General features: G+C 50.5%; 2 protein-coding genes across 3 annotated transcripts; one reads left to right on the top strand and one right to left on the bottom strand.

Moving 5' to 3' along the window:
* Nucleotides 1-55,799: 55,799 nt before the first annotated feature.
* On the bottom strand, nucleotides 55,800-57,819 carry HES1 (hes family bHLH transcription factor 1). Of its 2 annotated transcripts, XM_050963951.1 has the most exons (4): nucleotides 57,521-57,809; nucleotides 57,326-57,421; nucleotides 57,139-57,226; nucleotides 55,800-56,629 (listed from the first exon to the last, which is right to left on the bottom strand). In XM_050963951.1, the coding sequence occupies exons 1-4, from the start codon at nucleotides 57,623-57,625 to the stop codon at nucleotides 56,091-56,093; spliced, it is 828 nt and encodes a 275-aa protein (XP_050819908.1). In that variant the 5' UTR covers nucleotides 57,626-57,809; the 3' UTR covers nucleotides 55,800-56,090. The 2 variants fall into 2 exon arrangements, with proteins under 2 accessions (XP_050819908.1, XP_050819907.1); XM_050963950.1 differs by having other exon boundaries at nucleotides 57,326-57,819.
* Nucleotides 57,820-105,736: 47,917 nt separating this feature from the next.
* LOC127056303 (troponin T, cardiac muscle-like) lies at nucleotides 105,737-107,379 on the top strand. Its single transcript, XM_050963960.1, has 2 exons — nucleotides 105,737-105,926; nucleotides 106,858-107,379. Exons 1-2 carry the CDS (start codon nucleotides 105,746-105,748, stop codon nucleotides 107,157-107,159), a joined length of 483 nt encoding a protein of 160 aa, XP_050819917.1. The 5' UTR covers nucleotides 105,737-105,745; the 3' UTR covers nucleotides 107,160-107,379.
* The last annotated feature ends 179,889 nt before the right edge of the window (nucleotides 107,380-287,268 follow it).

Raw genomic sequence — 287,268 nt, 5'->3', positions numbered from 1 at the left:
AGAGCTGAGGAAGCATTGTTCCAGGTTGGCCATAAAAATATTGGCATATTGTGGGGCCATGCAGGTGCCCATAGCGGTGCCACTGATCTGGAGATATATATTGTCATCAAATTTGAAATAGTTGTGTGTGAGGATAAAGGCACAGAGCTCAGCAGCCAGTTGTGCTGTGGCATCATCAGGGATAGTGTTCCTGACAGCTTGTATTCCATCTGTGTGTTAGATGTTGGCATAGAAAGTACGCTTATTAAGTTTGTTGACGATACCAAACTGGGAGGGATTGCAACTGCTTTGGAGGACAGGGTCAAAATTCAAAATGATCTGGACAAATTGGAGAAATGGTCTGAGGTAAACAGGATGAAGTTCAATAAAGATAAATGCAAAGTGCTCCACTTAGGAAGGAAAAATCAGTTTCACACATACAGAATGGGAGGAGACTGTCTAGGAAGGAGTATGGCAGAAAGAGATCTAGGGGTCATAGTAGACCACAAGCTTAATATGAGTCAACAGTGTGATACTGTTGCAAAAAAAGCAAACGTGATTCTGGGATGCATTAACAGGTGTGTTGTAAACAAGACACGAGAAGTCATTCTTCCGCTTTACTCTGCGCTGGTCAGGCCTCAGCTGGAGTATTGTGTCCAGTTCTGGGCACCGCATTTCAAGAAAGATGTGGAGAAATTGGAGAGGGTCCAGAGAAGAGCAACAAGAATGATTAAAGGTCTTGAGAACATGACCTATGAAGGAAGGCTAAAGGAATTGGGTTTGTTTAGTTTGGAAAAGAGAAGACTGAGAGGGGACATGATAGCAGTTTTCAGGTATCTAAAAGGGTGTCATCGGGAGGAGGGAGAAAACTTGTTCACCTTAGCCTCCAATGATAGAACAAGAAGCAATGGGCTTAAACTGCAGCAAGGGAGATTTAGGTTGGACATTAGGAAAAAGTTTCTAACTGTCAGGGTAGTTAAACACTGGAATAGATTGCCTAGGGAAGTTGTGGAATCTCCATCTCTGGAGATATTTAAGAGTAGGTTAGATAAATGTCTATTAGGGATTGTCTAGACAATATTTGGTCCTGCCATGAGGGCAGGGGACTGGACTCGATGACCTCTCGAGGTCCCTTCCAGTCCTAGAGTCTATGAATCTATGAATCTATGAATGTTTGTGTAGAGAGCCTCTACATCCCTGGTGGCTAGGATGGTGTTTTCTGGAAGGTCACCAATGAATTGTAGTTTCCTCAGGATGTGGAATGTGAATGGCTTGCCAGCTACAAAACCAGTTTCTCCTCCCTTGGTTTTCACACCTCAATTTCTAGAACAGGGCCTCATCTTCCCTGATTGAACTAACCTCATTATCTCTGGCTTGCTTGCATATATATACACCTGCCCCTGGAAATTTCCACTACATGCATCTGACGAAGGGGGTATTCACCTACGAAAGCTCATGCTCCAAAACATCTGTTAGTCTATAAGGTGCCACAGGATTCTTTGCTGCTTTTACAGATCCAGACTAACATGGCTACCCCTCTGATACTTGACAGTTGTGCTAAAGTATTTCCCCAGGGTCCCGGGGCACAGTGAGGTTTCTCTGATCCAGGCTGTGTGTTCAGTTAAATAGGGACATTAATATTTTATATTCACATAAGATCTTCCCTCCGAGGATCTCTCTGTGCTTTATGCCCATTCATTAACCCCCCTTATAACACAGGCAAGCACCATTATGCCTGTTTTAAACATGAGTGAGGTACGGAGCATTTCCATGACTTGTCAGGTCACTCAGTGGATGTGGTGCAAAGCTGAGGTGGGGAACACTGGGGTCCTGGGTCTCATCACCCATCCCCCCCCATGAGGCACCACTCCTTCATACTAAGCTGTTGACATTGCTAATACTTTACCCCTCCGTGTTCATGCCACTTGAACGTACTCGTGCCTCTCGTTCGTTTTTAATCTTGAAAAAATAAAATACTTGACCCATAGTGCCAAGTTTCTGCAGCTCTCGCATTTTTTTATGGCTGGGTTAGAAATGCCTGAATATCTGAGTTCTGAATGGAAACCCTGACACAAAGTTAACTCTCATGGTATTGAAATAAAATTGCCTCAGACGAATACAATTCTTCTCCGGTTTCAGGAGGGTCAGGCTCAATTGGCCAGGAGTCTTCAAGAGCGAGTGCAGCTTGGGTGAGCCAGCACCTGCAATAACATCTTTCATGTCATTGTGCTGATGGCAGATACTGCAGGAACGGAAAAGGAAATGAGTAAGAAAGGAGCTGGGAGCAACAAAGTGGAAGGAAAAACTCAGCAAGAGAACTGTGAATTCCCTCCCCATTGAGCTGGCTAGAAAAGGATTTGTTAATGATTATTTTGCCAAGTAATTTTAGAGAAGAACTCCCCCGCAATATATCCTGTGTATGTGATTAACTCTTGGAGGCTCACTGCTGTCTGTGGGGTGAGGGTGCTGAGCATTATGGCATTAAAGATCCCTTCATCCCTGGCAAATCCAGAACCTGGTGATTACATTCTACCTGCCTAAAATTCCCCATGCAGTCTCTACTTGACTTCCCTGCCCTAAATTATTGCATATTTTTGTTGTGTGCTGTTAGCAGACATCCCATTCCACTCTCTAGGTGGCTGCATTTCAACAGTGGGCCATGTAATCCTTCTTTCAGAATACTGTGTTTAGAAATAGTTGGTCCAAAACTGCAATCTTGCTACCAAAGCCTATGTAATTTCAGGGAGTTTGTATCCCTTCTTGTCCCTCCAATTTGGCCTCTGACAGATTGCTTGGATCCCGAGTCTAAAGAGAAGGATCCATTTTCCATTTTTGATTGAGATGCTGCCATAATCTCTCAAGAACAGCTGACTGATCCATTAAAATGTCTCCCATTTGGGGATGAGATCTCCAGACAGCTTGTGACATTTCAGTATCAGTGGTTTGAACATTGGCCTGCTAAATCCAGGGTTGTGAGTTTAATCCTTGAGGGGGCCATTTAGGGATTTGGGGATTTAGTTGGGGATTGGTCCTGCTTTGAGCAGAGGTTGCACTAGATGACCTCCTGAGGTCCCTTCCAACTCATGTTCTATGATTCTATGAAGCTACAGGCACGATCTGCTCTGGGGCCTGCAGCTTAGCCTGAATCTGAACCATCTGCAGACTTCAACAACTTGGCCCATTTCACCATCAGAGTGCATTGAGATGCAAACGGCGGCACTGAGAGGCAGAATGTTAACTGTGTCTGTAGCTGCAGCAAAGAGTCCTGTGGCCCCTTATAGATTAACAAACTACTGGAGCATGAGCTTTCGTGGGTGAATACCCACTTCGTCGGATGTGTCTGTAGCTGTACTTAGTGAAAACTGTAGAAGGAGGTAAACCCTATGGCCATAGACAGAGAGAGAGGTAATTGGTTCATCTGTCCATTTTTGGAGGGCAAATTGATGGGTTTGGATTGGACCCTACAGAGAACTTACCCTATTCGAGGAGTCCTCCTCCAGTGATGAGGTTGCTGTGTGTTCATCTCATGTGTGTTCATGTAACCAAAACTCACAATGGGACCCTCACAGTCTTATAGGCTAAGCAAGATCTCCAGCAGGTGACACACAATCAGGTAAGTGGGAGAGGGACAGTTCAGTGGTTTGAGCACTGGCCTGCTAAACCCAGTTTTGAGACCAGTCCTTGAGGGGGCCATTTAGGGACTGGGGCAAAATCAGTACTTGGTCCTGCTAGGGAAGGCAGGAGGCTGGACTCAATGACATTTCAGGGTCCCTTCCAGCTCTATGAGCTAGGTATATCTCCATATAAAAAAAAGTGCCTGTCAAGATGCCTCTCTCACTGTATTAAGCCAATCCAAGCACCCAGAGATGAAGGCCAGCAATGGGACAGTTTGGAGCTTGATGAAAACACAGCATGTGGTACCTGCCTTTCATTTACATATGCTAATTGTATGTTAATGTCACTTTGGTTGGGAGAGCAGGAAAAGGAGAAATACAGTTACAACCATCCTTTCTTTAAATAAACTGCTGATCTGGTGCAGCTCTGCTAGGATTGTCCTAGTGGGGGAACAAGACCCCGGGTACAAGGAAACACAGGGCTTGTCCTTTTAAGATCACAAGGGTTTTTAAATTGACTTTAGCTCTGGTACACTAAGGAAAACAGAGAAAAGGGTAATTAAAGTATAAGAGCAATGCTGGGTTTGCCTTTAATGGCTCACAGCTGCAAATATTTTTCTGTCTTTTCTGGCCCACTTGTAAGACGTCTGGCTGTATTTCTCATCCTGACCAATTAGACTCCCATGTGTGCTGCCGGAGTGAAAATATAGAAAGTGAATAATCCTTCAGTTCTGCTCCTCATCTCAAAAGTCTTTGAACTTCTCAATATGATGGCTCTGTTCCATTAGAAGACATGTTGTTTCTTCATTCTGCCCCCCTCCCATCACTCCCCTACCCCTTCCCTTGTTTAAAAATGATCTTAACCTTTAGCAAAGGTATCTGGGCACCACCATTCATCTTCAAACCTTTCCAATCAAAGCTGAGGGCTTCTCTTTTCTTTCTTTTTTTGTTCCTGCTTAGTTTCACAACAGTTTTCCCTTTTTGATGCTGGTTTTCTGCCAAAATTTCCATGTTGAAATCAAAAGGAACCATCCATTAATAGACAGCATCTGTAACAAGTACACTAGTGTTTTGTCTCTTTCAAGGTACCCTGTTTTTTTAGTAAACTGGTAGTGACCTGTAACCTCCAAAATGGGGAAAGGGGGAAATCAGTGGCTAAAATCCTAGCAGAGTAGAATTTACAGTAGCATAGAGGAGTGTGTGTGATCAGGATGATTTTGGTGCCAGGGTGGCTCAGGGGGTAACCAGTAGCCTACGGTTCCTAGGATAGGGTACCGGGGGTCTGCTGTGACATGAGGGTCTGGTCACCTTTGAGTTCCTCTCTTTTGGGCAGCTGCCCCCTTGTTTGCTCCACCCGACACAGACACAAGTAGCCACCCCCCCACCACAAAAGGGGAGAGGGCTACGGAACACCAATGACCAGCTCATTCTGGGGAACCAAGGATGCAAACGTGTGTGTGTGTGGAGGGTGCAGATCATGTGATCCAAAGCCAGGATCTAGAGCCATGGGCAAGGCCGGGGCAGGGACTGACAGCCCCACTGAATCTCAGGGCAATCCCAGCACAGGCAGCTGCTGCAGCCTCTTCACCATGCAGCCCACAATCGTGCGTCTGTCCTGAGCCACAGAGCCCACCCCTAAGGCGCGGAGGCATGTGGCAGTCTGAGAGCTCCCTTCCAGTCCTGACCCCTCCCCTTCCCCTTGTGTGCGTAGGTCAGGACTGTGTCTGGCTTGGCTGGGGAGGGAGAAAACAAGACACATCCCCCTTGGGAAAGGGGTGGGGCATAGCACCCTCCTGTGCTTAGCAGCATCTCCCAGAGGAGCTCCAGCCTGGGAGTGCAGCACTGCCCATCCCAACACTGGGTTCTGCCATCAGCCCTTGCCCTGCCAGCCCCCAGGAACCTGCCAGCGTTGTTCATCTCTGCAGTCAGCGAGGCCTGGGCATGTGGCCAGCCCAGAGCAATGGGCTCCAGCTTCAGCAGCTGGGGAATTCCCATTCCCGTTCCCATTTGCTGCCACCTCCATATTAAGTTCCCCTGGGAAATATATTTCCAGCCACATGCTCCCCTGCCCACCTGCTGCAGGTTTGGGTCGTGCCACCTGCTAAAGTAGCTGGGCTCCAGTGCAGGGCACAAAAGGAAGCAGACACCAGAGAGAAGAGCCGATAGGGCCTTCCTGTGTTTGGAGGGGGTCCAGGCGGCCTCTCTGCCTAGGGCCTCTCTGAGCCACAAGTCAAGGGCTAGAGGGCAGTGTCTGGCCTATGTCAGGAGAATGATGGGGAGGGAGCAGTAGCAGGCAGCTCTCCAACCAGTGGGGAGAGCGTGGATAGTTCTCCAGGAGACAGGCCATGACAGGGGAAGGTGGGAGGCATGCGCTGAGCTAAGCTCAATGCTGGGCCATTAATTGAAACATTCCTGACGTATTTGTGTGTGTAAATGGGCCAGATCCCACCCTGAGACTAGGAGACTGCACAGAGGTCACGGGGTGGAATTTGGCACAAACAGTGGGTCTGATCCTGTTCTTATTTACCCCTGGCGTGAAGCAGGAGCAGCTCCGCTGAAGTTAGCAAAGTTTCACTGGTGTAAAATCTTCAGGCGTGAGAATTGGGCCCACAGGTTAATTTCTGCTGGTGGGGTTAAGCAGCAGGCGGCAGCGATGGGTCCAGACTGTACCACTGGCTCTGAGATCTGAGTCCAAATGGGACGACGTGAGTTTCAGTTGATAGCAGGCTGGAGAATGCCTTGAGTTTGGAGAGAGTCCAGATTCACATTCGGCTCTGAACGCTGCGGCTTGAGTCCATCTCTGTAGAAACCAGCAAATGTCTGACGTACTCCTGGTTAGGCTCAGCACAGCTCAAAGGGGCTGTCTCAGCCTTGAGAATCGCCTGCAAAGCAGAATGGCCAGTGTCTAATAAATGCCAAGTAAAAGCAGCATTGAGTGTGCGAGTGCCTCGTCAGTGTCAGGAGCCGGTGATTAATGACCCTGCTCGGAATACCTGACCAAACACGCTGGAGCCATGCAGCAGAACAAACCTCATTAGTCCCATCGGCCCCCTTGCAAAGGTGTGGGCTGCGGCTGCTCCGACCGGTGCTATGGGCCACTCAGCCCTCTTCCCTCGGGTTTTTAAGCTTGTAGAAGAATGAAGTGCGTACAATGGAAAAGGAACTTGGTCTAAAGGAATAGGCTGTGCCATGAATAAACATGCAGGTTCCTGTGTTGGTATTTGGGTGAATGCCTTGCTGAGGGGGTTGAGATGCCCCAGTTACCCCCATTGTGTGAGGGGAGTGACTCTCCGTTTGAAGTCAAGGTGAGGACACGCTGAGGGCAGATGGAACCTGCTCTGTTTGTGAAAGAGTTTTTCTGCTATTTATGCTAAGCAGTGGGAACGCTTCTCAAGCATCGCAGATGATTCTGTAATGAGGCTGGCCTAAACATGCCCGTATTGTTTGTCCAGGACAATTAAAAACTCCCCCTTGCCACATTAGCAGGCTCTTTCTTTCCAGGAAGGCACTTGGAGGCTGAAAGAGGGGAGAGTGAAAACACCACAAAGACCGACTTTTGTTTTGTGTTCCTTTGAATCTTCTCAAAGAGCCTATTGCAAGGGGTGTCCTTTGTGGGCTTTTCAGTGGTACTGAACCCAGAATCGCCTGTTGTTTAGCCACACAGAAATGTGACCTTAATTGACTCTACTCCTGTGTGAACTTTGTAAATCATTCCTGGCCCAGAGTGGAATTTGGTGAAATAAAACTTGGCTTTGGTAAATCTAGGTAGAGTCATTTCTTTACAGTTCTCTGGCAGGTCCATCCAAGCAGCTGAGAAATACAGTAGGATGCTATAGGACTTTTATTAAACCCAGGGTGTGTCATACAGAGCGTATCTCAGAAAGGCTCCACAGAGGTAGACAATACTCTGCACCTCCATAGCGCCCACTTTCCTGGGCTCTCAATGCCTTTACAAACACTGAAGAATTAAATCCCTGTGAGACATTTTCAGAATATTACTCCCAGTTTACAGCAGGGGAAACTGAGGCACAGAGCAGTTGGGTGTGTTGCCTGCGGTCACATGATAAGAGTGTTGCAGAGCTGGGAATAGGGCCCATGTCTCCTAGATCCTGTCCTGTGGTGGAGGCAGCGTGACCAGGCAGCAAATGTGAAAGATCGGGACGGTGTGGAGAATAATAGGAGTCTCTATAAGAAAAAGACCCAAAAATCAGGGCTGTCCCTATAAAATCAGGACATCTGATCACCCTAGGTGGAGGGAGAGAGAAATTGGAAAGCCCGGGGGCAGGAGGGGGATGTGTTTCTTGCTTTGATTTGAGGTGAAGCAAAGAGATACCTGGAGGATGTTTCAGGTGGCAGGAAGGGCTGAAGAAGGTAAGTTGATAGCATCAATAGTGACCAGATTGTGAGCAGAAAAAGACAGGAGCCTGGTGCTACAGCAGATGTGTGTGCGTGCGTGCATGGGGAACTATGTTAGCTCACATGCTAGCTCGCCTGCAGGAAGCTATCCTCTGTCACAGCAACACTACTTGCTGCTGCAGGCAGGGCCGGCTCTAGCCATTTCGCTGCCCCAAGCACGGCGGCACGCTGCGAGGGGCACTCTGCCGCTCGCTGGTCCCGCGGCTCCAGTGGACCTCCCGCAGGTGTGCCTGCGGATGCTCCACCGAAGCCGCGGGAGCAGTGGGCAGGCGTGGAGATGCACTGGAGCTGCCTGCCGCCCTCCCGGCGACCGGCACAGCGCCCCCCGCGGCATGCCGTCCCAAGCACGCACTTGGCGTGCTGGGGCCTGGAGCCGGCCCTGGCTGCAGGGCTTCATTGCGCTGTATGGTACTTGCAGGCATCTAGATGCAAAAATTCCTGTTTGCTGCCCGTGGAGAGAGAGGAAACATCACACCCGCCCCGCCTCTGCTGCCATGTTCCCAGAGGTCCAGACTCAGTTCCACTGACTTTCATGGGAATCCTGAGGCTCCAAGGAGGATCAGACTGCAGATGTGTGGGCCAGGACTCCAACTCCTGATCCAAACACTCCTGGACGCTGAGAAAGCTCAGCTCTGGTTGGGACTCTGCTGCTCCAGCCCTAGCTGTCGTTTGGGGATTTCTCCAGGGAGCTGGATACCTCTTGGCGTAACCAACGTGGGTGTTTTTCAGCCTCCCTCCCTCAGGCACTGTATTTTCCATGGGTTGGGTTATGAGTGATGGCTGCTTGTCACGGGGGGGGCTGGCCCTTTAAGGGGAGATGGGGCTCAGCCCCACCCCAGGGGAGAAATGGGTCCTGGGACTCGTCAGGCCTGTGGGACGGAGAAGGAGCAGCCTAGGGGGAGAGAGCGAGAGATGTGTCAGCTGGGGAGAGCAGGGCGGTTCTCTGAGGCACCAGGGGAGCACCGTGCCAGCCAGATAGGGCTGGGAGCCGCCTGCCACAGCCAGGCTTGTGGCCGGACAGTGTGGGAGGGGCATACGGGGGCTGTGAGAATCTACTGGGGGGGGTCTGTGATCCTCAGACAGGGACAAGCCTGTGGGGGGTTTACTGAAGGGCCCTGAGGAGAGGGATTGAGGGCAGGTGCCTGCAGGGTGACCCCAGGCCATGCGGGCTGCTTGGGGGCTGTGACCTGTTATGCTGTCCCTAACAGAAAAAGGGGGGATGTTAAGCAGTTTGAGAGCTCCCTCCCCTCCGTTCCTGCCCCAGTCCCTTCCCTGCGCTGTGTCCCCATGAGCGATGGCAGCCAGCCAGGAAGAGAGAGTCACCTTCTCTCCGGTCAGCGTAAGCTGGCGTGGGGGTGGGGAGGTGAGCGCCTGGTCTCCAAATGGCAGTGTAATGCCCAGGAGCTGAGTCGGGGGCTGGCAGCCGGAGGACATGGGCAAGAAATGAGCCAGACCACATGGCATGAGGATTTCTTTCACCTGCGACGCTCAAACACTTGCTCCTTTAACATAGAAAGTGGTGTTCTGAGTGAGAGCTGCCTCTCTTTCTGTTTGAGATTTGAGCAGGTTGTTACATCTCATTCAAGTTGAGGTGGGTCAAAACTGGAACCAGTTTTCCATAAGCTCCAACTTCTGAGGGTGAAGATCTGGGCCCATCCCTGCTTTTGGTTGGTACCACAAAACCTAAGCAAACCAGGCTTTTTCAAATCGCCCCTTCTTGGGGTCATCTCTCTCGGGGGATGTTGGTAGCTCTCTAGTGTGGTGTGGTGTGCATTATGGCATCAGGTCTTTCCATTCCTGATCTGCAAAAGCCCTTTGCGGGCGTGTTTCTATGCTGTCCCCGTTCAGACAGATCCGAGTGCTAGACCAGAGGAAAATACGGTTCTTTATTTTCATTCCCCAGGATTCACTGGGTTAAAGTTTTATTGCAAGGAGGAATTAAATGTGGCAAGAATGTAACAAAGGCCCTCTGTGAATGACTGACAGTCACTTAACCAGACAACTTGTTTGTATGATACTAGGGGCCATACATTAGCAGATATAATTTGTAGGCTCCTGAGGAGAGGTTAAGGGCTGGGAGCACAGCTTCCTTTGAGCTGGCTCTGCGACTCCATGTCATCTGTCCCTGTCCTTAATCAAGTTATCATATCAACCAATGTCTGTGCCAACAGGCCCCGTCACTCTTTTCAATGAGAAAAATTTGCAGACAAATTTCTAGCAGCAGGAAGTTGGAGCTCTCCTGCCTGGCTGGATGAAAAGTACCTGTAACCTCTGCACGGCCTCCCCGCTCTCTCACGCTGAGAGATCGCTTCACGTTAGCACCACGCTGCTTCCCTTATTTGATTACGCCTCTCATGCCTTCAGCCGTGTAGGCATGTCCATTCACTAACACAACCAGCGCTTCCTGCGAAGCGCTAGCCTCAGAGCTAGCCTTTTGTCAGACCCTGCTGATGGCAAGTGGGACATTGCAGATACAGGATACGCACTTAGATTAGGGCGGGAGCTTGGTAACTGAATTGCTCACATTGCTTTAGAGTCTCTTCCTTCTCTTTTGTAAAGAGGGCAGCTCATGATACTGAGTTTTCACCAGGACTCCCTAACAGTCAATGGCAAAGGGGGACTGGCAGAGAAAAAAAGACTCGGCTATATCCCTTCTTTTATTATACTCGATGATGCCATTACAGTGTTATGCTATTTGGATGTTTTAGTAATTAAGAAATCGCAGCAGTAACTGATTACTATAACCTAGTCCTTTCTGGCCAGCAGACATATGCACACACATCCCCCCTCCCCAGCTTACAAGTGCTGGTACCAACAGTTCCCCAGTCATATGTCCACATTTTGGCTCTTTTCTTCCATAGTTTTTCTTACATTATCATTTGCTTTAAAAGAAGTGACCGAGTACTAACCCCAAAGCCTTTACTCCCGGAGGGCCCTGTCAGGCACTTGCAAATGCCACAAAGATCTTGGGGACCTGACTCAGGGCCACAAAAGTCAACAGAGTCTTTCCATTGTTCTGCAAAGGGCTTTGGGCCAGGCCTTTAGTCTTTCAGTCAGGAGGGACATTCTGAAACTCCAACCTAATTTCACGCAAACTCCCCTGGGATTCATCACTGAGTCAAATCTTCAGGATTCGCCTGTCATTTATAATTCACCTTTCAGAATTTCACATATTTAGTAATTCATAAAAAGACGTTCAGGTAAGAAGTGGTTTGGCTGGAACCCTCGTATCGTATCTGGGCTTTGAAATGGCTTGTACTGGGCTCAGCTTCATAAATTAATGAATAATCATCGGGGCTTGTTAGAAGTGAGTTTGAAGTGAAAAAAATATCCCAAGTGCTGGTTACTCCTGTGCCTCAGGAAGTGGGATCTGAAACTGATATTGATCTGTGAGCTTCCCAAGAGGGGGAACAAATTGTCTCCCTACTTGTTAGCTTTTGATTGAGAGAGGGGCTCTCAGCGCAAGTTCCCACAAAGCCTTTAAAGGCTGAGAGGAGGGGCTGGAGGGAGAGACTGCAGCTTTTCGTTTGTGCAAAAAAGGCATCCCGCCGCATTGTGTGCTGGACTCTCAACAGTTAAAGATCCCTCGGCACAAAGAGCTTCCAGCTGTAATCTGAAAATAAATTTAATTTTGCGGATTCCTTGGCACCGGGCGACAAAAGCTCAGGTATGGCGCCTCGGCAGGGGATGACCTTTCCGAGCTGCAAGCAAACCCGCAGCGAGCTGTCAGCACAAAGGGGCCCTGGAGCCGGCTGGACCAATGATTTTGCCTGCCACAGCTACCTGCTGCTCCACTACAATGGAGCCTGAGTCCCCAGGCCTGCCTTCTCCGCGGATGAAAAAGGGCCTCAGAGAATAACAAGGCAGGCCTTGTTCCAGGGGACTTGGGGTGGCCATTTCATTTGCCAGGAATAAGAGATGTGCCCCCTAAAAGCCTAAACATTTTGGAACTGCTTTTTACTGATTGCCTCCCCATTGAGGGTGAGTAACACCCCCCAAGCAGAACTAAGTGATTGGAGCCACTCAGAAGGGAACACAGCTAATAACCAGCCCTGGAAATGGAATGAGAGAAACGGAGATGCCAGAGCTGGGGGCTCATTAACAGGGACCCTGAAAAGGGAGAGAGGGACAAGCTGCTCCACCCCGCGGGATACTGCTGGGCTTGACAGATCCCTTACCCTGATGGGGAGGGGGGTAACAGGCATCTGGAAGAAACAGCTGGGGTCACTCCAATCAAACGGCTTGCTGCTGGGAGGAGCCCATTCCTGCTTCACCTGGTGCAGGAATGGTGTCTAAGAGTTAGAGCAGGGCCCTGGGTGTCAAGACTCCCAGCTCTGCCATTGACTGGGCAGAACCACTTTGCCTGGCTTGTGCCACAGCTGCTCCACCTGTAAAATGGGCATAGCAATCCTTCGCTCAGCAGGGTGCTGTGAGGGGGAGCTGTAGCAACACACTCCGAGATCCTCCAGTAAAAGGTGTTCTCTGTGGGGCCAAGAGTGGAGTCGTGGTTGAGGTTAAAAGAGGTTGAGATGTGTAAAGATAATTCAGAACAGTACAGCCAGCCCCAAGCACTAAAAATCACAAGTCAGGCCTGTGACATCATGAGACTGCCTCAAAAATAATCCATGTGGATCCCTTCTGGGGGTCACTTACCAGCTTTTCTTCACCACCATGAGGGCTGGAAACTTACTTTTTCTTCTTCAGGTAGATGCAGCTGTGTATTCCATGTGGGGTTGCGTGCCCTGTGCACCGGAGCTGGAGAACTTCGCCTAGCGGTCCCCATAGGGGTGGCGCTCACAGCCTGTGGCCACTGCTCCTCTTCTGGCTGTCTAATGGTGGCACTGCCCTGATCCCCTCTGTTCCTTCTCACTGCCTGTGGCCTGGTGTGGGAGGCTGGAGCTCTGTGTGGTGTCTTCGCCTCACACGCTTGTCTCGGTTTCTGAGAACCCTTTCCCATTCATAGTAGCAGTAGTAGCAGGACCTTAGGTGTAGTTAAGTGCTAGGTTAGTGTTAGCGTTGTTGGCTGCCCGTGTGATGCCCTCACCAGGGTCCAAGCATTGTCGTACAGGGGGCCATCAGCAACAGCGACCCCCACATGAGGTGTTTGTTGTGTCTTGGCAAAGGATATGGTCAAGAGCAGTGCTGCATCTGCCAGTCGCTCCCTAAGGGAACCCAGGGGTGAGAGACATGTGGTTGAAGCAGCACCTTCCGGAGCAGGCCAGGAGGCCCACGTTGGCACCGAGGCCCTGGTCTGATCAGCCGTCACCTCCAGACCTGCTCTGTGTTCAGGATCTGGCGTTTCATCATCCTCTGGCATGGCCAGGACAGGATCCCATAAAACGAACCGGATCCGTTCCAGGGCTTGGGGAGACTCCTCCCCCACTTCTAAGAGGAGGGCTGACCAGTACCATGCTCCTTCTGGCACACGGGATGGAGCAGGTCCGTCCAACCCCTCCCTAGCGTCGTGCCGAGAACACCCAGGGCCCATACCATTGGCTCTGGCTCCAGCCATGGGGACTCCATTGAGGCTGGTACCAATGACATTCGCACCAGCGCCAACGGTCTCCATGCCAGTGGCATGCCAGGCAGCATCAGGCCTGTTTTGCCTCTCAATCCTGGACTCTCCACACGTGGGTCTTTACCAAAAGCATGGTCGTGATGACAGCTTGCCTCAGGAAGAGGGGAATTAATATCTTCCCATATCTGGACAACTGGTTACTGAGGGGCAAGTCCAGAGAGGACATTCTCTATCATGTCTAGTTCACACTACATCTACTCGATCATCCGAGTCCCATCCTGAAAGGTTGGACGTCGACACTGTTTCCAACTCAAATAATCGAGTTCACTGGGGCCCTGATAGACCCTACGAGGTTGAGAGCATTTCTGCCTACCGACTGATTCCAGGAGATTCGCTGCATATGTCTGAAGCTGCAGTCCCAGCCCGAGTATGGCTGAGGTTGCTAGGCCATATGGCTGTGTGTGAACATGTAGTCCAGTGTGCCAGGCAGTGCCTTCGTCCTCTTCAATCCCTTGGACAAACTGGCCCATCTTCCTCTGCCAATCCTGGCAGAAGGTTCCTGGTGGAAGGACAAGGTGGGAAAGGGTGTTCCCTTTGCTCGATCTCCACTGACCAGAACCGTTGTCACTGGTGCCTCCTAATAGGTTGGGGAGCATATCTGGAGTCACTGACGGTTCACGACCTGTGGTTGGAATTTTCTCCAGCCCTCAAATCTTTTTTGGGCATCATCTGTTCTGCATCCATTCTAATATTTCAACGTCCTTTTTAAAATGGGGAGCCCAGCACTGGCTGCAGGAGTGCAGTATTGGTCTCACCAATGCCGTACGCAGAGGTGTGATCTCCTCTCTGCTCCTTTGTTTTTACACAGCCAGGGGATGGGGAGTGATGCCCTTCAAGGCTAGCATTGGGAGACTCAGGTCCCCCATGACCAGTATCAATGGGCAAATGTGACTTTCCTGCACTAGGCGGCCAGTGTCTCCATTAGAGCTGTGCAAACCTCCCCACTCCGTCCTTCCTGGGGACCCGCAAACACTTCCTGCACTCTCTGTCAGCTTGGCTCATGCTCCCCATCTTGACTATTGTTTGAGCTTCAAGCACAGACAATACCCAGACCCCAAGTGAGACTCAGGGCAGACTGGCAGCATGGGGTGGGTAGCATCAAAACACCAGGCCGCTCTGGGCTTTGAGTGGGCTGATGAAGGGTGTCTGGGATCCTGAAAGAATTCTGGTTGGTCTGTGGCTTTTTCTGAAATGCTGCCGAAGACCCGGAGTGACTGAACGCCCCCCCCCCCCCACTGTCGAAATGCCATCGAAGACCCGGGGCCTGCGGCAAATTGCCCCACTTGCCCCTCCCCTCCAGGCGGCCCTGCCGCTCACAAGCAAATGTTGGACCTGGGCCCTACCTCTGTGATAGTCTGAACAAAAATCCCAAGCAGCCCAAAATCCTGAGGGGCTTTGGCTCCAGGTCTGCCCACTTTGGCTCCATTCCTGTGAAAAGGCAGTTTTTGCTGTGCAGTAGAATTCCCTCTGGCTCCCTGTACTCGACTTCTGTCCAGGAGGGAATTCTAATTTTGTTCTCTGATCTTCCTGTTCTCGTTGGAGATTTTTGCTGCCTGCTGCCCTGCTGATCCCTTTGCATTCTTCTCGCACGGGTGGAAAAGTGGCTTTTTCTGGGCTCAGGTCACTGCACTTTAGCAAACAGGCTCACTGAAGTTATGAACAGAATTTCCTCCTCCGCTTGTGCTGTTATGAATGGGACCTTCAGCTGCACTCCCTGCCTATTGTCCCAAGCAGATAATTGGAGGCACAAATGAACCAAGGGTGTAATGAATTCTTCAGCTATTCAGCTGGAGCTCAGAAGCAGAAAGTTATCTCTGTGCTAGCACTGAAGTGCTGAGGTTGCTACATTCATTCTGGGGAAGCTCAGGAAGGACGACCCTCTTTTGTAGGAGTTCTGGGGGTGAGATTGCAAGCAGCATCTGCAGCTTTATCCTGTGTGTGCAAATACAATTTTAAGTGCTGTCAGTCACAGCTGTGAAACGGATTCCATTGGAATCTTCCCCTCAAGAGCCTCTCAGAGACCGAGTCTGAAATGAGGGCAGGAGGCCAGCTAGCATCTTGGAGTTTTCCTGAATAAACCAGATGAGGAAGTGAGACCCTCACACCCAGCATGAGTGCAGGAAACTCAGCATCAGACCATAAGAACGGCCCTACTGAGTCAGACCAAAGGTCCATCTAGCCCATTGTCCTGTTTTCCAGCAGTGGCCAATGCCAGGTGCCCCAGAGGGAATGAACAGAACAGGGAATCATCAAGTGATCCATCCCCTGTCGCCCATTTCCAGCCTCTGGCAAACAGAGACTAGGGACACCATCCCTACCCATCCTGGCTAATAGCCATTGATGGATCTATCCTCCGTGAACTTATCTAGTTCTTTTTTGAACCCTGTTATAGTCTTGACCTTCACAACATCCTCTGGCAAGGAGTTCCACGGGTTGACTGTGCGTTGTGTGAAGAAATACTTCCTTTTGTTTGTTTTAAACCTGCTGCCTATTAATTTCATTTGGTGACCCCTAGTTCTTGTGTTATGAGCAGGGGCGGCTCTAGGTATTTTGCCACTCCAAGCACGGCAGGCAGGCTGCCTTCGGCGGCTTGCGTGCGGGAGGTCCCCGGTCCTACGGATTCAGCGGCAGCCTGAGGGAGGTCCGCCGAAGACGTGGGACTCGCGGTGACTGGCAGAGCGCCCCCTGTGGCTTGCAGCTCTAGGCACGTGCTTGGCGTGCTGGTGCCCAGAGCCACCCCTGGTTATGAGAAGGAGTAAATAACTTATTTACTTTCTCCACACCGAAAGTGATTTTATAGACCAGAGGCCTGGGGGTGCAGCCCACCTCCATGAGGCAGCGTCATAAACAGATAGTTAAGGGTTAATGTCTCTTTTACCTGTAAAGGGTTAACAAGTTCAGTGAACCTGGCTGGCACCTGACCAAAGGACCAATCAGGGGACAAGATACTTTCAAATCTTGGTGGAGGGAAGTCTTTGTTTGCGCTGTTTGTGTTATTCTTTGTTCGCTCTTGGGGCTAAGAGGGACCAGACGTGCAACCAGATCTTTCTCCAATCTTTCTGAAACAGTCTCTCATGTTCAAAATAGTAAGTACTAGCTAGAAAAGGCGGATTAGGCTTATGTTTGTTTCCATAACTTGCAAGTGTGTATTTTGCTGGAAGGATATTTTACCTCTGTTAGCTGTAACTTGTATCTTAGGCTAGGGGGAAGGGAATCCCTCTAGTCTATATAAGCTGAATACCCTGTAACATCTTCCATCTTGATTTTACAGAGATAATTTTTACTTTTTTTCTTTCTTTAATTAAAAGCTTTCTTTTTTAAGAACCTGATTGATTTTTTCCCCTTATTTAAGACCCAAGGGGACTGGGTCTGAACTCACCAGGGGATTGGTGGAGGGAAGGTTAATTCCTCTCTGTTTTAGGATCCAAGGAGTTTGGATCAGTGTATCTCTCAGGGTAACCCAGGGAGGGGAAGTCTGGGAGGGGGAAAGGAGGGGGGAATGGTTTATTTCCCTTTGTTTTAAGACCCAAGGGGTTTGGGTCTTGGGTCCCCCAGGGAAGATTTTGGGAGGACAGGGAGTGTACCAGACACTGGAATTTCTGGTTGGTGGCAGCGCTATCAGATCTAAGCTAGGAACTAAGCTTAGAAGGGTACATGCAGGTCCCCACTTTTTGGACGCTAAAGTTCAAAGTGGGAATAATACCGTAACAGGCAGACTGGGGGGTTCAGTCCCCCTGGGGCTGCTCTCCTAGATTGTAACCTTCTCCCATGCAGGTGGTCCTGGCCATTGGGTCCCTAGACCTGGAACAGAATAGCACCCAATCTCCATGCTAGTGTCCCTGAAGGGTGAGTCGTAAAATGGCCTATTCTCATACAGCTGGGTGCTGGAATTAATATGGCAGCTTTCTGTGTCCTGGAGTCCACAGGACTGACATATACATATCATGATGTCCCATCTCCTACAGGGCTCTCCATCGATGGCATGCCCTCCTTCCACCCTGCTCCGGCACTGTGAACCCCTGCCAGGCCTGGTCAGCCCCCACTCTCACCTCCTCCAAGGTTTGTTCAAAGCTCCCTTTTCTGAGAGGGCCTTGAACGGGAATCCTGACCCTAATGAGATACTCTCTCCACTGCCCTGCTCAGACCACATGGCCTTCCACAGCATCCCACCCACTGGGTCAGGGCAGGGCCAGCTATGGGCCACTTTGTGCCAGGCAGGGGAGAACTTTTCTACTCTTGCGAGCCTCCGCAGGGGTGTGGCCCAGCGCGGGCCGTGCACTTGTCTGCAAAGCAGAGTTGGCTGGTTTGTCCCTAGCTGGCCGGCACAGAGACTCTTGGCATGTGGCCCATGGAGGAGCGAAGGGAGGACATGGGGCGAGAGAGAACGCTGAGGCTGACTACTAGGGAACACCTGGTGGGGGGTGGAGCAGCCTCCCAAGAGAAGGGGTGGGAGCCCCACTGCTTGGAACGTTTAAAACTGGGCTGGACAAAGCACTAGAGAATGTGGCACAGGGCACAATCCTGCTCTGGATCCAGGCAGTGGGCTGGAGGGCTCAGCACCTCCTCTCGATTCTCTGGGTAAGATACAAACCAGACTCCTGGTTGGACACTTCACGGCTGCCAAGCAGGAATCATGAGGTCCAGCCCCTATCTGCTCTGTGCTAGCTGGAGCCCAGGCTCTGCAGATCCTCTGTTACGCGGCTGCAGGTGGCCTGCAATCCTGAGACATCTTGTATAGCTTGGCTCAAGCTTTCCGCAGCAGCTGCCAAACTCTCTGTGGGATGCTGCAGCCTTGTGCGATTTTTCCTGTTAGGTGCCTGTGCAGCACCAGGCCTCTTTATTTCTGTAAAACAGCTTCCAGCGGGCTCCAGCTAGAGCCAAGGGGGCAGGTGCAAACCTGAGTCCCCAGATTTAATGGACACTCTGGAGAACTTGGCCTAAGTGGCTTTCCCAGAATTGCACAGCGAGTCAGTGTCAGGAAGAGAAACTGAGTCTTCTGGCTCTCAGTCCTGTGCTCAGTCCACTAGCTGCCCGTGTGAGCCACGTCCCATCTCAGGGAATGCCAGCCGAGTGCTGAGATTCGAGCCGGCTCTCAGGCTTGGAAGAGCAGAGACCTTCCCCATCACAGGCCAGGCCAGCCCCAGAATCTCTCCTAAAGCCCAGGTGGCCATTGGTGACTCCGGTGCAGCACACACTGTACTGTGGTGAAACACCCGCAGACATATGCCAGTTTTATTCTGGGTGTGACGTTATTGATATAATCTGGGACCATATAGAACATGGTTGCAACCAAGGTCCTATAGTGGCACCAAATCTTATGTAAAGGGGGTCATATAAGATGTCTAAGACCAGGTTATAGGTTGCTGATTATGATTATGGTGTCTATATGTGTGTATCATTTTGTAGTTGAAGTTATGAGTATTAGCTCTATACTGTCTTATTTCAACTTTGTGCTGTGATTCTGAGAGACATCCCAGACAAGTTGGTGTTAGCACTGCCTAAACTGCTTGATGGCCCATTAAGGACCATCAGCTACACAACTGACCCATTGAGAGGAGGCAGATACGCCTCGTAACTCAGCAGGGTGTGCAGGAACTTGCCCATGTGACTGCAGACTCCATGTTGCTGTAATTTTCCACAGTAAGAACAAAGAAGTGTTCTTACACCTGGAAGAGCCTATATAAGGCTGATGCCTCATCTCCATCTTGTCTTCAGTCCTGCTTCCTACCTCTGGAGGGACTTTGCTACAAACTGAAGCTCTGAACAAAGGACTGAATGACCCATCCCAGCGGGGGATGTACTCTAGAGACTTGATTTGAACCTGCAGTTTACTCCATCACTGCTACAGGCCTGAACTAAGAACTTTGCCATTACTGTATGTTATTGATTCCATTTAACCAATCCTAGCTCTCATCTCTACCTTTTTCCTTTTATGAATAAGCCTTTAGATTTTAGATTCAAAAGGATTGGCAACAGCGTGATTTGTGGGTAAGATCTGATGTGTATATTGACCTGGGTCTGGGGCTTGGTCCTTTGGGATCAAGAGAACCGTTTTCTTTTATTGGGGTGTTGGTTTTCATAACCGTTCATCCCCAGGACGAGTGGCATTGGTGGTGATACTGGGAGACTGGAGCATCTAAGGAAATTGCTTGTGTGACTTGTGGTTGGCCAGTGGGGTGAAACTGAAGTCCTTTTTGTCTGGCTGGTTTGGTTTGCCTTAGAGGTGGAAAAAACCCAGCCTAGGGCTGTAACTGCCCTGTTTAAGCAATTGGTCCTGAATTGGCACTCTCAGTTGGGTCCCGCCAGAACTGCATCGTCACACTGGGTGAAAAATGACCCGAAGTCAAAATGCAGAAAACAATCAGCGTGAGGTCTGGCAGCACACGGAGACACCCCGGGAAGTGAGGAGAAATGGCACAACAGAGCCCTGGAGCTGTCAGAGCATCCCCCCGCAAGCAGCCCCTTCTGCAAACGGGCTCAGAAAACAAAGCAGCTGAGTGCTGACTGGTAGGCACATGCTGGAGGCCAGGCCAGTGCACACAGCAGCAACCAACTAGTCAAACATTCCTGCCGCCTGATTGGACAGCTAGAATGACCTGGGCCAGCAGCATGGGGAGATGGGCCCCAAGATGTTTGCACCAGGACGTGGAGGGTGACAGAGCTGGGGGGAGGGGGAGGATGCACAGCGCCCTGCCAGCTCCAGGGATCCAGAATCACGCACTGAAGAAACAACCCCACTCCGTGATAATGTAGAAAAGGAGAGAGAGATGGGCAGTGTGACAGGGCAGGTCTCACAAGCAAGCGGGCCCTGCAGTGACTCCCATGCTGAGACCACTGACTTCATAAGAACATAAGAGCTGCCAGACTGGGTCAGACCAAAGCTCCATCCAGCCCAGTATCCTGTCTTCTGACAGTGGCCAATGCCAGGTGCCCCAGAGGGAATGGAACAGAACAGGTAATCCTCAAGTGATCCATCCCCTGTCACCCATTCCCAGCCTCTGGCAAACAGAGGCTAGAGACACCACCCCTGCCCATCCTGGCTAACAGCCATTGATGGCCCGTCCCCCATGAATCTGTCTAGCTCCCTTTTGACCCGTTATAGTCTTGGCCTTTGGCAGGACTTGGCAGGGAGCGGCTCACCCTGTGGGTGTGACCGTTTGCAGGTCAGGGCCAGAATTGGCGGCTCTGGCTGCAACCGGCTGGGGGTTGGACCGAGGCAGGTTTAGAGCCTGTGTGCCTGACTTGCCTTCCTCTTACCCCGTGTAGCTGAAGGGCCGCTTCAGTGGGGTTAGACTGGGGAAAAGCTGGTGTCAGGGAAGTGTCAGCTCCCTCTCTCCCTTGCTGAGGTCAGTTCACTCGCCTTTAAATCCTCTTCTCTCTCTGCAGATTGGTGGGGGACCTGGAGCAGCTCCCCTCCCTGACCTGGCAGGATGGGGGCAGAAGAACGCAGCTGGAGTACTGCTGTGAGGGGAACTCTGCTTCCTTCCAGGGCGTATCGGAGAGCAATGCTGCCAGAGCTGAGGGTCAGTGCAGCAATGGTACCAGCAGGTTCATTCTAATTAATCCTGACCGAAAAGTCCAATAATATTTAATGGGGGTGAAACTCCTAGCGGGCTCGAGAAGTTACTCGAAAAGGCTATAGAGTGTAATCGAGGGTGATATTCTTAACACAGGACTTTTAACCACCCTGTAGAACTCTGTAGCAGGGACAGTCCCTGAACAAGCAGTTTGTTACATTCATCAGCTAGGTGGTTAATGGTTAATTACTCACTGAGGCATATGGGCCATGATACTGACAAGTCCTTCTGCTTGGATTGCATCCCTGGCTCTTTGCCTTGGTCCCAGTGTTCATTGGGATGGAGAAGGCGGCTGGCCAGAAGATTCAATTTCATCAGAGTAACACACTTCCCAGTCCTTGCCAGCCAGGAATGGGTCCGATGGACTATCCATAATGACTAGAAATAACATTAGAATTGTCTTCTCAGTCCATATGCAACATGGTCCAGGTAAAGCATGATCCAGCGATCTGCCTCCCTTCCATTGGCACCGCACGGCCAGTTAAGGGCATATTGCATTGACCAAATTCACGAAGGCACAAGTACAAACCATGGCTGCAAAGGCACATGCGTTAGCCCCATTCCCACGCAGAGTGCTCTGGCAGCTCATGGCGCTCCAGCCAAGTGCAAGGCTCAAGGCATGAGGGTTTGTCTCCCTTTCCATGCCAAGAGAGTTCTAATACCCCTGGGCTAAAACCATGCAAACCGGTCCATGTATTTTAAATCACCCTGGTGACTCCCATCACACTTTTATGCCAAAGCTGCTATGATGAGTGATTCGTGCGGGGTCAGCAGCATGCTGGAATCCCCAGCCCCTTGCCTAAGAAGCAGCATCCAATCTCCATGGGACATAAGAACGGCCATACTGGGTTAGACCAAAGGTCCATCCAGCCCAGTATCCTGTCTTCTGACAGTGGCCAGTGCCAGTTGCCCCAGAGGGAATGAACAGAACAGGGAATCATCAAGTGATCCATCCCCTGTCTCCCATTCCCAGCTTCTGGCAAGCAGAGGCTAGGGACACCATCCCTGCCCATCCTGGCTAACAACCATTGATGGACCTGTCCTCCATGAATTTATCTAGTTCTTTTTTTAATCTTGTTATAGTCTTGGCCTTCACAACATCCTCTGGCAAGGAGTTCCACAGGTTGACTGTGCATTGTGTGAAGAAATACCTCCTTTTGTTTGTTTTAAACCTGTTGCCTATTAATTTCATTGGGTGACCCCTAGTTCGTGTTATGAGAAGGAGTAAATAACACTTCCTGATTTACTTTTTCCACACCACTCATGATTTTATAGACCTCTATCATATCCCCCCTTAGTTGTCTCTTTTCCAAGCTGAAATGTCCCAGTCTTATTAATCTCTCCTCATATGGAAGCCGTTCCATATGACTGTAGGAGGGGCTTCGGGGAGAATGGGAGATGATGGATTCCCTTCCGAGCTACCTCTAACTAAATTTGATTCCTCTCTGCTCAGGGGAATGGGGGTGGGGGTGATCTGACTCTTGGGTTTCAGCTTTATAATGCTGGGCTATTAGTAGGGTAACAATCGTAGTATAGAATAGGGCAGTATCCTTTTAAATAATCTGTGAGCCCTCCAGTGGCACTCACTGTGTTTTTGATGGCACCAGCCAGAGCAGCACTGCGGATGTAGCTGCCTGTTTTATATAGTCAGTAAACATGGTTCTCTGGGACCCTGCTGTGCCCGGGTGGTTTTCTTGGATTATTTTGTTGTGTTAAGAGAAAAAGACATATCACGACCATAACTTTTTTAAAAGTTAAGAAAGGACAAGAAATGGGGGCCCTGTGAAACGAAGACTTGCCTATTGAGTTCACAGCACAGAGGGGTCCAGCTTTGTAACCACACATGTGCTGTTGGACACAGCTTCTTTAGAAGAGATCTGGGAAGTGATGAGCATGGATCACCCTCAAGGCAGGTGCCGTGACAGAGCAGGGTCACCTGGAGCAAATGCCCTCATGGGAGGGAGAGCCAGGTTGGTTGTTTTAAATTCAAATAATATCACTCACACACACACACACACACACACACACACCCCTCTCCAGAATGAGATGAGTTCAAACCTTGAAGGAGGATTTAGGGCTTTTGTCTCTGGCCAGCAAACCAGGTGGTCACACAATCAGCAAACCAGGAACAATTGCAGACATTACAATTTCCTGCGTCAGTGCCATGAACAAACAGTGAGCAGTGGGGCAGGGAAAGCCAAGAGCATGGGCAACCTGAATAGAAAGGGAAGACAAACAAGACTTTGTCCCAAGATTTACACTAGGCCTCAGGCCGTCACCAGGGCTACATCTGCTGCCTCTTCGCTGGTGCTCAGTGTTGAAATGGAGGATCTCATAATACCTTGGCTTAGCAGAGCTTAGCGGGCTGTAACAGGCCCCAACAAGGGCCTTCCTGACCTCCTCTGTAAATGACATTAGCTAGCAAGCCATAGAATGTCTGCCACTTCCTTTGCGAGGGGGGTTTCCCTACAGGCTTTAATAGTGGCAGTAACGTTTAGACTTCATCAAGAAAACACAGGGAGCTGTAAAACTGAACCTGAAAACCACGTCATGGTCTACATTCCAGAGGGTGCTTTTCATCTTTGCAAACCTTTTATTTATCAATTTCCAGTATTACATACCAGCCATGCAGAGCCACAGAGATAAGATCCTTTTGACAGCAGGAAAGGAAGGACAGCACCCCCCTGATACGGTGACCTTTGTAGCAGACCACAGTTTATGAGAAAAGGGGAAACAAGGAAAAACTGTTAGCTACTCAAAGTAAGTCCCACTTTGTGGCCATCTGCAACTACAGACCCAGTCGCTGTAACACAGTGCCCGTAGCATGGAGCACAGAAATCCGCGAGTCCCCCAGCAACCACAAGTCCTGCAGGAGGGGAAAAAGCCACCACAACAAACTGACAGCCAAAGCTGGAGGGATTTGTAAATAGTTTACCAATGATGTAATCCTATAAAGCGAATTAAAGAAACGAAGTGCCGAATTAATTCCCAGAGAGAAGAAATACATTTGTGATCTGTGCAAATGACCTAGTTTAATTACACTTTTTGGGTGGGGTGGAAAGGCAAAAAAGGCTGTTCTGTGCTAAGCATCTGACTGCTGCGACAACTACCAGCAGGACCTGGAGAGCAACTAGATTTTGAAATGATACATAGCATTTGTAAAGTACTTCTGTTGCCTCCTTGCGATATCAGACTGCATCCTTGGGAGGGGAGGGGAGAGGAGATCCCATTGACCACCACAACCCTTGGAGCCATCCTCTGCCCTGGGGTGTGTCTTGGTGCTGGGTTGGCTGGTTGTTTATTTGTGTGTCTTGCCTTTTCCTCACCTGCAAACAAATTGGGTTGCCAACTTTCTACTTGCACAAAACCGAAGACCCTTGCCCCACCCCTGCCCTGGCAAAGAGATCTGAGACAGAATCCATTCCAGCGCAGCTGAAATGCAGTTGTGCTGTGAGCATGGTTATCCAGCAGGGCCAGCACAGCCGAAGGCTCTCACCATGCGAGTTTGGAGTGCAGGCGGCTTGTGGGATTGGGTTCAGTGCTCCCAGCCTTCCAAAGCAGGTGTGTTTAATCTTCTGTAAGTGGAGCAAGGCAAAGATGTCAGTGTCGCTCGCAAAGTGCGAAAGCATCATCACTGATTCAGATGCCTGACTTTCTAAGACCCAACAGCTCTGCAGGAGAAATTGCCTTTGAACTCACTGCTCACTAGATTCCTCGGAAACTTCACAGAGTTTTGTTTATGATTCATGCAGCCTTACTATGACTTTGAAGCTGGCTGAACAAACACAATGGAGTTCAGTGTGCCCAGGGTGCTGGGGAGCAGACCCAGCAGCCGAGTATAAATTCTTGTGCTACCAAAAACACAGGCAATAATATATTGCTGAAGCAATACTCAGCTGCCTATTGGGACTTAACATCAAAATAGCTCATCTACCTCTCCTAGTGCACACTAACAGTGTCACTAGTTGAGTGGCCCAGTGAAATAACAGGGATGGCCCACAATGAAACAGCACTTGCTGTTAGATGCCCCCTTGTGTCTGTCCATGTCTTTCTGATAACATGATGCCCCAGGTGCTGCCCCAGGCTTGATGACACCCAAAGCCCTAGAAAGGTGGGGGTCTGTCTCTTCCCTGCCCCTGCATGCAGCCCAGTGTTTCACCTGGCTTGTCAAACTGTTACCTGTACACCTTGGGGCACCCTTCTTTACCCTGTTCCTACCTCAGGGTGTAACCTTCTGTGGGTTTGCAGGACCTTTTACTAGTGAAAGAGCCTTACCCAGTAATATCCTTAACCTCTGTTTATTAACAATCACCAAGCAGAAACACATGCTAAGCATACAGTGCTCTGCTCACCAACCCTGCTCAGGCAGGCGGACTTTCCCTGTTGGCCAAACAAGGTAGGTCTCGTCTGGGTTCTGGTTGCTGCATGACACAGTTGTGCATAGGAGTCTAGCAGCTCTGATCTCAGGCTGTGTCTTGGAGGTGAGGGGTTCTTCCTTCCCCTTTCCTTCCTCCTTCCCAGCTGGGCTCCTTCTTGGACCCCAGTTTATATAGTGAAACTTGAGTCCTGCCTAGCTATACTTTAACCAATTATTTTACTAAAATATTACAGAATGATTCTTGACCGATCCTAATGTATTGTGATTCTTTACCCAATCATACCCCGCCACCTCAGTTGATTTAAATCTTGTAGAATTAATTATGCAACAGACAGAATCAATCCAAGAACCAGACAGATAAACCATAGAGAAGCGGGAACCATAAAAGCAAAACAACAAAGAAGTAGAAGTAGATTTCACACCCACAGCTGCTGGTAAGTGATTCTTTGCCCAACAGATGCCGTCAAACAATATTTTCATTAAACATCTTAAGATCTGTTTCTTTATCTGGTGATGGTGGGTACCATTAGGACAAGAGTCTTCTTAACAGCCTGCTATGACATTATCTTAATGTAATTTAGATGGAATGAGAGGTTGTGACTTCCTGCTTCTTGGTTCATGGCTGCTGCTCTCCTAATACACCTGTAGAAAAAAGGCTTAGACCTTACTAAACCTTCTCGGAAATAAAACACTTAGCCGGAAAACTCTTAGGAGTTAAAGGCCAAAGTCCTATTCTGGTTTGAGTGGGTATGGGGGATACAGGGGAGGCATGTGGCTATGGACTTTGGGCTGGAAGGGGGTGCCAGGCCCCCAGCTAGCTGGCATGCTGTGGTAGACAGAATGCACGGGCCAGGGTGTGGGCTGCTCCTGCTGGGATCAGCTCTAACCTACTCCCAGTGAATTAAGTAGCAAATCTCCCACTGGCTCACTGGGGGCAGGAGCAAGCAGCGTCTCCTCTCCTAGCACATCCTGAGCTGCTGTGACCTGTGCTGGCAGGATGGCTTCAGGGCTGGGCACAGGGCTACCAGTGCTCCCCTTGTGGCCATCTCTGTTGAGGGGTTCTCTAGAGTAGAGGGTTACAGTTGTGAGAGTCATCAATGGGATGTCCTGGGGGTACAAAGCTCCTGGTTGATTTGGGGATGCAGAAAGGCAGAGAGACTGTGATCAGTGAAGTTTGCTCTGCAGCTCCTGAGCACGGCATCAACTCAGAGAGCTGCCGGGCTGCCCACAGGCAGCGGGCACTTCATAACCAGCAACACAACAGGAAGTGCCCGCACCAGGCTGCCCAGAGTCCTGCTCCTTTCAGACCTTCCAGGCTGCAAGGAGTCAAGCTCCCTGCAGCCCCTGGCTTCAGCCTGGCCCTGCTAGCAGCTGAGCGCAGGGAAAAGAAGACAAACTCCAGTGCTGTCCACAAGCACCAACAGCTACTTGGAGCCTGATCAAAACCATCAGCCTGGGCTGCGTAACCGCCAGCCCCCATATTTTCAAACCCAAGAAATTCTGGAAGGATGAGAGTTGTCTCCAGGGAATGGGGTCTGAATTGCGCCTCTCAGGGATGTAAATCAGCAGTAGCTCCACAGACAAACATGGGGTTGCGCTGCGGTACATGAGAATGAATGGCCACATCCTTGAGACCCTGCGAACGGGAGCAGTGGGCCCCTTTTCCTGAGACCTGTGGTGCCAAAGGGCAGAGCTGAAACGCAGTTATCAGCTGGGACGCAGTGCAGAGGCACAGCCCAGCGTTCGCGATGGGGCAGATGGAGCAGTTGCCATGGCCCTGAACAAGTTGCTCTCTGCACACACACTGCCACTCTATCCTCGTGGGTCGGCGCCGGCTGTCGGTAAGGGGGATCCACAGCCTGGCTTAGCCAGAGAGAGCCGCAGAAATGTCTAGGGCCAAATGTGGCAAATGGTTTCAGCTCCATTCACTTCAACAGAGTCTTTCCTGCTTACACTAGCAGATCATTTGGCTCCCTATCCTCCTGTCACCAGGATCCAATCCTGGACGTTTCATCCTTCTTAAAGACATGGGGGGTGGCCCTACATGGGGTGGAGCAGGATTCACAGCCTAGAAGGCTGCCAGGGACAGCCTCACCACGCTGCTGCTGTGGTGTTAACACTGCCTGCCACTATATTACAGGTCTACCCACGTCAACAGCAGGTGCTGTGCCTCCTGATACACCCCGGGCAGCTGCTAGCAGAGTTGAGTGCACAAGGCACTGCACAGAGCCGAGACGTCTGCTATGATAGAACATTGACGCTGAGTCGACTGACGTCACGACGACATTTTCCTGCCACCATTAGATCCCTCCCTTTGTCATCCCAGTAGACAAGGGTTCCGTTGTGCCAAACGAGCAGAGAATGACCTTGTGGCCTGTGTACTCCAGCTCCCCCAGTGGAGCCCCTGCCATCCGGTGCAGGCATAGGCCTGATGGCATTGCCTGAATCGACACCGCGCGGAAATCGGCTGGTCCAGAGGGGCCGTGATCACTGGCCCTAACCCCTGTGACTGCGGCAGAGCGCCTCAAAATATGGAGTATCTCCTGTGATGGCAGCTGCTTGAATGCGAATGCTCTTCCAGTGCCCTGGCAGCGTGCAGCCACTGGGCAATCACATGTGCACAGATGGGGGGGGTAGAGTGTGGACACAACAAGAAGAACCCTTCTTAAAGCTACGCTACTCCCTCTGATCTAGCCTGGGCCAGACGCTCCTGGCAGGGGCACCGCAGGAAATCTGAAGTTGCTCCTGACTGACACGGTTGTAACTGAGGCCAGGGCTATGCTGTCACTTACTGTGGTATAACTTACATCGCTCAAGGGGTGAATAAGCCACGGCCTGAGCGACATAAGTTACACCGACATTGGTGTTAGTATAGACAGCGCTATGTCAGTGGGAGAAGCTCTCCTGCCACCCTCACTACCGCTGCTTGCAGAGGTGGGGTTGTTATGCTGATGGAAGAGCTCTCTCCCGTTGGTATAGAGCATCTTGACCAGACGCTCTGCATCGGCGCAGCTCCACCGTGAGAGCGCTTCTGGTGTAGACGAGCCTGGAGGTTGCTGAAAGTGAGCACGATGGCCCTGTCATAAACAGATAGCTAAGGGTTAACGTCTCTTACACCTGGAAAAGAGTAACCTGAAACACCTGACCAGAGGACCAATCAGGAAACAAGACTTTTTCAAATCTGGGTGGAGGGAAGTTTGTGTCTAAGTTCTTTGTTCTAGGGTTCTGCCTGTCTCTCTCTCGGCTATGAGAGGATTTCTGTCTCTTGCTTTCTAATCTTCTGTTTCCCAGTTGTAAGTACAAAAGATCAGATAGTGATTTATATGTTTTTTTTTGTATTTACATGTGTGTAGTTGCTGGAGTGCTTTGAATTGTATTCTTTTTGAATAAGGCTGTTTATTCATACTTCTTTTAAGCAATTGACCCTGTATTTGTCACCTTAATACAGAGAGACCATTTTTATGTATTTTTTCTTTCTTTTTACATAAAGCTTTCTTTTAAGACCTGTTGGAGTTTTTCTTTAGTGGGGAACTCCAGGGAATTGAGTCTGTACTCACCAGGGAATTGGTGGGAGGAAGAAGTCAGGGGGAAATCTGTGTGTGTTAGATTTACTAGCCTGACTTTGCATACCCTCTGGGTGAAGAGGGAAGTACTTCTGTTTCCAGGACTGGAAACAGAGAGGGTGGAATCCCTCTGTTTAGATTCACGGAGCTTGCTTCTGTGTATCTCTCCAGGAACCCAGGGAGGAAACACCTGGAAGGGGGAAGGGAAATGGTTTATTTCCCTTTGTTGTGAGACTCAAGGGATTTGGGTCTTGGGGTCCCCAGGGAAGGTTTTTGGGGGGACCAGAGTGCCCCAAATCACTCTAATTTTTTGGGTGGTGGCAGCTTTACCAAGTCCAAGCTGGTAACTAAGCTTGGAGGTTTTCATGCTAACCTCCATATTTTGGACACTAACGTCCAAATCTGGGAACAGGTTATGACAGGCCCACTCCCCCTGCCCAGTTGGACGCTTTTTAATGACACTGGGATGAATAATGACAGGCTGATTTTGCAGCATTCAGCCAGCCCTACAGAAGACTGGTCTTAACAGAGGTGAGGATGAGTGTCAAAATTTGGTCCTGGGATTCCATCCGAATCCAAATGTTCCCAAAGTCTGGGGAGATCTCATGGGTTCTGGGTCAGGCTCATTGTTTATTAGCTCATGTCACGGAGTCCCCGGGCGATGCTCTGGAACTGCTCCCCACCAAGCCAGTCAGGACTTTGGGGAGCCTCCTCTCCCTTGGAGCAGACTTGTTCAGGGCAAGAAGCTCCCACGGCTTCACCTCCTGGGTCTCTCCTTGGAGCATTCAGCATCCTCTGCCCCTCCGTGCGCTTCCCACAGCGAGCCCGCCCCAGCGGGGTCCTGGGGAAGCCACCGGGTTCTGCACCCCCACTTTGCAGTCAGACGTGACTCTCAGCCAGCCAGCCAGTAACACAGAGGTTTATTCGATGACAGGAACAGGGTCTAAAACAGAGCTTGTAGGTACAGAGAACTGGACCCCTCGGCTGGGTCCATTCTGGGGGGCAGTGAGCCAGACCCCCAGGTCTGCCCTCCACCCTTGACCCCAGCCAGCTCCAGACTAACAACCCCCCCCCTTCTTTCTGCTCAGCCCCTTTCCCAGGCCAGGAGGTCACCTGATCCTTTTGTTTTCAACACCTTCGGCTGGCACCTTTGCAGAGGAGGGGCCCAGGCCATCAGTTGCTAGGAGACAGAGTGTCAGGCATTTAGGTGCACTGGCCCTTTGCTCTGCCAGATACTTCAGAACTGCCATGGGGACACTGAGGCACCAACACCGTATTCAGAGAAAACATTAAGAACATTCCCAGTTCGTCACATCTCTCCCCCCTTCGAGACCGAACTGAGCGAGGTCACTCCAGCCAGTGACCTGGGGAAGTTCGAACCCACCAACGTTCCCATGGATGCCCCAGCATCTCTCCCATTCCTTGGTGTGAGTTACACCAGGACAGTCCAGTCTCACGCCCTCCCTGAGGTCGGGTGTGCTTGATGGCACTTGCAGGCCGCATGTGGGAAGGTTTATGCGGCTTGAACCCTTTTGCTACCCCAATATCCCTGGGGTTCAAACTGGGCCGGGGTCTTCTTCCAGCTCTGGGCTGCAATTCAGGCTCTTTTGGTTAAGAGCCCCCATCTTGGCCTTGGCCAGCTCTGGGCTTGGGCAGCCGCTTCCCACTTTGTGGCCCAGATACAACACCTCTACCATCCCCAACTTACACTTTCCAGCTTTTACCGTCAGTCCCACCTCCTTGAGGCAGCCCAGCCCCCTCTTCACCTGGGACACCTGTTCCTCCCAGGTCTGGCTAAAGATGCACATGTTATCAGTGTCTGCCCGGGCCAAGTTCTCCATCCCCCTCTGCTTGTCTAGAATCTCCCCAGGCCTAGGCATGGGGTTGGCATCAGACACTGTGATGGCTTTAAGCTTTTGATAGCCCCCATAAAACCAGATCATCCTGTCTCCCTTGGGGATCAGCCCCACGGGTGAGGCCCATGGGCTGTAAAACGGCTGGATCCCATCTAAAGCCAGCATGTTCCTGACCTCTCTCTCCAGGTTCTGTGCTGCTTTCCCAGTGACTCTGAATGGGGAACACCTGATGGGGAGATTTCCCTGAGGTGGGAGACAGAGATCCCCCCGGGGGTCTTCCCCCTTCTTCATCCAATCCTCCCTCTTCAGGTCCAGGGGTCCCCTCACTCTCCTCCCATCCAGCAGCTCGAACAGGAAGAACCCTGTGGATTCCTGGGGCACCACCAGCTGCCTCCCGATTCCCCCCAGTTCTACTTCCCCTTGGGGAGCCCATTCCCGGTACAGGAATCCCTTCTCCTGCAGGACTCTGTCCCTGCAGCCTTCCCCAAGGGGGTTTGCAGCGCTGTGGCCAGCAAGTTCCCTCAGCTTCTCCAAGGAGGGATCCCTCTGCAGCTCGGTCTGGGATTCAGCGGCTGGGGCAGGGAGTGGGACCTGCTCCCTCCCGCTGGCTGGGCCTGGGGTCACAGCCCCCCTGAGCCCTGTCCCTGGTAGCTCCCTCCCTGCTGTGTAATCACTTCCCAGCAGCACGTCTGGACCAGGCAAACCTGTTTGGCAGCCGACCTGCCCTGCCCGGGTGTCCCCCCACTCAGCTGGGGTCTCAGCTCCCCCCGTGCTCAGCGCTGCCCTTGCAGTCCCAGTGGGGCCAGGCAGCGAGCTTTTTGCTCTGGTTACAGCATCAGAGCCAGCGTGAGCCCCCTCTCCGGTGTGCAGGGGGGCGGGGAGCATCTCTCCCTCCCTCTCAGCCCCAGGGGGCTGGTTACAGGTAGGTAGGTATCCTGAGCCCAGCAGCCCCTCCTCCCTGCCAGCCAGGTTATTTGCATTTTCACTGATCATTTCAATCCTAGCCAATTGGTTCCCTGGATTTGAATTCAAACCCTCGGCCATTACAGGAGCGGGGCCTGGATCCTGTCCCATGGGGAGACAGTCACCCCCCAACAGGGCCTCCCAGCCGATATCCTGGAGAACCCCAACTACCAGGCAGCCCGACCCCTCCTGGGTCTGCACAGGGATCTGGGCCATAGGCAGGGCGAGGGGCTTCACCCCAGGCACCTTCACCCAGGTCCTACAGTCCCTCAGCATCTGGGGCTGCACCACCACAGTTCTCTCTGTCCCAGGGTCTCGCCCCCGCAGGCGTGTTTCCCCACTGACCCCTGGGCAGCCCCCTATGTCTCTCTGCTCCACCATCACCAGTCCACGCTGCTGCTGCTTCTCCTGCAGCTTTTCCTCGGGCTCTTGCTCTCTCTCATGGTCCTCTCGCTCTCTCGGGCTCTGCTCCCATCCCATCCGTCTCCAATCTCCTGATGGGGAACCCAAGCGTGAAGACCCTCGTCTGATTGGGGACCAGATTCTCGGGAATGCCTGGCTGATGCTCCAGCTGCTCTCAGATCCTCTTGTAGCCCCATCTGGGCCAGGAATCTGCTCCTCAGAGCGGTTCTTCTCCTCCAACTGCATGATTAACTGTGCCTTGGTGAATGTCCCCATGCGTAACCCTCTCTTTGTGCACAGGATCACAATGTCCTTCTCAAGGAGATGGTGATAGGCCATCACTTCACCGTTCCCAAGTGGCTCTGGACTCACAGGCCTGTGTGCTCTTGGCTCCCCCACGGTTTCCAGGAAGAACCCCTGGTGTGCCAGCCCTTCTCGTGATCACCACCTCTTTGCCAGGGTCGAGCTGCAGACTCCTCCACCCCTGGGACTGCTCCTGCAATCCCCAGGGGAACCCTGCTACTGCAAAAATCCTTCTCTCTCCCAGGGTCGAGCTGCAGACTCCTCTGCCCCTGAGACTGCTCGCTGCAGTCCTCAGGGGGACCCTGTTACTCTAACAGTCCTTCTCGCTGGTCACACACCCCAAGAGGTTAACCGCCCCCTGAAACCGTCCCTCTCTGAGCCTTCAGCACGCCTGGTCCTCATTATCCCTCCTTTGTTTTACTGCTCCCCAGTCACTTACTGCAAGCAGCGCCATTCACGGGGTGCAGTACGTCCCACCGCTGCCACCAGTTGTCACGGAGTCCCCGGGCGATGCTCTGGAACTGCTCCCCACCAAGCCAGTCAGGACTTTGGGGAGCCTCCTCTCCCTTGGAGCAGACTTGTTCAGGGCAAGAAGCTCCCACGGCTTCACCTCCTGGGTCTCTCCTTGGAGCATTCAGCATCCTCTGCCCCTCCGTGCGCTTCCCACAGCGAGCCCGCCCCAGCGGGGTCCTGGGGAAGCCACCGGGTTCTGCACCCCCACTTTGCAGTCAGACGTGACTCTCAGCCAGCCAGCCAGTAACACAGAGGTTTATTCGATGACAGGAACAGGGTCTAAAACAGAGCTTGTAGGTACAGAGAACTGGACCCCTCGGCTGGGTCCATTCTGGGGGGCAGTGAGCCAGACCCCCAGGTCTGCCCTCCACCCTTGACCCCAGCCAGCTCCAGACTAACAACCCCCCCCCCCTTCTTTCTGCTCAGCCCCTTTCCCAGGCCAGGAGGTCACCTGATCCTTTTGTTTTCAACACCTTCGGCTGGCACCTTTGCAGAGGAGGGGCCCAGGCCATCAGTTGCTAGGAGACAGAGTGTCAGGCATTTAGGTGCACTGGCCCTTTGCTCTGCCAGATACTTCAGAACTGCCATGGGGACACTGAGGCACCAACACCGTATTCAGAGAAAACATTAAGAACATTCCCAGTTCGTCACAGCTCATTGAACATGTCGCTGGGCTCTCCCAGAACCAACGCTGACTCTGTGTTCAGCATCACCCGTCGCTGCCCCATGCCGCTGTCCACGTTTGGTCCAAGTTGGCTTCCTGGAGCCTGACATGCGAGCCAGGTGAGGGAACAGGGCCTGGCAGGTGTGCCTGGAAGAACGGAGGCTATTTAAAGCAGGAGTTTCTGCTAGCCAGTGTCAGAGAGAAATACTCGGTGCGGGGGCAACGTGCCCAATTTTGGAGGCAGAAGAAATGCCAAGGAATGACCTGAGCTGCTCCCTACACACCAGGGTGCCAGTAGGACAGACATTACACAGGGCTCTGTGCTGGTGTTCACTTTTCTCCTGAAAGCCCTAAATGCTCATGGTCCCGGAGGCTGCCTCTTCCTGCATCCTCTGCAGGCAGGTCCCCCCGGGGAAGGATTTTGGAGCTGTCAGTTTCCAGGCTGGAACTTCTGGGGCTCTCAGGGGCCAGTTCTGCCCCCGCCCCTGGACCAGGCAGCTGCAGCGCCTGAATCTCATCCCTTAGAGGGCACAAAATGCACCTCTTCTGCCTGGCTTTTGGACACTGGGGCACTGGCAGCACTGGGTATTTACCCCTTTGGCTAACCCCCCTGCCAGCAACAGTGGGGGCTGGAGTGAGCACGCTCCCTCTTTGGGGTGACTCTGGTCTCTGAGGCTCCTGCGATGGGTGCTCGTGAGCAGGGCCGGCTCTGGCTTTTTTGCTGCCCCAAGCAAAAAAAAAAAGAGGGAGAGAGAAAGACAGAAGGGGGATGGCCAGCGTTTCAGCGGGGCGCTCACCCCGCTGCCCCAACCACCGCGCCGCCTGCCGGGAGGGCTCCGCTCTGCTCTGGTCGGTGGGGAGCACCGCCCCCTACAGGGTCGCCAGAGCAGTGAACAACAAAAAAAAAAAGCGTCCGTGCCGCCCTATGATTGGGCCGAAGCTACCCCATAGAATCTGCTGCCCCGAGCTTGCTCGGCTGGTCCCGGGAGCCAGCCCTGCCTGTGAGTGCAGCAAGTGGCTGAGCATGGCACTCTAGCGGGGGCAGAGGAAGGGGGATTGCACTGCCATGGGCTCGCCATAAGTGCAGAGTGCAAGGCCCGGCCGGAGAAAGCTGTCACTTCTTCCTTGTCGGTAGTGCCAGTTTAATTCCTGGTATGCCCTGTCTGAGGGAGCAGTCTCTGCCCTACACTGCGGGGCCAGGACTCAGCTCTCACAGGCCGTATCCATCGCTCACTGCTGGGATCTTGTGATCTGAGCCCGCAGGGTTGCCGTCTGGGCCCGGGGGAAGATGGCTTAGGAGATCCCAGGCAGCCCCAGCCCTGCAGCAGGGTGCGGTGCCAGCAGACAGCTGTGAGCTCCGCAAGATGCTCCCACAGGCTAGGGATGGAAACCTCAGCCTGAGCCAGCCTCGCTGGTGTGCGCGGGGCCAGGAGCTCTGTGCCAGGGCCTGATGAACGCTGCTCCCTGCTGCCATCAGCTGGGTCTTTAGCCAGTGGATCAGTGCAGTGGATGGGCCATTGGGTCTGCCCCAGTGCACCCATCTCCCATCCTCAGCTTGGCCTCCAGTCAGAGACATGCCAAGGAACCTTTTCCAGTCTGTCCAGGGCAGCCACAGTGGGTCTGGGGTCACTGTGGGGTGGGGCCTTGGAGCATAAATTGATTCACTGACTCCCCTGACTCCACTTACTCCAGATTTAGAGCAGAAGTCGCAATGGCCCCGAGTGCCGCCATTTCCTGGGGACCCCACAGGGCGGGGTGATCACTGGTGGGGAGGTGCATGCGAAGGAACGGCACGGGGGGAGGCGGGAAAGGCTCCTTTGTGCTGCACATCGCTCCATGCTGACCAGGTGGCATGCACACAGTTCCGCTGGGGTTTGCGGGGAGATGCGCTCCGACACGGTGGCACGGGGATGCCATGTGCAAATTCCCACCAGTCAGAGTCCCAGTGTTACCCAGGACACACTCCTTTGTGTTGCCTCCTCCCCAACCCACTGCCGGGGTCCCACAGCATGCAGAGTCGAGGGAGCAGCCAGGCGGCCCCCCACCCCAGGGGCCCTGACACCCCAGGGCCTGCCAGGGTGCCAGTCTCAGCAATGGGAAACGGTTCGAGGATACTGCCACCCAGCGGCAGAGGGCAGGAACTGCACTGTCAGGGATGCCCTCTCCAGCCCCAGGTGTGCCCTGGCAACATGTCTTGGGGCCCAGCCACGCAGTCCAGCCCTCAGCCAAAACACAGTGTTTGCCTGGCCTTTTATGTTTCACTCCGGTTTTGCCTGAGTGAGCGAAGACAGCAGGGTTAGGCCTGTTGTATATTTTCACTTAAGGGGGGCATTGCTTTTTAGAGCAAAAATGATCCCAAGTTTGGGTAAGGATCAGAAAGCCTGTCTGCGCATTGCTTTCCCCTTTGCTCCCCGGTGCCAGTGCCCAGTGGGGCAGGGCCGGGAGCCAGCCCAGTTTACAGCTCGCTGCTGTTTGCTCAGCTGTTATTTTACTGTAATTGTCATGTGACTGCAGCTTGAGAAACAATGGGAATTGTCTCATTGTCTCTTTTTCCAGGCTGTGACCAATGTTGATTTGGTTAATAAAATGGCCCCTTGCCTTATCGTTCACCATTCTGCTGGGTCCCCTCCAGCACACGCACTTTGGCTTCCTAGAGGAGAAGCTACCCTTCAACTCCTGTTAGCCACTGGGTCCCCCGTCCTTACTTGGCATCAGCGCGGAAAGTGACAAAGAAGATGATTAGTGAACAATATTAATGGGTGGGGTGGAAGACGGTCCTTGTTCATTCAGATTCATTACAGTGACAGCACTTGTCTTGAAGGGCAATAAAGATGGAGATGGGATGACAGATTCTTTACTTCTCTCCATTATGAAGTCAGTTTGGGAATATAATAAAAAATCATGTGACTCTTAATGGAGAGAACAGCTCTTCCCTTTAAAAATGGTGACACCTTTCTGTCTGTCTGTCTGTCTAGAGAGCTGTTGTAATACATGTTTTACTCCTGAACCATCAGCCTGGCTGCCCCCCGGGAGCTGGTGTGACCCTGATCTCTCCTCTTGAGCAGAGAATTCAAACAGGGGATGCTGTTGAGGATGGAGGGTGAGAGGTGGGTGGAGAGCAAAGCAGCTCTGGGGTGGCTTTTAAAATGTGCTGGCCCAGATCCTCAGCCTTTGTGCTGCTATGGAGGTGCAGAGCCCCCTTAAACTGGCAGTCAACTGGGGAGTCTCCTGGCACAGCAAACCCTGGGGTGACAGTGCTGGCATCTAGGCCACCCCCTCACAGTCCCTGGCTTTAGGGGCCTCGTTGGAACGTGGGGGCAGGGCATGGCTCAGGCATGAACTGCACACTAGTGAGCCTTGCTTGCCACAACTGCATCACAGGCTGCCCTGAGGCAGACTAGGCCTGAGGCTGCTCTACATTGTGCCAGGGTTGAACCCGCACCCCCGGCAGCCCCGGGATCAGGGAGGTGCAAGGGGGGCGTAAAGCCGACTTTGTCCTGGCCCCTGTGCAAAGCACGGCTCAGCCAGACCTGAGAAATGTGTTGGGGCAAAACCTCAGGTTCAGACACCCGTAGGGCTGACGTGGGCGCGCCTCTCTCTGAGGCAGACAGAAGGAGCACAGTGGGGCCTGCTGTTTGGCAGGGGAGTAGCTAACCTGGCTTCCCTCTGCTCCCCACTCTGGCTGCTACCCCGCCAGGGATGGCTGCGTATCAAACTCTGTGCAACAGGCCCCTGGGCCTGGTGATCAGCACTAGCTGCGAAGTGTTACTGGTGCCGTGTTCTCTTACTGCCCAAGCACACGACTCATCCAACATGCCACCCACCCCTGCGGGGAAGGCGCATGCTCCCCACCACAGCATGGCAGAGCAGTGTTAATGGCCCCACAGCTCTGCTGAGCTGGCTTTACTGACAGTAAACCCTGGCTGGAGCCCTGCCTGCACGGCTGCCCTTCAGAAAGAGTATCTGCTGCTCCATGCTTTCCCTCCTCTCTCCAACTCTGCAACCCCTTGGGAAACATCCTAGGGATACTCTCTGCCGCAGCCTGACAGATCGCCTGATAAACTTTAACGGGGAGAGTCAGGGAGTGTGGGGAGGGATTTTTAGTCACCCGCTGGAATATCTCCTGGCTGAGGGGCTGAGGGTCGGGGATCCCAAAGTTGCAAACGAATCCAAGCGGGAGTCTTGAGGGCTCAGCACGTGGGCTAGGGCTCTCCCTGCCCACTGCCAGTGTTCGGTAGAGCTGCCTGCTGCAGTATTTTACCAGGCTGGCACCCCCACACAGCTCCTGCCCTGTGATCTTTCTCCCTTTGCATGCAGAGCGAGTGACTTCTCTCTGTGTGTCTGCAGGAGCTGTGGGCTTCCCCAGGTTCCGCGGGCTTCAGGGCCAGGATTTAGAGCTGGCTCTTCACAGAGAACACTGCAGCCGGGTCTGACTCTTCCCAGCATTTGCAGGGTTCAGAGCCAGGTTCTGACATGGGTCAGCTGATCCCCTCTGCCCTTCCCAGTGGGGGCTGAGCTCAGCCCTGTCTCCAGCTGGCCTGCGAGCTGCTGACAAGTGCTGCAGCACGAGCGCGGAGGCGTGAACATGGGAACGAGGGCAGTGCCCACCTCCACTGGAGCAGGGAGAGGCTTCCCAGGGGCCAGAAACTGCCCAGGGGGCAACAGGCCTGGTAGCTCCGCACGGCACTTGGTGGCCTTGGTCTCTCCAGTGCAATGTTCCCTCCAGACTTTGTTACCTGCGGATCAGACTGCGGCCAGGGCAGGAACCTGAGAGTTTGAGAGATTTCTGCTTTTCTCCCCAAAGGCCAGGGTGGGCTATTTACAGACCCGTGTGTGTGCACTGAATTCCCTCCCCTCCCCTCCCCCATCACACTCACTCCCTGGATTGCAAGCAGAGGGCCAAGTCCTGCAGCCCTAACAGAACAAAGCTCCCTTTGCTTCAGCTCTGGCTCCGGCTCAGAGATGTAGTGAAGAGCAGAAGTGATGGCAGGATGCCCGGAGACATTCAGCAGGACCAGCTCCTGCAAGGTGGTGAGTGACCTCTCTGCAGGACGGGGCCCTCATTCCTTCTCGCATCTCATGGGTGACAAATGCAGGCACGTGGACCTAGCAGGTGGCCAGGCTGCTCGGATTCACCTGCAGATTAGGGAGATGGCAGCTGCACTCTGCTCCTCACCATCAGACCTTCCTACTCCTTGGGTTCTGGAGAGGCCGCGCTGGCTCTGGTCCCCCCTGCTGGTGTGCTATAGCTGAGGTTGGTCAGAACTAGGCGGAGAGTAGGTGTCTATGTGGAAGAGGCTCATTACCCAGTCCCTATGTGTTTGCTGAGGTCCCTGCAATGTTTGCTGCTTTTAGCCCAGCCAAAGCCCCTCAAAGCCCCAGAATTACAGAGGAATCAGGGGTCTGTCTCCTCCCACTTCCTGAGGGGGGGGCACCCCATGATCTGGAAGCTGCAGACTGAAGTCACTGTCTGTGATGAACCAGTTGGTAGGGATGTGACCACTGTCTCCTGCTGAACAGAGTCAGAACCGCTCCCATGGGTGAGCCTGGTGGGCTGGACCCAGCCTTCGTGGTGTCCGACTACACCAGGGTTTCTCAAACGGCGGTCGCCGCTTGTTCAGGGAAAGCCCCTGGAGGGCCGGGCTGGTGTATTTACCTGCCCTGTCCACAGGTCCGGCCGATCGCGGCTCCCACTGTCCGCAGTTCGCTGTCCCAGGCCAATGGAGGATGCTGGAAGCGGTGCAGGCTGAGGGACTTACTGGTTGCTGCTTCCAGCAGCCCCCATTGGCCCGGAGCAGCGATCCGCAGCCAGTGGGAGCCGCGATCGGCCGGACTTGCGGACAGGGCAGGTAAACACACCGGCCCGACCCACCAGGGGCTTTCCCTGAAAAAGCGGCAACCCCAGTTTGAGAAACACTGTACTACACCTGTCACGGAGTGTGGGGGAGTCCGGCTCTGCACCCCTCTTCCTGGGACTCTCAGTGACTCTCAGCCAGCCAGTAAAACAGAAGGTTTATTGGACAACAGGAACGCAGGCTACAGCAGAACTTGTAGGCACGAGCAGGACCCCTCAATCAAGTCCTTCTGGGGGTTCAGGAAGCTTAGTTCCCAGCTTGGGATTCCCTGAATTCCAACCACCCAGCCCAAAACCGAAAACTGAACTAACTCCCTCCAGCCGGCCCCTTCCTTTGTCCAGCTTCCCGGGCAAAGGTGCTGACACCCTCCCCCCTACCTGGCTCAGGTTACAGGCTTAGGTCCTGTCCTTCACCTAAAGTCATCCCCGGCTCTCCCGTCCCCCACACAGACAGCCCCTACTCCATCACATCTCTCCCCCCTTCGAGACTGAACTGAGCGGGGTCACTCTGCCCAGTGACCTGGGGAAGTTCAGGGCTCCCTCTCCGGGACAACACATCCGCTATCAGATTGGCACGTCCCTTCACATGGACCACGTCCATGTCATAGTCCTGCAGGAGCAGGCTCCACCTCAGGAGCTTGGCGTTGGCTCCTTTCATCTGGTGCAGCCAGGTCAGGGGAGAGTGGTCGGTGTACACGGTGAAGTGTTGCCCAAAGAGATATGGCTCTAGCTTCTTAAGGGCCCACACCATGGCCAGGCATTCCTTCTCGATGATCGCGTAGCTTTGTTCCCAGGGTAGCAGCTTCTTACTCAGGTACACGATGGGGTGTCTCTCCCCCTTTTCATCCTCCTGCATTAACACCACCCCCAGTCCCGTGTCTGAGGCGTCGGTGAACACCATAAAGGGTTTGTCAAAATCTGGGTTTGCCAGAACTGGGCCACTAACCAGAGCCTCCTTCAGCGCCCGGAGAGCCTGCTGGCACTGCTCGGTCCAGACCACCTTCTCTGGCTTCCCCTTCTTGCACAGCTCAGTGATGGGGCCGGCTATGGCGCTAAAGTGGGGCACGAACCTTCGATAGTACCCCGCCATCCCAATAAAGGCCTCGACCTGCTAACTGGTCTGGGGAGTGGGCCAGTCTCTGATCACTTCCAACTTGGCTGGTTCCGGCTTTAGGCAGCCGCTCCCCACCCGATGGCCCAGGTAAGATACTTCAGCCATCCCCACCTTGCACTTCTCAGCCTTTATGGTTAACCCAGCCTCCCAGAGTCAGTCCAGCACTTGTTTAACCTGGGACATGTGGTCCTCCCAGGTCCGGCTAAAGACGCAGATGTCGTCAATATACGCCATGACAAAACTCTCCATCCCCCTCAGTAGCTGATCCACCAGGCGCTGGAAGGTGGCCGGCGCTCCCTTGAGGCCGAAGGGCAGGGTCAGAAACTCGTAGAGCCCCAGAGGGGTGATAAAGGCCGATTTCAGCCTGGCATCTGCATCCAGCGGCACTTGCCAGTAGCCTTTTGTAAGATCCATGGTGGTGAGGTACCGAGCGGCTCCCAGCTTGTCTAGGAGCTCATCAGGCCTGGGCATGGGGTAGGCATCAGATACGGTGATGTCATTAAGCTTTCAATAGTCCACACAGATCCAAATCGACCCATCCCTTTTGGGGACCAGCACCACTGACGAGGCCTAAGGGCTGGAAGATGGCTGGATCACCCCCAAAGCCAGCATGTCCCTGACCTCTTTTTCTAGGTCCTGGGCAGTTTTCCCGGTGACCCGAAAAGGGGAGCGTCTTATAGGGGGATGTGACCCGGTCTCCACCCTGTGGACAGTCAAAATTAGTGCGTCCAAGCTGGTTGGAAAACAGCTGTCCGTACAGATGCAGCACCCCTCTGATCTCAGCATGTTGGGCTAGGGTCAGCTGATCAGAGAGGGGAATTGCCTCCAGGGGGGAACCAGCTTTTGTCCCAGGGAATAGATCCACTAAAGGGTCATCTCCCTGCTCCTCCCAATGTCCATACACGGCCAACACCGCATTCCCCCTGTCATAGTATGGGTTTATCATATTCACATGGTGCACCCGACGGTGATGTGCCCAGTTAGACAGCTCCACCACATAGTTTACCTCATTTAGTTGCTTGACAATCTTGAAAGGCCCTTCCCAGACAGCCTGGAGTTTGTTTTTCCTCACGGGGATGAGAACCATCACCTGATCCCCGGTGGCGAAGGCGCGGGCCCACGCCGTGCGGTCATACCAGACCTTCTGCTTCCTCTGGGCTCGGGCCAGATTCTCCCTGGCCAGGCCCATGAGCTCGGCAAGTCTTTCCCGGAAGGTCAGGGCATACTCCACCACTGACTTTCCCTCGGGAGGGGCCTTCCCCTCCCATTTGTCTCTCATCAGGTCCAGGGGCCCCCTTACCTGCCTTCCATATAACAGTTCGAAAGGCGAAAACCCAGTAGACTCCTGGGGTACCTCCCTGTACGTGAACAGCAGGTGAGGTAATTACTTGTCCCAGTCCTGTGGGTGCTGATTCATAAATGTTTTTAGCATCATCTTCAGCATCCCGATGAACCTTTCTACCAGCCCGTTGGACTGGGGGTGATACGCTGAGGCCCAGTTATGCCAGACTCCACATTTCTCCCACAAGCACCGGAGCAGGGCCGACATGAAGTTGGACCCCTGGTCCGTTAAGACTTCCTTGGGGAACCCCACCTGGCTGAAAATGGTCAGCAGCACATCTGTCACGGTGTCTGCTTCAATAGAGGACAAGGCCACCGCCTCAGGGTAGCGAGTGGCGAAATCCACCACCACCAGAATGTTTTTCTTCCCCGACCGGGTCGCCTTGCTGAGAGGTCCTACTATGTCCATGGCCACCTTCTATGATGGGTAAAGGCCTCAAAGCCGCTTTCCCCTTGTCCTGAGCCTTCCCCACCCTCTGGCAGGGGTCACAGGATTGGCAGTACTGTCGGACATGGGTAAAGACCCCAGGCCAGTAAAAGTTCTGTAGCAGCCTCTGCCTGGTGCGCCGGATTCCCTGGTGCCCTGCGAGAGGAATGTCATGGGCCAGGTACAGTAGCTTGTGGCGAAACTTCTGGGGAACCACCAGCTGCCTCCTGATCCCCCATGACTCTACTTCCCCGGGGGGAGCCCATTCTCAGTACAGGAACCCCTTCTCCCACAGGAACCTCTCCTTGCAACCTCTCCTCATGGTCTGTACTGCACTGAGGTCAGCCCGGTCCCTGTGCTTCCGCAAGGAGGGATCTTTCTGCAGCTCGGCCTGGAACTCAGCAGCTGGGACAGGGATGGGGACCTGCTCTCTCTCATTGGCTGGGTCTGAGGCCGCAGCCTCTCTGAGCCATGTCCCTGGGCGTTCCCTCCCCACCAGGTTAGGGTCCTGTGCCTCGGGCAGAGTCCCTTCCCCGTTGTTGGGGCACAGTGCCCCTCACTGACTCTGACTACGGGTCACGACCAGGGCACCCCAGGCGTTGCTTGGCCAGACCTCCAGGTCCCCCCCATTAACACCTCCGTGGGCAAATATGAGTGTACCCCCACATCCTTGGGGCCCTCCTTGGCCCCCCACTTCAGGTGTACCCTCGCCACGGGCACCTTGAATGGGGTCCCGCCCACACCCATCAGGGTCAGGTAGTGTTGGGCACCATCCGATGTGAGGCCACCACCTCGGGCCGGGCCAGCGTCATCTCTGTGCCTTTGTCCCAGTACACAGTGACCTTCCTCCCATCTACCTCCAGGGGAACAAGGCACTCTGTCCGGAGGGGCAACCCTGCACCCACCCTGTAAACCAAAAACCCAGAGCCTGGAGCATCCAGGCCCCCCAGAGGAGCTGACCTGGGGCCCTCCTCCCTCCTTCACAGGTGGTATGCGGCCAGCCCTCCTTTCCTGCGAACGCTTCCCCTCGTCCAGCTGGGCCTCTACCAAGTTAACCCAGTGTGGGATTGGTCTGCTCAGTCTGTCCTTGAGCCTGGGGCACTGGGACCATATGTGGCCCCTCTGGCCACATTGATAGCAGCTCATGTCCCGTTGGTCCCCTCGAATCGGTCGGTTGTCCCTGACGCTGGGCGTTCCCCTTGGGAAGGGGTTCTCCCTATTCCCCCTTTGGGATGTCCCAGGATGACTCTCTCTCTGCATTGTGGCGGGCCTGTTCCTTTGGGACTCCTCCCTGCCACCCCCCAACCGGCACTTCACAAACTCATCAGCCAGCCGCCCTGCGTGTTGCGGGTTCTCTGGCTTTTGGTCCCTCAACCACAGCCTCAGGTCGGATGGGCACCGCTCATACAGTTGCTCCAGTACCAGCAGTTTAACAAGGTCCCTCTTCGTCTGGGCCCCATCTGCCCACTTGCTGGCATATCCCTCCATGCGGATGGCTAGTTGCAGATATGAGACCTCAGGGGTTTTATCCTGACTCCGGAACCTCTCCCGGTACATCTCAGGAGTCAGCCCAAACTTGCGCAGCAGGGCCTGCTTGAATAGTTCGTAGTTCCCTTTCTCCTCCTCTCCCAGGTGGTGGTACAATGCCACGGCCTTGGGGTTACCAGTAAGGGGGTGAGAACCTGGAGCCTGTCCGCAGGATCTACCTGGTGCAGCTCGCAGGCCGTCTCAAAGGCGTCCAGCAAGTCATCCATGTCCTCCCCCTCCTTACGCTGGGCCAGGATGCACTTATCAAAGCTCCACGCAGTCCTGGGCCCCCCCTCACTCTCCACAGCCGGGGGCCCGTTGCCCCTCAGCCTCGCCAGTTCCAGCTCATGATGACGCTGTCGCTCTTTCTCCTCCCAGTCATGTTCCCTCTGTCGCTCATGATCCTTGAGCTCTCTCAGTTTTAGTTCTCTCTCCCATTCCAGTCGCTTCCGCTCCATGGATGCCGAGCATCGCTGAGAGGATCCTCTGCTGAAAAGGGGGGTCACGGTGCCCTTGGTAGCCGCTGGGCTCCTCCCCGCCCTTCCCCTTGGCATAGGAAGGGGGGGGTCTCGGGAAACCCTTGTCGGCCGGCTGACCACTCCCAGCTGGGACAGACACTGGTGCCTGCGCTGCATCTGCCAGGCTCTCTCCCTCAGAGACAGGGATTGGTTCATTCAAGCGATCTCCCTCCTCCAGCCAGGCAATCAGCTGGTCTTTGGTGAGCCTCCCCGGGCGCAGCCCCCTCTGCTTGCACAGCTCCACCAGATCACACCTAAGGCGCTTGGCATACATCTTCCTGCTGGCCACTCACAGGCCGGGGTGCTCGCCGCTCCCCACGGTTTCCAGGGGGACCCCTAGTGCACCAGCCCTTCTTGAGGTCACCGCCTCTCTGCCAGGGTCGAGCTGCAGACTCCTCCGCCCCTGGGACTGCTCGCTGCAATCCCCCGGGGGACCCTGTTACTGCAAAGTCCTTCTCACTGGGCACACACTCCCAGGGGCTAATCACCCCTTCGTTTTACTGCTCCTCAGTCACTTACTGCAGGAAGCGCCGTCCACGGGGTGCAGTTTCTCCAGCCGCTGCCACCAGTTGTCACAGAGTGTGGGGGAGTCCGGCCCTGCACCCCTCTTCCTGGGACCCACAGTGACTCTCAGCCAGCCAGTAAAACAGAAGGTTTATTGGACAACAGGAACACAGGTTACAGCAGAGCTTGTAGGCACGAGCAGGACCCCTCAATCAAGTCCTTCTGGGGGTTCAGGAAGCTTAGTTCCCAGCTTGGGATTCCCTGAATTCCAACCACCCAGCCCAAAACTGAAACTGAACTGACTCCCTCCAGCCGGCCCCTTCCTTTGTCCAGCTTCCCGGGCAAAGGTGCTGACCCCCTCCCCCCTACCTGGCTCGGGTTACAGGCTTAGGTCCTGTCCCGCAGCTAAAGACACCCCCGGCTCTCCCGTCCCCCCCACACAGACAGCCCCTACTGCATCACATCACCCTATCCCAGGAATCAGTCCTGTGGGAGCAATGGAGCAGCGAAGGTGGGTCCTCCAGGGCTGTCTAGAGAGGCCTCTGCAGAGCAGCCACTTGGAAACTACAGAGGCCTGGTCCTCCAAGGGCCAGAAGGGCTAGTGACAGCCAATCACGGCCCGGCAGGCTCAGATAAAAGGCCCTGCAGAGCCTGGGCAGGGCAGTCCCCGGGTGGGACCAGTGGAGTGCTGGTGTAGGTGTGCCAAGGTGCAGCGCTGGCCACAGGCACCTGAGATTAGCTGGGGTTTGCAGGGCTCTGGCTGAATGGGCACAGTGGGGTTTGCTGGGAGTGAGGGGCTGAGAGCTCTGGCCCTGAGCTGTGGGTGAAGATATGGGGCCAGGCAGGAAGAGCTCCAGGGAATGCAGTGCAGGGCTGCTGTTCAAAGGGTCCATGGGTTGGAACCCCCAGTAGTGGATGGGCCCAGGTTCCCCTGGCAGCAACAAAGTGGCACAAACCCCAGAAAGGGGGGTTGAGCCTAACCTAAGCTCCAAGTAGGGGACAGGGCTTGTCTGGCAGCCAGAGCGAAGGGCTGTATTTACATGACCTCGAGCCAGCTGTGAACACCCTGTTGAGGGCAGATCAACAGACTCTTTGCTACCCTGGAAGGGGTTCGCTTTGGCCCTGCAATCTGGCTGGAGGGCTGAGCCACAGAAGACCAGCAGAGGCAGGCAGATGGCCTGCAGCAGCCTCAGGAGCGGAATGAGGAGTGCAATATCCCCCCAAACTGCAAGGAGGAGCTCGAGAGGTGAGTGCCCCCCCACCACAGTGGGACATAGCTCCAGCTCTGCTGCCCGCTGATGGGGATTCTCCCTGAAGGTTCTGAGATCTGTCCTGAGCAACTGCAGGGTGGGGTGAGGTGGGGTGGGAGTGGGGAGGATCTGGGAGAACAGGGTGAGTGGGGGCCTAGCGAGACCGCGGCAGGCAGGGGCGGCTCTAGACATTTTGCCACCCAAAGCATGGGGGCATGCCGCGGGGGGCGCTTTGCCAGTTGCCAGTCCATGGCTTCGGTGGACTTCCCGCAGGCATGCCTGCGGAGGATCTGCTGGTCCCACGGCTCCACCGAAGCTGCGGGACCAGTGGACCCTCCGCAGGCACGCCGCCGAAGGCTGCCTGCCTGCTGCCCTCCCAGCGACTGGCAGAGTGCCCCCGACGGCATGCCGCCCCAAGCACACACTTGGCGTGCTGGGGCCTGGAGCCGCCCCTGGCGGCAGGGCACGGGGACAGACAAGGAACCTAGGGAGCCTCCGGCAGGGAAATGAGAGAGTGCACTACCTGGCCCAGTGCCAGGTGCTGCTAAGACAGCCTCTCCTGCAGAGATCCTGCTGGGCGGACTGGGCTGGCCTTTACCCCCGCTCCACCTGGCTGGGATCACAGAGGGATGCTGGACAGACACCCAGGAGCCCCAGGTGCCCTCTTCACACTAAAGCAAACAGATGCAAAGGTGAAGCTGAGAGCGCCCCAAGCCATGACACGTCTCTCTGCCCTGAGTGACTCGTATGTATCTCCATTAAATGTGACCTCTGGTCACCCGGCAGACTGTGGGCAGGGACCTTGTCTCTCTCCCTCGCCAGCTCCAGCCAGCAGCTGTGGGGGGAGTCCGAAGATACCACATGGAACCAGTGAGAGTTTGGACCCTCTCCTCCATCTCTGGGGTTACTCATTCAGTGCCCTGCCCTGAGGCTGCTCCCTTCTCTGCATGGGTCCTGCCCTGTGTGTGCTCAGAACCTGACTGCAGTGGGAGCTGAGCACTGCCTTCCAGGCCTGAGCCAAGGCCCACAGTGCTTGGAGTGGGGAGCTGTGGTCGTCCTGGAGCTGAGCCAGGACTTATCTCCAGGTGAAAGATAACAACAGTGAATGAAAGCAGTGTCTGTCCAACACGCCAGACAGCAAGTTGCTCTATCTAAAAGAGACATTAATACAGGGGAAGTCCTGCTCTCCTGTATCTCGATGGCTGAAGGAGATGGCATCTGGATTAGGTGTAGGTTTGGGGTTTGGCTCCAAAGGCTAGGCTGTGTGTTTGGGTTAGAAGCAGAAATCTTGTGAATTGCTCTGGTTATATTTCTGCCTTAGTTCATTGTTAGAAGATTTCGGATATATCCAGACCAGGGCCAGAAAACGGGCTCCTCCTGGTTTTGGATCTGACCTGGAGTCAAAGCTGTGGGTTTGGGCATGAGGATTGGAATCAGTGGACTCTGCTGCTCTGTCACTGTTCTGTGCCTGTTTCTCCACACTGCACCTTTATGGTCTGATGCAGTTTCCGCCTCTGGGAAGTGCTGCCGTTTTCGGAGGCAGCGGATTACAGGGGAGATGTGCACACGTTGTTTTCTTTTGCTGGAGGGTTTACTTTTGTTCTTTCTTGATGTGTTGCTTTCTTTGACCTAAAGTGAAAGTCGTCCAGCTGCAAGTGTATGGAAAAGCCCAGTAAAGAGTTCCTCAGAGTTGCCTGGCTACAGGTGCGGAGCTGAGGTTCCAGTTTGGGCCCATCTCTGGGTTTGACCCTTGTCACATGAACGGACTTTATATGTAATATGCTGGCTTAGTGCCTGTGGGGATCAGGTGTCCTTCCAGTGGCTGAGATAAGAACCTGCTGTTGAGGTCAGAGTTCATTCAGGCTCCTGCTAGCGAAGGTCTCTGAGTTCCATCCTTCCTACTGCCTCCTGGCCCGTCTGGACTCTCAGACACTCCAGCCCTGTCGTCTGATGGAAGAGTAGTTGGCACATGGACTTCATGTATTTGATCACATTTCTCTTGAATGGCTGGTCCTTGCTGGTGGGTCTGACCCTCGTGTGTGTGTGTGTGTGTGTGTGTGTGTGTGTGTGTGTGTGATTGCCATTTGTAACACACAGATCTGGATATTCCGCCTCAAGAGAGGGTGTTTCTTTTTCCTAGAAGGACAATCCCTGACAAGTGGAGACGATACACTAGAAAGGCTGTTGGAGATGAATGCTTGAGACAAGCTTTGACTGCATGATTCATTCGCCAGCCAATCCATCCTGTCTGAACTACTTCAATTATATTAACTTCCTATGAAGGCTCAGGTGTGGAATCATTTTCTTACATAAACTCTGTTAATACTTAACGTGTCTACTTATCACATGAACAATGTAGTTACAGGAATTTAGGAAGCGAGCCCAGTTCTGCACAGAAGAGCTAATGACAAACCATGATCAATGGTTACAAGATGTGCTGTGGAGGTTCTGCCTTCCTGCTAATCCCAGAACATGCACTTGGTCATTTGAATTGGAGCCAGGCCTGGCAAACCTCTGAGCATGGGGGTGGGCTTGCTTACAGGACTGGCATTGGGGGGCAGGGGGAGGGGGGAGAGAATAGACTTTTTTAACCCTTAGATCAATGGCTTGAATTATGAAGGGTCCTGAACTGGATCACCAGGCCCAGCCTCCCCTCTCCTGCTCTCTGAGGGAAGTTCCAGCCTATGTCCCAGTGTGGCTCCGAACTGAGAGCTGGGCCTGCCAGCTGGTGGTTGTTCACTGACATATGTGATGCAATTGGCAGTCTTTCCTCCAGCCCCCAGCACTGCAGGAGACAGGGAATGAGAATTGCTGGAGCCCAATTTCCCCATTGCCTTGCACCATGTGGAGTCATTTACACCAGTGTGCAGTGGGTGCAGAGCATTGCTGTCCCGACTAGGCAGCGTTTTACCCCTGCTCTGGGTTCCTGTTCCCTGGTGATACTGATGACACAAGGTGCAGGGCAGTGGACGCTGGATTCTAGTCGTGGAGCTGGGTAATCATGGGCATGTCACTTACAGGGGCACTGTCAAGTCAGATTTCACACCTGTGCAGCCCTCCCTAAGGGGCTGCAGGTGCAGAAAATCTGTCCATGTAAGAGCAGCATTAGCATAAGTACGGCTGTTGGGGTAGCAGTGGAGTGTGCTGTTTCACGGACCCTCCCCCCAGACCCTCACCTCCCTGAACCCCCGGGGGACCCACAGAGAGACTTCCACTGGGCTCCGGGCGGTGGAGGAGACGAGTCAGTGGTTGCACCCCGCTGTGCTCTCTGAGGGGAAAGAGACGCTCAGGGTCCTTATGCCTCACTCTGTTTAAGCCCAAAGCTGCTTTACTGATGCATACAAAACTCCCACTCCTAGGCCAGTGGGAAGGAAGCCCCCAGCCGCAGGGGCCATGAGCCAGCTGGGGCAGACAAGAGACGGTGCAGGGGAGGTAGTCCTGCCCTGGATCTCAGGCTTAGGGCTCAAGCCCTCCCTGCCCTTGCTGGGGACAACACCCTGCTGCTCTCTGCGAGGCTCTGGAGCGTCCTGTTCCTGGTGTGGGAATATCCCACCTGGCCAAGTGGTGCCCTTTCAGCTGAGATCGTGCTGCTCCACATGGGCTGATCCCACTGAGCAGGGTCCGGAAACGCGCTCTTCCTGCTTTGCCGTGCAGCTGGCAGCCAGGGCAGCCAGCTTTACTGCTGCTCTCCCTTCTGGTGCAGTGGAAGCAAAGGGACAAATGCTGTTTGTTTGCCTGCAGGCAGGAGGGATCTCGCTCGGATTCAGCTTTGTGCTCCCTGCCCTCCCAGCGCGGTGACCGGTGCTCTGAGAAAGGGGGTGGGGTGGGTCAGCTCTTGGCGAGGCTCAGGCTCCCGTGTGGCATCTCCAGGTGCAAAGGCACACCAGGCATGTGTCGAGGCCAGGATCTCTGCAAGGCTGGGCGTTTCCTTCTGATCTTCCTCTGGAGGGGCAGGGGGTGGGAATGCAGTGCGCAACATGTGCACCTCTGCCAGGTCAGCCTCTTGCTGCAGGTCCCAGGTGGATCCATAGGAAATGAAGCTCTAGTTCTGGGGAGGATAGGCCCCCCTGCATGGCTGCTCTGGCCTCCCTCCCTGCTGGCTTGTGCTACCATTCCTCAGTGCCCTGTGAAGGCTGGGACTATAACAATGTTTAAAAGGAAACTGGATAAATTCATGGTGGCTAAGTCCATAAATGGCTATTAGCCAGGAAGGGTAAAGAATGGTGTCCCGAGCCTCTGTTCATCAGAGGATGGAGATGGATGGCAGGAGAGAGATCACTTGATCATTGCCTGTTAGGTTCACTCCCTCTGGGGCACCTGGCATTGGCCACTGTCGGTAGACAGATACTGGGCTAGATGGACCTTTGGTCTGACCCTTTACGGCCGTTCTTATGAGCTGCACCCACCCCCTTTCCCAGGGGTGTAGCCATGCCAGAGGGCATCGCCCTTGTCCCTGGAGAGAGGGTGCCATAGAGAGCCGCCCATCCACAGGGCTGCAACCCAGCCTCAACCCCAAGGAGCACTAGAAGGGAGTTGCTCTGAGGAACGACGTCCCCAGTGGGAGATCAGCCCTGGGCTGGTCTCCGCTCGCAGAAGCACAGGGTTTCCCCACACATGTGCACCTCCGCTGTACGCTTTGGCTCAGTCAAGAGAACTGTCTGAAACACCAGTTTATGGTGCAACCAGCAAGGAATGGAGCAGAGCCCTCTGCCAGGCTGGTCCTGCCAGGCCTGGGAAGTCTGCTTTGGTTGGATTTTTCACTCAAACACACGTCACCCCTGCAAATCATAAGCCCCTTTCCCCAGCCCCCAAGGCATCAGCAGCCGGCGTGGGCTGTAGCTGGGCTGGGAGTTGGGGCCCAGCCTGCTCTCACCCACTGGGGTTACGCCCCTGGCAGCAGTGGAAGCCCCCTCTGCCCTGGGCTGGTGCGAGCAGAGCCAGGTTGGTACCTTTCACCAGCCCCACTCTCCCTTCAGCCCTTAAACCAGGGCCTGGGCTGCAGGGCCAGCAGGGCTGCATGAGCTGCACAGACACCAGAAGCTCTGCAAACACCGCGCAAAGATCAGCTCTTTGGGGACTCAATTCTGAGCAGGATCCAGCATCCAGTGTGTTCAGAGGGTGCTCAGCCCCCTGCAGAATCGGGCCCAGTGGCATCAGCCAGAGCCCAGGTCACTCACCCCCCCCCTCCCCACAGGATTGGACCCAGTGACTCAGCTGGAGCAGGCTCTCCCTTCAGAGGCTGCCAGGAGCTAGGACCGGGAGCAGTGGCGGATGGGCAGGGCGCTGGGTGCTGCCTGCTCACAGGCCCTGGTGAAGGTGTGTGCCAGACATGCCCCTGAACTCCCCCACACTCCTGGATCCTTGCCCCTCCACAGCATCAGGGAGTTGCTCTGTTGTCATGGCCTCAGGTTCCGGAGCTAGCAGGAGCGAGTCCACCCTGCCAGCAGCAGCTCCTGCTCCCAGCTGGCACTGGGCTCGGGGCTCTCAGAGCTTGGGCTGTGAGCCCGGCAGCCACGGGGAGCAGGGAGCGGTTCCGCTCTGCGCAGGGAGCGTGCGGAGAGTGAGCTGGCTGCAGGAGCAGGTCCCTGGGCGGGGCGGCGAGCGTGCATGGTGTGACCAGGCTGCTGAGAGGCAGGGGCCCTGGGGAGATGAGTCTTGCAGGGAGAGCCCTGTGCATTGGGCACCCTTCCCTCACGGTGCTGCTACAGGCAAAGGCCCACCCCCTGAGGGGCAGTACGGGTGCATGGGAGAGCAGCACCCTTCGGACCCCTGCGCACTGTGCTCTCTCCTCAGCATACCAGCCAGGGGGCGGCCCGGGACTCCTACATGTGCAGCTGAGAAGCAAGCTTTGGTTCCAGTTTGCAGCTGCTGCCTACAAACATCATAATTCTAATCACCAGCTCAGCGGGGAAGGGCCCCTCTCCAGCCTCCGCCCAGGGCTTATCCTAACACCACGTGCCCTTTCGGCTGCTGGCTGGACTGAGGCCTGTCCTACGAGCTGGCTGAGTTTACTGCAAGAGCTGGCTCTGGCTGCCCGATGCCCTGGAGTGTCCGTGACACCTGTGGAAATCCCAGCTGGGTCTGGCTCCTGCTGTGACACCCTGGCTAGGATCACCTCTCGTCGAAGCACTAATGGGGACCCTTGCCTGGGTTTCTGTGGCCCATGGGGAGTCACAGACCAGGGAAGTGAAATCCAGGTGAGTGATTAGCACAGGGGGACTCCAGCTGCCTGGGGCAGGTGAGTGTTATCACAGGGGGCCTTGTTTCCTCTCCTGGCCATTCAGCTCAACATCTTCAAAACAGAGTGTGATTCTGGGTGCCCACCTTGAGCCCTGATTTTCCTGGTCACTCCATGTCTCAGATGGTGGTGCGGGTGCTCAGCACCTGTGGAAATCATATCAAGGTGCGTAATAAGTCGCCCCGAATGACCTGTCACTCTTCAAACTTTGAGCTTTAATCCATAACTGGTCAGGATGAATTTAGGGGCAGCAGGCAGAAATAGACTGACCCCTTGCCTGCAAACTAAAGGTGCTTCTGTGTGGGATTAGGGCTGTCCGGTGCAGCGGTCCTGGCATGTTACTCACTAGAGTAACAGTTTGTGGGACCAGAGCCTCAGTTTGCTGGGACAACTTCAATCCTAGTGTAACTCAGCTGACATCAGTAGAGTTTGCTGGCCATGAATTTGGCCCATCAGATACGTTTTAGGGGCCTGATCTTGCAAACCCAAAATAACCTTGCTCAGGTCACCAGTCCCAGGGACAGCTCTGGCAAGGGAAGGTTCCAAGATCTGGCCCAAATTCTCTTTATGTTTGAATATTTAAACACCGTCCTGGTTGACTTTTGCCTGGTCTTTAACTTCAGGACTAGGTGCACTACATGATCTCCCATAGCCCATCAGTCTTTTTAAAAACCCTTTTTCAAATAGCTCTCGTCATTTAACCAAATAGTTCCACAGAGGAGAAGGGAACTGCTCAGTTGAAGAGGACAGAACTGTTAATGACAATCTGTCAGTAGATCTGCATAAATTCAATTCCAGTCCAGCTGGAGCAACGTGGTTCCCAAATAAGGGACAGGGTGAGGAATGTGTGTATCTCTGAACAGTTTATAAGAGTTAAAATGGGCTGGATTCCTTTCTCGTTTACATCAGCGTAAATCAGGCAGCATCCCACTGAAGTCAGTGGAATTACACCACTGTTAGTGAGAACAGAATTAATCCAATGTGTTTAAACATCTGTTTTTGGAAACCAAATACTGGTGTCTCAAGAGCCAGACACAGAAGTGTTTGTAGCCTTGTCAGTGAAACAAACAAGCTGTTTCTTTCTGGTGCTCTTTGTTACTAAATACCTGTGATTCCAACACCGTTGTTAAGTGATTTTTTTTTTCTCGTGGTTTAAACAAGAAGGTAGAGCCAGCTAAAACTGAGCAAGGCAGCAGCTAACATGCCTTCACTATACACGCTACAATAATTGCTAACAAGGATAAATAGGAAATGTGCATTAAAAAGAGCCTACTATCTATTTTCACTCTTTCCTATAAAGTATTTTTTAAACTAAACTTAAGGGCTGAATTCTGTCCCAGTTTTCTCCCAATGAAACCCCATTTGCTGTCCGTGAAGTGGCAAAGGATGTAAATAGGGGTAGAATTTCTATTTGAAAATGTTAACTCATCCAGGACCGAAGCCTACAACAGGGGCCTGCATGTCCCCTCGGTGCTGCACATTGACAGAACTACCCTGGACGTCAGGGAGCCCTGTGGTATAGAACTGGGGTATGTGAAGGCCTGGACTTGTGCCTGATGGGGAATGCAGAACTGACCCTCCCTCTAGGACCCCACCATCACTTTCCACGGGGCACTTGAGGAAGTGACGAGCAGCCAGATGAGGAAATGGGGCAAGAGCCCAGATCCCAGAGGAGAGGAGCGTTGTGTTGGTATTGTACAAATTTGGCACTTAACTACTTCAGTGAAGTGTGCACAGGAAAAACGTGTAGACAGCCAGACAGGTTATTAGTATTGCAGAGAGACAAGGTGGGGGAGGGAATATCTTTTATTGGACCAACTTCTGTTGGTGGAAGGGAGAAGCTTTCCAGCTCCACGGAGCTCTTCCTGAGGCTTTCTTGGAGCACCCCTCCCTACTAGACAGAAGGGAAAACGACTGCACTTAGATCTTGCGTTCGTGGGGATGTTGAGTTGCGGTGACTGAGAACAGCTCAAGGAGTCTAAGGGCTTTGTCTGCATAGTCCTTGGAAAGGAGACAGAAAAGCAGAGCCTGCATCTTTGTTAGGAAGCCTGCAGAGATTGACCCTGTGCACCGGTCCTCCCCGCTTCCCTGGCAGCAGCTCCAAGCTCACTCTGAGGAGGAAGCAGAGGCTGATGAGGGCATGGGTATGGAAAGGGGGGCTACAGGTATGATCTGTCTGGTCTCGCAGTCCTTCTGGCTTTCATTTCCCCAACACCTGGATGCAGTCAAGCACCTGGCCAATCCAGACAAAATCCGACGTGTCTTTGTGGTGGGATTTGGAAGGAATTCCCTACAGATCCTGGCACGGTTTAAAGCTGTCCGCTTTGAGTTAGGACTTGTTAAGGAGGGTTATGTGAGCTGAAATCGGAGACTGCCATTTGCCTCTATCTGGGACTCACATCTTGCCGGGAAATGGGGCATGACCAAGTCAAAGGGGTCGGTTGCTGCTGGTATTTATAAGGGAAGATCATCTGCCCCGGACCAGCGCTACTCCCTACCCACATGTTTTCCGTATTAGGGCTCAGGCAAAGCACAGCCTTATCAAAAACATGTGCACTGTGGTAATCAGGGAGCTCAGAAGGACTTGGCTCTAACTAGTTAGCCATGGGGAAAGGACTGCACCTTTACGCTCTCCCCAAAGGAAAGCAGGGATCTTGTTTGATTTAATAGGTGCAGCTATGGCTTTCCAAGCGCCTGCTGAGTAATGTCAGCAAACAGAACCCCTCCGCCAGCTTTTGGGGTGGTGGAAGAGAGCGGGTGGTTTTGTGAACTTTTCCTTAATGTTATGGATCTGATTCTGTAGCTTGATTTATTTCAGTGGAGAGCTACATCTGACTTACACCAGGTGAAGACCCCAAAGAAGCAGCCCTAACCCACTCCTGGCATCTGTGCTTTAAATTCCAAGTTGAAATTGCGACTTCCTTGGCAGGATCAATCCATCTCCCCTCATTCTCCACTTGGCTCTGTAAGTTTGTAACAGAACACCACAGCGCTTCCCAGGGGCACTGCAAGGGGCATCGGATCAGATTCATTAAAAGAAACTAAACTGCTGCTAATGAAGTGAGATCTTTGTGCACAGGCTGCATCCTCCGTCTGTCTGAGCGAGCGGAGATAACAGCTAGGGGCAGCTCAAGCTAGACAGCGCCTGCCTCAGCATTGTCTGCGGGGAAACCCCTAGGCTCACACAGCAGGCAGGGGCTCCCAGACACGAGTCAGACTGTTTATTATTGTCAAATAACTTCCCCAAGGAAGCGAGGCATTTATTGTATTGTAAGAGCATTCAGACAGGATCTTTGGTGTCACATTGAAAAAGGGGGATGCACGCAAGGGAGCTCTCATGGAAAACACGAGTGGTCCACCCAGCAGAGGGGCTATAGTACAGAGGCACAATCCAATATGAACAGGTAATGATACAGCCAGGGCATGGGGCCCCGCGCACAGCCCGCCGCACGTGGGCCCGTCAGCCTGTCCTCTGGCTGGGACAGTCCAGAGTCCTGCTACTGGTGCTTGCTCACCAAGGCCGCCACACAGAGTCCGCTGTGAGCGAAGGCCCGCCAGCAGGGCCCCCAGAGCCCGGCCCGCCGGCGGGGCCCCCAGAGCCTGGGCCGCTGCTGGGATACAATGGCACCACAGCCCCGCCAGGTGCGAAGGTGTTGGGGATGAGAAAGGCGAACTGGCCATCCGAGGCAGGCACCAGCTGGAAGCCACCGTACACCTTGGTGGCCTCCCCTGCCGGGCTCCCCAACTTGCAAGGCATCCCGCTGAGCGGCACCGCACTGCCACCTGGGGGTGCTGCCCCCGCGGGGATCTGCGCCAGCGGCTGCCCGAAGGAGGCGTGTGGAGCCCCGGGTGGGGGCAGTGGCGGTGGCTGCGCTGGGTAGTTCATGGCGTTGATCTGGGTCATGCAGCTGGCCAGGTGCCCGAGGAGCCGGGTGCGCACCTCGCTGTTCACACCCTCGCAGGTGGAGAGGAAGCGGGTCACCTCGTTCATGCACTCGCTGAAGCCGGCCCGGTACTTGCCCAGCACCGTGGGGTCCGTGCTGAGGGCAGCTGTGGGGCAGGAGGGAGAGATGGAGGTCAGTGCCTGTGGGGCAAGAGGAGCAAGGCGTGCCCTCTCCTCGGGCACATGTGGGCCCCCCCCTGCTGCCCTCCTCCAACTGCAGCCCGGCTCCTTCCCCTCCCCGTGGCTACGACCTGCCCCCCGCCCGGTGCACACACGGGGTCCTAGATCCCACCGCTGCCTACTGTCTCGCAGGTCTCCCTCCCTGCCCAAGCCCTGCCGCCCGCCGCCCGATCTTACACCTGCAGCGGCCTTCAGCACCGGGGTTTCCTCTTCAGCGCTTTCCTTGAACGTTGGCTGGCTCAGCCCCCCACCCCCGGGCGAGCCGCTGCCGCGCCGATAAACGCCCCCCCGTCCCCCTGCAGCCCCCGGTCCCTCTCCAGCCTTGCCGGGCCGGTGCGATGCACAAGGCGCGGAGCGTGGGAACGGCCGCCGCCAGGGCAGGGGGAGGCTGGAGGCCGTTCAGCGGGGCCAGGGGCAGCGGGCAGCGGCCACTCACCCGTCATCTGGGCGCGCTGCAGGTTCCGGAGATGCTTCACGGTCATCTCCAGGATATCGGCCTTCTCCAGCTTGGAGTGCCGCGAGCTCTGCGGGGAGAGGAGACATGAGAGCGCCTGGCGGGGGGGCTCGCGAGCGGGGCCCCCGCCCCCGCGTGCCCCCGCCCCGCGCCGCACAGACCCACTCACGTCTTTCTTCAGCGCGTCCAGGATGAGCGTTTTCAGCTGGCTCAGGCTCTCGTTGATCCGCGCCCGCCGCCTCTTCTCCATGATGGGCTTGGAGGACTGCAAGGGAAGGGAGCAGTGAGCGCCACGGCTGGACCCCCCCCCCCAGTCCCGCAGCGACCCCCGGCCCAGCCCGCAGCGCGGCGCGGCCGCCTTTACCTTGCGGTGCTCGGCCGCGGTCTTCGGTTTGTCCGGCGTCGCGCTGACGCTGGCCGGGGTCGCCGCGACCGGGGAGGAGTTTTTCTCCATCATGTCAGCGGGCATCTTCCCGGAGCACCCCGCCCCGCAGCGCCGAGCACCCCGCAGCGCCCCGCTCGCCCTGCCGGGGGCACCGGGCTGGACGCGACCCTGCCGCGGCGCACGGGCTGCAGCCCCGGGGTCAGGCGAGGCGGCTGCCGGCGGAGCGAGTCCTGCGGTGTCCCTGGCCGCCGCTATTTATAGCCCGCGCTGCACGCGAACGGCTCGTGTGAAACTTCCCAAACTTTCTTTCCCACAGTAACTTTCAGCCAATGGGAGCCGGGGACACGCGGCCCCGCTCGTGGACTGCGCCCACCCATTGGTTGCCGGGCGCAGCGACCGGCGGCCAATGGCGCACGCCTGGGCCTGGGGCACCGGAGGCTACAGTGTCAATCAAAGGCATTTAACCCTTTCTGAGCCCTGCTTCTGCTATTTTATGTCCTTGGGGGTCTGTGTCCCTTCTGCCGGGGCGGCGGAGAGTTTGGGGGCCCTCCCTGGCCTGTGTCCGAGAAGGAGTTGCACGAATGCCAGTTAATAAGCAAGTTAATTAGCAACCTGCAAAATGACCCTTTCCGGCAAGCCATGCTTTCTCTTTGCTGAGCCGGTTGCAGCATTAGGGTTTGTTCGCTGTAGCGGGAAAAGGGTGCGTGGCTGTTGTGTTTGTGCGGCTCAGGACTCAGAGCTGTCAGCGGAGCTACCCATGGGCCTTTCCGCCCAGCACTGCAGGGGCCTTTTCCGAAGAGAAGCAAAGAGCCCTCATTTAGTGCCATTAAAAGATACCAGACTTGAGACCCCCTTCTTTCCTGGAGAGAGGGAGAGGAAAACAGCAAATTCTTTATTTTAAAAAATGTCCCTTTGAATTGGCCCGTATGGCTCGCTGGGAAGCGAAGTGCTCAGTATTTCGATTGCCCTTGTTTGTTTATTTACACGTTAAAAGCTGGAAACAAGAAAACACAGAAGGTAAATTTAACAGCTGGGCACCACCCTGATTTCTTTGGGAACTTGTGAGAAAAGTTCTAGACAGTGAAGGGGATCCCCACTGTTTCCAAGGCCAGAAGGAACTGCTGTGCTGCTAGTCTGACCTCCTGGACAGCCAGAGAACTGCCCCAAATCGTTCCCAGAGCAGATCTGTTCGAAAAACCTCCAACTTTAATTTCAAAGTGTCTGTGATGGAGACTCCACCTCAGGCCTTGGTAAGTTGTTCCAATGGTTAATTACTCTCACCATAGGCCTTATAGTCAGTCTTATTGTCTAGCTTCAGTTTCGGCCATTGGATTGTGTTAGATTTAGCTGACCTAGGTTGAAAATCCCATCGTTAAATATTTGTTCCCCCACTTAGGCTCTTAATGACTGTAACCAAGTCCCCCCTGTGTTCTCTTTAAGATTGGGCTCCCTGAGTCTGTTACTGGAAGGCAGGTTTCCTAATCTTTTCATCAGTCTTGCAGCTCGTTTTTGAACTCGCTCCAATTTTTCAACATCCTTCTTGAATTGTGGACACCAGATCTGGACACAGTTTTCCAGTAGTGGTCACACCAGTGCCCAACAGAGAGGCAAATAGCCTCCCTTCTGCTACCCGAGATTCCCCTTGGTACACCCAACCCCCGGATCACATTTGCTGTTTTGGCCACAGTGGGAGCTCAGGTTCAGCTGGTTCTCCACCCCCCCCCCCCCCAAAGCTTTCTCAGATTCCCTGCTTCCCAGGGTGGAGTCCCCCATCCTGTGAGTGTGGCCTGCAGTCTTTGTTCCCAGATGGATACATTTACATTTAGTCACACTAATTCATATTGTTTGTTTGCATCCAGTTCTGTGACCCATCCTCCTCCTCATTTACTTCTCCTTCCATTTGTGTGTAACCTGAAAACTGTTATCAGTTACAGTATCATCACGTGTTCGTGTTCACACACCGGGACCCTGCACAGTGTATTGGGAAGGTACAAGTATGATAAAAGCACTGGGGGGATGTTGCTGATGCACAAAGGGTCTCTGCTTTGACACTGACCAGGCATATTTAGCATCAGGTTTGAGCAAAGCTGAAATAACTGTCTAGTGGGAAAGCAGAGGCATCCTGTTCCACTTTAAATGACTTTTTAGGGTGTGAGGGACTTTTTTGCCTAATTGAAAGAGAAAAGCACCATCACAACTACATCCCTTGCAATCCTCTTTCTTCTTTTGAGTTTCATGAGGCTAAGAGAGGGGAAATCGCTAGGAGGGTCCTCTGAATCTGGGCCTCCATTCTAGCTTTCCCATGCCCTGGCCACACAGCCGAGCCACCAAGACCATTTGTGCCAGAGGTTTGCAGTAAAGCGACTACAGCCTCAGTAATGTATCTAATACCTGCAGCTGTAACTTTCACTCCATGCAGCTGGAGAAGTGGGGTTTTTACCCACCAAAGCCTATGCCCAAATTAATCTGTTAGTCTTTAGGGTGCCACCAGACTCCTTGTTTTCACAGCCCCAAGCTGTTCGAGCTTCCCTGAGAAACCTCCCGGCGTCTCGCGGGGGAGCGATGTGTCTTTCACCCCAGGCCTGCCCATGCTCCAGCCCTTGCTAGTCTAAGCCCTGCGGGGACCGTGCCGGAGCTGGCTGCGGTGAGAATTGACTGAAGACGGGCCGGGTGGTACCCAAGGAGCGCGCCCGGAGCTGGGCGGAGAGAGACTGAGACAGGCCGCAGGGCAGCGGGCAGGTCCGACCTGGGCCCGGCCCGGCGGGTGAAGGGGCTCTTGGGGCCGGGCGGGGGCTGGCAGGAGCCGGCCGGCGGGGGCTGGAGCACGTGCCGGGGTGGCTAATTGCCGCAGCGGCTGAGGTCGGGCCGGGCGGCGGGGCCAGGAAGGTAAGTAGCAGCTGCTGGAGGCGAGCCTGGGAATCCCGCTCCCCCTGCGCGCCGGGCCGCTCGGCAGGAATGCGGGGGCCGGGGCCTGGCTGGGTCGGTTCGGGCCGGCGGGGGAGCAGCGGGGCGGCCCCTGCACAGGCTGCGGGGGGCGCACAGTGGAGCCCGGGGGAACCCCGGCGGGAGGCCGGCTCCTGCGAGCGCCCCGCCCCGCCCCACGCCCGCGGGCCGCTCCTTGCCGGCCGCCTGCCCGCCCGCCCTGCCTGCCGCCGCCGCGGGTCGGGAACTGCGGGGCGGTGCCGGCCCAGCTGCTGCCGCGGGGCGGACACGTGGCGAGCGGCCGGTCTGCTCCCGGGGGCCCCGGGCTGTCTCCCGCGCCGCGGCGGGGCCAGACTGGCCGTGGGGAAGCTGCCCCTGGGCCGGCCGCGCCCCGTGAGCTCGGCTCCCTGTGCAGCCAGGCAGGGGCGCCTGGATGCTTTGGATGCTTCCTTCTGGGGGCTCCCGCCAGTCCCGGCTTCCAGCCTAGTGTTAGAGATTGAAATGAGCGTTAAAAACGTATCAAACGGTCCCTGAACGTGTCTCTCAGCCACCAGCGCGTTTGCGGAACGTTCGGTCCAGCCGAGGGGTCTTACTGACTTGTTAAAAGTGTTGTGCATTTTGGCCCTTGGAGTTGCCAAGTGTTGGGCCCTGGCAGCCACTGCAGAGGCCAGTGCTGAGCACCTTACAGCATCAGCCTTGGGGAGGGTAACTGCTGTCTGTAACCCACAGGCCTTTCCCCCAACAGACACAGCACTGTTCCTTGCATGCGAGCAGCGCTGTAATACCATAGCAATGACATTAAAACAGCTTCTGTACGGGCAAGAAACTGGGATAGCAAAAAGTAAATGCTGTTTGCCTTCAGAGGCAGCCTAGGTACTGTAGACAAATTCTTACATTTCAGGTGCTTCGCTTACTCAAACGGCATGCAATAACAAGAGAACGATGCCAATATTTACCCGTTCAAGGCTCATCTGCCCTGAAGAAGTGTGTGCATTGGGTGGGTAGCCAAAGCTTTCTGAGGGTTGCGTTTACTAATGTCTGCCCTCAGGCTAGTCTGTGGGAAACATCTTCACACACTGCAGGCAGGCTGGGCCCTATCGGGTTTTCAGCAATAGTGAACAGTGCATCTTTTGTTGATGTGGAGTGACAGGCTCACATGCGCGCACACAAATTGTGAACGGCAGAGGATTTGGATACTGGTGGCAAAAAAGGTCACCTAAATGCTGGCCTTTGGGGGTAAGGATTTATGGGCAGCTGAATCCGGGAGGGCTCCACTCATCTTATGTTACTTGTGCTTCTCATTGCTCATATATTTGGGGATGGGGGGATTAAGTGATCTCAGACCAGGCAATAAATGCCACACAGACACTGGCATTACGCTAATGACTTCAAGCTTTACACAGGTGTAACTCAGAGGAGAATCAGGCCTTGAGTGTTCAGAGCTATATGAGCTAGTTAATGTCAAGAGGGAGAAGTGGATCGTTTTGTAGTGATCTGGTGTGGTCCTTTTTTTGGCGCTGGGAAGACTCAGAGGACTGGCTTTCCTGACAGGCAGTGATGAGAAAGGCCAGTCGCTATCCTACATTTTCTCTCACAACTAATGCTCGTTTTGGCAGCTTTGCTACTTCAAATGCTTTAATGTTTCCTTTCAAATCATAACACAAGCAAATGCGGAGGCACTCTGGGAGACGTCTGTCCCTCCGTTTTGATTGGGCTGTTGTGCCTTTGCAGTACCTAAATCTGGCTGGGATATTTTGTGGGGTTAGTTTTAAAAAAATTGCTGAAAGACTTGCTTTTACCGCCCCCGCCCCCTGCTTGACTGACTTTCTCACACTCTGATTCCCATAGTCTGCCAGCTAAGCTTGAGTCACCCTGCCAAGAGCTAGACTTGGCCTATTCAAAGGCTTTTTTTAAAAAAAAAAAAGTACACACAGCAATGTTTTTCCTACTACTCCAGTACCTGATCCGCACCTGTACAGAGCTGATCCCACACGTATCACCTGATCTTGTCTTTTCAGAGAGCGTGAGAAAAATAAAGTTCAGGAAAGAAGAGACATGTTTGCAGATCTCACCAGTGCAAAAGCTCTGATCCCTGCAGAGACTTGTGTACACAGCCATCACAGCTTAAAAAAAGTGTCATGTTTTAAACTACAGAAAAGTACAAATCTAGATTTTCTTTTTGATCCTTGCTTCAGTGAGAAGTCTTCTGATTTAAAAACAAATGAATCCTTCAGGGTATTAAATTTAATTCCAGATGAGAAATATTTGATATAAGCTTCAATTTGTTAGAGACTTTGACAAATTAATAAAGAAAAGATCAAGAGAGTGAACCAGAGGTGTAACTGCTAATGATTCTTTTCTTACTACTCCTTATGGAGATGTCCCATATGACAGAATAGTGAGTGATAACCTCAATGTGGGTTTTTTTTAACTAGCCTATAGAATTCTATAGTGGGGACAAAATTCTCTATTCTATTTATAAGATTATTTGAAAATTCTGTAGAAAAGATATCACTCTTCAATTCTATGTATTCAGAGTGCAGTTTCTGTATAACTCAGTTGGTTTCATTATTTTTATGGGATTATTATATAGGATTTTTTCATAGAGATGAAAAGTAACTTGTTCCATTGGGTTTTAAACAGTGTCTGAGGAGGGGGCATGCACTGGTATAAATGACTTGGTTCAAGACCTTGACCCATCTTGCACTGTCAAATGCCTTATGTGTAATAATCACAGATAAGGGGGAGATGAATACGACTTCCCTAGGTAAATGCTCTTCATTTTAGTTAGCATATGGGCTGAATGTTTCAATACAAGCTGATCTGTTGAAGGAATGAATTGAGAGAGTCTGAAGCAGGGATTTTAATGACACTTGAGAAGTGGTTGAACGCAGTGCCTCAGTACAGCCCTGAACCACATGAGATCTTAACATCGAGTGTGTCTGCAGGACTGTTTGCAGCGCTGCTGGGCGCTGACCCTAATGATGAAAGGTGAGCTAAAACAGGATGCCACCTGCTGGAAGTGTGGGAGGAAAACGGGAAGTTACTGTGTCTGCTGCAGACCTTTGAGCGAGAAGCTGGGGACCAAATAAATTTCATTCTGGGCAATCTCATTTCTAGAGACCCAAACATGTTCAGGGACTTTGGGACCTAGGGAATCTAAACAGAATGTGGAAAACAAATTGCATTTCAGAGCTAGGCTAATTACTAAACAAGATTATGCAGGTTGGGAATGAGCCTTTCACCTCTCGGTCACTGAGTGAAACCCTACCCAGGTCATGACTGGAAGCTGTTACCCTTCTGCTGGCTGGTATGAGGCCAAGGTGACTGCACTTCTGTTTTAGTGGACAAGTGTCCACATCACAGCTGTCTCTGGCAATCTGCCCAGATGGCAAGAGTAGGCCCAATAGCAGTCACTCAGCCTAAATTGGGGGGTGTCCTCATTTGCAAATTATTCACAAAGTGCTTTGATAACTGTGAGTGGATTTGATCTCCATTGCTGTGCACCAAAGAGCAGCAACTGTCAGAGCGTGGCTCTCATCCCCCTGGTGGTTTGCTGTCCCTCATACATCGAGGGGTTCCCTTAGAAATCACCAGTGAGGCCCTGTGGTGAGACTTAGGGGTAGAGAGATTTTTAAGGCCAACAAGGATGATTGTGATTATCTAGTGTGACGTGCTGCATAACACGGGCCAGAGACCCGCACCCAGTAATTCCTGCAGCGAGCCCATAACGTCTGTTGAGCCAGCGCACAGGGCATTGCTAGAGCCAAGCTCTCCTCATGCTGTTAGTGGTCGGGGTGTGGTCACCATGACAACCCTTGGGGGGTGTTCTGCAGGAAGGTGCCCAAGGTCTGGATTTGTTGCCTTTTTATTTTCTCTCTCTGATTTATGATGGTTCCCGGGAGGACTCCACTCTTCCGGGGCTGCCGAAATCACCCCGCCCGAAGGGAGAAGGATGGGCTGGAGGGGAAAAGATGGTGGAGGAGAGAGGATGGGGAAGGAAAAAGGCCAAGGACGAGAGCAGGGTGGGGATGAGAGGGGGCAGTGAGGGAGAAAGGGGGTGTGGGAGGTTTGTGAGGTGGATGGGGATGCAGGGGGAGGCAGAGGGCTACAGGTGTATGAGAATGTGGGGGGCACAGCGGTGTATAGGGATGTAATGGAAGTGCAGCAGTGTATGGAGGTGAATGGCGTGCAGGGCTGTGGGGGTGAGGGACAGGGATGAGATGGGGGAGGGATGCAGTCAGGGGGATGGAGATGTGGGGGTTGGGATGAGGAGAGATGCAGTCAGGGGGATGGAGATGTGGGGGTTGGGATGAGGAGGGATGCAGTCAGGGGGATGCATGGCTGGGGGAGGGAGGAGTTGCCCAGCATCCGGGGCTGCTGGGGCCAGTGGCGGACTCAGGAGGACTATCCCAGGCTGGGGGTGGGGGCGATGCTGCTGGGCCCAGCCTGCCTCCGACTCCCCAGGGTGGCTGGGTGCTGGGTTTGTCTCATTTTCCTCTCCACCAGTAGCCCGATTCCCAGCATTCTGAGACGGGGATATGTGCCTCGAACTCCTGGGTGCTGGCCAGGGCCGGCGCTTCCATTTAGGCGGCCTAGGCAATCGCCTATGGCGCCAGGATTATTGGGGGGCGGCATTTTGCTGGTGGGGGGCAGCAGGCAACTCTGGTGGAGCTGCCGCAGTCGTGCCTGCAGAGAGTCCCCTGGTCCACTGCTCCGGTGGAGCTGCCGCAGGCATTCCTGCGGACGGTCCGCTGCTCCCGCGGCTCCAGTGGACTTCCCACAGGCACGGCTGCGGCAGCTCCACCGGAGCCGCGGGACCAGCGCGCGGGGCGGCGAAATGGCGGTGCACCTAGGGCACTAAAAACACTGGCGCTGGTCCTGGTGCTGGCCATGGGGTGAGAGATGCTGCTCACCATTGGGCACGTGCCACAGCTCAAGCCGAGCCGTGTGAGAAGGCCAGGCAGCAGTGGGAGAGGCGCACGCCACGACCCCTCAAGAGCCACCTGCAAAGCGCTCGCGAGTCGCACTAATTCACCTCCTGCCCTGCCCTGGCCACTGGGAGCTGCGCCTGTGGGCAGGGGGTGGGGCAGCACCGGACCCCCCGGCTGCCCCTAAACCTAGGAGCTGGACGTGCCAGCGGCTTCCTGGGAGCCACATGGCACAGAGGCTAGCAGGGAGCCTGCCAGCCCTGCTGTGAACTGCCGCCAACCTGACAGTCAACGGCCCGGTCAGTGGTGCTCGTGTTTCCCCTGCAAACCATGATCTTATGGAAGCTGTGGCAGACATGAAGTGGTCAGCAGAGAACCCTGCCACCTGTGAGGGCATGGAGTGGTCCTTACATGTATATTTGTGCCTAGTCTGGTAGATAGGGAAGAGACTTCAGAGCCGGAGCCGAGTAGCACCACAGACGTGACCAAGGGCAGGAGCTTAAAAAGCACTCTGCTGAACCAGCCGTTGTTATCTAATACAGAGGATCGCTGCCTCTCAGCCCCACAGACTGCTCGGTCTTGTGTCTCTGAAGAGTTTGGTAGCCAGGAACAGAAAACCTGGATGTGAGGGAAAGAAAGATCTCTGTTAAGCTGCTTGATTCAATTCCCATGGGCTGTCTGCAAGCTTCTGGCCTGCTGAAAGCAGGAAATACTGAATGAGAACATACAGTTGACGTTTACATGGCAAGCGCTAAACGAATCCATCTCTTCAGTAGTGAGCACTACCTGGGGTGCAGAGAAGGGATGTGCCCAGACGTCTGTGAAATGCTGTACATGTAGGAGGGACTGGAAACTACTTCCTGACTATCTCACAGAGGTCAGTTTATACCCTGAATTACACCCCTTCACAAGAACCAGGGGTCACCCAAGGAAATTAGGAGACAGCAGGTTTAAAACAAACAAAAGGAGGTATTTCTTCACACAACGCACAGTCAATCTGTGGAACTCTTTGCCAGAGGATGTTGTGAAGGCCAAAAGTATAACTGGGTTCAAAAAACAACTAGGTAAGTTAATGGAGGATAGGTCCATCAATGGCTGTTAGCCAGGATGAGCAGGGCCATAACCTAAGTTCCCTCTAAGCTGCACAGCTATGCAGTAGGCTGTAAAGAGCCACGCAGGCGCACAGCTACTGGGGCACAGTGGGGAGGGGAGCAAGTTGGGGTGTGCAGTGCTGCTGCAGGCCTCTCCCACAGCCCTGGAGCTCCTGTTGCTGGGGAGAGGCTCCTCCTCTCCAGCCCTGGAGCTCCTAATGGTGGGAAGAAGCCTGGGGGGAGTCCTCTGGCCCCAGCCCTGGGGCAGCCTGCACCCCAAACTTCTCATCCCTGGCCCCACCGCAGAGCCTGCCCCACTAGCTGGAGCCCTCACCCCTCCCCACATCTCAATGCTCTGTCCCAGCCCTGAGCCCCCTCCCTCATCCTGAAGCCTTCATCCGCAGCCCCACCGCAGAGGTCTCACCTTCACGCTGCAGCCCTGAACCCTCTCTCATACCCCAAACCCCTCATCCCTGGCCCCACCCCAGACCCTGCATCCCCAGCCAGAATCCTCACCCCCCTGCACACTAAGCCTGACCCTCTGTCCTAGTCCTGGACCCCTGTCCCGCATCTCAAACCCCTTATCCTGGCCCACTCCAGAGCCCACATCCCCAGCCAGAGTCCTCACCCCACCACACCCCAATTCTATGCTCCAGTCATGAGCCCCCTCCCACACTCTGAACCCCTCAGGCCCACCCCCACCACACATCACCTCAATATTGGTGCACATAACAAAGTTCATTCTGCACATGGATATAAAAAATTAGAGGGAACATTGGCTACAACCCAGTGTTCTGGGGGTACCTAAACCTCTGACTGCCAGAAGCTGGGACTGGATGACAGATGATGCATCACTCAATACTTGCCCTGTTCTGTTCATTCCCTCTGACGCATTTGGCACTGGCCACTGTTCAAAGACAGGATACTGGGCTACATGGACAGTTGGTCTGACTCGGTCTGGCTGTTCTTAGATCATAGCTTTTGCTTGAATAGCTACGACTATTATTAATAGCCATAAAATTATACAATCTTTTCTGTAACACAGTCCTCTTGCCTAGTGAGTGCTCCAGTCTAGTCTTCTGCTGATATAGCTGGTTGCAGCTGGCTTGAGGGTGAAGCCTGGTCTGGAAATGCATTAGGAGAGGGCTACTGGCTATTGAACTCAGGTGTTTAGCTAAAATATTTCCCTTTCTGAAAGGAAACAAGGCCTGGGAGCTGGGACTAAGGGTAGAACCAAGGGCCTACTGATTTTTGGGTGCTAAGTATGAAACAGCTTGCAAGTGCCAGGTTTCCAGAACACGCTGAGCACCTGAAACTGGTTTTCAGTTTTGAAGATTTTGGGGCCCTGATCTTTAGATTTAGTTCTTTCAAATGTGCCTGTAATTGATTTTCAAAACTAGGATTTAAACAATTCAGACACAGCAGACCACTTCGGAGCTGCTCTCACTAATCCTCCCAAACGTGTGTGTGAATGTCAGTTCCTCCACTGTAAAAAAGTCTCTCTTCTGTGCTCTACGCAGGAGAAAAAGGAAATTCAGTCATTTTCCTTCCTTCCCGACGTGGGTGGGACGGTGTCCGTCAGGGAAAGCTGATTTTACTTATTAAAAGCAAAGAAAGCCTTGCGCCACCTGGAGCGTCTGGTCCGTGATGACCTCTAGTCCCTGTGCGCAATTCCAGGCGCTTACCATTGCTGTCCTAGTCCGCTCTCCCTTCTTTGGTTTTTCTCACTCGTTTGTTGCAGCTTGTCTAACACTGGGGCCCCAGCCCTGGAGCACGTTTCACATGGGTGGATGCATATGCTGGCACACGTTTCATAGACTTGAAAGCCAGAGGAGACCATTAGATCATCTACTCTGACCTCCGGTATAACACGGGCCATTACATTTCATCCCATTACCCCTAGATTGAGCCCAATGACTAGGGTTAGACTAAAGCATTTCAGCACTCAGGAGACTAAGCTGTGTGTGCCACAGGCAGAGAACAGGAGAGACCAAGGTGCCACCAATGGCTGAGGCCCCTGCAATGGGAGGGAATTGATTAGGTGAGATATGCCCAGATGATGCCAGCAGGTGACCCACGCCCCTGCACTGCAGAGGAAAGCAAGAAACCTTCAAGGGCCCTGTCAATCTGAGCAAGGGGTGGGAGGTGGGCAGGGCCAGCTCCAGGCCCCAGCGCGCCAAGTGCGTGCTTGGGGCAGCATGCCGCGGGGGGCGCTCTGCCAGTTGCCTGGAGGGTGGCAGGCTGCTCTGGTGGACCTCCCGCAGGTGTCCCTGCGGAGGGTCCACTGGTCCCGTGGCTCTGTTGGAGCATCCGCAGGCACGCCTGCGGGAGGTCCACCGGAGCCGCGGGACCGGCGAGCGGCAGGGCGCCCCCTGCGGTGTGCCGCCGTGCTTGGGGCGGCGAAATGGCTAGAGCCGGCCCTGGAGGTGGGTGGGATTTCTTCCCAGCTCGAGATCTGGAGTTTGCATCTGACCCTGAGCATGTGAGCAAGATACACCACCCAGGTAGGTAAAAACTCCAACTGGAGAATCTCTGTGTTGGCTCTTTGGGGAAAGGCCCTTCACTTAGTGTGTGCTAGTGCAGTACCAGCAGCGTGAGGTCCCAATCCTGGGTGTGCCACCTGGGACCTACCCCCCCAGTCCAAATAACAACTCAGATTTGCTGTCACGTTTACATTTCCAGGCCATTCATAAAGAGAGGAGAGGGGATTGGTTTTGCTAGTGCATTTTGGCTTTCTATAAAATGTGCCAACTGATCAGAGTCATCAAATATTATTTCTGAAATGGTGTCACCAAGGGTAGAGAAATGTGTAAATTGGATCGTGTCATCTCTGTCCTGGGAATAACAAGCTAAAGGTGACACCTCTGAGTAAATGCAGACAGAGGCATCTGGAAAAATCTTGTGATTCTTAAAGCAGATCTCCCCATTACAATAAAGTACTCCTGAGGGCATTCTGCGCCAGAACATTACACATTTTGTACACAGTATTTTAAAATCCTTCAAGTTTTATTTGTCAATAAATAAATGCAGAGGCTCCAGCATGGCAGTGGGGAGCACAGGCCACTGGCTGCATGAAGGTGAGAGATCACCCTGCAGACCCCCCACCTCCGGCAGACGGACTCAGTGGTGAGGCTGCACCCAACCCTGATACAGCACAAGGCCTGGGCCTGCCCCAGAAACACCCTGGGGCCCTGTCTCTCTGCTCCAGGTGCACCAGGTGTGGAGCAGGCAGGCTCAACCAGGCAGGAGCCACGTGTGGAGGGGCTCAGTGTGGGGGGGATCCAGGTGTGGGTGAAAGGGTTATGTATGGGACAATCTGGGTACAGGCAGCTGAGTGTGGGATCTAGGTGAAGGGGGATCTGGATGCACAGAGGCTTTGGGGGGTTCCAGGTGCAGGGGCAATGGGACTCTGTGATGAGTGTGAGGGTCTCAGCGGCAGGGTCTGGGTGCTGGGGGAGTGGGGCTTGGTGGGGGTCTGGGTGCAGCTAATAGGGAGTCAGTGGCATAGGGGTCTGGATGTGGGGGCTCAGGGTGGTGCAGGAGGATGGGGCTTATCAGCATGGGGGTTTGAGTGCAGGGAGCTCAGTGGGGGGTGGTGTGGCTTCAGGGGAGGAGGACCAGCAGCGGGTGGCTCCAGATGCAGGAGTTGAGGTTCAGTGGGGTGGGGTTGGGGTATGAAGGGCTAGGGGGGTTCTGGATGTACCTGGTGAGGCTTGGCAAGCGTGTCTGGGTATGAGAGGTCCAGATGCATGGGGTGAATGGGGGAGCAGCTCCCTGTACAGTGACCTCTCCCCACACAGCTGAGAAGCGATGGGGGCAGGAAGCAGGGGAGGATGCTGAAGGTGGGAGGTTTCTGGTGGTGGGTGTGACACAGTCCCAGACACTCCTTGCATGGGAAGAGAAAGTTCTGAGCTCTCCTGCCTCCAGCCCAGCCAGGACTAATAGATGATCCCGGCTCAGGGTAGGAGCCACTGGATGGGGTGTCCTCAACCCCACAGTGATTTACCTCACCACCAGCTGCTCCAGGTGCACGAAATGATGTACCTGCTCTGCTAGGGAGTGGTACGTGACTGCTCTTGCAGCTTCCATTTGCGTCCCTGTCAGAAATTCATTTTTCTGTGGGAAAGCCAAGAAACCTGCGGGGGACACGAATTTTGTGCACGCGCAGTGATGCAGAATCCCCCCAGGAGTAAATAAAGATAATTCATGCTCAATGGCTGGAATTCATGTGGGTGTAGAGGGGCCAGCACAAAGAGCCACTAAAAACTCCTCATGCACCACGTAAGTTCTGCTGTGTTCAGCCTGGGCATTGGACCAGGATTCTCTTGGTTATGTAAGAGAGAGGGAGCTGACAGGGCATTCTCTGTGAGGACTCTGGGGCTCTGGAAATTGTGCCCTCGGGTATCTAAAATAGTCCAAAGTTGATAACCTCCCCGTCAGGCTGCAAAGGACATCTGTGTGCGAGGGTGTGGGGAGGAAGCGGAGCAGGTATTTCGTAGATGATGAAGGGGAGCAATAGAAAGGAGTGTCTGCGGAGTCTGTCTGACTGAGTTCCTATTGACATGACTGTGTCTAAGCTGCTGGAACTGACCTGTATTATTAATAATGTCTGGGGGGCTAGAGCCTTTATTGTTTTAAATTGAACTAATGGGAGTGCTGCCTTAGCCATGTCAGCCCCCGGATATTAGAGTGACAGGGTGGGTGAGGTCGCATCTTTTATCAGATCAGCTTCTTTTGGTGAAAGAGACACGATTTTGAGCATACGTAAGGCTCCCCAGACCTAAGGAGGAGCTCTGTATAAGCTGAAAGCATCTCTCTCTCACCAGAAGAAGTTGGTCCAATAAAAGATATTACCCCCCACCCCCGTACCGTGTCTGTCTAACTAAATAGAAATAAACTCACAACACAGAGGCTACTAACAGCCACTGCTGCTGCCTACCAGGGCTAGAAGCAAGTCAGGGATCTCAGTGGGAAAAGGCCCTTAACTTATTCCCTGTCCGTTGGTTTCTAGGCCAAGTGCATAAGGTGTCGAGCAGGGTTCCAGTTGTGGAGGTGGTTTTGAGATATGGCAGGAGACACTGGGCGCAGGTCACTGGCTCGTTGCTGTCCACACAGGCTACTGTGCCGCCGCTGGAGGATAGAGTGTAGTCAGGACCAAATGGGCCTGCGTTAGAACTCAAGGGATCCAACAAGGGTATGAATTCTCCAAGACTTATTTCCAATACTCCCCACGGGCCTATTTTAAAGGAACAGTAAATCATTTCCATCTCTCTCTTCCTAGGCTGATCAGATTTATTTTAGTAAAATATATAGACTTTTCAAACCTTTCACCAGCCTCGTCACCACCCTGTTTTGGCCTAGAGCTGGACTGCAGCTGCTTCGGTTGTTCACAGCTCAGAGACACCCTCTTTACAAAACATGCATCTGCCTGCTTTGTGATGTAAAGGGTGCCGTGACCAGTAACTTCACACTCAGATTCCTAAAGTGAAGTGCTACCTTTAGCCACATTTCGGCATGTGGATAAGAGGTCTGAGTCGCAAAGATGCTGAGGCCCTGCCGCTTGCACTGATGTCGCTGGGCACTGTGCGGGCCTAGAGGCCACTTTATTAAGGTGCCTAGGTTTAGGGTAATAAGTTTGAAACTTTTGGCTGGTGGTTTCTGGCACGTTCTTCTCTTTTAATCATCTGTGGGGCTACGTGCTCTCTGAGCTCGTAGGAGATCAACAAGGGAGCAGCCATTGAGTGAAAGTGTTCATAGAAAAGTGCATTTTCATGCTTTGCCTGTATAAAAACATGACAGGCCATCTCAGATATTATGCACTGCACTTCTGGGCGCCTGCCTACATTTCTGTCTGATGATCGTCCCAGGGTCTGCTGATAGGGCCAATACACAGGAATTACACCTTGGCAATGTAAGAAACTTGCAAAGGTTTGTAAATCATGACTGTGATGGAACACACCCCTGCATTCACACCCTGAACACTATTGTAATAATCTTTGTACAAAGAATGCCTTGTCAGGTATCATCCTGATCAAATATGTGTGGCAACACTGCATGTGACGTTACAAGTTCCCCTCTATGGTGGTGTTAGCACATGTTCCAACCCCACAGCCCTGCCCAAATGCAAGTTGGCAAATATGGCTGTCCTAAACAAAGGAATGTGTGCTCTGCTTAATTTGCATGTAAGCAGTAAACAGAGTCATCAAGCAGGACGGGAAGACAAAGGACATTCTAACAGGTGAAAAAAACAGCAGCGTTTTCCTTCTGCATAGACTCTCTGGCTCCTGGTTCTCAGCTGGAAATGTTTTCCAAGAGAGGGACTGCAACTGTAAAAAGGAGGGACAAAGACCCCAGGCCACTGCTCTCTCCCTGCCCATTGCAGTCACTGCACCTAAAGTGACAAAGGAAGCACTCGCTGGACTCTGGCAGAGGGGTGCTGACCCAAATAGTCTGGTCAGTACGGCTGCTAATAGCATGTGGTGAGAAAGCTGTGCTTTCAGTCTAACTTAGTTTGGTAAGGTAGGTACTGGTTGTGTTTTATCTTTATTTTTCTTGTAACCATTTCTGACTTTTATGCCTCACAACTTGTACCCTCTAAAAATCTCTCTTTGTAATTAATAAACTTGTTTAACTTTTATCTAATGTGGTGTGTTCCAGTTGAAGTGTCTCGGTAACTCCATTTGGTGTAACAAGTTGTTTGCATATTGTTCCCTTAAAGGAACATTTGTACTGTCCAGGAGAGGGCTGGGCAGTACAGGACATTGTTTCTGGGGGAAACTGGGACTGGGCGTGTGTTGGGGTGAGCCTATGGCAATCTTTAAGGCTGGTAAGAGCCAAGGGCTGGCTGGCTGGCTGCAGCACACACACACATAGCTGGGAGTGACTCCCACGCTGGAGGCTGTTTGTGAGCAGCAAGGCATGGTAAAGGGCACCCCAGGGCACAAGACAGGGGTAGCACAGCTGCCCTAGTGTGTCCTGATGACTGAGGAGGAAGGGAGTATAAAAGGTGGGCTTATGGCATCTCTCAGAGAACAGTGCAACAAGAATTCACTGCTGTGACTGGCAAATACTTTATAGGAAAACAAATTGTCACTGTCTGTGCAAGGGAACTCTATTTTCCCTTAAAGATTATTTCTACCAATGGAAGAGCTTGGGGAAGCTGTTATCATGGTTATTAACATCCTCCTCATTTATTATGCTTCATGTTGTTTTATGTTAATTAGTTTAGCTTCTCGGCCTCGTGGCTGAGGGGTGAAAACATTATCTAAGTTGTATCTGTACTTGAGAAAAGAAGACTTCTGTACCATCTACACTACGGTAAGTAAGGGATGCATGGTGCAGCGTGAGATTGCTATAGAAAATAACCTTCCAACACCCAGATGTTGACCTTATTTTCTTGAAGTGGTAAGTAGAAGTACAGTGTTTTGATAAATATACAGTGAATTTATACTTGCCATTTTACCCTGAGAGCATCTTCAGCTTTCTGGGTGAGTTAGTGGTACAGTTAGTTTAACTCATTAATGTTTACGTTTAGATCTTACCCTAATCCGAGGTTTCCCAGAATCAGACATTTAGCATCCCAAGACAGCAATATAATGAGAACCCTGCCCGCTAAAACCATAGTTAGTTTATAAAGAATACATAGGTCTAGAGATTGTAAATTCCTTGGGGTAGGGACCTTGTCTTCATACATGCTTGTAGGACACCTCTGCATACTGTTGGTGCAACACAGATAACTATTAATAATGCACCAGATATTAGAGATATTATTTTTATTTAACATACAGGCCAAATTCTGCACTGCTTTTATAATTCCCAGTCCCTTTTGAGTCAATCCAGTTGCACCAGATTTAAGTCACTAAAGCATGTGAATTATATCTGTCAATAATGTAAATGTGCACACACACGCATGCAGGGAGAACTTTGCTGTTTGTTCATTTGCTTAGTCGAATATTTCTCACAACAATGCTGACTGTCTCCTCTCGCTTCACTACAAAGATATAAATATTAGAGTTAAGTGGTATCAGATTACATATGAGAGCTTATTTAATGCTGCAACATATATGGGTGTACACAGAGCACACTACGAAGTATCATAAATCATTAAATTTAAACTACGCTTGACATACAAACTCAGTGAGCAATGTACATTTTATGATGCAGTCCCCTTGAATTGTTTTTCCCTTTTTTTTTAGTTCGCTCACTTGCTAATCCCCAGTATCTGACCATCAGAAAGAGACCTCCCAATCATTCGTGTCGCTTAGCAAAGTGCTGCTCCATACCCTTTTGTATTTGCTTGATGTGTGTATGTGCAAGTCCAGAGTTGTGTGTGCACATTGATATTTGTGCTCACACTTGAAAACAGGGTCAGTTTTTCCATAGTCCTCAGTAAAGCAAAAAAGGTGCAACTGTTTTGCAATTCAGTGTCAGGAACCAGTGTGTAACAGATTCCAGCAATTCAGAATATGATTCCCTCCCCTTATAGGAAGACGCTATATTATAAATAATTTTTTAAAAAAATCTGTAATTCTTTGACTCAGGTTTTAATTATTCACTGTAATGATTCAATACATGCAACATTTAATTGTTATACATTCCAATAGGCTGGGAGTTTTCAGACAGTAGATTTTTATTTGGTAAGAAAGCTGAGAAAGTGTATAAAAAATTGCACTTATTACTGTATTTATCCAAAACAATTAAAAACAGCCTATAACTGAAATAAGATTTTAAGGACCCAGTCCAGCTGCCTTTGAAATCAGTCAGTGGCAAAACTCTCACTGATTTCTTTGGGTGCAGGATTGGGCCCAAACATTTGTCAGCTACAGAACCGAGAACGTAAAGGTAAAAATTCCCCAAGGCCTAAATAAGCCAATCAGTAGATCAGCAACGACTTTAGCGCCAATAAGACATCGTAACTGATTCCTTCCCCATGATCAGGTGCCTAATGCACAACAGGTAAATAACATAGACTATTGTACACCCTTTTGAAGAGGGGAAGCCAAATTTAAACTCTTGTAGTGAAATCCTGGCCCCACCAAAGTTAACGACAAAACTCTTATTAACTTTAGTGGGGCTAAGACTTCTCCCTTTGCGCTCGCACTCCCTCTAGCTAAGGCTGAAATGCACCGTATTCTGGCAGGAGTACAGAGCAGTACAGGAAGTGAAATTCACGTCTCCTCCTGGGGCTGGCAGCTCTCATGCTGTTTCTGTTCCAGCCTGCAGACTGAAATAGCTCCCACAGCCCCTTGGCATCAGTTGTGTGGGGAGCTGGGGGCCACATGACCTCCGTAAATGTCATCGTTCAGCACGCAGGTCTTCCTGCTCTGTGGTCTACTGGCATTCCTCCTGCACAACCTCCATGCAGGGCTGAGGGTGTGGAGACCCTTGCATTGGCCTTCCACATTGCAGGGGACTTTCACCCTGTCTAAATCAATTCAGGCCACTGTTGTCTATCAACTGTGCCACTGCCCAGTGCCAGTATAGCAGGCACCTGCTCTTCGGTTGTTACTGCAGGAGTAATCATGGGCTGCTCCTGTCCTTTCATAGGCTCATATCTTTATTGGAGGCTGTTAAAGCCAAACCTCCAAACAGCAATAATGTGACTACAAAGCATTTATAGGGGAAAGTACGTGGGAATAAGGGAGATACTGAGATCCCAACCAATTCTAGTGCAATCAAAGTCTGATGTGTCTTTAAAGTGCACAAGTCAGATTTAAATGTACACATGGGACGTGAGCCAGCATATAGAAACGGTACAGAGCAAACTCTGCCGTGCCATGCCATTGCCTTTTGAAATCTCCATTGAAAGCATCCTGCAGGAAAAAGCTTTATTCAAGTAGCTGATAAAGAGGAGAGAATAAATCCAGCGGAGTTACACCAGTAGAGAATTTGGCCCATCACACATCTTACAGTAATGTTCCTGCTGCATTTTGGTCCGTTGTTGTAAAATACTATAGTATTATTTTCAATGGTGGGGAAGAGTTTTCTTTCACTTATTGCAACAACCCCTGAGTGTAACGGGATTGCACTGGTGTAAACAAGAGGAGAGTTTGGTAAATGCTTTCCACAAAGGTTTGCTGTGACCTTAGCCACTGGAGTCACTGGATACTGACTCCTGCCATGTGATAGGTGCAACATCACCCTCCACAGCTCTCCTGTGTGTCAGACCTCACTGCATGCACCAAAGCAGAATAAAACAGAAAATATCAGACGTGCTTATTTTCCAACCTCTGGTAAAACGGTCTTTTCACATGACAGAGAATTGCTGCCAGTACCCTGCTTGTCACGCCCCAGAAGAGGATTAGCAATGGTAAAAAAGCCCACCCTGTTTGCATTAAATACATATGGAGTTTGTAAACACCTTTTCAGTAAAGTTTATGACACCTGTGACTTTTACAGTGCAAGAATTGGCAGTAAATAGATCATATATGATGCTATCCACACCCACAGCACATGGTTGGTTTTAAAAATGAGCTAGAGAGGGACCTGTGGAAACTATGCAGAACAACATGGGCAGAACCCTGTGTGGATCCAAAATTTGTATCTGTATCCGATCTTTGATCCGCAAACATGGTCCACGGATATCCACAGATTTTCAGGGCTCTAGACATAGGGAATCCTGCCAAAATATATCCCCAAGCATTCGCTTCTATAAAGATGCCAGTTCATTCTGACAGCATTCCCCCCCCCCCGCCCATTTTATACAACTTCCATGAACATCTGCAAGAATATTCATGAGGAGCAAAAGGCTCACTGCTTAGCTAGGCTCAGGCCAGCTTGCAATCCTTCAGATGGCTCCTCCCCCTGTACGTCATTTGTGAACGGCTGACAACGTGTTGCATTTATCATAGACCAGGGTACGGTTTTTAAGTTTCACCCATCCAATCAGGGAGAAGAGGCAATACCATGTGATAGAGGTGACCTATCACACCCTCCAAAGAATAGAGTCAAGGTAAAATAGTGTGTAAACAACTCCGAGGCTGAAAAACACTGACATAAAATGTTCAAACCACTTAGAACAACGAAGCCATTGTAAAAATGTGAGTTCGTTGGTGCCTAATTTATGAATGGGAAACAAAAATACTGACATTTATGAAATTACTGGCTATGAATAACCCAGCAGATCTGAAGTGCGTGATTTAGGGCTTGGTTGCAGAACTTTGAAATGAAATGAAATGTTCATCACCAAAGCACATGCCTGAGACATGAAAGGTACAAAATGTGGCACTGAAAGGCTGAGTGCTGCTGGGATGCCCAGGAGCCACCTGCATGCGTCCGAGCTCAGTGTTTGACTTGGTTTTACAATTTGTTCCCAAAGGATTCAGCAAGAACATGCACCTGGAGCCCGTCTCCCCATCTGTGATTTCCTAGGCCCGGCTCTAGCGTTTCTGAACTTCCCTGGGAGCAGGAGGAAACTGCTTGTCACCGTCCATGTTGCAGTCACTGCAGGAGCATCAAGGCTCTGCATCCACTGCTTGGTGCGCGCCGGCGGGGTGTAGGACACAAGGCACAAATAGCTCGATAGGTTTCCTAGTCAATGCCACAGCGGCTTTGCAGCTTGCCGCCAGCAGGGTTCCCAGAGAAGAGTTAGTGGAGATGAGCCTGAGCTGCGTGGGGCACGATCGCGCACTTAGAGATAGAGGCTGCTATATAGTTCAGATCCGGATCTGGATCTGGGCCTTGCCTAAGTCTGGGAGCATGGATCCAGCATGCTGCTTTGACCCCATCTCTAGACATTTGTAATAACAGGTGTGGGGAGGGGAGCGAAAGGAAAGCAGTGCCCTCCTTGGAATATTCCCTACAATCCCCCCGACAAACAGGCTTTAAGGACAAAAAGATGTGTTGGATTTTCCACATAGGTTATGATTTAAGGTTTACCCTTTATTAATTCAGAGGGGGAAATAATGCTGGCAAAATATTATCAAATACTTTAAATTAATGATTAATTCTCAATGGAGTGATAGTGTTTGATGTGGTCTGTGTTGGTTTAAGCAGGAGAAGGGTGAGTCACTCTGGAGGAATTTATGAAACACAAGTATTTGCTTATGGACAATAAATGTGGGGGTAGATACAGGGGGGTGGAGTGCTCAACTTCTTGATAGCGACTTGAGAAAACTTTTGACCTTCTCACATCTTAAATCACAGGGGGCCTCCTGCCCCAGGCAGAGCTCTCATTGACATCAAGAGGTGCAGCGTGTAAGTGTTACGTCCAAAGCTCCTGGCAGGACCAGGTGGCTCAGGTACTGGGGTTGGGTGTACTGTGCAGCCTCTCACCCGTAGGTCACCATCCCAAGTCCAGCCCAGATTGGAGGCTTTACCATCTGCTGTCTCTCTGTGTGAACTCCATTTGTTGGTCTCAGTTCAGTTCCTGGTGCACAAAGATCCACATCACAGAAACCAGAGTGTTTGTATGTCGCCCTTGGTTTGGAGGTCTCAGCACAGCGACCAGAGAGCAAACGGCTTGTGGGGACCCAACAACACACCCAGCTCTTTAGGTGAACGGTGAAGTGCATCTCAGGGACTGTGTGGGGAAACTGACACTGCTACCGTACTGCCACTTTCCTGTGGGCACAGAGCCGGGATCAGATTCTGCCCTACGTTAGGGTTAGTTTGTGTCCTTCTGATGGAACTGGTGGGGCTGCATCCCTCGGCTCTGTGCTGATTGCATCATTGGATGGTTATCCGACAGGCAACAGTCCTTTTTAACTGGCAAAGGATTATCACTTGCATCCATTTTACAGATGGAAAGGATGAGGTCCCGGAAGGGACTTGCCTGAACTCAAAGTGAGTCATCAGCAGAGCCAGGAATAGAACCCAGGAGTCCTGATGCTTAGTCCTATGGCCTAACTAAGAAATCACAGTCCTTCAACAAGCACTATGTAAATCAAGCTTTTGAATCAGTTTACATAATCTGTGTACACAATGTAATCTGTCGGTTTACTTATTGTAAATGTAATCATATAAACTTAACATGGAAACGTTGGGATTTACACAGCTTCTCTGGCTGGGGAAGCAGAGATTTACACTGTGTTGTAGGGATATGCCCTTACTCTGTGGCTTGGAAAACACAGTCCCACACCAGGGCTGTGTATAAATTAGCAGCGAGTGCTGATAATAGAATCATCTATGTATGGTTGGTCTGAACCCATTACGCTTTTGTTTTCCCAGCATAAACCTGGTGTGGCTGAGAGGGGAGTCAGCTCACTGCAGTCTTTGCCTGGCTCCCACATTTGACTCCATCTCATCTTGAGTCTCTTGGGCACAGATTAACAAGAGCATTTAAGAGAGAGTACCCACTGTTCCCATTGACTTCAGTAGGGGCCAGAGCTGCCTGGCATCTCTTCAAAGTGGGTCATTTACTGAGGGCCTCAATATGGATAGAGGTGCCCGATGTCATTTGTCCAGGTTTGAAAATGTTGGCCTTAATCTCTGCACCTCAGTTCCTCAAGCTATGAAATGGGAAAATAATGTTTATTCTCTCGTGTTGCAGGGATGTGTGAGTGGTAACAATGGCATCAGTTAAATGACACTGTGACAACTCCAGGTGAGCAGGGTGGTCACGTGATAGCACTTTTTAGCTATTATCAGCCCAAGCTGCCTTCATTCCAGCAACCTAGAGCTGAAGGGCTTCATTTCCAGCCTCCATGAGCACCTACTCCTCCAAGACAGCTGTTTTCATTGTACTGGGCAAGGAAGGAAGCTGTGGCTTTACATAGCCTCTTGCTTGGGTCACTTGTGGGATAGGTCTGTTTTTGTGCGTTTACAGAGCTGGAGGCGGGTGACAGACCAAACCACACATGGACAACTCTGCAATTTCTAGATCAACTCCAGGAGCGGAGCTGGGTAAAAAATAGGAGGGTTTTTTAAAAGAAAGAGTTTTTCTTGTTTTCCTTTTTGGGTGAAAATCAAAACTCTGTTAAAATTGAAAGAAAATTTAAACCAGCTTTGTAATTAGTCAAAAGAATAGGGGGAACATTTATGGAATTTCCCCAATTATTTTTCTCTGAAATTTGGAAATGCAAAAAAAAATTTCAACCGTCTCCATCCTGGCAGAGTGATCCTGGTCCAGCCAAGCTGTTGGGGTCAGCTGAGCACCCAGCAGGAAACCTCAAAGATTCCCCAGCAGCCTGAGCGAGTGCTCTCTGCAGCCAGTCAGCTCTCACATCCTGCCTGGAGCAAAGCACTCAGCAGATGGGAGGAGCGAGGCAGAGCTGCAGAGGGACTGGGAGGAAGGGGTAGCAATGAATTAACATGGCAGTGATGTGCAGGATTAAAGCTAACCCACAACGGAAGGCAGCTTTATCAGTCCTGTGTGCTCCTTGTTACACCTGACAGACATCAGGTGCACACCTGAGAGAGATCTTGCTATTTACCTTCCCATGGGAATTTCATTCAGCGAGGGTGACCCCTGAACTTTGCTGGGCTACTGCCAGCAACATGAACACTTTTTTCCTCGCACACGACACTGGCATGATGTCGCTTTTATTGAGACAAGATTAGACCTTTTTTTTTTTTTTTAGGGAAAAGCCTGGCTCAATGGTCACCTGCTCTTTTTGTGTTGCTTATAGGTTGCAGAGCTGCCAATTTCAGTTTACTCTGGGATTTAATCACTATGAAAAGAGTTTGGGGTTGTTTTTTTTTAAGATGAACAAAAATCAAATTCTTCTGCTGGCAGTGGCTGCTGATCTAGTCTCAAAGCGAGTGTAGCCAGGAGCCAGGGGTGAGAGTGAGCAGGGGAAATTCCTTAACTGTGTGGTTTGATCCTGCTACAAGAGCCATGACGGCAGGCCTGTCCCTTCACAGGGGCTCACTGTGGGTGCAGAAACCTCCCCAGGTAATTGTCGTTGTGAGATTGTTTCCCAAAGTGTATGGCAGAAGGAAGCCCCATTGCTCAAACAGCTCAAAACTGGACTAGGCCAGACCCCTGGACTGCAGTGCAGGGAACAATCCTTTGGAGGCCATATCTGGCCCTCCCTGGGCTGGCTCAGCAGCAGGATCTTCGTGGGACACAGGCGTCACAGATTTCAGGTAGGCATGTTACAGGTGCACATGGGTGGTTGTAGCTTCAGTGGGGGATGGTTTCTCTTCTGGAGAGCCAAGTACTTATGCAGCCTCATTACCGGCCTTTATTCTTGGGGCAGGAACTCTCCTTGTGTATCTCCCGTAGCACTGAGCCTACGGGCACCATGTAATACTGGTCCTGCTCCTTTCGTGCCATCGGCTACAGCCCCTTTCTCCAGTCGCAGATGGGATTCTTTCTTTACTCTCATCAGATGTCTACATTTTAGCAAGGCCTCCCTCTCAGCAATCACCCTCGCAGTGCCGTAGCAGGAACATGCAGGTTCGCCCACGTCTGGCTATTAAATAACAAACCGCCTATCAAATGGGCAGGCTAACCTAAGCAAAGAAGCTGGTGGTATCTGCTAAAGGGAATGACCTCATACCTGTGGCCGTTCTCATGGTATCGGCTTGCACCTCCTGTCAGCGAGGCTTTCATCACAAAACTGACTGACATCATCCTTTTCCAAACACCTAAACTGTTCATTGTCCTGGTGCTTCTAACACTTGTCAGTGACAGCAGCTTATGGTTTCAATTAACCTCCAGGCAGTTTGGGGACTATCTAATTGCACAAGAGAGAGAAAGGGAGAGGGGCAAAATTCCTTTCTCAGCAACAAGAATGGAGTATGGGGATGAAGAACTCTTTAAAAGGGGGACAGATTCTTTTCTTTTCTTTTTCTTTTTTCTTTCACTGTGGTGCAGGCATTGACCAGCTGATTTTTCACCACCAAAGCTTTGCTGAAAGGGATTCTGTGCTGCTGGTTCGTTTTTTCCTAATGTTGGTAGATTGTAAAGTGACCAGCCTCTGAGGAAAGGGGAAAATCAACTCTGTCTTAGGCCCTCATGCTGGAATAAATTTCAGCGTCTCTGGGAGAGAACAGCTTTGCTTTATAGTTTGTTTTTTAGTGGAAATGTCAGAGGATTCTCTTTACAAATGTTTTTGTTTTGATACTCTATGGAAAACATGTCGCTGTGACTGGCAGCACTGGGCACCTGGGGTCTGGAGCCCGCAATCGTTTGCAGAACTTACCGAAGTGCAAAAAGGGTCAGATTCACGTAGCAGTATTGTACCTGTGCTGCTGCCTTACATGTAGCACTACCGTATCCCCTTGATTACCCACCATTGGAGTCGGTAGGGTTACTTGTAGAGTAAGGGACTCCCCGAGGTGACTGATCTGCCTAGCCCCACACTGAGGTAAGATATGTGCTTCCCTCCACGTGCCTACTGCTGTAGGTGGCCCTTGATGCCAGCCCGAGGCTGGGAAGCAGAGAGCGGGTCACGTCGGCTTGAGATTGCTGGACCGGAAAATCCAAGGCCCTGCCAACTCGACTTCATGGGACTGCCCTGTGAGGAAACACACTCTCAGGTTTACAGCAGGGCAATCCCCTGGAAAGCTTCCCCGCAACACAGTGCCCTGAAAGCAGGAGGGCAAGGCCTGGTACATTTCCTGATCATCAGCCAGGGGTCCAAGGACTCCTGTCCCTGTGCCGTTCACTGCTGAGTAACTTGGTATCACGTGCTCAGGGGTAAGGCTACGCTTTAGTCACAGGTGTGTTTAGTAAAAGTCATGGACAGGTCACGGGCAATCAACAAAAATTCACGGCCTGTGACCTCTCCATGACTTGTACTTTATACCATTCTGGGGGGTGCCGCGTGCACAGCTGCCGCTCTGGAGGGGAGGCTCTGGGGCACCTGCTGGTACTGGGAGGGGGCACTCCAGCGTGCCTACTGCTGCTGGCGGGGGGCGGCCTGGGACTGCAGCCCCTGCTGGGGGTGGGGGCGGTGCAGCTGGCTGCTTGTGCGGCCCTAGGGTCCATCGCACCTGCCGGCTGTAGAAGTCATGGAGGTCCTGGCAACTCACAGAATCCATGACCTCTGTGACAGACTCGCAATCTTAATGACTCATGAATGAACGTCAGAATCCACAAACAGAGCCAGTTACAAACTGCATGTTTATAACTAGGAATTCATCACACTGGCCTCTTTCTACATGAAGTCTGAATCTTGTGACTGTAAGAAGTTAACTCTGGTAACTTGTCCCAATTGAGAATCAGCTATAAACATCATGTTGTGCCCGTGAAACAGCTGTCATGTTTCACCCCAGAAATGGCCCCTGTTCACCTGTGGAGTGAACCCTACAGTCTGTCAAGCCCCATGGGTTCCTCCGGCATGAAAGCAGCTAATTCAGCTCATAATTATTCAGCTGCCTACAGCTCCTGGGCTCCGTGCTCGGGGCCCTATGCAATGACTGCTATTGCGCTGGAGAATCTACAAGGTGCATGGACCAAGAGTCACTCCCCCTCCTTTCCCCTCCCCTGCCAGCCTCCTCTGAGACACTTGGCAGCAGTCGGGCCGTTGCTGATACTGGTTTAATATTTGACGTTACACGAGCAATGTGCAGGAGAATTGGCAGCGATGGGCAGTGCCGGCGTTAGGAAGTTCGGGGCCCAATTTGAACACTTTTGATGGGTCCCCAGCAGGGAAGACTTAATAAAAGAAAACACATGTAAAAAAACACATGGGGCTTGTACTCACCGGGTGGCGCTCCGAGTCTTTGGTGGCACTTTGGCAGTGGGTCCTTCACTCGCTCCAGGTCTTCAGCGGCACTGAAGGACCCGCCGCCGAAGTGCCGCCCAAGACCCGGAGCGCCACCAGGTGAGTAAAAATTAAAAACTCGGAGCCTCAAGCCAGGGAAGGGATTCTCACTGGGCGCAGGGCCCTCTTAGGTGTGGGGCCCAATTCAGAAGAATTGGTGGAATAGGCCTGAAGCTGGCCCTGGCGGTGGGGCACCCAGTAGCCTCACACTGGGGACACACCTCTCCATGTAGCACCACTGGCCTATCCTCCCGGGGTCGCACTGCTACCGTTGTTAGACGTCAGCCTCACTGCAACTCCCCTGCTCACCCTGGCTATGGCACAAAAATCTTTCTGGGGGCAGTGGGGAGAAGAACGGCGGCTTATTGGTTTGCAGAAGTCGAATGTGGGGTCTGGATGAGCCATTTGGAGGGGGTGGGGAGCTGGCTGAGGTGTCTGGGGGGGCTTGGATGAGCCATTTGCAGGCACTGCAGAGGTGGCTGAGCCATTTGCAGACGGGGTTGGTTGATTCATTTATTTGATTTCCTGCTAGATTCTACCTGCTCTTGCTGGTGAAAGGCGTCAATTAGCCAAGTCCTCTATGCACGTGACAGGCAGAGAGCACAGACAGCACCAGGGCAAGCCCCCTCTCCCAGACCCTGCATTGCCCCGCCTCTGGGCAGTGTCACATCTCTGTGCCCACTCCAGCCTGAGCCCCTCTGCTGAAACTGCCCCTAAAGGGGCCAGCTAGCGCTGCCCAGGATGCAGGGGCAGCTCTGGGCACCAGCAAAGCAAGCACCTGCTTGGGGCAGCAGGGATCCAGCATGGGAGCTGAGAGCCAACAGGGGGCTCTGGGAGCTGTAGTTCCTTGGTTAGTTCCCTGCCTATAGAGCCAGCCCTGGAGCAGGGAAAGAACTACATTTCCCAGCATTCCCTTGGCCACTACCAACTGGAAAGGAAGGAGGGGGACCTCATGGGGCAGCATGTGCTGTGAGTGCTGTGAATGGCAGGGAGACCATATTGTAACATTCAAAAACCAGGACACTCCAGGGGGAGGGAAGTCTCACCCTGCCATCATCCACGCCCTCCGACTGCCCCCCACAGAAACCTCAACCCATCCACCCCGCCCTCCTTGTCCTCTGATTTTCCCCCTCCCGGGACTCCTGCCCCTAACTGCCCCCCAGGACCCCAACCCCTATCTAAGCCTCCCTTCTCCTTGTCCCCAACTGCGCCCTCCTGAGACCCCCCCAACTTCCCCTCAGGACCCCACCCCCTGCCTGTCCCTTGACAAGCCCCTGGGACTCCCATGCCTATCCAACCGCTGCCTGTCCCCTGACTGCCCCCCTGAACCTCTGACCCCTCTAACCCCCCTTCTCCCTGCCCCTGACTGCCCCCCAAACCTCCTCCCCATCCAACCCCCCCTTCTCCCTGCCCCTGACTGCCCCCCAAACCTCTTTCCCATCTAACCCCCCCTTCTCCCTGCCCCTGACTGCCCCCTTGAAACTCTGACCCATCTAACCCCCCCTTCTGCCTGCCCCTGACTGCCCCCCAAACCTCTTTCCCATCTAACCCCCCCTTCTGACTGCCCCTGACTGCCCCCCTGAACCTCTGACCCCTCTAACCCCCCCTTCTCCCTGCCCCTGACTGCCCCCAAACCTCTTTCCCATCTAACCCCCCCTTCTGACTGCCCCTGACTGCCCCCCCGAACCGCCTCCCCATCCAACCCCCCCGCTTCCTGTCCCTTGACTGCCCCCCCCAAACCCCTACCCCTTCTCCAACCCTCCGAGCCCCCTTAGCGTGCCACTCAGACCCGCATGTCTGGCTCCGCACAGCTCCAGACACGCTGCTGCATACATGCTGCTGTACTCCCCCGTGGAGCCCACGGCCCCCCCGCCCCCCCCACACACCCAGCACCTGCCTTCCAGATTTGAACACCTCAAAATTCAGGAGTGCTCAAGCTCAGTTTGGGCAGCTGGTACTTCATTTCTCCCAAATCAAATGTACTGATCCACTGTAACCTGCTGTAGAAAAAGTAGGATAAAATTGAGCAAGAAATGCTTCCCAGTGGTTATTAGGACTGGAATTGCTATTTTCAACAGCCATTGCCTTTTTGTTTGTATGTTTTATTTGTTTAAAAGGAAGACAGAGATACTGCATTGGCAAATTCCCCATAGAAACAAAGAGTGGAGCAAAAGAATAATAGAGGCACCTCAACTTTCCCTCATTTCTGGAGGACAGTCTTATAATATGTATCCAGATCTCCTCCAATCACACAAGCTGAAAATTGTTCCACTTTACTGCAGCTCTGTAACCATATGGGAACCAATCCTGTCTGTATTTTCTGCACATCCAAAATTCCTGCTGAATGTCCTGCCCTGGGAGCTAGTTACCAGTGACCCAGGGCTGGGGCGGAAGGAGGGTGCAGGTGAGGGGGAAGAGCCCAGGGCTGGGCGGCAGGAGCTGTGTGTAGGGAGCACTGGTGGGGGGAAAGGGGAGAGCCCAGGGCTGGGCCAGCATGGGGGTGCGGGGGGGAGCCCAGGGCTGGGACGAGGGGCAGCCAAAATGTTTTTTGCTTAGGGCGGCAAAAAACCTAGAGCCGGCCCTGCCAGGATTCATAGATTCATAGACTCTAGGACTGGAAGGGACCTTGAGAGGTCATTGAGTCCAGTCCCCTGCCCTCATGGCAGGACCAAATACTGTCTAGACCATCCCTAAGAGACATTTATCTAACCTACTCTTAAATATCTCCAGAGATGGAGATTCCACAACTTCCCTAGGCAATCTATTCCAGTGTTTAACCAACCTGACAGTTAGGAACTTTTTCCTAATGTCCAACCTAAATCTCCCTTGCTGCAGTTTAAGCCCATTGCTTCTTGTTCTATCATTGGAGGCTAAGGTGAACAAGTTTTCTCTCTCCTCCTGATGACACCCTTTTAGATACCTGAAAACTGCTATCATGTCCCCTCTCAGTCTTCTCTTTTCCAAACTAAACAAACCCAATTGTTTCAGCCTTCCTTCATAGGTCATGTTCTCAAGACCTTTAATCATTCTTGTTGCTCTTCTCTGGACCCTCTCCAATTTCTCCACATCTTTCTTGAAATGCGGTGCCCAGAACTGGACACAATACTCCAGTTGAGGCCTAACCAGCGCAGAGTAAAGCGGAAGAATGACTTCTCGTGTCTTGTTTACAACACACCTGTTAATGCATCCCAGAATCACGTTTGCTTTTTTTGCAACAGTATCACACTGTTGACTCCTATTAAGCTTGTGGTCCCTATGACCCCTAGATCTCTTTCTGCCATATTCCTTCCTAGACTGTCTCTTCCCATTCTGTATGTATGAAACTGATTGTTCCTTCCTAAGTGGAGCACTTTGCATTTATCTTTATTGAACTTCATCCTGTTTACCTCAGACCATTTCTCCAATTTGTTCAGATCATTTTGAATTTTGACCCTGTCCTCCAAAGCAGTTGCAATCCCTCCCAGTTTGGTATCGTCTGCAAACTCAATAAGCGTACTTTATATGCCAATATCTAAATCGTTGATGAAGATATTGAACAGAACCCGTCCCAAAACAGACCCCTGTGGAACCCCACTTGTTATACCTTTCCAGCAGGATTGGGAGCCATTAATAATTACTCTCTGAGTACGGTTATCCAGCCAGTTATGCACCCACCTAATAGTAGCCCCATCTAAATTGTACTTTCCTAGTTTATCTATAAGAATATCATGCGAGACCGTATCAAATGCCTTACTAAAGTTAGGTATATCACATCCACCGCTTCTCCCTTATCCACAAGGCTCGTTATCCTATCAAAGAATGCTATCAGATTAGTTTGACACGATTTGTTCTTTACAAATCCATGCTGGCTATTCCCTATCACCTTACCACCTTCCAAGTGTTTGCAGATGATTTCTTTAATTACTTGCTCCATTATCTTCCCTGGCACAGAAGTTAAACTAACTGGTCTGTAGTTTCCTGGGTTGTTTTTATTTCCCTTTTTATAGATGGGCACTATATTTGCCCTTTTCCAGTCTTCTGGAATCTCCCCCGTCTCCCATGATTTCCCAAAGATAATAGCTAGAGGCTCAGATACCTCCTCTATTAACTCCTTGAGTATTCTAGGATGCATTTCATCAGGCCCTGGTGACTTGCAGGCATCTAACTTTTCTAAGTGATTTTTTACTTGCTCTTTTTTATTTTATCTTCTAAACCTACCCTCTTCCCGTAAGCATTCACTATATTGGACATTCCTTCAGACTTCTCAGTGAAGACCGAAACAAAGAAGTCATTAAGCATCTCTGCCATTTCCAAGTCTCCCGTTACTGTTTCCCCCTCCTCACTGAGCAGTGGGCCTACCCTGTCCTTCGTCTTCCCTTTGCTTCTAATGTATTGATAAAAAGTCTTCTTGTTTCCCTTTATTCCCATAGCTAGTTTGAGCTCATTTTGTGCCTTTGCCTTTCTAATCTTGCCTCTGCATTCCTGTGTTATTTGCCTATATTCATCCTTTGTAATCTGACCTAGTTTCCATTTTTTATATGACGCCTTTTTATTTTGTAGGTCACTCAAGATCTCGTGGTTAAGCCAAGGTGGTCTTTTGCCACATTTTCTATCTTTCCTAACCATTGGAATAGCTTGCTTTTGGGCCCTTAATAGCGTCCCTTTGAAAAACTGCCAACTCTCCTCAGTTGTTTTTCCCCTCAGTCTTGATTCCCATGGGACCTTACCTATCAGCTCTCTGAGCTTACCAAAATCCGCCTTCCTGAAATCCATTGTCTCTATTCTGCTGTACTCCCTTCTACCCTTCCTTAGAATTGCAAATTCTATGATTTCATGATCGCTTTCACCCAGGCTTCCTTCTGCTTTCAAATTCTCAGCAAGTTCCTCCCTATTTGTTAAAATCAGGTCTAGAACAGCTTCCCCCCTAGTAGCTTTTTCAACTTTCTGAAATAAAAAGTTGTCTGCAATGCAGTCCAGGAACTTATTGGATAGTCTGTGCCCCGCGGTGTTATTTTCCCAACATATATCTGGATAGTTGAAGTCCCCCATCACCACCAAATCTTAGGCTTTAGATGATTTTGTTAGTTGTTTGAAAAAAGCCTCATCCACCTCTTCCACCTGATTAGGTGGCCTGTAGTAGACTCCCAGCATGACGTCACCCATGTTTTTTACCCCTTTTAGCCTAACCCAGAGACTCTCAACACTTCCATCTCCTATGTCCATCTCCACCTCAGTCCAAGTGTGTACATTTTTAATATATAAGGCAACACCTCCTCCCTTTTTCCCCTGTCTATCCTTCCTGAGCAAACTATACCCATCTACACCAACATTCCAGTCGTGTGTATTATCCCACCAAGTTTCAGTAATGCCAACAATGTCATAGTTGCATTTATTTATTAGCACTTCCAGTTCTTCTTGCTTATTACCCATACTTCTTGCATGGTGCTCACAAGCTGGCCTGAAAGGGCACCAAAGGGAGCTGGATGTATGAGCATGTGTGCACGTGTAATCATCTGTCTCCCAGATGCAAAGTATGGACTGGGTCACCCACGCAGCTGGGCCACGGCCACCCACGCATGGATCAGGGGGCGGAGCAGGATGGATGCATTGTGCTCCCCTGTGCTCTGTGCCTGTGTGCTGGGTGTGTGCCCAATAGCCATGCCCCGGGCACCTGCCTCTCCTGTACCCATGGCGAGCTCCTGTCCCCAGCACCTCACGGTCAGGGCAGATCCTTTTCCTTTGGTGGGCAAACTGGACTGTGTGGGGAAACAACCCCACCAGAGCCGTGCTGAATGATCCGCTCATAAGGAAGTGTGTGAAGGCACGGGGGCACATTGGGCTCAGCCCTGGTATGTGTTACTGGAGACCAGTGGGCACAGGGAAGGTTTCCTTTGCTCAGCAGAGGTGGGAGTTTTGAAAATGCTCAGGACTGGCCTAAATTCTGATGCTAGTGGAGCCAGTGGGCGTTTCACCACTGACTCCCATAGGAGCCAAGCTCGGTTGCTGAGAGCACCCCCAGCATGGTTAGCGTTGCATTGCATGGGGGCACCAGAGAGGAACCAGCACCCCCTGCCCCCCCAGATCGGCAAGTCCTTCAGGACTGGGTTTTGGAGGCACTTTTGTGGTGGGTGGGACGGATGGGGCGGAAAACCCTTTCAAAATGTCCTTTGAGCAGTGCCCAAGGGGACGTGGGCCAGGTAGAAGCAGGCCTTGGAGCAAGTGTGAGCCGGCAGCATTGGTGAGGCCCCAGCACCTGGAGAACTTCATGTCTGAACAGAGCTCATGTGCTTGTTACACAAGTGCTAAGAGCTGTGAGCTGGCTGTACACGGGGAATTGGTAGGCCTTGTAATGGGGGGAGAAGTGGGATGGGAGGAAGGCTAACTGGAGGAAAAGACAATAGACAAAATCAAATGGGGCCCATGTCTTTCTGAGGCTCCTCAGGACAAAGAATTCAATGGGGAAATAGTCCCAATATGTCCTCAAGAACAACGGACCAATGAGCAGAAACCCAGAGGCCTGCTGTGCTCGTTGAACGTGTGACGGGCTGACTCTGCCTAGCCATGCCAATGCTCCAGACCCCGGTTTGCCAGCAGCTCTGGAACAGGGCTCAGCAGGGACCTCAGCCTCACAGGAAGGGCTTGGGGTCAGTGACGCTTGCAGGGTTCAATGGCTGGATGGGAATCCTCTCTTTGCGGCCGCTCCCATTTCTGGTCTGTGTGTAATGTACTCCGTGCAGTGTGCCACAGCCCACGGGCCTGCTCAGCCCAGCGCATCACCCGGATTACGGCTCATTTATTCAGTTCATGCTTGTGCTGTTTTCTCCAACACCAACCCACGCTCTGGGCCAGCTTTCTAGGCAGAGAGGCTGGAACATGATGGGAAAACATGTAACCCACAACCTCACCATCTGGCTCGCCTTCCTCACTGGACCCTAGTGTGGAGGTTAGCGTGCCCTCTCGGAGCTGGCTGGCACTAGCTGAAAGCAGGGTGGCAGAACCCCTAGGCAAGCAGAACTGTGTGCTCAAGGCCTGACACCCAGCACTGGGGCATTAGAGCAGCAGGTAAGGACGTACTGAGCCGGGGGCAGAAGAGAGTAGGCAGAGCTTATAGAGCCAGCTAGGAGGTGCCTTCTCTGCAAAACACATTGCCCAGAATTACGAGAACCTGCTAGAGAAGAATTTTCCTGCGAGAGACACTGTGATCTCCCAGCTCCTTTAGCCCCGCAGTATTGCTACATAGAGACGCGTGCGAAAGCCCAGGGCAGAATCCTGGCCTGGCTGGAACGGCTGCCCCAGCTGAGACAGAATGTAGCAAGTCCTCAGCCCATGGACTCATTCATCCTTCCGGTGCTGGTGGGTGGGGGTGGGGATTTTTGGAGACTGTCCTGAAGGATTTACAAAGGCACACACTTTCCCACAGAATGTTCAATTGCTGCGCTGAGGAAGCATGTGAGCCACGCTGGCCAGCCTGCCTTGGGAATGCCACAGACCCAGCTCACGCGGTGCGTAAGAATTAAGTAACTTTAATTGTCCTGGGAAAGTAGCACTTGCCTTGAGGCAGTCTGTGCAAACTCATAATTAATGTTACCAAGAGAGATTATGGGCTGGAGAACTAAGAAACGATTCACTTTTTCTTTTTAAGCCTCTCCCCGTTAAAGTCACATTAGCCCCTAGATTAGCGCCTCATTTGACTGTGAAGAAAACCTGTGGCAGGGAGGGGCTGGGTGGGAGGGAAAGGAAAAAGTACCCCAGCAAATTGCACACACCCTCTGGCTCGGCTCAGCCACCAGCTCCCCGAGGCCCTGTAAGAACAGCACAGCATAGCTGGATTCCTAGCAGAGCCTGGTGGATCCCCTTCTTGTGACTCCATAAGAGAGCATGTGGCTAGTAATGTCGCAGCACATCACAAAGGAACAGAGCTGTATGGTGTCTCTACAGGCACTTGTTTCAGCTCGTGCACTGGGGAGAGCGGGTTTTCTGGGCAAGGATGATAATATCGTGTACTCGTGGTATCGCCCCTGTCAGCTGAAGGGCTCCAAGCTCATGTGCTAAAAGCCACTCTGCCAGAATGAGTCAGACCAGCCCTATATCCTGTCTCCGACACAGGCCAGTGCCAGCTGCTTTAGAGGAAGGTGCAGGGAATTCTGCTGGGCTATTCCTAGGGCAGTTCCTGCCTGCCTCCCAGCCGTTAATGGAGGTTTATAGCCCTGGCCAAATTTGGCTGTTTCGAAATGTTTTCTATTACAACACAAGATGCTCTTATTCTCCAGAGAAATGTTCAGCCCTTTCTTGAATTCTGCTACGCTTGTGGCCACAATGGTACTTTGTGGCAGTGAGTTCCACAGGCTAATTGTGCAGGGCAAGAAGGAGCCTTTCCTTTTATTAGTAGACTGACGCCTTCTAACCTGAGACAGGCAGTGCCGCCTTTTCACTGATGGGCACTCTGAGGCACAAAGGGGCACCCAATTTGCTGAGTCACAAGGTGGTTAAGTGCCAGTTGCCCTTTCTCCCCAGCACTCAGCACCACCTCATAGTTAATGGGAAAAAAGCAACCAACCGCCCATATTGATGCCTGCCCCCAAAGCTCTGAGAAGGGAAGTTCAGGTGGCCGGCACAGCACTGTGGTATGAGTGCAGCATTCAGGATGCACTGCTCCACCCAGACACCCAACCTACCGTTGCTCGGCCCCAGGATGGTGCCAGCCAAGCAGTTCCCTTTCTTTGCACATAGCAGCTCAAAACCAAGCCCCGCCGAGCACTGGTTTGATAACTGCTCTTCTATACATGTGCTCTTGAAGCTTGATCTGGACACCTGAGGATTGCAGCTGGCGAAGTGCTCGTGCTGTATCTACTAACCTACACAATTGGGAAATCAGTTAAACCAATGGGCATCAGGTGCCTAAATACCTTTATGAAGCCCACTCTTAGTGGCCAGGCCTGTGAAGAAGAAAAGCCTAAATCTAATAAAGGAAAAGTTTAGGGTGAAGCGTAGGGCCAGTGATCTCGGCACGAGTCCTTGGGCTGAGGACTGCCAAGAGAGAGTGGTGAAAGTGCCCACACATCAGGCAGTTAAGTGGAGGAGGAACAATTCTGCACTGGGCAGGCTGGAGTGGGCGGCAGGGGCACAATGACCCATAGCTCTGTTCCAGCTGGTATCTCTGATGCACACAGCTGGCTCTGCCTCATCCAGGAACCCAAACCCGTGTGAGACCTGGCTCCCAGACTCTTTCACTGATAGTTAACAAGCAGAAATGTATTTGTTTAGCCCATTAAAAGGAGGCTCTGGGGAGGCTGGTTACGCCCCAGGGTGGGGGCAGGGTGGACCGTCACCACAAGCCTACACTTGTGGCATCAGACAAGGCCAGGTGGTCAAAATGCAGGGGTTCCCAAGTGTTCGCTCTTTCCCCAACTACAGCTCTTCTCTTGCCCCCATGCCCTGCCGTGCCCAGGTGGACCCCCTCCCACCTGCACCTCGCTAGGTATTTATACCGCGCGCCTCACCAGGGATCATAAAATCGAGGCAAGAGCTGGGTCAGACACAGCTCAGGACACCAGCAAGCTTGGGGCAGATGGTTTGATGAGAAAACAAGAGGGGAAAGCTTGTTGAGAGGAGACCTGGGGATCAAGCATGCAGGCCGGGCAAGTGTTAAGAAGGAAGAGAACTGAGGGGAGTAGACAGCAATCCCATGGCTGAGACCACTGTTTCAGCAGCACCTGCCACTCTTTAATGTAGTTCTCTTCACGCTGCTCCTGTGCGGCAGGGCAGTGATGATCCTCATTGTCGGGATGGGGAGCCTGCATGCCTAGATTAAGGCCTTGAAGTGAGGTCCCCCACATCCATGGGCATCCTATCAGCCTTCTTGCCTAGGCGGGCTGGGCTTAGCTGGAAATCCAGCACACAAGGATGGTATGTGGGTGGGTTGGGACTAGGGCTGGCCAGAACGTGGCACTCCTCTTCCGTGCCAATTCCCCCCGGCCCCAAACCGTTTAGTGCCCCATCCGACTGGAAACTGACCATTTTGAAATGCCCTGTGGACTGGGGGGAAGGGTTGGTTCCAAAATTATCATTTTGAAAAATCAGAGCAATGTTCTGGTTTGACTTTTTCAAACCAAACCTGACGAGGCTCCTGGAGCTCAGGCTGCCCACGGGGTGGGCGACCGAGGAGCTGGGAGCCTGGCTGTCGTGAGGCCTGGCTCGAGCCAGAGCTTCCCAGGAACCAGCCCTGCAGTCGCCCACAGGGCAGGGGAACAGGCAGGTTTCCATCAGCAGAAATGACATGTTCCTGAGAAACATGCAGTGGCATTTTCTGGTGGAAAACTTGAACCAGTGCCAGAGGAAAGTTCTTCCCCACAGCAACATGATGAGGCACCGTGAGCTGCTACAGGGCACTATGGTCCCTGCTAGCAAGTCCAGGCATGGCCCAGGGCTTCTGAGCGATTTGCTGAGGCTCACAGACCTTTGGCATGAGCTGGGCTATGGAGCCGATTTGCAGCTTTGCCTCCCGCGCCTGCATGGTTTTGTTCCAGGCCGGCCATTTGGAACCAAGTCCCAAACTTCCCCAGCATGTCAGGATGTTCCCAGCCAGCCCATTACCCAGAAAGGCCTGAGTCACAGCAGCCTAATCAGAGTTTTGGTGGGGTTGGAGGGCACCCGCCACTCCCATCCTGCACTATCATGAGCTGGGTGTCCATTGAAAACACCACACCCAACCAGGCAAAGCTCACAGTCTGGCCGCAAAATCAAAGGAGTCCAGGTGGGTTTGAGTGAGCTTCCCTTTGAGATTTTGGATTTGTTCCCCGGCTCAAAGCGACGTTCCAGGAGCACAAATCCAGCATGGCCCAAGCCCCACGGGGAGCGAAACTGATGAGCTTTGCGCAGCGCTAGCCCCAGGACAATGAGGTGCACAGTAACGGATCTGGTGCCGGGAGGAATGTAACGCTCTCCCAATGTGTGTATTCCCTGGGCTCAGAGGGGCCGGCTAATGCGTTATCCACTTTAAAACTAACAACCTATTTGACTGGAGCGACACTTTTCTTTCTTTCTTTCTTTTCAAAGCAAATCACTGGACTCACACGGGACGTGAGGTATTTTACTCCATAGAAATCCTTTTTCAGGCAACTATGTCAAGAATGTTTTCATACTTTGGACTGGATGGGGGAAAAAAGGGCTTAATCTGCTGAGATGGTTATTTCTCTGAAAACAGACATGCAAATGCTGGACTTGTCAAACCTTAAAATGTTTTCTTTATTCGGGGAATTCCTGCCTGCCTGCTGAGCCGGGTAATGCTGACAGGCGAAGCCCCAGGCCTTGGCAGTGGAGCATGCCGAGTGTGGGAACAGGCCGCTGAGGCACGTGCCAGATAAGATCATACAAGAAATGAGCCGGCCCTCTGGAGCGCACGGCCACTTTCATATGCAAACAGGCCTCCCCGGCACTTACGTGCGCACATGCGCACACTCACATGCACACTTCCCAGCTAGTGCAGGGCTCAGCTTTCAGGGAACTGTGTGTACAAGTGGACTCAACGCCAGACACACACATCCTACAGCTTAGGCTGCGCCCTGGCTCCCTTCTGCATGCTGCAGAGATGTGGTGTCAGGGCTTGGGCAGTGGGAGGCATCTGGGCAAGCTAATTAATAGGCGACGTTCCGGAGAGGCTGCAGGCCTGTGAAGCACAGCGAGGGGAGAGGAGGGTTGTGGTTTCCTCAGCAGACGGAATTCAGCCCAGTGACTGAGTCTGGTGTCTTGTTCCAGCAGCAATCCAACAGCCCAGTTCCAAACACCACGTGGAAAACCCATTGGTCTGAGTCTCCTTTCGTTCACACGGGTTTTACCTGTGTTACCCCATTGACGACTCACTCGTGTCAATGAAAGAGCAGGAGCTGGCCCCGTAACCCCCAACAGGCTGGCTCAGCAGCCCACCACCAATGCAGCAGCCCTATAACTGAAGTGTTTGCTGTGAGCAGTGAGCTCAGACCCTGTGGTGTGAAGGCAGGGCCTGTGCAACCATTTAGCCGGACTACGCGGTTGCCTAGGGCGCCAAGATTTGGGGGCGCCAAAAAGCACCCCCCCAATTTTTTTTAAATGGTTGAGCAGCCGCTGCTGCTGGGACAGAGAGGGAGTCTGAGCAGCCGGCGGCAGCCGGCAGCCCAGGGTGTCCCTTGGGTCAGGGAGCCTCCGCGGCAGCCAGCAGTCCAGGGTGTCCCCTGGGTCAGGGTGCCGCTGGAGGAGGTGGCAGGCAGCTCCCGTGGAGCTGCCGCCGTGGTGCCTGCGGGCGGTCTGGTGGTCCGCTGCTCGGGTGGAGCTGCCGCAGTGGTGCCTGCGGACGGTCGGCTGCTCGCGCGGCTCCGGTGGACCTCCCGCAGACACCACTGCGGCAGCTCTACCGGAGCCGTGGGACCAGCGCGTGGGGCGGCGAAATTGCCGTGCGCCTAGGGCGCTCAAAACCCTAGCGCCGGTCCTGAGTGAAGGTAGAACTCACCAGCATTATTTCTGGTTATTTTTTATCCCTACTCATGTGAATCTGGGTAGTTTTGTTCCTGAATCCTGCCAAGCTCTTTGTCTCAGTGCTATCCAGGGGAAAGGAGTTCCACAGGCTAACTGTGTACTATGTGAACAGGTATTTACCTTCATCGGTTTTAGTTGACGCCTGGCCCATATTCTCTATTGAAATCCAAGGCCCCAGATTTGTTGCATAATATAGACTAGTTGTTTTTGCTATTTGTTTTTATTTTTTAACAACAGTTATTTGCATTTTTTTCAAAATAGGCTAATAGACATGCTCAGTCTGGCTATTCGAAGTCCTAGATTCCAAGGCCAGCAGGGACCATTGTGATCATCTGGTCTGACCTCCTACAGAGCACAGGCCAGAGACCTGCCCCATGTAATTCCTAGAGCAGAGTTTGCCGAAAAAGAGCCACTTCTTGTGATAGAAACATTGCTGGATGTTCCTAACAGCTCCGGTCTCCGCAGCTAGCAGGTGTGGCACCTGCACTTACCATCCTCTAACCCAGCTGGTTAATGGTCCATGAACAGCACTTCAATGCAGCTGACCTGGCTGGGAGTTACTGACTAAACATCACCTGGGTTACACACTTGGCCGTAGCAAATGAGCTGCATTTTTAAAGGACACGCTACAAAAAAAGCCACCAACCCCACCAAAGCCTCTGTGCAAATGCCAGTGAGGGGCAGTGTAAAGAACCATAAAAGCTAGGAAGCTCTCGGGTGCAGTTAAAGCAGTGATGCGTGGCTCAGGATATTGGTCGTTAGCTCCGAAGCCTTTGGGCACTGAATGTGTTAGCTCAAGTCCGGCTTGTGCTGCTGGTCACTGAAAGCTGAGATCACCCCATGGAGGCTTAGTGGCCTTTGCGAACTCAATCGGTGTCTCAGAGCAGTTATTAGTGGGTGGGTGGCCATGCCATAGAAACCATGGTCACCATCAGCCTCTCCCCAGGAAGGGAAGCCAGGAAAGGCACAGGCCCTGGCAACTGGCTCACTCACTGGATCTAAGGCCGGGCTGAGACAGGCTGGCAGGAGATGCTGCTGTGGAGGAAGCTTGAGCCAATGCTGTCTGGGCTGCAGCAGTCTGTGGGGAAAGAGAGGAGGCTGCAGTTCTCAGTGCTGGCCGGCCGGACAGTAGATCTCACGGCTGGGAGATGGAGTACCGAGTAGCTCACTAAGCTATTGCCTTGACCTGGTAGGATTGCTGCCTTCTGCAGATCCATCCCCTAGCTGGGTCCCTGGCCTGAGCTGCTCGCTGTGTAGTGTTGCTTTTTAACAGCTGCCTCATTCCCCCCCAGAGGTGGCTGCATGCCAGTGGCAGGCCCTACATGTAATCTGCAAGGCACTGTTGCATGAACACCTGTTGAGAGGTTTGTTGTTACATCAGGCCCAGCTCTGAGTGGATTTTTATTTTTACCCCTCTGAATTCAGTGCGTGTCAGCCCCTCACATCTCTCATGTTAATCACATTCGGCTCCCAGCTGTGCTGTGCTGTGCCCTGGTGGTACGGGAGGAGGGCCTGGGGCGCCAGGGGCTGCATATGCTAAGGACAACTGGAGGCAGGGCCTCTTGTTGCCATGGGCAACCCACTCTGAAGGGCACTGCTGATGGCATCTCGGGGCTTGACCCCATGAGGCCTAACAAAGGGAGCACTTCCTCCAGGCCCATCCAGAACCTTCCTCTTGCTGCTGCTACCGACAGATAGATCCTCCCTGTCCCCCTCCTCCTTCAGGAATTGGGGCTGGGGCTAGGCACAGGGTGCCCACTGGAGAGGCGGCCTTATCCTGGTGCCATCTCCCTGCAGCCAACAGAGTGGGCCCCACAATCTTCCTTCTCCAGCTCTGCTCTGCCCCGGCCTCCCCATCTTCCTCCCCCTCGCTGAGGTACGGAGGGGCCTTGTCTGCTGTCTGGAACCCCACTGACTCTGGCCACAGGGTTAGCGAGGAGAGCTAATCCTGCCAAGGGACAGACAAGGCGACTGGCTGAGGCTTCTCTCTAGTGCCCGCTATTGCCACCCTGCTGGGCTAATAAATAGCCACCGTCACGAATGCTTAGCGCTTACATCGCACTGTGTCACTTCCCCGTTACTGACAAACAGTGACTAGTGCAAGACGGGGCTGAGCTGGTTCCAGCCACATCCCCTGAACTCTGTGGTGTGGACCCATTGCTAGGAGGGTGTTACCGCCAGGCCCTTCACAAGAGCACATCGGAAACTTTTAATCAGAACACACCCTTAGAAAATGCTGTTTTCACCACAGCCAACACTCAGACAAACATGTTGCTTTGGATGAAATTTCATCTGAGACTGAAGGCTCTGGCAGCATTTCAGTAATGGCAGCTGTATTGAACTGAAACATTCGGCTCGTCCCAAAACTGTGTTGATTGCTTCAGACCGGCTATTCCAGAGAAGACTCTGGCCCTAGATTGCAAATCAGCAGCTATTACTGAGGCAGCTTTGGTTGCTGCGGTACAGTCCATTACAATCTACTGGCTCTGCTCGGGCCATGGCAAAGGCAGCATCATTGCAGCAGCCTTGGTATCCTGGAAGGTTTAGCAGAGAGACCAGCCGCACATTTAGATTACACAGTGGCCACAAATAGGTGCAATTAGAAAAGTGGTTCCTTCCGCTGGCCACCTGCCACGAACCAGATCAGAGTTCACATAATAAATCCCCACTGCCAAGGCCCCGGGCACTGCTACCTGGTGTCTCACCTGGAATACCGAGGAGCAGAGGATTCAGTTGGTGGAGTGGGCCACTGATTGACTTTCCAAGATTTAGCTGCAGGACTGTATGCCATGAGCCTTACCCTCCCTCACCCACCCTATTCTCTGTGCCACCGGCTCCTCCCACCCACCGCACGCTGTTCCCAGAAGTACCCGAATGGCCGGTATTCTGGGAACACGTGAGTGGCCACCACAACACTGTGGTCAAGGCTTTCATACCGGACTAGTGATTTGGGTACCTAGGCTTTAACTGCCCACATGGAGGCATCATGCAAAGGCAGGCAGGTGCTCAGTGCCCTGTTTGGTGTTACAAACTGAGCACCTAGAGGAACACACCAGCATGAGGGGAGTGCATTACCTACTGGGTGTGTGCAGGTCTTACAGGATAGGGATGCTGTGTTTGCGGGACCCGCTTTATCTTAGCATCTGCTCAAACACATGCTGGCTGAGTCCAGAAGATTAATTAGCACAAGGTAGGAATAGCCTGTAGTCCCCTACAGATTTTTATATCCCCCCCATCCCCCAGGTCCAGTTAGACGATGCTGCCATGCTAGCACCCAGAGGGGGACCCCAAGACACGGAGGCAGGTGAAAATGCTGCTCCAGTCCCACATGAACTGGAGTATGAGTTGCTTTATGCTGACCCGAGCTCTACAAGGAGTAACTTGAATGCTGTGGGAAATCAGGACACCTTCTCCTTGTGCGCAGCCCTGGCTGGCATCTCACAGCTAGCTGCCCAGGTTGTGTTCCACAGGAAGAGAACAGCCACTGGTTCCTGAGCTTCCAGTCTAGCCAGACATGTCAGCTCTGGGCTCGTGGCTGATTTCTCCACCCTGCACATCACCCTCAGAACAGAATGGGATTGGACTCCCTCCCACTCAGGCATGGCACAGGAGGCTGTGGGGGGAAAGTGCATGAGGTAGCTCTGGCTATCCCAGTGCTGCCCATCTGTGCTCATTCTCTGCATCACTTCAGTCGATCCAGACTTTGAGAGATTCCACTTCTCACCAGCATCACTATAGAAATGGATCGGAGAATAACATAAGGAATTCTATTCCTAACTGCTTCTGTTAGTTGGGAGGAATTATGTCTAGTGGTTAGAGTCGGGGACCACTGCTCTCAGGTCCTGTTCTCACAGACCTGCCACTCAATCACTCCCTTTACAATTGACTTTTATTAAATTTAGATAGAAAACATACAACCATAATGTATGCACTGTGTGATTACTCAGTACAGATACAGCATATTAACCATGTGGAAAATTTACTAACCATACTATACTAATTAGCTTGTTGCTGATGAAACATTAATGGAAAACTATTTTTAAATCTTGCAATAAGATTAATAAAATCAACAAGCCACAGCTCAAAGGTTAAACGATCACACTGAAAACCACGGCCCTTCGAGAGCGCTTTTGTCCAAGGCTCCCCGGGTGTTTCAGAAAGCCAGACAGATGTATTGTCACCCCCATTTCACAGCGCGGCAGTCCGGCATGGAGAAATTCAGTGCACTGCTCAGGATCACACAGCAGGCCAGATGCAGAGGCAAGAAGAGAAGGCAAGTCTCCCGAGTCTGTCTTCTGTTACCACTAGACCACACTGGGCCCCGGGAATTGTAACCTGGAAGGGAAATGATTTGGGAGAATTTGTTTTTTTAAAGAAGATGTTGAACCAGAGTCAAAAATTCAAGCTGAGATGTTAGATCACCTGGTCCTCGGGTCACTGGCCAGTGGAGGGCAGGGGGTGAATTAAGGGGACAAAGTAGCAGTACCAGGGCTTAATTTGTAATGAAAAAAGGTGCTGCGGCCCAAGCAATTTTTTTATCTTCATAACTGATGCAGCAAGCCCAGAGGTGCCAGGCTCTGAACCGCCAGACCCAGAGGTGCCAGGCTCTGAACTGCCAGGCCCGGAGTGCCGGGCTCTGAACTGCCAGGCCCACAAGTGCCGGGGATGTGAACCGCCAGGCCCACAAGTGCCGGGGATGTGAACCGCCAGACCCAGAAGTGCTGGGCTCTGAACCGCCAGGCCCAGAGGTGCCAGGCTCTGAACTGCCAGGCCCGGAGTGCCGGGCTCTGAACTGCCAGGCCCAGAGGTGCCAGGCTCTGAACTGCCAGGCCCACAAGTGCCGGGGATGTGAACCGCCAGACCCAGAAGTGCTGGGCTCTGAACCGCCAGGCCCAGAGGTGCCGTGGATGTGAACTACTAGACCCAGTGGTTCCAGGCCCTGAACTGCCAGGCCCAGAGGTGCTGGGGCTCTGAACTGCCAGGCCCAGAGGTGCCGTGGATGTGAACTACTAGACCCAGTGGTTCCAGGCCCTGAACTGCCAGGCCCAGAGGTGCTGGGGCTCTGAACTGCCAGGCCCAGAGGTGCCAGGCTCTGACCTGCCAGGCCCGGAGTGCCGGGCTCTGAACCGCCAAGCCCAGTGGTGCTGGGGATGTGAACTGCCAGGCCCAGCGGTGCCGGGCTCTGAACCGCCAGGCCCAGAGGTGCTGGGGCTCTGAACCGCCTGGCCCGGAGGTGCTGGGGCCCTGCACCGCCAGGCCCAGTGGTTCCAGGCCCTGAACTGCCAGGCCCAAAGGTGCCGGGCTCTGAACCGCCAGGCCCAGAGGTGCCGGGGATGTGAACTGCCAGGCCCAGACGTGCTGGGGCTCTAAACTGTCTGGCCCAGAGATGCCGGGCTCTGAACTGCCAAGCCCAGAGGTGCTGGGGCTCTGAACCGCCCGGTCCGGAGGTGCCAGGGCCCTAAACCGCCAGGCCCAGCGGTACCAGGCTCTGAACTGACAGTCCCGGAGGTGCTGCGGCTCTGAACCGCCAGGCCCAGTGGTACCAGGCTCTGAACTGACAGACCCGGAGGTGCTGCAGCTCTGAACTGCCAGGCCCAGCGGTGCCAGGCTCTGAACTGAGAGGCCCGGAGGTGCTGCGGCTCTGAACTGCCAGGCCCAGCGGTGTCGGGGCTATGAACTGCGAGGCCCAGAGGTGCTAGGACTCAGCCCTGGCAGGCCCCGGCACATATTAAGCACTAAGCAGTGCTCTCTGAAACTCCATCCCCAAAACAAACTCCACCTGTTTGAGATGCCCAAATGAGCTCCCACAAGCAGGAGAGCTCCACAGTCTGAGTGTCCTGCTCCCTTCTTAAGTGCTTTGCTCAGTGACATAATCAATGTTGACAGTGACATTTAGCATTCCCACCCACCAAAATGAACAGGGGAATTTCCACCCCCTTCTCAGAGCCATTGTTTCAGGCTGGCTGCAGACTCAGGCAGATATCACTGTATCAGTTATGCTTAGGGTATATCTGCACTGCCAAAACAAAACAAACCCCTGTGGCAGCAAGTCTCAGAGCCCAGGTCAACTGACTTGGGCTTGTGCTACAGGGCTGAAAATAGCAGTGCAGACCTTCCTGCTCAGGCAGGGACCTGGGCTCTGAAACCGGGCAAGGAGGGGAGAGTCGGAGAGTCCAGGTTCCCTCCTCAGTTGGAAGGGCTGCATTGCTATTTTTTCCCCATTGCATGAGCTTCACAAGCCTGCGTCAGTTGACCTGGGCTCTGATACTTGGTGCTGCATGGTTTCTATTTGCCCTGTAGATGTACCCTTGGTTCGCAGTTTTAAATATTTCTATGCAGCCCCGAGAGCTAGCAATGAGAGCAGAGATTCTGGAGTGCAAGACAGGAAGAAGTCCCAGTTTTCAGAGCTGTTCTGAACTGGAGCAGTTCAGCCCCTTGTGCAGGATCCTCAGTCCTCACTGCATCATTTCCAGGGGTTCGTTCACACTGGACTGAAATAACTCTTGAAGGTGGGCAGTGACCCCCCGCCCCCAGTACGGTTCCCTCCAGCTCTCACTCTCGCTGGACGTCTCACCAGCAAGGCTAAAGGCTGAAGGGGCCATGGAGACTCCCACCTTCTCATGCCCTAGAAGCGGATACTCCCCGACAGGGCTGGGACACCCCGGCAAGGAGTGGTATGGGGATGTGTGCCCTGTCATTGTCCAGGCCATCCCCATTCTGGGGCTGGCAATATGGCTACTTTCCCAGGAACGCCAAGCTCAGCCTGCAGCCCTGGCTCCCTCAAGCGCTCCTCAACCACAGCCCTGCTCCCGCATTCCCAGGGCAAGGAACCACTGCAGGAATCCAGCTGGCAGCATAACTTGGAAAACCTGTGATCAGCTCACCACCACTCGGTGCATCTGGTGAGGGCGGGATCCAGATGAGCAATAGGACGGGCACGTGGTTAAAGCAGACTTAGGACTCATGAGATCTGGGTCCAGATTCTGGCTCTGCCCCAGCTCCCTGCGTGACCCAGAGCAGGTCACTTGGATTCTGTGCTCTGGGGTCTGAGGATAACGATACACACCCAGCAAGGGCCAAACAGTGCCAAGCACATAGCCCTGTGCCGCCAGCAGCACTCTCCACCCTTTAAGGAAAACCCCAGAAGGGAGGGACAGAGTGGGAGCAATTCTGTAGCTAGGAAAATGGGCACAACTGTCCTACAGAGCCATGGCCAGCGACTTGTGGTTGTGCGGCCCAAGCTGAGGCCCTTGGCAGGGTCCGCTTTTCAGACAGTGCCCACAACTGCCCTGGGAGAATCAGGCCCCTTCAAGAGAGTTCAAGCTGAGGACCCAAAAATGAAGGCCCTCGAAATCCCACATCCCTTTTGAAAATGCTGGTCCAAGCCTTTAGGTGGGTCCTCAGCAGGGCAGTTAGGCCACTCCCTGGTAGCTGCAAAGAGGCAGGGAAGAAAAGAAGGAATAAGAGCATCTGAAACAAGAACTGGACCTAAAACCCAGCTTCACTCTTCCATCCCCCTTGCTATGGCCTTGGCCCTTCCTGGGCCACGCCAGGACTTGAGCGGCAGTGCTGAAGGTCAGTGAAGGAGCCAATCCTGACTTGCTAGTCCTGGCCTGGCCACAAGTGAGGAAACGCCCTCAGAGAACCTGTTCTCAGTCCCATTTCACAGACACTAGAGATTCTCCAGGATTCTGGGGGCTTCATTCATTCAAACAGAGCTTCTGGGCCCTGCGAACCCCCTGGCCCTAGTGATTATGAATACACAGAGAATGGCTGCCCTTGGAAGAGGAATCTGGTGTGGCGAGGAGATGCGTTGTCATGTTTGGCAAGAGGCATCCTGGCTATCTCTTCCCTGTACACGCAATGAGAGAGTGAGGAGTTTGCTCCCTCCCACACCTCAGGTACCACAGTAATTGCAGAAGGCACTGAAGATTTCCAGAAGCAACAAAGGGCCAAATTCTGACCTGGCCCCCTCCCTGAGCTGCCCTGCAGAGAATCAGCCAGCGCACAATTTGGCCAATAACATGTTGAGTTGTAAAGCGGCAGAACTTTAACGTGGCTGGGTCATTGTGGCAGAGCACTGGGAGAGAGCTTTCCCGGCGATATAAAAAAACCCGCCCCACATTACAGCGCTGAAACTTGCAGTGCTTGGGGGTGTTTTTTCAGACCTCGAGTGAGAAAGATGCAGTGCCGTACAGTGCCAGTGGAGACAAGCCCTTAGTCTGTGGCTGGGAACAGCGACACTCACCAGAATTGGAGCCAGCAGAGCCCACTGGGACACCCCAGCAGCAGTAACCGTGAGGGAAGGCAAAAAAGCTCGACAATGGTTAGGTGGCTGGTGCAGGGAGACCACAGCCTCTCCTGCTGAGCAATATAGGCCTGGTCCACACTATGCAGTTAAACCGATTTTAACAGCGTTAAATCGATTTAACGCTGTACCCGTCCACACTACAATGCACTTTAAAGGGCTCTTTAAATCGGTTTCTGTACTCCTCCCCAACGAGAGGAGTAACGCTAAAATCGATATTAACATATCGATTTAGGTTTAGTGTGGCCACAAATCAAAGTTATTGGCCTCCGGGCGGTATCCCACAGTGCACCACTGGCCGCTCTGGACAGGAATCTGAACTCTAAGGCACTGGCCAGGTAGACAGGAAAAGCCCCGCGAACTTTTGAATTTCATTTCCCGTTTGGCCAGCGTGGAGCTCTGATCAGCACAGGTGACCACGCAGAGCTCATCAGCACAGGTGACAATGCAGTCTCCTGAGAATCGAAAAGAGCTCCAGCATGGACTGCACGGGAGATACTGGATCTTATCGCTGTATGGGGAGAGGATTCAGTGCTAACAGAACTCCGTTCCAAAAGACGAAATGAAAAAACTTTTGAAAAAATTTCCAAGACCGTGATGGAGAGAGGCCACAGCAGGGACTCAGTGCAGTGCAGAGTGAAAGTGAAGGAGCTCAGCCAAGCCTACCACAAAACCAAAGCAGCAAAGGGAAGATCAGGGTCAGGGCCAAAAACATGCCGCTTCTACACTGAGCTGCATGCAATTCTAGGGGGCTGTGCCACCACTACCCCTCCTTGTCCCTGGATTCCAAAGTGAGGGTTATAATCTCAACCATGGATGAGGATTCAGTGGAGGGGGAAGAGGAGGAGGAGGAAGAGGAGGATGAGCTTGCAGAGAGCACACAGCACTCCATTCTCCCCAACAGCCAGGAGCTTTTTGTGACCCAGACGGAATTACCCTCCCAGCCCTCCCAAGCCACTAGCCCAGACAGTGAAGCCATGGAAGTGACCTCTGGTGAGTGTACCTTTGTAAATATAAAACATGGTTTAAAAGCAAGCGTTTTTTAATGATTGATTTGCCATGAGGGCTTGGGATGCATTCGCAGCCAGTAAAGTTACTGGAAAAGTTTGTTAACATGTCTGGGGATGGAACGGAAATCCTCCAGGGACATCTCCATGAAGCTCTCCTGGATGTACTCCAAAAGCCTTTGCAGAAGGTTTCTGGGCAAGGCAACCTTGTTCCATCCTCCATGGTAGGACACTTTACCACGCCATGCATGTAGCAAGTAATCGGGTATCATTGCATGACAAAGCCTAGCTGCGTATGGTCCCGGTGATTGCTGGCATTCAAGAAACATCCGTTCTTTATCTCGCTGTGTTATCCTCAGCAGAGTGATATCGTTCATGGTAACCTGGTTGAAATTAAGGAATTTAAGTAAGGGGACAGAGAGATGGGGGAGGGGAGGAAGGATAGCGCTGAGCTTTTTAGCGTTTGGCCAGCAGGAATCTTCCCAGCTACCAGCCACGCGGTGCGGGGGGGGGAGAAAGGGGGGTGATTAGCAGTGATCTTCCGTGATACCAGCCATGCGGTAGGGGGAGGGTTAAAGCAATTCTAGAGAATTGGATTGGGGAGGGGTTGGCGTCTGCTGCTTCTTGTTAACAGGAAAGAAGCAGCAAAGGGAACTGTGTATATCAAGGCTGGAGAAGCTGTGCCTTACCATGACCGCATGCAAGCTGAATTGTGATGCCCGGACCTGCGTCTGTGAGATCTGTAACACCAGAGCCGCAGGCACTCAATATTAAAAGTTTCCAAATGCGACCTTGTAGTGAAATCACATGTGCTATGTAAGGTGAATAGTGTTGTTCACTGTGAAAGAGTATAATCATTGTTCTGTAAAATGTATCTTTTTAAATCCTTCTCTCCCTATTTTCCCCCTCTCATGCAGCTGCACATTTTTCAAGCCTCCCTACTCCATCCCGAAGGCTAGCTCAGATAAGGCGGAGGAAGAAGAGGACGCGAGATGAAATGTTCTCAGAAATCATGGAAGTAACCCGCAATGAAAGAGCTCATCTGAGGGAGTGGAAGGACGTGGTAGCAAAGTACAGGAAAGATGCCAGTGAATGTGAGGACAGGAGGGACCAACGTGAGGATAGGAGAGAGACTCGAGATGAGAGGTGTAGGCAGGAAGATCAGCGGTGGCGGGATGCAACGCTGGAGCTGCTGCGTGATCAAACTGACATCCTCTGATGTCTGGTGGATCTTCAGGAGGAGCAGCGGGGTCACAGAGTGCCGCTGCAGCCCCTGTGTAACCACCCTCACCATGTTCCATGTCTTCCTCACCCAGACGTGTAAGAACGTGTGGGGGAAGGCTTCGTGCACCAGCCCACTCCACCCCCGTGGACAGTCCAACCAAAAGGCTGTCATTACATCGAAATGTGCTTAATGGCCTTTTCCTTCCCTCCTATCCTCCTCCCAAACCACTCCTGGATACCTTGTTAATTAACTTCCTCTTTTTAAAATTACATGCTTTTTAAATGAACGGGGAGGGTGGGTTGCTTACAGGGAATGACTTTTAATAAAGAATACATGCTTTTTAAACAATAGTGACTTTATTTCCTTAAGCAAGCTGTAATCGAAGGGGGAGGGTGGGTTGCTTATAGGAGGAGTCAATAAAGGGGGGGAGGTTCATGAAAGGGAAACAAACACAGCAGTCACACCGTACACTGGCCCGTGATGAAACTCATTTTCAAGGCTTCTTTGATGCGCACTGCTTCCTGGTGAGCTCTTCTAATTGCCCTGGTGTCTGGTTGCGTGTAATCAGCGGCCAGGTGATTTGCCTCAGCCTCCCACCCCACCATAAAGGTCTCCCCCTTACTTTCACAGAGATTGTGGAGCACACAGCAAGCAGCAATAACAAAGGGGACATTGGTTTGGCTGAGGTCTGAGCGAGTCAGTAATGTGCGCCAGCGGGCTTTTAAATGGCCAAATGCACATTCTACCACCATCCTGCACTTGCTCAGCCTGTAGCTGAACAGCTCCTGACCACTGTCCAGGCTGCCTGTGTATGGCTTCATGAGCCATGGCATCAAGGGGTAGGCTGGGGCCCCCAGGATAACGACAGGCATTTCAACATCCCCAACTGTTATTTTCTGGTCCGGGAAGTAAGTCCCTTGCTACAGCCGTTTAAACAGAGTAGTGTTCCTGAAGACGTGAGTGTCATGAACCCTTCCTGGCCATCCCACATGGATGTTCGTGAAACGTCCCTTGTGATCCACCAGTGCTTGCAGCACCATGGAAAAGTACCCCTTGCGGTTTACGTACTGGGTGCCCTGGTGCTCCGGTGCCAAGATAGGGATATGGGTTCCATCTATCGCCCCCCCCACAGTTAGGGAATCCCATTGCAGCAAAGCCATCCACTATGACCTGCACATTTCCCAGAGTCACAACCTTTCGTAGCAGTAGCTTAATGATTGCTTTGGCTGCTTGCAGCACAGCAGCCCCCACAGTAGATTTTCCAATTCCAAATTGGTTCCCGACAGACCGGTAGCTGTCTGGCGTTGCAAGCTTCCAGAGGGCTATTGCCACTCGCTTCTCAGCTGTGAGGGCTGCTCTCATCTTGGTATTATGGCATTTCAGGGCTGGGGAAAGCAAGTCACAAAGTTCAAAGAAAGTGCTCTTACGCATGCGAAAGTTTCGCAGCCACTGGGAATCGTCCCACACCTGCAAAACTATGCGGTCCCACCGGTCTGTGCTTGTTTCTCGGGCCCAAAATCGGCGTTCAATGGGTAGAACCTCCCCCATTACCAGCAGGAGCTCCAAAGCGCAGGGGCCCGCGGTTAGGGAGAAATCAGTGTCCATGTCCTCATCACTCTCGTCACCGCACTGCCGTAGCTGCCTCCTCCTTGCCTGCCTTTGCAGTTCATGGTTCACCATAGACTGCATGAGAATGCATGAGGTGTTTACAACGTCCACGATTGCGCTATTGATCTGAGCAGGTTCCATGCTTGCTGTGCTATGGTGTTTGCTTTCAGTTCACCCAGGAAAAAAGGCGCGAAATGGTTGTCTGCTGCTTTCAGGAAGGGAGGGGTGAGGCTGTACCCAGAACCACCCGCGACAATGATTTTTGCCCCGTCAGGCACTGGGATCTCAACCCAGAATTCCAAGGGGCGGGGGAGACTGCGGGAACTATGGGATAGCTACGGAATAGCTACCCACAGTGCAACGCTCTGGAAATCGACTCTAGCCTCGGGCCATGGATGCACACCGCCGGATTAATGTGCCTACTGTGGACGCGTGCAATCGACTTTATAATATCTGTTTTATAAAACCGGTTTATGTTAATTTGAAATTACCCTGTAGTGTAGACTATAGTCTCATTGCTTCCTGGCACGCCCTCACCCATCTGACTGTATCCAGCTGTTGTCTCTTGTCACGTCCTGAGAGTGTATAGTCTGCAGGGCAGGGACCATCTTTCTGTTCTGGGTTTGTACAGCACCTGGCGCCCTGGGCCACAGCTGGCCTCCTAGATGCTATGATGATACAAATCAATAATCATTTAAAAAATGCCTCAGGCACTCAGTGAGCCCTGCCCCTAGCCCCCTTGCTGCTGGTGCTCTGCTGGTCTGAAATCTGCTAGTTTAGATCCTGTCCTTGCCTACCCACCCCCATTCTCTCTGTCTCTCTCACACACACACCCCTGGCCTGGCCGTGGGCAAACCCCTAGCTTGGATAAATGGGACCTTTTGCCCCAGAGCTGAACAAACCCTGCACTAAGGCTGGTTAACACGTTCTCCCGCTGTGTGTTTTGGTTTCACAAGCAGCACGTGAGCGACAGGTGTCATCCCACCTGCCTTCAAGTTCTGAGCACAGCCTGGGCCGGAAACAAACCGAGTTGCCAAAACCCTGAGGGGATCTCCCATGGTATTGCCAGCCTGATCCCAACCCTTGGGACCCTGTGTCCGCCCCTTTCTGCCGGCTGGAGAAGAAATCCCCAGAAGGGAGGGGACAGAGTGGGAGCAATTCTCTAGCTAAGGAATGGATCCAGCTGCCCTTCAGGCCCAGGCACCAACACAGAGGTTGTACCAAGAGCTCCTCTGGTAAAGGCAGGGCCAGAGCTGCCAGGGCTGAGAACTAGCAGCACCTCAAAGGAGCTGGTTGTGCCTTTTTCACCTGTGCCTCCCCCCGGAGATGCCCTAATCAAGCTCCCTCGTACTCCTGCTCCACCCTGCAGCTCAGATGCCAGCTGCTAGACAGTGGAGCTTGTTGGGTTTCCTGGAGGAACCACGGAGCTCAATGGGATTTCGGGTCGTTGAAAGCTCACATGACCTCAAGTTACCATTTGGTCTCAGCCCCTGCTTTGAAGGCTTGCCAGTTAAAAGCAAGCTATTCTCTTGGAGAAACAATAGCGTCGGGATTCACAGTGTAAACTTGGGCTGGGGAGGATGTGCCGAACAAGCTTCACTTCCTAACAACTTCCACCCTGCAGCACTCAGCGAGGTCACGTGGCAGGTCCCCTGTGGCCGTCCAGGGGCTTTGGAAAGGACAAATTTGCCTCGATAAAGATTCCATGACCCTGCAGCTGAGCCCCGCTGAACAGGCAAACTGGGCCCATCTCCCACTGCGTTACATCGGTTTGACAGCAGAGTAACTTCCTGGCTTGGGAGAAGTTACATTGATAGGACCCTGGCGTAGAACAAGGCTGAATCAGGCCCATTGCCTGTTAGCTAGGGACACAGGGCTACGGTGAGCAGATAGCAAGTGTGAAAATCAGGATGGGGGGGGGTAATAGGAGCCTATATAAGAAAAAGCCCCAAAAATCGAGACTGTCCCTATAAAATCAGGACATCTGGTCACCCTACTGGAGGCGTCTCTCACTGTCATCACTAAGGGCCAGGCTTTGCCCTCCTTACTCGCACTGAGTAGTACCTTACACCACGAGTAGCTTTGCTGAAATCAGCTGGGCTCGTTGCAGAGTGAGTGCTACTCAGTGTGAGCAAAAGCTGCAGAACCTGGCTCTCAAGGTGCCATGGCTCAGTCCACACAAACCAAAGGTACCAATTCTGTCCAGAAAGATGCACGCCTGCGCCTGACAATAAACGCAGCGTCTGTGCTAACGTGTCCAGGCGTGCAGGCTGGCACAGCCACGCGCACACACATTCACAGCTGACAAAGGCAGAAGCAAAGACAAAGCCCCGAGGAAAGGAGACTGCGTTCCCTTCAGGCATTCAAAGGGTTAAGGACGTTTTTAGAACCCATCAAAAAGAGTCCAATTTTCCTCTGCCCCTTCTGTCTCCTTCCCCCGCCGCAGGTCCAGGCTGGTGCCAAAGTCGGAACCTGCTAATCAGCAGCTCCCAGCAGCAGCTCTCTGTGCTGTCTTGACTCCTGGCCAAGCCGGCCTGAGCCTGCAGGCTGAGGAATGTGTGCGAGCCATGTGTCACCGCTCCAGACTGTGGGAAAGTGCTGCTCCAGTGAACTCCCAGCAGCTGCCTTGACCCAGCCTGGCCGTGTGCAGGAGAAAGAGAAGTCTGGCTTCACAGCACTTGGAACCGCATTTTCTCTCAGTCATTTCCGGCTGGATCTCCTGCCAGCCCTACACTCTGAAAGGCTGCGCCAGTGACCCAGGCACGGGGGTCCCTCACGTGCCCTGGGCACTGACCGGGGGCCTGGCGGGGGAGGGGCAATTGTAACAAGAGAAACTTTTAAAGACAAGTTTTAGTTTTACATTTTTAAAAGGGAAACAATGCGGTCGGGGGGTGGGGGGAGAGAAACTGCTATTGACAAAAGGAGCAACGGCCCTGTCTACAGGAGCTACCCTACAGTAAACAACCCAGCCTCAGGCAACACCACCTGGCCCTGGTAACAAGGCTCTTCATCTTCAAAGAGCTTTGCAAACAATGGGCTCCATTCAACGGGGCTCTGTGGCACTGGGCTCTGGGGGGGCCAATCTGCCTGAAGGAGGGTGGCTGGGGCAGGTCTCCCAAATCCGGCTGCACTGGGGAACTGCCGCTTTGCAGGGGCTTCTCTTAGAGAGGGTGCGTGGGAACTGTGCTGACGCAGGGCCCCCAGTGCAGACAGCCCCAGCAGAGCAGCCCAGCCCTTTCCATGCAGATGCAATGGGAGCCAACCCTGGCCCTTGGCTGGGGGGTGCATAGAGGTGAGTGGGGGAGGAGGTGAGATGCTAAAGCTTCCCCGAAGGCGCAGCACATGTCACCCACTACCAGCAGGGCAGGAAGCTCCCGCCAGCACCCTGGCCCATGCTCTGGTTCGTGTCACTAAGCACAAGAGTCACTTACTCTGTCTAGTAAGGAGGAGAACTGGTTATTTTAAGCACCCGCCTGCCTGACTGCCACCCCTTCTGTGTGAGCAGCACCCCGGTGCTATTCTAGCAGCTGGCTGGATTCCTTGCAGGGGAACTGCACTAAGGGGAACTAGAGCTGGGGTGAATTCAGCCCAGAGAGCCATGAAGGCCCCTGACGGTGCCAAAATGGGCCACAAGGAGCAGACTGAGGATCTTCCCTTCCCCCCTTCCCGCCCCCCGGGCAATACGCTGTACAAGCAGGAAAATGCACTGCCGTCTCTGCTGGTGCTCAGCACCAAGGCATGTCCTCTGGGGACTGGCTCAGGCAACTGGGTGCACAGCAAGGAGCCATTCCCCTTGGGCAGAGCACGTCCAGTGCCCTCCCAGTCAGCAGTCGCTGGGTGCCACTCACACCTGAGGGCCTCTGCAGCTCGTGGAACGAGTGGGCATCTCCCTCCGGTTCCCAGGTGAGATCACCATTGCTGGCAGCCTCACAGCTGGGCCAAGGCTGGGCAGCCTGTGCCATGCCCCCGCCAGGGAGTTTAGCTGGCAGGGGCCTGAACAGGCAGCTCTCACGAGCACTAACCTCACTCAAAAGCCAAATCAAACTGGCTAAGTCTGAGAACCAGTGGGAAGCTCCCGCCCCACCCCTCCTAAAGCACCCCCCCCATTCTGCTAGAGGATTAATTGTTGCAGCTGAATTGGGGGCCAAGGGGATACAAGCTGCACTGAGCAGGAGTCACATTCTGGACATTCCTGTCAGAACCGGCAGAACCTTCCCTCCTGCTCTGTCTGTGCAGGGAGCTGAGTGGGCCTGTGCACCCTCCCTTGCCCCCTCCACCCAGGACTGGCTCCTCCTCAGTTCCCCAGTCTCAGCTGATCAGGTTCCTAGGGCCAGCCATGATTTCTACCTCTGCTTTTCCCGCCTTCTTCTAAACCTGCCATTGCTGTGACGAGAGGCAGCTTGGGACCCACAAGCCTGGCAAACAGAGAATTCAAAGCAGTGAAGCACTGTAGGTATCCCTTAATCTTATCCCATTACGCCTGCTCCAGATTGTTCCCCAGCCTCCCACCCCTTCGGACAGCAGAAACCACAGCACTCAATAACACAACTGTCACGTGCAGAGGGTCTTTTGTCCACCCCCGGGGACCATGTCTCGGACTCATATTCCAGGGACGTCTTCTCACCCTGTGCAGGTCAAAGCCCAGCAGCACTTACTCCCTGTTTGGATAGCTGTGACTCTCGGAGCCCCCTCAGTGCCCGCTGGCGGAGAGCCCACTCTACCATCACTCATACCAGGCCCAGCCCACTAGCTGCCCTCAGCACACTGTGGGCATCAAAGGTAGCCAAAAGAGCCACCTAGACAGCGGCAATCACTGGTGACTCTACAGTTGATGGAGCCCAGGAAGGGAGACTGGGGAGATGAGCCCAAATCTTTCCACCTTTAGCCCACAGCACAAAAACTCACTTGTTTGCATAAGCTTTTCCCGTGACAGAAATGGCTGCAGAATCACTGACAAAACTTTGCCAAGGAAGCCAGCTAGTGAGAGCAAAGCCCCCCACCTCTGCCCTGGAAAGCAGCAGAACTGCTCAGAATTCAGCCAGCACAATCCTTGCAGATGCTTTAAAATGACGTGTGTTTGGATCGTACCTAGACATTGTGGTGATGGGTGCGTTACAGATGCTGTAGATTAGAGTCAGCCTGATAGTGTCTTTATCTGGCTTATGCCAAGATGTGGAATAACTTCAGGGCAGGACACCCACAAACAAAATAACTTCCATGCAGCAGACTGACAAAACATAAATGGTTATTTTAAAGTACAATGGAAAGATATAATTCTATAGCTGTCCTAGTAACAGCTGAAGGATTTGACTCGTTTCAGGAGTGTGCCATGTATTAGGATGTGCAGACGCAGTGTGCTATTCAGTGAAGAACCAGCCCTACAGCTCTCACTCACAGGAGTCATCTCCCTGAGCTCCACATATCTAGTCATGCAACTGAAAATTGGCTCTGAAGCTAGTTGACAAGGGCCCTTTAAAGAAGCTGCATGCACGAGAGGAAGGGAAAGTCTCACTTTCCCAGAGAATGCTGGGCGAAGGAGTCTCAGCTTGCAGAGAAGTGCAATATCTGTGACTTGTGAGCAGCTGCCTTGCATCAGCTCATCCAAGCAGCCAGAGAAACAGGAGCTCAGATTGACTTGGTTCTATCCCTGGTGCATCCTTTGGTATTTAAGACGCCTCTCGGGAGAGATGCCTCCTGTCTCACAGATGCTAAGAACATTCATAAGCTTTTGTTCCCCTGGTTTTAGGTTTCTGAAGGGCTTAGTGTCTGCAGTGAAATCATTACTTGGTGGAGAAAACACCCATAGCGCTGCCTATCTGCTCCCCAAACCTGGAGCCAGGCTGAACTGGAGTTAAAAACCATCAGCTAAAAAGCCCCAAAACAATTAACTACAGAAAGAAAGAAAGAAGAAAGGAAGGAAGAAAGAAAATCTTCCACTGTTACAATACTAAGAACAAGCTAGTTCGGGAGTTACAGGAGATGGGCCAGAACCAAAACAAGACTTGGGATTTGGATCCAAACTTTGCAGGTAGTTGGATTCTCCTCTTGCCTGCATCAGTGCAGATCAGGAGTCACTCCACTGAAGTCAGTGACAGCCACTGGATATATAATGGCGCAGGGGGAGACTCAAGACCTTCATCTCCAATGCTGACCAAACCTTGGATCCAAAGTTTCCTCTGCGTTGGGGAAATTATGACCTGGCCAGTGATCTGGACTCCATGACTTGGGCTCATCTCCAGAACTTGAATACAATAAAATGTCCTTTGGCCTTGAGGTGATGTGACTTTGTCCAAGCAGATCCAGAGCAGTGTGAAAAGCTGAGGCCTCAGATTGTGATGGTCAGACTGAGCCTCTTCCCCAGTGTTGCTTCATTGGGGCTCACGGCCTGAATTTCATTTTGAAATGAATCTGGATGAACTTGAAGCTCAAAGTGAAAATTGACTGAAGAGGCCAGACACAATCAATGCAGGCCACAAACTAGCCCAGGGCCAAGTCGCACTTAGAAGTCACCCCAGGTCAGCCCAAAAATCTACAATCCTTGACATACCTGCACCACCTTTCTGGGAAGGTTCCCATGCTCCATTGCTGTCCTGCTAACCAGCAGGTAAGCAGGGTTTAACCTTCAAGTGAACATGATGTTTCCAAACATCTGAATGATTTACTGCTGGGAAGATCCAAAGATGATGTAAATATTGTCAGTTACAAAGCCAGTCATCAAAGTCTCTCTCTTCATCTAGACCAGAAGCCAGAGATTCTGCTTCATAACTGCATTTTGCCTTCTCAGATTCTTCTCTGTGAAAATTCAATTCCTTAAAGCACCACAAGGCCACAGCTGTACAGAAGATTTGCGGTTAGCATTGGGCATGGACCAACACCCCGGATCTGAATGCTTGGCTCTTGGGAAGGGTCAGGTAATATGGATCTGAACTTGGTGGCTCAGAATCAATTATTTCTATTCACAGCAACAACAAAACCGAGCATAATTAATAACAATAATGATAATAAAGTCAACCCACTGAGCCCTCTTCCAATTTCATGCTTTGTTACACGTCCTCTTTCCCGACCATGTCAGTTGAAAAGCTTACTGAGGGTTGTCCAAGCCTTTCCAGTGACCAGTGAATGCAGCCCTGGTTTATGGCTTTGTGTCAGTCAAGCAAGGTATGAAGCCAGAAGAACTGGGAAGATTTGCTTTGAGAAGTGAAGCCTGGGGACTGAGTGGACACAGGGCTGCTAGGGCACAAGCCAGTGTAGCATTAGGGTTACCCTGACCTGCACTGGGGCGGATACTACTCCTGGAGCTGCTTCCACTTGGTCTCTGTAGTGAGGCATGAGAGCTCTGGAGTCCTGTTGTTTCCTGTGTATCCCTCCACAACACACCTACAGCTGGAGGGTTAATGGGTGTCCTAGGGGTAGTTCTGAACTGAACTCCGTCTGTGCAGACCCTCAGGCTTTGGGGAAGTTTGCAGATGGACCCAAACATTCTCCGCTAGGCTCATCTCTAGTGGGCACCTGGACTGCTGGGGCCAGGTCCCTGCTGGTGTCATTTGGCCCAGCGCCACTGACGCCAATGACAGTTTACATCAGCTGGTGATGTGGCCTGTAAGTAGGAGCCATCTTACCTTGCCTTCCTTGGCTAACAGTCGCTTCTGGATGCTAAAGCCTATTGCATGAGCAGGAACATTCATTTCACTTTCGGGCCCTAGCTGCCCTTCTGAATTCTGTAAATACTGGTGGAAATACTGTGTCGAACACACCATGCACAGGGACTGCAGGAGAGCAAAGGTAACCGCAAATCTGACTGAAACATTACAGAAATTGTGTCTCCTGGGCTGTCCAGTGCTAGCATGCCATCAGTACGCATTCAGAGAGCCCCTCGTCCTAGCGTGCAGCTCAGGCCTCTGCTCTGATCAGGTTTTACAAGCTAAGTAAAATCAGTGCTGCTTTGTCTGAGGAAGGGAGACCTGAGAGTGTGCTCAGCAAGTAGTTCTATCGAGCTGTATGAATGGATGCCACGATGTCACCATCCTTTAGAGGCAATACTGAGCCGGCGTCTTGGACGTATGTTCAGTAATGATCCAGTGGCACGTTTCATAAGAGCAGGGATGTTAACACTGGTATTCTGGATGACAGATGTATTTTGTCTGCTTATGGTTCTGACTGATCCCTCTTCTGTGGATGCCAATAGCAAGTCACTCATCATGCCAAGAGGAGCAGGACTGGGCCCTCAATTCACCTTCCTCACCCAGTGCTCTCCCCTGTCTCAGACGAATATGGTGTTCTTCACTTTCCATCACAAGCTTGTTTGCAGTAACGCTGTGCGTTGATACAAGGCTGGTACGTGGTATCCCAGAGCTGGCTGCACAATGGGCACCATGACACAGTTCCTGGATGGTTACGTTTGCAAAGCATTTTTAGTTTCTTCAGGGTGCAAATGCGTGTTAAGTGGATCAATTAACTTTACTTTTTAGAAGCACATCAATTGTTAGGAGCCACATTCCTAGCAGAGCCATTAAAGTATACAGTAATGAGAACTACTGTCGAAATGTCCTAAGCAGGTTTGCCAACTCTTGTGATTTTATTGACAGTCTTGTGATACTTGGCGTTACATGAGAATCTCAACTTTCACTTTAAAAAAAGGTAATTTTCCAGTCCTCAGCGGAAAGCTTGAAAACCTGACCTGGGTGTGACCTAAAGACTCAGAAACCAGTAGGCAAAGGACAAGAACCCAAGTATATTGGGTTGTAAAATCTCATGTTTCTCAAGCCAGCCTCATGATCTGAGGCCTGATACTCAATTTTTTGATTGCTTAAGGTGAATGACACTGCACAGGAATGAATTACACACATTATTCCAGAATGAATTATTATACTTTGCATTTGCTCATCAGAGGATCTCAGAGCTCTTTCTAAACATAAACTAACTCCCAAAAACCCCTGGGAGGTCAGAAATCGGATATGATACATCTTTACATGTATGCAAACTGGGGCCCAGCTAAGTTACACAGAATGGTGGAATTATTCATTGCAAACATCTTAGTTCTTTTCTCTGCCCAGGAACCTTTTACAAACCACGTATTTTTCATCATTCTTAACTATTCCATGCATGGTTTGCACAAACAATTATCAGCTTATGGGTTTGAGTGTGAACTGTTCAATTTACCTTATTAGCTGTTCACCATTCATGGTGTGTGATTGGTCACCTAAATCACATGGTATTGTTTCTTCTTCCTGATTAGCATATTGAAATTTTTGAAGCAGAAGATTAGCAAATAAAGGAATAACAGCGTAGAGCAAGCACACAATAACACACACACGCCGCCTCGTTGTGGTGGGAACAGAGACACCCATTGAGAGGGCCAGCACATGGGTATTTTGAAGGTATCAAGTGCAATTTCAGTGGTGTGTGGCATTGTGCTACCCCTCTGCACCAGCATGAATTTCACACAGGAAGCGCAGCCATTTCTCAATCATGTGGGTGAGCAAAATGCCATTCACACAAATACACTGGGGGTAGGGGCACAGACGCGTTTGACCTGAACTCCAGTGTTTGCAAATTCTGTTTTATAGTGTTTGAGAAGCTCTGATGTTAAATGACTTGCCCATGGCCACAAAACACGTCTGTAGCAGAGTCTGGAACAGAACCCAGGAGCCCTGACTGCAGTGTTGCACTAGCTAGGATGTGGCCAGACAATAACTCCAGATCCAAACACCCCTGAGCTCAGGAGCATTCCAAGCACCACTCTGTATCTAGATCCCCATTGTGTGGCTCCTTTCTGCCACCAGCTTTCAAACCTCCCGTGAGCAACCCTGTCCCTCAGCTGTAGGTGTCCTTTCAAAGCCCAGCTGAACGTAGAAGTGAGCAGAGCCCAGGGAAGTTCCTAAAATAGAAGGGCAAGAAATCGAAGTGGGAGGCAGAAGTCTTGGCGGCGTGACTTGAGGGATTTAAAGCGAGGGGCAGACTGAGACTCATACGTGGAACTGGACTCCAGTACATGGCTGCAGCTCTCTCCTGCAGCTTTGTCCAGCAACCTGGGAGCTCTCTGCATTAGGCCTGACATCAGCTGCTAATACCTTGCTGGTCGATATGGGATAGTATTTCTCCTTGCCACTGATCCCTGCTTACTGTGCAAATTGTTGGGATGATAAAACCACCCAAACCCTAGGGCACCAGACTCATCTCCCATCTCAAATTCAAGGCACCTGCTGTAGCAAGTTGACTGAATAACTCAACTAAGAAGCCTTAACCAAGACTGCAACTGACATACTGAAGTTATCAACGAGTCCAGAGAGCGGCAAGCGGCCAATTGCTAGGAGCTGGCACGAAAGTCCCAAGTGCCCAGATTCCAGCTGCAGTGAGTGAAAGCTGCAGGTGTCCAGCACCTCCGAAAATCAGAGTGTGAGGGTCAGATCCTGCCAGGTGCTGAGCCCCCTGAAGTTAATGAAATTCAAGGAAATGGACAGATTGTCTGATTCTGCCAGGTGCCCCAAGTCCTTTGTGCTCACACCTTCTTGGTGCAAAGTGCTTTGTAAGCAGGTGACAAGCTGCATCAGCTACCACTGGCTTCATTGGGGGCTCCGAGTGCTCAAGACCTCACAGGGATGAGGTGAGCAGTTCCCGCAGGTCCTTTGCTACCATAAAACACTGCCCGCTTGCTCAAGACAAATGGTTGGTTTAGACCCTCCTCCACTAACTCCTCCTGCTCTCGGCATTCGCTGCCTGAAGACCTTCTGCGTCTTCGTCCAGACGCACCACTGTTGGTGCAAGGGCCTTCTCCTCCTGCCCCTGGAACAGGCCCCCTGCATCTGTTCATCACATCTCATTTCAAATCACAGCTGACATCATCTCCCTTCTCTTTGCCCCTTGCCTCTGAGTGTCTCTGTGTGTCACTGGCTGCTTGCGACAAGGTGCTGGGCACTCAGGTACTGCCCGAAAGGGAGAACAGGAGCTCTGGCTTCTCACCAGCTGACAGCAGAAATGCAGCAAGCAGCAGCTAGTTGCCAAATGGCCCCTTTACACCTGCTGCTGTCGTGTCTCTCTCTCTTTGCCAAATGTAAAGGGCCAGACCCAGAAAGGCCTGCTGGGGAAAGTTCTTAGGCGAGGGCAACCTTGCACCAGGGCAGCTAGCAGAGATCAGGCAGTTCTAAAGGAAGGGCTGCTGCTCAGCATTACAGAGCGTCCTCATACCCTGTCTTTTTGACCGTCTGTGACGTTAAGTGTCTAAAAGAACTCAAATGTGAAGTTGCAGAACTATTAGCTAAGGTTTGTAACCTGTCCTTTAAATCGGCTTCGGTACCCAATGACTGGAAGATAGCTAATGTAACGGCAATATTTAAAAAGGGCTCTAGAGGTGATCCCGGCAATTACAGACCGATAAGTCTAACGTCAGTACCGGACAAATTAGTCGAAACAATAGTAAAGAATAAAATTGTCAGACACATAGAAAAACATAAACTCTTGAGCAATAGTCAGCGTGGTTTCTGTAAAGGGAAATCGTGTCTTACTAATCTATTAGAGTTCTTTGAAGGGGTCAACAAATGTGGACAAGGGGGATCCAGTGGACATAGTGTACTTAGATTTCCAGAAAGCCTTTGACAAGGTGTCACGGAGTGTGGGGGAGTCCGGCCCTGCACCTCTCTTCCTGGGACCCACAGTGACTCTCAGCCAGCCAGTAAAACAGAAGGTTTATTGGACAACAGGAACACCGGTTACAGCAGAGCTTGCAGGCACAGTCAGGACCCCTCCACCGAGTCCTTCTGGGGGTTCAGGGTGCTTGGATCCTAGCTAGGATACCCTGAATTCCGCCCACACAGCCCCAAGCCCAAACTCAAACTGCTTCCCTCCTGCCACTCCCTTCCTTTGTCCCCCTTCCCAGGCAAAGGTGTTGACCTTTCCCCTCCCTTACCTAGCTCAGGTTACAGGCCCTGACATCGTCCATCCCCTAAAGTCCTCCCCTGCTCTCCCACTCCTCACACAGACAGTCCCTACTCCATCACATCTCTCCCTCCTTCGAGACTGAACTGAGCGGGGTCACTCTGCCCAGTGACCTGGGGAAGTTCAGGGTCCCCTCTCCGGGACAACGCATCCGCTGTCAGGTTGGCACTTCCCTTCACATGGACCACGTCCATGTCATAGTCCTGCAGGAGCAGGCTCCACCTCAGGAGCTTGGCGTTGGCTCCTTTCATCTGGTGCAGCCAGGTCAGGGGAGAGTGGTCGGTGTACACGGTGAAGTGTCGCCCAAAGAGATATGGCTCTAGTTTCTTAAGGGCCCACACCATGGCCAGGCATTCCTTCTCGATGGCCGCGTAGCTTTGTTCCCGGGGTAGCAGCTTCTTACTCAGGTACACGATGGGGTGTCTCTCCCCCTTTTCATCCTCCTGCATTAACACTGCCCCCAGTCCCGTGTCTGAGGCATCAGTGAACACCATAAAGGGTTTGTCAAAATCTGGGTTTGCCAGAACTGGGCCACTAACCAGAGCCTCCTTCAGCGCCCGGAAAGCCTCCTGGCACTGCTCAGTCCAGATCACCTTGTCTGGCTTCCCCTTTTTGCACAGTTCAGTGATGGGGCCGGCTATGGCACTAAAGTGGGGCACGAACCTTCGATAGTACCCCGCCATCCCAATAAAGGCGTGGACCTGCTTTTTGGTTTGGGGAGCAGGCCAGTCTCTGATCGCCTCCACCTTGGCTGGTTCTGGCTTCAGGCAGCCGCTCCCCACCCGATGGCTCAGGTAAGATACTTCAGCCATCCCCACCTTGTACTTCTCAGCCTTTACTGTTAACCCAGCCTTTCGGAGTCGGTCCAGGACTCGTTTAACCTGGGACATGTGGTCCTCCCAGGTCTGGCTGAAGACGCAGATGTCATCAATATACGCCACGGCAAAACTCTCCATCCCCCTCAGTAGCTGATCCACCAGGCGCTGGAAGGTGGCCGGCGCTCCCTTGAGGCCGAAGGGCAGGGTCAGAAACTCATAGAGCCCCAGAGGGGTGATAAAGGCCGATTTCAGCCTGGCATCTGCGTCCAGCGGCACTTGCCAGTAGCCTTTGGTAAGATCCATAGTGGTGAGGTACCGAGCACCTCCTAGCTTGTCTAGGAGCTCGTCAGGCCTGGGCATAGGGTAGGCATCAGATACGGTGATGGCATTGAGCTTTCGATAGTCCACACAGAACCGGATTGACCCATCCTTCTTGGGGACTAGCACCACTGGCAAGGCCCAAGGGCTGGAAGACGGCTGGATCACCCCCAAAGCCAGCATGTCCCTGACCTCTCTTTCAAGATCCTGGGCAGTTTTACCAGTGACCCGAAAAGGGGAGCATCTTATAGGGGGGTGTGACCCAGTCTCCACCCGGTGGACAGTCAAATTAGTGCGTCCAGGCTGGTTGGAAAACAGCTGTCGGTACAGATGCAGCACCCCTCTGATCTCAGCGTGCTGGCCCGGGGTCAGCTGATCAGAGAGGGGAATCGCCTCCAGGGGGGAACCAGCTTTTGTCCCAGGGAATAGATCCACTAAGGGGTCATCTCCCTGCCCCTCCCAATGTCCACACACGGCCAACACCACATTCCCCCTGTCATAGTATGGTTTCATCATGTTCACATGGTACACCCGACGGTGATGTGCCCGGTTTGACAGCTCCACCACATAGTTTACCTCATTCAGTTGCTTGATAACCTTGAAGGGCCCTTCCCAGGCGGCCTGGAGTTTGTTTCTCCTCACGGGGATAAGAACCATCACCTGATCCCCGGTGGCGAAGGCACGGGCTCGTGCTGTGCGGTCATACCAGACCTTCTGCCTCCTCTGGGCTCGGGCCAGATTCTCCCTGGCCAGGCCCATGAGCTCGGCCAGTCTTTCCCGGAAGGTCAGGACATAACACCACTGACTCTCCCTCGGGAGCGGCCTTCCCCTCCCATTCGTCCCTCATCAGGTCTAGGGGCCCCCTCACCCGCCTTCCATACAACAGTTCGAAAGGTGAAAACCCGGTAGATTCCTGGGGTACCTCCCTGTACGCAAACAGCAGGTGAGGTAAGTACTTGTCCCAATCTTGCGGATGCTGGTTCATAAATGTTTTTAGCATCATCTTCAGCGTCCCTTTGAACCTTTCTACCAGCCCGTTGGACTGGGGGTGATACGCTGAGGCCCAGTTGTGCTGGACCCCACATTTCTGCCATAAGGACCAGAGCAGGGCCGACATGAAGTTGGACCCCTGGTCCGTTAAGACCTCCTTGGGGAACCCCACCCGGCTGAAAATTGTCAGCAGCGCATCTGCCACTGTGTCTGCTTCGATAGAGGACAAGGCCACCGCCTCGGGGTAGCGAGTGGCAAAATCCACCACCACCAGGATGTATTTCTTCCCTGACTGGGTCGTCTTGCTGAGGGGTCCCACTATGTCCATGGCCACCTTCTGGAAAGGTTCTTCTATGATGGGTAAAGGCCTCAAAGCCGCTTTCCCCTTGTCCCGGGCCTTCCCCACCCTCTGGCAGGGGTCACAGGATTGGCAGTACTGTCGGACATGGGTAAAGACCCCAGGCCAGTAAAAGTTCTGTAGCAGCCTCTGTCTGGTGCGCTGGATTCCCTGGTGTCCTGCGAGAGGGACGTCATGGGCCAGGTACAGTAGCTTGTGGCGAAACTTCTGGGGAACCACCAGCTGCCTCCTGATCCCCCATGACTCTACTTCCCCCGGGGGAGCCCATTCTCAGTACAGGAACCCCTTCTCCCACAGGAACCTCTCCTTGCAACCTCTCCTCATGGTCTGTACTGCACTAAGGTCAGCCTGGTCCCTGGGCTTCCGCAAGGAGGGATCTTTCTGCAACTCGGCCTGGAACTCAGCAGCTGGGACAGGGATGGGGACCGGCTCTCTCTTGCTGGCTGGGTCTGAGGCCGCAGCCTCTCTGCACCGTGCCCCTGGGCGTTCCCCGCTCCCTGAGTTAGGGTCCTGCACCTCAGGTCGAGTACCTTCCCCGTTGTCGGGGAGCAGTGCCATTTGCCGACTCTGACTACGAGTCACGACCAGGGCACTCTGGGTGTTACTAGGCCAGTCCTCAAGGTCCCCTCCCATTAACACGTCAGTGGGCAAATATTGGTGTACCCCCACATCCTTGGGGCCCTCCTTGGCCCCCTATTTCAGGTGTACCCTTGCCACGGGTACCTTGAATGGGGTCCCGCCCATGCCCATCAGGGTCAGGTAGGTGTCGGGCACCATCCAATCTGAGGCCACCACCTCGGGCCGGGCCAGCGTCACCTCTGCGCCCGTGTCCCAGTACCTAGTGACCTTCCTCCCATCCACTTCCAGGGAAACAATGCACTCCTTCTGGAGGGGCAGCCCCGCGCCCACCCGGTAAACCACAAACCCGGAGCCTGGAGCATCCACTGGTGGTATGTTGCCAACCCCCCTTTCCTGGGAATGTAGCCCCTCCTCCGATTGGGTTTTTACCCAGTCCACCCTCTGCGGGTTGGGTCTGCTTGGTCTGTCCCTGAGCTTGGGGCACTGGGCCCGTATGTGACCTCGTTGGCCACAGCGATAGCAGCCCATATCTCGTGGGTCCCCTTGAGTGGGTCGGAGGGACCTGCCGCTGGATGTTCCCCTTTTGGGGGGGTTCTCCATAGGCCCCCTTTGGGAGGTCCCATGATGACTCTCTCTCTGCGTTGAGGCAGGCCTGCTCCTTCGAGACTCCTCCCTGCCATCCCCTGCCCGACTGTCCACAAATTGGTCGGCCAGCTGGCCTGCGTGCTGTGGGTTCTCCGGCTTCTGGTCCATCAACCACAGCCTCAGGTCGGACGGGCACTGCTCGTATAGGTGCTCCAGTATGAATAGGTCAAGCAGGTCCTCTTTGGTTTGGGCCCCAGCTGTCCACTTGCGGGCATACCCCTGCGCCCGGTTGACCAGTTGTAGGTATGTGACCTCACGGGTTTTACGCTGGCTCCGGAACTTTTTCCGGTACATCTCAGGAGTCAGCCCAAACTCGCGGAGCAGGGCCTGTTTGAACAGTTCGCAGTCCCCTGCCTCCGCCCCTTTCAGTCGGCTGTACACCTCCACGGCTGTGGAGTCCAGTAAGGGGGTGAGAACTGCGATCCTGTCTGCAGGGTCAACCCTGTGCAGCTCGCAGGCATTCTCAAAGGCCGTCAGGAAGGTGTCTATGTCCTCCCCCTCCTTACGCCGGGGCAGCAAGTGCTTATCAAAGCTCTTTGTAGGCTTGGGTCCCCCCTCACTCACCGCAGCTGGAGCCTCACTGCTCCTCAGCTGGGCCAGGTCCAGCTCATGTTTACGCTGTTTCTCCTTCTCCTCCCACTTACGCTGGCGCTGGTTCTCCTCATGTTTACGCTGGTTCTCCTCATGTTCACGCTGTTTCGCCTTCTCCTCCAGCTCTCGCCTCTTTAACTCGAGCTCCTCCCGTCTCAGCTCCCTTTCATATTCCAGCCGCCTCCGCTCCACGGATGCCGAGCGTTGCCGGGAGGATCCCCTGCTGGGGGGTGGGCTTCGCCGGGCGGATCCCCTGCTGGCCGGGGGTGTCACGGTGCCCTCGGTATACACTGGGCTCCTCCCCGCCCTTCCTCTACGCCTAGGAAGGGGGGGTCTCGGGAAGCCCTCGTCCGCCGGCTGACCACTCCCCGCGGGGACAGACACTGGTGCCTGCGCTGCATCTGCTCAGCTGCTTCCCTCAGAGACAGGGCTCCGTTCATTCATGCGGTCTCCCTGCTCCAGCTGGGCAATCAGCTGGTCCTTGGTGCGTCTCCCCGGGCGCAGCCCCCTCTGCTTGCATAGCTCCAGCAGGTCACACTTGCGCCGCTTGGCATACATCTTCCTGCTGGCCACTCACAGGCCGGGGTGCTCGCCGCTCCTCACGGTTTCCAGGGGGACCCCTAGTGCACCAGCCCTTCGTGAGGTCACCACCTCTCTGCCAGGGTCGAGCTGCCGACTCCTTCGCCCCTGGGACCGCTCGCTGCAATCCCCCGGGGGACCCTGTTACTGCAAAGTCCTTCTCACTGGGCACACACTCCCAGGGGTTAATCACCCCTTCGTTTTACTGCTCCCCAGTCACTTACTGCAGGAAGCGCCGTCCACGGGGTGCAGTATATCCCACCGCTGCCACCAGTTGTCACGGAGTGTGGGGGAGTCCGGCCCTGCACCCCTCTTCCTGGGACCCACAGTGACTCTCAGCCAGCCAGTAAAACAGAAGGTTTATTGGACAACAGGAACACAGGTTACAGCAGAGCTTGCAGGCACAGTCAGGACCCCTCCACCGAGTCCTTCTGGGGGTTCAGGGTGCTTGGATCCTAGCTAGGATCCCCTGAATTCCGCCCACACAGCCCCAAGCCCAAACTCAAACTGCTTCCCTCCTGCCACTCCCTTCCTTTGTCCCCTTCCCGGGCAAAGGTGTTGACCTTTCCCCTCCCTTACCTAGCTCAGGTTACAGGCCCTGGCATCGTCCATCCCCTAAAGTCCTCCCCTGCTCTCCCACTCCCCACACAGACAGTCCCTACTGCATCACACAAGGTCCCTCACCAAAGGCTCTTACGTAAATTAAATTGTCATGGGATAAAAGGGAAGGTCTTTTCATGGATTGAGAACTGGTTAAAAGACAGGGAACAAAGGGTAGGAATAAATGGTAAATTCTCAGAATGGAGAGGGGTAACTAGTGGTGTTCCCCAAGGGTGAGTCTTAGGACCAATCCTATACAATTTATTCATAAATGATCTGGAGAAAGGGGTAAACAGTGAAGTGGCAAAGTTTGCAGATGATACTAAACTACTTAAGATAGTTAAGACCAAAGCAGATTGTGAAGAACTTCAAAAAGATCTCACAAAACTAAGTGATTGGGCAACAAAATGGCAAATGAAATTTAATGTGGATAAATGTAAAGTAATGCACATTGGAAAAAATAACCCCAACTAGACAATATGATGGGGGCTAATTTAGTTACAATGAGTCAGGAAAAAGATCTTGGAGTCATTTTGGATAGTTCTCTGAAGATGTCCACGTAGAGGCAGTCAAAAAAGCAAACAGGATGTTAGGAATCATTAAAAAGGGGATAAAGAATAAGACTAAAAATATATTATTGCCCTTATATAAATCTATGGTACGCCCACATCTTGAATATTGTGTACAGATGTGGTCTCCTCACCTCAAAAAAGATATTCTAGCACTAGAAAAGGTTCAGAGAAGGGCAACTAAAATGATTAGGGGTTTGGAACGGGTCCCATATGAGGAAAGATTAAAGAGGCTAGGCCTCTTCAGCTTGGAAAAGAGGAGCTAAGGGGGGATATGATAGAGGTATATAAAATCATGAGTGATGTAGAGAAAGTGGATAAGGAAAAGTTATTTACTTATTCCCATAATACAAGAACTAGGGGTCACCAAATGAAATTAATGGGCAGCAGGTTTAAAACAAATAAAAGGAAGTTCTGCTTCACGCAGCGCACAGTCAACCTGTGGAACTCCTTGCCTGAGGAGGTTGTGAAGGCTGGGACTATAACAGTGTTTAAAAGAGAACTGGATAAATTCATGGTGGTTAAGTCCATAAATGGCTGTTAGCCAGGAAGGATAAAGAATGGTGTCCCTAGTCTCTGTTCATCAGAGGATGGAGATGGATGACAGGAGAGAGATCACTTGATCACTGCCTGTTAGGTTCACTCCCTCTAGGGCACCTGGCATTGGCCACTGTTGGTAGACAGATACTGGGCTAGATGGACCTTTGGTCTGACCCGGTACGGCCGTTCTTATGTTCTTATGTATTAGGGATGGCACTTCCTGCAGAAGATACGTTGTCGGCCTAGCTTCTCCTAGTCTTGTCTTTGTGGTCTCTTCCATGCCAGCTCTTGATGCTTGGAAATGACTCCCTGTCCAAAACGCTCTCTCCCTTCTCAGTGCAAAGCTCCCGGCCTCTGCAAAGCCTTTCTGTGACAATTCCTAGCAGATGTTTTCACCTCCTTGATCTGTTTGTCTGGGGTGAAATCTCAGCTCTGTGGAAGTCAATGGCCTGACAGTTTGCCCACTGATTTCAGTAGGGGCAGTTTTTCATTCCTGGTGTGTAGAGTTTGTCTGGCATCTGTTTTTGAGTGAGACTGCAAGTTCTTTGGGGGAAGGGGCCTTGCCTTCTAATACATTTACTAGGAAGAAGCAGGGTCTTGGCATTTTAAATAACAAAAGGGCCTGATCATGCAAGGTGCAAAGAGCTCACAATTTTCCCTGGGATAAATGGGAGTGGAAGGTGCTCTGGGCAGCTGGCCAAAAAAAAGAAAAGATTTTTTTTCAGGAAATTTGGACTTTTAAAAAATTTTTCCATTACATTTTTTTGGATGAAAAACTGAAATCAAAATTGATTTTTTTCTTTTTTTTGGTTTTGAAAACTTTTCAGTAAAAATATTGTTTTTCCGAAATCAAAAAACTAACTTGTGCATACTGAAAACTGAACCATAAAACAAAACACTTCACCAAAACTTGAAACCTTCCACCAGAAGATTTCACCCAACATGAACATTTCTCATGAATTCATTTTGTTTGGATCCAAAGGTCATTTTTCATCTAAAAAATGTTTCAGAAAAAGTTTGTGCCCAGTTCTGGTGCTGTTGAGCACGTTGCAGGATTGGGCATTAGAACTGCCTGCACAAATAGACAACGTGACAACAAGAGAAAGTGCAGGAAGTGTGAAGGAGGAAACCCGTCCGCTACAACAGAGCTAAACCTAGGCTGTTGTACGCAACCAGACACCTCCAGGGGAAGGGAAGGAGTTGAGGGAATTGGAGCTGAGCATTCTGGAGCATTTCCAGTTTGCAAATTACCACTAGTTTATTAGGCTCTAATTCAATCCACTCCAGGCCATTGCTTGCAAAACCCTTTTTAAAGAAGATCCAGCCTGAAGACTCCGTCTGCTTGCAGCACACGGCACATGTGCATAGTGCATTCTGTTCGAGTGTGTCCTGGCTGCACAGGCTGGAGGCCGGGAGTCAGGGAATGGTGTTACTATTACTGAATGGAAGGCAGAGCTTGCTTAAAGTTCATTCATTTGTCCCAGCAGAACTGGAATTCGGCAGAGAAGAAAGTGTGAGCTGAAGGTTCCTGGAGACGTGTAAGTTCAGTAAGTGCCCCTGTTGCATTATAAATCCCAGGAGAGGAGCTTTAAGAAATGGTGTAGACTCCATCAGAAGAGCAGTATCTCTTTGTAGCTGATGAAGAGGGCAACATACGTACGATGGCAGATACCACTAGGCCGAGGGCTCAGTTCTGCTTCTGTGGAGGACACTTGGCAGCTGACCGTTGTCAAATGAATTACAGCTGCAGCGTCTCTTTCCCCTCCACAGCACAGGCTTGCTGGGTCTCAGGAATCAGGAACTCAGCGGCACCTCTTGTGCAAGGCAGTGCTGGAGTGTGCAGTGCTGTACAGGTCAGAAGGAGATTCAGGGTATGTCTACACTGCACAGACAAACCAGCAGCACCCAATTTCAGAGCCTGGGCCAATTGACTCAGGCTGATGGGGCTTGGGCTGCAGGGCTAAAAATAGCAGTGTAGAGGTTCAGACTCAGGCTGGAGCCTGAGCTCCGAGAGCCTCCCCCGTCACTGGGATTCGGAGAACGGAGTCCAGTCCACGGCCAAACGGCTACACTGCTATTTTTATCCCTGCAGCCTGAGTCAATTGACCTGGGCTCTGAGACTCGGCGCTGCGGCGTTTTCTTTGCAGTGTCAACATACCTGACGTCATTGCTTTAGAGAGCATCTAGGTCGAGTTAGACACCCCATACACGGGTGAGCAGACCAAGGGCCATGTCAGGCTTTATTGCGTGGAAGTGAACCGTTAAAAAGCCCTATATTTAAAACGTCCCCCTGTTCTCAGTTGTCACCCCAGCTTCACTTAGCTAACGCATGCTGCCAATTTAGGGGCCTGCTTCTGCAGTCCTGGTGTTGGTGTGACTTCTGGATGCAGAGGGGCTGCAGGCACTGCCCTGTGTAGGAAAGAGGCAGGTGTGCCCTCACTCGTTCAGCCTCAGGAGATAAAAGGGGCTGCCAGGGGCTTAATGTCCATCGTGTTTTCAGATCCTCCTGTGTTTACAGCAGAAGTCGTGAGCAGAGAAGTAGTTAGCACAGCCCAGTCTGTCACCACCACTCTGCAGTTTGCAAGACAGACGTACCATAAAAATACCCCAGAGGCCAGCCAGCGTGTGAGCTGCTGCCATCCACCCTTAGCCGCTTATCAGCGTGTGGACAGCTCCTCAAGTGAGGAGAGACAGGACAGAAGTGCCTCTTCGGGCTGACATTGTTCTCCAACTGATTACTTTAGCCGGGGTGTCCCAGGGTCTGCTGGCACACAAACAGGGGCCCTTTCCCATCAATATGCTCCCTCGGAAGGAACACTCAAAACCTTCCCTAAATCCTGCTGGGCATCAGACAGAATCACCATGTCCCTTGCAGTGGCGGACAGTCATTTAAAGGTGTGTATTCTTCTGTGGATAAGGGTCAGCTCGGCTATCAGAGCCTGGGTAGGCACAAAACACAGCCCTTGGGTATGAAGTAAAACCAGCAAACAGACCCTCTGAAGATGGAGTCTTCCCCCCGCCAGACTCAGAGCAGAGCTAGGTGGTGAGTGAGGCTGAAGGATCAGATCACAGCTGACCAAACTCTTCCCCCTCCCTCTCGGCACTCCAGTCCCCCACAGGCACCCTAGGAGCACAGGCAAGTCTTGCAGCAGGTCCCGAAGGTTGTCAGATCTAAGCTCAGGCCAAACCATCCCTGGAAATGAATCCCAAAGTCCAGGATCCCTGGTGCCAGCCATTTCCCAATGCAGCCAGGGGGCTGTCAGCTCCAGTGCATCCCTTTGGTGATGTGAACAGCTGGAAGCCACATTTCAAACTCGTTCTAAGTGGAGGAGCAAGCCAAGGTGGGTACAGTAAGAAAAGGTTCAGACCATACTATGAGCTTGTTCAGTATGAGAATCTCATGGGAACAGGCTTCCCTGATGGATTGCTAGTATTTGGCCTGGGACTAGCTTTTTTCCTGCTATTCTGTAAGTGACTTGCCTGAGGTCACACAGGAAGTCTGTAGAAGAGCCAGGAATTGAACTGGATCTCCTGAGTTCCAGTCCAGGGCCCGAAGACCATGGAGAGCGTCCTCTGTCTTCTGAGGGTACAAGCGTGAATACAAAGACATTAGCTGAAGTGTGCTTAGCTTCCTTTTTCACTGCAGAAGAGGCTCTGGGCTGGGGCTGGCTTTAAGATACAGGCCAGTTCTTATTTTTATCCAAGATCTTAACTGCACTTTCCAAAGTGAGCTCGTGTTAGACCTGCCTCAGTTTTGGGGTGACTCGCTCGTGGTTTGGCACTAAAGTGGAGGCATACCCAAAATTGCACCCCGGAGACCCATCTTCCAGTTCCCTGAGCACACTCGTCCAGACAATTAAGGACACATAAGAAATTGTGTTAGGTCATCAAGGCACAGCCACAAAGCAGACAAATGCAGCAGGAATGTCTTTGCAGAAGACAACTTCCAAACACTAAGGATGTCAACCCTCTTAATGCCCAATGGGTGAAGAAAGAAGTATCCTATTGGTTGGATATTTTCCCCTAGGAAAGGCAGCAAAGAATCCTGTGGCACCTTATAGACTAACAGACGTTTTGGGGCATGAGCTTTCGTGGGTGAATACCCACTTCCTCAGATGCATGTAATGGAAATATCCAGGGGCAGGTATATATATGTGTGCTAGCAAGCAAGTTAGAGATAACGAGGTCAGTTCAATCAGGGAGGATGAGGCCCTGTTCTAGCAGTTGAGGTGTGAAAACCAAGAGAGGAGAAACTGGTTCTGTAATTGGCAAGCCATTCACAGTCTTTGTTCAATCCTGAGCTGATGGTGTCAAATTTGCAGATGAACTGAAGCTCAGCAGTTTCTCTTTGAAGTCTGGTCCTGAAGTTTTTTTGCTGCAGGATGGCCACCTTAAGGTCTGCTATAGTGTGGCCAGGGAGGTTGAAGTGCTCTCCTACAGGTTTTTGTATATTGCCATTCCTAATGTCTGATTTGTGTCCATTTATCCTTTTCCGTAGAGACTGTCCAGTTTGTCCGATGTACATAGCAGAGGGGCATTGCTGGCATATGATGGCGTATATTACATTGGTGGATGTGCAGGTGAATGAACCAGTGATGGTGTGGCTGATCTGGTTAGGTCCTGTGATGGTGTCGCTGGTGTAGATATGTGGGCAGAGTTGACATCGAGGTTTGTTGCATGGATTGGTTCCTGAGCTAGAGTTATTATGGTGTGGTGTGCAGTTACTGGTGAGAATATGTTTCAGGTTGGCAGGTTGTCTGTGGGCAAGGATTGGCCTGCCACCCAAGGCCTGTGAAAGCGTGGGATCATTGTCCAGGATGGGTTGTAGATCCTTGATGATGCGTTGGAGGGGTTTTAGCTGGGGGCTGTATGTGATGGCCAGTGGAGTCCTGTTGGTTTCTCTCTTGGGTTTGTCTTGCAGTAGGAGGCTTCTGGGTACACGTCTGGCTCTGTTGATCTGTTTCCTTATTTCCTCGTGTGGGTATTGTAGTTTTGAGAATGCTTGGTGGAGATTTTGTAGGTGTTGGTCTCTGTCTGAGGGGTCAGAGCAGATGCGGTTGTACCTCAGTGCTTGGCTGTAGACAATGGATCGTGTGATGTGCCCGGGATGGAAGCTGGAGGCATGAAGGTAGGCATAGCGGTCGGTGGGTTTTCGATATAGGGTGGTGTTAATGTGACCATCACTTATTTGCACCGTGGTGTCAAGAAAGTGGACCTCCCGTGTAGATTGATCCAGGCTGAGGTTGATGGTGGGGTGGAAGCTGTTGAAATCATGGTGGAATTTTTCCAGAGTCTCCTTCCCATGGGTCCAGATGATGAAGATGTCATCAATGTAGCGTAGATAGAGAAGGGGTGTGAGTGGACGAGAGCTGAGGAAGCGTTGTTCCAGGTCGGCCATGAAGATATTGGCATATTGTGGGGCCATGCGGGTGCCCATAGCAGTGCCACTGATCTGGAGATATATATTGTCATCAAATTTGAAATAGTTGTGTGTAAGTATAAAGGCACAGAGCTCAGCAGCCAGTTGTGCTGTGGCATCATCAGGGATAGTGTTCCTGACAGCTTGTATTCCATCTGTGTGTGGGATGTTTGTGTAGAGAGCCTCTACATCCATGGTGGCTAGGATGGTGTTTTCTGGGAGGTCACCAATGCATTGTAGTTTCCTCAGGAAATCAGTGGTGTCGCGGAGATAGCTGGGAGTGCTGGTGGCATAGGGTCTGAGTAGAGAGTCCATATATCCAGACAGTCCTTCAGTGAGAGTGCCAATGCCCGAGATGATGGGGCGTCCAGGATTGCCGGGTTTGTGGATCTTGGGTAGTAGATAGAATAACCCTGGTCGGGGCTCTAGGGGTATGTTGATTTCTTCTGGTGTTAGTGTAGGGAGTGTCCTGAGTAGATGCTGTAGTTTCTTAGTGTATTCCTCAGTGGGATCTGAGGGAAGTGGCCTGTAGAATTTGGTATTGGAGAGTTGTCTGGCTGCCTCCTTTTGATAGTCAGACCTGTTCATGATGACAACGGCACCTCCTTTATCAGCCTCTTGGATGATAATGTCAGGGTGGTTTCTGAGGCTGTGGATGGCATTGCGTTCTGCACGACTTAGGTTGTGAGGCAAGCGATGTTGTTGTTCCACGATTTCTGCCTGTGCACGCCGGCGGAAGCATTCAATGTATAGGTCCAGGCTGTCATTTCGACCCTCAGGAGGAGTCCATGTGGAGTTGTTTTTCTTGTGCTGTTGGTGGGAGGGCACCCGTGTATCAGTGCACTGTTCAGTGTTGTCCTGGAAGTATTCTTTGAGTCGGAGACGGCGAAAGTAGGCTTCCAGATCGCCACAGAACTGTATCATGTTGGTGGGGGTGGCAGGGCAGAAAGAGAGTCCCCGAGATAGGACAGACTTTTCTTCTGGGCTGAGTGTGTAGTTGGATAGATTGACGATATTGCTGGGTGGGTTAGGGGTACCACTGTTGTGGCCCCATGTGGCAGGTAGGAGTTTAGACAGCTTACAGTCCTTTTTCCTTTGAAGAGAGGTGAAGTGAGTAATGTACATCTCCTGTCTTATTCTAGTGAAGTCCGTTTGTATAGAAGTTTGGTTATTAATGAGAGTCTCCAGGTTGGAGAGCTCTTTTTTGATGTTTTCCTGTTTGCTGTATAGGATGCTGATCAGGTGGTTCCTCAGTTTTTTTGATAGAGTATGACATAATCTCTCACTGTGGTCTGTGTAGTATGTAGATAGCAGTGGATTTTTTACCTTTAGTCCATTTGGTATGATGTCCATCCGTTTGCATTTGGAAAGGAAGATGATATCTGTCTGTATTTGTGCAAGTTTCTTCATGAGGTTGATGGATTTCCATTCCATACGGCTAAATGCAGTGCCTTGCATGGTGTCAAGTATCAGACTAACACGGCTACCCTCTGATACTTGACACCATGCAAGGCACTGCATTTAGCCGTATGGAATGGAAATCCATCAACCTCATGAAGAAACTTGCACAAATACAGACAGATATCATCTTCCTTTCCAAATGCAAACGGATGGACATCATACCAAATGGACTAAAGGTAAAAAATCCACTGCTATCTACATACTACACAGACCACAGTGAGAGATTATGTCATACTCTATCAAAAAAACTGAGGAACCACCTGATCAGCATCCTATACAGCAAACAGGAAAACATCAAAAAAGAGCTCTCCAACCTGGAGACTCTCATTAATAACCAAACTTCTATACAAACGGACTTCACTAGAATAAGACAGGAGATGTACATTACTCACTTCACCTCTCTTCAAAGGAAAAAGGACTGTAAGCTGTCTAAACTCCTACCTGCCACATGGGGCCACAACAGTGGTACCCCTAACCCACCCAGCAATATCGTCAATCTATCCAACTACACACTCAGCCCAGAAGAAAAGTCTGTCCTATCTCGGGGACTCTCTTTCTGCCCTGCCACCCCCACCAACATGATACAGTTCTGTGGCGATCTGGAAGCCTACTTTCGCCGTCTCCGACTCAAAGAATACTTCCAGGACAACACTGAACAGTGCACTGATACACGGGTGCCCTCCCACCAACAGCACAAGAAAAACAACTCCACATGGACTCCTCCTGAGGGTCGAAATGACAGCCTGGACCTATACATTGAATGCTTCCGCCGGCGTGCACAGGCAGAAATCGTGGAACAACAACATCGCTTGCCTCACAACCTAAGTCGTGCAGAACGCAATGCCATCCACAGCCTCAGAAACCACCCTGACATTATCATCAAAGAGGCTGATAAAGGAGGTGCCGTTGTCATCATGAACAGGTCTGACTATCAAAAGGAGGCAGCCAGACAACTCTCCAATACCAAATTCTACAGGCCACTTCCCTCAGATCCCACTGAGGAATACACTAAGAAACTACAGCATCTACTCAGGACACTCCCTACACTAACACCAGAAGAAATCAACATACCCCTAGAGCCCCGACCAGGGTTATTCTATCTACTACCCAAGATCCACAAACCCGGCAATCCTGGACGCCCCATCATCTCGGGCATTGGCACTCTCACTGAAGGACTGTCTGGATATATGGACTCTCTACTCAGACCCTATGCCACCAGCACTCCCAGCTATCTCCGCGACACCACTGATTTCCTGAGGAAACTACAATGCATTGGTGACCTCCCAGAAAACACCATCCTAGCCACCATGGATGTAGAGGCTCTCTACACAAACATCCCACACACAGATGGAATACAAGCTGTCAGGAACACTATCCCTGATGATGCCACAGCACAACTGGCTGCTGAGCTCTGTGCCTTTATACTTACACACAACTATTTCAAATTTGATGACAATATATATCTCCAGATCAGTGGCACTGCTATGGGCACCCGCATGGCCCCACAATATGCCAATATCTTCATGGCCGACCTGGAACAACGCTTCCTCAGCTCTCGTCCACTCACACCCCTTCTCTATCTACGCTACATTGATGACATCTTCATCATCTGGACCCATGGGAAGGAGACTCTGGAAAAATTCCACCATGATTTCAACAGCTTCCACCCCACCATCAACCTCAGCCTGGATCAATCTACACGGGAGGTCCACTTTCTTGACACCACGGTGCAAATAAGTGATGGTCACATTAACACCACCCTATATCGAAAACCCACCGACCGCTATGCCTACCTTCATGCCTCCAGCTTCCATCCCGGGCACATCACACGATCCATTGTCTACAGCCAAGCACTGAGGTACAACCGCATCTGCTCTGACCCCTCAGACAGAGACCAACACCTACAAAATCTCCACCAAGCATTCTCAAAACTACAATACCCACACGAGGAAATAAGGAAACAGATCAACGGAGCCAGACGTGTACCCAGAAGCCTCCTACTGCAAGACAAACCCAAGAGAGAAACCAACAGGACTCCACTGGCCATCACATACAGCCCCCAGCTAAAACCCCTCCAACGCATCATCAAGGATCTACAACCCATCCTGGACAATGATCCCACGCTTTCACAGGCCTTGGGTGGCAGGCCAATCCTTGCCCACAGACAACCTGCCAACCTGAAACATATTCTCACCAGTAACTGCACACCACACCATAATAACTCTAGCTCAGGAACCAATCCATGCAACAAACCTCGATGTCAACTCTGCCCACATATCTACACCAGCGACACCATCACAGGACCTAACCAGATCAGCCACACCATCACTGGTTCATTCACCTGCACATCCACCAATGTAATATACGCCATCATATGCCAGCAATGCCCCTCTGCTATGTACATCGGACAAACTGGACAGTCTCTACGGAAAAGGATAAATGGACACAAATCAGACATTAGGAATGGCAATATACAAAAACCTGTAGGAGAGCACTTCAACCTCCCTGGCCACACTATAGCAGACCTTAAGGTGGCCATCCTGCAGCAAAAAAACTTCAGGACCAGACTTCAAAGAGAAACTGCTGAGCTTCAGTTCATCTGCAAATTTGACACCATCAGCTCAGGATTGAACAAAGACTGTGAATGGCTTGCCAATTACAGAACCAGTTTCTCCTCTCTTGGTTTTCACACCTCAACTGCTAGAACAGGGCCTCATCCTCCCTGATTGAACTGACCTCGTTATCTCTAACTTGCTTGCTAGCACACATATATATACCTGCCCCTGGATATTTCCATTACATGCATCTGAGGAAGTGGGTATTCACCCACGAAAGCTCATGCCCCAAAACGTCTGTTAGTCTATAAGGTGCCACAGGATTCTTTGCTGCTTTTACAGATCCAGACTAACACGGCTACCCTCTGATACTTGTTCCCCTAGGAAATAGATTGTGTTGTTTAGACACATTCTTGTCTCCAGAATAACAATCAGTTCATATATCAGGAGGTAGCCGTGTTAGTCTGTGTCCACAAAAACAACAAGGAGTCCGGTGGTACCTTACAGACTAACAGATTTATTTGGGCATAAGCTTTTGTGGGCAAAAAACCCACTTCTTCAGATGCATGATGACTGATAACACCCACACAGCCTTCTGGAAAAGTCACGTTCCTTGTCACAAGCTGCCACCCCAAGCACTGCCCACCCAGTTCCTACAGGCAGGACTTTGACTGGAATTTTGCAACCCATTGATTTCAAAGCTCCCGTGAGGCTAGGTGGGGTTTATGTATGGACAGTGAAAGGCCTGCAGCTGGGAGGTTTTGCAAAACAAGCCAATTTGGGGATTCACAGGGTTTGTAAAGTAGCCTGAGTTACACACCTTCCTCCCCTACTCTTACTAAGACCCCCATCTTTGGGCTTTATGGCCCTGGCCCCAGAAAGCACTTAGGCCTGGTCTACACCTAAAAAAATTGGCTTAACCTTGCTACATCACTGAGGGATGTGCAAGGCCGCTAGGTCAACCTAACCCCCACTGGAGATGCAGCTAGGTCGAGGGAAGGATTCTTCCAGTGACCTAGGCACCTAGCTATCATCTCTGGGAGAAATGGAGTAACTGCATTGAAGGAAAAACCCTTTCTGTCGATGAAGGAAAGATCTCCACTCCAGTGCACTGGAGCTGTGCCACTTTCATGTAGACATGGCCCTGGGTACTTATTTGCTTAACTCGCAGCATGTGCGAGTAGTCCAATCCTGAAGTCGGTAAGACAACCGATGTGCTTCAAGTTATGCATTTGCTTAAATGAATCAAGGCCTCTGCTGGAGGCAGACGAACACCCCACAAGCTAGGCAGGTCCATGTGGGTGGATGGTAGCTGGTAAGACTACACAGTATCTCTTTCCTAACCTGCTACTCTTATCCCTCCCGGGCTCTGCACTGGCCCGGACCTTGTGTCATGGGACTGCTCACACATGGGACAGGCAGCAAAATCAGGTCCTTTGTTTATTTCTTACCCTGTCTTCTCTATGCTGCATTTCCTCCCTGAGGTTTTTTCACTGGGGTTTTCTTGCTGCTCCAATGTTCACGGTCCAGCCTCAGTTTGAGTTCAAGTTGGACATTCATACCCACAAGCCGAAGTGCTTTGAAATTAAACTAACAGGCTGCCTCAGTCCTGTTTAGCATTTATAGTTTGTTTTGAGTTTATTTTTTCCAGTATGACCAGTGGTGTAGTTCTAAATCTCAATGGGCTTGTCCCGCTGGTGTGTCCTCACATGCACCACGCACCAAGTTCACGCTGCATGTGCTGCAAAATGGGTCCTCTGCGTGGTTCACACGGGCTGCTACTTGAGGACCCCTGAAATCATACCAGCACGGTTTTCTGGCATCTTCCAGTTCCATTACACCACAGATTCACAGCTATTTTCCGAGCAAGGGGGTGTGGCTAGTGGGCAGAGCAGTGCTGGGAGTTAGGACTCCGAAGGTTGAGATACTATGGTGCTGAGCGTGATCAAAGAACCTATATGGAATAGGATCTCTGCTCTGCAATGACTCACTTTATGACAAACAGCCACTCAGTCCCTTAACCTCTCTGTGGCTCAGCAACGTCTTTGCATTGAAAAGGAAAAGCAGCGTCACTAGGGCGACCCGACAGCAAGTGTAAAAAAGCAGGACGGGGGGTGGGGAGTAATAGGAGCCTAGATAAGAAAAGCCCCCACAATCGGGACTGTCCCTATAAAATCGGGACAACTGGTCATGCTCAGTGTCACTCACTCCTCCGACTCCAAGTGGGTCATGAGGCTGAATTAGGCAGGGAGGAAGTGCACCTCTGCGGGGAGGGAGAGCTCAGTGGTTTGAGCATTGGCCTGCTAAACCCAGGGTTGTGAATTCAGTCCTTGAGGGGGCCATGTGGGGACCTGGGGCAAAATCAGTGTTTGGTCCTGCTAGTGAAGGCAGGGGGCTGCACTCAATGACCTTTCAGGCTCCCTTCCAGTTCTGTGAGATGAGTATAACTCTCCTGCCATGAAAACAACAAGGAGTCCAGTGGCACCTTGAAGACTAACAGATTCATTTGGGCATAAGCTTTTGTGGGGAAAAACCCACTTCTTCAGTCATGGCAGGTGATCAGGAGGCCTTACACACTTGCATGGCCCATACAAAGGCTGTGTTATGTGCATATGCACAAACGTCTGTGCATTAGAAGTCAATCTTTCATGACATGATCACACACTGGTTTTCCTGCAGGATCCAGGACCCCACCTCATTCAGTGCATCATGTGAGGCAGAATTAAAGTTGCACAGAAAATAGTAAATCTGACACTTCCCAACTTTGGAGTGCTTGACTCTGCAAACTTAACATTGCCTTAGTAGCTAAGGTCAGTTTTTTTCATAGGGTCTCACTCACTCTACACTTAGATCCTAGAAGTCTCACCCATAACACAAGGTCAGCAGGATTTTAACTCCAGGGACAGGGGTCCCCCACAAAGTTTTGTCAGTGAAATTAACAATCTGTCTAAGGCACTTGTAGGGCCCCATCCACAGCATATCTCTGAATCTTTCCTCCTGCAATGAAGTTATCCCTATTGTACAGATGGGAACTGGGATTCACCCCAGGTCACACAGGAAGCCTTTGGTAGAACAGGGATTTGAACCCACATCTCTGCAGTCCCAGACCACTGACCTAACCACTGGAATTAACCTCCTTCCTCCCTGGCTTGGTACTTACATGGTCACATTTACTGCAATGCCTTAGGCTGTGTCTACCTACACAGCTTTCAGCGACATGGCTGACTCTCTACAGCCCTGCCGCTAAAAGTCGCTCAGTGTAGCTCCTGTTTGTTCGCTCTCCTGCCAACAAGAAACTTCCACCCCCAACCGAGTTCACACAGTGCTTGTCGTCAGCAAAACTTTTGTCTTTCGAGGTGTGTGTGTGGTGTTTTTTTAACACCTCTGAAAGACAAAAGTTTTGTTGTTCAGTTGCCAGTGTGGACGTAATCGCAGTGGTTCATTTACTGGTGTAAAATGTGCTCACAGCAGAATTTGACTGAGTGAGGGGTGAGAAATGGGGCTTGATGCCAGGAGAGGTGTCCTGGGGCTTGAGGGGGATGTATCTATTTATCTGTGTTCTTATCACTGGAGCTGGAGCACCAGGAATTCCTCCAAGATAAGCCTCTTTTGGCAGGAGGAATCTTATCAGATGGCCCAAGTGAGTGGTTTTCAAGTGATGGGTTTTCAAGTGATCTGGCAGCAGTCATTAATCACTCATCAGCCACCTCTCACTGAAAATAAAAGTTGCTGCCTCCCAGCCCACCCCAGGCCCTGATCCACAGAGCCAAAAAGCAAACAAAAACCTCACCCTAAACAAACAGCCTGGCCGAAACAGACCTGCTTCCTGCCCTGTGTCTGTTATTAATTGAGTATCTGTCACAGCCCTGCTGGAGAACAACCCATCACCCAGACTGCCTGGTATTTCCAGGAGGGATCCAGATAAGGAAATTGGAGTGTGACAGGAAGAGAGGCGATTCTCAGGGGAGCCAGCAAACAGGGCTGGCCCATCCATCTCCCTGAGGTCAGGGATGCTGGCCATGTGGCGAGTGGCTGGGTGATGGATGGATGGCTCCCTGCCAGGGACGGTCTGAGGCTGGTCCCAGGGTGACAGGCGCAGCCTCCACCAGAATGGCCTCAGTCAGACAAATGATGTCGAGAGTGTGTGTGTGTCTCTCTCTAGGGCTTTGCAAAGCATCTGAACGGGGCTGACTGAAGCTCTTAGAGCAAGGTCAGGCCTGATCTCACCCCACCTCTTCGTCTTCTCCAGGAAAGGCAGAATGGTGCTGGCCCAGTTAAAGCTGCAGCGTCTCTCCCCATCTAGCTCGGCTCACAGATAATTTACCTCAGCCAAAATCACCTGCTTTGCCGAGTGGCCTCGGTGGCAGTACACGAGTGGCCGGCGCTCAGGTGCAGATTATTTTGCCAGTGGCAAGGGGAGGTAGGAAGTAACCGTTATCACAGTCTCCTGGGGTGGCAGGACCACTGCATGGAAGCACAAAATCAGGTGGGCTTTGCTGGTGCTGTAGCGATGGGGCAGTCGGGAACACTAGATACAAATTCCTCACGTGTTGGCGGCTTGGAGCTACCAGTATCCCCTCAGAATCATGGAGACGTAGGGCTGGAACTAAGGGACCTCAGGAAGTCACCTAGTCCATCCTCTCGCCCTGAGGCAGGGTTATCTCACCGTGAGCACACAACCCCGCTGCTCAGCCATTTGCTCGGGCTTCTCATTGTTAGAATTTAAGTGACTGTTTGGTCCTATAAAGCCCTAAGCAAGCTTGGGACCAGCCTGTTTCAGGAGCCCGCCTCCCTTGTGATACTGCTGCAATAATACCACCTATCGTGTTCAGTCAGAGATCCCAAAGCACTTTGCAAAAGAGAGCAGTATCATATTCCCCATTTCACAGGTGGGGAAACTGAGTCACAAAGACTTCCCACAGTGAGAGCACAGCCAGGGACAGAACTCAAATCTCCTGTATCCCACTCCAGTGCACTAGCCACTAGACCACACTGCTGCAGCAGCAGCTACTGGAAAACCTCATGCTGGAGCCCCCCCAGGCTCTGAAAGGCCAGGAGCTGTTGTCAGGGGTTCCCTAGGCTGGTCACTTAACCTCCAGCCTTACTATGCTCCTTGCTCCAAAATAGCGTTGGCCTGTTGCAAAGCCCATCTAGCTCTCTCAGCTCGGGGAGGAAGGGCTAGGACGAGCCCTGGCATTGCTGGGCGGCCTGGGACATCCTTTGGCTTTTCTTTACATTTGCCAGTTGCTTCATTTCTGGTTTGGGGGTGTGGGGAGGGGAGGAGACGCTGCTGCTGCTGCTGTTCTCGCTCATATGGCTGCGCTGTGATCCAAGGGCTGGAGCACAAGCTTTCCAGGGCCAGGCAGAAGGAGCTCAACTTATTCAAGAGATGCTTGAGGGGTGATTTGATCACTGCCTAGGAACTGACACATGGAGCAGAGATCTGAGAGCGGGCGGGTGCTTCTGCCTGGCTGACAAAGGCATAACAAGATCCAATGGCTGGAAGCAGAAGTTACACAAATTCCACCTTGGAATAAGACACAATTTCCTCTCAGAGAGGGTGAGTCAAACCTTGGATCAGGGAGGCTGAGGGCCCACCATCATTTGGAGTCCTTAAAGCAGGTTTAGAAATTTTTCGAAAAGACATGTTTTAATCCCTTCTGTGGCGCATGCGCCAGGGGTCGGAGTGAGAGGCCGCAGTCATCCCTTGTGGCCCTGGAATCTGAGACTCCCGCTGTTCATTCCCGTCCTTCCTGCGTCAGGGGGAGAACAAGAAGTTCCACATTATCCTCAATGGGCACAGAACGTTCACAGCTTGGCATTTGTTGCTAGTTGTTATGCTGAATGAAGGGAGGTAAAATGTAATATTCCAGATTAAAAACAGACCAGGACAGCTGGGCTAACCCCCCGGCCATTAGAGAAAAGGCCATGACCACAGCTCTCCCGTCCTATGACTGCAGCGGTGTGAAGGGGCCATTGAATGGACCCTTACAATACGTGCTAACTGCTTGTGCTACACAATCTGTTCCATCTCGCATTTAGCTGTGACGTGTGGAGTTCCTTTCCCAGACCAGAAGCAGAGCTCTGTGTGGCTGGAAAGCTCACCTCTCCCAGGAAGAGAAGCTGGTCCAATAAAAGATATTACTTCACCACCTTGTCTCTCAAATATCATGGGACCAAGATTGTCACCTGTGCTGCATCTAACCCTCTGCAGCACAGTGCCCCTAGCCCCACACTGAGTCCTTCATTCCATACTGACTCCAGGGGAAGACTGCAAGGTTCTCATTTACCAACAGTATCCCAGCTCGTCTTTGCTGTTCTCCCACCCAGGTGTGGAGGACCATGGCATGGCTGCAGGCCATGGAAACAAACAAGGGCCCCTACCACCATGACTAGAGGATCTGAGCGATTGCCAAAGTCTAGGCAGCCACAGCCCATAACCTGCCTCAAAGGAGGGAAAGGAACACTGGAGATCCTGCCAAATACAGGAGCTACTGAATCCAACCTACAGTAGCTCCTCTCAGAATCCAGCTAGGATCTCAACCCTTACCACTGACAGCGACAGGCAGCAATGGATGGGGAAATAGCAGAACCTGCAGCTCGTCTGGTTCCAAGCCTCTGGGGAGAAGTGCCCGCTCCCCCTCTTCACCCCAAGCTGGACCTTATTCCCAGCATGCGTGGTGCAAGGTGACTCAGCAGGATCCTGAGCTGCGGCGGGGCAGAGGGGAATTGGGAGTTTTAGTCCAGCTCCTCTGCAGCTCGAGAGTTTCTGACCCCAAGAGATGCCATAAAACAACCTCCAACTAGGCCCATTGTTTCTTCTGTGCACTTTGAAGTCAGAAGGCTGCACGTAGCATTCCGGGGCGTTGGATTTAGGGCAGTACAGCCTTGGAAATGCAGTCCAGGTATTTGTTGCTAAATGAAGTAACATGTGAGATGTCTGCCCAAGCCCCTCCCCAGCCCCCAGCCCTGACAGGACTCACACTAAGGTCACACACGCTTCTGCCAAGCTTGTCCTGACAGTTTGGGGCTGAAGCCAGCAGCCCTTGGAGGGTCCAGAATCTTTCAATAGGCTTTGGATCATGTCCTTAGTGCAAATCTGTGCAACCTGAGTGCGATCTTAGGCAACAGCCTGTTTGCCCTACAGGGGCTCCTGCACATGCCTTGCCAAGGCTCCGCATTGTCAGCTTCCCTGAGCAGCCGAGCAGCTGTGTGACCTGGGCAGCCATGCCAGCAGGCTGTGGATGTGTTTTCCCCCGGCCCAGCCAGTGCAGGATCCTGGTTTCCCCTGGGCCAGGTTAACAGTGGGAGTCAGACTTGGAAGGCAACACTGTGGCTGAAATGTCATCTAGAGAAGCAGAGGTGATGCAGGCGTGCTGGGAAGCAGAGGTGACGCAGGAGTGACAGGGTCAGGAGGTAGCACAGGTAATGCAGGCATGACGGTCGGGGGCTCGGGGAGGGGAGAGCCAGGACTGCCTGGCGATGGCTGTTGTGTAGTGCTGGGCAATATATGTCTGTGGATTTTGGCTTGACTAAACACAAGCCTGTTTTCAGACATGTCACTCGCTGTTGGAGGATTCCGTGACATTTTACCCCTTTTATTTTGGCTATCCAGAGACCTGTGAGAATGGAGAGGAAATTTCCAGCCTGGTGTTTCTGATTTCAAGCAGGGTGGGTGGTTTGTCAGTGGCCATGGCAAGGTGCTGTTTCCAGCTCCTTGGCGGGCTATGCCTCGGCCAGGCACTCAGGAGGTGAGCAGCAGCCATTTCCAGTGGTGTCTCTGAGCCAGTCAGACCTGGGAGGAGACTCTGCCTTGACCTCCCCCGCCAGGCCCGAGGGAGAATGCCCCAGCACAGACACAGCACAAGGCTGCTGGGAGTGACCCTACGTGGGCCTCCCCACATGGCCAGGCACAAGAGCAAGTTGGGGGCAGGGGAACCTCTGACTTTTCCTCTCTGACTCTTTCTTCCCAAAAGAAGGCCTGATCCTGTGGCCAATGAGAAGTTTGCCTGAATGACGGTTGCAGGTTCAGACCCTTCACTGTAGGGTTGCCAAATTTCTACTAACTGGTGCTGACCATTGCCGCCAGGGTCCCTTTTCGACTACATGTTCCAGTCAAAAACCGGACACCCGGCAACTCCACTTGGTCGGCTGCTTTGGCCTGCTGATTTCCACGCAGAAGGACAGGTATGTTTCACTACCTGCAAAGTGGCCCAAGGATCTGAAACTCTACGAGCGACTTCGCTGTCCTGAGAAAGGGAAGCCCAGCGCCGTGAAAGGACTGGGCTCTACTGTCACATCTAGGGCTGAGGTTATGTTTGTTTGCTCTCAGCCCTGGTAAAGGCCTTTCATTTCCTGTCTCCCTCTCCATTAGCTGTTTCCTGCACTTCGTTCACAAGGATGGTAAACTTTTAAAGGGAGATTCATTTCAGGAAAAGAGATACAGTACCTCTTATCAGTTTTGGGAAGGGAATGGCTCTTTCTCCAAAGGCTAATTTGATGCAGAATGGACTTTCTTTGCTACAAAAACCTGTTCCTTCAGTCCTTTGATGGGCCCAATTCTCTCCTACTGACGTCAATGCAATTGCTTGCCTGGGGAGCAGGATTGATCCCCGCATTGTTCAGTTCTACCATTATATAAAGGGCAAAGTTATAATGCAAATGAATTTGAATTCATGCCAGCAAGCAGCAGCACTCTGTTGGCTCTTGCAGTGTTTCAGATTATAGTCCTAAAGCATGAAATGTAAAATCTGGAAATGACTTAGAAAACACAACTATTACACAGGATATTGAGGGTGATGCTGATCACCATGAGGAGTTCTCTGAAGTCAGTCGCATGACTGCTCATAGTGGTGAGCGTTTACGGTTGCAGGATGGCCCCTTAAGTCTGAACACTGATCAGGGCTGCCTCCACGCCGTTAAACGAGTACATTTTCTTACGCTGATGCTGAGTGGCAGGCGTGTCAATAATATAAAAGTGAGTTTGGTATGGTGCTGTCACACTAGCTCTCAGACATGTGCCAGTGAGTTTCTGAATTTCACAATGTGAAAATTTGCATATTTTGCTCTGTTGAAAAACAACGTATTTCATTTTAAAAACACATGGTCTAAGTCAGCAGGGCCAAATCTCCATCTGGTGTAATGGGCTTAGCTACCCCGGAGTCACTGAAGCCAGATCCCCAGCGAGTGAACACGAGCTTTGCTGCATTGGCTCCAGTACACAGTTGCTGAGGATCTGGCCCCTCTAGTTGAGTTGCGAGTGAATTTTGCTCTGGTGGAAGGTACCAGCCTGACAGCATCCATGGAGTCACAGAACACAGGAACCTGGGGACTGGCTGAGCGGATCAGACCAGATACGTATGAAGCCTAGTCTCTGGTCTCTGACAGGAGGCCAGTACCAGATGCTTCAGAGGAAGGTGCAAAACCTCTGCAGAAGGCAATATCAGGATAACCTCTCCACACGAAAGCTGCACTGCCTGACCCCCGGGAGGGGTTGGCTCATGTCTTGGGCAAAAGAATGTATTGCTCTTTCCTAAATTCTTGGGGTTTTCTTAATCTTTACTATTTTAACTCTGGCTATATTTGTTATCTATAGAAATGTTTAATTCTTTTCTGAACCCTGCTAATTCTATCAGCTTCCTTTACATCCTGTAGCAGTAAGTTCCACAGCTAATTGATCATTGTTTGCAAAACTCTTTCCTTTTATCAGCTGTAAATTTGCCACCTTTCAGTTCAGTTGACTGGCCCCTTAGTCTTATCTTCTGAGAGAGGGGGAAGAGAAGCTCCAGATCCACCTTCTCAATGCTATTTGCTATTTGGGATTGTTATTTTCCATATCTGCTCTGTCCACGACAGTGGAAGGCCTCAGTCCTGGGATTCTTGCAGACTTTTCAGGTTAGCTACATACTGTAACACTAAAGCCATAATAATGACTAGCACATTTCTTCAAACGAATAAAGCTTTCAAATTGCACCATGTTTTACAGTTGCTGTAAATAATGAAATCAGTGTTTGTAAACTGTGTTTTAAGGCATCCTTCTCTGCCAGCAATTTCAGAAGCATGTCATTTTCCTTAGTGTGACGTTTGCCAGTCCATCTATTTTTAGGAAGTTCTCACTCTACATCTTCTGATGTGGTCAAGACAATCCTAAAACAAAACAGCGGCTGCATGTTTGTAAGGTATAAACAGCGAGACGTGACAGGAAATGCTTTCAAACACTGGACTGCTCTTCAGAGGTGAACATGTGAAATGTTCAGACATCAAAGTTGGGGGAGGGTGGTGATGTAGGGATAGAACGGACTTCAGGCTTGACATATAATCACAAAAAGCCAGTTTAAACATTGCTTTTCCTGGAGATCTGAAGGTCCTTAAAATAATTGCATAGCCTAGGAAACCATCTGAATCCCTAACGCAATCTGCAGCCCTGACCCAGCACTCCCACCTCCAGCCTGGACACTGCCCACAAATGGCAGGATAGTCAATTAATTTGTACAGACAAAATGAAAAAACCAAATCAAGCAGCACTAACAAGGTGCATCTGTGAGTGCAAGCATGTCACACAGCTGTTCACTCTCATAACCCCGCTCTCCCATCCTGCCTCCCCATCTCTGCTTGCTGTCCCGCATTGCTGGCAGTTCCTGTGGGTGCTGGTTCTTCCCAGGCAGAGCTCAGTGCAGGATCGGGCTTGTGTTCGGAAGTTCTTGTCTTTTCACATACAGCCATAAAATACCACGTGCTCCTAGGGCTCCGTATAAATGATACTACAACCTCATCCGAGCTAGCTTATACCTGCCACAGCGCTTCCAGTCCCAGACCAGGAACTGGGAAAGCAGCCAGCACCAGAACCGGTGCCAGCACTGACGACAGTGCTTGCAAATCCATCTTCAACCCCAACGCCAGAGGGCGCCAGTGAGCCTGAACTGGCAGAAGCAGCAAACAACCACACCCAAGAGGCTCAGCCAGAGCCTGAAATACCCTCAGGTGCACCAGCGGAGAGAAGTTCACCAGCAACGGAAACAACCCCATCACCTACATCGCTTCCAGAGGGACCAAGCCCAAGTCCGCAGTCTGAGGAAGAACTGGTGACCCCAGCCTCAAGGGAACAGTTCCAGACTGAGCAGGGAGCAGATAACAGCCTTCAGAAAGCTTGGGCGGCGGCACGGAGCACCCCACCACCTCTCAGCTCTTCTAATCGATCCCAGTTTGTTGTGGAACAAGGACTTTTATACAAAGAAACTCTTTCTGGTGGACACCAGGAAGACTGGCATCCGCAAAAACAGTTGGTGGTTCCAACTAAGTACAGAGAAAAGCTCTTAAGCTTAGCCCATGATCATCCCAGTGGCCATGCTGGGGTGAACAGAACCAAGGACCTGTTGGGGAAGTCCTTCCACTGGGAGGGGATGGGCAAGGACGTTGCCAAGTATGTCCGGTCTTGTGAGGTATACCAAAGGGTAGGAAAGCCCCAAAACCAGGTCAAGGCCCCTCTCCAGCCACTTCCCATAATAGAGGTCCCATTTCAGCAAGTAGCTGTGGATATTCTGGGTTCTTTCCCAAAAAAGACCCCCAGAGGAAAGCAGTACGTACTGACTTTCGTGGACTTTGCTACCCGATGGCCGGAAGCAGTAGCTCTAGGCAACACCAGGGCTAAAGCTGTGTGCCAGGCACTAACAGACATTTTTGCCAGGGTAGGTGTCACGGAGTGTGGGGGAGTCCGGCCCTGCACCCCTCTTCCTGGGACCCACAGTGACTCTCAGCCAGCCAGTAAAACAGAAGGTTTATTGGACAACAGGATCACAGGTTACAGCAGAGCTTGCAGGCACAGTCAGGACCCCTCCCTCGAGTCCTTCTGGGCTTTCAGGGTGCTTGGATCCTAGCTAGGATCCCCTGAATTCCGCCCACACAGCCCCAAGCCCAAACTCAAACTGCTTCCCTCCTGCCACTCCCTTCCTTTTTCCCCCTTCCAGGGCAAAGGTGTTGACCTTTCCCCTCCCTTACCTAGCTCAGGTTACAGGCTCTGGCATCGTCCATCCCCTAAAGTCCTCCCCTGCTCTCCCACTCCCCACACAGACAGTCCCTACTGCATCACAGTAGGTTGGCCCTCCAACATCCTTACAAATCCAGAATCTAATTTCCTGGCAGGGACCATGAAAGAAGTATTGGAAACTCATGGGGTGAACCTCTTGGTTGCCACCCCGTACCACCATCAAACCAATGGCCTGGTCGAAAGGTTTAATGGAACTTTGGGGGCCATGATACGTAAATTTGTCAACGAACACTCCAATAATTGGGACCTAGTGTTGCAGCAGTTGCTTTTTGCCTACAGGGCTGTACCACATCCCAGTTTAGGGTTTTCATCATTTGAACTTGTGTATGGCCATGAGGTTAAGGGGCCATTACAGTTGGTGAAGCAGCAATGGGAGGGATTTACGCCTTCTCCAGGGACTAACATTCTGGACTTTGTAAGCAACCTACAAAGCACCCTCCGACACTCTTTAGCCCTTGCTAAAGAAAACCTAAAGGATGCTCAGGAAGAGCAAAAGGCCTGGTATGACAAACATACCAGAAAACGTTCCTTCAAGGTAGGGGACCAGGTTATGGTCTTGAAGGCGCAACAGGCCCATAAGATGGAAGCATCATGGGAAGGGCCATTCATGGTCCAAGAGCGCCTGGGAGCTGTTAACTGCCTCATAGCATTTCCCAATTCCTCACTAAAGCCCAGAGTGTACCATGTTAATTCTCTCAAGCCTTTCTATTCCAGAGACTTACAGGTTTGTCAGTTTACAGTCCAGGGAGATGATGCTGAGTGGCCTGAAGGTGTCTACTACGAAGGGAAAAAAGACGTTGGCGTGGAAGAGGTGAACCTCTCCACAACCCTGGAACGTCTGCAGCTGCAACAAATCAAGGAGCTGTGCACTAGCTTTGCCCCATTGTTCTCAGCCACCCCAGGACGGACTGAACGGGCATACCACTCCATTGACAGGTAATGCTCACCCAGTTAGAACCCCACCCTACCGGGTGTCTCCTCACTCCCAAGCTGCTATAGAACGGGAGATCCAGAACATGCTACAAATGGGTATAATACGCTCATCTACCAGTGCATGGGCATCTCCAGTGGTTCTGGTACCCAAACCAGATGGGGAAATACGCTTTTGCGTGGACTACCGTAAGCTAAATGCGGTAACTCATCCGGACAACTATCCAATGCCACGCACCGATGAGCTATTGGAGAATTTGGGACGTGCCCAGTTCATCTCTACATAAGACTTAACCAAGGGGTACTGGCAAGTACCACTAGATAAACCTGCCAAAGAGAGGTCAGCATTCATCACCCATGCAGGGGTGTATGAATTTAATGTGCTTCCTTTCGGGCTGTGAAATGCACCCGCCACCTTCCAGAGGCTGGTAGATGGTCTACTAGCAGGACTGGGAGAATATGCAGTTGCCTACCTCGATGATGTGGCCATTTCTTCTGACTCCTGGCCCGAACACCTAGAACACCTGAAAAAGGTCTTTGAGCGCATCAGGCAGGCCGGACTAACTGTTAAGGCCAAAAAGTGTCAAACAGGCAAAACAAAGTAACTTACCTGGAACACCAGGTGGGTCGAGGAACCATAAACCCCCTACAGGCCAAGGTGGATGCTATCCAAAAGTGGCCTGTCCCTAAGTCAAAGAAACAGGTTCAATCCTTCTTAGGCTTGGCCGGGTACTACAGGCGATTTGTACCACACTACAGCCAAATCGCTGCCCCACTGACCGACCTAACCAAAAAGACCCAGCCGAATGCAGTTAACTGGACTGATGAATGTCAAAAGGCCTTTACCCAACTTAAGGCGACGCTCATGTCTGACCCTGTGCTAATGGCCCCGGACTTTGACAAGCCATTCTTAGTAACCACAGATGCATCTGAGCGTGGTATAGGAGCAGTTCTCCTGCAGGAAGCAACAGATCACAACTTCCATCCTGTCGTGTTTCTCAGCAAAAAACTGTCTGAGAGGAAAAGTCACTGGTCAGTCAGTGAAAAGGAATGCTACGCCATTGTGTACGCCCTGGAAAAGCTACGCCCATATGTTTGAGGACGGCGGTTCCAGCTACAAACTGACCATGTTGCGCTAAAGTGGCTTCATACTGCCAAGGGGAACAACAAGAAACTTCTTCGTTGGAGTTTAGCACTCCAAGATTTTGATTTTGAAATTCAGCACATCACAGGAGCTTCTAACAAAGTAGCTGATGCACTCTGCCGTGCAAGTTTCCCAGAATCCAGTAGTTAAAAAGTGTTCTTAAAATGTAAAAGCCTGTTAGTTATATACTTAGTGGTATATATAAAAGTGCATGTGTTGTATTAATCTGTTTATTTTAAAGTTCTAGGAGGAAATCGCCGCCAGTGAGGTTCCCCACTGTCTGCAATTTGGGGGGCGTGTCATAAACAGATAGCTAAGGTTTAATGTTCTTTTACCTGTAAAGGGTTAACAAAGGGAACCAAACACTTGACCAGAGGACCAATCAGGAAACAAGACTTTTTCAAATCTGGGTGGAGGGAAGTTTTGGGTGTGAGTTCTTTGTTCTTTGTCTTGGTTCGGTGACCCTCTCGGCTCTGAGAGTGATCTTTCTATCTCCAGGCTTTCTAATCTTCTGTTACCAAGTTGTAAGTACAAGGATAGTAAGACAATAGGTTTATATTGTTTTTTGTATTTACATGTGTGTAGTTGTTGGAATGTGTTAAATTGTATTCTTTTTGGATAAGGCTGTTTATTCATTTTTCCTTTTAAGCAATTGACCCTGTATATTGTCACCTTGATACAGAGACCAATTTTATGTCTTTTTCTTTCTTTTTATATAAAGCTTTCTTTTTAAGACCTGTTTAAGTATTTTTCACTGGTTAAGGCTAAGAAATGAAGGGAGGGGGAACATCTCTTTGTGTTATATTTACTAAGCCTGACTTTGCATACCCTCTGGGTGAGGGGGGAGAGAGATTAGATCTCTCAGTACTTGTGTTTCAAGGACTTGAAGCAGGGAATCTCCCAGAGTACCCAGGGCGGGAAAATCTGGGAGCAGGTAAAGAGGGTGGAATCCCTTTGTTTAGATTCACGGAGCTTGAATCTGTATATCTCTCCGGGAACCCAGGGAGGGAACACCTGGAGGGGAAGAGGGAGAAGGGAAGTGGGTTATTTCCCTTTGTGGTGAGACTCAGGGCATCTGAGTCTTGGGGGTTCCCCAGGGAAGGTTTTGGGGAGACCAGAGTGAGCCAGATACTGGAATTTTTCTGGCTGGTGGCAGCAATATCAGATCCAAGCTGGTAATTAAGTTTGGAGGTTTCATGCTAGCTTCTCATGTTCTGAACTCTAAGGTTCAGATCTGAGTAGGACAGTTATGACACATGGATCCTCTGTGTCTCAGCAAGGAGCAAAGTGTTCGGTACCAGGCACACGACTGCATGTGCAGATAAAAGAACACAAAGCCCCAAACCTCCAGCTAAGGATCCCGCCTTGTCCTCAAGCAGCCCAACACCGGGGTTACCATCCCTCTTCATCTCTCAGTCCCCTCAGGACTCCATGACCAGCTCTCTTGCCTCAATAACACTCTGCCTTGGGGGAGGCTCTCTTTACAAAAACACTGCAGCTAATCCATAACAAAAGCCCCAAACACAGCCCATTTATTCCCCACCTCACCCCCCTGCAGACAATCCATACAATCCCACGACACATGGTCCCTTGATGTGTCACGTACCACATTCTGGTGTCTTCCACCACACCTGGGCTCTTCTGTGATCCTCTCCTGTCCTTCTGCCAGCTGGAGTGCAACCCTGCCTTTTCCACCCAGCCCCTCTGCTGGGAATTTATCCTCATCAGGTGACACACATCCCTTCTCCTGTTCTGCTGACCACTCACCTCTGGCTGGTCAGCCCTGTCCCGCAGCCCTCTGGCTCCAGCTCTCCAGCATGGAGACATCAGTAGGTGCTGCTTCCTGTCCTTCAGCCCCCTCCAGTCTGTTCCTGGCTCTCTAGCTTGGGAGGCAGCAGGCAAACCCCTCTACTGCCTTCAGACTTCCCCCAGAACCTCTTCCAGCTTCCTTCAGGGACCTTCTCCTGCTCTGATCCTTTATTGCCTCAGGTGCTGCCACACCCTCTTAATTGACTAAACTAGCACACCTGTTCTGGCCCACGCTTCATTTCAAGGGGCTGCCACCCGTAGACCCCTCCTATAACAAAACACTTCACTGCACACACAATTCTTCCCTAGAGGAGAGGAGGAGAGAGAACAAACCTCATAGGACAGAAGTTATTCAGGTCACTTATTGCAGGACTGGAAGATGCCCAGATGATGAGGACAAGGCCAGATGCAGAAGAGAAGAGAAGAGAATAAGGCCAGTGTTTTGTTGTGGTGACAGTGAGGAATTTATTTTACTTTTTAAAATCATGGAGCTGATTAGGAGCTTTTTCTATTTTTTACTCTAACACCTGATTGTAGCTCTGACTGCAGTTCAGCAAAGCACTTAACATGCATTCCCAAGTCCCGCTGATGGCAATGGGACTTGAGCACGTGCTTAAGTGCTTTGCTGACCTGGCACCTAAATCCCTAACCCTAAAATCATCAATGGTTGTTCAGTATTTGTATTGCATGTAACTTTGCAAACCACCCCTGTACTGCCTGAAGATACAAATGACAGTTCAGTGTATGGAATCCCTGCACAGTGACAGGTCATTGACACGCTCAATTTATTCTTTTACAATATATATTTGGTTCACAAGATAAAACAGCTGGATGGGTGTTGCTGTTGATGGATTTTTGTGGGTGGCTAAATAATGTCCATTTTGATTCAGATCCATGACTTCTCATAGAATCATAGACTCTAGGACTGGAAGGGACCTCGAGAGGTCATCGAGTCCAGTCCCCTGCCCTCATGGCAGGACCAAATACTGTCTAGACCATCCCTAAGAGACATTTATCTAACCTACTCTTAAATATCTCCAGAGATGGAGATTCCACAACTTCCCTAGGCAATCTATTCCAGTGTTTAACTACCCTGACAGTTAGGAACTTTTTCCTAATGTCCAACCTAAATCTCCCTTGCTGCAGTTTAAGCCCATTGCTTCTTGTTCTATCATTGGAGGCTAAGGTGAACAAGTTTTCTCCCTCCTCCTGATGACACCCTTTTAGATACCTGAAAATTGCTATCATGTCCCCTCTCAGTCTTCTCTTTTCCAAACTAAACAAACCCAATTGTTTCAGCCTTCCTTCATAGGTCATGTTCTCAAGACCTTTAATCATTCTTGTTGCTCTTCTCTGGACCCTCTCCAATTTCTCCACATCTTTCTTGAAATGCGGTGCCCAGAACTGGACACAATACTCCAGTTGAGGCCCAACCAGCGCAGAGTAAAGCGGAAGAATGACTTCTTGTGTCTTGTTTACAACACACCTGTTAATGCATCCCAGAATCACGTTTGCTTTTTTTGCAACAGTATCACACTGTTGACTCATATTAAGCTTGTGGTCCCTAAGACCCCTAGATCTCTTTCTGCCATACTCCTTCCTAGACAGTCTCTTCCCATTCTGTATGTGTGAAACTGATTGTTCCTTCCTAAGTGGGGCACTTTGCATTTATCTTTATTGAACTTCATCCTGTTTACCTCAGACCATTTCTCCAATTTGTTCAGATCATTTTGAATTTTGACCCTGTCCTCCAAAGCAGTTGCAATCCCTCCCAGTTTGGTATCGTCTGCAAACTCAATAAGCGTACTTTCTATGCCAACATCTAAATCGTTGATGAAGATATTGAACAGAGCCCGTCCCAAAACAGACCCCTGCGGAACCCCACTTGTTATACCTTTCCAGCAGGGTTGGGAGCCATTAATAACTACCCTCTGAGTACGGTTATCCAGCCAGTTATGCACCCACCTTATAGTAGCCCCATCTAAATTGTACTTTCCTAGTTTATCTATAAGAATATCATGCGAGACCGTATCAAATGCCTTACTAAAGTCTAGGTATATCACATCCACTGCTTCACCCTTATCCACAAGGCTCGTTATCCTATCAAAGCAGCAAAGAATCCTGTGGCACCTTATAGACTAACAGACGTTGATACTATCCTATCAAAGAATGCTATCAGATTAGTTTGACACGATTTGTTCTTTACAAATCCATGCTGGCTATTCCCTATCACCTTACCACCTTCCAAGTGTTTGCAGATGATTTCTTTAATTACTTGCTCCATTATCTTCCCTGGCACAGAAGTTAAACTAACTGGTCTGTAGTTTCCTGGGTTGTTTTTATTTCCCTTTTTATAGATGGGCACTATATTTGCCCTTTTCCAGTCTTCTGGAATCTCCCCCGTCTCCCGTGACTTTCCAAAGATAATAGCTAGAGGCTCAGATACCTCCTCTATTAACTCCTTGAGTATTCTAGGATACATTTCATCAGGCCCTGGTGACTTGCAGGCATCTAACTTTTCTAAGTGATTTTTTACTTACTCTTTTTTTATTTTATCTTCTAAACCTACCCTCTTCCCGTAAGCATTCACTATACTAGACATTCCTTCAGACTTCTCAGTGAAGACCGAAACCAAGAAGTCATTAAGCATCTCTGCCATTTCCAAGTCTCACGTTACTGTTTCCCCCTCCTCACTGAGCAGTGGGCCTACCCTGTCCTTGGTCTTCCTCTTGCTTCTAATGTATTGATAAAAAGTCTTCTTGTTTCCCTTTATTCCCATAGCTAGTTTGAGCTCATTTTGTGCCTTTGCCTTTCTAATCTTGCCTCTGCATTCCTGTGTTATTTGCCTATATTCGTCCTTTGAGATCTGACCTAGTTTCCATTTTTTATATGACGCCTTCTTATTTTGTACGTCATGCAAGATCTCGTGGTTAAGCCAAGGTGGTCTTTTGCCACATTTTCTATCTTTCCTAACCATCAGAATAGCTTGCTTTTGGGCCCTTAATAGTGTCCCTTTGAAAAACTGCCAACTCTCCTCAGTTGTTTTTCCCCTCAGTCTTGATTCCCATGGGACCTTACCTATCAGTTCTCTGAGCTTACCAAAATCCGCCTTCCTGAAATCCATTGTCTCTATTTTGCTGTACTCCCTTCTACCCTTCCTTAGAATTGCAAACTCTATGATTTCATGATCACTTTCACCCAAGCTTCCTTCTACTTTCAAATTCTCAACGAGTTCCTCCCTATTTGTTAAAATCAAGTCTAGAACAGCTTCCCCCCTAGTAGCTTTTTCAACTTTCTGAAATAAAAAGTTGTCTGCAATGCAGTCCAGGAACTTATTGTAGAGTCTGTGCCCCGCAGTGTTATTTTCCCAACATATATCTGGATAGTTGAAGTCCCCCATCACCACCAAATCTTGGGCTTTGGATGATTTTGTTAGTTGTTTGAAAAAAGCCTCATCCACCTCTTCCACCTGATTAGGTGGCCTGTAGTAGACTCCCAGCACGACATCACCCGTGTTTTTTACCCCTTTTAGCCTAACCCAGAGACTCTCCACACTTCCATCTCCTATGTCCATCTCCACCTCAGTCCAAGTGTGTACTTTTTTAATATATAAGGCAACACCTCCTCCCTTTTTCCCCTGTCTATCCTTCCTGAGCAAACTATACCCATCCACACCAACATTCCAGTCGTGTGTATTATCCCACCAAGTTTCAGTAATGCCAACAATGTCATAGTTGTATTTATTTATTAGCACTTCCAGTTCTTCCTGCTTATTACCCATACTTCTTGCATTTGTATATAGGCATCTAAGATACTGGTTTGATCTTGCCTCCCAGCTTTGCCCCGACCCTCCTTCCTCTCTGCCATTATAGCCCGTGCTCCCTCCTGTTTCCAACCCATCTCCCAGGTCTTGTTCCCCACTTACCTGTGGGGTTTGCTCACCTGTCCCCGTTGAACCTAGTTTAAAGCCCTCTGTCATAACCTATTCCCAGATTTGGACCTTAGCGTCCGAAATATGGGTGTTAGCATGAAAACCTCCAAGCTTAGTTACCAGCTTGGACCTGGTAAAGCTGCCACCACCCAAAAAATTAGAGTGTTTTGGGGCACTCTGGTCCCCCCAAAAACCTTCCCTGGGGACCCCAAGACCCAAATTCCTTGAGTCTCACAACAAAGGGGAATAAACCATTTCCCTTCCCCCTTCTCCCTTCCAGGTGTTCCCTCCCTGGGTTCCTGGAGAGATACACAGAAGCAAGCTCTGTGAATCTAAACAGAGGGACGCCACCCTCCTCGTTTCCAGTCCTGGAAACACAAGTACTTCCCTCTTCACCCAGAGGGAATGCAAAGTCAGGCTAGTAAATCTAACACACACAGATTTCCCCCTGACTTCTTCCTCCCACCAATTCCCTGGTGAGCTACAGACTCAATTCCCTGGAGTCCCCACTAAAGAAAAACTCCAACAGGTCTTAAAAGAAAGCTTTATATAAAAAGAAAGAAAATACATAAAAATGGTCTCTCTGTATTAAGGTGACAAATATAGGGTCAATTGCTTAAAAGAATATTGAATAAACAGCCTTATTCAAAAAGAATACAATTCAAAGCACTCCAGCAACTACACACATGTAAATACAAAAAAAAAACAAACCTATCTTTGTACTTACAACTTTGAAACAGAAGATTAGAAAGCAGGAGATAGAAAAATCCTTCCCATAGCCGAGAGGGACAGACAGAACACAAGAACAAAGGACTCACACACAAACTTCCCTCCACCCAGATTTGAAAAAGTCTGGTTTCCTGATTGGTCCTCTGGTCAGGTGTTTCAGGTTACTCCTTTCCAGGTGTAAGAGACATTAACACTTAGCTATCTGTTTATGACACCCTCCTTACTAGGTTAGCCAGTCTGTGCGCAAATAAGGCCTTTCCCCTCCTCGAAAGGTGAAGGCCATCTGTGCCTAGCAGTCCTTCCTCGAATAGCATCCCGTGGTCGAGGAAGCCAAAGCCCTCCTGGCGACACCATCTTCGCAGCCAGGCATTCACCTCCACGATGCATCTGTCTCTGCCCAGGCCCCTACCTTCGACAGGAAGAATCGAAGAGAATACCACCTGCGCTCCAAACTCCTTAACCCGTACTCCCAGAGCCCTGTAGTCACTCTTGATCTGCTCAGTGTCACACCTCACAGTATCATTTGTGCCCACATGGATGAGTAGCATGGGGTAGTAGTCAGAAGGCTGGATAATCCTCGACAATGCCTCTGTAACATCTCGGATACGGGCCCCTGGCAGGCAGCATACCTCCCGGGATGAACGGTCAGGGCGACAGATGGGTGTCTCCATCCCCCTCATCAGAGAGTCTCCAACCACCACTACCCTATGTTTCTTATTATCAGTGGTGGCAGCAGACCTCCCAGCCTTAGGGGTACGAGGCTTCCCCTCCTTAACTGTTGGGGGTGATTCCTTCTCTCTGTATCAAGAAGAGCATAACGGTTATCTATTACCACAGCAGGAGGGTTCGCAGCAGGGGTGGAGCACTGCCTGCTGCCAGAAGTAACCAGTTGCCAGTGTCCACCCTGAGCCTTTTCTGGCATTTTTAAATTAAACATTTGTGACCTGTGTCTTTCTTTTCCATGACCAGCCTTTAACTCTGTGTAGCTCACCAGGACAAACCACTGACCTTAATGGGGAGGTTTCTGACTCAGGTTCCTGGTCCCGTGTGCCATGGGACTCTCTTCCCCCATCTACAACTGTTCCTCTTTGTTCCAGCACAAGATGGGAGTGTCCCTAAAGGAGAACGGCAGGAACAGTGAAATCCTGGGTTTGGAGACACCTCAATCTAGTCTCAGCAGCAAACACATATTAACGCTTTATGTTTCAACTTATCTTATGTCTGGAGCTTTCTGTGAAAACCTGAAGACCTCTTGAAAAAACAAACCCAACGGAACTTTGAATAAAAATGGCAAATGTTCTCATTTTTAAACAACTGCAAACAAATAAATACAATGATAAGTAAGACCAGTACTACAGGTGCCGGGTAGATGGTCCTTACGTTTGTACCTGCTACACTTAGCCTTAGAGTAGTAGTGAAAAGGTTCCCTATGTTGCCCTCACTGTGAGTTGCGGGGACCTCTGCTAAGAGGGATTGGGTAGACAAATAGTCTTCATGCATGTTCACTGCTCAGTATCTGTCTGGAGACTGCTAATGGTGATTATATTGTTTGACATGTGGGGACAGTTGTCCCCTAAGAACTGGACTGAGACCACAAGCCAGCCACCAGGTATTATTATGGATTCTTATTTCCATTGCGGTAGCAGCACTAACCAGGCTCAGGGCCCCTTTGTGTCATGAGCTGCACACACACGTCGATCTTGTCTACACTTATGGTGACGTGTAGGGTATGTGTTGGGACATGTCTCAGTGACAGGCGGGCTGCCTCCACGCTTGTCACTGTGAAGTGTAGCTACAGGCAGCAGTGAAAGGCTCTGGTGGGGGGAGGCAGTGGGGAGCTGCTGGAGCTTCTCCTGCTGCCTTCCCCCCTGCCGGAGCCTTGCACTGGAGTGGGGGACACGATACTGCTGCAAACAGCAGCATAGACATGACAGGCACTGCCTGGGCTTGTGGAGAGCCATGTAGGGCCCTCACTGCAGGGCTCAGGTGTGTAGGACATTCTATTCGTCTAAACCACAGCTCACCGGCTACATTGCTATTTGCAGCCACGCTAGCTGGACATGTCGCGTCTGTGCTGCACCTACCTGGAGAGGACTGTCTCCCTCTCAGTCACTACCAGCCCAGGGTGGAGCTGAGTGGGTGACTTAGGGTTGTGCAGTTTTGTACCCTACTGCCAACCAGTCTTTCTCAAAGACAACTTTTTGAACTTTTGATATATATATATATGAATCCTGGCCCGGGCCCAAAATTCATTTGAGGTTTGGGAGCAGAGGGCTGAGCATAGAGCAGTCTGTAATCTTCGTACCACTTGCAAGAGCAGGTGTCTGGCAAATGTCATGAGCTGTCTAAGGCTATTTTAGACACTTTATTTTTAAAAAGGATTTTTCAGCAGGAGCATGGAGGAGAAGCTTTGCTCACTGTCAGCACCTTGAAGAATGAAGTACCAGAGATGATACATTTCAAGGATACTGCTTGGTTGGTGCCTTCATAGCCATGTCACTTTGAGATATCAGCGGGGCCTGTCCCATCTTACACGTTAAGCAGAGCCACGCCTAGTCTGTCCTTGGATCGGAGACCTTCAGGAAAAAGTCAGGCTGCAGCAGGAGCTGGTATGGGGATCAGCAGAGTTAGCACTGACCCAGTGCCCCAAAGGGGAACTGTGGGAGACAATCCCTCCCAGTTGTTGTCTGAAACCATTCTGACCATCCCCTGACCCAGCAGTGGCTGGCGTCCCTGACCGACCCTCCCAGAAGCATCCAATACATTTTGGGTGCCTCAGTTTGGAGTGGTCAGCTGGAGACACCTTTGACCAAATTTTAGAGATGAGGGATTCTCAAAATCTGGCTCAAGCACCTCTGAAAATGTGACACCCGGGGGCTCCAGTTGGCCAAGTACAAGGAATATAAAATTAGTGGACCCTTGAAAATTTAAGCCCAACATCCTTTGTTAAGGGCACTTGCTTGGCCTGTCAATCAAAACCATTGCTATTGCATATGCTTTTGGCTGCTTGGCATCACAAAGGAAGTCCCTTTGAATTCAAGTATCAACGATTTCTCTCCTTCATACAGGGGCGGACTATATTCTTACTTATCAGCTATTTATTTAGCTGCCCTGATTCCCCAAACTGCCACGAGCCTTCAGCTCCCTTTGGCTTCACCACACTCAGGAGATGGGTGGTACCTAGCAGGGCCGGACCCCGGATGTTATACGCACAGATCACTTTGTGCACCTCCAGATTCCAGAAGAGAGATGCCATCTAGAACTGCTGGAATGTTCCAAACCCAACCTCCTTTGGTTGAAAAAATGGCCTTTTACTCCACAATTGGAAAATTTTGCAAAGCATTTTTTTCCATTATTTCTGTTTTTCCAGGGAGGCTAGAAAATAAAATATTAGTCAGTTTTTCTTTGTTTCTGTTTTAGTTGTTTGGTTTTCATCATTTTCTGCCTCCTCACTTTACCTCCCTGCTATTTCAATGGCAAAACAGAAAAAGGAATAGGCCAGGAGGAAGGGAGGAGAGGAAAAAAACAAAAACCCACATTGTGCAAAATTCAAACATTTTCACAACATTTTGTTAAGAAATTAGAGATTCCTCCTTGTTAAATGCTACAGAAGGAAAATACAGACATTTTAAAACACACTTGTGAATCCTCCCACCCTCCACTTTTTGGCCAGTTCCAGTGCTCTATAAATACAAAGTTTTATCATTATTATTCAATAACAACAGGGCCCACACAGAACTTTTAATACAGGCAGGAGAATCAGAAGGTTCCAAAGCCCTCTGCACTGATTTGTTTCTTTGAGATGTTTCTGAACAGCAGAAAAGCAGAGTCAAAATCTAACCAGTGATGCATAGGCTACCAGGCTGGTAAATTCTGTCACCTGCAGATAGAAAAACTCTCTCTTAATTGCCTGCATTTCCTCATAGACACAGACTTTAATGTCAGAAGGGACCATTACGATCATCTAGTCTGACCTCTTGCACAACTCTGCTCTATTTTTGTGCACTTTGAACAGCATATTTTCTCTCTTTCACCATGTATGGTATGTGTAACCTCAGTGTGGATAAGTGCTTGAGCTTCTGTCCCTAACAAATGCGTCTGACCTGGATACGTGCTGTCCTGGCTGTTTACGCTCATGCACATCTGTTAGAAAGACTCAGCTCAGTCTGGATCCAGACCAGGACATGGAACCAGAACCACCTTAGAGGCACTGATGGATGATCTCCTGCTGCCAATGGGCAGAGGGCAGCATCCATTCTCATCCCCTGGACCTCTGCAGCATTCGACACTGTCAGCTCTGAGATTCTGATCTCTCACCTGACGACAAGCATCCAGGGTAATTGGCTAAAATGGTTTGAGTCCTTCCAAGAGGGACACACCCAATGGGTAGTGATGAGAAACTGCGCCTTCACCACTAGAGGCTTCACTTGTGGGGTTTCACGAGGATCAATTCTCTCTCTAGTCTTTCTTAGAAACCGCATGCCACCGCTAGGTGACCTGGTCAGACAACATGGACTCAAGTGCCAGCAACATGCAGATGACACACAGCTCTACTTTTCCTCCTGCATGTACAAAGCGTGGCCCAGTGCTTGGACGAGATCAGTTAGTGGGTGAAGAGCAGCTGGCTGAAGCTGTTCTGGGGCAAGGCAGAGGGGATGTGGTGGGCGAAGGAAAGTGTTCAGAGGAGTCTATAGTTACAGAGCAGTCTCCACTGGTTGAAGGTTCACACCAGCAACTGGTCAATTCATTCCATAGTCCATGACAGCGGTTCTCAAACTTCATTGCACCATGACCCCATTCTGACAAAAGTAGCTGGTGAAAGGTGCCTTGACAAGCCCTTCAGGTCCATTCACGTACGTTTGATCACGGCCTTTGTGGGGACACAAGCAGGCACTCACATGTCAAAGCAGAGCTTGAGGAAGAGTTTTCCAGTCACTGTGAGTGACACGGGAACCCAAAGAGAATGTGATCAATCTTGGTATCGGAGATCATTTATCTGAGATTGCTCTGCTCAGCCATGCTATTCACGCTAACTCATGCCAGAAAAATGTTTCCCATGCTGCGTTACAGAAACAATATCAGCCCCATACGGTCAACTGGGTGTGAAAACTATCAGTGGACGAATATGAGATTATATTTTTGCTTGAATGGATTGGAGCAATTCTGGTTGATCATAAAGTCAATTTCCCAGGAAAAGTCTTTCTAATGTTACACTCATTTTGTCTATTTTTCATTCACAGCACCGCAGACTAAGGCGTCTATTCTCTCATCAGTGTACAGGGTATTTATATGAGCAGCTCACAGAAAGGCTAGGCCCATCAATTCCCTGCTCTTTCATGAAACGCTCAGTGCCCGTTAAAGTGGAATTCCAGTCCTAAAAGTGACTGTAAAATGACACAGTGGGGTTCTGTGTTGTTGTCTTTCAACGATTCCCATATGAACCTTACTCAGTTTACAAGAAGAAGCATGGAACCACTAGCCACACTGTCTCCCTTATGAAGAACAGCAGAAAGGGGAGACCTAACTAGCAGGAACTGAAAAGCTACAGAGCTAGTTACACTGTGTTTGCTCCGTGATAGCCACTGAATCATGGAAAGGTATTTTCATGAGTAAGAAAACTGCTATCCAGTTACAATTACCTATGCTCTATTGGTGGGATTGGCGCTATAGTGAGCTACTGTTTAATGTTAACTCACGTTAATCCACTGGTCACAAAAGAATCCTGATGGCAGGAATGAGAAACTAAAAAGATTGTACCCCCCTAGCGTGGAAATGCAAATGCTCCCAAGGATGGGAACTCACAGAGCTGTGACGCACACAGCAAGGGAAGGCGGCTGCTCGCTCTAGCCAAGGAATGATTTTTTTCACCAATGAAAAGTTTTGACAAAAAGGAGAAAATGTTCATTTTTGTTGATTTTTTCCTTTGAAATTTTCCAGTTTTCTGTCAAACCCCCCTACCCCGCCATGCCTCCAAACCTGAAATTTTGGGGTTCTCTATTTTCCAACAAAACCCGTGAATGCTGTCATTGAAAACTAGAATTTTTTTCACAAAACAAATTCCATTTAGCTATAAAGCCATTTATTCAGCGCCGTGCCAGCCGGCATTTCAGACCCCACCCCAGAAACCTAAACTTTGCCCTCTGTCCTTGCTGAGAAAGCCCCTAAACCAGTCAAATGAGATGTGAGGAAATGACAGGTCATGTTTTTAAAGGGCTGCATTCATTCCACCCTCTATGCGCATTACAGATCCTTCCAGCGCCCATGTTGAACAGAAGCATCACCCCTATTTCACAAATGGGGAAACTACAGCCCAGTGAGGTCAAAGACTGGCTGAATCAGGATCTGAACCCAGGCCCCGCAACGTTTCGGCTGCTGCTTTAACCACTACGCCATGCTGCCTTGCCTTGGCTTTTTGAATGTCAGGCTAGAGGAGAAAAACAGCAGCTTTGAAACTTGGCCTGTGTTTTCATTTCCCCCTAGGGAGTGGAGCAGTTAAGAAGCAAGAGCGCGTGTCTGTGAGCAACCTCCTGGACGGCCGCCACGCTCCGCTCCATTTAGTTATGGAGCTTTGTCAGGGCTGTGGGCTGCGATAAAGTTTATGGAAATAAAAGGCATCTACAGCAAGCCAGGGTGAGAGCAGACTCTGCTCTTTCTTTCCCACACTGATTAGGATCTGGGCAGGCTTCTGAGCTCCAGATCTGAGATAAAAGCAGCAGCTCCTCCCACCTCTGTTTGGGGCCAGATAAGTGGTAAAGAGAGGCCAGTGAGTCACCCTCCCGGCACAGGGCCCTGATTCTCCTCCCACTCCCACTTCACTAGAATCCGTTGTTCACTGTCAAACCCGGGAAAAGAGCACTCGCCAGCCAGCCCCTTTGCTTTAGGAATATGGGACATTTGGGGGCGGAAGTAATCTACGTATCTGGAGCCAGATCCCCCATCCAGCTGGGCTGCACGTGGCACTGACCCAGGGCTGTAAATCACCTTTATGTTCCCTCTCATCCTGAGACCGTCTGTTCCCTGCTCCCACTTGCATCCAGCTGCCCACGGGAGCAAGAGATTGCTCCAGCAGCTGGCGACTGCCAAGAGATAGGGATGCCCAGCCATGTCCTCTTCTCCTCAGCTTGCCCCCTTGCAGCAGGGGCTGGGAAATGGAATGCTACAGGAACAAGGATCAGAGGGGTGGCCATGTTAGTCTGGATCTATAAAAGCAGCAAAGAATCCTGTGGCACCTTATAGACTAACAGACGTTTTGGAGCATGAGCTTTCGTGGGTGAATACATGCATCTGATGAAGTGGGTATTCACCCACGAAAGCTCCTGCTCCAAAACGTCTGTTAGTCTGTAAGTGCCATAGGACTCTTTACTGCTTTTACAGAAACAAGGAGACTTTCCCCCTAGGCAGAGGGACTCCTCATGGGTTGGCTTTACTCCTTTCATAGCTGCTTTGCTCTGTAGGATCTGGCTCAAAGAACCAGGTTTGCACCTAGGTAAATCCAGATTAGATTCCTGCAGCCTTCTCTGGGGATTTACCCTGTCGGGAACTGAGGTCAGAATGCATCTCGGAAGCGTTTGTTTCCCATTTCGAGGCAGGGGAGTAAACCCACTTCCAAATAACCTTTAAGACTCCTCCATGTTTCACAGGGCAACGTTAATGGAGAGACTGGGGAGAACAATTTAAAAACGAGGAACATAAAACGTATAGAGCAGTCTGGGAAGCTGGAAAATGAGGAGCTGACCCTGCCACAAGCGAAAATAATGGGAGCTTTGCCACTGGCTTTAACAGGAGCAGGCACAGGAATGGGCCCCCAAAGCCTGCTGGGACTGGAAATGTTCAGTTAGTGGTGGGTTTTGTGGAGGATGGATTCATTGGCCAAACCAGGCCCATCTTTGCCTCCAACGTGCTCTGAAGGAGGAGATGGGAACTGAAGCACTTAAAAATAGTGCTGGACGAAACCTCAAACCACACAAATCTCACTTGGGCTGGGGCTTTGTTCCAAACTTGAAATTCAGGCCAGTTCGTCAAAGGATTCCTGAGACTATGAACAAATGTGGGCTTGGTTTGTGGTTTTGCAACAAAAGCCATGCAAAGAACAGAGAATCAACACAAATGTGAGGGGAAACTGGATGGTTTCAATTGGAATTTGCACTGAGATTTTATTTTGATTGAATCCAGAACAGGGGGATGGAACCAACAACAATATTTGCTCTAGACAGTAACCAAAAGGATCTATAGTCTTTTGTCTGACCCTGCACTCTCCAGGGAGCTGCGGGGGTTCAGATAAAATGGAATACAGATCGGATTCTCTCTCGGGTTTGGCTTTGCACAAACAAAATCTGCTTGATGAAATTTTTCCAAATCACAAATGCCCCTTTTTGCCAAGGCAGGGATCAGAGAAAACCAAGCCTGCCGGAACGTGGGTGAATCCAGTCCATGTAGACCTGGATCTGAAGTGCCCCAGGATGTGGTTTTCAAAATCAAAATCTGCTTGATGAGGTTTTGTAAAAGCCAAACCACTGGCCCCTGAACCCATCACTGCCCCAAACCACAAAGCCAACACACTGTGCCCCAGAGTGCAGCTTTCACCGCTCTGACACTCAGTGCTCAGCCTCTGGCATGTCAGCCCACTCTGAAGCGCGTTTCCTCACTGACCCACACTCCACACTGTAACATCCAGCGGCAGTACGGGGTGGAAGTGTAGTGAAGTAGCAACACGAGATGGGAAGGGAAATGTCACAATCCACCAGTGCCTGCTTCATGCAATCGTAGGAAATGGATTTGGGTCAGATGAACACCCCTGAGGACAACAGACAATCCTGTCCAATCAAATCTAATCTAGTTCTAAAGCCAAAATGCTGCAGGCTATTTTTAAAAAGAAAACACTCCTTCTCGATGGGCTAATGAAGCATGAGGAGAACTGAGCTCTGTGTCCCAGCTTTGCCATTGACTTCAGAAAATCCCCTCTTTGTGCCTCAGTTTCCCCATATCCATATATTATGAGGATAAAAATAATATTGACCTACCTCACTGGACTGCAAGAGGAGAGAACCAGGGGCTTGTCGAGAGAGACGGTGATGGAAGGTACTGCAGAGATGCAAAGTTCTGTTGTATTGTAGCAAGTCTGTGGTGCAACCGTGATCACTTTGACCTTCTTGGCAATAGCTGGGATAGAACTCACTCAGATCCTCCTGCTCCAAACGTACAAGCCATTTTGGAGTTGAAGGTTAATCTCCATTAGCTGTATGCAATATAGGGCCTATGAAACATGCGGCTGGGCAGTCTCAAACCATCTAGAAGTGGGCAGTCGTGCAGACAAGCTAGCCAGTTAATTACAACATACTTATTAGTATTTAAAGGGCCATAATTGGAAGGGGAGAATGAAATACCAAACAGAGGGATGGTAGCATCAAAACATCCAGGCTGTCAAACAATTAAAAAAGAAATCGCAATTAATCGCAGATTTAATAGCACTGGTAAACAACGAGAGAATACCATTTCTTCAAATATTTTTGGATATTTTCTACATTTTCAAATATATTGATTTCAGTTACAACACAGAATACAAAGTGTACACTGCTCACTTTATATTATTATTTTTGATGACAAATATTTGCACAGAAAAGAGATAAACTAAAGATGTAGCATTTTCAACTCATCTCATACAAATACCATAGTGCAATCTCTTTGTTGTGAAAGTGCAACTTACAAAAGTAGATTATTTTTTCATAAGTGCATTCAAAAATAAAACAATGTAAAACTTTAGCGCCAACAAGTTCTCTCAGTCCTACTTCTTGTTCAGCCAATTGCTCAGACAAACAAGTTTGTTTACATTTACTGGAGATAATGCTGCCTGCTTCTTATTTACAATGCACCTGAAAATGAGAACAGGCATTTTCATGGCACTGTTGTAGTAGCCGGTGATACTAGGTTACTAAACATTCGTATGTCCCGTCTTGCTTCTACCACCATTCCAGGGAACGTGCGTCCACGCTGATGATGGGTTCTGCTCGATAATGATCCAAAGCGGTGCAGACTGACACGTTCATTCCTATCATCTGAGTCAGACACCACCAGCAGGCTGATTTTCTTTTCTGGTGTTCAGGTTCTGTAGTTTCCGCATTGGAGTGTTGCTCTTTTAAGACTTCTAAAAGCAAATTCCAGGCCCCGTTCCGCTCAGATTTTGGACGGCATTTCAGATTCTTAAACCTTGGGTCGAGTGCTGTAGCTATCTTTAGAAATCTCACATTGGTGCCTACTTTGCGTTTTGGCAAATCTTCAGCAAAGTGTTCTTAAAACGAACATGTGCTGAGTCTGAGATTGCTATAACACGAAATATATGGCAGAATATGGGTAAAATCACAGACCAGAGACATACAATTATCTCCCAAGGAATTCAGTCACAAATTTAATTAACACATTTTTTTTAAATGAACGTCATCAGCATAGACGCACATCCTCTGGGACGGTGGCTGAAGCATGGATTTAAAGAGCAGCCGAGCAGCAGCCTTTAGCTGAGAAGCAGGAAGTCACATCCCTACATTCCATCTAAATTACATTAAAACAATGGCCCCCCGCTACAGAAGGGATGTGGACAAAATGGAGAGAGTCCAGCGGAGGGCAATGGAAATTATTAGGGGGCTGGGGCACATGACTTGTGAGGAGAGGCTGAGGGAACTGGGGTTATTTAATCTGCAGAAGAGAAGAGTGAGGGGGGATTTAATAGCAGCCTTCAACTACCTGAAAGGGAGTTCCAAGGAGGATGGATCTAGACTGTTCTCAGTGGTACCTGATGACAGAACAAGGAGTAATGTTCTCAAGTTGCAGTGGGGGAGTGTAAGCCGGTTGTGTCGGGGCTCGTCCCCCTCAGGCACAGCAGGGAGCCAGGGCGCCTCCTTATGCACTGCAGTCCGGGTTGGCTTAGCCCCTCGGCAGCTGTTGAGCGGGGTATAAGGTCTGTAAACAGGGTAGAGCCCCGGCCCTCTAGCCGGGGTCGGGGCTCTCAAAGTCAATAAGCCCCGGCCCTTGGACAGGGTGGGCAGCAATAGTTCAGGCTCAGGCCTCCAGCGGGGCTGAGCAAACATAGTATCAGCCCAGGCCCTTGGGCAGACCGGGCAGTAATAGTTCAGGCTCAGGCCCCTAGCAGGGGCTGAGCAAACAAGGAATCAGCCCGGGCCCTTGGCTCGGGCGGGGCACCAAACACAAGTCTAGTTCGCTCTGGCCCTTTGGAGCAGGGCAGGGCAGTAGCAAAGTCAATGGGGCCCAGCCCTTGGTCTGGGCGGGGCACCAAACACAAGTCTAATTAGCTCTGGCCCTTTGGGTCAGGACAGAGCAGTGGCAATAGGCGGGAAGAGGGGGAGTCTGCCACCCGGGTACGAGTGGCAGGGGGAACGCAGGCCCTCCCACTCCACTGCGTTCCAGCCCGGGGCCCTAGCAGCGGTCAAGACCCGCTGCGGTCAGTGGGGATCCTGGCCGCAACACACTGACATGGGTTCGGGCTCTTCAGGAGCCAAACCAGGGTCGGCTATCCCCGGGCTACTTCCAACCTCCCGCTCTCTGGGTACCTGGTCCTTGCCAGCGTCGTCTGGGGGGTCCCAGACCATGGGCTCCTCCGGGTACCGGTCGTGGGGAAGCTCAGGCCACTCCTCGGGGTATCGGGCACACGGCAGGTCAGGCCGACGTTCCTCCGGGTACCGGGTCTGAGGCAGGTCCGGGCAGCGTTCCTCTGGATATTGGGCGCGGGGCAGGTCCGGCCAGCGCTCCTCCGGGTAGTGGGCGCGGGGCAGGTCCGGGCAGCGCTCCTCTGGGTAGCGGGCGCGGGGCAGGTCCGGGCAGCGCTCCTCTGGGTAGTGGGTGCGGGGCAGGTCCGGCCAGCGCTCCTCTGGGTAGTGGGCGCGAGGCAGGTCCGGCCAGCGCTCCTCTGGGTAGTGGGCGCGGGGCAGGTCCGGCCAGCGCCCCTCTGGGTAGTGGGTGCGGGGCAGGTCCGGCCAGCGCTCCTCTGGGTAGTGGGCGCGGGGCAGGTCCGGGCAGCGCTCCTCTGGGTAGTGGGTGCGGGGCAGGTCCGGCCAGCGCTCCTCTGGGTAGTGGGCGCGAGGCAGGTCCGGCCAGCGCTCCTCTGGGTAGTGGGCGTGGGGCAGGTCCGGCCAGCGCTCCTCTGGATATTGGGCGCGAGGCAGGTCCGGCCAGCGCTCCTCTGGGTAGTGGGCGCGGGGCAGGTCCGGCCAGCGCTCCTCCGGGTAGTGGGCGCGGGGCAGGTCCGGCCAGCGCTCCTCTGGGTAGTGGGCGCGGGGCGGGCTGGGCCCGGCTGGAGCCCGCGCACCAGCGTCTATCCTCTCCGGCAGCCTGCTCCCAACTGAGCGCTGGGACCGGGCTTTTATACTTCCTGTCCCGCCCCTTGACTTCCGGGGGGCGGGGACAGACCGTGCTGACTCCGCCCACTGAGGCGCCTGCTCTGGCTCGTCCCCCTCAGGCGTGGCGGGGAGCCAGGGCGCCTCCTTACACACCCTCCTTACACCCCCCTCCTTACACCCTCCTTACACCCCCCTCAAGGCTGGCTCCCGGGCGAAGGGGCCAGGCTCGTCCATGCCCCCCAGGCGGGAAAGGAAGTCCGCGTTGGCGTGGTCCTTTCCTGCCCTGTGGCGGACGGTGAAGGCGTAGGGCTGCATGGCTAGGTACCACCGTTGCAGCCGTGCGTTGTGGTCCTTCATCCGGCATAGCCATTGGAGGGCGGAGTGGTCAGTGACCAAAGTGAATGGGGCCCCAAGGAGGTAGTAACGCAGAACATCACAGGCCCACTTCGCCGCGAGGGCCTCCTTTTCGATGACTGCGTAGTTTTGTTCTCTGGGGAACAGCTTCCAGCTGATGTACAGCACCGGATGCTCCTCCCCATCCACCTCCTGTGAGAGGACAGCCCCAAGCCCGACTTCCGACGCATCGGTTTGTAGGACGAATGGTCGCTGGAAGTCCGGGCTAAACAAGACTGGCTTGCTGCAGAGGCTTGCCTTCAGTGATTGGAAAGCCTCGTCACACTCTGGGGTCCAGCGTACGTGTCGCGGGCTGTCCTTGGTAAGGAGCCCGGTCAAGAGGGCGGCTACCGCTGCAAACTGGGGAATGAACCTCCGATAATATCCCGCCAGCCCCAAGAACTGGCGGACTTGGCGCTTTGTGGTTGACGGCAGACAGGCGGCAATGGCCTGAACCTTGTCCACAAGAGGTTTCACCTGTCCATTGCCAACGGTATACCCCAAGTAGGTGGTCTCACGCCAGCCGATGCGACACTTCTTAGGGTTGGCCGTCAACCCGGACTCCCGCAAGGACCTCAGGACGGCGGCGACCTTGTCCAGGTGGGTCTCCCACTGCCGACTGTAGATGACCACGTCATCTAGATAGGCTGCGGCGTAGTCGTGCTGCGGTTGGAGGAGGCGGTCCATCAAGCGCTGGAATGTGGCAGGTGCCCCATGAAGGCCAAAGGGCATCCGCGTAAAGTGATACAGGCCCGTCGGCGTGGCGAACGCGGTCTTCTCCCGGGAGGCCGGATCCAGGGGAATCTGCCAATACCCCTTGCTTAAGTCCAGGGTCGTAATATAGCGGGCCTCTCCCAACTGGGCCAGCAGCTCGTCTATTCGCCGCATGGGGTAGGCGTCAAATTTGGAGATGGCGTTAACGCGCCTAAAGTCGATACAGAAACGCTGGGAGCCGTCGGGTTTAGGCACCAGGACGATGGGACTACGCCACTCACTTTGTGACGGCTCAATTACTCCCAGGTCTAGCATTGCCCGTACCTCATCTTCGACAATTCGCCTTCGGTGATACGGCAGGGGTCTGGTCGTGGCCCGGATCACCACTCCCGGCTCCGTCTAAATCTGATGATAGGCCATGGAGGTGTACCCGGGCTGGGCCGTAAAAGTGCGAGGGAATGCTTGAAGGAGGCAGCGGGTTTGCTCCAGCTGCTCTTCTGTCAGCGTTTCCCCGAGCTGGGGTCCCTCGGGGTCCTCCGTAGTGTGTACCTGGGGCCCGAGTTCAGGTTCTGGTGGACAGGGATTGATCAGCAATCCTTCTCGCTCCCGCCAGGGTTTAAGGAGGTTAACATGATATCGTTGAAGCTCTTTCCGCCGGCCGGGCTGACGAATATCATAGGTGACGGGGCCCACCTTCCGCACCACCTCGTACAGGTCCTGCCATCGAGCCAGGATCTTGGACTCGCTGGAGGGGAGGAGGAGTAAGACCCGGTCTCCAGGTTGGAAGTCTTGGGTACACGCATCCCGGTTGTACGCCTGGGCCTGCATCTCTTGGGCGGCTTTTAAGTTTGCTTGGGCCAGGGTCCCAGCCTGCTTGAGACGCTCCTGGAGCTGGATCACGTATTGCAGGAGACCCTGGGCGGGTGAGGGGGTTTGCTCCCAGGTCTCCCTCATCAGGTCCAACAGGCCCCACGGTTGGCGGCCATACAATAGTTCGAATGGCGAGAACTTGGTTGAGGCCTGGGGGACCTCTCGCACCGCCAAGAGAAGGGCGGGAGTAGCTGGTCCCACCGGCGGAGGTCTTCTGGGGGGAATTTCCGCAACATCTCCTTTAGGGTGTGATTAAACCTCTCTACCAAGCCGTCGGTTTGGGGATAGTACACCGAGGTTCGCAGTTGCTTGATCCCCAGGAGCCTGCACACCTGCTCCAACAGCCACGAGGTGAAGTTGGTTCCCTGATCCTTGAGGATCTCCCGGGGCAAGCCGACGCGGGCGAAGACCTTAACCAGTTCGCCTGCGATGGTGCGGGCGGTGATGTTCCGGAGCGGGATCGCCTCGGGGAACCGGGTGGCATAGTCCAGCATCACGAGTATGTACTGGAACCCCGCAACACTCTTAGGGAGGGGTCCCACCAGGTCCATGGCCACCCGCTCGAAAGGGGTCTCTATTAACGGCATCGGGACCAGTGGTGCCTTGGGCGTCCTCGCCGGCTCGGTCAACTGGCAATCCGGGCACGAGGTACAATAGTCCTTCACCTCGCGGTATATCCCCGGCCAATAGAAGCGCCCCAATATTCGGGCCAGGGTCTTTTCAGTACCCAGATGTCCGGCAGCCGAGACGTCATGGGCCAGTTTCATGACCGCCCGCCGATGACAGCGGGGTACGAGGAGTTGTGATCGGGGCTCCCTGGTGTGTGGGTCCCTCTCGACCCGATACAGGCGGTTCTGGCACAGCTCGAAGTGTGGCCACCGGGCAGCTCGCCCGGGATCGAGGATAGTCCCATCCACGGCGGCGAGCTGTTCATATGCCTCGCCGAGGGTGGGGTCCGCTCTCTGGTCGCGGCAGAAGTCCGTGGGGGCCGAGGGATCCCTGGCCTCGCCCCTGGAAGCATCGTCCCCATCCTCGGCGGAGGGGTCCTCCGGGGGGTCCAGCTCATCCTTCTCCATTTCTGGGGGCCCCCGCTCATCGTCCTTCCCTCCTGAGGCTTCTCCTTCCAAGGCTGGTACGGGACCCAGGCTGCCCCCGGCATGTCGGCGTAGGACGGCCAGAAACCCGGGCCAGTCCCGGCCCAGGATTACTGGATAGGCCAGACTCGGTGCTAGACCTACCACCATCCGTCGGGTCTCCCCGTCAATTGTCAGTTGTGCCCAGGCGCTGGGGTACGGCCGTACGTCGCCGTGGATACATTGTAACCGAATTTCCCCCAGGCGTGCATCCGCTGGGGGACCTAAGTGGTTGCGGATTAAGGTCTGTCCGCAACCGGAGTCGAGGAGGGCCACGGTCGGGTATCCCTCCAAAATCACAGGTGCCGTAATCTTGGCGGGCTGTCGGCGCCGGGCCCGAGCCTCCCCAGAGCAGACTTGGCCAAAGGTACACTCCATTTGGGGGCAATCCCTCTGGAGATGTCCCGACTTGCCGCAGGAGAAACAAGGCCCTAGGTCGGGTCGTCCGACTCGGGGCCGGGTCCTCAGGGAGTCCCTGGCCGGGTTCCAGGGCACCTTCCGGGGAGCAGGCGTTGGGGCTTGGGCCGGCCGTGCTGGTGGGGCTGCAGCCCAGGTGGGTGTCGCCTTCTTCCCAGGGTCGGGGCGTTCTGGTCCTGGTGGGGTTGGTCAACCTGTCGGGCCCATCGGGGCTTCTGCCGCCAGGAAGTCCTCCATCAGGGTGACAGCGGCGGCCAGTGTTGCTGGTCGATGACGGAGGACCCAGGCCCTTTCTCGCGGTGGTAGGATGTGGGTGAACTGTTCGAGGACCATCTGCTCGGCTAGCTCTTCCGACGTTTGGGCTGCAACCACCGCCGGCAGGTCTCCCGCAGTTCCTGGGCCACCATACAAGGCCGGGCCCCCGTGGGATACGTCAGGCCCCTGAACCGCTGTCGAAATGTCTCCGGGCTCACATCGAGGGCATCCAGGATAGCGGATTTCACCTGCCCATAGTCCTGGGCGGCCTCGGCAGACAGGCCTCGATAGACTGCCTGGGCCACTCCTGTCAGGTACGGGGCCAGGATGGAGGCCCATTGGTCAGGATTCCACCCCGCGACGGTGGCCACCCGCTCGAAGGTGACCAGGAAGGCCTCCGGGTCATCACCCGGGCCCATCTTGGTCAGTCGGATCGGTGGGCGGGGCCCCGGGCCGCTATCGGTGCCCCCCGACTGGACCCCCTCTCGGGGCCCCCGCTCTGCTGCAAGGTGCTGGAGGCATTTCAGCTGGAACTCCTGCTGCTGCTGAACCAGGTCCTGGATCAGCTGGCACTGTTGCATCCCCAGCTGCTCGATGAGCTGCTGCTGCTGCTGAAGCTGGGCGGCCTGCTGCTCCTCTTGCCGTCGTGACTGCGCCGCCTGCTGCTGATCCTGGTTCTCGGTCAGGAGGGCGGCGAGGTGGGATAGGTCCATCTCGGGGGAGGGGGCTCCTTCTCCCGCGGCCCCCCGTTCACCGGCGTTAAGGGTCCGCGCCCACATCCTGGCGCTGTGTACACCCCAGGGGTGCTTCCACGTGTAAGCCGGTTGTGTCGGGGCTCGTCCCCCTCAGGCGTGGCGGGGAGCCAGGGCGCCTCCTTATGCACTGCAGTCCGGGTTGGCTTAGCCCCTCGGCAGCTGTTGAGCGGGGTATAAGGTCTGTAAACAGGGTAGAGCCCCGGCCCTCTAGCCGGGGTTGGGGCTCTCAAAGTCAATAAGCCCCGGCCCTTGGACAGGGCGGGCAGTAACAGTCCAGGCTCAGGCCTCCAGCGGGGCTGAGCAAACACAATATCAGCCCAGGCCCTTGGACAGGCCGGGCAGTAATAGTTCAGGCTCAGACCCCTAGCAGGGGCTGAGCAAACACAGTATCAGCCTGGGCCCTTGGCTCGGGCGGGGCACCAAACACAAGTCTAGTTCGCTCTGGCCCTTTGGAGCAGGGCAGGGCAGTAGCAAAGTCAATGGGGCCCAGCCCTTGGTCTGGGCGGGGCACCAAACACAAGTCTAGTTTGCTCTGGCCCTTTGGGGCAGGGCAGAGCAGTGGCAAAGCCAACGGGGCCCAGCCCTTGGTTCGGGCGGGGCACCAAACACAAGTCTAATTAGCTCTGGCCCTTTGGGTCAGGACAGAGCAGTGGCAATAGGCGGGAAGAGGGGGAGTCTGCCACCTGGTTACGGGTGGCAGGGGGAACGCAGGCCCTCCCATTCCACTGCGTTCCAGCCTGGGGCCCTAGCAGCGGTCAAGACCCGCTGCGGTCAGTGGGGATCCTGGCCGCAACACACTGACATGGGTTCGGGCTCTTCAGGAGCCAAACCAGGGTCGGCTACCCCCGGGCTACTTCCAACCTCCCCCTCTCTGGGTACCTGGTCCTTGCCAGCGTCGTCTGGGGGGTCCCAGACCATGGGCTCCTCCGGGTACCGGTCGTGGGGAAGCTCAGGCCACTCCTCGGGGTATCAGGCACACGGCAGGTCAGGCCGACGTTCCTCCGGGTACCGGGTCTGAGGCAAGTCCGGCCGGCGCTCCTCTGGGTAGTGGACGCGGGGCAGGTCCGGGCAGCGCTCCTCTGGATATTGGGCGCGGGGCAGCTCCAGCCAGCGCTCCTCCGGGTAGCGGGCGCGGGGCAGGTCCGGCCAGCGCTCCTCCGGGTAGCGGGCGCGGGGCAGGTCCGGCCAGCGCTCCTCTGGATAGTGGGCGTGGGGCAGGCTGGGCCCGGCTGGAGCCCGGGCACCAGTGTCTGTCCTCTCCGGCAGCCTGCTTCCAACTGAGCGCTGGGACCGGGCTTTTATACTTCCTGTCCCGCCCCTTGACTTCTGGGGGGCGGGGACAGGCTGTGCTGACTCCGCCCACTGAGGCGCCTGCTCTGGCTCATCCCCCTCAGGCGCGGCGGGGAGCCAGGGAGCCTCCTTACAGGGGAGTTTAGATTGGATATTAGGAAAAACTTTTGCACTCACAGAGTGGTGAAACACTGGAATGGGTTACCTAGGGAGGTGGTGGAATCGCCTTCCTTAGAGGTTTTTAAGGTCAGGCTTGACAAAGCCCTGGCTGGGATGATTTAGTTGGGGACTGGTCCTGCTTTGAGCAGGGGGTAGGACTAGATACCTCCTGAGGTCCCTTCCAACCCTGAGATTCTTTGATTCTATGACTGATAGGCTCTAAAGTTTTACATTGTTTTGTTTTTGAGTGCAGTTATGTAAAAACATTTTCTACATGTGTAAATTGCACTTTCATGATAAAGAGATTGTACCACTACTTGTATGAGGTGAACTGAAAAAATACTATTTCTTTGGTTTATCTTTTTTACAGTGCATATATTTATAATCAAATACAATATAAAGTGAGCACTATACACTTTGTATTCTGTGTTGTAATGGAAATAAATATATTTCCAAACATATATTCCAAAACATCCAAAGTATTTATAATACAGCGTAATTGGTATTCTATTATTGTTTAACAGTGCGATTAAAACTGCACTTAATCATGATTCATTTTTTAATCAAGTTAACTCAAATGATTAATTCGAAACAAATTAACTTCAATTAATTGACAGCCCTACTTGCTAGATATCTTCACTTTATGTGAGGTGGACATCAGGGATGCTGGGACAGTTTTTTATAGTGGTGGTGCTGAGAGCCTTGGAACCAGACTGTAAACCCTGTGTATAATGGAAACCACCTCCAGCCAGCAGGTGCGGCAGCACCCCCCAAACACCTAGTTCCAGCACTGAGGATGGACATGGACACTGCTTGCCTGTAAAGCCACAAAGAATACAGCTGCACTGTAAACGTCCTGTAACATGCATCCTTGCAGCCTGCTCATGGTGAATGCTTCAGGCATCACTGCACAACCCTATTTATTTTTCTCTGCACTTTCAACATATCTGCAGGGGAGATAAAGCAAGATCTAAGGTTGAGAAATTGCTCCGTTTTTGCTGGAGATTATGAGGAACAGCTGTACAGCCCTCCCCCAGATACAGCGTGAGTGTCCCATCCTCTCCTACAACACTTCCAGGGGGATCATCCCACTGGTCTGCCCTTTGGTGTTTTTGAATAAGGCCATCTCTGCCTCCTAGCCACTCGCCTCAGTATAACAGAGAACAGAACAGAACAGTCGAAAGGGAATGTAGAGGGGATTAGTATCCAGATCACACCGAGATTCGCTCCGCTAACCCCTCCGACACTGGATAAGCAGCTCCGATGTAACTGCTGGCATACAACCTGGTGCACCCAAACCTGCACCTCCAATCTAATGTAGCTGCAGAAGGCCGGGGCAGGGGCAGAATGCATACAGAGTGGTCGTTAACATTAAGATGTGGTTATGGGTTATACAACAGGCCCAGAGGGAAACGGCCTCAGTAAAACCCTGATAAGAAGAAGGGAGAGCAGAAGAATGCAGGGAATCAGAACCTCACTCAGCGGCACTAACCCAGGAAAGGGAATTGGTGCAGAGCTCTGTAATGGCTCCAGGCCAATGCTACATGCTGGCCCACCTGCAAGGAGCGTGCTGGTGCCGTGTGACTGCTTGGCCTCCAGCAGAGAGTACTTTAGCATTATTCATATTGCCACAGTGCCTCTGTGTGCTAGGTGCTGCACAAACACGGAAAACAAAGGCCATCTGTGCCCCCCAGACAACAGGCGGGTACAGCAGACCGACGGGGTAGCACAAGGCACCAGTGGTTTCCGCTGACGGTGACTTTGCTGTAGCTCATTGTAGGCTGCTTTCCTGTGCTAAAAGGAGTTGATTTCACGTCATTTCATAAATTTTATATAATTTACAAGATAAAAATTCTAGGCTGTCTCACTCCACGTCAGCCTCACAGCATTTCCATCAGACAGAGATTTAACTCTGTGTTCCACCAACTGTACAGAAAACACAGAACCAGGCCCTCAGCTGGCGTGAGCCGGCAGTGTCCTCACTGGAGCGGTGCTGATACGCACCAGCCAAGGACGTGGACTGTAAAGTCCCCCACCAGAAACTAAGCTTAATTTTGCTGCCAGATCATTCCATTCCTTTGTTTTGATGATCTTGATCTTTTCCCAGTCATCCGGGCAACATCTGCTACGTGCAGAAAGAAATGGATGCGAGGCTCTGAATAGCGGTGACTTTTCTTTAACCATTGCGGGGATCCTATTCGTATCACTAAGAAATGATTCACGTGATCGCTGGGCTCCCCTCCCTGCTCTAGCCTAGTTGGGACCCAATAATGCTCGGTCTGTAGCGCAAGAATAATTTCATAATCAAATCTCCTATCAAACCCCTCATAGGACAAGCGCAGTGAGAGCTGGAACTCTCCATATTGCCAAGTTGCCTTGAAATTTACCCACAAGCTCCTTTGTTTTAATTACTGTTAATTGACTACCCCAGGGCTCAATCTTAGCAAGGTGCTGAGCACTCTGAACCCCATCCAACAAAGCACTTAACTGCATGCTTAATCGTAAGCACATGAACAGTACAATAGACTTCAAAGGGATAAGCACATGCTGAAGTTGAGCATGGGCTTAGGTGCTTTGCAGGCTCTGGGCCAGGAAATCCCTAGTTTGTCTGTGTTCATTTTAATAGCCCCTAGAATGACCCTGTGTCTGGGGTCTGCTACCATACAGGGATTATCCCCAGGGTAATGGGCCTCTCCCAGCGCGCAGAGCTGGCAGACGGGCCTTGGAGCCCTGCTCAGAGCCCAGCATAGGCACAAACAGCTTTGAGGTCATACAGCCAGGTCCTGCCCCCTGTGGAAAGCAGGGCCCAGCCAGGATGCCTCGGGGCCCTGACCGTTGAGCAGTGAGAGTCTACGCTGCCCAACAAGGTGCATTCCCTGGGGAGTCAGGTAGGTGACCTACTGTCACCCCTTGACCTGACCGAAAAGGGGCTCTGCTGCAGGACACAAGGCATCCCTTTCTTTCCCCTAAGCAGCTGGGCATGCTAACCCCACAGCACGCTCTGACCCAACTGGCCTGCGAGATGGAGAGGCCCAGGTGGGGCTGGGCTGGGTAATCAGAGCCATGTCTCCAGCATGGCAGTGCCCATGCAGAGCGGGGCAGGGAGTTAGAGTGTAAAATGAACCTCACAGAGCACTGAGACCAGCTTCTGGGTGGTGCCAGCAGACAGAGGGGCTTGTGATTATGTGACACTATCAGCGTAACCGCCACCAAACTACCTGCGCACTGTGGCGTCGGGGTGATGCGACATGAAAGGGGAGCAAGAGACATTTCAAGTGGCACATTTGTAACCTGGGAAGATCAAACAGTAACTGCGGGGCAACAGTGCCAGCCCTGCCATCCGTCGCTCTCAAGCCCAGGAGGTGGGTAAGTCGTGTTCACATTTTTCAGATGGGTGAACGGAGGCTTGTGGAGACTAAGTGACTCACCTCAAAGCTTTCAGTGATGCTGTGGCCGAGTCAGGCATAGAGCTGAGGAGCCCTAGTGCCCTGTGCTCTAACCACTAGTCCCTACTGCAGCGGCAGGGCATGAGGAAATTCCAGCTCCCGGGTGAACGCTGCAGCATTTTGCTGATTCAAAACCCAGCCACTGGCAGAGATGAGTGCTATGCACAAAACCCTGACGTTCGGAATTGCATCTTTTCAGGCTTTTCTCTCATTTTCAGGAAGTCTTAGGCAAACTGCACCCTTGTTTTGAATTCATAGCGGGAGCTTCTTGCCCACCGTTCGATTGATCTGACGAAGTGGCTACCCACCCTGGAAGTCTATTATGGAGCCCAAACAATTCAAAGCAGCGTCTGCAGAGCCATGCCTGTTGCCACCGTCCCCGGAACTAACCGAACAGCGGAGAATGTTCTTCATTTTTTATAGCGAGAGTCAGAAGGTAGGGAGCACTGGCAACACATCAGAAGCGACTTCCGTCATTTACAGTAAAATCAAAGAGGGCAGAACAATGAATACAAAGTAAGGTTAAAATACCTCATTACAGGAACAATTTGTTCATCTGACATCAAAATAATGGAATTTATGTCTGCGCAGGTTCGAGCCAAGTTATCTGTGGTGCCATTTTCCTGTCTGTAGGCTCAAGCAGCTGCACGAAATAACAGGGGCTGATTTAACTCTGCATAACGTTTGGGCATGATCCTGAAACCTTTATCCGCTTAGGGCCCAATTTGTCCCCACTGCACGGAGTACTGCCGCGGGCCTTGATTCGGCAAAGCACTCCAGCAGCAGCTTGACTTTAAGCCCCTGAAAGCCAAGGAACTCCTCACCCACTGCAGTGATTTGCTCGGCCACTTGCCTTTGCAAGTACACGCACCGAAATGACTGGGAGCAGGTATGTGAGCAAGGTCCTACTCAAATGAGTAAGAGTGGCCCTGCTGGAGTCACAGGGACTCTGCAATGGTGAGGATGACTCGTGTGAGTCAAGGGCTCAGGGTCAAGCCCTTTAGGACGATCTATCTCTATCTCCGGCCTGGCCTGCCAGCTGTTTGAGGGCATGTTGCTGCAGGATGGCAGAATCTGGCTCTTAGACTATGGTGTCTGGCACAGGGAGTTGCATTTTCTGCTTTGTCTGTGAAGCACCAGGCACGGCTGTGGGCATAGCAAAGCGGTGAAGAGGAAAACTCCAAAACAAACCAAAATCCGGCACTGGCCTCACAGCCCCGCCTGGGCTACATGCCCCCAGTCCTCCCGTGGGCTGCCATGGCCCAAACCAAACGCGACTTTGCACCACTAGGCCTCCCCTCCTCAGTCTTGCTCCTCCAGCTGCTCTGGCTGGCTCCATGTCCTGAGACTAGATTCTTCACCATACTCCACGCAATTGGCAAGGGGGCTTATGGGTGCCTCCTACTCCTCTTCCTCGCACCCGGGCCTTGTCCCAGCCTCCCCTTGGCTCTCCAGCCACACTCTCCTTGTGGAGTGATAGATGGGAAGAGGTGCATGACATCAGACCTGGCCAGGGCAGGGCTCTCCATGTCCCGGTGCTTTGCCCAGGTTAAAATAGCTCAAGCCGTGGGGCTGCCATCACTCCTCAGGAGAGAGACAGACAATTCCAGCGTGTCCTGTGCTGCCCCATAGGATGAGCCACTGACCCCTTCTTCCCCGGGCAGCCTGCAGGCGACATCTCCATATCTGTACTTGTTTTAAAAATACATTGTGAGGCACTTAATTACCATGGTGAGGAGCACAATATAACTTCATGAACAAATAAATATTTAGCTCTTTTTAATCGGGCCTCGTAAGTCAGACCCTTCTGTCCTGTCATCATTTCTGTCCTGCTCTCTGCTCCCAGAATGTCTCTCTTAGCTCTGATGCTGCCCCCATCACTGGTGCATGCTTAATAACCTGCAGCGTCACATCTGCTGTCCCGGGCAGCCTCCCAGTGCCTCCCACATTCACCCAACTTCACTTCTGCTATCAGTTGCCACCTCTCCTGCAGCTAGTCACCTGTTTGGCACACCTCACCACAGTGTCTGAGCACCTCACAATCTTCAATACCTCCATCCTAACCCCCGCAACCCAGGGTGCAGGGCAGGGCTTCTATCCCCATAGTACAGAGGGGAACAGAGACACATAGACTTGCCCCGGTCACCCAGGGAGTCTGTGGCAAAGCAGGGAATTGAATGCCAATCTCTCAAATCCAAGTCCAATGCTCTCCCCACTAGAGGGTCCTCCCTCGCGCCTGTGCGACCCCTTGTCCTCTGCAGTCTCCTTCTCCTCATCTGCCCTCATGGCCTCCCCACCCACTACCAGCCAGAGGGGAAATCTGCAAAGAGTTTTCCAAACTTCCAAGAGAATGCTCAAGAGTAGGGAGTACAATCTAGTGTGGGGATCATGGGGAGCAGGAACCCCTGAGTGCCCATCCCAGCTCTGATAGACAGGGGCACAGGTGCTGAACTCTTGGGAGCCCTTGGATAGTTATCTCATGCAACTGTGAAAGGAGTGAACCAGATTTCCTTAGGGGCCTTGGGAAAAATGAGTCTTTCCTCTCCAACCTCTCTTGTGACAGATTTCAGAGTGGTATCAGCAAAAACAATGAGGAGTCCTTGTGGCACCTTAGAGACTAACAAATTTATTTGGGAACAAGCTTTCATGGGCTAAAACTCATTTCATCAGATGCATTGAGTGGAAAATACAGTAGCAGTTACATATATATATATACACACACACACACAGGGCATGAAAAGATGGGAGTTGCCTTACCAAGTGGAGGATCAGTGCTAACAAGACAATGCAATTAACAGTAGAATACCAAGGCAGGAAAAATCACTTTTGTAGTGGTAATGAGGGTGGCCCATTTCAAGCAGTTGACAAGAAGGTGCGAGTAACAGTAGGGGGAAATTAGTTTTTATAGAGACCCATCCACTCCCTGTCTCTATTCAGGCCTAATCTGATGGTATCTAGTTTGCAAATTAATTCCAGTTCTGCAGTTTCTCGTTGGAGTCTGTTTTTGAAGTTTTTTTGTTGAAGAATTGCCACTTTGAGGTCTGTAATTGAGTGACCAGGGATATTGAAGTGTTCTCTGACTGGTTTTTGAATGTTATGATTCCTGATGTCAGATTTGTGTCCATTTATTCTTTTGTGTAGAGACTGTCTGGTCTGGCCAATGTACATGGCAGAGGGGCATTGTTTGCACTTGATGGCATATATCACATTGGTAGATGTGCAGGTGAACGAGCCCCTGATGCTGTGTTTGATGTGGTTAGGTCCCATGATGATGTCCCTTGAATAGATATGCGGACACAGTTGGTACCAGGGTTTGTTGCAGGGTTTGGTTCCTGGGTTGGTGTTTTTGTTGTGTGGTGTGTAGTTGCTGGTGAGTTTTTGCTTCAGGCTGGGGAGCTGTCTGTAAGTGAGGACAGGTCTGTCTCCCAAGGTCTGTGAGAGTGAGGGATCATCCTTCAGGATAGCTAGTATAGATCCTTTATGATCTTGTGTTTCCCTCTCCCAAAATACTGCTCCCTCAAATCCCCTGCTCCGCAAAGCTTTCTCTCTTGTTGTTTTACCCAACACACACCTCCCAAATCACCTGTATCACAATTCTATGGGCATCCCCAAGTGGGAACCCCTCTTTAAGGAGCCCTGGGGAACCCAGCTAGCAAGGCCTGAGCTGGGAGTGGAGAAGCCAAACTGCTATGGAGGCCTCAGCCCTGCTCCCCTTACAGATGTGCCGGATCTCAGGGTACCTGCAGGGTTTGCGTTGCGGGCTAGCCCCCGGCTTTCATTGTGGGGTCTGAAGCCCAGGCTCTCAAGACAGAAGCAGAGGAAATACTGCCAGAGGACGGTCCCAGAGTCTCCACGGTCTGTGCTGATCTCACCCCACCAGGGTTTGACTGGCCCTGAGGATATGCTATGCTCCCCAACACCTAACACACGGCAGAGCTCATTGGGCTCCGGGCCAAGGGGCCCTCCTAGGGAGGAAAGGTGTTGCAGAAACTCCACAACATAACAATAGTCTTCTCTCTAGAAACAGCCCAACCACCAAGCGCCAGAGTGTTTGGGCCTCTCAGCCGTGACCTCTTCGCTCACCAGCTCAGCCAGCGGAGAATTGGTGCCCTTGGAGATAGGTTGCTTTGTTCCTCCTGTATGACCGAGCTAAATCAAACCATGGCTCTGGGCCTTAGCAGGCCTTACAAACCAGCAGCGGAGTCCCGACACAAAGGGGATGTCTACACGGTGAGCGGGAGCCCATGGCAGAGAGTGTCAGAGCTGGGGACTCAGGCTCCTGCTAGGGTGCTAAAAACAGCTGTGTAGACATCTGGCTCGGGCAGGAAGGGAGGGCACTGGGCTTAAGAGCCTGAGTTCCAGGCCGAGCCGTGACATCTGCACCAAAGCGTGAGCCCACGAGCCTGAGCCTGCTGGGAGCCTGGCTCAGGGCAGGGCTGAAGTCTGTCCAAATGGGTTACTACACCACGGCTGATGAGAGGAGGTGAAGGCAGGACAATTGTAGCAGGGCCCCAAGCTCAGGGAGGCCCCTAAACATCTGTAACATCTGTGTAAATAAAGTGAACTGGGAGGGGTGGGGAATAACCAAACACGATGTAGCAGGGCCCCAAATGTCTCTCGGGGGGCCTGACTACGCATAGTGGTTCTTGGCTGACCCCTCCCCTTATCCAGTGATCCAAGGCTGCTCCTGGGGAGAGTATGCCACATGTCCAGGTTTCCCCACGATCATCCCGTTTTTGTGGTGGCCGGCCCGGGAAGTCTGTCCAGCTGCCCAGTTTTACAGGTTCAGGATCATCCTGGCTGGCCCAGGCTTTGTGCCTCAGAGGTGGCAGCCCCAGAGGAGAGGGAAGGGGCAGCCCAAGGAGCCTGCCCCTGGTGCAGCCCCCATAAGAGCCCAGGCATGACTGCAGTCAGGGGAGGATCCAGGGACTGCTCCCTCCCTAATCTGTCAGAGGGCAAGCTGCTCCCCAAGTGAGGTGGCCAGGCGGCTGGGCCATGGCTAGCAGAACAGCACTGGCCCCCCGCGGAGGACTTCCTCCTCTCCTTCTGAGCTCCCCCACTCTGAGCAGGCAGCCTGGGCCCAAGCAGCACGACTCAGCCCAAAGTCCCAGCTTCACCTCCTTACTGGGGCATGCCCCCTTGGCTGGGATCGGGGCCTCCTGTCCGGCCCCAGACGGAGGGATGAACCGCACTGCTGCTACTGCCTGGCAGCGAGTGACGAGCCGGGGACTGACCGGGCTGGAGGCCCAGACAGCCTCTTTCTGTCCACGGCTGGGCCCAGGCAGGCTGCCAGGCAGGCTGCGGGGGAAGCGCCGCTCTGCACCCCCGGGAGTGACACAGCCTTCGGGAAAGAGGAGCGGGAGAGAGAAAGAAAAGCTTGTTCTGGCATGGGCCAGTGGAAAAAGGAGCAGAGAAGGGGGGTGGGGTCAGGACAGCCAGTGGGAGTTTAGCCTGACTAAGGACCCCAGGCGAAGAGACGCTTTGCTGGGGCACTCACACAGGGGCCCTGGGAAATGCTGCTATGCAAGATCCTGGGGGAGTGAGCTGCAGTCACCCTGTGCTCCCTTTTACCCCAGGCCTTAAAGCCACTCAGCTCTCGGGCCTAAATGAAAGGGAGCCTCTCAGGGATGATTTATGGCAGATGCCTGGCTCCTACCATCCCCTTTGGCATCTCTTTCCTCAAGCTTTGCTACAAAACAGCAGTGCCCGAGCTTGGGAGGCTGCCTGGGAGAGCATTTCCTTCAGCCCTCCCAGAACGCCAGGAGCGGGGGCAATGAGCCTCTCTTCAGGCTGGGGGATCCCCTCCCCTGAGATGGACTGTGGGGATGTTGGTCATCGCATAGACAAAGTATCTCGATTTTACAGCCTGTGTGCATGATGCCCCAACTTCCTTATTTTATAGGGGCGGGGGTCAGGAACAGACACAAATGGGGCTACTTAGCTAATAAATCCTAAGAGCTGTGGAAAGTTTGATGCAGCGAGAGCACGCAGACAGAAAATTGAAAAGCTAATAAAGCCCCCTCGGCGTGAGGGCATTGGCATCAGGTCAGCTCTGCTTCTCCAGACACCTAATAAAGAGACATTCCAGGACACTAACTCATAAGGGAAATCTGTGGGGGTCGTAGAGAACAGCAGAAAACCAACCATGGTAACAGATCAGTAACTCCAGTACACTGGAAAGGAAGGGGGAAAAGAGTGAGACGTTTTCTCCCTTCTCCCATAGGATTAGGGGGTCTGGGAGGAGGTGGGGAACACACAGCAGAAAGACAGGCAGGATATTGACTGAAAGGCTGCAAACAGATTCTTTCAGGCATCACTGCAGATACAGGCCTGGCTAGAATAAAAGGGATGACACGGTGCTACCAGTTGAATCCTTTGGGTCATAGAACCTTGTGCTGCCAGCTCGCTATTAGTGACAAGGAAACATTATGCGGCTCAGGGGTTAGAGGAGGGCTTTGAAAGCATGTGTCTCGGAGGCTCAGTTCCAGGCCTCTGTGCTTGGAGATCCCCTGGGAACAAACTTTTCAGAACCCTGCCCAAGGTCCCTGGCCTCCAGATCTTACCATTACATGGATTCAATCTTGCGGCTGTTCTCACGCCAATCAGCACTTCCACCCGCAGTCCTGCCGAGCCCGTGAGGACACATTGCATGAGGAAGTGCAGCTCGGCTTAAGTCAGAGTTGAGAATCAGGCCCAAGCTACATAAGTCACTTCACTTCTCTGTGTGCCCGTATCCTCATCTCTAACATGGAGTGACCCAGCACTCCCCTCCCTCTGAGCTGCCTCATGGCTCCCTTCATTCTTCTTTGGAAAGCAGGATGAAATTCTTTTGTGCAGTGCTGGAGACTGGCCTTGCAAAGACACCTTTTCGCCTTGGAAGGGCTCTTTCTCCCTCTGCTACAGATACACTTCTCTCCCGTCTAACCAGATCTCTCTCTCCAGGTATTTATACTATGCTCATCACAGCTGGATGCAGAGATGTGAAGGGCAGAAGGGGCCAATATGATCATGTAGTCTGACCTCCTGCATCACAGCGGCAGGAGAATCCACCCCACTCCTGCATGGAGCCTGCAGTAGCACCATGGTAATGGTACCAATTGTTCCTTACTCTAACTCTCCACAGCAGTGAATCACTTCATCTATAAGAAGCAGAATCCAAAAATGCACAGCTTGCTCCTAGGAAACAGAAGAATTCGTAGCACCTGAGCTCCTTTACCTAGATTTTCAGAAGCACTCAGGACTCAGCAGCATGGCCGAAAACCCGATCACTAGTCCTGCTCAGCTGCAGCGGGTGAATGCTCAGTGCAATGGGAAAGCGCTAGAGGAGAGTTCCCCTTCGCAGTGAAGGTGCAGAGGTGCAGCAGCCATCAGAAAACACTCCTCCTTGGCCATGTCCCATGAGCCGATGGCTGTGAGATGGGGTGGTGCTTCTTACACCAGCTCTATGCCATGTGCGGATTCTCCTACACTGAGGGACTCTTCCACTGCCCAGAGAGGCAGACCTAGCCTCAGTGGAGTCAAGGGAGGAAAAATAATAAATCCTGAGGAGTTGGCAATGCAGAGAGATGCCACAGAACTGGTCCATATGGCAGGAGCTGCAGAGGAAGGGCCATGTAGAACATCAGTCAAGTGCAGCATGGCTACACGTCAGCATCAGTGACTCACAAGTGACAGGAAGAGTCACTTTCGGGCCACCCACCCAGCTTAGTGGGCGCAGGCTGCTGGGGTGTGAGGCCATTGTGCAAAGCAGGGCTAGGCCCTGAGGAGTGAAAACCAGGGAAGCTGGACCATTGTGCAAAAGCTAGCCCTGCGTCCTGGGTTCCTGTCCTTCCCCAGCACAAATCGCAGCAGGGAGTTCACAGGTCTGAGAAGTGGGGTCCCTGGAGGAGCCTCCTTCACCAGAGCTGTGTTGTGGTGTACCTGAAAAATACCACCACTAAGCAACACGGACATGCACGTCTCTCCCTGGCTGGTCAGACAGAGGCCCTGCTAATCCCTCCCTCACTCCTAGCACAGGGGGACGGCGATCCCGTTCCTATTACTCAACTGATTCCCTGCCTCCCTCATTTCCTACCGTCTCGCCTGAATCTTCCTCCCTGGTCCGCCCCTGCCGCTCCTTCTCCCACCCGCTACATTGTCAGAAACCAGACACAAGGAATCGCAAAGTTGTTTTAGAAAACATGAGATGTATTTCCCCCGCCCGTCCCTCAAATCTGTTGGGCTGCAATACAAACCCCAGCCTGAGGGCATTCCCCACAGGTGTTACTCATGTGAGCGTAAAGGGCCAGGTGATGCCTCTGTGAGCTGCTCTACCTGGGGGCAGTTCCCTCCCAGGTCCCCTGGATCTCAAAGGCCATCCTGGCTCCAGGGGCTTTATACTCAAGCCTCAGAAAACTTCCCTTTGAGTGGCTCCTCTGCTATCAGAGAGTGGTCCCGTCTGAGCCACCAGGACTCAGGGCAGGCGCCAGTGCTGGGCCCACACCTCCGCGCCTTGCACAGCATCACCTCCTATTAGCGTTATCTGAAATCTGACTAGGGCGGAGGGCAGGGCAGGGGGGCTGGGCTGGGCTAGCGGATTTGTTAGCTCTCAAGCAATTGCCCTCCCGTTAATGAGGAACGCTGTATGACTCATCTTGATTTGGGTCAGGGTCCTGGCTAAAGAAAACCATGTAAATCATTTTATATAGTTTACTTAATTGAGCTCTGCACAGGGGGTGCCTTCTTAATGGGATTATGGCACCAATTACCTCATTAGGAGAGAGGAGCTGCTTTTAAGACAAGTTTGGGAAATTAAAATGCCTGAGCGACATCCTTCAGGGCCATTAATTGTGGCTGGGAGCGGCAGTGACAGGGCACAAACCCAGACACGCCGGTTCTGAGGGAGGCCAAAAAGGGAGCCTGGGAGAACCCTCGGAAAAGGAAGCTGGACTCCCTCCAGCCCAAGTACCGTGGCTCTGCCTACACTGCATCTGGGAGCGATGAAGCATAGAGCCGGGGGGAGGGGGGCGGGATTCACCCACCGGTAGCTGGGCAAAGTTCAGGTGAAAGCAGGAAGCCACAGGGGTGCAGTGGGGGCATGTACAGAGCTCAGGAGGCCTGGGAAGGCCCACAGGTAGGGCCTGTGGGCGGAAGCAGACAGTTGGGGGTGAGGGAGGGAAGGGATAGATTAGACAAGGAGCAGTTTTCTGGGTGTGCAGTAAGCCCAGCACTGCCGAGGCTCCCACGCATTCAGGGGACTTTCTGGTCATTTTCTCTGCCTTTTGCACCCTTCTGAAATGAAATAACCTCTGGGTAGGAACCAGCCTACGCAGTAGCGATGCCCATGGTCCCCTCGGGGGCATGGTGAAAAACGGGGCATGAAACTGTGCAGTGAAAAGAGGGGAAATGTAGGCAAGTGTTGCTGCAGCTGCTGGATGATGCGAGGAGACTTGGCCGTGTGCTCAGCATCCAGCCAGTGAACGCTGCCAGTGCCTGCGGGGAAGGGAGCGGCCGCAGGGCAGGGTGCGCTACCAACACTCAGCCAAGTTCGTTTATTACAGGCAGCTCAGCAGGTGCATGAATAACCCCCCCAGAGCGCTCCCCCCACTCCGTCCCCAGGACCTGGCGGCTCCATTTCATCACCCCCGCCTGGACACCGTGTTCTTAGTGGGCTGAGCTCACAGCCGGGGAAAGCAACTGCAGGTATCCAAGGCTTGATGGGATGGGCCCCAGAGCAGCAAACCAGCCTTGACCTTGACGAATTAATCGGCTCCGGTCTGGGATGGGAGGGGGCGTGCGAGCTGGGTGGCTCTCCCCTTTCAGGGCAACCCCTGGAGCCTGCTTGTGAGGGGAACATGGGAGACAGGGCTGAATTCTGAGACACCAGCCTGTGTTGTGAAGCTTGCATGATCCAGACTCATTTCCGAGGGCCCCTGAGGAGTGAGGGGGTGACGGGGAGGTTTACTCACCACTGGAATGGCTCCCTGTGGCTGCGGCAGGTTTTAGCTCTGTCAGTCTGACACCTCTTCGGGGGGTGCTCCATCCGTCTCTCTCTCTTGAGCCTCAAGGGCTCCCTCTTCAGCGCATGGCCCTCCGGCCAGATCACTGTAGCTCTCCCCTCCTGGGGGTGCTATCTAAGTCTTCCACCCTGGCCCAGGCAGTCCCCTGCCCTCGCTGCGCCACTCCCCGAGTGACTGGAACAAACAGTCCCGGACAGGCTTCAAGGTCACTGTCCAGATTCTGTCCCTCATTCCGGGGCTGGCAGGGGAACCCAGATCCACCCTCTACACCAGGGTCCAGTCCTGGGCTCTATCTCCAGCAGCCAAGGTCTATGCTACCTTGAACCTTCCTATCACTGCCCTGGACTACAACCTACCTTGCCTATAGCCAGGTTGCATTCCCCACCCTTCTAGCCATACCCTTATCTCCTGGGTCTGCTAGACAAGCCTTTGCTCTTGGCTCTGACCCCTCTCTCCTGTGTCCCAGGGCGAGGGATGGCAGCGCTCCTCCCTGCAGCCAGATCCCTGGCTTTGTAGAAGACCCTCCTGCTCCTGCACAGCTGAGGTCCCTAAATTAGGGCTCTGCTCTCAGGCTAAATATCCCCAGGTTTGCAGCCTAATAGGTTAAGTGGTCCCTTGAGCCTATGTTAACCCATTCGGGGCGAGTGTGGGCAGCACAGACCATCACACAGGGCTTAGTATTGGCTTGAGGGGAGAGCTGATGGCGCTTTCACTGATTCTTCCTCCCATCGTGTGGGACGTGGAGGACACAAAAGGGATGAGCCCTGTTCCAACACCAAGCCTGGCTACACCGTTCCTCCACTGCCCACTGCGGATTCTCCGGGCCTGTTCCTGCTGGTCCCCCAGCAGCCAGCCCAGTCATCGGCCGGGCACTGGGTCGCTGGTGAGAACAGTCATTAAAAAATGGCATGAGAGACCTCTGCAGCCCGGTCGCTGTGAGCTGTCCAGGCTGCGAGCCAGCTCTGAGGAGCCGGGTGAGCAAGCCGGCATTGTGGGGTTTGTCTGAGCGCAGCCCCCACTGGCTCTACCAGAGAGCTCGGCCATTCGCTTCCATAAACAGGTGAGTTCTCATTGTCCATTATTCTGAGCTGTGTTTCATCCTCTCTCACAGGACTGGCCCAGTGGCAGCAAATAGAGACACAAGCTGGGGGAGGTAATATCTTTTCCTGGGCCAACTTCAGGTCCTGACCGAAGAGGAGCTCTGTGTGGCTCTCAGAAGTTGGTCTAATAAAAGCTATTCCCTTCCCGACCTTGCCTCTCTCATACCCTGGGGCCGACACGGCTACAACACTGCAAACAATACACGAGAGGAGTGGCATTAAGGCTCCATAGAGTCAAAACCCTATATGGAAGGAACAGAAATGACTGTACATCCCATCCCATCCCATCCCATACGTAGTGTGTCTAGTGGTTAAAGAAGAGGACTGGGAGCCAGGACTCCGGTTTGCGGAAGGAGGGTCTGTATCGAGTGGGTCTAGCAGTAATTCAGGAGTCCTAACTTTTAACCTGAACTTTACCACTGATTCATGTCTGGACATGGGCAAGTCACTTAACTGCCTTTGCCTCAGTTTACCCATTTGCAAATGGCATATTATTATTTTTATATGTATTATTGCAGGAGCCGTGGTTCCTGACCTGGACCCTACTGTGTTAGGTGCTGTACAAAACACAGAATAAAGAGATAATTCCTGCCTAGAAGGAACTGCTTCTTTTCCTCACGGGCATGTTCTGAATATTCACAGAGCCCTGAGCTACTTCAATGAAAGGTGCAAATTGTTACTACCAAGTTTTACTCTGAATAATTCACTCTTTCGTATTCACCCACGAAAGCTCATGCTCCAAAACGTCTGTTAGTCTATAAGGTGCCACAGGATTCTTTGCTGCTTTTACAGATCCAGACTAACACGGCTACCCCTCTGATACTTCACTCTTTACTTGTATCAATGCAAAAAGAAACACAATTTTTTTTAAAAAAAAGCATCTTAAACAGATGTTTAAACCCCCAGTTGAACTGAATATTTAAAAAGCAAAAGCTTGACTTCTCTGCTGAGGCCTGGCCTGCCAGAGACCCGCCTGGAGTTTTATAGCCAATTTATAACACCCTGAAAATAGAGATTGATAACAGAAATGCTGACATAACCTGAAGCTGAAAGAGCAACCGTGCCACTCACATTATTCTTGCATTTTCACTGCTAATCCCCTAGCCCTTGCGTGTCTCCCAGTAAAGAACTGGCGCGGCCGGCTCAGCATCCCCAGGGAAATGGCAGGAGCCAAGGAGAGGTGAAAGAGGTTTGCACATATTGTATTACCTGCCCCCACATGCTCCCTAGGCTGTCACGGCACCAGTGCATCCAGTGGCATTTGCCATCACAGACAGCCTGATAATGAGAGGTCTGTTCACAGGGGGATCCCTCTGTTCCAAATTGCCCGTCCTCCTCCACACAGCAAAAAAAAAAAAAAAAAAAAAAGAAAAAAAAAAGCAGAACTGTTCAGTTGGTTGTAAAAATTAATGAGTTCAGATACAGCCTTGCTTTATTCCGGTCCAGCTGCGTAACCACGGCGATGCTGTCCAGCACATTAGACAGTTACATCAGCTCCACACCCCGGTACAATGCGACTTTGTTTGATCTCAGAAACAAGATCAGACTCCTGGGCTTTTGCACATCCTGCTTCCTACATATGTAAAATCATTTTGTTACCAGCCAGGAGAGTTCATGTGAACCAGTCTCGCTGCGCAGCTGAAGCAAACAGAACATGCCCCCGTGGGCATTTCTTTTACCAGATGGAGGTCTGGGGAGAGAATTCTGAGCCGTTCCTTGGGCGTAGATTGGGAACTCGTCAGGGCTGGAAGGAACTAGGCATCTGTACAGCTCCTAATGCAATGGGGTGCTCAGCAGGACGGGGGCCTCTGGGCACTACAGTAATATTAATGTTAAATAAGAATCAATAGTATTTCTTCATGCTTTACTCTTTGCTGCCCTGGTGCTTGGGAAAAAGAGCTGCTACGGTGCCATGCCAGTCTCCCTGCAGATCCCTCTTTAGAACTTCCCTCCACTGGGAGGCCCACGAAACACTGGCTAATGGCTGGCGTTTGGTGTGCGGCGATGGCTGTCGCAGACGCTGATCTGCACACACATGAGCAGTGAGAAGCCCCACAGCCAGTGGGATAAAGTGGAGCCTGCTGAGTCTCGGCCGAATCGAGGCCTTGAGTGCAAGCTCGGAGGTCAGGGACTGTCATTCTATGTTCATAGCGTACCGAGCTCAACAGGGCCACAGGGATCTACACAACAGCAATAATAATAATTACAATTAATTAGTCCCAGTGACTGGCATGTTGCCGGCAGCCCAGCAGACTGTAATTTTTTTCCTTATGCCCAAGACACACCTCTGCCCCCTGTTCATGTCTCTATTGGTCTCCCAGAAGGAGCCTGGGAGAGTCAGAAAAAACGTAACCTTCCACCTCCAATCAATAACACACTTGTCAGTTCAAGTTCCCTCCGTAGAGACTTCAGCAAGGTGAGGAACTATGGCCATACAGGTGCTGGGCTGAGGACACCAACTCATTTCCCTTAGGGCACCTGCAGCTGTCACATGGTAACTGCTGGTTACTCTTCAACTGCAGCTGGATTTAAAGCAGTGACATAGAGGGAAAAAGGTCCCCCCATCCCATCCCCAATCCCTTGAGTCATCCCAGCTCACTTGAGCTGTTATTTAGAATGCATCACAGTGCTGACCAGGAGCATCATCCCTTACAGTCCCTTCTCGCAGACTTTAGTCCAGGGATCAGCAACCTTTGGCATGCAGCTCGCCAGGGTAAGCGCCCTGGTGGGCCGGGCCAGTTTGTTTACCTGCTGCGTCCACAGGTTTGGCCGATCGTGGCTCCCACTGGCCGCAGTTCGCTATCCCAGGCCAATGGGGGCTGCTGGAAGTGGCGCGGGCTGAGGAACAGCCTTCCTGCAGCCCCCATTGGCCTGGAGCGGTGAACCACAGCCAGTGGGAGCTGCGATCGGCCGAACCTGTGGATGTGGCAGGTAAACAAACTGGCCTGGCCCAGCCTGCGAGGGTGCTTACCCTGGCAAGCCGCGTGCCAAAGGTTGCCGATCCCTGCTTTAGTCCATTCTCCTCTTTTTGATAAACCTCCTACAGTGCAGGTTTATGGATGTTTAAAGCTTTAACTAAACCCCCAACCATCTAACTATGGTGTCCCCACTACCCCATTCACTCTTCTTCTTCTACCATAGTATTCAGGCTCAGAACCTGATAAAGTGCAGGTGCTGCAGTGTGAAACCATCTCAAGGTTCTGCAGCCATGCTGCATTTGTAAAGAAAGCAAACACTACAAAACTGTGTGGGCACAGGCACTGCCCTCATCCATTCCAGAGTTCCAGGTCTTTTACACAGACCCTGTGTGGGGCTGTCTTTCTTCTTTCTAAGGCACCCATCTGGAGTCTCAGTTACAAACCTAAAAGATGAATCCAAATATCGCTAGCTATTTGGGACATTTGACATTCAGATCCAGAACCAAATTGTGCAGTGCAAGCCTATCTCTATGTGAAAGGCAAGCCCAAGGAATTATCACTTCTACAGGGTTTGTTACCTATATGAAAACCAGACCAAGTCAGCCAGGACCTTTTCTGAGGTGCCACAGAGTTCCCACGGGAATGTCAGTTATGAATCTGCATTGGTTATGAATGAATTATTGAGAGACTCTGTATGTCGTTGGAAGCTGAACTGCAGGGAAGTGACGTGTGAACCTGCCTGAACTGAAACTGAACAAACGGTGCTGTTGGAGCCTGTCTCTGGAAACTGCTTTGAGTTCTGTGCAACGCTGAAAACATGCTCTGGCTCTGAGTTAGTGGCAGTCTCCCGTGGGAAGTCCCTTCAAGACACTCTCTGGCTGGATCCTATGGTACATCTTTAGCAGGCTATCTCATCCCCCTCCACTGCACAGACCCACACTGGAGGGGAATGCAATTCCAGACACAGACTTTGCATCTTGAGCTCCTTCATTAGAACTGGACTGGGCTGGGCATTCATTGCACACATAGGTGAGCACGTTCTCACAGGGATCGATGGGACTGTTACCTGCACAAAATCCTTTGTCACTTGCACACTCTAGGGCACCCACCTCTACCTAGTTCCCAGGGCTCAAGGCATAACCCTTTTAATTTAGACACTCTAACTTTACCTCTCTGTGGGCTCCAGGCTCTACTTCTCCGGGCTCCAGGTAAACACCCTTCCCCTCTGGACTCAGAGCAAACACCCATTCCCTCTGGACTCAGGGCTTAATCTTTTGTGGGTTTATGGGGTTTTTTACCAGTGAAAGGGTTACAGGATTTAAATATAGGCCTCTCAGTTGTAAGAAACAGAGCAACTGTCATGCTAAGTCTTAGCCTACCATCGCAGGACCTGTAGAAGCAGAGCTCACGTCAGAAGCAGGTGGGAAGACAGCAGAGTCGAGTCAGCATGACCCAGCCTTGAGATAGCGATGTTTTGAGAACAGAAGTGAGAAAATACAGGAATGGGCAGGACATAACATAAACAAACTGCAGATGTTTTTAATTAATGCATGTCACTAACATGTATAAATGCTTCTGTGATACTGCTTGTACTTTGAAGAAACTGAGGCAGAGATGCTCTCTATCAGCTTTCTTCCCTTGCAATTGCATATTCTGAATAAAGTTGTCTCTGATTTTGTTGCCTCCAACCTGAGAGTGGAGTTTGTTTCTTCCACAGAGCCTTACGCAGTAAATAACCTCTATTTATTAACAATCACCCAAACAGAATGCACACACTACACATACAATGCTCACCACTCCCAATAAGGCAGATGAACTTTTCCTGCTGGCCAGTCAGGATCAGATCATCTGGAGGACACCAGTTTCTGCACAGTGTCATTGGCAGAGTGCTGAGGTCTGGCAGCTCTGATCTTGGGGCTGGGGCCTGGAGTTGGTTCCAAAGAACTTCCTTAAATTTGGACCCCAATTTATAGAGTGAAACTTGAGTCTTGCTTAGCTGTACATTAACCAATCATTTTACCAAAATATTACTAACCAATCTAACACTGCAACAAAATTCTCTAACCAATCCTACCAGACAACCTTAATTAATTTACACCCAGCGAGATGAATGATGTAACAGACAAACAATCGAAGAACCAGGGATCATACAAACAAATGGGAAGTGGGCATCCTAATGACAAAACAATAAGGAAATGTGGATGTCACAGCCACAACTATTGGTAAGTGATTCCTTGTCAGACAGATATTATCAAACTAAGTTTTCTTTAACCATCTTGAGATCTGTTTCTTTATCTGGTGATAGTGGGGGCCATTAGGATGGGGTCTCCTTAGCAGCCGGATGTTACATTGTTTTAATGTGATTTAGATGGAATGTGAGGATGTGACTTCCTGCTTCTTGGCTAATGGCTGCTGCTCTCCTAATCTGGCTGCAGACAAAGGCCTTGGGCCTTACCATGTTGCTACAAGAAAAGGCCTCATCCTTACAGGACTCCGTGTACAGGTAAATGCTTATTGCTGGGAGTGACAGTTGTATGATTCTGGCCTATCTGTAGTGCTCCCAGAACTAGAAGGAGAAATGTACCAGACAATTTTATTCTGGTCTAAAGTACTTATTTAGCCCATGGCTGCTAGGAGAATTACCCATAGGAATGACTATGACACTCTGTTGCTTGCTGTTAGCTCTGTTCATTGATTCATTATGGGTAGGGGACCACTTCCAGAAATGGCAAATGTTTCCGTGCTGCAGGATGCTCTGATGTCTCTAAAATCTGTTTTCTTTTGAAGTGAATTTTGACCTGGGCTTTGTGTTTTCTTAAAAAAACAAAACTTCGAAGCAACCACCCTCCAGACATTTGACTGTGAACAAGGCAAGTTGCCTTCCATTTTGAATGGCTTTTCCTTGTGTTGATTAGCATTGACCACAGGATTCCATTCTCTGGATTACTCTGAGAGCAGGGATTTAAGGCCTAGCAAAGAAAACAGCCTCTCATTTCAAAATTTTCCAATCCTGCCAAGTTTACAGCTGGCACACACGGCAATCTGACCATCAATCGTTTTGTGTCAGATCAGCCTCAGGACCTGCAGCACCAATAACCCAAATCAGAATATCTGAGGAGAGGCCTTCACTGCTCCTCCCTCACTTGTTTGAAAACCTCATCCGAATAAACAAAATCTGAAAGGGCCGAGGCTGCTGGAAAGGAAACAGTAAATGATCCCATCTGTGAGTCTTCGCTAATATCTCCTCAGACAGGGAGAAAAGGAGATTACAGGAAGAAGAGTCTCTCTTTGCTCAGGAGGAAATACCACTGCATTCTAGCATCCTCACTGGTCCACTTTCCATTCATTACGGGGGAACTGCGACATGAGCCTGCGAAGAGAGGGGCACCGTCTGAAAGGAGAATGAACAAAAAGAAGACGGCGCTGAACCAAAATGAACAAATTCAAGCTGAGGATACCAACATGACACCAACCAGACACCAAAAATTAGAGGTTAGTTTTGAAATTTTGCCCTAAAGGAGTTGGCCAACTTGACAGTCAGGAATAGCAGCACTCAGGCCTCCAGACTCGCCCCCTCACCCCTGCCGCCCATTGCTAGAACAGCCCCTCCCTGGTGGTTCTGAGCTGTGCACCAATCATCCCTCGCAGTGACATTTCAGAGCCAGAGCTGTCTTCACACTTAAACATTCCAGCTGCTGCGGCAGGAAAAGTTGGCGCATGGTGGCAGAGATGCTCTGGTGGTAATTACGGCCGTGCCAGACGTCAGAAGCAGTGGAAATCGTGAGAATCCTTGTTCCTGTTAGATTTCCAGCTACATTTTACAGACATAAAAACTGGGACTAATTAGTCATAGCACTTCAAAGAGCTTTAATGCCTCAGGATGAGCCCACACACGCTAGAACTGAACAACAAACCTCGGGACAGTTCGAAACACAGAGCCGAGTTTTGGAGCTTGAGTCCAGCTATGTAATAACCAGAGCTGAATGAGCATCCGAAAATGTATTAATCAAATAAATTTTCTTGGGACTAATTCTGTCAGCCAGTTAATTTATTCAGTGAATAATATTCAGCTAGCAATCTGCAGATGGGACACATACTATATGTGACAGAAGCAACATTCATTGAAGAATTATTCTCTCAATGATTTTTAACTAGCTCCAATTACAATGAATTCAACTCCCAGATGCCCTACAGAGAGGGGCAAATGTTAGTATTTGCGTTATTACTCTACAGATGGGGAAACTGAGGCACAGAGGGGTGTGTGTGTGTGTGTGTGTGTGTGTGTGTGTGTGTGTGTGTGTGTGTGTGTGTGTGTAAATAACCTGCCTAAGCACATAGAGAAACGTAGCCACTGGGATTGGAATTCAGGAACTCCTGGCTTCTGCTCCCTAACCTACTCTCAGAGAAACTACTGGTGAAATCCTGGCCCCACTGAACTCTATGGGATTTGTGTCATTGACGTCAATGGGGTTAGAATTTCACTCATTGTTTTTTGCCGGTTCTAGTAAGTTCTGGGGAGACACAGTATAAGAAGTCACACCTCCGCAAGTGTGTGTGAAATGGTGGAGCAGGGCCCAAGTCCTTTGTGGGGTGCCCCTCACTAACTTTCATGGCTGGGATTTTCAAAAGGGAGTTAGGCACCTGAGATCTGAGCACCTTAGCTCCCCTAGGCTCCTTTGGAAATCGCTTCTATAGCTCTTACGGTCAGAAGTGACCTGGGCTTGAACCAGTCCCTTGCCCTGAAAAGGGGCTATGGACATTAGCCAGGACACTCTGTTTGTACCATTTGTTATTATCATCACTACCACAAACTGGAGATGAAGAGACTTGGGGCCAGATTCGGCTATTGGCTTCACCGCTGTAAAACTAGAATAACTCCACCGGAGTCAGTGGAGTGACTTTGGATTTACACTCATGTAACTCAGAAAATAATTTGTTTCCTACAGTCTCAATCTAATACAAACCCTGTCCAACATGAGACTGACCTGCCCGTGTTACCTCCCGGGTTCTGTCTAGTTCAGGCCATGGTTTGCATGACTAAGGACAATAAGGCATTTTAAAAGTATATTAGGAACAAAAGAAATCCTAGCAATGGTATAGGTCCATTATTGGACAAATATATAAAATTGTTAATAATGATGCAGTGAAGGCAGAAATATTCAATAAATATTTCTGTTCTATATTTGGAAAGAAGTAGGACTGAAGTATTTCCAGCTCATTAGTAACTAAGGAGCTGGAAATCCAACATCTACAAGGGATGAATATTTTTAAATCAGCCTGTCTAGATAACTTGCACCCAAAGATCTAAAAGAGTTGGCTGAGGAGATCGCTGGCCCATTGATGTTAATTTTGAATATACACCTCTACCTCGATATAATGCTGTCCTCAGGAGCCAAAAAATCCTACCGTGTTATAGGTGAAACTGTATTATATCGAACTTGCTTTGATCTCCGGAGTGTGCAGTCCTGCCCCCCCGGAACGCTGCTTTACTGCATTATATCCAAATTCATGTTATATTAGGGTAGAGGTGTATCTTAGAATACCAGGGAAAGGTTATTGTTGTGCCAATATTCAGAAAGGAAAAGCAGGATGACACAGATAACAATTGCCGCCAGGCAAAATAATAGAAAAGCTGATACAGGACTCAACAACAAATTAAAGGATAGGAATACAATTTTTGCCAGTCAACATGACTTTAATGAAAATAGTTCTTGTCAAACAGGCCTGATTTCAGTCCATGATGAGATTAGATCTCATTGATAAAGGTAACTGAATAGATGTAATAGAATAAGGGCTTGTCTACGCTGGCAATTTACAGCGCTGCAACTTTCTTGCTCAGGGAGGTGGCTGCACCGTGACCACACAGGCATGTTAAAGCATTGCCAGTGTAGACTAGCCCTTAGTCGAATGCCTTACGAAAGTCTTAGTACAGCAAGACAGTGTGATTAAAAAGTCAGCACTATGCAATAACAGCAAACCCCCATTAAATGGATTAAGACCGGCTAATTTACAGACCTCAAAAAGTCGTTATCAATGGGGAATCATCCTGGAGTGGCGGTATTTTGAGGAGGGTTCTGCAGGTTCATTGATGGTCTAGGAGTAAATATCAAATCACAGTTGAAGTTTATGCATGACCCAAAGGTTGGCTGATGGGTAAACAATGAGGAGGACAGGGCAGTGATGCATAATGCTGGTGATTAACCATTGGAGCAAACTCTCCTTGGAACTGGTGGATTCTGCATCTCTTGATGGCTTCAAATCAGGCCTGGATGCCTTTTTTGGAAGATATTCTTTAGCCAGTCACAAGTTATTGGGCTCAGTACTGGGGCACTGATGCAACCAATGCTGGGATACTGTGTCCAGGTGTGGCATCTGCAGTTCGAGAAGGATGTTGATAAATTGGAGAGGGTTCAGAGAAGAGCCTGAGAGTGATTAAAGTATTAGAAAGCCGCTTTACAGTGATGGACAGAAGCAGCTCAATCTGTTTAGCTTAACAAAGAGAACGTTAAGGAGTGACTTGTTCACAGTCTGTAAGTACCTACATGGGGACCAAATATTTACTAACAGGTTCTTCAATCCAGCAGAGACAGGTCTAACGATCCAATGGCTGGAAGTGGAAGCTATACACATTCAGACTGGAAATAAGGTGTAAAATGTTAACAGGGAGGATATTTAACCCTTGGAACAAACTTACCAACAAACTCACAGTGGATTTTCCATCACTGACAATTTTTCAATCAGGATTGGCTGTTTTTCTAAACGATCTGCTCTGGGAATTTTTTGGGGAAAGTTCCATGCCTGGTGGCACACGGAATGCCACACTAGATCTAATGGTCCCCTCTGGCCTTAGACTCTGTGAATCTACGAGTTGCAAGTACCAGTGCACTCTCCTCAGTGGTAGGACAGCAAAAACAGGGGATCTTCCCTTGTTAATTACAGCGCATAACAGAAGCTGGTCTCAAGGTCATGCAGAAGGAAACGAGTGCTACTAATGGTCACTGGACAGCATTGGCTGCATGATGGCATTGGAGAAGGGTTTTCTGCTCTGTATGTGTAGCTTGAACTAATATATTAACACCCCACCACCACCCAAAAAAAAGCCATACAGCACACCACGCTGTATCACTGGAGGGAGCACACAGGGGAAGTCCAGCAGCAGTGCAGACAACAAACAAACTTTTCTCTGCAGTGGCCACACTAAGGATCAAAGGGCTGCGAGGGAAGGCCGTGCCTGCTCTGTGCTGGAGAAGAGCCCTTTTGTGCCTGAGATAAAAGGGAGATTGTCTGAGAATGGCTCATCCTGTTGGCTTCTATCCCCTACTCTCCATAATGCGCCCATGCCAGGACTAAAGTGGTAGCTGCCTGTGCTAGTGCTAGTCATGTTGGGTAGAAGCAGATCTCCCCAGATCACAGCAGCCAACACCTGACTCTTATCACAGCGCTTAGGAAAATGGGCTTCCTCCGTTCTGCTGGGTCTCCTCCTCCTCCTTAGGGGCCTGGCCATCTCTCACCTACTCAGAGTGCTAAGAAAACGAGAGGTGGGCTTGGATCAAAAGGTTGGGCCTCACCCTTCCCCCTGCTTTGGCACTGCTCCTGAGCAGAGACCTCCTTCACTGGAGTCTTACACGAGTTCCCTTCCATGTCTGCTTCCAACTCTCCTGATAATCAGAACCAGGTTTAGCTTCCCAGCCACCTGATGTCCCCAAGTCAGCCTGCCCTGCAAATCAACCCAGGTCAGACCTGAGCTCCTGAAAACAGTTGGTGACAGTTGTGCCATTTCCCATTAAAATTTCTTTATATTGGGGGCCTGCTAACTCTGGGAAATTGCAGGGACAACTTTCAAAGGTTGCCAGCATCACATGTCTTCCTGTAACATAGCTACACTGTTGTTTCCTATGGTACTTTCTTTCCTTTCCCCAATAGTCTGGTGCCTGCTGTGGTTATATCTGCAGCATGTCTCAGACATAGCCCTGCTGTACAATCTTGCCTTTGTTTTGTTGTGTATATTTTTTCCCTTTTCACCACAGTTATGCAGATTCTGCAATGATAGCGCCTTGGGCGGTGACCTCATGAGCCCTCACACGTTAAGCAGGATCAGACATGGTCAGCTTATGGATGGGAGACTCTTATGGATCGTAGCTGCCAAGGTGCCGCAGGAAGAGGTATTGATGATTCAGTAGGTGACACTCTTTCCTCTGAGTCAGTGCTGAACCCAAGGCCTCAGTGAAGTGCTGCAGAAAGTGAGGTGGAGGGACACTCTCCCCTCCCAGTCATTGTTTTGATTCCAGTACCCCAGCATGATGCTAAGGGCTCTTGTACTCTTGCCATCCTTATGGACTGGATGTTAAAACAAGATCCTTGTCACATCTGATCACTAAAGATCCCATGGCCCTTTCCATAAGAAGAGTAATACGTAACAAGAACTAGTAATGAGAATAGTCGCTCATTAACAAGGGGTTTAGCCCTGGTGTCACGGCCAAGTGCCAGCTTGAGTAGCTGCATTTTGCCTCTTTAAATCCCCCGCCAAAAAGTCTAGGGGACACAAGCCTCTTCCTCACTTTCCATCCTGAACTGCTGCATAGACTGCTGTCCTGTCCACACACACTGCACAGTCTGCACGGATTCCTAGAGCCCTGCAAATCTCTGGCTACCCGCTTGGTATCTGCAGCTACCCGTGCACCATGTCTGCAGCGAGCAGATCGCACGAGGACACAGGTTTTGTATCGGCAGAGGACTCAACTGATTCCATGCACAGAACTTCCACTGAGTCCCGTGATGTGGCGCAAAGAGAAATGTTCCTCCCTGCAGATCCTGAACGCTACTAGCTAGGCAAAGCTGCTGTTAAATATCATTTACTGTTTGCAAATCCAGACAGAATCTACTGTTCTGTCTCTACAGCCATTTAAAAAGAAATGTTCATCAAGTCCGTAACCCTCACCCCCATGTTAACTGAACAGCAGCAGCGAAGGAGCCATGGGTGGAGTGGACAGGCTGCGCGGCTTGGTTAAAAGCCTGGCTTCCACCAAGGCCTTGAATAACGGAAGCTAGAAAGCAGCTTCAACACCCTGACAGTGGAATTAAAATGAAGCAGTGTGTCACACATGTTCAATATTGGGGGAAGGGACCTTGCAAAGGGCGCTTAAGACACAGGGACCAAGTTGAGGAAACGAACATGATTTTATCAGGACCCATGGGTTGTTGTCCTGTCTCTGGAACGACAGCTAACTTTTGTCCTCAACTTCACAAAACGAGTGTGAAGAAACCTGAGGAAGTTTCTCGTGGCAACGGAATGTGATTTGGGAGATGCCACTATTTGGACTGCCACCTCTCTGGCAGTCACTGACATGGCACTGCCCAGCACGGATGTTCACAAGCACAAATACGACTGTCCTGACCTTTGCTTCCCACACTTATGTCACTCGATGTCAGGGATTATCAATTATTTTTTTGTCAAGGTCCAAGTTTCTTGGTCAAGGCATAGTCAAGGTCCAGACCAGAGAGAATAATACAAAAATAACAACACCACCAATCACAAATAAATAAAAAGATTTCGTGCGCTGTTCAAAAGCCTCTGGTGCTCCGGATTTGGCCCATGGTTTGCCTATTGACTACCCTGGCCCTATGGAGTCAGGGACTTCTAAAGACTGGTGTCCAGAGGGGCTCAGTGCCTGCATTTTTCACTGACTTCAAGGGGAGTTGTGAAGGCTCAGTGCTTCTCCACTGCTGCAAGAGGGTTAAATCATGAGGATAGGGACAGGAGAATTAGCCCTGATAAAACGAGCTCTATATGCCCCCCAATCCAGTGATGACTACAGAGGTTTCTGTGTAGCTCATTGCTTGAGGGTAGCCAGTGCGTATCACTGGTCTGAAACCAAGCACAGAATGTATGCCATCTGCACGCCTTCTGCCTCGAGAGCACTTACCCAGTCACAATGCCAAGACAGCTCAAGGTGCTCGAAGAGAAATCCACGTGTCTAGCCTGCAATGCCAAACAGCTAGCTGAAAGTGGGGAGCAGAGCTGGATGGGAAATGGTTTTCCCATCCCATTAGGATTTTTGAGATTTGAAAAGTTTCCTCAGCCTAAACTGTGATGAAATCTCAAAATCTCAAAAATGTTTATTAACCAAAAAATCTGAAAAAAAACAAAATGTGGATCAGGTCAGTTGAAACGTTTTGATGTTGACCTTTCCCCTACCCCCACTATGAATTAACTTAAATTTCTAAATGAAAAGTTGTTTTGAACCAAAACGGGATGCTTGAACAACTTCAAAATCTTTTTCCCCCAATTTTTTTCAGAACAGGAAAAGTGATTGACCCCCAACCCCTTCTAGCAAACAGTTTAGGTTTCAAGAAACTGGCATTTTCCAATGAAAAAATATTTCTTTAGAAATTTCCTGACCAGCTCTACTGGGGAGTCGTTAGTTTGGATTCAACAATGCAGACATTTCCCAGGAATGATAAAGCAACTGCAAAAAAAAAAAAGTGTTTGGCTGAAGTGACGTGTTTGCCCCCAGGAGCAAAAGGAGCTTCCGATAATGGTACCAGTTGCTTTCAGCAGATTGTTTTTCCCCTTTGTGCCCTCCGAGTTCCCAAAAGCAAATATGGTATCAATGAGTTAGGCTTAAACCTTTGATTTATTGTTCTCCTCTGCAAGGGAAATAAGGAACCTGTTTATCCTTCCTAGGTTAGCTCATTTTTAATAGCATGCAGTGTACGTGATAGAGGCAATGTCCTTCCAGATGAGCTCTCACACACATGCCCTGTATACAATATAAGAACATAAGAACATACGGGGACAGATCAAAGTTCTGTCTAGCCCAGTGGCCAATGCCAGGTGCCCCAGAGGGAATGAACAGAACAGGGAATCATCAAGTGATCCATCCCCTGTCACTCATTCCCAGCTTCTGGCAAGCAGAGGCTAGAGACACCATCCCTGCCCCTTCTGGCTAATAGCCATTGATGGACCTATTCTCCATTAACTTATCTAGTTCTTTTTTGAACCGTGTTATAGTCTTGGCCTTCACATCATCCCCTGGCAGAGTTCCACATCTGCGAACCTACCTCAGAGTTTTTAGAAGCCAGCACCAAACAACCAACAACAAGAAACTGCCGAGGGATTGTGTAAGCTGAAGGCTGGAAATCTGATGGACCTTTCCCGATGCTGATGCTGGCCCATTACCCCAATTCCTTCTGTAAGCAGAGTCAGGATAAGCTCTACCCTGACATCTGGTGGAAAGAATGTCAGAGAGTGTATTTGCATAGGCACGCCTACCCTAAAGCGGAGCAGTTCGTGGAGAAGGCGGAAGCAGAACCCACGGAAAGGCAGGGCAGTTGGCCCCGGACCACGTAAGGTGCCCCTTTCTACCCAGGCTGGGGGGAGGGACCTCTACAGATAAACTCTCGAACTCTGGGGTGGCATTGACCAGAGACTTTTGGGTTGCTGGACTTTGGGGTGATGGGACTTAAAACCCTAAGGGGAAAAAGGACAGTGCCAAACGTACTTGGAGGTGGGTTTTTTTGTTTATGGTTTGTGTTATAACCCTGTTTGTGGTGTTTCTCCAATGGGATGCCGCATTGATTCCTTCCTTTATTAAAAGGATTTTGCTACACTCAGACTCCGTGCTTGCGAGAGGGGAAGTATTGCCTCCTAGAGGTGCCCAGGGGGGTGTGGTATATGAGTGTCCCAGGTCACTGGGTGGGGGCTCGAGCCGGTTATGCATTGTGTTACTGAAACGGAACCCCTGGATACTGAACCCGGCCCTTGTTGCTGCCAACTCAGAGGGGCAGAAGGGTTACATTTTTGGGGGCTCGTCCGGGATCCCTGGGTCAGTACCCCTCGCAAGCACCTGTTGGGTGTTCCACTGTATTGGGAAATAATTGTGTTTATATTTTGAGGAAACTACTGTTTGTATAATGGCTAATATGTCGGGTTTGTTGGGCCCCAGTCCTGCAGCCTCTAGCTCAGGGGCGGCAGACTCAGCCTATGATTGGGCAAAAGCACTGGGGCATATATTGGAAAAGATTGTGTTGGCCTATGCTACGTCGAACTCTTGTCGTAAGTTAAGGTTATTTGATGGGGAAGAGGAGTTTGAACTCTGGTCGGAGCATACTCCTGAAATGCTGCGGGAGTGGGCTGTACCCGATGTAGAAAAGCGACGATGTCTAATAGAGAGCCTTAGTGGCCCAGCATTAGATGTAATTCGCACCCTGAAGCTCACTGACCCTGAGGTCAGTGTGAAGGACTGCCTAGAGGCCCTTATAGACTCATAGACTCATAGACTCTAGGACTGGAAGGGACCTCGAGAGGTCATCGAGTCCAGTCCCCTGCCCTCGTGGCAGGACCAAATATTGTCTAGACCATCCCTAATAGACATTTATCTAACCTACTCTTAAATATCTCCAGAGATGGAGATTCCACAACTTCCCTAGGCAATCTATTCCAGTGTTGAACTACCCTGACAGTTAGGAACTTTTTCCTAATGTCCAACCTAAATCTCCCTTGCTGCAGTTTAAGCCCATTGTTTCTTGTTCTATCATTGGAGGCTAAGGTGAACAAGTTTTCTCCCTCCTCCTGATGACACCCTTTTAGATACCTGAAAACTGCTATCATGTCCCCTCTCAGTCTTCTCTTTTCCAAACTAAACAAACCCAATTCCTTCAGCCTTCCTTCATAGGTCATGTTCTCAAGACCTTTAATCATTCTTGTTGCTCTTCTCTGGACCCTCTCCAATTTCTCCACATCTTTCTTGAAATGCGGTGCCCAGAACTGGACACAATACTCCAGTTGAGGCTTAACCAGCGCAGAGTAAAGCGGAAGAATGACTTCTCGTGTCTTGTTTACAACACACCTGTTAATGCATCCCAGAATCATGTTTGCTTTTTTTGCAACAGTATCACACTGTTGACTCATATTAAGCTTGTGGTCCACTATGACCCCTAGATCTCTTTCTGCCATACTCCTTCCTAGACAGTCTCTTCCCATTCTGTATGTGTGAAACTGATTGTTCCTTCCTAAGTGGAGCACTTTGCATTTATCTTTATTGAACTTCATCCTGTTTACCTCAGACCATTTCTCCAACTTGTCCAGATCATTTTGAATTTTGACCCTGTCCTCCAAAGCAGTTGCAATCCCTCCCAGTTTGGTATCGTCCGCAAACTTAATAAGCGTACTTTCTATGCCAACATCTAAATCGTTGATGAAGATATTGAACAGAACCGGTCCCAAAACAGAACCCTGTGGAACCCCACTTGTTATACCTTTCCAGCAGGATTGGGAGCCATTAACAACTACTCTCTGAGTACGGTTATCCAGCCAGTTATGCACTCACCTTATAGTAGCCCCATCTAAATTGATAATACCTTTGGGAGCGTAGAGGGCCCTGAGGACAGTTACTGTAAATTCATTAATTCCCGACAGCAAAGGGGTGAGAAAATTTCAGCCTATATACAGAGGCTGGAGAGACTACTTCAGAGAGCTGTTATGAGGGGAGCAGTGACTGCTGAGCAGATGGATCAGACCAGACTGGCTCAAGTTGTAAGAGGGACTCAGTATCGGAACCCAATCCTACTTCATCTCCGACTAAGAGACCGGCAGGAACATCCCCCAAGTTACTCCCAGCTGATAAAGGAGGTCAGGGAAGAAGAAGAAAGGCAGGCAGCCAGCAAGTGTTGGGAAGCCCAAACATTGGAACCAGCCAGCACGACGCCACCGCCAATGGCCAGTGTACTGATGGTGAGCACCACAGAGGAACTTGCCCAACAAATGCAGGTCCTGACAGAACGGATAGCTGAGCTGCAAAGCATCATTGACCGAGCTAAGATTTCCAGGAATAAGGAGCCTCAGACCATGATGATAGAGAAGTCAGTATCTAGAGTCACCGTCCCACCTCGCCGAATGGGGAAAGGACAATTCTTTTGCTACCGGTGTGGTCAGGATGGGCACAGTGCTGCTAACTGCCATAAGGAAGAGAACCCCTTCTTAGTGTATGAAAAGCTGAGGATTAGTTGGAAGAGATCCAGTAGCTGCCAGAAGGTCCGAGGACGGAGACCACCTAGGCCTAGAGGATTTGAAGATTCCCCCAGAAGAGACCATCCAGCTGGGATCCCTGCAGGACTGATAGGCCCTCGAGCAGAGGTCATGGTGAGGATTGAAGGGGCGGAGTGTAAAGCCGTGCTTGACACTGGATCTCAAGTGACTATTATATTTCAGTCATTCTACCAACAGATGCTTAGGCACCTGCCCATACAGCCACTGACTGGCATTGGTCTGTGTGGACTCAGCATGGATGAATACCCCTATCAAGGGTATGTCATAGTGCACGTGGAATTCCCAGAGGAGGTTGCTGGGGTAAAGCAAGAGGTGGACACCGCTGCCTTAATATGCCCTGACCCGAAAGGGACCTCTGATGTGTCTGTGCTGATAGGGACCAACTCCAGCCTCTTCAAGGTGCTCGCGGATTACTGCAGACAACGGGCTGGGGACCAGTACCTGAGTACCCTGATGATCCATACGCTTTGTGCTGAAGCCTATAGGAAGATTGAGAGCGCTAAAAAGGAGACATCTGAGCTACCGATTGGGGCACTGAAGTACATGGGCACAACCCCCTTAGTAGTGCCTGCAAGGACGGAGCAAGAAGTACTTGTCATGAGTACCAGGCTGAAAGGCAGTAAAGGGGCATTAGCAATGATAGAGCAGCCGGCTGAAGGAGAGCTCCTGGAAGGAGTGCTGGTCCCCAGTGGAGTCATAACCCTACCTGCTGAAGCCCAGGAAAAGGTGACTATACTGATTACTAATGAAACAAGTAGAGATGTTGTTGTGAGGCAAGGACAAAAGATAGCAGACCTCTTTGAGCCTGAATCAATTGTAAAACCCCAGTGTGAGACTCAAGTGCCAACAATAGACCCAGCAAAGTTTGACTTTGGAGATTCACCATTGTCCGAGGAGTGGAAAGATCGCCTAAGAAGGAAACTTTGTGAAAGATCCAAGGTGTTCTCATTGCATGAGTGGGATGTGCAAAAGGAGTAGAGCACAACATCAGACTACATGACTCTAGACCTTTCAGAGAGAGATCTAGGAGGCTTGCTCTCTCCGAGATGGAAGATGTGCGACAACATCTTCAAGAGCTGGCTGCAAATGGCATCATTACAGAGTCCCGCAGCTCATACGCCTCGCCCATTGTGGTGGTCCGTAAAAAGAATGGGAAAATCCGGATGTGTATTGACTACCGCACCCTAAACCGCCGTACTGTGGTTGACCAGTACACAATGCCTCGAGTTCAAGATGCCTTAGACTGTTTGCTGGGAAGCCAGTGGTTCTCTGTGTTGGATCTTCGGAGTGGATACTACCAGATCCCTCTGGGTGAAGAAGATAAGGAGAAGACAGCCTTCATCTGCCCATTAGAGTTTTATCAGTTCAAACGCATGCCCCAAGGGATTTCTGGAGCACCTGCCACATTTCAACGTCTTATGGAGAAAGTTGTGGGAGACATGAATTTACTGCAAATGTTAGTTTATTTGGATGACCTGATTGTGTTTGGAAGAACTTTGGAGGAGCATGAAGAAAGACTTCTTAAAGTGCTTGATAGGCTGGAGGATTATGGTTTGAAGCTTTCAATTGACAAATGCCAGTTCTGCAGGACCTCGGTGAAGTATGTGGGGCACATCGTGTCCCAAGAGGGTGTGAGTACTGATCCTGATAAAATAGAAGCACTCACTACATGGCCACGTCCAAGCAACTACAGAGAACTCAAGACCTTCCTTGGGTTTAGTGGTTATTACCGCAGATTTGTGAAAAACTATGCTACAATTGTAAAACCCCTCAATGATCTTACCAGGGGATATCAGTCCAGCAAGGACAAATCTAAGACCAAGAATAAAAGGCCTTCTGTGCAGAGACACTATGGCCCCTTTGAACCCTTTGGGCCACGGTGGGATGAGAGATGTGAAAGGGCTTTTCAAGCAATCATTACTTGCCTAACTCATGCCCCAGTCCTAGTATTTGCTGACCCAACAAGCCATTTATCCTGCATACTGATGCCAGTTTGGAGGGTCTGGGGGCAGTACTGTACCAGGAGGTGGAAGGCAAGCGTAAACCTGTAGCCTTTGCCAGCCGAGGACTGTCTGATAGTGAAACCCGCTATCCCACCCACAAGCTGGAGTTCTTGGCCTTGAAATGGGCCATCACTGAGAAATTTCGAGACTACTTGTATGGGGCTCAGTTCCAGGTGTGGACAGACAACAACCCACTGACTTATGTGTTAACAAGTGCTAAACTGGATGCTACAGGGCAAAGATGGGTGGCTGCTTTGGCTAGCTATGACTTCAGCATTCAATACCGATCAGGGAGAAGCAATGTAGATGCAGATGCATTGTCCAGGCGTCCACAGGCACCACGACTTGCTGTGATACCCACGGATGGAGTGAGAGCTATTTGCAGTGTAAGTGGCCGAGAGCCAGAGGCCCATGAGAGCCTTCATGGATGTGTTGCTGAAACTTTGGGCCTACCCCCTGAATGCGTGCCTTCTGCATCAGTAAACTATATTGCTTTGTATCAGAGGGTAGCCGTGTTAGTCTGGATCTGTAAAAGCAGCAAAGAATCCTGTGGCACCTTATAGACTAACAGACGTTTTGAAGCATGAGCTTTCGTGGGTGAATACCCACTTCCTCAGATGTATTCACCCACGAAAGCTCATGCTCCAAAACGTCTGTTAGTCTATAAGGTGCCACAGGATTCTTTGCTGCTTTTATATTGCTTTGGACCAATCTCCCTTGCCCATGCTCAATACGGCTGACTGGCAAGAGGCCCAGCTGCAAGATATTGACATTCGTGATACACTACTGGCCAAAAGAGAGGGGCGAGGCCCAGCTGAGGTTGTCCCACCTACCCCAGAGGGTAAACTACTATTGAGAGAATGGACCAAACTAAAACTGATTCAGGGAGTGCTACACCGCACGACCACAGACCCTCTACAAAAGCAACGGAATCAACTAGTGCTGCCAAAAGATTACAGAGCCCTGGCCATGAGGGCCCTGCATGATGACTTTGGACATTTAGGGATGGAGAGGACCCTGGAACTTATCCGCAGTAGATTCTATTGGCCACGGATGGCTGAAGATGTTCGCAGGAAATGTGAGACCTGCGCGCGATGTGTTCAAAGGAAAACTCTGCCCACGAGGGCTGCATATCTGAAGAACATCACCAGTAACAAACCTCTGGAGCTGGTTTGCATTGATTTCTTGTCTTTAGAAGTGGACAAGAGGAATATTGGGAACATCCTAGTAGTGACCGACCATTACACGCGATATGCGCAGGCATATCCCACACGTGATCAGAGGGCCACCACTGTCGCTCGAGTACTGTGGGAAAAATATTTCTCAGTTTATGGATTCCCAGCCCGGATACACTCGGATCAGGGACGAGATTTTGAGAGTCACCTTCTGAAGGAGGTGCTGAGGATAGCAGGTATTAAAAAGTCGAGGACAACGCCTTACCACCCACAAGGTGACCCTCAGCCAGAGAGGTTCAACCGAACCCTATTGGATATGTTAGGGACTTTGCGGCCAGAGCAGAAGGCAACCTGGAGCCAACATGTTGCATTTCTGGTGCACGCCTACAATGCCACAAAGAACGATGCTACGGGGGTCACCCCATATCTCTTGATGTTTGGGCGAGAACCAAGACTACCCATAGATTTGTGCTTTGGTGTATCAGAGGATGGCGATAGCTATGAAACCCATCAGCAATATGTATCCCGACTACGAGAAAAGCTACGGGATGCTTATCACTTAGCTACGTCTGCAGCTCGGAAGAACGCAGACCGCAACAAACAGCGATATGATGCTAGGGTGCGTCTGCAAGAGCTCCAGCCAGGGGACAGAGTCCTGCTGCGAAATTTGGGTATTGCTGGCAAACACAAGATAGCTGACAGATGGAAGGCAATACCTTACTTAGTGATGGAAAAGCTAGGAGACCTGCCGGTCTACAAGATCAAACCTGAAGAGGGTCCAGGGCAGACCAAAACCGTGCATAGAAACCTTTTGCTCCCTGTGGGAGAATTGGTAGGCAGCCCTTATGAGATGGGCCACAACAGGGCAACTGGGCAGAACAAAGGTGCTGTACCAAAGCCGCCTTCCAACGTGGACAGCCGGCCTCCTGCAGCTAATCTACCCCTACTCAGCACATCTGACAGTGAGTCTGAGGAGGAAGACACAACCATGGTGTATCCTGGGATGAAGACAAGATTTCAGTCTCGATCCGCTGAATCAGAAGAGAGCACATCCTCTTCCGCCCTAAACCCTATGGCAGAAGTATTTAGGCCCATTCCTGACATCCCTGAGCCACTGGTGGGACCCCCGTGTAGTGACTTACACAGGCTATTGGACAGTGGTGACATACAGATGGAGGATGTCCAGAGCACTTGCGACCCTCCACAGTTAGAACTAGAAATGCAGGAGCCTATGCCAGTATCTGAGGGGAACTCACAGGAAACCTCCCCATCCGGCACTAAAGAGGATGTGCCCCCTACCATAGCAACAGAGATTCTCAATAGGCGAGACAGGGTAATAAGACCAGTGAAACGGTTAACTTACGATGCACCTGGGGTGATTAGTGAGGAGCCTATACATTTAGCACACAGGTTTGTGAAAGCTAAAGTAGGCTATCTAATGCCTTTTGGAGGGGACCAATAAGTTGGTATAGTAGGGAATGTGATTTGTCGGGATGACAAATTCTTGGCTGGGGGGAGGATGTAAGCAGAGTCAGGATAAGCTCTACCCTGGCATCTGGTGGAAAGAATGTCAGAGAGTGTATTTGCATAGGCACGCCTACCCTATCCCAGACTGCTGAGCTGTGGGACTGCTCAGTGACAAATGACTCACCCTCAGTTGGGTGGTACTTGCTAGACAAGGGACATGGGTTCCAAAACCCAGTGAATTGAGAGAGGCTGGGGACAGGTATCGGTGCCTGGTGGTGCAGTCTCCTTGTGGAGCCAGAAGCACCAGTTGCACCCCCTCCTCTCTCCACTGTGGAATGTCAGTTGATTTTTTTTATTCCCTCAAGAATCTAAATACAGGTTACTGAGCTGAATTCACTTTGGGCTAATGGTGCACTAGCACTGGGGCTCCCCCACTAAGAGCTGAGATCACTAAGAGCTGAAATAACTGAGCTGAGAGCACTGAGTACTGTGCTAACTAGTGGGGAGCCCAAAGCTATACTGTGGAACAGAGCAGCTGGCGGAGTGGAGCAGTTGCGGGGACGGCTGGAGCGGATCACGGGACAGCTGGTGGCAGCAGAGCGGCTGGCAGAGCGGAGCAGCTGTGGGATGGGTGGAGCGGCCCACAGAGTGAGTGGAGCTGAGCAGTTTGCAGCGAGAACTGGAGAAGCTCATGGAGCAGAGCAGCTGGTGGAGTGGAGCAGTTTCTGAGGACGGCTGGAGGAGCAGAGTGGAGTGGCTGGTAAAGCGGAGCAGTTCGTGGAGAAGGCGGAAGCAGAACCCACGGAAAGGCAGGGCAGTTGGCCCCGGACCACGTAAGGTGCCCCTTTTTACCCAGGCTGGGGGGAGGGACCTCTACAGATAAACTCTCGAACTCTGGGGTGGCATTGACCAGAGACTTTTGGGTTGCTGGACTTTGGGGTGATTGGACTTAAAACCCTAAGGGGAAAAAGGACAGTGCCAAACGTACTTGGAGGTGGGTTTTTGTTTATGGTTTGTGTTATAACCCTGTTTGTGGTGTTTCTCCAATGGGATGCCGCATTGATTCCTTCCTTTATTAAAAGGATTTTGCTACACTCAGACTCCGTGCTTGTGAGAGGGGAAGTATTGCCTCCTAGAGGCGCCCAGGGGGGTGTGGTATATGAGTATCCGAGGTCACTGGGTCGGGGCTCGAGCCGGTTATGCATTGTGTTACTGAAACGGAACCCCTGGATACTGAACCCGGCCCTTGTTGCTGCCAACTCAGAGGGGCAGAAGGGTTACACTTCTACACACCCCACTCTGGGCCCCAACCAATCACCCCCTTCCCCTTGGAAGAGTGAATGAAGAGATAAAGATGGAACTGGGACCTGGTTTATTCCCACTTGTGCTTTCTTGCATGAGTCTGTGTCAGGCTTTCTTAAATGCCATGTGCAAAGAAGGAAACAAGTGATGAGATCTCCAGGGAGAACAACGGAGTTATTCACTGGGGATGAGTGAATCTCAGAATCACTGGGCCAGATACTCAGCTGGTGCCAACTGGGGTCACTCCACTGAAGTCAATATTGCTATGCTGATTTACACCAGCTGCAGATCAACCAGATTGTTTGTGTTTCTGCAGCCCCTAAAAGCCCTGACTGAGGTTGGACTCAGTTGTGCTTGGCCCCCATGTTTTGGCTGTGTTTGTACAGGGCCTAGCACAATGGGGTGCAGCCTCTAGACAGACTGCGGTAGAAACAAATATCAAGAGCGTCCACACTGGAGGGGTGGTCCTGGGAATGGGCGACAGGGGATGGATCACTTGGTTATTACCTGTTCTGTTCATTTCCTCTGGGGCACCTGGCATTGGCCACTGTAGAAGGGTGGGACTGGGGCTCGACCCTCCCTGAGGGCGGAGGGGAGCCACACCGGCTCACCACACTCTGTCAGCCCGGGGCCCGCCCCTTGCTTCAGGGCTGTGTGGCGCCAGCCAGTCACTTGGGGGCTCAGACCCTCTGCTGCAGGGCTGAGCAAACAACCACCAGTCTAGAAGCCCAGGCTCTGGGGAGGGAGGGGCAATAAGCAATTCAGGTGCATAAAGCCCAGGCTCTGGCTCAGGGCTCAGGCCCTTCAGGAGGGGCTGAGCAAACACCAGGAATGGCCTCCCCAAGCTAGGGAGGAGGGGGAGTCTGTCACCCTTGAAGGGGTGGCAGGGGGGACGCAGGCCCTCCCACTCCACTGCGTTCCAGCCCGGGGCCCTAGCAGCGGTCATCATCGCTGGCGGTCAGTGGGGATCCTGACCGACACACACTGACATCGGCTCAGGTGAGCCTGCAGCCTGACTGGGGTCGGCTGCCCCCGGGCCACTTCCAACCTCCCCCTCGCTGGGTACCTGCCCTCCGCCAGCGTCGTCCGGTGGGTCCCAGACCATGGGCTCCTCCGGGTGCTGGGCGTCGGGAGGTCCAGTCCACTCCTCTGGATACTGGGGATCGGGGAGTCCCGGCCCCTCCTCGGGGTACTGGGCATGGGGGAGCTCAGACAGCTTCTCTAAAGGCCGGGCGTCGGGAAGCTCGGGCAGCCCCTCTGGGTACGGAGCACGGGGTAGGTGCGGCCAGCCCTCCTCTGGGTACGGAGCACGGGGTAGGTGCGGCCAGCCCTCCTCTGGGTACCGAGCACGGGGTAGGCCAGGCCTGGCGGGAGCTCGGGCCCCAGCGGCTGCCTTCTCCGGCAGCCTCCTTCCAACTGAGCGCTGGGGCCAGGCTTTTATACTTCCTGTCCCACCCCTTGACTTCCGGGGGGTGGGGACAGGCGGCAGTGGCGCTGTACTTCCTGTCCCGCCCCTTGACTTCCGGGGGGTGGGGACAGGCGGCAGTGGCGCTGTACTTCCTGTCCCGCCCCTTGACTTCCGGGGGGTGGGGACAGGCGGCAGTGGCGCTGTACTTCCTGTCCCGCCCCTTGACTTCCAGGGGGCGGGGACAGGCGGCAGGGGCTCCGCCCGCTGCCGCACCTGTTCTGGCTTGTTCCTCTCAGGCGCGGCGGGGAGTGAGGCCTCCTTGCTATAGTCACTGTCAGAAGACAGGACACCGGGCTGGATGGACCCTTGGTCTGACCAGTTTGGCCATTCTTATGCTTTAACTATGGCAATGTGGCTAAAGCAGTACCAGGTGCATGTGTAGACAAGCCCTTAGAATGTGCCTCATGTTGGTACTGCTTTATTTCCCTTTCTGTATCACCTGTTCCTATCTGGGATGGGGGAAAACACACACAGACACACACACACACACAAAAGCATAAACTGAATTCGCTCTAGAGCTTTCACTGGTATAACTATTTTGATTTTTTTAAAAATCATATCCCTAAGCAAAAGTATAAGAACAGTAAAATGTTCCAGTGACCACTGGGCCTTCCCTATCGTAGATCCCGTCTTGGCCCTACTTACCTCCTGTCTACAAGGCTCGCTGATGTCCAGACTTGAGCTTCAGGTGGGAGGTGGAGCAGATGGGGAAGGTGTCTGCTGAGTTGAGGAGAAAACCAAGTGCCAGAGTGGGCAGACGAGGTGTGCATGTGCCCAAGCATCTGGGGCAAGCCCAGGGCCAGCGCTACCATTTAGGCAGCCTAGGCAATTGCCTAGGGCTCCAGAATAATTGGTGGGTGCCGTTTTCCCGGAGGGGGCGGCAGGCGGCTCCGGTGGAGCTGCCGCAGTGGTGCCTGCGGAGGGTCCGCTGGTCCGCGGCTCCGGTGGAGCTCCTGCAGTGGTGCCTGCGGACAGTCGGCTGCTCGCGCAGCTCCGGTGAACCTCCCGCAGGCATCACTGCGGCAGCTCCACCGGAGCCACAGAGCACCGGACCCTCTGCAGACACCACTGCGACAGCTCCACTGGAGCCGCGGGACCAGCACGTGGGGCGGCAAAATTGCTGTCCGCCTAGCGCACTCAAACCCCTAGTGCCGGTCCTGGGGGAGCCTGCAGGCGGGTCTGGGAGTTGACAGCTGAGGGTGTGTCACGACTCCTGCTGGCAGGAAGTAAGGAGGGATCAACAGCTAGAGAGCTGGGCTGGGGCATTTTGTGGGGAGTTGGTTACAGGAAAAGGTCACTAGGATTGTTGAGGAGGGGGAAGATCAGCAGATGTGGGGGGAGTCAGGCTGCAGCCGAGAGCGCTGTGTTTGTCTTCAGTGCAACAATTTGCTTGGACACGTTGAGAATTCTGAAGGGCTCATGATTGCAGAAGACGTGAACTGAATTGGGAAATGATTATTACCACGTTCTATGTCTGAACAGCAACATCAGCACAAGCAGTAAGAAGGGTCAGGTGAATCCTGTGACACGAAAAGTTCTGCAAAACTCTCAGGGCCAGATCCTGAACTGAGGTAAATCAGTATCTCTCTGCTGAAGTCAGGGGAGTGATACAATTTATACCTGCTCAGATCTGGCCCTCACACTATTTGGGGGGATTGTAAACCTTGTTCCAAGTTTGCAAACCTGTCTAAGTTTTCCACGAACACTCAGGCAACAAGGACAGGTGCAGTGCTAGACAGACAGACAAGACCAATATGAGACACTCATCACCCCCAAAAACCAGGCTGGCACAAAAGGGTACCTAACATTCAGCGTAGAGCTGGGTGGAGAAACACAATTTTGTTTCATGAAGGGTTCTGAGATAGCTATAGGGTTTTTTCTGATTAGGGATGAAGCCTGAATATTTCAAAAGTTCTCTGCAAAAAGAATATTCCAGAATTTTTGTTTTGTTTTGTTTAGGTAAAACAAAGCATTTCATTTTGATGAAATCTAAACATTTTTCTTTTGTTTTTGACTTTTAAATATATTTTATAATACAGAATTTTAAAAAATGAAACATTTTGTTCCAAAAGAACAGGTCATTTCAACACTGTCAGAACTTATTTCCCCTTTGTTTCTCTGGAACAGAATTCTGGGGAAACGTGATTTTGCAGCATGTCGATTTCGCCAGAACTGCAGTCTCGGATGGAAAATGGTTCTGCTGAAGTTGTTCTCCCCAGCTGTAATTCAGTGTACATCCTACGCCAAAGCACCCAGTTAAATTCAGTGTCTATATCCTGAGCCAAAGGCATTACTCCAAGGAAGAATTTAGCCCTCAGCAGTTGTTTTTCATTATACATTTCCTGCCTCTTCCTTTCTGGTCCTTCTTCCCTTCTCTCTCTGTATCATCATCCAGTCTCTATACACTTGTGTTTCTCTTGTCCCATCTCCTTCATCTTCCACCCGGCTTTATTCCCTTCTGCCCCTCCCTCTGAGTTCTGAAGGATTCCCTTCTGGGTGCAATGTATGAAAAATCACAGACTGTTCTCACCTCCATCTCCTCTCCTTGTGCTTCTCACCTCCAATGGCGGCTTCAAAAGCCCCCTTGAAAAGGAGGTTGGCCAGTGAGCTCATTCACAGCAAGCCATTCTCCATTCACGCTGATTGAAATGTTACTCCTCCAACCCCCCCGAGCACAACTGGCCTCTCAGGGGTGGGTGTCTTGAGGAAATGCAGACTGCTCCTCGGCTCGCTTTATGGGTCTTCTAAAGCAATTGGCGGTAAAAGGGTCTCCATTTCCATACCCAGCCTCTGCTCATTAGCTAAAGTGGAATACATTCTTTTTATCTGCACACTCGTTTTCAAGGATGATCATGTCTTTTTGTGTGCACCTCCCTTTACTGTTCCCACCCTAGGGTAATTGCTGATTGTGGTTGAGTTACTACATATTTACAGTCATGTAGAGCTAGTGAAGGGCTCCTGTCGTTTTATTTGGGCCATTTTATTTAACCAGCTACAAAGTCATTAACAAGTTGTTCAGTGGTAGCTGTCCCCGGCGTTTATCTTGTCCCCATGTCTTGGGAGGAATTTAGGGCAGGCAGATGGCTCGGTGACGCTGCCCTCCCCCACCGGAGACTTCCAAAGTGGGAAAGGAAGGGCTGGCAACACTGAGCACTCACTGGCCTTTCACACTATTTTTCTTAATTAAAGAAGAGGCGGATTTCTCCAGTGATAGGGTCCAGTATTCAGCAGGTATTCAGCATCACTCTGTGGCCACACTCCAAGGAACACATTGCTCTGACGAGAGCCCATAAAAGCACCCACACATGGGGCGGGAGTGGTGCTTTCGAAAGCATGGCCAGTGGATTAAGGCTGGTTACCTCCTGATTCAATGCGTGGCGGTAGCCAAACATTAGGCTAACCCCTCGAGAGCTGAGGCAAGCCAGGCTCCGTCCCAGCTGCAGTACGGGAGGGAGGCTGATTACAGCAGGGAGATTGGTGCCAGGCATCTGTGAGCCAAACAACATCCAGATCAGAACAAAGAGGAAGAACCCCAAGGCAGACTGGGACTTAGGCCTTGTCTGTGCTCCAGAGAGAACCCATCATGCTGCTACTACATGCTCGTCCGATACAGCTACGGAAAACACAGCTCAGCACAGTCCATCGTTCCTGGCCAAACTGTGTTTCAGCTGCATTGGGCTGTCCTCTACGTGTGGCAATGCATTTTGAGAAAGCCAGGGAAGCTCTCCCATACTGCCCCAGCCCCAACTCTTTACTCTAGGGGGGAAATGTTGAAAGGAAAGACCAGCTTTGGAAAGATTTCAGGCCCAGATTTGTGCAGTGCAGTCTCCAATCTGACCCACCCTCTTACCGAAAAATCAACCCTTCCTGCATCTTGTTACCTTGATAACATTGCCTAAAAACTCTGGGTGAAATGGGCCAGAATTAAAGCCAGGCAGATAACTGATTACAAATGTTATCTGATGAATTTTTCCTTGTTTTCCTGCCATCTCAACTCAGATTAGTTCCTGCAGTTGATTCTTAGGCCCTAGCTGGTTTGCCTGCAGTTTGTTACAAGTGTGTAAAATTCAGGCTGTTTTGTTTGGACACAAAGCTCTCATGGCACCGTTGTGTGGCCTGGGACCAGGACAGTGTAGTGCTGAGAATCAGGTTTGCAGAGCACGTTCTGGCAGTCAGGAATCCCCGGGAATATTCTGCAATGTTCACTTTGACTTGGCTGCTATGGTGAATGCTCTCTATGGCAAACTCCCACTTGCTGGACTTGGGGCTCTTTGGATTCAGCTATTATGCTTTTTCCAGGTGTCCCAAACTTCTGTGCAAAGAGTGTGTGTGCTGAGAGATTAGTACATGTAATCTGGGGGTGAATCTCCTCTTCATACAGTGGGCTAATTAACTCCCAGTTTAGATGCAGAATCATGATGAGCTATTGGCTGCAGGAATGTTATTCCCAAAGGGAAGCAAATACCTTGTCGGAGTGGTTAGCCCCATTCCCGGCAGTGAATTCTCAGAGAGAACTCCACTCCATGCTCCTGCGGCTGGCTCCAGCTTAGCATTTGTTCAGCCTACTTTTCCTCTGCATTCATCTGAAAGAGCCATTCAGACAAAAGCTCAACATCTGAGGCTGTTTGCCAAGTGTGCAGCTGGGTCAACTTGCAAAGACAAACGAAAGCTTCTCTGTCAACAGGTCTTAGAGCCCAGGTAGCCTCAGCGAATAGAGGGCAACAAGTCAAAGTCCTTTCACAAACTATCAAACCGCACTTAAATCTCATCCAGCAGAAGAGGCTGGGGCAGCAGGAGGGATAAAGAGAAGCTCAGAGGAATGGCCTCAGCCACAGGATCTGTATGCCCACCAATTAGTGCTATTAAAAAAGATAATTAGATCTGCTCCATGGAAATGGAGGGAGGAGGTGAGGAGGAGGCAAAATGCATTTTCCATTTAGTTTTATTTTAATGACTCTAAGAAGTGTCAAGAGATGCCAAAAACGCATAATTGAAAATATCAGCAGCATTCTTGGAGTATGTGAGTTCATGGTAGTTCAAATGGGAGGTCGAAGACTGTGTTTTTCTGCTCTCTATCGTCAGCCAAATGATACGTTACAAGCAAAATAAATTGGAAGGGGTCAGATTGGGACAGGAAAATTCCACCTTCTGTACACCACCCTTCCCCACCTCCAGAAAGCTTTTATTTCCAGCGATTATTAACATTATGGGACAGGCTTGTAGAATTTAATAGAAACGTATACGCTTTATAGATGCATCCTATGGAATTGCATAGAGAATGAGGTTCTTTGTGAGGATTCTGTAGGACGGACCAATTAAGCCTGTAGACAGGATAGAATACTACAGGATTTTCATTTGAGAGATCCAAGGGCAGAAGGAGGCGTTTCCTTAGAGACAACCATTGTCTAAAGGAACAGGCACAGGGGTAGCTTCTCAATTCTCTTCCAACCTCTCTCACCTACTGACCTTACAAAGGTCGTGCATTTTATAACTGTTATGCAGGTAGGGACTGACTGTCCCAGTCGAGTCAAAGGGAGCTTTACCATTCCTTTCAGTGGGTGCTCGATTGAGCCCTTAGGACTTGCATTACCCTTATGAAGTAGGTAAATATAAGGAAAGACTATGACATGATAGATGCCAGGAGCAATTCCAGAACCTTTACCATCTCAGTAAGAATCGGCAAGATAACAGTAGTTAATGTGTGTAAACCACTGAATATAGATTGACCTTCTCCCCCATTAACCAAAGCTTATCACCTGGCTATGTATGTCAGTGATTTCCATAGCCACCACACGCTGTGGGGCTATCATAGGCTTCTTATGGATGCACAAATTTATTAAGCACAAAGTGCTCAGAGAGCTCTGGCAATTAGCTCTCTCCCCACGTCCTCCGCTCATCACTGTCCTTCACTGTCGAGGGGGTAAGCAAGGCCCTCTCACTCAGGAAAGCCATAGGGCCTGATGGCATCTTTCCAGGGTTTCTTAAAAGCTTTGGAGCCAAGGGATGGAAATGGCTGGCAGCACTGTTCTCTAATAGCCATTCTCCAGGTTCATCCCAAGGATCTGGTGTGAGGTTATGGTCATGGCCATTGCCAAGACTGGGAAGCCAACCAGTAATTCCCCACCATAGTGGCCCGTGTCATTCCTCTGCACATCACACAAGCTCATGGTGAGATATTACTGGCAAGGACCATGCCACTTGTAGGAGTAACGTTATGGAGTGAACAAGCAGATTTCCAACCAGGCTGTCACTGCACTCACAACCTTAACAACACACTGAGGCAGGATTCCAGGGAAACCTCAGGCCTGGGGCAGCTTTCATCAACTTATCTGTGGCCTATGACACTGTATGGAGGAATCACCTTCTCCTGAAAGCCAGCAATATTATCCCGCCCAATGCAATGATGACATTCTTCCAAGACTTTCCGACCATCTTAGGTTTCACATTTTCCTTGGTGACCAGGGCAGCAGGCCGCATACTCTTAGCTCTGGCCTACCACAGAGATCTGTCCTAGAAGCAATCCTGTGTAATATCTACCCTAGCAACCTTCCTTGAACATCATAATGGAAATTTGTCTATGCTGATGACATTTCTCCGACTGCACAGGCACAGGATTTATCCATTATAGAACAAATTCTAACCAAAGACCTTAAAACCATGGACAAATATTTCTTATACTGGTATCTAAAACCAAACCCCACTATGGCTGTGGTGTCAGCATTCCATCCAAACAATCGAAAGTCTAGGACAGAAACGCATGTGAACTTCTGTGGTCAGAAGAGATGATCCTAGCCCAAAATATCTTGGTTTGACATTCGACTGAAGCCTCACATACCACTGGTACTTGAAAAATATCCACAACAAAATAAAATGTACGTAAATCTCATCCAGAAACTGACAGGAAAGACCTGGAGGGCTGATGCAAAAACTCTGCACACCTCCTCACTGGTCTTTGTCTACTCCACAGCAGAATACTGCTCTATGTCTGGGCACACAGTTCCCACACAGGGCTTGTCGACTCTCAACACCACCACGCAGATCATTACAGGCACCGTAAAATCAATGCCACAAATGTGGTTTCCCATACTGGTGCACACCCACACCCCCCAAATCCACCATGACATGAGACTCCTTTGGAAGTTCCATGAACAGAACAAGGCTCTTCCAGGACAGGATGACTTAGATAATATATGGAGATTCTGACTCAAATCTAGAAAACCTTTTTGGCTTGCAGTGTGAGAGCCCAAAACACTCAGGGTTTTCCCCCAGAGATCCGTGGTGGGCATGAAGGACACCAACATTCCAAACACACACTTCATCAAGGACTCAACCAAATAACCCAGAGGTTTTCATTTCCACAGAAAACATGATTTGTTTTGATTCACATCCACACATCACGAGCCAGGTGTGCCTGCCTTCTCCATAAAAGGGACCTGCAACACAGTCCTGTTTGTGACTGCAGAAATGGACTTCAAATTACAGAACACCTCATCAATCAATGTCCCAAACAATCATAACCCAATGGTATCTTTGCCATCCATTGCATGTCACCTGAAGCAATTAATCGGATTGCCCATCTAGACCTGAACATCTAACATGCTATTCTAATACAAAAAAGAAGCAAAAAAAACAAACTGTCTTTATTTTCTACAGGAGGAAGCTGAGTCTCAGTCAAGCTAGGACCAATTATTTCAAAATAATTAGAATCAATGTTTTCTGACTCCTGATTTGGCTTGATGCAGAGTTATCTATATAATTCTATATGATGGTTTAAGAATTTCACAGGAAGGATCTCAATCTCTCTTAAATTCTATAGGTGTTGTGGTGGGGCAAGGCCAGATGGCTACAGTAAAGTAGTGAGGAACAGATATGTTAGCCTCAGGCTAAACAAATCCCTGGTACCATGGTAACCAAATGGCAGTTGCTCCAGGTTAATCAAGACATGGGGCCAATTAAGATCTTTCTGGAAGGCAGTGGAGACAGCTACATTGGCTTCAGGTGTCCAATCAATCAAGGGCTGGCTGGAATTAGTTAAAAGCCTCCCACTTAGTCAGTGAGGGGAGCATGTGAGGAGCTGGGAGCAAGAAGTGCAAGGAGCTGAGAGTGAGAGGTTGAGGCTGTGCTGCTGGAGGATTGAGGAGTACAAGCATTATCAGACACCAGGAGGAAGGTCTTGTGGTGAGGATAAAAAAGGTGTTTGGAGGAGGCCATGGGGAAGTAGCCCAGGGAGTTGTAGCTGTCATGCAGCTGTTACAGGAGGCACTACAGACAGCTGCAATCCACAGGGCCCTGGGCTGGAACCCGGAGTAGAGGGCAGGCCCGGGTTCCCCCCAAACCTCCCAACTCCTGATCAGACACAGGAGGAGTTGACCCAGACTGTGGGTTCCACCAGAAGGGACGATCACTGAGGTGAGAAAATCAGCCAAAAAGCGCAGGACCCATCAAGGCAGAGGAGGAACTTTGTCACAGTGTTTAAAGTCATTGCTACAGAACCCTCTTTGTTTCATACTTTTTAAATTCTAGGGGCCTTTTCCACAAGGGAACTTAACAAGACCTTGGACTCACTGAAGTATTTATACAGTTTTTTTGTGTGCTTAATAGTGCCACCAACATTTGAAATTAACGTAAAAACTGGACATCCAAATCCGTGGGCACCCTCAGCCTTCAAAGTTTGGGCTGAGAAAATAAAATAAAGGAAAATTTGAATGTGTGAAACTATTGCAGCTTTGAGCATTTCTAAACTTCTGAATCACTTTCCTTGAAACTTGGCTTGTGACTTAGATATCAAGAGATCTCCAAAACAAGCTATGTTTGAGCAAAACCTATGCTTTGAGCAACACAGAGTGGGTCTGAGCATTGTAAAGTTATGCATGGGCAAAATTCCTGCCAGGAACAAATGGGTATGGGGTTTTGATGTGTTCAAGTTTTTACAAAGGAAAACTTGCTCAGAACTCAGAAACAGCTAAAAAGATTTTGCTGAAATTGTACAAAAAATTGCTTCTGGCAGAGACCAGAAAACATCAGATTTGGATGAAATTTGGATATTTTGTGTTAGATAAGCATTCACAACTTTGAAATAACAAAAACTACTGTTCTAGCTATCAGACATATCTATTAAAGACAGACAATTCAAATATATTCTAAATTTGGACAGAAAGAGCAAAGGTTTGGGGAAAGTGAAATATGAATCAGGGAAAACAAGTGAAGTCAAAATTTTTAAAATTTCATTAAATTTGATCCAAAATAAAATTCTGCCTAGTCACTTTCTTCTTTCTAATATGTACTGTCAGGACACAGATATACAAATATATGAAGTTCTTACCAAATGCCATAGTTTTTCTTTTAAAGTGAATCCTATTTATTTTTATAAATGTCTAGCAATATAGCACCTGTAACACTAATATATACAATCATACCTTACATACGTATTTTATACATAATGTACATTTTTATTTTCAGATAATAAATCACAAGTATAAATCTTATTAATCATTTAAACAGCCCCCTTATAATACTGCTGGAAAGATTTTCCAACTCAAACACCTTTTAAACTGCAATGACATCATGTCTGTCGGGACATTGTTATATAATGAAGATTGTGAGATATTTTCCCCTATAAAGTCATTGCAATAAATTTTGTCATTCTAGTCATTAAATTCAAGTTTTCTCCTCTTACCTTTTCCCCACTCTGGAGCCATCCATCATCAAGGTGAAAAAACCCACTCTTGCCAAGGTGAAATAGTTCCGGTCCAATCATGAAGTCTCCACCCAGGCAAAATGCCCATCAATTTCAGCTGGAGTTATGTACAAGTCCTTTCTACTTAATCTTTTAGGGACCTTGACCTCACCTAAGCTTTGAGAACTAGCAGGGAGAGCAGGAGGAGAAAGTTCCAAGCTACATCTAGGTTCTCGAACCTGAAAAATAAAAAGGTTCCATCTCATGGAAGTGAACATCTTACCAGGAGCCACACCGATCGTCTTTATGGATGCAACAGCCCCCACCACACTGTACCTTCAAGGAAGACAACGTAGAGAAAGCTTCACTCTCTCAGAGCAAGATTCAATGGATGTTTTGCCTTCATGAAAGTGGCAGGCAGGGGTGAAAGTAACTTAAAGGACTTATCTGTACTCCGGAATCCTTAGGAGGGGGTGGGGACTCAACTGGAAGAGGCGTGGCCTCTACAGGAAGAGGTGGGGCCTTCAAATCCCCAGGCACTTAAGTCAGGATTTAAAGGGCCCAGGGCTGGGGCTGTGGTAGCAGCAGCTAAGAGCCCCGGGCCCTTTAAATCACCCCTGGAGCTACCAGCTGCAGAGGCAGCTGGGAGCCCCGGGGGTGATTTAAAGGGTCCGGGGCTCCAGCTGCTGCTACTGCAGTGGAGCCCCGGGCCCTTTAAATCACTATCGGAGGGGGTCCAGGCCTCTGGCGAAGCTTTAAAGGGCCCAGGGCTCTGCTGCAGTAGCTTTGTGATAGCAGCGGCGGGGCTCCAGTGCTTATTAAAGGGACTGGGGCTCCAGACACTACTGGGAGTCCTAAACTCTTTAAATTCCTGCTGGGGAAGCCGATCCACCTTGGTATGGTGCACCGACTCTTGCCAGTATGCCGTACCAGGGCGTACCAGCTTACTTTCACCTCTGGTGGCAGGGCTGGGTCAGGATTGGGACCCCTACAAGGAGAGATTGCTTATGAGCTCTGGTTACAAGTGGATGGCAGATGCTATGGGTTGGACAGTGGAACCCTCTGGCCTACAGAAACAAAGACCAAAACACTCAAGGCATTCAGAAAGCGTTCATTTCATTTCAAGAGCTTAGAGCAGAGCTTCTCTGAAATAGCTGTGCCCTGTACTGAGAGATTCTGAGTATCCTTGCACTTCATGCATGGCATTCAGCATCAGTAGTCCCATCTCCTACACACTATACTTCCTAGCAGGGCACAGCAGCCTTAGAAATAACTCTTGAAAATTGGAAGTGGAATCACTAACAGGGTTCAAAAAAGAACTAGATAAATTCATGGAGGATAGGTCCATTAATGGCTATTAGCCAGGATGGGCAGGGATGGTATACTAACCTCTGTTTGCCAGAGGCTGAGAATGGGCGAGGGGATGGATCACTCGATGATTGCCTGTTCTGTTCATTCCCTCTGGGGCACCTGGCATTGGCCACTGTTGGAAGACAGGACACTGGGCTAGATGGACCTTTGGTCTGACCCAGTAGGGCTGTTCTTATGTGTCATGAATGAAAACGCAGATGCTCTCTGTGCCGCTGTATCTTTCTGACAAGCCTGAATAGCAACCAAAATTATTTCCTCCATCTGTGCATGAACCCAGATTCTGTCCTCCATTACACCATTGTAGATGCAGAATATCCCCACGGACTCCTATGGGGTTGGTCCAGCTTCACGCTAGGGAAACCAAGAGCAGAATTTCAAGCAATGCATGCTTTCCAATCACCTGAGGAGTAGCTAAGCAGTTCCCCTGGCAATAGTTCAATCTCCGTGTGACAAAGGCCTGGATGATTTTCCTAGACATGGTGATAATGAAAATAATAAGCAATAACAACAACAACAACAAGAGCCTAATTCAAAAAGTTGCTTGTCAAGTGGAGCAATGTCATCTTTGCAACTGCTGCTGCTGGGACATCCAGGTGCAGCCAAGGGTCGTATGTTCCTGTAGGTGTTTGCACACCTGAGGAGCAAATGGCAGGTGTCCTTCTACCAAGGGGGACTGAATTCATCTCAGCTAATTTTAACAGTTGCTCTCCCAATCTACAACTATCATAGCAGCCTTGTTTGGACTGAGCCTTAGCCAGCTAGGCCCCAGCCAAGCCCAGTTTAATTCAGACACAAGGTAAACTGCTCAACTGAACCAGCTGGTTCATGGAGCTGGGTGTCTTCTGCGAACTCATCATGGCATGCACAGAAGAGAGGAGAAAGGAAAGATCCTTCCAACTCTGAGAGAGCCGTCAGGCTGGACATTCCACTGATAAGGAGCGGAGCCCAAAGTGAGCCCTCCCTGCTAGGAACAGTCAGTCCAGTTTGTCCAGATCATTTTGAATTTTAATCTTATCCTCCAAAGCACTTGCAACCCCTCCCGGCTTGATATCATCTACAAACTTTATAAGTGTGCTCTCTATGCCATTATCTAAATCATTGATGAAGATATGAAATGTTAGGGCTTGCACCATACATGGACATGAACCCGGGAACTTTGGGAAAAGGTTACATCTGGGTCCAGTTCCATAGCTGATCCTTGTCTCTGCAACAGACTGACCCAAAACTTAAGCTCTGAACATTCCGGAACTCCCCCAGTGTTTGGGGCTCAGAACCAGACTTTGTGGCTTGGGCCCTCAGGTTCCTGCATAAGCCAAATGTGCAGCCCTTTTTCAGAGTTGGCCAAGTCTGGCATCCATTCCACAGTCACTTTGGGGTGAGAGACAGTGAGTTCTCTCACTCATTTTGGGGTGAGACACAAAGTTCTCTTCCCATTTCTGCCATGTTGAACAGTTAACTTTGCTGAAAAGTGAATTCCACAAGCTTGCTGGGTTTGTCCTTAGTTTGTGCAGGAGCAGGGGCCAGGGAAGGGGGATAGAAATGGTTTGAATTTTTGACTTCACAATTGTCCTTCCAAATTAACACACAAACAGTCTATGGCAGGCTCTGGCTTAGCCCAGCTGCAGAGTCCTTCAATAGCTTTGTTTCTCAAAGATCCCCTCACTGACATGAAGCCAATTACCAGAGAGACAAATGCACCTGCCTGAGTCTAATTACAACCCATCTAAGGCTCACTCAGAGATTAGGACCCCACAGGGGCACCACTCTCTTCCCCACAGGCCAATTCTAATGATGGAATTATCTCAGCAGGGGCTGTTTGGGGACATTATCACCTCTTGTTTAGTCACAGAGGATTCCTGGGTTTCTTCTTACCCTGATTTTCTTACCCTCACTAAAACTGACGCACTTTCCAACCCAAAGAGAAAAGAACACAGTACTTACCGCAAACTGAACAATTAAGCTAGATTGGTTGATGAGTTCAGTTTTCTCCCTAATACATTTCTAATGACTTCATCCAATAAATCCAAAGTGCCAGCAATCGGCCCGGGAGTGGGGGTGGGGGGATGTATACTTGTCACCATAATGTAAAGACAAGAGTGATTTATGTTTCTGGAGAGGACACAGACAGCCTTGGGTGATTTATTAGTATCAGTCACTATATCGCCCATCTCTTTAAATGATCTGCTCTACAGGGAGCCTCAGAAATGCTCATAAAGATGGCTGGTTATCAAGTCCAGATACTTACTGTTTGGCTTGGAATGATTTTTCCCCCTCCTATCCGCAGCTTCAGTGTTCACAAAGGAAGCTCCAGTTTACTTGCTTACTTTGGACCTGCTTCACCAAATAACATCGAGTGAGTGCGCAGACTCGAAGCCACAGAAGTTCTGACAAGGTTAAATCCAAAAATATGGATGCACATTTATCCATCGTTTTTTATACAGCATGCATCACCATGGCTACCAAGCACTTGATATCTTATTGGATCCAAATCTCTGAAATGCCCCAGGCTCTTGTCCATAGCTGATGTGATGTTTTTCAGTGGGAACAGACAGCAAGAATGACTGGGGATCACAGCACGGACAAGGTTTGCCCAGGGCTGTCAGCACACACATGGAAGTTTGGGAGGCAGCTTGCTAGCAGCTGTAGGGCCAGGCATGAAGGCCCGACAATAGCTACGAAATGGACAACGAATGTGACCCTTCCAGGGGTTAATAGAAAGGAAAAAATGACAAACCTGAGTCAGTCCATCCCTAGAGTAATGGTGTCCCACACATTCCTCTTGGAGAATGATTCAGGCTGAGGTTTTCAAAGGAGCTCATGGGAATTAGGCACTCAGACCCACGGATCTAAGAACTCCTGAATTTCTGGGAAAGTTCATCTCCAAATGTTGCTTCTGGACCCATGTCTATAAGGACCGGGGCAAAACCCCAGATATGACACCCACTGGCCTTTACAACTTTGACCCATTTCTAGCTGAACACATGTTACATGCCTGTCCAACAGTTACTAATCAGGGGATGGGCAGACAAGTTCGGATAAAATAGTAGCCCACCTGAACCTTTGCCCTAAATATAGATCAACCCTTTCTGGAGATTTGACAAAGATAACTCTGCCCGACCTCTGAACCTCTAGTTCCAAGCCAGGCCTGGAAGGACAATCATTGGAATATCACAAGTAAAGCTCTTCTCTGTGATTTCTAGGTTGTCCCAAGGCAGCTAAGGCGGAAATCAAGCAGGAAGGTCCATTCTTGTGAGATTTCCTGCCTGGCTTCGCAGGCCTACAGGGTTTGGAAAAGCTCTGCAGAAACTTCCAAAGTTTCGATACTTAAACTAAACTCAAATTTCAAACTTCCTGAGGCTCACCCATCCCTCTAGTAAAATGAATGCAAACTACTTACAATGCACCTCTGTTCTGCTGCCAACCTCTGGATTCCTTTAACTCGAGGGTGTGTGCATGACACTCTGCACCTCAAAGTAGCACCTTGGAACCTCAATATTCACCATGGGGATATGATTATGATATGTTTTGTACAAAGCAAATCCTGTGAAGTATCATTTTAAAAGTCTTGATCTGTTGAACATTAATATCCTGTTGGATTGTATATGTTATCATTGTATGTGAAGTTATGAAGTATTGCTATATATGCTACTGAAATATGTTGTGAGGTTGGGAACACCCACAACCAGCCTTTCGGGGACAAAATGGGAATAACCATCAGTAGCCAGACAATGTTAATGGATCATCAACACCATCAAGGAAAGAATCTACTATCCCAGAGAAGGCATGTGGGGACTTCCTGATCCGCTCATCGCATCAAGGATCTTTTCAGCAAACTGAAAGAACGTATAAAGGAGGGGAAGTGACATCATCATCTGGCCCCTCTCCCTTCCCCATATCAACACCTGGAAGAGAGTCCGGAAGAAAAAGACTTTAAACTGAGAGAGTTTGGTCTATGGCTGGAAAAGGGTTCAGCCTGTGTACTAAGGAAATGTAATCTGCTTATACCATCTGTCAGGGTGAGAAAAACTGTTTGATTCAACTCTTGCTTAGACTGAACATGTAGGACTTAGAATGCATGTTTCTATTTTTATTTCTTAAGGTAACTAGCTCTAACCTTTATGCTGAGCAGTTATAATCCTTTAAAATCTATCTTTCTGTAGTTAATAAACGTATTTTAATGCTTTATCCTTATCAGTGTGTTTGTCTAAAGTTTGTCTGCTCAGATTACAAAGGCTGGTGCATATCCACTTTCCTATGAAGAAGTGGCAAATTAAGTAATGCACTTACACTGGTCAGGCTTCTGACCAGTGCAAGACTGTACAGTCCTGAGGTGCAAGACTACAGAGCTGGGGGGAATTGGCTAGAGCCTCTCTATTGGTGGTTCACGTGTGGCTGGGAGATCATTCATGTAACTCAGCTGGGTGTGTCCCTGCCTGTGGATGTCTGTGTAAGTGCAGGACCTGCCAAAGGTTTGTGGCTTGACAGCTTGGCTACACTGGCGCTTTATAGCGCTGCAACTTTCGCTCTCAGGGGTGTGAAAAAACACTCCCCTGAGGGCTGCAAGATACAGCGCTGTAAAGCCTCAGTGTACTCAGTGCCGCAGCGCTGGGAGCGCGGCTCCCAGCGCTGCAAGCTACACCAGTAAGGGATGTGGTTTATGTGCAGCGCTGGGAGAGCTGGCGCTCCGACCACACTCACACTTCAAAGCGCTGCCGCGGCAGCAGTCCCACAGCGCTGCCATGGCAGCACTTTGAAATTTCAAGTGTAGCCATACCTTCAGCATCACAGTGTGAGAGGGACACCCCCGGTTGGTGGAACAGAGAGCTCAGTGGTCCCACAGTCCAGGTTACACTCTGGAGTTCCCATCACTGGAGGAAATCAAATTGTGAAACGAACGAAATCAGAAGCAGTTTGAGGGTCAAGAGTGTGTCAGAGCTGCTGAAAATTCTAGCTTGCTTGAGAAATGGACAGTACAAGCAGAACTGCTAGAGCAGGGCATGGCTGTAGGATTGCCACCTGACTATGCAAAGGACACCGCCTCATCAGGCTGCTCTTCCTCTTTCCTGCACCCTCAGTGTTGTAGCAAGAAATCTGGACATCCACTGTGTGTGTGAGGGCGGGGGTGCGTGGTGGGGCTTGGCTTTCCATTAGTAATAGTCCATTCCCAATTTAATCAAAGTATGCAGATAATGACCTATAAAAATCCATAACTAGTAAGTGGCTGCAAATACTTTCAAAACTAAACAAACACATAAATAAAATGCCTGTTGCATTTTACTCTTGTCAGTGGCTAACTACTGGAAAGAAGTATAATGAGTTTTTTCTTGCCTTGGTTATACTGAGTAATGGCATGCTCTGTTGACAAATTCTTCTATCATGCCCTCGAAGTCCAGTATCTTGCAAATGTCACTGCCTATGGACACTGCAACCTGTCCTACCAAAAATTCTTGAGACTTGGTAGACCTCAAATAAGTTTTTATTAATAAGCTTTGAGCAATTTCTTTCTATAGGCACCAGAGACTGGAGTTGTGAGAAGCACTCATAGAGCAATACACAGGTTTGATTCAGTGTGGACAAACTGCTCCTAAAAATGAATTGAAGTGTCTCAACTGCATCCACAGACTTCATGTGCCAGGTCGTACCTGTTTACATGCATGATACTGACATCAGAACTCATTAGAGCCCATTCTAGGTTACCGAACGCATTTTCCAATTCACTCATTAGAAAAAAGTTTGCAATGTTTTTCACATTGCACAGGAATCCAAACATGTTCACGTGCTCTCACGATAATTGAGAATGTTCTGCAAGCTTCATGACAGCAGTGTCCATAGCAATATTGATGAAGTCCATCAATGGCTATTAGTCAGGCTGGGCAGGGATGCTGTCCCTAGCCTCTGTTTGCCAGAAGCTGGGAATGGGCGACAGGGGATGGATCACTTGATGATTCCCTGTTCTGTTCATTCTCTCTGGGGCACCTGGCATTGGCCACTGTTGGAAGACAGGATACTGGGCTGAATGGACCTTTGGTCTGACCCAGTATGGCCGTTCTTATGTTGTCAAATTTAAATCTCTTTTCTGCATCTCCAATGATTTGAACCTCAGCTTTGTTGCAGAACAGTTTATTCTTTCTGCGAACTCATATTTCAGCTAGTTCTGCAGGCCCTGACATTTATTTTGCTATCTGTTTAGCAATTAACAAAGTCTCTTCACATCTATTTTCATGATAATTGTGTATTTGTCTGAATAACTTCAATTACTTTGCTGACATCATCAAGACCAAGCACTAAGCTCTGCATTTTTTTGCTTACAGTATTAAGTTGTGCCAAACCACAAGTAAGACGATGAACCAAAATGAGGAGAAAGCATCTGCCATTGAGCCAGCTACTGCATGCTATTATCTTTTGTTGTTTCTCTCAATTTCAACAGAGCTGACTGCATACACACTATATCTGAAACTGCCAGACTTTGACACTTTCCAATTCATATCTCCGTCTCCTGCTATTATCAAATATCATACCATGTCTGGATAGCTCCTGAAGTACCTCCTCTGACAAAGCCTGTCTGGAAATTTTCTGCCTATTCAGAAACAACAGGAAGTGCTCCTCAGTGATGACTTCTGTCTCTTGGATCTTAACATATCTCAAATTGACTGACATTTGTTTCCTTTGACCGATATCGGATGTGGAATCCAAAATAATGGGGTAATACTTCCTCTCGTTTTTGTTGTTAATAACTCTACCCGTTACCTATTGAGATAACTTCAAAAGGACATAATTGTGTATAGTAGGACTAAAGTAATTGTGTCTTTCTTCTTCAGTGAAGAACTGACTTAACATGTTCCTTCATCACACAATCAAATTTAGCCAATAACTCAACTTGGCCCATGAAGTTTAAATTCCCACACTTGTTTACCTTTTCATGGGTCCATGGAAACACTTGATTCCGTTCAGCTAAGTGAAGAGCAGTGGCCACAATTGTTTCAAATATAGTTCACAAGTGTTGTCTCTCAATTTTGAGCAATGATTGTGAAGTCTGGTCAATTGCAGATTCAGATTTCAGACCTGGTTCCAATTCGCTCCACTTCACCATATTTTCAATGTGAACATGTCTTTTCTCATGAGGGTGGAGAGTTTCGTGGATATATTGCCATTCCCAAACCCACCACACCGATGAGACTATGGCTACCAACACCAAACAATTTGTAACAAAAACACAACACTGCATCCACTTTTCCAGAACATATGAGCCAGTGTAGTTGTACAGTTTCTCCATTTTTCAATTTTCTTACATAATTTTCTTCTTCTGTTGTGCCTTGGAAAACTTCTACCTTTAACTTGCAGTGGTCCCTGTTTCTTTAAGATAGTTCTTGTTTTGTCATCTATGAATTTGGGCCATGCTGAAGGATCAGGGATGTTAAAAAGGGACACCGGAATTAGTAGAATGTCTCCTGAGTTGTGGCTACTCTCTTCCAATTGCAGTGATATTGCAACATAACTGTCAGACAATGTTTCTTGCTCCTGATTTTCTTCATGCACTTCTAAGCATTTTTCTTGATCAATTTCCTGGACTGGTTCTACATTTGAAGAGGTGCCAGGAGTCACCAACCTCTCAAGTGCACCTTTATGTCTCTTAATCCACTCCTCTCTTTCTATTTGTTCCATCTGCACCCTCTTGTTTACCCCTTCTCATCATAACACAATAACAAGAGAACATTCAACTACACTGAAAGGCAACTTTTTAGGCTCCATCTGAGGCAAGGGTTGTGAGGCTCCCCCATCCCCTTCCTGATCTAGTGACCTTGGCTGGGGCCTTAGAAAACAGCAGTCCCTCCCACGAAAAATAAAACCCCTTATTGGGTTTCATAGAATCATAGGACTGGAAGGGACCTCGAGAGGACATCTAGTCCAGTCCCCTGCACTCATGGCTGAACTAAGTACAATCTAGACCATCCTTGACAGGTGTTTGTCTAACCTGCTCTTAAAAATCTCCGATGATGGAGATTCCACAACCTCCCTGGGCAATTTATTCCAGTGCTTAACCACTCTGACTGTTAGGAAGTTTTTCCTAATGTCCAGCCTAAACCCCCCTTGCTGCAATTTAAGCCCATTGCTTCTTGTCCTATCCTCAGCAGTTAAAGAGAAATTTTTTTCTCTCTCTTCCTTGTAACAACCTTTTATGTACTTGAAAAAGGTTATGTCCCCTCTCAGTCTTCTCTCTTCCAGACTAAATAAACACAGTTTTTTCAATATCCCCTCATAGGTCATATTTTCTAGACCTTTAATCACCCAGAACTGGACACAATACTCCAGTTGAGGCCTAAACAGCAGGGATTTGATAGTCTTTATAATCAAAGAGCATCATACACCATGCACCTAATAGTAAACAGCAGCACCACATGTAACAGGTTCCTGAAAGTGCAAAGCAGAAAGGGAAAACCTCACCTGCAGCAGGGAATAGAGACTCTTTAAGGAACAGAACTGGGCAAGGGGAGGGCAGTTCCCAACCAATTCTGGCTAGGGAATGTACCATCTCTGGAAGGAACACAATGTATGTGGCCAAGGAGTTCAGTCACAGTGTATCTTCTCTTATGCTGTTTACTTCGTATCTGCAGTAGCACTTGGAGTGTGCAAAGGACTGTACAAATGCCAAGTATCACATAATTGCACTACATTTAGTCTGCTCTGCACCAATCAAAATAGCCTTGATGCTGCAGGCTGGATCTGGGGCCCCCTGCAGCTGTGAGGTTCTCAAGGTAGGTTGATATGGCACCGTGCACCATATGGCTCTCTACTTTCGGTGACAGGGAGCTGTCAGTGGATCTCGGCTTTGCTGGAGCACTGGTGGAAGAGGCAGCTATGAGGCAGCGCCATGTAGGCAAGAGTGCTGATGCTGATACCATCTCCACAGCAGAGTCGCAGTGAGATCTTGGGTAAATTACGAAGGTCACCATTTTCAGAAATGGCCACTGATTGGTGGTAGTGGTGGTTGGGGGGAGCTCCTGGGACACCACTGGTCTGATTTTCTGAAGTGTGTCGCAACCCACAGCTCCCACAGAGGCTGAAAACTCCTGCCCATGGTGCCTCCAGCAGGGCATGCAAATCAGTGGCCACTTCTGAAAATGTTTTTCTTAACCCTCCTATGCCTCACTTTCCCCATCTGTAAAATGGGATTGACCCCCTCCCACTTCCCCAGAGCCTCTGGGGGTTCATTCATGCTTGGAAGTCCTTTGGAATCTCAGGGGAAGAATGAGCATGCAAAGCCTGAATATTATACAAAGGGAATTCGGTTTGCTACAGTTCACGGGCTGGGCTGGTGACTCAAGGCTTACAGGGCCTGGCAGCCTCTCCTCTTACAGGATACCTAAGCAGACATCTCAGAAGTTTACAGAATAGCTAGTGCACCAGACTAGGTGCAGAAAGGAGATACTTCCCGAGCCATGGCCTGGCTGGTGAGATTCTGGGCTGCACGTGCTCAGCAAGCCTCCAAAAGACCAGCCTCAGGAGGCACAGCAGCCATACAAGGATACTCAGAGTCTCTTCGTTATCATCTGATTTGTTGGCTGAGCGAGGTGAAGGCTGTCACTCATATTTTGTCCTGGGCCACAGAGACATTTCCGATGAAGGGCCCGATCCTGCAACATGCCAAGTGGCAGCAACTGCCATTTACAGTCACTGGGATTTGAAAGACAACCGCCCTGTGCAGGAGCAGCTCAGCTCCCTGCAAGTTTGTCCATTTGGAAACACCACATCCACGCTGAGTGCACACGCTTAGCCTGAAATGAGTTCTCCCATCTGCCTGCAGGCTGTGCGCGTATGCTGCTTCATTAGACACAGTCCCTGCCCCAAGGGTCTCGCTCAGTTGTGGTTAAAGTGCTCGATCTACAATAAATAATGTAACCTCTATTATAACAAATGACTTCAAACCAGTTTTTAAGTTTCTTAAATCTCCCCTTCACTGAAGCCAGCCCCTGCTAAAATAACATTTCTCATTTTGATTTTTCTACAGTCAGCAGCATTATTGAGGGATCACCTTTTGACAGCCAAGACCTGGTCATACAAACAGAGAAGAATTTTTGTTTCTGAACAAAACAACATTAAGGAGATTTTTTTTCCCTCACGAAGAAAACACTATGACTAGAACTGGTTGGGAGTTTTTTGACACATTTTTTTCATGAAAAAATGCTGATTCATTGAAAAGAAAACTTTTTGTGAGAATTGGGTTAGTTTCAATAAATTTTGCTACTCCAAAATTTTATGAAAAATTAAACATTTTGGTTTTCAATGTAAGCAGAGTTTGAATGAGCTTTCCCCTGACATCTAGTGGTGAGCTGTGGAAAAGGACTTCAGGAGCTGATCTCGTTTGCATGGACACACCCACCCCGCCTAGCATGATGGGACTGCCTAGACACCTTTGATCATGCCCTTGATCACGCCGAGGGCTCGGAGGATATTTATTGCAAGTTCCTTAATGCCAGACAACATACCTATATACAGAGGTTGGAGAAATTATTACAGAGCCATCATGAGGGGCGCAGTGACTGTTGGGCAAATGGATCGGACTAGACTGGCCCAGATTGTGAGAGGAGTTCAATATCAGAACCCAACCCTATGCCACCCTCCATTAAAGGAACAACAAGAACATCCACCGAGGTCCAAGAGGAGGAGAAAAGACAGGCAGCTGGCGTGGTTTTGGAGGTTCACACCAGGCAACTGGCACAGCATCGATCTGAATGCCCAAGGCCCAGGTGGTGAATCCCCAAGAGGAACTTACCCAACGAGTGCAGGTCCTGACACGGAGCTGGTTTTGTGTTGTATTGTTGAAAAGGAACCCCTAGATACTGAACCTGGCCCTTGTTGCTGCTGGCTCCACCTGGCAGAATTGTTACATTTTTGTTTAGAAATTTAAGCAGATTATAATCATTTTAAAAAAAAATTGAAGATTGGTTGTAACGGTGCACCCCATAAGGCTTTATGGAAATATGCTTATGAATGTAAATATGACATAACTGGAATATGTTTTAAGCTACATATCCCATGTAATATCTCTGTACAGGTTATGATCTATTGTATCTATTCATCCTATTTGTATGCATGTGTCGTTGTATTCGAGGTTATGAATACTGGCTGGATACTTGCTTGATTTCTAAGTAGCCTTAGTAAAGCATTTGGTCAGCTTCTTGAGAAAGGAATGTGCAAATTAAGTGCCCAATCAAGAAACACTTAAAGGACAATTAATCTTGGAAGGCTCCAATCCACATAAGAAGTCTATCTGAGGACGTTCAGGGTAGCATGTAAAGAATGGCTGCTGCCTGTAAAGACTGAGTCATGCAGAGGAGGGGGTCTCCACCCACAAGAGAAAGTCTATTTAAACCCCTGGGAGACCCCTCCATTGTGTCTTCAGCTGAATGTTAAAGACAGGAACACTTCTTAAGTTGCTTTCAGTTAAGTCTGCAGCTTTGGGGCACGTGGTTCAGACCCTGGGTCGGTGTTGGAGCAGACTGGCATAGTCTGGCTCAACAAGACGGGGTGCTGGAGTCCCAAGCTGGCAGGGAAAGCAGAGGCAGAAGCAGTCTTGGCACATCAGGCGGCAGTCCCAAGAGAGTTTCTGTGATCCAACCAGGGCTGTCCTTAGGATTTATGGTGCCCTAGGCGGGATTATTAAACTGGTGCCCCTGTGCCTGACATGCTCTGAGCAACACAAACATAAGCTTACAGTATTGGAAAACTTGCCACATGCATGTTGTTAACACCAGTTGAATGTAGTTAAGCCACTGTAATGCTGATGAACTAGCACTAAAGAGGTAGCACTATAGAAAAACTTCTGATTTGACAGAATTATGCAAATCATATAATTTTTTTAATTTGTCAACATTTTATTGGAAATGTATATGAAGAGGTATTGAAACAAGGATTTTTTTTAATTAAAAGCAATCTTTCTGGTTTTTTTGGCTGCAAAATCAGTAGTCACCGTATGACAAAGACAAAGTGATGTCTTGTTTGATTGCAAGACTAGCAAGACCAGTCAAGCGTACCTGACCCATTGTAGAGTGGAGATAGTTTTTAATGAGCTTTAGTTTTGAGAAACTCCGTTCTCTTGATGCTACTGTTACAGGAATTGTCAGTAGAATACGAGTGGCAATGTACACACACACACATATATATATATATATATATATATATATATATATCAACAAGTTTGCTGGTATGAATAAACTGTATAATGTCCATCATTGATTTTGCATGTGGCAACACTGATGACAGTGTACTCAATTCTTCGTACAGTTCAAGTTCATTTAAATCAAAACTATCACCGTGCTTCAGGAGGCTTTCTAGGTTCTTGCACTTTGTCATTAGTTGCTCTTGTTTTCCTGTTTCATTGAATTTAGTCCCGCTCAGCCCACCTACGAGCTGAGTGAATGGAACTCCAGGCCGACAGTGGGTTGAGTGGCTCAGCCGGGGTCTCAGTCACTAGCCTGCTTAGCCCACTGCCAGCCTGGGGTTCCTTGGGGGTCCCCAGGCCAGCAGCGGGTGCTGATTGGGGCCAGTGGCCGGGACCCCGGCTGGCAATGGGGCAGCAGCCAGAACCCCAGAGCAGCGGCAGGCTGAGCTGCTCAGCCTGACGCTGTGTGCCATCAAAAATCAGCTGGCATGCCACCTTTGGCACGTGTGCCATAGGTTTCCGACCCTTGCTCTATACCAGTTGTTCCCAAACTGGGGTTCGCGAACCCTTGGGGGTTTGCAGAATGTTACAGGGTGTTCGCCAGAAAATTTCACTAATGGTGGCCAGAGACCCCGGGCATTGGAGACAGCAGGTGGGACCCAGTTGCAGGGCAGACACCCCGAGCCCCAGGGAGAGTGGGGCAGGGCAGTTTGGGCTAGCAGCCCGAGTTCTGGCGGTCAATGTGGGGGCCGGCAGCACAAACTCCAGCGCTCCGCTTGGGGCTGGTAGCCCAAGCCCCAGGGAGAATGGGGCCAGACAGTTGGGGCTGGCAGCCCAAGTCCCAGCGGTCAGCAAGGGAGCCGGCAACCTGAACCCCAGTGCTCTATGCGGGGCTGGCAGCCTGAGTAACAGGAAGAGTGGGACTGGGCAGTTGGGGCTGGCAGCCTGAGTCCTGCCCCTGTAAGCAGGGGAACCAGCAGCCTGAACCCCAGCCTGAGCCCCAGGAAGAGCGGGGCGGGCAGTTGGGGCATCCATCACACTGAGGAAATTTAAACTTAAATTCCTGAAAATATTCATTTTTAGGAGGGGGTTCATGACATTTCACAATTTAGTGAAAGGGGTTCGTGGGCTGTTAAAGTTTGGGAACCCCTGCTCTATACACTAGTAAGGAGATGAGCATATTACAGTTGTTGGAGGGCTCTATTTAGCACTAACAGGGCTACAGGAAAGTCAGTCAACATTTTTTGTTTCTCTAATGAAAACTGGCCCACTCCCTTCCCCATACCAAACTTGTCACAAATAATTGTCAACAACGTAATTTTCTGTTTTTGGCTAAGATATTGATTTTTTTTTTAAATTGAAATTGAATTCAGGATTGTTAGCAAGCATTTTTGGCAAACAAATTTGTTAAATGACAATCTAAATGGCAACACAGCACTGCTTTCATGCTTGGCTCACCCCCCAGCCTGCTGGTCCAACAGCTGCAGTAGGGGAGGAAATAGGTGGAAAACTGCAGGACCCCAAAATCCACCTCTTGGGGTGCAGACTGGCAACAGCAGCAGCAAACCCTCAGATCCGATCACACACCAATGTGCACCACCGCCAGCCCAACGGACCATGGTGAAGTTAGCACAGCATCTGATCTCAGGGACAGGGCACCCACGGAGCCACAGCAGTTCATCCTGCCCTGTGCAGCTCTGCCTGGGGGAGAGACGCGCTCCCCAGCTAGGGTGACCAGATCCAGATGTCCTGATTTTATAGGCCCAGTCCCGATATTTAGGGCTTTGTCCTATGTAGGCACCAGGAGCCTGTATAAGAAAAAGACCCCAAAATTGGGACTGTCCCTATAAAAGTGGGCCATATGCTCACCCTACCCCAACCCTGTGTCCTGATTTTTTGCACATGCTGCTATCTGGCTATCCCCAGCACAGTCCTGTGTGACAATTCCAATCCTAACTGCCTGCGGAGGAAGTGAATTACTTTCACTTTCATTCCTCAGCAGGCAGCCAGGGTGGGGAGGGGGGAGAGAGGGGTGCTCCGTGGGGGGAAGGAGAAAGGTGGGGTGCTCCGTGGGGCAGGGGGGCAAAGAATGGATGTTATGAGGGACAACAAAGGATACTGCCAGAGCTGCCGAGCCTCCCTCACCTCACACCGGGGGAGACACCAGCAGCCAATCCCCTCCCTCAGACTGTGCTGCATTCGGCTCTCTCTAGGACCCAGCAGCCATACCCTTACATGCTCCACTGCTTCCCGTCTGTCCGGGCTCCCAGTGGAGCGGTGCCCCCAGACCTAGTGGTGCCCTAGGCGGCTGCCTATTCTGCCTATGGCTAAGGATGGCCCTGGATCCAACCCGTCACACTGGTCAGTATCGAAACAAAACATTCTGAAAGGACCTAAATGAAACATTCAAATTGACCGGAACCAATTTTTCTTCTAGTTCACAAAACTTCAAAATTTTGACTTGCAGTCCTGATTCAGGAGGAAAAAAATTCTGACATTTCAAAATTTTTCGCAGGATGAGAAAACATTTGCTGCCCAGCTCCAAATCTGAGATTTTCTTCTTTAGCATGGATCATTAAACTGGATTGCTGTGGTTCTCAGGTCCATCTGGGAAAGCAGCTCTGCCCTATCAGTTCTTTTACTGGATAATAACATTGAACATTCAAGCCTTTTCTGCACCAGAAGGAATTAACAAATAATATTCCCATCTATACTAACTCCTGATGACAAGACTCCTGTCTCTATACACACCTCTTGACCATTGTTTCAATTGGACTGACTTTCAGCAGGAAAAATTAAAATGATGGCAGAAAAGGGTGTGTCGACTGGAATCTTGTCTACACTAGGTCTTATACCAGTGCTAAGAGCTGAACTGGAACAGGCATGAGCCCTAGTGGAAATTGTATTTGTCTGATTTATATAATAGTTTCATGCTATATTTTCATCATGGATACAAAACTCTTTACAAAACAATCTACACGGGAATCACTGCGCCCAGTTCTAGCTGAAATGAGCCCACACCAAGCAGCCCTGAGCTCCTGGGGAGGATCAGATAAAAATCCACATTCTGCAGATCTTGTTGATATGCAGCATCTTTTTAATAGTGCATAGCAGCACTAGGCAACAATTTGGGAGGGGAACCGCGGAGGACAATTAGCTCCCTGGTCTGGACCTTGGCTGGGCGTCCCATTTGAAAGGCAGACTCTCATCTAGCAAAATATCCCTTAACAGTATTGTAGCCATCAACACCTCCATCTTCAGCAGCCTGGATTTCTTTGTGAGCCACCCACCCAAAATGCACTCCAATCCCACCTCTGCTTAGCTGACGAGAACTGACAGGAACATAGAATGAAGCTCCATTTTCTTCAAGGCGAGAATAAATGGCAATGTAACAGCAAAAGACCTGTGCAATTTATTACACAGTGTCAATGCTTGAAACTCTACTGCTTTTGTCCGCATTATTTTGAAGAATACTGAAGTTATCAAACAATATTTAAGCAGCCGCGTCCCTCCACCCCCAGTGATTTGAGACCAGCACCAGGCAAGCTCTGGAAGAGTGCAGAGTGCTATTGTTATGTCATGTGATTACGTTACATTTAATGAGAACAACAAGGGAAGAGTGAAGGATCCCACGGCATGAGGCTGTATCTTTTTGGAAAGTGGTATTAGAACTTGAGCAATGCAGCTGATTGTCTGAATAACTTGCAGCTACAATACAAGTAAGATTAGTTGCTATTTTATCCTCATGGACCTACACTCGTAATTCTTGTGCATCCAAAATTCCCCGTGACTTTAGGCCCTATGCATGCATGTATTCTCTCCTAGTGCAAAGCACCATAGAAACACATTACAGGGAACAGCAGACACAACACACAAGAGTCATCGGTCAGCAATCTTCCTGCACACTTTGGTCTTCACACAGCCTTAAGAAGTGCGCCATACTCTTTGTCCACTCAGCCACATCCTTGAACCACATTCGCTGCGGACACCTCCTGCCCTGACATCTGGGTCCAGTCCCTGCAAAACTTGCTTTGGCAATCTTCTTCCATGCATCCTATCCACATATTCTGCAAACTCCAGCTCTCTTCCTTTGATTGTCCTGATGATATCATGCATCATTCTCCTTCTGTTGTAAATATGGGCCATTACCTCCTCATTATTTGTGTGCAAAGTAGAATTAACATGCAGCAGTCACCTGCAGCATTTCAGCTAAAAGGCAACAAGCCTCTTGATATCCTGTTTCCTTAACGTCCCAGTCTCACATGCATATAGAAAGATGCCAGAGACAAGAGACTGCAGCAATTTCATTGTACGCTTCCAATTATACCTTTCATTTATGGGCCTAGCACAAGTCATTAACTAAACATGGCTAATTACATATACCCTCCTTAACCTTTTACAAATAGCTGTTATCAGGTCAAATTAGGGCTAAAGTTTAGATTTTTTAAAATTAAACTGTTATAAAAACTTGTTTCAATAGAAAGTTCCCCTGATTTTGGTGAAAACAGATTTTGTGGGGACTTAAACATTTTCCAGCAGTGTTTGCAACTCATCTATGGCAGCATTGTGTGAGAGAAATTAACTAGTCTAGTCTCATTACCTGATGGAAGAGTGTGACGGACTCACAGATCGTGCCCACTCTTGGCCCTGTGTGGTCCGTGGGGGGTGCCCCTTTTAGTGAGACAGCCCTTCTTGGGGATCCACTCTCTCTCGGGGTCACGCCCCTCCACCTCCTGGAGCCGCACCTCTCTGAGCCTTAGCACGTCTGTCTCTGCGGTGGGCCCCCTCCGGGAGTCCACGCACTCTGGACCTCTGGGCCTCTTCACCCTCGAAGGGGCTGATGCAACCCTGTTCTCTAGACCAGAGTGACTCTCAGCCAGCATAAAACAGGAGGGTTTATTGAGAGTTGAACCCAGCACAGGAAACTCTCAGGGCCTCAGGCCTGGCCTTTCACAATAACAGCACATCCCAGTCTCCCTGCATCCAGGTGGGCTCTGCCTGCTTCCCCTCGCCAGCTGGGCCTCTGATATCCGGCCTCAAGCCCCGCCTCTGTCCATTGTCTTCTCTCCAGGTAAACAGGCTCATAAACAGGAAGGCCTGAGTCCCCTCTCCTCGCAGCTCTCCTCTGGGTGGAACCAGCTGGTCAGGTCACAGGGTCCTCTCTCTGCAGCCCATTGTCCTCCCACTGGCCAGAACCGGTTGTGTCTCCTAGGCTGGGGTCCCGAGTCCCTCTCCGGTCCTCTATAACAACAAACTCCCTCTCCCCTCACCTCGTTAAATCAGTAACACCCAGGTACATTGAGTCCCACTCCCTGTGCATGCAAACCCTGGAAAAGACAGAAAACCCCAAGAAAAAAAACCTACTTCATCACAGAGAGTAAATAGTATTTATTGGGGAAAATAAATGACTTTTTTAGAAATATTTCCACTTTAATAATTGAAGGTGTTATTAAGACCAGCAAGGCCCTTCCCTTTTATGATGTGATCTGTAACCTGGCAGTGTCTCTTTAATCTTCATGCAGACTTAATGATATATTTGTGATCGATACTTTTTTGAAGGGATGGGAGAGGTTATGGTGCTAATGCATTCTGATGAGACGTAAAAGCAAAGGGGATGAATTAATCATTTAAATAATTAAAATGATATTTTCTAAAGACTGACAATTTTCCTTACTTGGAGGAAGACTCACAGGTGAGAGACACTGGCCGCTTGGCATAGGGCATAGGGCATAGGGCATCCTCCTGCTCCCCGGGAACCAATGGGCATTTCGCAAGGCTCACACCCTTCCTGCACTCCTGGAAAGCACTCACATGCTGTGGTGACAAGGACACTGTAGAACCTGAATAGAAAATCAGCATCGTCCCATTGACGCTAGTGATGCTGGGCTCATCTACGCCATCTGAGAAACTTAGCCTCTGCAGAATGGCCACACGAGCAGGAATTAGACTTGTGTGATGTCCCCTGAAGCTTTTTAATTGGATCCTGCAAACAAAACTCTCCTGTCCAGGCAGCTGCAATGCTGTCCGGCATGTTACTTCTTAGCTCAAATTATTATTAGAACTCCCTTCCCTCCAAAACTTGACTTGCTTGTTTAAATAATGAAAAAAAAGGATTAGGGGGCGCTCCCAGACATCTGTGCGTGGTCTGACTTCCCAGCATGTCAGACAAAGGCAGGAGTAAAGCAGAGCCACTCTCAGCCCAAAGGACAAAACACCCCCAATCCCCTGCGATAAAGTCAAAGGCACTGGCAGTACTTGACATGGCACTCAAGTTTGTTCACTGACTTTTCTTAATGGGATACAATAAAGTTCAACCCAAATATGTCACTGCTGCTTCTTATTCAGGGCCACAGGAATATCTCAGCATAGATAAACAAGAGGAGACGTGAGCGAAAGCTACTTCCCGAGAACTCTGGGTATGCAGCAGACCGTTAAGGTGAGTCCAGTACAAGGCAGGGTTAGAGAACACAGCAGACCAGCCTGGCTGTAAATCCAGTACTGACCATACTGATAATGGGCCATCTTCTTCACACCACACGTTGCAGGTTCAGCTTTACCAAGCAAACAGGCCCTGTATCTCTGCTCTGAAAAGCTTTGGAAAAGACCTAGGCGAAAGGAATGATTGGCCGAGAGATGCTAAGGGCCCAGTTCACTCCTTCCAGCAGTGTGACCCTACTGGAATCAGTGAAGGGAAGAGAATTGGGCTGGGATCATTTCCATTACCCACAGTCTCCTGAATCAATTTGATTCTACTTTGTTTGCTGTTTATTACTCAGGGGCAAACCCAGCCTCCTTCTCTGTGGCTGTGCAGGGCTGATCTGAACTCACGACATTGCATGGAGCCCTCATGTAGTCAAGCCCCCGCAGCTCCCACTGGCCACAGTTCCCGGCCAATGGGAGCTACAGAGTCGGTCGCTTCTGGGAGTGGCGTGGAGCCAGGGCAGGCAGGGAGCCTGCCTTAGCCACACTGGATTTTTAGTGCCTAAAATCTCCCAGTTTGGCTTCAGTAGCCTCCGGGAGATAGAGTCTGATTCCGGGAGACTCCCAGCAAAACCAGGAGGATTGGCAAGCCTAGCTCTGGGGCTGGGGCCTGCCACCTGCCCTCCTGGTTCTCTGGAGCTGGGGCCACACAGCCTGCCCTCCCAGCGCTCCTGGGCTGAGGGTGCTAGCAAGGGGCAGTGGCTGGCGGCTGCTGTCAGGGGGCTCTGGGCTCCAGCAGGGTGTGTGTGTGTAGAAGGGGCATGGCCTTGGGCAGAAGGGGCAGGGCTAGGGGCTAGCCTCCCCCAGTCAGCGGTTCATGAGCTGCCTGTGTTCCCTGCTCTCCTCTGCCTTTGGGTCCACACACACACCACAGTGCTCTGCTCCCTCCAGCAGAACAGGCCTGGATGGAAGTGAACACAGGCCAGGGCAGCCGGAGCCTCTCCAGCAAGTTCTGCACTAGCTTCCAGAGCTGAGCTGAATGACGCTGCTCCTGATAGCCCACCTGCCCCAGCCCTGGTCCCTGCTGCTTTGCTTTAACCCTCCAAGTCACATAAAGCTTCTACATACTTGGGGTGTTGCCAAGGCTCCTCCTCCAGCGTTAGGTGGGATTAGCCACTAGGCCTTCTCCAGCAGGCCCAAAGGCTGAAGGGGAGACAGGATGCTCACGCGGCAGATGTAAAGTGTTCTGTAAGTGCTGAGGGGACACGCAGACACCTCTCTTTCCGCCTCCCTAATGTGTGACTGTAGAATACCCACCTCAGGGGCAGGGTGAACATGAATTAATGTAACCCACTGGCTAAGTGTCTTGCATCCCCCTCTAATGCCTGGTGCACATAGAAGATAATAGCCTACTACCACTGACGCTAGCAAAGTTACCCCATCTGCTCAAGTGGTAGAGGCCTGTGCTCTGGGGACTGCTGGTTCAAGGATCTCTCCCTGCCAGTGCCCCACGGTGAAAGTGGTTGTTACAGCAATTAAGGGTAAATCTGCTCTCCAGTGCCCGGGGCACTGAACACCACAGAACTGGTACCGCTCCATTGAGCGGGTGTGCAACGGTGGGCAGGAAGGTAGAAGACAAATCTGTACCCCACGAGGGCTGTGCTGACACAGAGACAGATTCTGGGGGTTGGGCCATGCCCATGGATCCATGCCCCCCACGGAGGGGGAGCAGAGCACACAACAGGGGTGGGGTGTCTACTGCAGCCCTGATACTACAGTAGTGGCTATCAAGTGCCTCCACTGCTGCTTCATGGCCTACCAGAGCAGGCCCCTGTGACACAGCTGGAAATTGCTGTCAGCGGCTCAGACCAAGGAGTGTCAGAGAGGAAAGTCTTGCTCACACTGTTCAGCCTCATCACCACCCACAGGTGCATGAGCTCCATAGAGGTGCAAGGCTGTGGCTGACAAGAGCAAAGGTCGTCCGCCATCTTGGAAGTTGGGTCTCTGGCCTGCAGGGAGCAGCACAGGATGTGGCTGGCTGCAGCTAACCCCGGGTTCTCCTGGTGTTTAAATAAAGATAATTTAGCTGCTAAATACAATCTCTCAGTGCCGTTAAGGACAAACACTGCCATCCTTTCCTGCTGTAACCCCTGCCCAGGTGAGCTACCACACCCTCTTCCTCTCCCCCTCAGCTGTGCACACAGGGTAACTTGCCCCAGCTTTGCAGGCTTTCTCTCCATCACTGAAATGGTAAAATTGGCAGAATCCAGTGACTTCTATGGAAATGTTCAATTTGGCTGAACAAAGTTGGTGTTGTTACTTACCTAGCTCTGCTGTGTGCGATTGGGCTCCTTATAAACGCATCCCTGTAGATAGCAAAACATCTCCAGATGAAACATAAAACAGGCAACTAGACGAGCCTTCACAACATTGACTTCATCTGCAATTATTTCATTCTTAAAGGGAAAGTCTGTTCCTTGCAGACAGTTCTGTGGAAATCAAAGGATCACAATGGGTTTATTGGAAGTATCTTGAAAAGAACAAGGTTTTACCACTCCCCTTCTTGGCTTTACTGCAGTGTGTTGTGTGTAATGGTCCAGAGAAAATCAATTGGACACTGCTTTTTAGAGATAAGGGTTAAGATTTTACTCTGAGTAACCTGGTGACCCCAATCAATCTCTGTCCCCCAAATCTTCTGAAGAGTTGATTCTCCAGTCAGCAATTAAGCCCCAATGTCCAAGAATTGCAACAGATGTTCCAATCAAAACACCTTTATTAACTATTTATTTTCTGATGCATATCAAGGAACCATTGGCCAACATATTTAAGGGGGAACAATAGGTTACTGCTTAACTAACAAATCATTCCATTTAGCCTTAAAGGTATTTCTTTGAGGGACCCTTTCAAGTTGATAAAAAACAGATAAGTTATGAAGGTTCCAAAAGTCCCTTATAATTGATGTTCTTTTTTACAAAGCTTACAAACAGCTTGCACCTGCCCAAGAAAAGAATAGCACCTTCCAGTGCCTAATGGTCTATTGACCCACAACCCCAAGTGCAGCAGTGTGTGGAGAATGATAAGATAGGGCAGAAACTGAGACAAAGCAACAAACCCACTCCTTGAGGGAGCCTGCATCACATGAGTCTCTTTGAACAACTGGCACAAACTGGTGTCACAATCACTCAAACCCCAATTCAATGTCATTGTTTTAAGAGTCAATTTAAGTTATTTTTAAAAGATCTTGAAATCTGGAAGGTTGCAAATAAGTAAAATGTCTCCTGAACAAAAATAATGCAGAGACCGAACTTTGGGTGCTGAAGCCCAGACCTGGTTATAAAATGCTTATTACTGACCAAGGGGGCCTCCTTTATACAGCCAGCTTCATCCAGGGGACAAATTGTACCTGCAGATGAGGGTATGTAGCATCCACCAAAGTCAATGTGAGCCAAAGGCACTGAATTAGGGTTGGTAAATGGTCCAAAATACACATTAAAGCATGAATAATTATCCATTTTTACTTTTCTAGCTAATGCATCAAATTCAAAGTTGGTCTCCCATTCTGCAAACACCACACACCAGAGAAACTGTACGGATGGAGTTACTCGCCTGCATAGCTGTTTGTAGAACAGCGGACTTAGCCATTTCCCAGATGTGTCTGTATTATTTACATGCACACCAGAAACAAAAGAGAACTCATAAAGTATGTAACTACTGTGTTATTTTTAATCATGAATGACTGGCTGGAAAGAGAAAACATCACCCAGCCAGATTTGTCCAGGGGATAAAGATTAGGGTGAGCTTTTCAAGGTACTGAATGTCTTAACTCTGCTCTGTTGAAGTTGGGGGATGGTTATTGCTTACAACCTGGTTATCGCCGGCAACAGGAGCAGACTTAGGCCAATGCTGTGCCTCTGAAAACCCAATCTTTAGTGCATATTATTTACTCATTTCTTTAAAAAAAAATCTGTTGATGGCCTCTGGGCCCCAACTTACTGCCATGGAAGTCAATGTCAAAGCTCCCACTGATTTCAGCTGGATAAGGCCTGAGCTGTGCATGTGCAGACATAAATGGCTAAATCCTTTTGAGCCATTTCAGCGTCCACTATATGAGCTGCCCATCTGAGCCAAAAGACTTCATAGGTTTAACAACAAAGAACAACACCCCAAAAGCACACGTTAGAAAAAGGCTGGTGCTACCCATGGGTTCTGGGCTGTGTAATTCATGGATATTTAGGAAATTCCTGCGATGGAAAGGACTGCAGAAGTAAAAACCACTGCTTTTAAACTGACAAATCAGTGCCATCTCCTGGTGCATTAGCAAAGTAGCCTGGCCCTTAGAAAGGGACTAGAACAGGAGTCCTGGGTTCTATTCCTGGCTATGTTGGGTGACCTTAGGCAAAGAACATCCCCTGTCTATGTGTCAGTTTCCCCTCCCAGCTGGTTTCTGTCTTGTACATCCAGACTGCAAACTCCATGGGGCAGGATTGTCTCTTACTCCAACATGAGGCCCCAATTTCATTTTGGGGCTGGAGGCACTACTGTGATGCAACTAAACAGGAACAGAATGATTAGGCTAAAATCACATTAAATGAGCTCAGATGGAGCAAGTCTGGCCTCCTTGTAGGGTTGATGAATCTCCCCTGTCAGCTCTGCAGTTCAGACACATGTTCCCTTTAGCATCGGACTCTCCAGTTTGGTTCCCCAATGGAGACGTCTTATGCCTATTGATTACCTACTGCTTTTCTGTCACTGAACAGTGAGGAATTTCTTAAGACCTTTATAAAAAGACACATACCTGCAGGCCTCATCAGTGGCTGTGGCATTCGGGACATTGCTTTGTGGTGAGGGTTCACACGTTTAGTCTCTCTATAGGTAGGACTGAGCCTGGAATCCTATGGACTTTTGCTGCGGGCACAGTCCTGCTCTGAACGAAAGTCAGGCTGAGCTTGGTCAATAAGAGCAGCAGCAAGATCCGAATGTGCAGGGAAAATGTTATGCTGTGGCCATTTCATAGCACTGCAGATGCCAGTGGGGGCAGTGACGATTGCTCATGAATGAGAATTCCTCTAGCTCTTTTCATTCACTAACTGACTGAGCCTCATGAAACCTGGTGTGGTGTGAATCTAACAACGGATGCTGTTTGTGCACTTGGGGATGGGAGTGGGAGATACTGCGACAGCGAGATGGCGAAAAAGAGATTTAGTAAGTGACAAAATCTGTTAAAATAAAGCATGATCAGCATTATCTCAAACTCCACTCAGGGGACTTTGTTGGAATTATTCCGAATTCAGTCCTTTGGGCAATTGCTTTTCTTATGGACAAAAACCCAATAAGCCCTTCAGTTCCTGACCCAATGTGGGAGGAATTAGAAGGGCAGAGGCACTAAGTGTGATGAACTGGGAATGTTCTTAATGTTTTCTCTGAATACGGTGTTGGTGCCTCAGTGTCCCCATGGCAGTTCTTAAGTATCTGGCAGAGCAAAGGGCCAGTGCACCTAAATGCCTGGCCCTCTGTCTCCTAGCAACTAATGGCCTGGGACCCTCCTCTGCAAAGGTGCCAGCTGAAGGTGTTGGAGACAAAGGGATCAGGTGGCCTCCTGGCCTGGGAAAGGAGCTGGGCAGAGAGGAGGGGCTGGGGTGGGTTGTTAGTCTGGAGCTGGCTGGGGTCAAGGAGTGAAGTGCAGACGTGGAGGGTCTGGCTCACTGCCCCCCAGAATGGACCCGGCCGAGGGGTCCGGTTCTCTGTACCTACAAGCTCTGTTTTAGACCCTGTTCCTGTCATTGAATAAACCTCTGTTTTACTGGCTGGCTGAGAGTCATGTCTGACTGCGAAGTGGGGGTGCAGGACCCGGTGGCTTCCCCAGGACCCCACTGAGGCGGGCTCGCTGTGGGAAGCGCACGGAGGGGCAGAGGATGCTGAATGCTCCAAGGAGAGACCCAGGAGGTGAAGACGTGTGAGCTTCTTGCCCTGAACAAGTCTGCTCCAAGGGAGAGGAGGCTCCCCAAAGTCCTGACTGGCTTGGTGGGGAGCAGTTCCAGAGCATCGCCCGGGGACTCCGTGACACTAAGGTAAGGATATATGGTGTGAGATGTAGAGACACACCTCCTGGGAAGTGGAAAGCATTCCACCCTCTGTGCAGTTGGAAATATTAGGTGCACACGGATGGGCTGAATAAGCATCTTCAGATTGTCATCTTGAAAAGGGAACTTTTCCTTCTGGCTGTTCTGAGGCACCGAGGAAATACGCTCATCAGCCTGAACATTCGTTAGCCCTGAACAGAGGATCCAACCTCCTCTCATTTCCTCCAGATTTGCACAAGCGTGAGCGAGAGCAGAATTTGGCCCATGCAGTCCAGTACTCTAGGATGTGTTGGTATCTTCTCAAGTCACGACTGTAACAACTGAGCTGGCCGGTCGGCATGTCAGAGGCAGAGGAAATACTGTAGCAGGATCAATGATGTGTCACTTCCTATAAAAATAACAAAGCACTGAGCTTTTAAAAAAAATTCAATTTGGCCCCATCCAGGACAAATAAAACTCCCAGTGTCACTTTCCTCCCAGCTTAGCACATTCATTATGGATCTAGCTCCCATCTGGATGTGATTAAAAGCTTAATCCAGTGTCTCAAATGTTCTTTATGGAAGAAAACTCTCCTTGTCGCAGGCGCAGCCCAGCCTGGTTCTATTACCCAGTTTGTGGCCATTTCTACTTGTGCCATTCGCACACACAACCACTTGTCTCCGGTTTTGTTTGCACTACAGGGGTGGCTGGGGAAAGTCACCACATGTTTGAAGGCTCAGGAATGCACCAGGCCTTACACAGAATGGATGCAGTGGGGGGGCTTCTGGCCCTCCCTTTGAAATCAGTTAGAGATTTGTCATTGGCTTCAATTGGAGCAGGACTGGCCCCTTGTAAGTATAGGATTGAGGATCATGGGCCGAATGTATTCCTAGTGCAGTCCCACTGCCTTCAGTGGAGTCTCTGCATGCAAGGGGTGAATTTGGCTTCATAGACCGGTACCTTTAGAAACATATTTCCTTACCTATGCCCTCCCCCTTTGAAATAGCCTTTGCGCCACTAGCAGGAATGGCACTCGCATCGCTGACACCCCCACTACCCAGCCCCTCAGAACACCTGTACCGAACAAATCAACCAACCATGCAACTGGAAAAGCAACATCCGAAGCAGAGTTTTGACTTTGTAAAGGGGGAAATTCCTGAGACTCCGGGAAGTCCAGTAGAGATTTAGCTAGTACATCAATTTTAGCTGGAAGGTGCTCAGAGAGCACAGTGATGAGCAGCAAGCTAAAACCCTGAGACAGACAGACATATTCCGATAACCCTGTATGGGGAAAGTTCACTCCTCCAGCAGAAAGCCTGAGCAACGAGGCTCTTTGCTCCTCCCTAAGCAGCCAGCAGACCAAGGGCTGGAACTCCGGATCTTGGATAGAATAGCAGTGGCTGTGCACCTCACACACAGGCTGTTAGAACTCATGGCTCTTTCCTGGTCTGCCCGCTCCCATTCCCGCCCCATATACCAATGTGTTTGGGCTGGGGCAGAATTCCCTTCTGCCATGCTCATAGTCTCTGCATAGCTGTCCCACCACCGCTTGGTCCCTTTCCAGCCTCCGAGAGCCAGGTTTGCAGAAGATCTCAGCCCCCAATGTGTACCCTGAGCAATAGTGACAATCTGGGCCCGACTGTGGGCATCGAGCTGTCCAGAAATCCTAGTGCCAAGAGGGTTTTGGTGCCGAGGGGGCCCTGCATGGGGCATCTCTACTTCATTGAAACGGACTTTTTTCCTTTTCACTATTGCTGCACTTTGTTTCCTCTGGGACCAGACACCAAGAACTGGTAAGATGGTTTTGCTCTCAGGTTCCCCTGCACTAGCATGACCAAACATGTCTGGTTTGCAAACACTGAGGGGCCACATATATTTATTTAGAAAATGATGATTCCATTTGAACAATGGGGTTAAAAAAGGCACAGAAACCTTGCAAATGGATGTAGGTTTACCTTTGTTTTATCATATCTAAATTGTGGGCCAGATTTGGCCTGAATGGGTTGTGTTCAATCCAAAACTCAAGGCAGGAAATGAAGGAGCCGTGAGAGCAGGGGAAAGCCATTTGGAAATATTTGGCATCCTTATGAGAGGTCCCCTAGCAAAGAAACCAATAATTGGATGAGGCAGGGAGACTGAAACGCCGCTTACCTGTAGGGGTATTCCAGCCTTTATGGAAATGTCCTATACAATCTACTGGGGATGAAACCAATCAGGTTCTACAGAAATGTAACAGGTAAAACTCTAGACGTTTAAGAAAAAATGAGCTCCTCTCTGTGGATTTTTAAATCATTCTATAGAATTTTCAAGCAGGGTCATAATTTTCTATGAGGTTCTACAGTGCAGTCCAAGGGCCTGTTTCTCTCTGTGGGAGGCAATGCTAAGGCACCATGGCCACAGGCACCAATTTTTCCCAATGCCGGTGGGTGCTCGAGCCCCCCATCCACCACCAACCCGGCCCCCATCCCCATTCCAACCGCTTCCCCAAAGTCCCTGCCCCAACTCTGCCCCCTCCCTGCCCCTATTGGACTCCTTCCCCAAATCCCTTCCCTGGCTCTGCCTCTTCCCCAGGCGTGCTGCATTTTCCCCCTCCCCGCTCCTTCCCAGCGCTTGCCATGCAAAACAGCTGTTTTGTGGCACAAGCCCTCGGAGCCAAGCAGAGACGCAGTGCGCTCGTGGAAGGAGGCGGAGCTGAGACAAAGATGAGCTGAGCTGGGGTAGGGGGGCCCTGGAGAACCCAGGGAGTCAGTGCCTGTGACCCTGGCAGGGTGGAGGGGGAGGATAACCCAAGGGTAAATGTTTTGTCAAATACACTCTTAAGCGTATAAGTCCATGCTCAGGCAACCCTCCCATTGAAACCAGTGGGAGCTGTACCAGAGACAGGGCTGGCTCCAGACATCAGTGGAGGAAGCATGTGGAATAGTACTCATGACTGGAGCACGGGTATTGAAGGCTATGTGCTGTTCAGAAAAGACAGGAAGAAAGGCAAAGGTGGGGGAGTAGCCTTGTACATCAATGATGAAATTAAATGTAGCGAAATAAGATGCGATGGAATGGATAAGACGGAGTCCGTCTGGGCAAAAATCACGCTGGGTAAAAAAGCAACTAGAGCTTCCCCTGAGATAGTGCTTGGGGTGTGCTACAGACCGCCGGGATCGGATTGGGATATGGATAGAGACCTCTTTAATGTCTTTAGTGAAGTAAACACAAAGGGGAACTGTGTGATTATGGGGGACTTCAACTTCCCGGATATAGACTGGAGGACGAGTACTTGCACGAATAATAGGGGTCAGATTTTTCTGGATGTGATTGCGGATGGATTTCTTCATCAAGTAGTTGAAGCACCTACTAGAGGGGATGCCATTTTAGACTTGGTGTTGGTGAGCAGTGAGGACCTTGTAGAAGAAATAGTGGTAGGGGACAACCTTGGTTCGAGTGATCATGAGCTGATTCAGTTCAAACTAGATGGAAGGATAAACAAATGTAGATCTGCGATTAGGGTTTTCGACTTCTCGAGGGCTAATTTTAAAGAGTTAAGGAAATTAGTTAGGGAAGTGGATTGGACGGAGGAATTAGTGGATTTAAATGTGGAGGAGGCCTGGAATTACTTTAAGTCGCAGCTGCGGAGACTGTCGGAAGCCTGCATCCCGAGAAAGGGGAAAAGAACCATGGGCGGGAGTTGCAGGCCAAACTGGATGAGCAAGCAACTCAGAGAGGGGATTAGACAAAAGCGGAAAGCTTACAGGGAGTGGAAGGAAGGCAGGATCAGTAAAGAAAGCTACCTTGCTGAGGTCAGAACATGTAGGGATAAGGTGAGGAAGGCTAAAAGCCGCATTGAACTGGAACTTGCAAAGGGAATCAAAACCAATAGTAAAAGGTTCTACAGCCACATAAATAAGAAGAAAACAAAGAAAGAAGAAGTGGGGCCGCTATACACTGAGGATGGAATGGAGGTTAAGGATAACCTAGGCATGGCCCAACATCTAAACAAGTACTTTGCCTCGGTTTTTAATAAGACTAGTGAGGAACCTTGCGATGATGGAGGGATGATAAACGGGAATGTGGATATGGAAGTGGATATTACTGCAACTGAGGTAGAGGCCGTACTTGAACAGCTCGATGGGTCGAAGTCGGAGGGCCCGGACAATCTCCACCCGAGGATATTAAAGGAACTGGCGCGTGAAATTGCGAGCCCGTTAGCGAGAATTTTTAAGCGATCGATAATCTCGGGTGTTGTGCCGTATGACTGGAGGATTGCTAATGTAGTTCCTATTTTTAAGAAAGGGAAAAAGAGTGATCCGGGTAATTATAGGCCTGTTAGCTTGACGTCTGTAGTATGTAAGGTCTTGGAAAAAATTTTAAGAGAGAAAGTAGTTAAGGACATAGAGGTCAATGGTAATTGTGACGAATTGCAACACGGATTTACTAAAGGTAGATCGTGCCAAACCAATCTGATCTCCTTCTTTGAGAAGGTGACGGATTACTTAGATAAAGGAAATGCGGTAGATATAATTTACCTAGATTTCAGTAAGGCGTTCGACACGGTTCCGCACGGGGAGCTGTTAGTTAAATTGGAAAAGCTGGGAGTGAATATGAAAGTTGTAAGGTGGATAAGGAACTGGTTAAAGGGGAGACTCCAGAGGGTCGTATTGAAAGGTGAACTGTCGGACTGGAAGGAGGTCACCAGTGGAGTCCCTCAAGGATCGGTTTTGGGACCGATCTTATTTAACCTTTTTATTACTGACCTTGGCACAAAGAGCGGGAATGTGCTAATAAAGTTCGCGGATGACACGAAGCTGGGGGGTATTGCTAACACGGAGAAGGACAGGGATGCTATTCAAGAAGATCTGAACCACCTTGTAAACTGGAGTAATAGAAATAGGATGAAATACAATAGTGAGAAGTGCAAGGTCATGCATTTAGGAACTAATAATAAGAATTTTGGATATACGTTGGGGGCGCATCAGTTGGAAGCGACGGAAGAAGAGAAGGACCTTGGGGTACTGGTTGATAGCAGGATGACTATGAGTCGCCAATGTGATACGGCTGTTAAAAAAGCAAATGCGATTTTGGGATGCATCAGGCGGGGTATTTCCTGCAAGGATAAGGAGGTGTTAGTACCGTTGTATACGGCGTTGGTGAGACCCCATCTGGAATACTGTGTGCAGTTCTGGTGTCCCATGTTCAAGAAGGATGAATTCAAACTGGAACAGGTCCAGAGACGGGCTACGAGGATGATCCGAGGAATGGAAAAACTGCCTTATGAAAGGAGACTCAAAGAGCTTGGCTTGTTTAGCCTGGCCAAAAGAAGGCTGAGGGGGGATATGCTCGCCCTATATAAATATATCAAGGGGGTTAACGTTAGGGAGGGAGAGGAATTATTTAAGTTTAGTACTAATGTAACCACGAGGACGAATGGGTATAAACTGGATATTAGGAAGTTTAGGCTTGAAATTAGACGAAGGTTTCTGACCATTAGGGGAGTGAAGTTCTGGAATAGCCTTCCGAGGGAAGTAGTAGGGGCAAAAGACTTTCCTGGCTTTAAGACAAAGCTTGATAAGTATATGGAGGGGATGTTATGATAGGATCGTTAATTTGGGCAATTGATCTTGAATTACCACCAGACAGGTCTGCTCAATGGTCTGCGGGGAGATGTTGCATGCGATGGGTACTGAGTTGCTGCGGAGAACTCCTTCTTGGGTGCTGGCTGGTGACTCTTGCCCACATGCTCAGGGTTTAGCTGATCGCCATATTTGGGGTCGGGAAGGAATTTTCCTCCAGGGCGGATTGGCAGGTGCCCTGGAGGTTTTTCGCCTTCCCCTGCAGCGTGGGGCACGGGTCGCTTGCTGGTGGTGTCTCTGCAGCTTGAGGTCTTCAAACCATTTTTGAGGATTTCAAAAACTCAATCCTGGGATAGGGGTTGTATAAAATTGGATGGGTGGGGTTCTGTGGCCTGCCTTGTGCAGGAGGTCAGACTAGATGATCAGATTGGTCCCTTCTGACCTATGAGTCTATGAGTCTATGAGTCTATGTGCCTGGGACGGCACATGCTAAACGGCGGTGCAGTCCGAGAGGTTTCCTTTTTTTCTTTTTTTGCTTCGGCAGTCCAGGCGGCTTTTTTTTTTTTCCTTGAGGTGGCAAAAATGGAAGAGCCAGCTCTGACCAGAGAAGGGACCATGGGATCTGGACCAAAAGGAAGACATTTCTTACATTCCAGAAGGGACCATTGGATCATCTAGTCCAGTGATACTCAGACCTCAGTGGTTAGGAGCCAAATTAGTGATCACCATTACCCAAAAGAGTCACAGGAGTGTGAATTCATCATTTCATTTACTATAGTCCTATAAAGTCATATTTAAAAAGTATGACAGGTAAATATTTAGTTTATATATATAAAAAATTCTCACAGCAAAATGTCTGACCAAGTTTTACTATTTTATCAACAATTATTGGTTAAAAACATAGTAAAAGCATCCTGATTGGTTAATAATTAAATCACACAGTGTTTTAATAGGATGTGCTGCAAAGAGTTGCAGGAGACACATTAAAGAGCCGCTCAGTCTGAGTATCACTGATTTAGTCTGCCCTACTGCACAGCACAGGCCGAGAACCTTACCCCCTATTCACTACCAGGGCTATCAACCCAGCACCTTCTGTGAGCAGCAAGTCAGGCAAATATTTGTAATACATTTGAAAAATCACATTCAAAATCACTTCAAAAAGATCTCACAAAACTAAGTGACTGGGCAACAAAATGGCAAATGAAATTTAATGTGGATAAATGTAAAGTAATGCACATTGGAAAAAATAACCCCAACTATACATACAATATGATGGAGGCTAATTTAGCGACAACGAGTCAGGTAAAAGATCTTGGAGTCATCGTGGATAGTTCTCTGAAGATGTCCACACAGTGTGCAGAGGTGGTCAAAAAAGCAAACAGGATGTTAGGAATCATTTAAAAAGGGATAGAGAATAAGATAGAAAATATATTATTGCCCTTATATAAATCCATGGTACTCCCACATCTTGAATACTGCATACAGATGTGGTCTCCTCATCTCAAAAAAGATATACTGGCACTACAAAATGCTCATAGAAGGGCAACTAAAATGATTAGGGATTTGGAATGGGTCCCACATGAGGAGAGATTAAAGAGGCTAGGACTTCTCAGCTTGGAAAAGAGGACACTAAGGGGGGATATGATAGAAGTCTGTAAAATCATGAGTGGTGTGGAGAAAGTGAATAAGGAAAAGTTATTTACTTATTCCCATAATATAAGAACTAGGAGCCACCAAACGAAACTAATGGGCAGCAGGTTTAAAACAAATAAAAGGAAGTTCTTCTTCACGCAGACTACAGTCAACTTGTGGAACTTCTTGCCTGAGGAGGTTGTGAAGGCTGGGACTATAACAGGGTTTAAAAGAGAACTGGATAAATTCATGGAGGTTAAGTCCATTAATGGCTATTGGCCAGGATGGGTAAGGAATGGTGTCCCTAGCCTCTGTTTGTCAGAGGGTGGAGATGGATGGCAGAAGAGAGATCATTTGATCATTACCTGTTGGGTTCACTCCCTCTGGGGCACCTAGCATTGGCCACTGTCGGTAGACAGGATACTGGGCTGGATGGACCTTTGGTCTGACCCAGTACGGCGGTTCTTATGTTCTTATATAATTGTATTGACATTCCATTCAGCTAGGTAAGAGCTGTTTGGCTGATGCTCTGTGCTGCGGAGCCATTACAACCTTCATGTGCAAAACTAGCAGAATAAGTCCAAGATTTTCACTTGAACCTGTAGGAACTTAATTGCCAGAAACAAAACCAAACAAAAACTCAGCCTCCTACAGCTCTAGAAAAACCTCCCAGGGCCTGATCCAAGGCCCACTGAAGTAAATGGAGGTCTTTCTATTGGCTTCAATGGGCACTGGATCAGGCCCTTAGTGTTCAGCCTGGTCAGTTGTGTACTGACATCATCTCTGTCCCAGTTAAACGACTCTCCAGTCTGACAGCAATTGAGCGAGAGGCTAGTCCAGTCAGGAATGGGTGCCGCTGCCATGCGGAGAGCAGGAGTTAAACAAACCCAACCCCACTGACCAAATATGAAATGGAAAGGTTAATTCCTCAAAGAAGCAGCTTTCTTTTGAGCATGACTTGTGCCTGTTTCCCATTTCTGCATGTCATTGCGCCAGATGTTCCCATCGCAACATGCTGCAGTTAACGATTTGATGATCCGCACAAGCTGTAAGGGGGTTGGTTACACTATGAGGAAGTGGCAAAGTTTCTCAAACTAAGTGCTTCAGCTTTGATTGAATCCTGGTGAGGTAGCAGCTCATTCCCCAGAGCCCAGCAGGATGAGGGCTCTGGTGTTTTCTTCTGTGAAGTACCCATAGCATCGGTTACAGGTAAAGAGTAACAAAGCTCTGCAGTGCAGGTATGCTGGCTCACGGGGGAGCTTATTTGCTTGTGATAATGGCTGCATGGTTCTGGGGGTACAATAAACTACCTGCCCATTCCAAACAGGCACCCACAAAGTTGATGGGAGGGGGGCAAAAGGGGCAGCTGCCCCAGAGCCAGCGATTTAAAAGGGCCCAGGGCAGCGGCTGGAGCCCCGGATGACGCAGGCCAGACAGCGCACATGGGCTGGCTGGGGGAGGCTGACCCTCCAGCCCTGCCCCTTCCAGGGGCCCGGAGCCAGGCCCCTGTAACAGTAAGTGCTTAATGTTACTTTCACCTCTGCCCAGAACCCAAGCAAATGGCCTTGGAGGGATTGCAGGGGGGTGCTGTGACAACACTCCCTCGCCCGCCCGCATGGCAGAGTTAATCCTGTCCATGGTGGCTACGTCAAAGCTGGAGACAGGCCACAACTTCTGCATCCCTACCCCATGGCGTCTCTAATCGCAGAGCCATTAACCTCATTCCTACCCAGTCCCATCCCTGTGCTGGCCTCGGCGCAGCTACCAACCCATGCCCATGCAATGAAACCACAAAGTTCTGTGGTAAGAGGGGTCTCCACCTAGGTGTGAACGTCACCCAGGGGCTGCAGTACACTGCTGTTGGACTGGCGTGTGCTGGGGCCCTCTCCAAATCATATGGGTCTCTCCCGAGTCTGTCACAGCAGTCTGGATATTTTCCCTCCCATCCATGATTCATGCCGGCCAAGTCTCCAGCTGATAATGCAGGGTCAGACCCTGATGTCCTCTCCCCCAATGGGAGTTGTCACCGAGGAAACTCTGAGGAAGGCCTTGCAGCTTGGGCTGCCACAGACAGTAAAGGGGCGGATTAGCCTTGGGCACAGCAGTCCCATTGGTGGTGCAGGGCAAGGCTGGAACACACCTTCTTCCCTTGCCCAGTTCCATACCAACCCCTCAGCCACTTCGGCCCAAGCTGCACATCCAACCGTCTCCCCCTGCCCAGAAGCAAAGAAGAAAGGGCCTTTGGGCTGAAGGTGTTTTCCATCATAGTGAAAGCTGTGTCCAATCGCATTGTAGGAAGCAGCAGGTAGCTGTGAAAGGAAGGGTCACTCCTCTGACCAGCTCAAGACCCTATTGTGCAGCCTTTCCCTGCAGGTGAAAGGTCAGCCCTCAGCCAGGGCAATGACCCTTCACCTTTCTGTTAAGATTGTCACAAGGTAAATTAATCAGATTTATGGCATCAAGCTTGGGCAGCATCGCTATCCTTTCAGCCCTTTCTTCCCTCCAAACTTCTTTCATAAGAACAAGTTCTTTGTTTATCCTGCACTTACAATTTTACATAATTTTTTGGGGGGTGGGAAGATGGTCAAATGTGCCTGATAACCAAATGGAAACCCCCTTTGGTAAATGCTTGCCCAGCAGGTGTGAGTTGTTTACTGAGAACACAGCTCAGTGCATTAAAGCCGGTTTCAAACCTCCACTTCAAACCTCCACCATCACTTAATGGATTTGTTTGCTGCATTCAATCAAATACATCCCAAAGAGGAACCAGTGGCTGAGGCTCATTTTAATGTTGAGATGCAATTTTCACAGGGTAAGAATAACCATGAAACTAAAACACCAGAACATTGAAAAAGAGAGATTTCAAAAGAATAGACAAACCTTCCCGAATCTGAACACAAGGCACAGTTCATGCCCCTTTAACACATAGAGAGCATGGGGGACCGTTTATACCCTGTTATTTTCCCTGGTCAATCAGTTTGAAATGTCTTTGGTGCACTCAGCATTATTTGATTTTCTGAAGGGGACTGTAAAATGTCAGTTTCTGAAGCAGCGTGGTTCTAACGTGAAGCGATCTCTCAGCGTGAGAGAGCGGGGAGGCCGTGCAGAGGTTACAGGTACTATTCATACAACCAGGCAGGAGAGCTCCAACTTCCTGCTGCTAGAAATTTGTCTGCAAATTTTTCTCATTGTGAGGCGTTGGTTGATACAATAACTTGATTAAGGCCAGTGGCTGATGACATAGAGTCTCAGAGCCAGCTCAATAGAATGCGTTCCCAGTAATTCCCCTCTTTGGGAGACTACAATGTGATTATGGTGACTTTCCAGGCTCAGGACAGTGGTTAGGCACCAGGATTGTCAGATTCTTCACTGTATCTCACTACACACATGTATATAAACTCAGGACTGGGTTTCTTGCTTAACTTTTTTTATGCACAAAACAAAATGCAAGGCAATAAACTGCAACATATACACTGATATGGCACACAGACAAAACCTCAGCTCCCTATGGCCCCGATTCAGCAAAGCACTTAACCACATACTTAAAGTAAAGCATGCATTTGAGTGCTCTGCAGAATCACAGCAGGGCAATCGACATGAAATGTATCAGTCTAACTCAAGCAAAAAAATTGACCAGATCGCCCTAAATCCTTTGCATTGATCATGTCTCTGAAAGGAAACCCTTTCCAAGACAGCTAGGTTTGTGAAGCCATCATACTTCTCTATGATATTTAGCAATGCAGAAGAGTTTGTGCATTAATCTTTTGCCCATTACATTTGCATATCAGCCAAAGATTCCTGGCCCATTGGTTTCATGCAAGTGGTGTCCCATAGGATGAAAAATGGGGATTGTGTAGAAAGTACTTGATCCACCATTAAATGGAGCTAGTTTTCCCACAAAAGCTCGAACATTATGGCACTACTATATCTTGTACGTTTAGAGCTTTATCTTGTATGGGCCTCTATGAGCAAGGCCCATCTCCACCTTCAGTAGCCCAAGAAATCAGAGGGGTCCAACTTACAAGCTTTCCATCTGGATCTGAACTTCGCAGTAGTTCAAAGCACTTTGGATCCAGTGATCCGGTTCTGGCCCAGCTCTAAAAAGCATCAGCCAAAATTTTCAAAAGTGCCTAAGGATTTGGGCCACCTCGATTCTCAGATGCCCAACTCGCAATAGCCTCAAAGGTCCTTATGTTCAGAAAGCACCGAGCCAGTAAATCTAATATTAGAATCACCTAATAGAAACATTAGGATTGCTGAAAATATTTGCAACTCACTGAGCAAACCCCCAGCATTCGGTTTGCACTTTCAATTTCTTTCTTGTACATGTGGGCCAATTTTAGAAAAAGCAAAACCAAATCAAAACAAACAAACTCTGAAAAATGTCATAGTTGTGAAGGTCAGGAGGGACCTTATGAACATCTTAGGACCTCCTGCATCACATGGGCCAGAGAACCCCTCAGTAATTTCTGTATCAAGCCCATAACTTTGGTTTGAGCTACAGCATATATTTTGGGCATTCATAGTATTTTGTTCTAAAATAGAGACTTTTTTTGGTGGAAGGGAATGGGTGGATTTGATAAAACCATGCTCCTGTTATAAAGAGAAGAATGAAATTTTCAAAATTTCAAATTTTAGCATTTTGTTCTCAAGATCAGGTTTTGCACTGAACCACATAACATTTAGAAATACCACATGCACCAGTGCAATCAATCTGTTTGCATTTCAGAGAAATATAATTTTATGCAGCTAAATGGAGAATACTTTTAGTGAAAAAAACACTTGAGGTTTTCAGGCCCACACTTCAGAGCAACATCTTTCCAATATACATCAGCTGTGACATTCCAGTAAATGAAGGAAAAGTTATGTGATTTTTTTGGCCACTGTCATTATTTTCATTTCCCTCCCAAACTCCTTCACTCCCCCCCCCCAAAAAAAAATGATTGAAAAAATACCGCAGCAGATGTCTGGCCTGTTTGATCTTGAGCCTGAATAGAAACGAAAAGGGGTTCAAGTCTCTGATTATGGAAAAGAAGTAGAAGAAAGAAAAAAAATTCTAACAAGGAAATCATGAAGGAGAAGGTTTGGCTTTGATCTCTCCATTGAACTTACTTACTTAGGGTTTTCTCTTCTCTTTGCCAAGCTTTGCTGTTGTGTCGCTGTTCTGCAGGATCACAGGAGCAATGTTTTACATGATCTGCTCAAAAGAAAACAAGTCACTTTCGGCAAAATTTCCACCCATTGGTTAAAAAAAAAAACAACAAAGAAAATATGGATTCGATTTGTCTGTGGTGAACCCAGTTCTCAAGTCATTGATGCTATTTCGATTCCTAGCCTTATTAACAGGCTAGGAACCTTGGCTGGCTTGTTCATTTTAATTCCTAATTTACACATCCTCATGTGTGCCCTACTGAAGGAAGTCTAGAGCTGAGGAAGCAGCAGTTAGAAATCAGAGAGAGAACATTAAAGAGCATTAGGTGGCATTCAAATCCAGCCTACTCAAAAGGCTTAGTCATTTTTTAACAGTAAAAATAACCCTGGGAATTCTAAAGGTTCATTTACTATAAATTCCCAGCTCACATGATCTCCGGATATGTTAGAGAGACAGATTTAGGTTATTTGCATTATCTCAGACTCCTCTGGCCTCTTTGTCTAGATGGACTTATCATTTAAATCACACAAATTCGCACAGCTCTCAGGATTACTGCTTGACTCCAAAGAGAATAACTAAAGCTGGATGGAAATGAGAACCTTTTACTCAAATCCTCTGAACTCTGGTGGGTCAGATAAAATGGAACCTAAATGCAAATCACTCTTTACTGGGGGTTGCAAAGTAACCCACACCCACCCTATTCTGCCTATGATAGAGATGGGCCACAATCCAAACCATCCATCCCCCAAGCTTTCTGGATAAACATAACCTCAACACAAACTCCCCTCTGGTTTTGATTTTTCAAAACCAAAACCTGTGTTTCTCAGTCCATGTCTGAAATGCAGGTGTAATTAGAAAAAACTTTGCGAAAATGGCACGTTCTTACTGGCTCCTATTTTCAAAATAGCTCAGCACACTGGTTCTATCAATAAGCATCACAATGGAAGCTGCTTGGTGCTTCGCACTACTGAAAACTTAGCCTTTGTTCAGGGACCTGAATGGGAGTCAAGCACTTTTGAAAACCTCGCTCTAGGATGCCACTATCATTTCTTAGTCAGTTTTCAGACTATACATAAATTTTAGTTTTTTTAGGCTTTTTTGAGAAAATTAACTAGGACTTGTGCCCATAGTAAACACAGTACATCTGCCTGAGCATTCAGTAAGGAGCTGCAAGGGGGTCCTGAATAATTCCAACAAGTCATGCATTTAACTTAGTCTGTTCTGTTGTTTGCAAAATATCTGTTAGGATGGGACAGGGGCTGAAATTGCGCCTCCTTTCTCCTTGCATGCCTGTGCAGGGACCAGCGACATCTGGCCCTCTCTATCTGATACAGGCATAGATATGTATTAATCTTCATCAGCACTGAAATGCAGCCACCTCTGGAGTGGAATTTGGCAGCCACTGCTTAGCGCACAGCGGTAAGCAGTGGAAATGAATTCCTTATCTATTGGACTCTGTGTGGGGGAATTTAGTAAGATTCCAAGCAGGATTGGACAGTTATGTGGAAGCAAGCAAGAGTTACAATAGTTAATGTTAGATAACAAGTGTCTGGGATGGGAGATGAAAACTCCTTCTTCAGGGCTGACACCAATCTCCAATGATTAGGAGCTAGGATGAGACTTTCGTACGTTGCAGATTATACATCTGTCTGTTGCTGGGCTCTTGCTCCTCCCTCTGAAGCAGCTGGTGCTGGCCACTGTCAGAGATGGGCTCCTGGAGAGATGGGCCATGGATCTGAGCCAGTCTGTGGCTCCTACGTTCCTACACAGGCAGGTAGAATGTAAGTATACCAGTTGATATTGGCCAAGGCCGCAGTGCTAAAACCCTCCCTGTATGGGCTCTTCCGTAGCCCAGCCTCCGGGGCCTCCACTCTATCTCTGGCAGCTGCAGTCATTCACCACGCTCGCTGGCAGCCAGGCTAATTATTAAAGGACATACCAATAGGCAACAAGCAGCCAGCCGGAGCTCTGGTGTACCCAGTGCACACGTGGGATCCGAGTCCCGCAATCCCTCTGCGCATGGAGCTCCCACTGGCTGCAAGGATCAGGGTCTGCAAGTGTAAGATTTATGAAAGATTTATATGCAGGCCCTGTGGATTTTCATAGCCAGAGGACCTGGGCTCTGCCTGTTTGCCTGCAGGATGCACTTCTGAAGGCGCTCAGTAGGCGTCCTTTCCTTCCTTGCTCACGCTTGACGCGCCCACATGCCCCAAGGGTGATGATGCACAGACCACATCCAAACACACACAGGGCAGTCGAAAACATTTCTGAAAAATGCAGCTGTTTAAACTGACTTCACCTGAGGAACAATCCCTGCTTGTGTTCCTGAATCACCCCTTCTTGCGCACTGCGAAGATGTGAGAGCACAGCTCCCTGTGCAGAAAGCTCTGATCCTCCCCAGCTCAGGAAGTCTCCTTTGCCCTGGCTGCAAGGCCGAGCTGGCAACAGATCAACAGTGGGATCATCTGCAGGAAAGTAAGACCCATTCCTAATTCTCCTTTCTCCAGAGTGCAGAAAACAAGCACAAATGAGGTCAGAGGCACGCCGGGGGGGACCCACTGCTGGGCATCAAGTGGGGCTCATGACATGGGGGCCCAGCAGTGTAAGTTCCTCCACTGGCACATGTATCTGGCAAAAGACAAACTCCTCAGCAGGTGACGGCACAGCCACAGCTTCCCTCCTACGGTGGTAAGTCTCTTCTCTGACTGCAGCCAGGAAAGTCCTGACTCCGGAGAAGGGGTGTTATTTCACATTTATTAGAGAAGAGCAAAGGAGCTGATGTTTGGATCTGCAATAGTTTTTGGCTGGGGTTCAGGCTGTGGGTTAGAGGCTGAATGAGCAGGGTTTGGAGAGGCTGCCATCTTGCAAGCTGCTCTGGTGAGATTACTGCCACCTATTGCCTTACCGGAACAATGGGCTTTCTCTGACCTGGACCCAAAAGCATAGGGGTAGGTAGGCATGCAGGGACATGAAGCTGAGCTCACCGGAATGTCCTGGTGGGTGGGTTTGGCTGTGAGGGCCCGGGACAGGTGCATCTCTATTTGCAGAGCGCCATCCATGTGCATGTGGCTGTACCACAGCAGGGCTGCATGAGATGGGGAAAACCAGGTTTCCAATCCTAAGCCTCCTTTCCAGTAAATAAGCTGCACATTGAGCCATGGCCACACTGCGCTCCATTCAGGGAGCCATTAACATCCCTGGGTAGCGGCTAGTCGAGCAGCTAATTAGTCCTGAGGGTGAGGATTTCACCCACCGCATGTGCTGGCCTACAGCAGCCACGTCAATGGCATCTCTCTGAAAGGGCCAGGCAATTTCTACAACAAGGTCACACCTTGCAGGTCAGAAACCATTCAGCCATCACTTGCGAGGTTCGCCTGTTGCTTTGTGTGGGTGCTCTTATTCTGGAACAAGAGTACTTGATCTTAATCTACAGTTAGATTACATTAATTTGGAACAAGGCATTCTTATTCTGGAATAAGAGCTTCCACATATGGAGTTAATCAGAAAAAGCTATTCTGCTTTCCATGTACACCCTGCCTTATTCTGAGGTAATTTCATGTGTAGACAAGCCTTTGCTGTATGTCCACGTGGCCAGACAGCAAGTGTGAAAAATCGGGACAGGGTGGGGGGTAATAGGCACCTATATAAGACAAAGCCCCAAATATCAGGACCATCCCTATAAAATCAGGACATCTGGTCACCCTAGCAGGAACAGCACTGAAATGAGAGGAGTTCTGTTTGCATTCACTGCCATGGAAGAACATCCACTAAACAGAGCGGGGGGAAAAATTTCTGCCAGAATTTTTCCTTGAACTTGATGAAAAATGGCCTTTTTTAGAAATGAAAGGGTGTACAGAAAATTATCTTTACATTTGAAATTTTGTATAGTATAACAACAACAAAAAATTTAAAAAATTTTTGGAAGGGTAAATGTTTTCAGTGTTTGAAAACCAAAACATTTTTGGTTTTTCCCTCAAAACAAAACAAAGACAGAAAATTTCAGGGATTAAAAACAGCAAACTTTTTTTTCTTTGCATAAAAAACCATTTTCCAACTGACTCTAGTGCTAAATAACTCTGTGCTAATCCACTGAGAACATTAGACCTCCAGGGACTCATGTTGTATCTAAGACCTTCTGAAAAAAGCTTGTACCTTCAACCAACATAAGTTGGTCAATAAACTATATTACCTCCCCCGCCACTCATGTCCAGTGACATCAGTCCATCTAGGCCATGAGCTGGCCCTCAGCTCTATGGTATCCTAGCACCTGTGGGAGGTTTCCCATGGACTTTAATGGGGCAGTTCAGGCCCCAGCTGTTCCCAACTCCTGTGTTTGCTCTGAGCTGCAGTGGCCTCTCTTTCTAGCTCATCTTACAAGGTAAGAAGTGGGTCAGCAGCTTTAAAAGGGTCAGTCTGTGGGCCTGCAGGGGCCTGCACCATCAAACACAAAGGGGGTGATTCCGCCCCCAGAGCAGTATAACATTTTCACCATCAGAGGATTTATTCCTGGTTTACCCTGAGGTAAGTGTGGCCAGAATCCAACCCCTAGGGCTGCTCTCTTGGGCTTGCAGGGGCTGGCAGCAACACAGAAGCTTATAGAAAAACCTGTGAACCTAGCCGCTTGGGTCTAAAAGCTGGGCTGAAAATCTCATGAGAACAATCCCCTCACGGGGGCTTCCAGTCATTCCAGCTGGGCCAGGGATACCATGGCAACAGTCTGTTATGACCACCTCACCGTTGGCCCCCTGCCTAGCAGCGTCCGGAGAGCAGCTATGGGCTGAATGGGCCAATGCGACCTGCGCGCCTCCCTTGCCCCCCAGAGGCGGATGCTCTGAAGGGGTCAGAGCACATGGGCAGGGTCATGCCTGTTGCATGGATAGAGGGCCTCAGTCTGCCAGGCAGGCAGGTTGGCTCTTTCACAAGCACTGACGGCACTCTAGAGAGTGAAAAATACGTCCCAATTTTTCCTCCTCCCTGATCTGCCAGTGGGCACTCATCAGTTCAGGGCAATGTCTGACTGTGCTGCAGAGCAGGACTCAGACCCTTATCGGTACAAGCTCCCTGACTGGCAGACAATTGCCTCAGTGACTCACAGTCTTGTCATTTCCTGTGTGTTGGTTTTCCAGTATGGTTGCTTGAAGCCACAACACATGGAAAGCCTGGCTGAGCGCAAGCAGTCTCATTTATCCTGGGGCCAGCCTCTTTTTAATGTGGGTAATCTGTGTGCTGTATACATGCAGCCCTGAAACAATGCCCAGTAATTGCCTGAAAGAACAACTGGCTGTGAATCTGGGCAGCAGCACATGAGAGACTTTCATGGCATCAGTTGCTTTAAAAATCAAAGCATATGTTTCTGCTGCTCTCAGTGGCTCAATGTGTTTCTCATTCTGGATTCTCCTTTCTGAGGAATAACAATAAAATGCTTCACTTCTATTGTCCCTTCTAGCTAAGGTTCTCAAAGCATTTTGCAAACGTGGATGACTGCAGTCTAAAACCATCCCTGTGAAATCCCTATGCAGTTCATTATCCCCATTTTACAGGTAGGGAAACTACAACCCAGAGAAATCGAGTGATTTGACCAAAGCCACACGGACAGTTTGTGGCAGAGCCAGCGACAGAAAGCAGCTCTCCTGTCTCTCAGCCCTGTGCCTGAACCACAAGCTCCTCTCAGGTTCTAAGTCACAGTATCTTTGCTGGGTGAAATGTCTGTTACAAACCCCCCAAGCTCCCTGGGTTACAGGGATAGTTAGAGACTTGAAACCTCAGCCTTTTGAGCAAACTCAGGCTGAGCTTGGAGCGAAAGAAGAAAGAAAGCTTTTTCTTTACAACTCCATGGAGAAAAACTGAAATTTAAAGAGACTTGTCACATAAGACTCAACCCAGCCTACCCAGGGATCCCCCACAAAAGGGCATTGTGCTACTGCATGATAAATAAAGGCCCTGATCTCATAAGGACTCCATGTGCTGGACTGCATTTAACTCAGGATTGCCAGGTAGTGAAACTGACCCACAGTTAGATAGGCACAAAGGAGGGGGTTTTGTTGGGGTTGCTGTTATACAGATACATAAAGAATGGTGAAAAGTAACTCAAATACACTGGACTCTTTCATTTTGAATAATCAGAGGTGTGGATACTTAAAAAAAATGTTTGTCTTTTTTACCATAAGGCTGTTATCTTGTCAATGTGCCCATTAGGGAGAGAGGTTATTTGTTAACAGCAAAATGATCCCAAGACACTGGTGTAATGCATCCAACGAAGTGGGTATTCACCCACGAAAGCTCATGCTCCAATACGTCTGTTAGTCTATAAGGTGCCACAGGACTCTTTGCTGCTGTTACATGTAATGCTGTGTGCCTGTCTCAGTTTTCTTGTTCTTAGTTTAAGCCTAGATGCTGATGTAGCTTGGTCATTCTAAACTGCAATTTTCCAAGGCACAAGGACAGGAAGCATCCAACTCCTACAGAACTTGGGCAGGGCTGTGATAGGGCCTGCAAATGAACCTAATTGTAAGCTCAACAGGTAAAAAGTTGAAGAGGTTCATGAACTGTCCCAGAGAGCCGTTATATAAAACTGTTTAAGAAAAGCTGCGCAAAGGAGACACAAAGAGAGAATTAAGTTAAACAGAAAGGGTCTAAGTCATACCACTCCAGGACCGTGTTAAGATTATGGCTGGTAAATAAGAGGTGCAGAGGATTAGAAATCAAGGAACGAAATTAGGTCTAATTGGTGGGCAAAATATTGAGAGGATGGATTATTCCACCCCTTGCCTGTTTGGGGCCTTTAAGGAGAGACTTTGGTGGAGAACACAAGAACTTTTACCCTCACTGCCACTGCAGTGGAAGGATTGTTGCCATGACACCAGACCATGGTAGGGACATTTTTGACCGTCATCGCTGCATCAGTGAGGACCCCGACCTGATCAGTGTGAGATCCTGCTCGGCTTTTCCCCTCCCTTGCGTGCTCATTTCTGCCCCAACTTTCCACCTGTCCGATCAACCTCTCTCTCTCTCAGCTTTTCACCTTATCCTGAAATCCATGACACCCACATGGTGAGAAGACACACCCCCTCCAGCTCTGCCCAACCTGAGAAGGATCCGTGTATTGAGAGGGGCGTCACTAGCCCAACCAGATGATGTCCCTGACACAGGAGGTGAGCCGGGATCCAGAGCAACAGCTGCAGTGTCCAATCTACCAGCCCAACACATCTGTCCCTGACTCCTGTATCCTGAGAACATCAACAAAAGCCGTATTTTCCCCATCATTGCGATCCTACCTCTTCTTTCTCATCTGTATCCGTCTGCTTTGTCTAAGGCAGGTAAGTGCCAATTTCAATTCAGATTCAACAATAGCACTAACCCTGTCTCCCCCACCAAGCAGGACTGTTTGACTGAAGAATCTCTAACCAGTATTCACTGTCTCCAGAAAGGACCTGGATAGGTTCTCATTGTTTGCTTTGCATACAATCACTTTCATTTGCAATGCTCTTTACCTCTTTCTGGATCTTTTCCTTGTGTGTGTTTCAACCAATAACTTCTGAACCGTTGGTCTGAGGTTTATAGTGAGTTTGTCATAGGACTAAGCAGGCTGAGCCCCAGAGCTTGTTTAGCACTGTTTAATTTTGGGCAAGGGACCGGGTTAGGGTTAACATCTTTGGCCCATTTGTTCCATCTAAATTAATATACTGGTGCTTAACTCCCATTTGTGCTTTTGACAATTTCCCCTATAATCTCTAAACCAGAGCATCAACTATATGGCCCTTGGCCTAGAGCCAGCTGCAGGTGGGCTTTTCATCACCTGCCTGACATATTTGTTATCAGAATCTAAGCTTTCATTTAAAAAGAGAAAAAAAAGGAAGTTTCTAGCCTTCGTGACTGCAGCATTACCCGTCCAAATGTGGCCTGAGTGGGACAGATGCAAGGATGTCTGCCTGAGTCTGCAGACAGCCTGAGTCAATGGTTCAGAAGGGTGATCTCCCCCTGCCTCATGTTACTCTGACAGGAGTGTCAGCTCTAAAGTGCAATGACGAACCTTCAGCATCCACACTAACTACTCAGCCACTACCATGTTGGTGGAGAGAAGGAAGGAGGGGGTGGGAGCACAGCCCACTGGGGTGGGAATTGGGAGCTGTGGTGGGGAATGGATAGCACAGAACTAAGAGGGAAGAGGGAGAGACACAGAAAAAGGAGGGAGGGAAAGGCGGAGAAACACAGGGAAGGAACAGGGGTGCCTAACAGAGAGTGGAGGCTGAATGAAGCATGCATCAGTGAGCACTGAACCAACAAACAATAACCACCACTGACTAAACAAAGGCCGTATCCCTCTTTGATCTTTGTGCAGATCTCCCACAGGCATCAGTGGGTGTCTTCTGTGCAAGGCAGGGAGCCCAGAGCCCAGAATTTATACCCATGCTCACAGGCCTGAATTAAAGATGGAATTCAGCCCTCCCCTCTGAATGTGCTTGGTGCCCCTGCTGCAAGCAAACTTAGTGGTGAAGAAGCTGGGGGGAGAAGGGTGTTATCCAGCCCTGGGCAGAGGGCTGTGCAGGGCAAATGCATCACTTATGTCCTGCTTCAGCTATGTTAGATGAGGTAGTAACACTCTGCACTGGGGGTGAATTTGGCACACAAAATTGGTGATTGCATTGCAATTTTTGATTTGACAATCCAGCTGAAAAGAAAAAAGTACAAAAAACATTCCTCTTAAATGTATCTAGGAACTCATGCACTGCCACGTCAGAACATGCAGCTGTCTGGCTAGCCCCAGAGTCTGCCTCTGACAGCGGCACATGCTACATGCTTACAAACACAACCAGAGCTTCCTGGAGGTTAGGGAGTGAGCAGAGATTTCTTCCTTACCCCAGCAGGCTACCTTTCAGTGAAGGATGTGTGTGTATGTTAAAAGACAAGCAGACCCCACTCTGGATACTACAAGACTAAGATCTCGGCCCTGCAATCTGATCCATGTGGTGAACCCCAAGTCCCACTGAAGTCTGGGGGGTTATGCAAAGATGACAGGATCGGAGTGGGTCAGGTGGCAGGACTGGGGCTGCTGTCAGGAAGACTCAGCAATTTCCAGTTCAAAGTTCTTACAGCAGATTTTATAAAGGAAAAGTCTCCCAGAGTTTGTTATTAAACTTGTTCCTTTCTCTGCAGTGACTGATTACTCAGGTTCTCTCTCCCACCCAAACAGATTTTTTTCCCTTGGATTTACTGTACCATACTTGAGACTTCAAGACACATTTAAATGAAACACTTGTTCTGAGCATGTAGAAGGAAAAAAACTGTTTTTCTAGCTGCAGAAACCACAGCAAAGTTCAAACAGCTGTCCCATGTACCTGGCTGTGCTTCTCCCAACACAGAGCAGTGTGATTTAGGAAAGGATTTGCAAGAAAAATAAGACTTGCTGAGCTGGATGTACTGAGTCCAGGTTCTAACTGAAACGTGAAGAAGGAATTTTCCTCTTTTCTTTCCTCTACACTTTCCCTAATCTACTGTGTTTTCCAAGGTGCCATTGCCTAGCTTCCCTCATGCCGGTATTTTTCTTCTTCCTTTCTGATTTTTTTTCCTTCTTTATTTTTAGACCATTCCCTTTATTTTACTGCTGTCAGGTGCAGGGAAAACTCAATGTCCCTCACTCCTTACACACCTCTCAGACAGCTGAACAAGGTTATGTATCTATTCTAATGTATGCTCTATGGAAAATTCAGCAGAATGTAACAGGATGGAATCTGATGGAATGACTCCAAAAGCATACAAAAATAAATAAAAAATTAGGTCATTTCTACAGAATTTTTCAAACAACTGACAGAATTTAATACAGAATGATATCCCTGCTATAGAATTCTATAGTTCTACAGAAAGGTCAGCATCCTCTGCAGACTTTTCCCACAGTGATTAAACTGCCCCTCCGTTACAACGGTCTCTGCTAGAGCTTTGCAATATTTTGGAGCCTAAAATCACGGAAAACCTGCCTGGTTGTAGATTTTGTTAGAAACTCAAAACTCAGCTGAAGTACTTCCTAAAAGTTCACCTCCCTTTCAAATGAACCCTAGGCCTCAAACCTAAACTCCGCCAAAATTGCAGATCTTCTAGTTTCACATGGCTCGACCCTGAAATCATAAAATACCCAGGGTCACTCAACAGTGGACTCAGGACTGGGATCTGCAGCAAAGCTCTCACTTACATTACTGGAGTTTTTGTCAATAATCTTAGTGGAAAGAAGATTGGTCTTTCAGGGTGAAATTCCCCCTTGCGCAGGGTGAGACACTACTTCAGTTCCACTCAAGCTCTATTTTAAGGACATAATCGATGCACACACCATGCAGTGGCTCTCTGCACAGTGGGGAAGATCACTGAAAGAACCCAACCTGCATTTAATGCAAAACAAGGCCCTGCTTCATTCCAGCAAAAGAAAAGCACAGAGACTCTAGCCACCACCCAGGGGAACCCACCACTGGCAAATAACAGAGAACTTCCTCTGGGGCAGAGCCTCCCCAAAAGGACAAGAAATGGGGATGTATGCAAAATGCCGTCCGCCTGGGAAAAGTTTGACCAAACTGGTAGAGCTGCTGCATGTGTAATTATAAGTGCCCAGTTTCAGAGATGGTGCTGCAGATGAGCAGGTGAATACGTGGCATAGCTTTCCCTTCAGCTAGAAAAACATGAGCACTTAAAACATTGACAGCCTTGGGGGAGTAGGGGTGCACGTGTTAATATTACAGGAGAAAAGTCTTATAAACTCAAACTAACTTAACCCCCCAAATGATGAAAACCTCAATCTCCAAGGCTTTAGTTTCTCCATGATATCTAATCAAATATCAGGTGCCTGAGTCAAGCTGGTTTGGTTGGATGAGCGTAATAAGCCAGGACATCCCTCTCATTTTGAGAAGTTGAAGCAGCAGACTTGGGTTGAGTTGTGGGCCACCTTCATCACCATCCTATAAGATGCCAATCTCCCTCATAAACCAACCACCCTGCCACCTGTGCAAAACATCTACACGTCAAAGTGGCTTTATCTGTTAAAGTAAGGCCACTGGAGAACAGTTTATTAACTGCATTATGGGCCATTTTCCTATTCCTTTTCTCAGGGTAGCCTAAGTAATTTCCATCCCCATGGATTGAAAAGATAGATGGTAGATGCAAAGTGGGCCATTTTGTGCTCTCTCTCTCTCTTATCTGTGCTTTCCATTTACCAGTAGGACTGTTTGTCACTTTTAATGGCCTTCCTTTTCTTTCCCCCATGCAATGGCAGCTCAACAAGATCGCTGTGTTCCAAATAATTTCGTTCTCTGTATTTGCTGGCCCTTCAAATAGGGCAAAGAAACTTTCTTCTCAAAACTATTTGTGATGTCAGGCTTTCTGAGCAGCTGTCCCACTGTGACTTCCTAGCTGTCTGTCTACCGCGTCAGAGACCACGACTGGCCGCAGTCATCACAAGATAATGCTCATGAACATCACCATGATCTAACAACTGTCTTGACCTCTTCCAAGATGATTTTGAATATAGCAAACACCTTGCTGACAAAGTGTTAGTATGGTCTAGAGCAGGAGTGGGCCGTCCTGCCTGGCCCCCAAGCTCCTGGTCAGGAGGCTTTCCCTGGCCCCTCCCCTGCAGCCTCAGCTCGCCCCACTGCCAGCACGATGCTCTGGGCAGCAGGGCTGTGAGCTCCTGGGCAGCGCAGCTGCAGAGCCCAGCCTGACCTGGTCTCTGTGCTGTGCGGTGGCATGGCCGGGCTCCAGCTGGGCAGTGCGGCTGTAGCGCCGCCAGCCACCGGTACTCCAGGCAGCGCGGTAAGGGGGCAGGGAGTGGGGGGAGGGATTTGGATAGAGGGCAGGGGAGTTCGGTGTGATGCTCAGGGGTGTGGATGGCGGTTGGAGGGAAACAGAGAGTTGAATGGGGGCAGGGATCCCAGGGGAGGCAGTCAGGAAGGAGGGGGGGTTGGATGAGTTGGGGGGCAGTCAGGGGCCAGGGAGAAGGGGTGATTGGATGGGGCAGGGGTCCTGAGAGGGCAGTCAGGAAAGAGGGGGGTTGGATGGGGCGGCAGGGGGCAGTCAGGGGCCGGGGTTCTGGGGACAGCAGTCAGGAAGGGGGGGATTGGATGGGGTGGCAAGGGGCAGTCAGCGGCAGCGGTTCTGGGGGCAGTCAGGGGACAGGGAGAAGGGGTGGTTGGATGGGGAAGGGGTTCCAGGGGGGCTGTCAGGAATGAGAGGAGGGGTTGGATGGGGTGACGGAGGTCTGGGAGCAGTCAGGGGACAGGAAGCGGGGCGGGGTGTGGATCAGGCAGGGGTCCCAGAGCCACCATCGAAGAATGGGGGCTTGGATGGGGCAGGCTTCTGGTCGCGGGAGATAGGAGGTGGGGGCTGAGCCACAATCCCCTCCCGTAACTGGCCCTCTATACAATTTACAAAACCTGATGAGGCCCTCAGGCCAAAAAGTTTGCCTGCCCCTGGTCTAGAGGATAGAGTAGACGACTGGGACTCAGTAGACCTGAATTTATACCTGGCTCTGCTATTGGCCTGCTGGGGGACCTTGGGCAAGTCACGTCCCCATGTTTACCTCAGTTTCCCCATCTGTAAAATGGGAATGGAGACACAGACCTGCTTTGTAAGGCACTTTGCGATCCACTGATGAAAAGTGCTGTAGAAAAGCCAGGTATTATAATTATTGTTACTTCTCACTAGCAAACCTTACAAACTACTTCTTCATCCACCCAAAATAAACATTTAAGCCTCTAGGGGCCCAAATTCATTTTCCACCAACCTTGGCAGGCACTACCCTGAGCTGGATTGAATGCTTGTAAAATGTGAACAACAAGGGCATGATAACAGCCACAGCAACATTCTAGTCAGAAAATGGGCTGGAGTGTGGAATGAAGCAATGCGTAGGTTGGCCTCCTGCACAGGAGTGAACTCCCCTATAGTGAATCATTTTCCTCACTCTTTGCCCGGCTCTACCCATGCAACATCCCTAGTTTTCTCACTTGGACATCAAGGCCAAACTCCTGATCCAGCTGTTAGAGACACGACCTCACAGCCAGTGGGTTGTTTGCAACAAGTCTCCCACAGGAACCATGAGCAATGTCATTTGGGGAAGTTGTTAACCCCCAGCAAGACCAGCCGTGGTGCGAAGGTCAGTGAGAAAACAGGTGTGATGCTGGCAAACCAAGTGCCAGCTCATGCCAAGGTCCCCATGCCTCAAAGGAATATTGATACACTCCCAGCCTGGCTCACCTGTGTGTTAGCATATAAAAGACAGTTACTCACCTTTGTAACTGTTGTTCTTCGAGATGTGTTGCTCATATCCATTCCAATTAGGTGTGCGCGCGCTGCGTGCACACTCATCAGAAGATTTTTACCCTAGCAACACTCAGTGTGTCGACTGGGCGCCCCCTGGAGTGGTGCCGTTATGGCGCTGGATATATCCCCCTGCCAACCCAACAGCCCTTCAGTTCCTTCTTGCCGTCTACTCCGACAGAGGGGAAGGAGGGCAGGCTTGGAATGGATATGAGCAACACATCTCGAAGAACAACAGTTACAAAGGTGAGTAACCATCTTTTCTTCTTCGAGTGCTTGCTCATATTGATTCCAATTAGGTGATTCCCAAGCCTTACCTAGGCAGTGGGGTCGGAGCGAGATGTTGCAGAATGCAAAACTGCTGAGCCAAATGCTGCATCATCTCTGGACTGTTGAACCAATGTGTAATATGAAGCAAAGGTGTGAATCGATGAGCAGGTAGCTGCCCGACATATTTCCTGGATGGGAACATGGGCCAGGAAGGCAGCAGATGAAGCTTGCGCCCGAGTAGAATGGGCAGTGAGGTGGCTAGCCAGAATGTGAGCCAATTCATAGCATGTGCGGATGCAGGATGTTACCCAAGATGAAATCCGTTGGGAAGAGACTAGTAGGCCTTTCATCCAGTCTGCGACAGCTACAAAGACCTGAGGTGACCTTCGGAAGGGTTTGGTTCTCTCGATATAAAAGGTGAGAGCCCTGCGGATGTCCAGGGTGTGTAGCTGTTGTTCCCGATGTGATGGGTGCGGCTTTGGGAAGAAGACTGGAAGGAAGATGTCTTGGTTGACATGAAAGGCGGACACCACATTAGGGAGGAAAGAGGAGTGTGGTCGCAGCTGTACCTTGTCCTTATGGAATACCATGTACGGGGGGGTCCACTGTCAAAGCCCTAAGCTCAGATACTTGTCTCGCTGAATAGCGACAAGAAAGGCTATCTTCCAGGAAAGGTACAGCAGTGAGCAGGTAGCCAGTGGTTTGAAAGGAGCACCCATAAGCTTGGCTAGCACCAGGTTTAGATCCCAGGTAGGGGTCGGGCGTCTAACTTGAGGATACAAATGTTCCAATCCTTTCAGGAACCTTGAAACTATAGGGTGAGAGAAGATTGATCGGTCATTTTCCCCCGGATGGAAGGCGGAAATGGCTGCCAGATGCACCTTTATGGAAGAGACTGCTAGGCCCTGCTCTTTTAGGGACCAGAGGTAGTCCAGGACAGTGGGAACAGACACCTGTCTGGGGACTAAGTTAAGCTGAGCGAACCAACAGGAGAAACGCTTCCGCTTGGCGAGATATGTCATCCTAGTGGAAGGCTTCCTACTGCCCAAGAGCACCTGTTGGACCGAGGCAGAGCAACGCAATTCAGACTGGCTCAACCACGCAACAACCATGCTGTGAGATGAAGGGACTGCAGGTCCGGATGGTGAAGCCTACCGAAGTCCTGTGTTATGAGGTCCGGCCAGAGTGGCAGGGGAACCAAGTCTGCCACTGAGAGGTCGAACAACGTGGTGTACCAGTGCTTCCTCGGCCACGCTGGAGCAATCAGGATCAGGTGGGCGCTGTTCCTGCGGAGCTTGAGTAGGACTTTGTGGAAGAGTGGAAACGGTGGGAAGGCATAAAGTAGGTGCCTCTTCCACGGGATCAGGAATGCATCTGAGAGGGAGCCCGGGGAGCGTCCCTGGAAGGAGCAGAACATCTGACATTTTCTGTTCTCTCAGGAGGCAAAGAGGTCTACGTGGGGAAACCCCCACTTCCGGAAAACAGAATGGATGATGTCCGGGCGAATCGACCACTCGTGAGACAGGAAGGATCTGCTGAAGTGATCCGCCAGGGTGTTCTGGACTCCTGGGTGAAAAGACACTACCAATTCAATCGAGTGGGCTATGCAAAAGTTCCAGAGAGGCCTGGAGGGAGGTTCTCGTTACCTTTTTATTCTCCTCAAGTAGGGCAGTGAATTCTTGACAGGACTTCTGGGGAAGAAGCTCCATAAACTTCCTCAAGGACACCCAAGTGTTAAAGTTATACCTACTTAGGAGGACTTATTGGTTAGCCATCCTAAGCTGGGGGCCCCCGCCCGAGTATATTTTGCAGCCTAGTAGGTCCATACACCTAGCCTCCTTTGACTTAAGAGCCGGGGCTGGCTGGCCATGATGCTCCCGTTCGCTCACCGATTGGACAACTAGACAGCAAAGAGGTGGGTGAGTGTAGAGATAGTCATACCCCTTTGAGGGGACCATATATTTCCTCTCTACTCCCCTTGCTATAGGTGGAATTGAAGCTGGGGATTGCCAAATGATCTCCGCATTAGTCTGTATAGTGCGGATGAACGGAAGAGCGACTCTAGTAGGTGCATCAGCTGACAGGATGTCCACGACCGGGTCCTCTATTTCAGGGACCTGCTCCACCTGCAAGTTCATATTCTGAACCACTCGCCACAAAAGATCCTGATGGGCCCTGAGGTCAACTGGTGGAGGGCCTGAGGAGGATATCCCCACCACTGCCTCATCAGGCGAGGAGGAGGAGGAGAGGCCTGGGACCAAAGGGTCCTGTGGTGGCTCCTGTACTTGATGGGCATCATCTGCATCCAGTGGAACCTCGGCGACTGCAGATGGTATTGGCGCCTCGTCCGTGCCTGTAGGTGGCGGGGTGGGAGGGCGGCTTACTGTGCCTCTGGTACCCGATGTTCTGATGGGGCCGACCGTTGAGCCACAGATGGTGCACCTTGGCTTTGGTGGTATGCCCATGGTGTCCAGAAGGACCAGTGATGAGGCCCTTGCTCGTGGCTCTGTCTTTCCAAGAATATATGGCTGGGGACATCACAGTCATGCTCCTGATGATAGAATGCGCTACCAGCCTGTGATGACACCGATGTGTGTCTGGAAGGCCACGGCGGTGCCGATTGGCCCTGGGAGGGTGCCACTGTTCTCGACGCTCGGGCCTGGGGCGGTACCGGAGAGCGGTACCGGGAGCTATAATGGCACCGCGAGCGAGACTGGGACCTTCTACCATATCGTTGCTGGGAGGTCGACAGAGATCTCGAGTCCCTTTGTCTGGAGCGACTGCAGGATACACGGTGCCAAGATCGGTTTCGTGAGCCGGATCGGTACCAGGAGTATCTGTCCAGTGAACGAGATGTCGAACAGTGCCGCAAGTGCGACTGGTACCGCGATGGAGAGCGGTGCCGGGACTGTGAGAGGTGCCGGGAGCGGGAACGGCGCGAGAGTGTCTGCGAGACCTGGATCTTGAACAACGTCTCTCTGGTGGACCAACGGAAGGAGGCCTTACCATGGCCGGCTTGCTGATGGATTGTATGACCTGCACCGGCGGTGCCGGGGGTTGAGGCCGTGTTGACTCCTTCATTACAATGAGCTCCCTTGCCGTGGAGAAGGTCTCCGGCATAGAAGGGAGGGCAAGCTCTACCACAGCATGAGCCGGGGAGCTGTCAGGCACTGCACTCAACGACCTTTGTAGGACCGGAATTGACAGTGCCGAGCTTGGCGGAGCCTCAATCTGCGGTGCCACAGACAATGGTGCGGCGGCAGATGACGGTGCCAGACGAACCGTTTTGGGAGAGCGCTCCTTCCGTGGAGCCGAAGTTGAGGCACTATGTTGCTTCCCAGGTCTCAGGGACAGGGAGTGGTGCCAAGCAGATGTCGGTGCCGGTAAGGGTCGGTGCCGGGATTCCTCCTCGGTACTGGAGGGGTCCGGTGCCGAAGGGGCGCTCCTTACCGAAGGAGTCTGTTGGGCGCTCAGTGCTGACGCTGCAGGACTAAGTGACGACTCCATGAGGAGCTGTTTCTATCGAAAGTCCTGCTCCTTCTTCGTCCTTGGTTTAAAGGACTTGCAGATGCGGCACTTATCAGCAAGGTGGGATTTCCCTAGGCACTTGAGGCAGAAGTCGTGGGGATCCCCTACTGGCATTGACTTTTGGCACGCCAAGCACAGTTTGAATCCCGGAGCCTTGGAGATGGGCCCGCACTGGGGTGGAGGAAAGGGGCTAATCCCCGATCCCCCCTTAAACTATATACACTAATTATAAAGACAAGAACTAATACTAACTATAACTACAAGAACTCGAACTATAGATACAGTAACAGTAAAGAACCACGAGTATCTAGGGATACGGAGATCAGCAAAGCTGCGCTCCACTGTTCCAATGACCATCACGGGCGGTAAGAAGGAACTGAAGGGCTGTTGGGTCGGCAGGGGTATATATCCAGCGCCACAACAGCACCGCTCCAGGGGGCGCCCAGACGACCCATCGAGTGTTGCTAGGGTAAAAATCTTCCGACGAGTGTGCACTCAGCGCGCGCACACCTAATTGGAATCGATATGAGCAAGCACTCAAAGAAGAACAGATATTAGAATGATAAGAATGTGTTTAGTGTTTAGATGTTATGGAATGCTTGAGTTGCTACCTGCATTCATCTCGCTTATAACATCTGTTTCCCATAGTGTCAGGTAATCTTTGAGTGTTAGCATTGTAACCCTCTGTACCTGTTCAAATCACCAAACAGGTCCCCAGCTGAAGGAGTTACATCCTGCCTGACAAGACAGGCCCATCGACCTCAGACGGACTAGAGTGGGACGTTAAAGAAGACAACAGACTTTGCTGTTTACACTCCCCTCACCCCAATGAAGATGAGTGTTGCAAGTGGATTCGTCCCATCAGCTGAGTTTGCAATTCAGAACACAAGTGGGGCGGGGGATGAACTAAAACCTCTAACAAGGAAGAACTATATGTCATTGCTGCTTGGACTCCAGGGGCACAGTTTAGCCTGGGTTAGTTGTTTAGCCTGGGTTAGCTCTAAAGGACATATAGAGCCTGATTATGATAGAAACTTCTAGTACCTTTCAAAACTTATATTTTAGCTCATTTGTGTATGTATATTTACCTGCTTTAACCTTGTTCATTATGGTCTCATTTCCTTATCCTATTTAATACATCTTTAGTTGGTTTATTATAGGATTGGCTACAAACATTGCCTTTTGGTGAGAGATCTAAAGTGCAATTGACCAGTCCTTTGGGACTGGGAGTAACTTGAATGTTGCTGTGATCTGTGGTGTCAGGGACCATTTGTCACAAAGGCAGGCTCACCTGGGTGGTGAGACACACTAGAGTACCCGAGGGGACTGTCTGTGACTCCGTGTATAGGCTGTTATAGCATCTGAGGAGTTTACACTTGCTAACTGGTTGGTGAAAGCTATGTGTAGAACTCATGGACAATGTGGCATTTGTGCCAGAGCTTGGCAGCCGCGCTCTGGAGCCGCTACAGGATAGCTTGACACCAGGCTTGGTTAACAGCATACGCCCTTGCCAAACAGCATGGCCAAGAGGCATCAGACTCCACCGAGCGGTGGGAGCAGTTCTGAAAGCTTGAAAACTAGTTGACTTGTTGGAGGGGCACGAAAGGTCAAGTGACACCCCCCGCCTCCCGCCTCAGCAGCTGGCCCGGGCAGAAAGAGGAAGGAACAGGGCCAAAGTCTCTTCCAGCCACACTGTCTGGGTCCAGGCTGAGAGGGAGAGATCCTGGCTGTGGCATGCCCCTATCCCGGGCTCAACTTCTGGGGACAAGAATGGACTCTGAGCATGCCGGCGGAGAGGGGGCTCCGATTTGCTCAGCCACTATCCTGGAAGCCAAGTCCAGGCGGGAGGCAGCTGCTGCACAGCACCAGGCACTGTCTGGGAGTGGCTCTGTCCTGCTCCCTGCCCGGCTCAGTCTGCCAGGAAGAGCAGCCAAATGTGATGGGAGGTACCAGAGGACAGAGCCCCCCTCACCCACAGGTAACATGGGATGGGAAGGGGTCAGGGAGAGCATGGGGGCCCCAGGCTGGGGTGGGAAGGAGGTCACGTGTCCTCCTCTTCAGCTGTTTTGTCTGGATGGATTTACTCCTTCAAGAAAATCTAATGAAGAGCAGGGAGGGTTCTTTGGAGTCACTCTAATTAGTCCACAAAGTTTTCTCTTTCACTAAAGAGTTTCTGAACAATAGTTTAGAGTGAACTTGCTTCTTCAAAGGATGACTCCAGACTCCTTGCATGAGGACAGATTTTTGTACTGCAGTGATGTTCATTAAATAGCTAGAATACGGGCATAGCCCCAAGGAAGAAAAATGAATAGTACAAAGGTACTTAATAGAATTCCAAACCTTTCTCATAACAAGAAGCCTCTTGGCTATTCTCACAGGAGTTATCAGCTGTTTTCCCCTGCACGTTGCTTATACTAGAATAAGACTGTGCCAGAAATTTGCAGTTTGTCCTTGCAGTAAAAAATATTGCATGAGCTTCTCCATTAAGTTACAGGGGTAAACCTGGTGCTTGATGTGGAATATTGTGGAGCCTGAGACATCACACTGATCCAAGTGCCTGTTTAGTCTCTCAATCTGATCTGATCTCTCTGTGTATCTAGAAAGTGCCTACTAACCATGGTAGCTATGCTCCAACTTGCTAGAAATTCCAGAGGACTTTTTGATTCCGATTGAGTGATAAGTGAGACCCATGTTACAGGCTCCTGCTATGAATGCTTTGTGAAAAAATCTAGGGAAATAATATAAAATCATCAGCAGGCATTTTCAAGTGGATATCAGTGCCACACCTTCATTTAACAACATTCATCACATCGTGGTGTGGGATAACTGGAGTTTTTCCGTATACATAAAACATGATTCAGGTGCCATATCTCAGACACAGAATTGCAATAACTGGTAGTAAATGTTGACTTTACATTGGTCACCACTATTCATGGTTTCACCTTAGGTTGCATGATACTTTTTGCATAGAGTTCAGCCAGACTTGATTGTAGGAAATGGAGCCCAACTTTGAAAGCCCTTAATAAGTACAGGTGCAACTCTTCAGGATTGTGCTGAAATCTCTAGGAATTAAAGATTAATCTTTAATTAAAGATTATGTCATGTAATGAATCCTCCAGGAACACATCCAACCAAAACTGGCAACCTCAAATGGAAGAATCCCACTAATGGACAGAAGTCAATGAGACTATACTGAGAGTAAACGCTGTGCCCAGAAACAAGTATTTGCAGAATGGCGCATTTTGAAATGTGCATACATGAGACAGAGAGAATTCCACCATCTCACTACCAGTCTCTCCATTGTCTTGGCTTTTTATCTTTGGACAGCAATAAGAAGCCAGGATGGCATCTGAAAAATATACAACCCTATCTCTTTGCCTTGTTACCCCTTCATGTCTGTAACTATGCCCCCAGAACGTATATCATCTGCAGTGTTGTTATAGCCGTGTTGGTCCCAGGATATTGGTGACACAAGGAGGGTCAGATACTGCCTTCTACTGGACCAACGTCTGATTGTCAGAGAGACATGCTTGTGAGCTACACAGTGTGACGAACTGGGAAAGTTCTTAATGTTTTCTCTGAGTACTGTGTTGGTGCCTCAGTGTCCCCATGGTAGGTCTTAAGTATCTGGCAGAGCAAAGGGCCAGTGCACCTAAATGCCTGACACTCTGTCTCCTAGCAACTGATGGCCTGGGCCCCTCCTCTGCAAAGGTGCCAGCTGAAGGTGTTGGAGACAAAGGGATCAGGTGACCTCCTGGCCCAGGAAAGGAGCTGAGCAGGGAGGAGGGGCTGAGAGGGGTTGTGAGTCTGGAGCTGGCTGGGGTCAAGGGTGGAGGGCAGACCTGGGGGTCTGGCTCACTGCCCCCCAGAATGGACCCAGCCGAGGGGTCCGGTTCGCTGTATCTACAAGCTCTGTTTTAGACCCTGTTCCTGTCATCGAATAAACCTCTGTTTTACTGGCTGGCTGAGAATCACGTCTGACTGCAAAGTGGGGGTGCAGAACCCGGTGGCTTCCCCAGGACCCCGCTGGGGTGGACTCGCTGTGGGAAGTGCACGGAGGGGCAGAGGATGCTAAATGCTCCAAGGAGAGACCCAGGAGGTGAAGCTGTGTGAGCTTCTTGCCCTGAACAAGTCTGCTCCAAGGGAGAGGAGGCTCCCCAAAGTCCTGACTGGCTTGGTGGGGAGCAGTTCCAGAGCATCTGACACACAGACTCAAAGAAGAGCTCTGTGTAGTTCAAAAGCTCATCTCTTTCACAAACAGAAGTTGGTCCAATAAAAAATATGACCGTCCCCACCTTGTATCCCTGAAAGTATCTCTTTTCTCCCATGACTAAAGAGATGAGCACTACTTGCTATCGCAAATAAACTCACTCTCCTGGCAGAATGTGATGAAAATAAAATACTGAGCATCTCGGGACATGAACAACAATAAACTAGCCCAAGGACTAGGATTAGGGGCAGAGATAGCTCAGTGGTTTGAGCATTGGCCTGCTAAACCCAGGGTTGTGAGTTCAATCCTTGAGGGAGCCACTTAGGGATTGGGACCAAAAATTGGTCCTGCTAGTGAAGGCAGGGGGCTGGACTTGATGACCTTTCAAGATCCCTTCCAGTTCTAGAAGATTGGTATATCTCCAATTATTAAAGGAAAAAAAAATCTCCTCTGAAATATGTTTTGGTCTCTTAAAGGACGACTCTTCCCTTTCTGTCCTACTTCTGTTTTCTAGGACCTCTCTCCCCACCTCATATCGTTCCCTTTCTCTTTCTCGTTGCTTCCAGGGGTATTATTCTCTGTGCACCCTGAAGTCAATATCAGTCACTCCTATTGGATTAAACTCAGCCATATGCAAAAAGGACCAGCACAAAACACAACGTAAGCCACACAAATCCTGTTTTAGCCCTCTGGATAATAGCTCCCTGGCTTCTGCAGAACTCAAAGCTGCTCCCAACATAGAACATAAAGCTCCTCTCCTGCTTCTCTAGGGAGGGTGTAAATTATCCCTCCCTGGGCTTACTATGGTAAACCAAACCAAATACGTGTTTACAAGCAGCTGTTTGGAAGTGAACTATAAGCCATTTATAGCATGCAAAACTTCCTCTGGTCATCTTAGCAGGCAACATATAGGTGCTTACTTATAAGTCATCACTCAATGCTTCCATATGCAGATGATGCATGCAGACTTCTCAGCAAGCTCAGGGGTGAACCACCACCATGGATTTTATTCGTAACGGCCAATGGTGCATTTAATAAGCATGAAAGGACCGCAGAGGAGGGAAAGTGAGGCAAAGGGCTCTGCAGGAAATGAAATTTGCTCAGTAAATAAGTGCCCAGCCCTCCCGCAATCCAAAGGCCACCAAAATGGAGGTACCTCCATTACCAACTAGGTGGTCACGCTGCGCAAAGGGAGAGGGAAGTCTGCTCCCCCACCACTGCTGGGGAAACGGGCCCTGCTCTGCACACAGCTATGGCAAGATGTTCTCTGATCCCCTCAGGCAGTTCTCCTTGCTGTGACCTGAGACAACATAACTCAGTTCCCTTAGCACCTCGAAGGACAGGTCCTGGTGCAAACGGAGTCTGTGCCCAGTCCCTGGCTGGGTGCACAAGATGGTGAAGGGGAAAAGGACTCTTGCCCATTGTGCACCTCCCTGCAGGGTCCACCCACAGTTCTAGCCCTTGAATGCTGCCAAGGGAAAGGGCTGCTTGTGCTTAATAGCCCGAGTGACCAGTGAGCAATGGGGCCATGGAGCTGGCTGGCTGCCGAGGGGGGATTTTTCATCTTGAATTTTGATGAAAAAGTTTGAAAGATACGAAAAATGTCACGTTGTACAAAAGGCCACTTTTAATAAAAAACCTGTGCAGATGAGATGTTTTCTATCTAAATCTGGGCATCTTGATGCGGAAGTACACTGACTGCCAGGTTAGAAAAGCATGGCACACAAGGTTAGGGAGAGAGGACTGGCACTGCTAATAGGCAGACACACATTTTGGAAGCTAGGAGGAGGTAGTAATGAGGAAAGGAAATGAGCTGGGTTTGTATGAAAGTTTGCATGAGAGGCTGAAGTCATCCCTGTGCAGATGGTCCACCAGGCCTATATATCACTTAAGTCACACGTAAGCCTTCCGAACAGGGTTTAAGAAGCCTTCACCTGTGCCCTGCGCCTTCATGGGCCTCCTGCACAAGGCTGAATTTCACCAGATACTGTGGTTCCACATTACAAAGAAAAAATCCCAGGACTGATCAGTTCCATAATCTGTCCCGCTATACCCCTAAACTTCATTTAGTGTGTGTATTTAATGGCTTCAAAGACACTTGGGCTCACTGGCTAAATCTTAACTAGTGAACAATATAATCATCACCACCACACTAAAGCCTTCGTGAAAGTCAATATTGACAGAGCCCCTGTGGCTGCAGGCCGGCTGGCTGGGACTCTCCAGGGAATGGGAAGTTATTGCCCAGGAACTGATAGAGATGAATATGAGAAGAGATTAAACAATCAGAGCCTCAGGGCATGTCAACTTTTTTTTGCTTTTGCCAGTTGAAGTGTTTCTTCCTATTTCCCAGTTCACTGAGCTACAGGCCACAGTTGTCAACTTCCATGCAGTAAATAAGCACCCCGACTTTCACAATAAGCCAAAATTCAAGCTAATCCCATTTCAAAACAAGGTCAAAACAAGCCAATCTCGAAGAACCCCAACACTGTATGTGACTAGATCCCCCCCGGCGCGCAGTCTGGGACTATGGTGGGCTCGCTGTGCACCCCGACTCTCTCCCCTCCCTTGCCCCTGCTTGCTGGGAGCCAATCAGCTACAAGCCAAAAACTAGCCAACAAGCAACTCACAAGTCAATTAAGCCAAAAACAAGAACAATGTCTGCGTTTTTTCCACAGGTTTCTCATGTCTGCTACAGGCAGTTTTGCACTTATCAGCAAAGAAACCGTATGTATAAATTGCTTTTGATTCACTATGTACATTGCTGTTCTTAGCAGTCAGGTGCAAATGGAAAGCTCTTTCCATTAACTAACCTCATGTTGAGAAGAAATGGGTCCTGAGTCACAATACTGGGATTCAGACCTGGATCCAAAGCTCCGGGATATTCAGAGCTAGATTATTGGTCTGGCCCATTATTTAAAAGGAGGACTTGCTGGGGAGTTTGGATTTAGTTCCAGACCAAGACCAGATCATTCCTAGTGGGGATTTAGACCAAGGTTTTCATCTAGGATCACCACTCAGGAAGTGGTTAGTAGTTCTTTAATTTCTCCTGCTGTTTTACAATGGGTTTTGTTTGCTCACCTGCCCCAAAGACACAAAGTTTTCCATGTGTTTGTCTTGACAAAGTCCAGCCCCAAAGTTTCAGACAAGTCAAATAGGTCTCTAAAAACAGCCAAACATTTGGCCTATCCAAACTGAACCCGGCCATCACACGCTCGGAGGTTCCCCCTTCCCCAATAACCAGTGGTGGATCGTGGTAGATTTAGCTGCCAGCATTTACTGTGCTTGGTATTTTGGGAAATGACTGTCCATTGGAAACATCCCAAGTGGCTCTCAGCTAAAAGAACTGGGAGCCAGGAGGTCTGGGTTCCAT

The sequence above is a fragment of the Gopherus flavomarginatus genome, chromosome 8, assembly GCF_025201925.1.
Source record: "Gopherus flavomarginatus isolate rGopFla2 chromosome 8, rGopFla2.mat.asm, whole genome shotgun sequence".
Taxonomy (NCBI): domain Eukaryota; kingdom Metazoa; phylum Chordata; order Testudines; family Testudinidae; genus Gopherus; species Gopherus flavomarginatus.
This window is presented reverse-complemented; position numbering and strand designations above follow the sequence as displayed.

What these genes read in the sequence shown, in the direction of transcription:
- HES1 (XM_050963950.1), bottom strand. Translation starts at nt 57,625, where the DNA reads ATGCCCGCTGACATGATGGAGAAAAACTCCTCCCCGGTCGCGGCGACC. An exon ending in TGGACGCGCTGAAGAAAGAC is followed by an intron (nt 57,227 to 57,325) that starts GTGAGTGGGTCT and finishes CTCTCCCCGCAG; the next exon opens with AGCTCGCGGCACTCCAAGCT. An exon ending in GCAGCGCGCCCAGATGACGG is followed by an intron (nt 56,630 to 57,138) that starts GTGAGTGGCCGC and finishes CCTGCCCCACAG; the next exon opens with CTGCCCTCAGCACGGACCCC.
- LOC127056303 (XM_050963960.1), top strand. Translation starts at nt 105,746, where the DNA reads ATGGATGAGGATTCAGTGGAGGGGGAAGAGGAGGAGGAGGAAGAGGAG. An exon ending in AGCCATGGAAGTGACCTCTG is followed by an intron (nt 105,927 to 106,857) that starts GTGAGTGTACCT and finishes CCTCTCATGCAG; the next exon opens with CTGCACATTTTTCAAGCCTC.